This window comes from Somniosus microcephalus, chromosome 16, assembly GCF_052327205.1.
Source record: "Somniosus microcephalus isolate GS21.2 chromosome 16, FLI_Smic_1.0, whole genome shotgun sequence".
Lineage (NCBI taxonomy): Eukaryota > Metazoa > Chordata > Chondrichthyes > Squaliformes > Somniosidae > Somniosus > Somniosus microcephalus.
In genome coordinates this window covers 34,976,271-35,220,758 of record NC_141002.1, presented here as the reverse complement: position 1 = coordinate 35,220,758, position 244,488 = coordinate 34,976,271, and the positions used below count along the sequence as shown (strand labels likewise).

The 244,488-nt window shown below is 47.9% G+C and overlaps 1 protein-coding gene across 3 annotated transcripts; it reads left to right on the top strand.

Moving 5' to 3' along the window:
- The first annotated feature begins 98,344 nt into the window (after positions 1-98,344).
- Positions 98,345-234,766, top strand: LOC147106063 (uncharacterized). 3 transcript variants are annotated; one of them, XR_015081325.1, is made up of 7 exons: positions 98,345-98,550; positions 204,957-209,400; positions 210,906-210,974; positions 217,092-217,175; positions 226,234-226,438; positions 227,005-227,504; positions 233,846-233,932. XR_015081325.1 is itself a non-coding variant. In XM_086008799.1 (5 exons), exons 2-5 carry the CDS (start codon positions 205,059-205,061, stop codon positions 233,995-233,997), a joined length of 4,647 nt encoding a protein of 1,548 aa, XP_085864925.1. In that variant the 5' UTR covers positions 98,347-98,550; positions 204,957-205,058; the 3' UTR covers positions 233,998-234,766. The 3 variants fall into 3 exon arrangements, 1 of the variants encoding a protein (XP_085864925.1); XR_015081326.1 differs by lacking the exon at positions 227,005-227,504 and having other exon boundaries at positions 233,846-233,935; XM_086008799.1 differs by lacking the exons at positions 226,234-226,438; positions 227,005-227,504 and having other exon boundaries at positions 98,347-98,550; positions 233,846-234,766.
- The last annotated feature ends 9,722 nt before the right edge of the window (positions 234,767-244,488 follow it).

The window sequence follows — 244,488 nt, the reverse complement described above, 5'->3', positions numbered from 1 at the left end:
GCCCACGGGAGCTGATTTAAAGGTGAGGGGGGATTATGAGAGCGACTGGGGCCCACGGGAGCGACTGATTTAAAGGTGAGCGGGGCCCACGGGAGAGGCTGATTTAAAGGTGAGCGGGGCCCACGAGAGCAGCTGATTTAAAGGTGAGCGGGGCCCACGGGAGCGACTGATTTAAAGGTGAGCGGGTGCCCGCGGGAGCGGCTGATTTAAAGGTGGGCAGGGTCCACGGGAGCGGCTGATTTAAAGGTGAGCGGGGCCCACGAGAGCAGCTGATTTAAAGGTGAGCGGGGCCCACGGGAGCGACTGATTTAAAGGTGAGCGGGTGCCCGCGGCAGCGGCTGATTTAAAGGTGCGCAGGGTCCACGGGAGCGGCTGATTTAAAGGTGAGCAGGGCCCACGGGAGCGGCTGATTTAAAGGTGAGCGGGTCCCACAGAAGCGGCTGATTTAAAGGTGAGCGGGGCCCACGGGAGAGGCTGATTTAAAGGTGAGCGGGGCCCACGAGAGCAGCTGATTTGAAGGTGAGCGGTGGCCCACGGACGGCTGATTTAAAGGAGAGCGAGGGCCCACGGAAGCGGCTGATTTAAAGGTGAGCGGGTCCCACGGGAGCAGCTGATTTGAAGGTGAGCGGTGGCCCACGGACGGCTGATTTAAAGGAGAGCGAGGGCCCACGGGAGTGTCTGATTTAAAGGTGAGCGGGGCCTACGGGAGCCGCTGATTTAAAGGTGAGCGGGGCCCACGGGAGAGACTGATTTAAACGTGAGTGGGGCCCACGGGAGCTGATTTAAAGTTCAGCGGGGCCCACGGGAGCGGCTGATTTAAAGGTGAGCGGGCTCATGGCAGAGTCTGATTTAAAGGTGAGCGGGGCCCATGGGAGCTGATTTAAAGGTGAGCGGGGCCCACGGGAGAGACTGATTTAAAGGTGAGCAGGGCGCACGGGAGAGACTGATTTAAAGGTGAGCGGGGCCCACGGAAGCGACTGATTTAAAGGTGAGCGGGGCCCATGGGAGTGACTGATTTAAAGGTGAGCGGGGGCCACGGGAGCGGCTGATTTAAAGGAGACTGGGGCCCACGGGAGCTGATTTAAAGGTGAGGGGGGACTATGAGAGCGACTGATTTAAAGGTGAGCGGGGCCCACGGGAGCGACTGATTTAAAGGTGAGCGGGGCCCACGGGAGTGGCTGATTTAAAGTTGTGCGGGGCCCACGGGAGTGGCTGATTTAAAGGAGAGCGGGGCCCACGGGAGATACTGATTTAAAGGTGAGCCGTGACCACGGGAGTGGCTGATTTAAAGGTGAGCGGGGCCCACGGGAGCGGCTGATTTAAAACTGAGTGGGGCCCACGGGAGAGACAGATTTAAAGGTGAGCGGGGCCAACGGGGGCTGATTTAAAGGTGAGCGGGGCCCACGGGAGCGGCTGATTTAAAGGTGAGCGGGTCCCACGGGAGCGGCTGATTTAAAGGTGAGCGGGGCCCACGAGAGCAGCTGATTTAAAGGTAGGCAGGGTCCACGGGAGCGGCTGATTTAAAGGTGAGCAGGGCCCATGGGAACGGCTGATTTAAAGGTGAGCGGGGCCCATGGGAGTGACTGATTTAAAGGTGAGCGGGGGCCACGGGAGCGGCTGATTTAAAGGAGACTGGGGCCCACGGGAGCTGATTTAAAGGTGAGGGGGGACTATGAGAGCGACTGATTTAAAGGTGAGCGGGGCCCACGGGAGTGACTGATTTAAAGGTGAGCGGGGCCCACGGGAGAGGCTGATTTAAAGGTGAGCGGGGCCCACGGGAACGGCTGATTTAAAGGTGAGCGGGGCCCATGGAAGTGACTGATTTAAAGGTGAGCGGGGGCCACGGGAGAGGCTGATTTAAAGGAGAGCCGTGACCACGGGAGTGGCTGATTTAAAGGTGAGCGGGGCCCACGGGAACGGCTGATTTAAAGGTGAGCGGGGCCCATGGAAGTGACTGATTTAAAGGTGAGCGGGGCCCACGGGAGATACTGATTTAAAGGTGAGCCGTGACCACGGGAGTGGCTGATTTAAAGGTGAGCGGGGCCCACGGGAGCGGCTGATTTAAAACTGAGTGGGGCCCACAGGAGAGACAGATTTAAAGGTGAGCGGGGCCCACGGGAGCTGATGTAAAAGTGAGTGGGGCCCACGGGAGCGGCTGATTTAAAGGTGAGCGGGGCCCATGGGAGCGGCTGATTTAAAACTGAGTGGGACCCACAGGAGAGACAGATTTAAAGGTGAGCGGGGCCCACGGGAGCTGATTTAAAGGTGAGCGGGGCCCACGGGAGCGACTGATTTAAAGGTGAGCGGGGGCCTACGGGATCGGCTGATTTAAAGGTGAGCGGGCCCACGGGAGCGGCTGATTTAAAGGTGGCCGGGGCCCACGGGAGCGGCTGATTTAAAGGTGAGCAGGGCCCACGGGAGCGGCTGATTTAAAAGTGAGCAGGTCCCACGGGAGCGGCTGATTTAAAGGTGAGCAGGGCCCACGGGAGCGGCTGATTTAAAGGTGAGCGGGTCCCACGGGAGCGGCTGATTTAAAGTTGAGCGGGGCTCACGAGAGCAGCTGATTTAAAGGTGAGCGGGGGCCCACGGACGGCTGATTTAAAGGTGAGCGGGGCCAATGGGGGCTGATTTAAAGGTGAGCGGGGCCCACGGGAGAGGCTGATTTAAAGGTGAGCGGGTCCCACGGGAGCGGCTGATTTAAAGGTTAGCGGGGCCCACGAGAGCAGCTGATTTAAAGGTGAGCGGGGCCCACGGGAGCGACTGATTTAAAGGTGAGCGGGTACCCGCGGGAGCGGCTGATTTAAAGTTGGGCAGGGTCCACGGGAGCGGCTGATTTAAAGGTGAGCAGGGCACACGGGAGCGGCTGATTTAAAGGTGAGCGGGTCTCACAGAAGCGGCTGATTTAAAGGTGACCAGGGCCCACGGAAGCGGCTGATTTAAAGGTGAGCGGGTCCCATGGGAGCAGCTGATTTGAAGGTGAGCGGTGGCCCACGGACGGCTGATTTAAAGGAGAGCGAGGGCCCACGGGAGTGTCTGATTTAAAGGTGAGCGGGGCCTACGGGAGCCGCTGATTTAAAGGTGAGCGGGGCCCACGGGAGAGACTGATTTAAACGTGAGTGGGGCCCACGGGAGCTGATTTAAAGTTCAGCGGGGCCCACGGGAGCGGCTGATTTAAAGGTGAGCGGGCTCATGGGAGAGTCTGATTTAAAGGTGAGCGGGGCCCATGGGAGCTGATTTAAAGGTGAGCGGGGCCCACGGGAGAGACTGATTTAAAGGTGAGCAGGGCGCACGGGAGAGACTGATTTAAAGGTGAGCGGGGCCCACGGAAGCGACTGATTTAAAGGTGAGCGGGGCCCATGGGAGTGACTGATTTAAAGGTGAGCGGGGGCCACGGGAGCGGCTGATTTAAAGGAGACTGGGGCCCACGGGAGCTGATTTAAAGGTGAGGGGGGATTATGAGAGCGACTGATTTAAAGGTGAGCGGGGCCCACGGGAGCGACTGATTTAAAGGTGAGCGGGGCCCACGGGAGAGGCTGATTTAAAGGTGAGCGGGGCCCACGAGAGCAGCTGATTTAAAGGTGAGCGGGGCCCACGGGAGCGACTGATTTAAAGGTGAGCGGGTGCCCGCGGGAGCGGCTGATTTAAAGGTGGGCAGGGTCCACGGGAGCGGCTGATTTAAAGGTGAGCGGGGCCCACGAGAGCAGCTGATTTAAAGGTGAGCGGGGCCCACGGGAGCGACTGATTTAAAGGTGAGCGGGTGCCCGCGGCAGCGGCTGATTTAAAGGTGCGCAGGGTCCACGGGAGCGGCTGATTTAAAGGTGAGCAGGGCCCACGGGAGCGGCTGATTTAAAGGTGAGCGGGTCCCACAGAAGCGGCTGATTTAAAGGTGAGCGGGGCCCACGGGAGAGGCTGATTTAAAGGTGAGCGGGGCCCACGAGAGCAGCTGATTTGAAGGTGAGCGGTGGCCCACGGACGGCTGATTTAAAGGAGAGCGAGGGCCCACGGAAGCGGCTGATTTAAAGGTGAGCGGGTCCCACGGGAGCAGCTGATTTGAAGGTGAGCGGTGGCCCACGGACGGCTGATTTAAAGGAGAGCGAGGGCCCACGGGAGTGTCTGATTTAAAGGTGAGCGGGGCCTACGGGAGCCGCTGATTTAAAGGTGAGCGGGGCCCACGGGAGAGACTGATTTAAACGTGAGTGGGGCCCACGGGAGCTGATTTAAAGTTCAGCGGGGCCCACGGGAGCGGCTGATTTAAAGGTGAGCGGGCTCATGGCAGAGTCTGATTTAAAGGTGAGCGGGGCCCATGGGAGCTGATTTAAAGGTGAGCGGGGCCCACGGGAGAGACTGATTTAAAGGTGAGCAGGGCGCACGGGAGAGACTGATTTAAAGGTGAGCGGGGCCCACGGAAGCGACTGATTTAAAGGTGAGCGGGGCCCATGGGAGTGACTGATTTAAAGGTGAGCGGGGGCCACGGGAGCGGCTGATTTAAAGGAGACTGGGGCCCACGGGAGCTGATTTAAAGGTGAGGGGGGACTATGAGAGCGACTGATTTAAAGGTGAGCGGGGCCCACGGGAGCGACTGATTTAAAGGTGAGCGGGGCCCACGGGAGAGGCTGATTTAAAGGTGAGCGGGGCCCACGGGAACGGCTGATTTAAAGGTGAGCGGGGCCCATGGAAGTGACTGATTTAAAGGTGAGCGGGGGCCACGGGAGAGGCTGATTTAAAGGTGAGCCATGACCATGGGAGCGGCTGATATTAAGGTGAGTGGGGCCCACGGGAGAGACTGATTTAAAGGTGAGCGGGGCATACTGGTGCAGCTGGTATAAAGGTGAGCGGGGCCCATGGGAGTGACTGATTTAAGGGTGAGCTGGGGCCATGGGAGCGGCTGATTTGAAGGTGAGCGGGACCCACGGGAGTGGCTGATTTAAAGGAGAGCGGGGCCCACGGGAGATACTGATTTAAAGGTGAGCCGTGACCACGGGAGTGGCTGATTTAAAGGTGAGCGGGGCCCACGGGAGCGGCTGATTTAAAACTGAGTGGGGCCCACAGGAGAGACAGATTTAAAGGTGAGCGGGGCCCACGGGAGCTGATGTAAAGGTGAGTGGGGCCCACGGGAGCGGCTGATTTAAAGGTGAGCAGGGCCCATGGGAGCGGCTGATTTAAAACTGAGTGGGACCCACAGGAGAGACAGATTTAAAGGTGAGCGGGGCCCACGGGAGCTGATTTAAAGGTGAGCGGGGCCCACGGGAGCGACTGATTTAAAGGTGAGCGGGGGCCTACGGGATCGGCTGATTTAAAGGTGAGCGGGCCCACGGGAGCGGCTGATTTAAAGGTGGCCGGGGCCCACGGGAGCGGCTGATTTAAAGGTGAGCAGGGCCCACGGGAGCGGCTGATTTAAAGGTGAACGGGTCCCACGGGAGCGGCTGATTTAAAGGTGAGCAGGGCCCACGGGAGCGGCTGATTTAAAGGTGAGCGGGTCCCACGGGAGCGGCTGATTTAAAGTTGAGCGGGGCTCACGAGAGCAGCTGATTTAAAGGTGAGCGGGGGCCCACGGACGGCTGATTTAAAGGTGAGCGGGGCCCAAGGACGGCTGATTTAATGGAGAGCGGGACCCACGGACGGCTGATTTAAAGGTGAGCGAGACCCACGGGAGCTGCTGATTTAATGGTGTGCGGGGCCCACGGGTGTGGCTGATTTAAAGGTAAGCCGGGCCCATGGGAGCGGCTGATTTAAATGTGAGTGGGGCCCACGGGAGCGGCTGACTTAAAGGAGAGCGGGGCCTACGGGAGAGGCTGATTTAAAGGTGCGCGGGGCCCACGGGAGTGGCTTGTTTAACGGTGAGCGGGGCCCAAGGGAGCTGATTTACAGGTGGGCGGGGACCACGAGAGCGACTGATTTAAAGGTCAGCGGGGCCCACGGGAGCGACTGATTTTAAGGTGAGTGGGGCCCACGGGAGAGACTGATTTAAAGGTGGGCGGGGCCCTCGGCAGTGGCTGATTTAAAAGTGAGCGGGGCCCTCGGGAGCGGCTGATTTAAAGGTAAGTGGGGCCCACGGGAGTGGCTGATTTAAAGTTGTGCGGGGCCCACGGGAGTGGCTGATTTAAAGGAGAGCGGGGCCCACGGGAGATACTGATTTAAAGGTGAGCCGTGACCACGGGAGTGGCTGATTTAAAGGTGAGCGGGGCCCACGGGAGCGGCTGATTTAAAACTGAGTGGGGCCCACGGGAGAGACAGATTTAAAGGTGAGCGGGGCCAACGGGGGCTGATTTAAAGGTGAGCGGGGCCCACGGGAGCGGCTGATTTAAAGGTGAGCGGGTCCCACGGGAGCGGCTGATTTAAAGGTGAGCGGGGCCCACGAGAGCAGCTGATTTAAAGGTAGGCAGGGTCCACGGGAGCGGCTGATTTAAAGGTGAGCAGGGCCCATGGGAACGGCTGATTTAAAGGTGAGCGGGGCCCATGGGAGTGACTGATTTAAAGGTGAGCGGGGGCCACGGGAGCGGCTGATTTAAAGGAGACTGGGGCCCACGGGAGCTGATTTAAAGGTGAGGGGGGACTATGAGAGCGACTGATTTAAAGGTGAGCGGGGCCCACGGGAGTGACTGATTTAAAGGTGAGCGGGGCCCACGGGAGAGGCTGATTTAAAGGTGAGCGGGGCCCACGGGAACGGCTGATTTAAAGGTGAGCGGGGCCCATGGAAGTGACTGATTTAAAGGTGAGCGGGGGCCACGGGAGAGGCTGATTTAAAGGAGAGCCGTGACCACGGGAGTGGCTGATTTAAAGGTGAGCGGGGCCCACGGGAACGGCTGATTTAAAGGTGAGCGGGGCCCATGGAAGTGACTGATTTAAAGGTGAGCGGGGCCCACGGGAGATACTGATTTAAAGGTGAGCCGTGACCACGGGAGTGGCTGATTTAAAGGTGAGCGGGGCCCACGGGAGCGGCTGATTTAAAACTGAGTGGGGCCCACAGGAGAGACAGATTTAAAGGTGAGCGGGGCCCACGGGAGCTGATGTAAAAGTGAGTGGGGCCCACGGGAGCGGCTGATTTAAAGGTGAGCGGGGCCCATGGGAGCGGCTGATTTAAAACTGAAGCGGGGCCCACGGGAGCTGATTTAAAGGTGAGCGGGGCCCACGGGAGCGACTGATTTAAAGGTGAGCGGGGGCCTACGGGATCGGCTGATTTAAAGGTGAGCGGGCCCACGGGAGCGGCTGATTTAAAGGTGGCCGGGGCCCACGGGAGCGGCTGATTTAAAGGTGAGCAGGGCCCACGGGAGCGGCTGATTTAAAAGTGAGCAGGTCCCACGGGAGCGGCTGATTTAAAGGTGAGCAGGGCCCACGGGAGCGGCTGATTTAAAGGTGAGCGGGTCCCACGGGAGCGGCTGATTTAAAGTTGAGCGGGGCTCACGAGAGCAGCTGATTTAAAGGTGAGCGGGGGCCCACGGACGGCTGATTTAAAGGTGAGCGGGGCCCAAGGACGGCTGATTTAATGGAGAGCGGGACCCACGGACGGCTGATTTAAAGGTGAGCGAGACCCACGGGAGCTGCTGATTTAATGGTGTGCGGGGCCCACGGGAGTGGCTGATTTAAAGGTAAGCCGGGCCCATGGGAGCGGCTGATTTAAATGTGAGTGGGGCCCACGGGAGCGGCTGACTTAAAGGAGAGCGGGGCCTACGGGAGAGGCTGATTTAAAGGTGCGCGGGGCCCACGGGAGTGGCTTGTTTAACGGTGAGCGGGGCCCAAGGGAGCTGATTTACAGGTGGGCGGGGACCACGAGAGCGACTAATTTAAAGGTGAGCGGGGCCCACGGGAGCGACTGATTTTAAGGTGAGTGGGGCCCACGGGAGAGACTGATTTAAAGGTGGGCGGGGCCCTCGGCAGTGGCTGATTTAAAAGTGAGCGGGGCCCTCAGGAGCGGCTGATTTAAAGGTAAGTGGGGCCCACGGGAGTGGCTGATTTAAAGTTGAGCGGGGCCCACGGGAGTGGCTGATTTAAAGGAGAGCGGGGCCCACGGGAGATACTGATTTAAAGGTGAGCCGTGACCACGGGAGTGGCTGATTTAAAGGTGAGCGGGGCCCACGGGAGCGGCTGATTTAAAACTGAGTGGGGCCCACGGGAGAGACAGATTTAAAAGTGACCGGGGCCCACGGGGGCTGATTTAAAGGTGAGCGGGGCCCACGGCAGCGGCTGATTTAAAGGTGAGCGGGTCCCATGGGAGCGGCTGATTTAAAGGTGAGCGGGGCCCACGAGAGCAGCTGATTTAAAGGTGAGCGGGGCCCATGGACGGCTGATTTAAAGTTGAGCGGGACCCACGGGAGCAAATGATATAAAGGTGAGCGGGGCCCACGGGGGCGGCTGATTCAAAGGTGAGCGGGGCCCACGGGAGCCGCTGATTTAAAGGTGAGCGGGGCCCACGGGAGCTGATTTAAAGGTGAGCGGGGCGCACGGGAGCTGATTTAAAGATGAGCGTTGCCCATGGACGGCTGATTTAAAGGTGAGCGGGGCCCACGGGTGCAGCTGATTTAAAGGTGAGCGGGGCCCATGGGAGAGACTGATTTAAAGGTGAGCGGGGCCCACGGGAACGACTGATTTAAAGGTGAGCTGGGCCCTCGGGAGAGACTGATTTAAAGGGGAGTGGGGGCCTACGGGAGCGACTGATTTAAAGGTGAGCGGGGCCCTCGGGAGAGACTGATTTAAAGGTCAGTGGGGGCCCTCAGGAGCGGCTGATTTAAAGGTGAGCGGGGCCCACGGGAGATGATTTAAAGGTGAGAGGGGCCCATGGGAGAGACTGATTTAAAGCTGAGCGGGGCCCATGGGAAAGCCTGAATTAAAGGTAAGCGGGGCCCATGGTAACGGCTGATTTAAAGGTGAGCGGGGCCCACGGGAGCGGCTGATTTAAAAGAGAGCAGGATGACACAGGAGCGGCTGATTTAAAGGTGAGCCGGTCCCACGGGAGAGACTGATTTAAAGGTGAGCGCGATCCCACGGGAGCGGCTGATTTAAAGATGAGCGGGGCCCACGGGAGAGACTGATTTAAAGGTGAGCGGGGCCACGGGAGAGGCTGATTTAAAGGTGAGCAGGTACCACGGGAGCGTCTGATTTAAAGGTGAGCGGGTCCCACGGGAGAGACTGATTTAAAGGTGAGCGGGGCCACAGGAGAGGCTGATTTAAAGGTGAGCGGGGGCCCACGGGAGCGGCTGATTTAAAGGCGAGCGGGGGCTCACGGGAGCGGCTGATTTAAAGGTGAACGGGGGCCCACGGGAGCGGCTGATTTAAAGGTGAGCGGGGCCCACGGGAGCTGATTTAAAGGTGAGCGGGGGCCACGGGAGCGACGGATATAAAGGTGAGCGGGGCCCAAGGGAGCAGCTGATTAAAAGGAGAGTGGGGCCCACGGGAGTGGCTGATTTAAAGGTGAGTTGGGCCCACAGGAGAGACAGATTTAATGGTGAGCGGGGCCCAAGGGAGCAGCTGACTAAAAGGAGAGTGGGGCCCACGGGAGCGGCTGATTTAAATGTGAGCGGGTCCAACGGGAGCTGATTTAAAGGTAAGCGGGGCCCATGGGAGAGGCTGATTTAATGGTGAGCGGCGCCCACGGGAGCGGCTGATTTAAAGGTGAGCGGGGCCCATGGGAGAGACTGATTTAAAGGTGAGCGGGGCCCACGGAAGCGAATGATTTAAAGGTGAGCGGGGGCCCACGGGAGGGACTGATTTAAAGGAGCACGGGTCCCACGGGAGCGACTGATTTAAATGTGAGTGGGGCCCACGGGAGCGGCTGATTTAAAGGTCGGCGGGGCCCACGGCAGCGACTGATTTAAAGGTGAGCGGTGCCCACGGGAGCGACTGATTTAAACGTGAGCAGTGCCCATGTGAGTGGCTGACTTAAACGTGAGCGAGGCCCATGGGAGAGGCTGATTTAAAGGTGAGCAGGGCCCACGGGAGAGACTGATTTAAAGGTGAGTGGGGCCCACGGGAGCGACTGATTTAAAGGTGAGCGGGGCCCACGGGAGAGACTGATTTAAAGTTGAGCGCGATCCCACGGGAGCCGCTGATTTAAAGGAGAGCGGGGCCCACGGGAGAGGCTGATTTAAAGGTGAGCGGGGCCCACGGGAGCCGCTGATTTAAAGGAGAGCGGGGCCCACGGGAGAGGCTGATTTAAAGGTGAGCGGGGCCCACGGGAGCAGCTGGTTTAAAGGCGAGCGGGGCCCACAGAAGCTGATTTAAAGGAGAGCGGGGCCCACGGGAGAGACTGATTTAAAGGTGAGCGGGGCCCATGGGAGCGACTCATATAAACGTGAGCAGGTCGCACGGGAAAGGCTGATTTAAAGGTGAGCGGGATCCCACGGGAGAGGCTGATTTAAAGGTGAGCGGGGCCCACGGGAGCCGCTGATTTAAAGGAGAGCGGGGCCCACGGGAGAGGCTGATTTAAAGGTGAGCGGGGCCCACGGGAGCAGCTGGTTTAAAGGCGAGCGGGGCCCACAGAAGCTGATTTAAAGGAGAGCGGGGCCCACGGGAGAGACTGATTTAAAGGTGAGCGGGGCCCATGGGAGAGACTGATTTAAAGGTGAGTGGGGCCCACGGGACCGGCTGATTTAAAGGTGAGCATAGCCCACGGGAGCGACTGATTTTAAGGTGAGCGGGGCCCACAGGAGCGGCGGATTTAAAGGTGAGCAGGTCCCACGGGAGCGACTGATTTTAAGGTGAGCGGGGCCCACAGGAGCGGCGGATTTAAAGGTGAGCGGGGCCCACAGGAGTGACTGATTTAAAGGTGAGTGCGATCACACGGGAGCGGCTGATTTAAAGTTGAGCGGGGCCCACGGGAGAGACTGATTTAAAGGTGAGCGGGGCCCACGGGAGAGACTGATTTAAAGGTGAGCAGGGCCCACGGGAGCGGCTGATTTAAAGGTGAGCGGGGCCCACCAGAGCGACTGATTTAAAGGTGAGCCGGGCCCATGGGAGTGACTGATTTAAAGGTGAGCGGGGCCCACGGGAGCGGCAGATTTAAAGGTCAGCGGGGACCACGGGAGCGGCCGATTTAAGGGAGAGCAGGATGCCACGGGAGCGGCTGATTTAAAGGTGAGCCGGGCCCACGGGAGAGACTGATTTAAAGGTGAGCGCGATCCCACGGGAGCGGCTGATTTAAAGGTGAGCGGGGCCCACGGAGAGACTGATTTAAAGGTGAGCGAGGCCCACGGGAGAGACTGATTTAAAGGTGAGCGGGTCCCATGGGAGCAGCTGATTTAAAGGTGGGCGGGGCCCACGGGAGCGGCTGATTTAAAGGTGAGCGGGGCCCACGGGAGAGACTGATTTAAAGGTGAGCGGGGCCCACGGGAGCGGCTGATTTAAAGGTGAGCGGGACCCACGGGAGCGACTGATTTAAAGGTGAGCCGGGCCCATGGGAGTGACTGATTTAAAGGTGAGCAGGGCCCACGGGAGCGGCAGATTTAAAGGTGAGCGGGGCCAACGGGAGAGGCTGATTAAAGGTCAGCGGGGCCCACGGGAGCGGCCGATTTAAGGGAGAGCAGGATGCCACGGGAGCGGCTGATTTAAAGGTGAGGCGGGCCCACGGGAGAGACTGATTTAAAGGTGAGCGCGATCCCACGGGAGCGGCTGATTTAAAGGTGAGCGGGGCCCACGGAGAGACTGATTTAAAGGTGAGCGAGGCCCACGGGAGAGACTGATTTAAAGGTGAGCGGGTCCCATGGGAGCAGCTGATTTAAAGGTGGGCGGGGCCCAAGGGAGCGGATGATTTAAAGGTGAGCGGGACCCATGGGAGCAGCTAATTTAAAGGTGGGCGGAGCCCACGGCAGCGGCTGATTTAAAGGTGAGCGGGGCCCACGGAAGCGGCTGATTTAAAGTTGAGCGGGGCCAACGGAAGCTGATTTAAAGGTGTGCATGGCCCACGGGGGCTGATTTAAAGGAGAGCGGGTCCCACGGGAGCTGATTTAAAGGTGCGCGTTGCCCATGGACGGCTGATTTAAAGGTGAGCTGGGGCCCATGGACGGCTGATTTAAAGTTGAGCGGGACGCACGGGAGCAATTGATATAAAGGTGAGCGGGGCCCATGGGAGCGGCTGATTTAAAGGTGAGCGGGTCCCACGGGAGCCGCTGATTTAAAGGTGAGCGGGGCCCATGGGAGCTGATTTAAAGGTGAGCAGGGCCCTCGGGAGCTGATTTAAAGGTGAGTGGGGCCCATGGGAGCGGCTGATTTAATGGTGAGCCGTGACCACGGGAGCGGCTGATTTAAAGGTGAGCGGGGCCCACGGGATTGTCTGATTTAAAGGTGAGCGGGGCCCACGGGAGCGGCTGATTTAAAGGTGAGCGGGGCCCATGGGAGCAGCTGATTTAAAGGTGAGCCGGGCCCATGGGAGTGACTGATTTAAAGGTGAGCGGGGCCCACGGGAGCGGCTGATTTAAAGGTCAGCGGGGCCCACGGGAGAGACTGATTTAAAGGTGATCGGGGCCCACGGGAGCGGCTGATTTAAGGGTGAGCGGGACCCACGGGAACAGCTAATTTAAAGGTGGGCAGAGCCCACGGGAGCGGCTGCTTTAAAGCTGAGCGGGGCCCACGGAAGCGGCCGGTTTAAAGGTGAGCGGGGCCAACGGGAGCTGATTTAAAGGTGTGCGGGGCCCACGGGGCCTGATTTAAAGGAGAGCGGGTCCCACGGGAGCTGATTGAAAGGTGCGCGTTGCCCATGGACGGCTGATTTAAAGGTGAGTGGGGGCACATTACGGCTGATTTAAAGTTGAGCGGGACCCACAGGATCAGCTGATATAAAGGTGAGCGGGGCCCATGGGAGCGGCTGATTTAATGGTGAGCGGGTCCCACGGGAGCTGATTTAAAGGTGAGCAGAGCCCTCGGGAGCTGATTTAAAGGTGAGTGGGGCCCATGGGAGCGCCTGATTTAAAGGTGAGCCGTGACCACGGGAGCGGCTGATTTAAAGGTGAGCGGGGCCCACGGGAGCGGCTGATTTAAAGGTGAGCGGGGCCCACGGGAGAGACTGATTTAAAGGTGAGTGGTGCCAACGGAAGCTGATTTAAAGGTGTGCGGGGCCCACAGGAGCTGATTTAAAAATGCGCGTTGCCCATGGACGGCTGATTTAAAGGTGAGCGGGGACCACGGGAGCTGATTTAAAAGTGAGCAGGGCCCTCTGGAGCTGATTTAAAGGTGAGTGGGGCCCATGGGGGCGGCTGATTTACAGGTGAGCCGTGACCACGGAAGCGGCTGATTTAAAGTTGAGCGGGGCCCATGGGAGCGGCTTATTTAAAGGTGAGCGGGGCCCATGGGAGCGGCTGATTTAAAGGTGAGCATGGCCCACGGGAGAGACTGATTTAAAGGTGAGCGGGGCCCACGGGAGCAGCTGATTTAAAGGTGAGCGGGGCCCATGTGAGCGGCTGATTTAAAGGTGAGCGGGGCCCACGGAAACGGCTGATTTAAAAGTGAGCGGGGCCCACGGGAGAGACTGATTGAAAGGTGAGCGTTGCCCATGGATGGCTGATTTAAAGGTGAGCGGGGCCCATGGGAGCGGCTGATTTAAAGGTCAGCGGGGCCCACGGGAGAGACTGATTTAAAGGTAAGCGGGGCCCACGGGAGCGGCTGATTTAAAGGTGAGCGGGACCCACGGGAGCAGCTAATTTAAAGGTGAGCCGGGCCCATGGGAGTGACTGATTTAAAGGTGAGCGGGGCCCACGGGATCGGCTGATTTAAAGGAGAGCGGGGCCCACGGGAGAGGCTGATTTAAAGGTGAGCGGGGCCCACGGGAGCGGCCGATTTAAGGGAGAGCAGGATGCCACGGGAGCGGCTGATTTAAAGGTGAGCCGGGCCCACGGGAGAGGCTGATTTAAAGGTTAGCGCGATCCCACGGGAGCGGCTGATTTAAAGGTGAGCGGGGCCCACGGGAGAGACTGATTTAAAGGTGAGCGGGGCCCACGGGAGAGACTGATTTAAAGGTGAGCGTTGCCCATGGACGGCTGATTTAAAGCTGAGCGGGGCCCATGGGAGCGGCTGATTTAAAGGTGAGCGGGGCCCATGGGAGCAGCTGATTTAAAGGTGGGCGGGGCCCACGGGAGCGGCTGATTTAAAGGTGAGCGGGGCCCACGGGAGAGACTGATTTAAAGGTAAGCGGGGACCACGGGAGCGGCTGATTTAAAGGTGAGCGGGACCCACGGGAGCAGCTAATTTAAAGGTGGGCGGAGCCCACGGGAGCGGCTGATTTAAAGGTGAGCGGGGCCCACGGAAGCGGCTGATTTAAAGGTGAGCGGGGCCAACGGAAGCTGATTTAAAGGTGTGCGGGGCCCACGGGGGCTGATTTAAAGGAGAGCGGGTCCCACGGGAGATGATTTAAAGGTGTGCGTTGCCCATGGACGGCTGATTTAAAGGTGAGCGGGGGCCCATGGACGGCTGATTTAAAGTTGAGCGGGACCCACGGGAGCAACTGACAGAAAGGTGAGCGGGGCCCATGGGAGCGGCTGATTTAAAGGTGAGCGGGTCCCACGGGAGCCGCTGATTTAAAGGTGAGCGGGGCCCATGGGAGCTGATTTAAAGGTGAGCAGGGCCCTCGGGAGCTGATTTAAAGGTGAGTGGGGCCCATGGGAGCGGGTGATTTAATGGTGAGCCGTGACCACGGGAGCGGCTGATTTAAAGGTGAGCGGGGCCCACGGGAGTGGCTGATTTAAAGGTGAGCGGGGCCCACGGGAGCGGCTGATTTAAAGGTGAGCGGGGCCCATGTGAGCGGCTGATTTAAAGGTGAGCGGGGCCCATGGGAGCGGCTGATTTAAAGGTCAGCGGGGCCCATGGGAGCGGCTGATTTAAAGGTGAGTGGGGCCCACGGGAGAGATTTATTTAAAGGTGAGCGGGGCCCATGGGTGCAGCTGATTTAAAGGTGAGCGGGGCCCATGGGAGTGGCTTATTTAAAGGTGAGCGGGGCCCACGGGAGCGGCTGATTTAAAGGTGAGCGGGGCCCACGGGAGCGACTAATTTTAAGGTGAGCGGAGCCCACAGGAGCGGCGGATTTAAAGGTGAGCGGGGCCCACGGGAGTGACTGATTTAAAAGTGAGTGGGGGCCACGGGAGAGAATGGTTTAAAGGTGAGCGGGGGCCCACTGGAGCGACTGATTTAAAGGTGAGCGGGGCCCACGGAAGCGGCTGGTTTAAAGGTGAGCGGGGCCCACGGGATCGGCTGATTTAAAGGAGAGCGGGGCCCATGGGAGCGGCTGATTTAAAGGTCAGCGGGGCCCACGGGAGAGACTGATTTAAAGGTAAGCGGGGCCCACGGGAGCGGCTGATTTAAAGGTGAGCGGGACCCACGGGAGCAGCTAATTTAAAGGTGAGCCGGGCCCATGGGAGTGACTGATTTAAAGGTGAGCGGGGCCCACGGGATCGGCTGATTTAAAGGAGAGCGGGGCCCACGGGAGAGGCTGATTTAAAGGTGAGCGGGGCCCACGGGAGCGGCCGATTTAAGGGAGAGCAGGATGCCACGGGAGCGGCTGATTTGAAGGTGAGCCGGGCCCACGGGAGAGGCTGATTTAAAGGTTAGCGCGATCCCACGGGAGCGGCTGATTTAAAGGTGAGCGGGGCCCACGGGAGAGACTGATTTAAAGGTGAGCGGGGTTCACGGGAGAGACTGATTTAAAGGTAAGCGGGGACCACGGGAGCGGCTGATTTAAAGGTGAGCGGGACCCATGGGAGCAGCTAATTTAAAGGTGGGCGGAGCCCACGGGAGCGGCTGATTTAAAGGTGAGCCGGGCCCACGGGAGAGACTGATTGAAAGGTGAGTGGGGCCCACGGGACCGGTTGATTTAAAGGTGAGCCGGGCCCACGGGAGCGACTGATTTTAAGGTGAGCGGGGCCCACAGGAGCGGCGGATTTAAAGGTGAGCAGGTCCCACGGGAGCGACTGATTTTAAGGTGAGCGGGGCCCACAGGAGCGGCGGATTTAAAGGTGAGCGGGGCCCACGGGAGTGACTGATTTGAAGGTGAGTGGGGGCCACGGGAGAGGCTGATTTAAAGGTGAGCGGGGCCCACGGGAGAGACTGGTTTAAAGGTGAGCGGGGGCCCACTGGAGCGACTGATTTAAAGGTGGGCGGGGCCCACGGGAGCGGCTGATTTAAAGGTGAGCGGGGCCCACGAGAGCGACTGATTTAAAGGTGAGCCGGGCCCAAGGGAGTGACTGATTTAAAGGTGAGCGGGGCCCACGGGAGCGGCTGATTTAAAGGAGAGCGGGGCCCACGGGAGAGGCTGATTTAAAGGTGAGCGCGATCCCACGGGAGCGGCTGATTTAAAGGTGAGCGGGGCACACGGGAGAGACTGAGTTAAAGGTGAGCGGGGCCCACGGGAGAGACTGATTTAAAGGTGAGCGTTGCCCATGGACGGCTGATTTAAAGCTGAGCGGGGGCCCATGGACGGCTGATTTAAAGTTGAGCGGGACCCACGGGAGCAACTGATAGAAAGGTGAGCGGGGCCCATGGGAGCGGCTGATTTAAAGGTGAGCGGGTCCCACGGGAGCCGCTGATTTAAAGGTGAGCGGGGCCCATGGGAGCTGATTTAAAGGTGAGCAGGGCACTCGGGAGCTGATTTAAAGGTGAGTGGGGCCCATGGGAGCGGGTGATTTAATGGTGAGCCGTGACCACGGGAGCGGCTGATTTAAAGGTGAGCGGGGCCCACGGGAGTGGCTGATTTAAAGGTGAGCGGGGCCCACGGGAGCGGCTGATTTAAAGGTGAGCGGGGCCCATGTGAGCGGCTGATTTAAAGGTGAGCGGGGCCCACGGAAACGGCTGATTTAAAAGTGAGCGGGGCCACGGGAGAGACTGATTGAAAGGTGAGCGTTGCCCATGGACGGCTGATTTAAAGGTGAGCGGGGCCCATGGGAGCGGCTGATTTAAAGGTCAGCGGGGCCCACGGGAGAGACTGATTTAAAGGTAAGCGGGGCCCACGGGATCGGCTGATTTAAAGGAGAGCGGGGCCCACGGGAGAGGCTGATTTAAAGGTGAGCGGGGCCCACGGGAGCGGCCGATTTAAGGGAGAGCAGGATGCCACGGGAGCGGCTGATTTAAAGGTGAGCCGGGCCCACGGGAGAGGCTGATTTAAAGGTTAGCGCGATCCCACGGGAGCGGCTGATTTAAAGGTGAGCGGGGCCCACGGGAGAGACTGATTTAAAGGTGAGCGGTGCCCACGGGAGAGACTGATTTAAAGGTGAGCGTTGCCCATGGACGGCTGATTTAAAGCTGAGCGGGGCCCATGGGAGCGGCTGATTTAAAGGTGAGCGGGGCCCATGGGAGCAGCTGATTTAAAGGTGGGCGGGGCCCACGGGAGCGGCTGATTTAAAGGTGAGCGGGGCCCACGGGAGAGACTGATTTAAAGGTAAGCGGGGACCACGGGAGCGGCTGATTTAAAGGTGAGCGGGACCCACGGGAGCAGCTAATTTAAAGGTGGGCGGAGCCCACGGGAGCGGCTGATTTAAAGGTGAGCGGGGCCCACGGGAGAGACTGATTGAAAGGTGAGAGGGGCCCACGGGACCGGTTGATTTAAAGGTGAGCCGGGCCCACGGGAGCGACTGATTTTAAGGTGAGCGGGGCCCACAGGAGCGGCGGATTTAAAGGTGAGCAGGTCCCACGGGAGCGACTGATTTTAAGGTGAGCGGGGCCCACAGGAGCGGCGGATTTAAAGGTGAGCGGGGCCCACGGGAGTGACTGATTTGAAGGTGAGTGGGGGCCACGGGAGAGGCTGATTTAAAGGTGAGCGGGGCCCACGGGAGAGACTGGTTTAAAGGTGAGCGGGGGCCCACTAGAGCGACTGATTTAAAGGTGAGCGGGGCCCACGGGATCGGCTGATTTAAAGGAGAGCGGGGCCCACGGGAGAGGCTGATTTAAAGGTGAGCGGGGCCCACGGGAGCGGCCGATTTAAGGGAGAGCAGGATGCCACGGGAGCGGCTGATTTAAAGGTGAGCCGGGCCCACGGGAGAGGCTGATTTAAAGGTTAGCGCGATCCCACGGGAGCGGCTGATTTAAAGGTGAGCGGGGCCCACGGGAGAGACTGATTTAAAGGTGAGCGGGGCCCACGGGAGAGACTGATTTAAAGGTGAGCGTTGCCCATGGACGGCTGATTTAAAGCTGAGCGGGGCCCATGGGAGCGGCTGATTTAAAGGTGAGCGGGGCCCATGGGAGCAGCTGATTTAAAGGTGGGCGGGGCCCACGGGAGCGGCTGATTTAAAGGTGAGCGGGGCCCACGGGAGAGACTGATTTAAAGGTAAGCGGGGACCACGGGAGCGGCTGATTTAAAGGTGAGCGGGACCCACGGGAGCAGCTAATTTAAAGGTGGGCGGAGCCCACGGGAGCGGCTGATTTAAAGGTGAGCGGGGCCCACGGAAGCGGCTGATTTAAAGGTGAGCGGGGCCAACGGAAGCTGATTTAAAGGTGTGCGGGGCCCACGGGGGCTGATTTAAAGGAGAGCGGGTCCCACGGGAGATGATTTAAAGGTGTGCGTTGCCCATGGACGGCTGATTTAAAGGTGAGCGGGGGCCCATGGACGGCTGATTTAAAGTTGAGCGGGACCCACGGGAGCAACTGACAGAAAGGTGAGCGGGGCCCATGGGAGCGGCTGATTTAAAGGTGAGCGGGTCCCACGGGAGCCGCTGATTTAAAGGTGAGCGGGGCCCATGGGAGCTGATTTAAAGGTGAGCAGGGCCCTCGGGAGCTGATTTAAAGGTGAGTGGGGCCCATGGGAGCGGGTGATTTAATGGTGAGCCGTGACCACGGGAGCGGCTGATTTAAAGGTGAGCGGGGCCCACGGGAGTGGCTGATTTAAAGGTGAGCGGGGCCCACGGGAGCGGCTGATTTAAAGGTGAGCGGGGCCCATGTGAGCGGCTGATTTAAAGGTGAGCGGGGCCCATGGGAGCGGCTGATTTAAAGGTCAGCGGGGCCCATGGGAGCGGCTGATTTAAAGGTGAGTGGGGCCCACGGGAGAGATTTATTTAAAGGTGAGCGGGGCCCATGGGTGCAGCTGATTTAAAGGTGAGCGGGGCCCATGGGAGTGGCTTATTTAAAGGTGAGCGGGGCCCACGGGAGCGGCTGATTTAAAGGTGAGCGGGGCCCACGGGAGCGACTAATTTTAAGGTGAGCGGAGCCCACAGGAGCGGCGGATTTAAAGGTGAGCGGGGCCCACGGGAGTGACTGATTTAAAAGTGAGTGGGGGCCACGGGAGAGAATGGTTTAAAGGTGAGCGGGGGCCCACTGGAGCGACTGATTTAAAGGTGAGCGGGGCCCACGGAAGCGGCTGGTTTAAAGGTGAGCGGGGCCCACGGGATCGGCTGATTTAAAGGAGAGCGGGGCCCATGGGAGCGGCTGATTTAAAGGTCAGCGGGGCCCACGGGAGAGACTGATTTAAAGGTAAGCGGGGCCCACGGGAGCGGCTGATTTAAAGGTGAGCGGGACCCACGGGAGCAGCTAATTTAAAGGTGAGCCGGGCCCATGGGAGTGACTGATTTAAAGGTGAGCGGGGCCCACGGGATCGGCTGATTTAAAGGAGAGCGGGGCCCACGGGAGAGGCTGATTTAAAGGTGAGCGGGGCCCACGGGAGCGGCCGATTTAAGGGAGAGCAGGATGCCACGGGAGCGGCTGATTTGAAGGTGAGCCGGGCCCACGGGAGAGGCTGATTTAAAGGTTAGCGCGATCCCACGGGAGCGGCTGATTTAAAGGTGAGCGGGGCCCACGGGAGAGACTGATTTAAAGGTGAGCGGGGTTCACGGGAGAGACTGATTTAAAGGTAAGCGGGGACCACGGGAGCGGCTGATTTAAAGGTGAGCGGGACCCATGGGAGCAGCTAATTTAAAGGTGGGCGGAGCCCACGGGAGCGGCTGATTTAAAGGTGAGCCGGGCCCACGGGAGAGACTGATTGAAAGGTGAGTGGGGCCCACGGGACCGGTTGATTTAAAGGTGAGCCGGGCCCACGGGAGCGACTGATTTTAAGGTGAGCGGGGCCCACAGGAGCGGCGGATTTAAAGGTGAGCAGGTCCCACGGGAGCGACTGATTTTAAGGTGAGCGGGGCCCACAGGAGCGGCGGATTTAAAGGTGAGCGGGGCCCACGGGAGTGACTGATTTGAAGGTGAGTGGGGGCCACGGGAGAGGCTGATTTAAAGGTGAGCGGGGCCCACGGGAGAGACTGGTTTAAAGGTGAGCGGGGGCCCACTGGAGCGACTGATTTAAAGGTGGGCGGGGCCCACGGGAGCGGCTGATTTAAAGGTGAGCGGGGCCCACGAGAGCGACTGATTTAAAGGTGAGCCGGGCCCAAGGGAGTGACTGATTTAAAGGTGAGCGGGGCCCACGGGAGCGGCTGATTTAAAGGAGAGCGGGGCCCACGGGAGAGGCTGATTTAAAGGTGAGCGCGATCCCACGGGAGCGGCTGATTTAAAGGTGAGCGGGGCACACGGGAGAGACTGAGTTAAAGGTGAGCGGGGCCCACGGGAGAGACTGATTTAAAGGTGAGCGTTGCCCATGGACGGCTGATTTAAAGCTGAGCGGGGGCCCATGGACGGCTGATTTAAAGTTGAGCGGGACCCACGGGAGCAACTGATAGAAAGGTGAGCGGGGCCCATGGGAGCGGCTGATTTAAAGGTGAGCGGGTCCCACGGGAGCCGCTGATTTAAAGGTGAGCGGGGCCCATGGGAGCTGATTTAAAGGTGAGCAGGGCACTCGGGAGCTGATTTAAAGGTGAGTGGGGCCCATGGGAGCGGGTGATTTAATGGTGAGCCGTGACCACGGGAGCGGCTGATTTAAAGGTGAGCGGGGCCCACGGGAGTGGCTGATTTAAAGGTGAGCGGGGCCCACGGGAGCGGCTGATTTAAAGGTGAGCGGGGCCCATGTGAGCGGCTGATTTAAAGGTGAGCGGGGCCCACGGAAACGGCTGATTTAAAAGTGAGCGGGGCCACGGGAGAGACTGATTGAAAGGTGAGCGTTGCCCATGGACGGCTGATTTAAAGGTGAGCGGGGCCCATGGGAGCGGCTGATTTAAAGGTCAGCGGGGCCCACGGGAGAGACTGATTTAAAGGTAAGCGGGGCCCACGGGATCGGCTGATTTAAAGGAGAGCGGGGCCCACGGGAGAGGCTGATTTAAAGGTGAGCGGGGCCCACGGGAGCGGCCGATTTAAGGGAGAGCAGGATGCCACGGGAGCGGCTGATTTAAAGGTGAGCCGGGCCCACGGGAGAGGCTGATTTAAAGGTTAGCGCGATCCCACGGGAGCGGCTGATTTAAAGGTGAGCGGGGCCCACGGGAGAGACTGATTTAAAGGTGAGCGGTGCCCACGGGAGAGACTGATTTAAAGGTGAGCGTTGCCCATGGACGGCTGATTTAAAGCTGAGCGGGGCCCATGGGAGCGGCTGATTTAAAGGTGAGCGGGGCCCATGGGAGCAGCTGATTTAAAGGTGGGCGGGGCCCACGGGAGCGGCTGATTTAAAGGTGAGCGGGGCCCACGGGAGAGACTGATTTAAAGGTAAGCGGGGACCACGGGAGCGGCTGATTTAAAGGTGAGCGGGACCCACGGGAGCAGCTAATTTAAAGGTGGGCGGAGCCCACGGGAGCGGCTGATTTAAAGGTGAGCGGGGCCCACGGGAGAGACTGATTGAAAGGTGAGAGGGGCCCACGGGACCGGTTGATTTAAAGGTGAGCCGGGCCCACGGGAGCGACTGATTTTAAGGTGAGCGGGGCCCACAGGAGCGGCGGATTTAAAGGTGAGCAGGTCCCACGGGAGCGACTGATTTTAAGGTGAGCGGGGCCCACAGGAGCGGCGGATTTAAAGGTGAGCGGGGCCCACGGGAGTGACTGATTTGAAGGTGAGTGGGGGCCACGGGAGAGGCTGATTTAAAGGTGAGCGGGGCCCACGGGAGAGACTGGTTTAAAGGTGAGCGGGGGCCCACTAGAGCGACTGATTTAAAGGTGGGCGGGTCCCACGGGAGCGGCTGATTTAAAGGTGAGCGGGGCCCACGAGAGCGACTGATTTAAAGGTGAGCCGGGCCCAAGGGAGTGACTGATTTAAAGGTGAGCGGGGCCCACGGGAGCGGCTGATTTAAAGGAGAGCGGGGCCCACGGGAGAGGCTGATTTAAAGGTGAGCGCGATCCCACGGGAGCGGCTGATTTAAAGGTGAGCGGGGCACACGGGAGAGACTGAGTTAAAGGTGAGCGGGGCCCACGGGAGAGACTGATTTAAAGGTGAGCATTGCCCATGGACGGCTGATTTAAAGCTGAGCGGGGCCCATGTGACCGGCTGATTTAAAGGTGAGCGGGACCCACGGGAGCAGCTGATTTAAAGGTGAGCAGGGCCCTCGGGAGCTGATTTAAAGGTGAGTGGGGCCCATGGGAGCGGCTGATTTAAAGGTGAGCGGGGCCCATGGGAGCTGATTTAAAGGTGAGCAGAGCCCTCGGGAGCTGATTTAAAGGTGAGCGGGGCCCATGGGAGCGGCTGAATTAAAGGTGAGCGGGGCCCATGGGAGCGGCTGATTTAAAGGTGAGCGGGGCCCACGGGAGAGACTGATTTAAAGGTGAGTGGGGCCCATGGGAGCGGCTGATTTAAAGGTGAGCGGGTCCCACGGGAGCCGCTGATTTAAAGGTGAGCGGGGCCCACGGGAGCTGATTTAAAGGTGAGCAGGGCCCTCGGGAGCTGATTTAAAGGTGAGTGGGGCCCATGGGAGCGGCTGATTTAAAGGTGAGCGGGGCCCATGGGAGCGGCTGATTTAAAGGTGAGCGGGGCCCACGGGAGAGACTGATTTAAAGGTGAGCGGTGCCAACGGAAGCTGATTTAAAGGTGTGCGGGGCCCACAGGAGCTGATTTAAAGATGCGCGTTGCCCATGGACGGCTGATTTAAAGGTGAGCGGGGCCCACGGGAGCTGATTTAAAAGTGAGCAGGGCCCTCTGGAGCTGATTTAAAGGTGAGTGGGGCCCATGGGAGCGGCTGATTTACAGGTGAGCCGTGACCACGGAAGCGGCTGATTTAAAGGTGAGCGGGGCCCATGGGAGCGGCTGATTTAAAGGTGAGCGGGGCCCACGGGAGAGACTGATTTAAAGGTGAGCGGGGCCCACGGGAGAGACTGATTTAAAGGTGAGCGTTGCCCATGGACGGCTGATGTAAAGCTGAGCGGGGCCCATGGGAGCGGCTGATTTAAAGGTGAGCGGGGCCCATGGGAGCAGCTGATTTAAAGGTGGGCGGGGCCCACGGGAGCGGCTGATTTAAAGGTGAGCGGGGCCCACGGGAGAGACTGATTTAAAGGTAAGCGGGGACCACGGGAGCGGCTGATTTAAAGGTGAGCGGGACCCACGGGAGCAGCTAATTTAAAGGTGGGCGGAGCCCACGGGAGCGGCTGATTTAAAGGTGAGCGGGGCCCACGGGAGAGACTGATTGAAAGGTGAGCGGGGCCCATGGGACCGGTTGATTTAAAGGTAAGCCGGGCCCACGGGAGCGACTGATTTTAAGGTGAGCGGGGCCCACAGGAGCGGCGGATTTAAAGGTGAGCAGGTCCCACGGGAGCGACTGATTTTAAGGTGAGCGGGGCCCACAGGAGCGGCGGATTTAAAGGTGAGCGGGGCCCACGGGAGTGACTGATTTGAAGGTGGGCGGGGCCCACGGGAGCGGCTGATTTAAAGGTGAGCGGGGCCCACGAGAGCGACTGATTTAAAGGTGAGCCGGGCCCAAGGGAGTGACTGATTTAAAGGTGAGCGGGGCCCACGGGAGCGGCTGATTTAAAGGAGAGCGGGGCCCACGGGAGAGGCTGATTTAAAGGTGAGCGCGATCCCACGGGAGCGGCTGATTTAAAGGTGAGTGGGGCACACGGGAGAGACTGAGTTAAAGGTGAGCGGGGCCCACGGGAGAGACTGATTTAAAGTTGAGCGTGGCCCACGTGACCGGCTGATTTAAAGGTGAGCGGGACCCACGGGAGCAGCTGATTTAAAGGTGAGCAGGGCCCTCGGGAGCTGATTTAAAGGTGAGTGGGGCCCATGGGAGCGGCTGATTTAAAGGTGAGCGGGGCCCATGGGAGCTGATTTAAAGGTGAGCAGAGCCCTCGGGAGCTGATTTAAAGGTGAGCGGGGCCCATGGGAGCGGCTGAATTAAAAGTGAGCGGGGCCCATGGGAGCGGCTGATTTAAAGGTGAGCGGGGCCCACGGGAGAGACTGATTTAAAGGTGAGTGGGGCCCATGGGAGCGGCTGATTTAAAGGTGAGCGGGTCCCACGGGAGCCGCTGATTTAAAGGTGAGCGGGGCCCACGGGAGCTGATTTAAAGGTGAGCAGGGCCCTCGGGAGCTGATTTAAAGGTGAGTGGGGCCCATGGGAGCGGCTGATTTAAAGGTGAGCCGTGACCACGGGAGCGGCTGATTTAAATGTGAGCGGGGCCCACGGGAGTGGCTGATTTAAAGGTGAGCGGGGCCCACAGGAGCGGCTGATTTAATGGTGAGCGGGGCCCATGGGAGCAGCTGATTTAAAGGTGAGTGGGGCCCATGGGAGCGGCTGATTTAAAGGTGAGTGGGGCCCACGGGAGAGATTTATTTAAAGGTGAGCGGGGCCCACGGGAGCGGCTGATTTAAAGGTGAGCGGGGCCCACGGGAGCGACTAATTTTAAGGTGAGCGGAGCCCACAGGAGCGGCGGATTTAAAGGTGAGCGGGGCCCACGGGAGTGACTGATTTAAAAGTGAGTGGGGGCCACGGGAGAGGCTGATTTAAAGGTGAGCGGGGCCCACGGGAGAGAATGGTTTAAAGGTGAGCGGGGGCCCACTGGAGCGACTGATTTAAAGGTGAGCGGGGCCCACGGAAGCGGCTGATTTAAAGGTGAGCGGGGCCCACGGGAGCGACTGATTTAAAGGTGAGCAGGGCCCATGGGAGTGACTGATTTAAAAGTGAGCGGGGCCCACGGGAGCGGCTGATTTAAAGGAGAGCGGGGCCCACGGGAGATGCTGATTTAAAGGTGAGCGGGGCCCACGGGAGCGGCCAATTTAAGGGAGAGCAGGATGCCACGGGAGTGGCTGATTTAAAGGTGAGCCGGGCCCACGGGAGAGACTGATTTAAAGGTGAGCGCGATCCCACGGGAGCGGCTGATTTAAAGGTGAGCGGGGCCCACGGAAACGGCTGATTTAAAAGTGAGCGGGGCCCACGGGAGAGACTGATTGAAAGGTGAGCGTTGCCCATGGACGGCTGATTTAAAGGTGAGCGGGGCCCATGGGAGCGGCTGATTTAAAGGTCAGCGGGGCCCATGGGAGAGACTGATTTAAAGGTAAGCGGGGCCCACGGGAGCGGCTGATTTAAAGGTGAGCGGGACCCACGGGAGCAGCTAATTTAAAGGTGAGCCGGGCCCATGGGAGTGACTGATTTAAAGGTGAGCGGGGCCCACGGGATCGGCTGATTTAAAGGAGAGCGGGGCCCACGGGAGAGGCTGATTTAAAGGTGAGCGGGGCCCACGGGAGCGGCCGATTTAAGGGAGAGCAGGATGCCACGGGAGCGGCTGATTTAAAGGTGAGCCGGGCCCACGGGAGAGGCTGATTTAAAGGTTAGCGCGATCCCACGGGAGCGGCTGATTTAAAGGTGAGCGGGGCCCACGGGAGAGACTGATTTAAAGGTGAGCGGGGCCCACGGGAGAGACTGATTTAAAGGTGAGCGTTGCCCATGGACGGCTGATTTAAAGCTGAGCGGGGCCCATGGGAGCGGCTGATTTAAAGGTGAGCGGGGCCCATGGGAGCAGCTGATTTAAAGGTGGGCGGGGCCCACGGGAGCGGCTGATTTAAAGGTGAGCAGGGCCCATGGGAGAGACTGATTTAAAGGTGAGCGGGACCCACGGGAGCTGATTTAAAGGTGAGCAGAGCCCTCGGGAGCTGATTTAAAGGTGAGTGGGGCCCATGGGAGCGGCTGATTTAAAGGTGAGCCGTGACCACGGGAGCGGCTGATTTAAAGGTGAGCGAGGCCCACGGGAGTGGCTGATTTAAAGGTGAGTGGGGCCCACGGGCGCGGCTGATTTAAAGGTGAGCGGGGGCCATGGGAGCGGCTGATGTAAAGGTGAGCGGGGCCCATGGGAGCGGCTAATTGAAAGGTGAGCGGGGCCCACGGGAGAGACTGATTTAAAGGTGAGCGGGGCCAACGGAAGCTGATTTAAAGTTGTGCGGGGCCCACAGGAGCTGTTTTAAAGGTGCGCGTTGCCCATGGACGGCTGATTTAAAGGAGGGCAGGGTCCACGGGAGCTGATTTAACGGTGAGCAGGGCCCTCTGGAGCTGATTTAAAGGTGAGTGGGGCCCATGGGAGCGGCTGTATTAGAGGTGAGCCGTGACCACGGAAGCGGCTGATTTAAAGGTGAGCGGGGCCCATGGGAGCGGCTGATTTAAAGGTGAGCGGGGCCAACGGGAGCTGATTTAAAGGTGTGCGGGGCCCACGGGGGCTGATTTAAAGGAGAGCGGGTCCCACGGGAGCTGATTTAAAGGTGCGCGTTGCCCATGGACGGCTGATTTAAAGGTGAGCGGGGGCCCATGGACGGCTGATTTAAAGTTGAGCCGGACCCACGGGGGCAACTGATATAAAGGTGAGCGGGGCCCATGGGAGCGGCTGATTTAAAGGTGAGCGGGTCCCACGGGAGCCGCTGATTTAAAGGTGAGCGGGGCCCATGGGAGCTGATTTAAAGGTGAGCAGGGCCCTCGGGAGCTGATTTAAAGGTGAGTGGGGCCCATGGGAGCGGCTGATTTAAAGGTGAGCCGTGACCACGGGAGCGGCTGATTTAAAGGTGAGCGGGGCCCACGGGAGTGGCTGATTTAAAGGTGAGCGGGGCCCATGGGAGTGGCTTATTTAAAGGTGAGCGGGGCCCACGGGAGCGGCTGATTTAAAGGTGAGCGGGGCCCACGGGTGCAGCTGATTTAAAGGTGAGCGGGGCCCATGGGAGTGGCTTATTTAAAGGTGAGCGGGTCCCACGGGAGCGGCTGATTTAAAGGTAAGCGGGGCCCACGGGAGCGACTGATTTTAAGGTGAGCGGGGCCCACAGGATCGGCGGATTTAAAGGTGAGCGGGGCCCACGGGAGTGACTCATTTAAAGGTGAGTGTGGGCCACGGGAGAGGCTGATTTAAAGGCGAGCGGGGCCCACTGGAGAGACTGGTTTAAAGGTGAGCAGGGGCCCATGGGAGCGACTTATTTAAAGGTGAGCGGGGCCCACGGGAGCGACTGATTTAAAGGTGAGCGGGGCCCTCGGGAGCGGCTGATTTAAAGGTGAGCGGGGCCCACGGGAGCAGCTGATTTAAAGGTGAGCGGGGCCACAGGAGCGGTTGATTTAAAGGTGAGCGGGGCCCACGGGAGCGGCTGATTTAAAGGTGAGCGGGGCCCATGGGAGCAGCTGATTTAAAGGTGAGCGGGGCCAACAGGAGCAGCTGATTTAAAGGTGAGCAGGGCCCACAGGAGCAGCTGATTTAAAGGTGAGCGGGGCCCACGGGAGTGGCTGATTTAAAGGTGAGCGGGGCCCATTGGAGCGGCTGATTTAAAGGTGAGTGGGGCCCACGGGAGCGGCTGATTTAAAGGTGAGCGGGGCCCTCGGGAGCAGCTGATTTAAAGGTCAGTGGGGCCCACGGGAGAGACTGATTTAAAGGTGAGCGGGGTTCACGGGATCGGCTGATTTAAAGGTGAGCGGGGCCCATGGGAGCAGCTGATTTAAAGTTGGGCGGAGCCCACGGGAGCGGGTGATTTAAAGGTGAGCGGGGCCCACGGAAGCAGCTGATTTAAAGGTGAGCGGGGCCAACGGGAGCTGATTTAAAGGTGTGCGGGGCCCACGGGGGCTGATTTAAAGGAGAGCGGGTCCCACGGGAGCTGATTTGAAGGTGAGCGGGGCCCACGGGAGCGACTGATTTAAAGGTGAGCGGGGCCAACGGGAGCTGAGTTAAAGGTGAGCGGGGCCCACGGGAGCGATTGATTTAAAGTTGAGCGGGGCCCACGGGAGAGGCTGATTTAAAGGTGAACTGGGCCCATGGGAGCCGTTGATTTAAAGGTGAGCAGGGCCACGGGAGAGACTGATTTTAAGGTGAGCGGGGCCCACGGCAGAGGCTGATTTAAAGGTGAGCGGGGTCCACGGGAGAGGCTGATTTAAAGGTGAGCGGGGCCCACGGGAGAGACTGATTTAAAGGTGAGCGGGGCCCACGGGAGAGACTGATTTCAAGGTGAGCGGGGCCCACGGGAGCGGCTGATTTAAAGGTGAGCGGGGCCCACGGGTGTAGTGTATGTGCCTTTAAGAGCCCCAGGTGTGCTGTAATGCCGGTAATGACCACTCGGGCTATATAAGCCTGTATATTGTGTATATCCATTAGAACCCCCCCCAGACTTTGCTTAGTAAACACCTATGAACCAACTCCTGTCTTCAGTGTCTTTATCAACACACGGACACTACAGTGGCGATAAAGTGGAAACGGACTTACCTGCAATTCGGCAGCACCTCCAGCACATCGATTCCTCGGGCGTCCAGAAGACTCAAGAAAGTGAGAGAAGCTGTGGTTTCACCAGCTGGCCAAGCTGGTGGCAGGTACTGCGCTAATCCTTCCTGGGCATCAGGCTGGGGCTCCAGCGGCTGGCTCTACAGCTGAGACAGGCAGCGAAATCGGAGGCAAGCAATAACGGACTGGGAGGGAGCACTCGGGAGACGGCCGGCGTGGCAAGCAGGTCAGCGTTCAGACCTGCAGAGAAAGTCCGGCGGGAATGAGTCAACAACTGTAAACAAATAAAATAAAAAATTAAAAATAAATTAAAAAACGGAAACCGCGGGAAACAGCGTTGTCATCGGCAGCAGCGGCGGGAAAGCGCGGGAAGCGCCATATCTTTGCTGCTGAAAAGAAAGAAAAGCGCAGGAAGCGCCATATCTTTTCAGAAATGCCTAAGTCTGGCAATATTGATGCTTTTGATAGCGAAATAGAGGATTGGACCAGATACGTGGAAAGAGTAGAGGTATATTGCACTGCAAATGGAATAGAAGATGAAAAAAAAGCTTCAGTACTGCTGAACCTAATGGGCGCAAAGGCATACGGGCTGTTACAAAATTTAATCACTCCAGCCAAACCAAAGGACACGAATTTTAAAGAAATTGTTGATACCCTGCAGGAGCACTTAAACCCAACACCGCTGCTGATAGCGGAACGATTCAAATTCTTCAAGAGAAATCAACACAAGAATGAAAGTAACGCTGATTACCTAACCAAATTAAGAAAGCTATCAAAGTACTGCCAATTCGGGGCAGGACTAGCAGATTATCTTTGAGACAAATTCGTTTGCGGTCTCTTAAGTGAAGGAACACAAGAAAGGCTGCTTTCTGAAAAAGATTTAACATTGGACAAAGCTTTCAGTATGGCTGTATCATACAAAGCAGCAGCAAGAGGGGCTGCAGAGATACAACAAAAGACACAGGACTTCGGCACCCATGAAATGACACAGGGTTTCGAAAGATGTTATCGCTGCGGCAGATCCACCCATAACCAGAAGGACTGTTGGTTCAACGACAAAGCATGCAGGCAATGCGGAAAGATTGGACACATTGCACGGTTATGCCGATCTGGACAAAATAAATCCACAGACAGAAAAAAAAAATCATCAATAAAGGAAAGTACAGGAAGGTACAAATGATGACGGACAGTAGCTCCGAAGACCAGAAGAGCGATAGCGCCTCCGAAAACAAGAGGCTAAGCTGTCTCAAATTACATAATGTACTTGCCAAAGATGATTACCAAACCATTTGGGTTACCCTCACGATAGCAGGGTCCCCTGTTAAAATGGAGCTAGATACAGGATCAGCTCTAACCGTAATAAATCGACGGGATTACGAGAGGCTATTTTCGCATATACCTCTAAAAGACACATCCATTATCTTAGAAACATATACAGGGCAGAAAGTATACCCCAAAGGAAAAATAAGGGTGCCTGATGTATACAGCGGCAAAGAAATACAAAAGTTGTATTTATACATTCTACAAGATGGTGGTCCACCGTTGTTGGGATGTGAATGGATCAGAAAGATACGTTTAGACTGGCACTCCATTCAGGCACTGACGGTGACCAGTAAGAAAATAAACAATGATGACATCATACCTGAACGATTAAAAGACATCTTGGCCAACGCCAAAGAAGTGTTTCAAGAGAAACTAGGAACCTTGAAAGGCATCACTGCCTCAACAAAAGTGGAAGATGCAGCAATTCCCAAATTTTTTAAGGCAAGACCGGTGCCATATGCAATTCGTCCAGCAGTCGAGGCAGAGCTGGAGAATCTGGAAAAGGCAGGTGTATTATCCAAAATAGATTGGAGCGAGTGGGCAACACCCATCGTTCCAGTCATGAAAAAAGCATTGAATAATGATAAATCTGAAGAACAGAGAAAAATTCGCATCTGTGGAGACTTCAAGGTGACTGTAAACCCGATCCTTCACACAGTGCAGTATCCTCTTCCGAGGATAGAAGATATTTTCGCCTCACTATCCGGAGGGAAACGTTTCACCAAAATTGACTTGGCACAGGCATATCTACAGATGGAGGTTGAGGAGGCCTCTAAAAAGTATCTCACGATAAACACACACAAAGGCCTGTACCAGTACAATCGACTGGTTTTTGGAGTAGCATCAGCTCCAGCTATCTGGCAAAGAGCTATGGAGCAAGTCCTGCAAGGGATTCCGGGGACTCAATGCTACCTAGACGACATCCTTGTAACAGGAGAAAACGACAACGAGCACCTTGCCAATTTGGAGCAGGTGCTCACTAGGCTGAAAGAACGGGGCCTACGAGCAAATCGCCCCAAGTGCGAATTTTTCCAAAATCAGATATCATATTGTGGCCACATAATTAATAAGGAAGGGTTGCATAAGTCACCTGAAAAAATTGAAGCGGTCACAAAAGCCCCAGCACCTGAAAATGTTTCACAATTAAGGTCGTTCCTGGGATTAATAAATTACTATCATAAATTTTTACCAAACTTATCAACTCTTCTACACCCTCTTAATGAACTTCTACAAACAGGAGTGATTTGGAAATGGAACGAAGACTGTAAACGTGCCTTCCATAAATGCAAAGACTTAATCACATCCGAAGAAGTTTTGGCTCATTACAACCCATCACTGCCAATCAGACTGGCGTGCGATGCATCCCCTTACGGCATAGGAGCAGTGTTATCCCATAAATTCCCTGATGGCTCAGAATGGCCGATAGCTTTTGCGTCACGCTCATTAAACTCAGCTGAGCGTAACTATGCCCAAATCGACAGGGAAGCACTCAGCCTGGTATGGGGAGTGAAGAAATTCAACCATTACCTACACGGACAAAAATTTACCTTGTTGACTGACCATCAACCCCTCATCTCCATATTCAACCCTAAAAAGGGTGTTCCCATTATGACAGCGCAAAGGCTACAGAGGTGGTCCCTTTTTCTAGGGGCACACCAATACAACATAGAATACAAAGGATCAAAACAGCATGGGAATGCTGACAGTTTATCGCACCTACCGTTGCCAACGGTAGAAGAGGCACCTACAGTAGACCCAGTAGAGATGTTCCACTCTACCATAGTGGAATGTCGACCAGTGACAAATTCTGCCATTGAAAGGGAGACGAGAAATGACCCGACTCTCTCACGGGTCTACGATTTAACAGTGAAGGGATGGCCAGCACATGGCGAACCATTGTTGCCAGCATTCTCGCAAAGAAGAGAACAGCTGTCATTGTGCTGAGGAACCTTGATGTGTGGATCCAGAGTGGTGATTCCACACAAACTCCAGGATAAAGTGCTAAAGGAGCTTCACGAGGGGCATCTGGGTGGAGTGAAAATGAAGAACCTAGCTAGGGCGTTTGTATGGTGGCCAGGTATCGATGGAGACATCGAAGAAATGACCAAGAGCTGCCTAGGATGCCAGAAGGTCCAAAACGCTCCACCACAAGCCCCTCTACATCCATGGGAGTGGCCCTCATCTCCCTGGCAAAGGGTGCACTTCGACTTTGCTGGTCCATTTATGGACTCAATGTTCTTAATCGCAGTTGATGCACACTCCAAGTGGCCGGAGGTAATAAAGATGTCCTCCACCACCATGGAAAAAACCATCACAGTATTAAGGACCATATTTGCCAGGAATGGGCTGCCGGAACAGATATGTTCTGATAATGGACCGCAATTTGTGTCCGAAGAATTCAGAAAGTTCTTTAAAAAACAATGGGGTTAAGCACTACACGTCCGCCCCATACCATCCCGCCACCAATGGATTGGCTGAAAGGTTTGTCCAGACCTTCAAGAAGGCCATAAAGGCCATGGGTAATGAAGAGATAAAACTTCAGCACAAGGTGAATAACTTCTTATTCGCATACAGGAATGCAACACATATGGTTACCAACCAAACTCCCACCATGATGTTCTTCAATAGAAACCTAAGATGCCGGCTGGATTTGGTCAAGCCCAACATCAGAAGGGACGTGGAGAACCGGCAGTTTCAAGGCATGAATGAAAGGCCAACTAGAACCTTCCAGATAGGTCAACAAGTTTTGGCCCGGGACTACCGTACCGAGAAATGGCAGCCTGGAACTATCTGCACACGACTAGGACCACTGATGTATACCGTGGACATCGGAGAAAGCATAATAAGGCGCCATGCTGACCAAATCATAAAATCATCCGAAAAGGGACAATCTACACCACAACTCTATACGTCTAACGATGAAGTAGAGATACACATATCTACCTCCGATCCGGTGATACTGGAACCTGATGAACCCGACACTGGCATTCAAGCCGAATCAGCCTTGCCAAAAGAACCTACTGCACCACCAGAAACCACTACACCCCCGAGGCGTTACCGGACCGAGTCAGGAAGCCTCCTGAGAGACTGACTTATAATTAATTAACTACAGCAATGTGTATATTATTTTTCTTATAATAAGTAATTAATAATTACTTAAAATATGATGTACTGGTTAACTAAAAGGGGAGGAATTGTAGTGTATGTGCCTTTAAGAGCCCCAGGTGTGCTGTAATGCAGGTAATGGCCACTCGGGCTATATAAGCCTGTATATTGTGTATATCCGTTAAAATCCCCCCCAGACTTTGCTTAGTAAACACCTATGAACCAACTCCTGTCTTCAGTGTCTTTATCAACACACGGACACTACAACGGGAGCGACTGATTTAAAGGTGAGCGGGGTCCACGGGAGAGGCTGATTTAAAGGTGAGCGGGGCCCACGGGATCGGCTGATTTAAAGGTGAGCGGGGCCCACGGGAGCGGCTGTTTAAAGGTGAGCGGGGTCCACGGGAGAGGCTGATTCAAAGGTGAGTGGGGCCCACGGGAGAGACTGATTTAAAGGTGAGCGGGTGCCCACGGGAGAGACTGATTTAAAGGTGAGCGGGACCCACGGGAGAGGCTGATTTAAAGGTGAGCGGGGCCCATGAGAGATACTGATTTAAAGGAGAGCAGGATCCCACAGGAGTGGCTGATTTAAAGGTGAGCGGGACCCACGGGAGCAACTGATTTAAAGGTGAGCGGGGCCCACGGGAGCGGCTGATTTAAAGGTGAGCGGTGCCCACGGGGGAGAGACTGATTTAAAGGTGAGCCGGGCCCACGGGAGCTGATATAAAGGTGAGCGTTGCCCACGGGAGCTGATTGAAAGGTGAGCGGGGCCCACGGGATCCGCTGATTTAAAGGTGAGCGGGGCCCACGGCAGCTGATTTAAAGGTGAGCGGGAACCACGGGAGCTGATTTAAAGGAGAGCGTTGCCCATGGACGGCTGATTTAAAGGTGAGCGGGGGCCCATGGACGGCTGATTTAAAGTTGAGCGGGACCCACGGGAGCAACTGATTTAAAGGTGAGCGGGGCCCACGGGAGCGGCTGATTTAAAGGTGAGCGGTGCCCACGGGGGAGAGACTGATTTAAAGGTGAGCCGGGCCCACGGGAGCTGATATAAAGGTGAGCGTTGCCCACGGGAGCTGATTGAAAGGTGAGCGGGGCCCACGGGATCTGCTGATTTAAAGGTGAGCGGGGCCCACGGCAGCTGATTTAAAGGTGAGCGGGAACCACGGGAGCTGATTTAAAGGAGAGCGTTGCCCATGGACGGCTGATTTAAAGGTGAGCGGGGGCCCATGGACGGCTGATTTAAAGTTGAGCGGGACCCACGGGAGCAACTGATTTAAAGGTGAGCGGGGCCCACGGGAGCGGCTGATTTAAAGGTGAGCAGTGCCCACGGGGGAGAGACTGATTTAAAGGTGAGCCGGGCCCACGGGAGCTGATATAAAGGTGAGCGTTGCCCACGGGAGCTGATTGAAAGGTGAGCGGGGCCCACGGGATCCGCTGATTTAAAGGTGAGCGGGGCCCACGGCAGCTGATTTAAAGGTGAGCGGGAACCACGGGAGCTGATTTAAAGGAGAGCGTTGCCCATGGACGGCTGATTTAAAGGTGAGCGGGGGCCCATGGACGGCTGATTTAAAGTTGAGCGGGACCCACTGGAGCAACTGATATAAAGGTGAGCGGGGCCCATGGGAGCGGCTGATTTAAAGGTGAGCGGGGCCTACGGGAGCTGATTTAAAGGTGAGCGGGGCCCACGGGAGCTGATTTAAAGGTGAGGGGGGGCCATGGACGGCTGATTTAAAGTTGAGCGGGGCCCATAGGAGCGGCTGATTTAAAGGTGAGCTGTGACCACGGGAGCGGCTGATTTAAAGGTGAGCGGGGCCCACGGGAGTGGCTGATTTAAAGGTGAGCGGGGCCCATGGGAGCGGCTGATTTAAAGGTGAGTGGGGCCCACGGGAGCGGCTGATTTAAAGGTGTGCGGGGCCCATGGGAGCGGCTGATTTAAAGGTGAGCGGGGCCCACGGGACAGACTGATTTAAAGGTGAGCGGGGCCCACGGGTGCAGCTGATTTAAAGGTGAGCGGGGCCCATGGGAGTGGCTTATTTAAAGGTGAGCGGGGCCCACGGGAGCGGCTGATTTAAAGGTGAGCGGGGCCCATGGGAGCGACTGATTTTAAGGTGAGAGGGGTCCACAGGAGCAGCTGATTTAAAGGTGAGCGGGGCCCACGGGAGTGACTGATTTAAAGGTGAGTGGGGGCCATGGGAGAGGCTGATTTAAAGGTGAGCGGGGCCCACGGGAGCCGCTGATTTAAAGGTGAGCGGGGCCCACGGGAGCGACTGATTTAAAGGTGAGCCGGGCCCATGGGAGTGACTGATTTGAAGGTGAGCGGGGCCCATGGACGTCTGATTTAAAGGTGAGCGGGACCCACTGGAGCAACTGATATAAAGGTGAGCGGGGCCCACGGGAGCGGCTGATTTAAAGGTGAGCGGGGCCCGCGGGAGCTGAGTTAAAGGTGAGCAGGGCCAACGGGAGCTGATTTAAAGGTGAGCGTTGCCCATGGACGGCTGATTTAAAGGTGAGCGGGGGCCCATGGATGGCTGATTTAAAGGTGAGCGGGACCCACGGGAGCAACTGATATAAAGGTGAGCGGGGCCCACGGGAGCGGCTGATTTAAAGGTGAGCGGGGCCCACGGGAGCCGCTGATTTAAAGGTGAGCGGGGCCCACGGGAGCTGATTTAAAGGTGAGCGGGGCCCACGGGAGCTGATTTAAAGGTGAGCGGGGGCCCATGGACGGCTGATTTAAAGTTGAGCGGGGCCCATGGGAGCAGCTGATTTAAAGGTGAGCCGTGACCACGGGAGCGGCTGATTTAAAGGTGAGCGGGGCCCACGGGAGTGGCTGATTTAAAGGTGAGGGGGCCCATGGGAGCGGCTGATTTAAAGGTGAGTGGGGCCCACGGGAGCGATTGATTTAAAGGTGTGCGGGGCCCATGGGAGCGGTTGATTTAAAGGTGAGCGGGGCCCACGGGACAGACTGATTTAAAGGTGAGCGGGGCCCACGGGTGCAGCTGATTTAAAGGTGAGCGAGGCCCATGGGAGTGGCTTATTTAAAGGTGAGCGGGGCCCACAGGAGCGGCTGATTTAAAGGTGAGCGGGGCCCATGGGAGCGACTGATTTTAAGGTGAGCAGGGCCCACAGGAGCAGCTGATTTAAAGGTGAGCGGGGCCCACGGGAGTGACTGATTTAAAGGTGAGTGGGGGCCACGGGAGAGGCTGATTTAAAGGTGAGCGGGGCCCACGGGAGCCGCTGATTTAAAGGTGAGCGGGGCCCACGGGAGCGACTGATTTAAAGGTGAGCCGGGCCCATGGGAGTGACTGATTTAAAGGTGAGCGGGGCCCACGGGAGCGACTGATTTAAAGGTGAGCTGGGCCCATGGGAGTGACTGATTTAAAGGTGAGCGGGGCCCACGGGAGAGGCTGATTTAAAGGTGAGCGGGACCCACAGGAGCGGCTGATTTAAAGGTGAGCGGGGCCCACGGGTGCAGCTGATTTAAAGGTAAGCGGGGGCCCACGGGAGCTGATTTAAAGGTGAGCGGTGCCCACGGGAGTGACTGATTTAAAGGTGAGCGGGGCCCACGGGTGCAGCTGATTTAAAGGTAAGCGGGGGCCCACAGGAGCTGATTTAAAGGTGAGCGGGGCCCACGGGAGCTGATTTAAAGGTGAGCGGGGCCCACGGGAGCGACTGATTTAAAGGTGAGCGGGGCCCACGGGAGTGGCTGAGTTAAAGGTGAGCGGGGCCCACGGGAGCTGATTTAAAGGTGAGCGAGCTGATTTAAAGGTCAGCGGGGCCCACGGGAGCGGCTGATTTAAAGGTGAGCGGGGGCCACGGGAGAGACTGATTTAAAGGTGAGCGGGGCCCACGGGAGAGACTGATTTAAAGGTGAGCGGGGCCCACGGGAGTGGCTGAGTTCCAGGTGAGCGGGGGCCACGGGAGAGACTGATTTAAAGGTGAGCGGGGCCCACGGGAGTGGCTGAGTTAAAGGTGAGCGGGGCCCACGGGAGCTGATTTAAAGGTGAGCAGGGCCCACGGGAGATGATTTAAAGGTCAGCGGGGCCCACGGGAGCGGCTGATTTAAAGGTGAGCGGGGCCCACGGGAGCGGCTGATGTAAAGGAGAGCGGGGCCCATGGGAGAGGCTGATTTAAAGATGAGCGGGGCCCATGGGAGCGGCTGATTTAAAGGTGAGCGGGGCCCATGGGAGCGGCTGATTTAATGGTGAGCGGGGCCCACGGGAGCCGCTGATTTAAAGGTGAGCGGAGCCCAGGGGAGAGCTTGATTTAAAGGTGAGTGGGGCCCATGGGAGAGACTGATTTAAAGGTGAACGGGGCCCTCAGGAGCAGCTGATTTAAAGGTGAGCGGGGCCCACGGGAGAGACTGATTTAAAGGTGAGCGGGGCCCACGGGAGCTGATTTAAAGGTGAGCGGGGCCCACGGGAGCGACTGATTTAAAGGTGAGTGGGGCCCACGGGAGCTGATTTAAAGGTGAGCCGTGACCACAGGAGCAGCTGATTTAAAGGTGGGCGGGGCCCATGGGAGAGACTGATTTAAAGGTGAGCACGATCCCACGGGAGCGGCTGATTTAAAGGTGTGCGGTGCCCACGGGAGCGACTGATTTAAAGGTGAGCGGGGCCCATTGACAGCTGATTTAAAGGTGAGCGAGGCCCACGGGAGTGACTGATTTAATGTTGAGGGGGGGCCCACGAGATCGGCTGATTTAAAGGTGAGCGGAGGCCCACGGGAGCGACTGATTTAAAGGTGAGCGGGGGCCCACGGGAGCGGCTGATTTAAAGGTGAGCGGGGCCCACGGGAGCAGCTGTTTAAAGGTGAGCGGGGCCCATTGACGGCTGATTTAAAGGTGAGCGAGGCCCACGGGAGAGGCTGATTTATAGGTGAGCGGGGCCCACGGGAGCGGCTGTTTAAAGGAGAGCGGGGGCCCACGGGAGAGGCTGATTTAAAGGTGAGCGGGGGCCACGGGAGCGGCTGATTTAAATGAGAGCGGGGGCCCACTGGAGAGGCTAATTTAAAGGTGAGCGAGGGCCCACGGGAGCGGCTGATTTAAAGGTGAGCGGGGCCCACGGCAGAGGCTGATTTAAAGGTGAGCGGGGCCCACAGGAGCGGCTGATTTAAATGTGAGCGGGGCCCACGGGTGCAGCTGATTTAAAGGTAAGCGGGGGCCCACGGGAGCTGATTTAAAGGTGAGCGGTGCCCACGGGAGTGACTGATTTAAAGGTGAGCGGGGCCCACGGGTGCAGCTGATTTAAAGGTAAGCGGGGGCCCACAGGAGCTGATTTAAAGGTGAGCGGGGCCCACGGGAGCTGATTTAAAGGTGAGCGGGGCCCATGGGAGCGACTGATTTAAAGGTGAGCGGGGCCCACGGGAGTGGCTGAGTTAAAGGTGAGCGGGGCCCACGGGAGCTGATTTAAAGGTGAGCAGGGCCCACGGGAGCTGATTTAAAGGTCAGCAGGGCCCACGGGAGCGGCTGATATAAAGGTGAGCAGGGGCCACGGGAGAGACTGATTTAAAGGTGAGCGGGGCCCACGGGAGAGACTGATTTAAAGGTGAGCGGGGCCCACGGGAGTGGCTGAGTTAAAGGTGAGCGGGGGCCACGGGAGAGACTGATTTAAAGGTGAGCGGGGCCCACGGGAGTGGCTGAGTTAAAGGTGAGCGCGGCCCACGGGAGCTGATTTAAAGGTGAGCAGGGCCCACGGGAGATGATTTAAAGGTCAGAGGGGCCCACGGGAGCGGCTGATTTAAAGGTGAGCGGGGCCCACGGGAGCGGCTGATGTAAAGGAGAACGGGGCCCACGGGAGAGGCTGATTTAAAGATGAGCGGGGCCCATGGGAGCGGCTGATTTAAAGGTGAGCGGGGCCCATGGGAGCGGCTGATTTAAAGGTGAGCGGTGCCCATGGGAGCGGCTGATTTAAAGGTGAGCGGGGCCCACGGGAGCCACTGATTTAAAGGTGAGCTGAGCCCAGGGGAGAGCTTGATTTAAAGGTGAGTGGGGCCCATGGGAGAGACTGATTTAAAGGTGAACGGGGCCCTCAGGAGCAGCTGATTTAAAGGTGAGCGTGGCCCACGGGAGAGACTGATTTAAAGGTGTGCGGGGCCCACGGGAGCTGATTTAAAGGTGAGCGGGGCCCACGGGAGCGACTGATTTAAAGGTGAGTGGGGCCCACGGGAGCTGATCTAAAGGTGAGCGGGGCCCACGGGAGCTGATTTAAAGGTGAGCGGGGCCCACGGGAGTGACTGATTTAAAGGTGAGCCGTGACCACGGGAGCAGCTGATTTAAAGGTGGGCGGGGCCCACGGGAGCGGCTGATTTAAAGGTGAGCGGGGCCCATGGGAGAGACTGATTTAAAGGTGAGCACGATCCCACGGGAGCGGCTGATTTAAAGGTGTGCGGTGCCCACGGGAGCGACTGATTTAAAGGTGAGCGGGGCCCATTGACGGCTGATTTAAAGGTGAGCGAGGCCCACGGGAGTGACTGATTTAATGTTGAGGGGGGGCCCACGGGATCGGCTGATTTAAAGGTGAGCGGAGGCCCACGGGAGCGACTGATTTAAAGGTGAGCGGGGGCCCACGGGAGCGGCTGATTTAAAGGTGAGCGGGGCCCACGGGAGCGGCTGTTTAAAGGTGAGCGGGGCCCATTGACGGCTGATTTAAAGGTGAGCGAGGCCCACGGGAGAGGCTGATTTATAGGTGAGCGGGGCCCACGGGAGCGGCTGTTTAAAGGAGAGCGGGGGCCCACGGGAGAGGCTGATTTAAAGGTGAGCGGGGGCCACGGGAGCGGCTGATTTAAAGGAGAGCGGGGGCCCACGGGAGAGGCTGATTTAAAGGTGAGCGGGGGCCACGGGAGCGGCTGATTTAAAGGTGAGTGGGGCCCACGGCAGAGGCTGATTTAAAGGTGAGCGGGGGCCCACGGGAGCGGCTGATTTTAAGGTGAGCGGGGCCCACGCGAGAGACTGATTTAAAGGTGAGCGGGGCCCACGGGAGTGGCTGATTTCAAGGTGAGCAGGATCCCACGGGAGAGACTGATTTAAAGGTGAGCAGGGTTCCACGGGAGCAGCTACAACAGACCAGTGAGTGTAAAGAAGTAAAAATTAGTCGAAATGTGACATCACCAGAAAGCAAGTAAGTGATTGTTTGGTGAACATTTCTCTATTTCTCACTTTTTTCCAAACTTGGGCATCTAAATTTAAGTGACTTGGTGTAGTTTAAAAGATATACGGCCTAGAAATTGGGTATAGCCCCGCTTGGGGTGTTAGAATTGGCGGAGCGCAAATTTTATAGCCAGGCGCAACTTATCGACACCTCGTGCGATATTCGGTTGCAGCGCCCCAAAGGTGATTGAGGCGCGAAATCAGGCGTTACACGGGGCACCTAAGGCGCTAACATGCTGACGCTACTCAATATCGGGGTGGGCGGGTGCAGCACAGGTGCTCTCAATCACCGATGACCACGAGACTTCCCGGCGCCAGCCAGCTCTTAAACGGGTAGGTCAGGCAGCTCAGCATCCACACTCTAAGCCTTGTAGGCCTGCAAATCGGCGCAGGCCCTTCTCTGGCGCAACAAACTTGGATCCTATGGAGAGGGTGAGGCAGAGAGCAGAGCGCTTCAGCACTGAGTCTCTGGAGGAATTGGTGTCCGCAGTGGCGCGCCGGCGAGATGTCCTATACCCAGACAATGGCAGGAGGCCTAATCATAAGGACTACCGACGAGCTTGGAGGGGTGTTTCTCTGAGGGTCAACTCCAACAGCATGGCGACCAGGAGCCCTGTCCAGTGCCGGAAGAAATTCAACGACCTCACTCGGGTCATCAGGGTGAGTGGAGTTAATGTAAACTTATGCATCCCCCCATGAGCACCTGACTTTATGGCTACAGGGTGCGCGATACCCCAATGGCCATCTGTCAGCAAGCACCCATGGCCCTTTCTGGTCACACACATCCACATTTGACTCAGGGCATTATGTAAGGGCTCTTCCACCATGGGGGGCATGAGAACATCACTCAGGGCATCATGTAAGGGCTCTTCCACCATGGGGGGCATGAGAACGTCACTCAGGGCATCATGTAAGGGCTCTTCCACCATGGGGGGCATGAGAACATCACTCAGTGCATCATGTAAGGGCTCTTCCACCATGGGGGGCATGAGATGATAACTCAGGGCATCATGTAACATCACTTCCCGTCCTTTGCCCTGCAGGCCAAGCTGGCGCGGAATCGAAAGGAGCAGCTTCGCACCAGAGGAGGCCGTCCTCAAGTGGAGCCTCTGACGGATCTCGAGGAGAGAGTCCACCAGATTGTGGGAGGACGTCTGAGTGGTCCTGTCACCACTGCTGCTGCCGATCTCATTGTCCACAGCGATGGTAAGTTTCTCAACTATTACAGCTGTCACCTTTCAGTTGATTCCCCCGCCAGCATGCTTTCTCAATGTGGACCCATGTCATAGCATTGCCGCACTGTTGCATCCCTTGCTGCCAAACTGTCGTTTTGCTAAAGCCATTCTTCAACCTCCCTGCTTTCAGATGCTGCATCACCAGCTCGGGAGCCGGCCCATCAACCTGCCAAAGCAAGTGCCTCCGGAGGCGACGACCAGGAGGAAGCTGGACCATCCGTGCCAGCCTCAGGGGAGCCACCGCATGTGGAGACTGGGGATAGTAGTTCCCTTGAGGGGAGGGGGCGGGTGCTCTGATGAGGAGCCAGTTGCAGGGACCAGCGGCCTGCAGCAACGCGCGAGGGGTAGGGATGCTCGGGGGCCGTCTCCACGGAGGGCGAGGCAGGCCACCATGACTGCTGCACAGAGTGCAGAGGAGGTAGCCTTGCGGAAATGAGCGCCCAGGCCCGGCTCAGGCACACTGAGCTTATGGCTGCAGTGGGGAGGATGCCTGAGTCCATCGACACTCTGGCAAAGAGTGTGGTGGACTTTGGGGCAGCAATGGAAAGGACTGTCCAGGGCTTCGGGGCAGCAATGGAAAGGACTGTCCAGGGCTTCGGGGCAGCAATGGAAAGGACTGTCCAGGGCTTCGGGGCAGCAATGGAAATGTCTGTCCAGGGCTTCGGGGCAGCAATGGAAAGGTCTGTCCAGGGCTTGTCCGAAGCAGTGGAAAGGTCTGTCCAGGGCTTGTCCGAAGCAGTGGAAAGGACTGTTCATGGCTTCTCCAAAGCACTGGCACCTGCCACGCAGGTCCTCACTGCTGCCACTCAGTCACTTGCTGGCCTCGTCCACACGCAGATTGAGGCCACGCGAACACTCACTGCTGCCACCGTAGCTGCATCAGGCAGGATCACCCCAGGCCCTTGCAGCACCACAGCAGGCCATGAATCTGTGGAGCAGTCGATAGCGACGGATGATCCGGTGCGGCACCGTCAGAGTGCCAGTGTGTCGGCCGACCACGGTGCAGGTGTCCTCTCTCTACATGTGACCAGTCCTGATGCCAACTCTGGCACATCAGCAGAGCAGCTGCCACCACCTGCGCGGCACACTGCTAGCAGACATGCCCAGTTGGAGCAGCCTGCTTGCGGGACCTCCAAGCCTAGAGGTCGGCCAGGCCATCCCTCAGGGGCTTCAGCGCCTCCAGACACTCAGCAGGCATCCCCCAGCCTTGACCCAGCCACTGGGGTACAATTACGGAGGAGCTGCAGGGAGGGAAGGGGCCGACCTCGTAAGAGGAGTTGGTCTCTGTAGTGTATGTACCTTGAAGAAGGAACTATATTCTGCAGCCCCTGTATACTGCAGTACCAGTAGTGACCACCCCTGTATATAAGCCTGTGTAGTAACTTTGTATAGTAGTTCCCGTTTTGTCTCCATTCAGTAAACACCTGTTATAACCAACTTCTGCAGTCCGTGTCTCAATTACACATGGACGTTACATTGGCGACGAACAGATCCGAACTTACCGACAGTTCTGCACCACCTCACGGGATCCATCCCTGAAGTGAAGTTGTTAGAGGTCGAGGCCAGAAGGAAGAAATCCAAAAAGAAAAAAAACAAACAGAAGAAACGGGCGTCGACCGTGGGCAACCGCCCTCTGATTCATCGAATTCGAAGATTTGTAGGAGAGGCTGTCGAGAGCTGGGCTTGGTTATCCAGTCTATGGTGTTCCAGCTAATCGGGCTGGTGGCAGGTAGTACACTGATCCTTCCTGGGCTGCGGCGGGCTGGAGCTCGATCGGGTGGCTTTTCAACAGGGCCGAGCAGCGTTGTTGGGAAGAGGAGAGAGAGAGAGAGGGTGGAGCACATAGGGCGCGGCCGGTGCTACGAAGCCGGGCAGCATACAGACCCGAGAAGAGGGTCTGCTCTGATGACGGGAACAGTAATTAAAATAAAAGAAATTAGAAGTGCAGAAAGCTGCGAGGAGCTGCAGTTTGCCACGGGGACCGCGGAGAGCGGCGTTGGCAGCAGCGCGGGGGGGAAGTGCGCGAAGACCATAGGGCGTCGACATCAAGGCATAAAAACGCCAGCAACAGCGCTGGCAGCAGCGGAAAAGACAGAAAGCGCGGGAGGCGCCATCTTAATCCAACGGGGAAGAAGGCAAAGCGCGGGAGGCGCCATTTTGTTCAATCAGTGAAGAAGGTAAAGCGCGGGAGGTGCCATCTTAGATCTCCAAGATGCCGAAGACTGGCAATATCACTGCCTTCGATAATGCAATAGAAGACTGGACCACGTATGTGGAAAGAGTCGAAGTATATTGCAAGGCAAATGAAGTAGCCGATGAGAAAAAGGCATCGGTACTACTAAACTTAATGGGCGCAAGAACGCATGGCCTATTGCGGAACCTGATCACTCCAGTCAAACCGATGGAGAAGAGTTTTAACGAAATTGTTGATATCCTACAGGAACACCTAAATCCTACACCGCTGCTGATAGCAGAAAGATTTAAATTCCACAAGAGAAATCAGCATAAAGAGGAGAGCAATGCTGATTACCTTATGGAACTACGCAAGCTATCAAAGCACTGCCAGTTCGGAGCAGGACTGGCAGATACCCTACGGGACAAATTTGTCTGTGGGCTCCTGAGTGAAGGAACCCAGAAGAGGTTACTCTCAGAGAAAGAGCTGACGCTAGATAAGGCTTTCAGCATGGCAGTATCGTACGAAGCAGCAGCAAGGGGAGCTGCGGAAATACAGCAAAAGCCACAGGAATACGGCACCCATGAAATGACACGGGGATTTGAAAAATGTTATCGCTGCAGCAGAACAACCCATGACCAGAAGGACTGCTGGTCCAAGGACAAAACATGCAGGCAATGCGGAAAGATGGGACACATTGCACGAGTTTGCAGGTCCGGGAAGAAGACTAACGACAACAAAAAGACTACTAAGGAAAAGTACAGGAAAGTACAAAAGATGACGGACAGTAGTTCCGAAGACCAGAAGAGCGATAGTGAATCCGGGAACAAGAGACTAAGCTGTCTCAAACTACACAACGTAATCACAAAAGAGGATCACCGAACCATTTGGGTCACCCTCACGATAGCAGGGTCCCAAGTCAAAATGGAATTGGATACAGGATCAGCCCTGACCGTCATGAATCGACGAGACTACGAGCGGCTATTCTCACACATACCCTTGAAAGACACATCCATTGTCTTGAAGACATATACGGGGCAGAAAGTATACCCCAGAAGGAAAATAAGGGTGCCTGTCGAATACAACGGCAAGGAAATACAGAAATTGTATCTGTACATACTGCAAGATGGTGGACCACCGTTATTGGGACGTGAATGGATCAGAAAGATAAGTTTAGACTGGCACTCCATTCAGGCACTGACTGTGGCTGGTAAAAAGGATGACGACGTCACACCTGGACGATTGTCAAAAATCTTGGCTAACGCTAAAGAGGTATTTCAACAAGAACTGGGAACTCTTAAAGGCGTAACCGCCTCGATAAAAATAGAAGAGAATGCAATTCCCAAGTTTTTCAAAGCAAGACCGGTACTGTATGCAATTCGCCCAGCCGTCGAGGCAGAGCTGGAGAATCTGGAGAATGCAGGCGTGTTAACTAAGGTAGACTGGAGCAAGTGGGCGACATCCATCATTCCTGTCATGAAGAAAACGTTAAACAATAAGAAGTCTGAGGAGCCAAGGAAGGTTCACATCTGTGGGGACTTCAAGGTGACTGTGAACCCAGTCCTTCACACAGAACAGTATCCTCTTCCGAGGATAGAAGATATTTTCGCCTCACTCTCTGGAGGGATACGTTTTACAAAAATTGACCTAGCGCAAGCATATTTGCAGATGGAGGTTGAAGAATCCTCTAGGAAATAGCTCACGATAAACACTCACAAAGGCCTTTACCAGTATAATCGACTGATATTCGGAGTTGCATCAGCTCCAGCTATATGGCAAAGAGCGATGGAACAAGTCCTGCAAGGGATTCCGGGGACTCAGTGTTACTTGGACGACATCCTAGTGACAGGTGAAAATGACAGTGAACACTTTGCCAACTTAGAGCAGGTGCTCACTAGACTAAGAGAACATGGGCTATGAGCCAATCGCCCCAAGTGCGAGTTTTTTAAGAAACAAATATCGTATTGTGGCCACGTGATTGATGAAGAGGGGTTACATAAGTCCCCTGACAAAATTGAAGCGGTAGTTAAGGCTCCAGCGCCTGAAAATGTGTCGCAACTGAGGTCATTCCTCGGATTGGTGAATTACTACCATAAGTTTTTGCCGAATTTGTCCACAATTCTGCATCCACTGAACGCCCTGCTACAAACTGGAGTAGCATGGAAATGGAGCGATGAATGTAAGCGGGCCTTTCAGAAGTGTAAAGGCCTGATCACTTCAAGAGAAGTATTGGCTCACTACAACCCATCACTACCGATAAGACTGGCGTGTGATGCGTCTCCCTACGGCGTTGGAGCGGTACTGTCACATAAAGCTATCAGAGAGGCCGATAGCTTTTGCATCAAGCTCGTTAACTGCAGCCGAGCGTAACTACGCCCAGATTGACAGAGAGGCCCTCAGCCTGGTGTGGGGGGTGAAGAAGTTCAATCACTACCTGCACGGACAGAAATTTACTCTACTAACTGATCATCAACCTCTTGTCTCCATTTTCAACCCTAAGAAGGGCGTCCCGATAATGACAGCACAACGGCTACAGAGGTGGTCCCTTTTCCTAGGGGCACACCAATATGACATCGAGTACAAAGGAACTAAACAGCATGGGAATGCTGATGGATTGTCACGCCTACCGTTGCCGACGGTGGAAGAAGCACCTGCAGTGGATCCTGTGGAGATATTCCACTCGACCGTAGTCGAATGTCTACCTGTGACGAATGCAAACATAGAAAAGGAAACACGAAATGACCCGACACTCTCCAGGGTCTATGATTTAACATGGCGAAGCACTGTTGCCAGCATTCTCGCCGAGAAGAGAACAGCTGTCAGTGTGCCGAGGAACCTTGATGTGTGGATCCAGAGTAGTAATTCCACCCAAATTGAAGGATAGAGTGCTCAATGAGCTTCATGAGGGTCATCTGGGAGGGGTAAAAATGAAGAACTTAGCCAGCGCGTTTGTGTGGTGGCCGGGAATCGATAGAGAAATCGAAGAGATGACCAAGAGCTGTACAGGATGCCAGAAGGTCCAAAATGCCCCACCACAAGCCCCTCTACATCCATGGGAGTGGCCCTCATCTCCATGGCAAAGGGTACACATTGATTTTGCTGGTCCATTTATGGACTCAATGTTTTTAATTGCGGTGGATGCACATTCAAAGTGGCCAGAGGTAATAAAAATGTCCTCAACCACCACAGAAAAAACTATCACAGTCTTACGAACCATATTCGCCAGAAATGGGCTGCCTGAACAGATTTGCTCCGACAATGGACCACAGTTTGTGTCTGAAGAGTTCCGGAGGTTCTTAAAGCATTACACATCCGCCCCATATCATCCAGCCACCAATGGATTGGCTGAGAGGTTCGTTCAAACATTCAAGAAGGCTATCAAGGCAATGTGTAATGAAGACATACCCCTATAACACAAAGTGGATAACTTCTTGTTTGCCTACCGGAATGCGACACATGTGGTTACCAACCAAACTCCAGCCATGATGTTCTTCAATCGAAGACTAAGATGCCGCTTGGATTTGGTTAAGCCAAACATCAGAAGAGATGTGGAGAACAGGCAGTTTCAGAATATGAATGAAAGGCCAACCAGGAGTTTCAAGATAGGTCAACCAGTTTTGGCCCGGGACTACCGCACAGGGAAATGGCAGCCAGGAACGATCTGCACACGGCAAGGACCTCTAATGTATACCGTGGACGTTGGAGAGAGCATTGTAAGACGCCATGCTGACCAGATTCTAGAGTCACTGGAAAACGTCAAAGCTACACCACGATCCTATACACCTGGTGATGAAACCGAAGTACCAATTGCATCTACCGCAGAATCGGTGATATTGGAAGCAGACGAACCAAACAACGACGTTGATCCCGAATCAACTTTGCCAGAAGAACCTGATACCCCAAAGAGGCGTTATCCGGACAGAATCAGGAAGCCTCCTCAAAGACTGAATTTATAATTGATTAACTTCAGCTAATGTATATAGCAACTGTAATTGTAAATATGTTATGCACGTGACGACACCCGCCGCTGAAGGTAAAACGGGGGTTTCGGAGACCGTGATTTGGGACGAGCAACTGATGTCAGGTAAGGACCTTAGGAGGGGGCCTCCGGGCTCCCTCATTTACAGTTACATGACAGATAGATGTCCGTTAATTGAGAAAATGCAGAGAGACGGATGGGACGTATCACAGACATTGGAAGCACAAAGAAAGTGGCTCGATAAGCAGAAAAAAGAAAGGACCAAGAAGGTAGGGGTACTCTTGGTCCATCAACTGACTGGATTAATAGAACAGGTTGAGAAAGTGCAAGAATTAATTAAAGCTAAAAATAAGAAAAAAGGAAAAAAAAAGATAAACTTTAAGTTTTACCGACATGGAAGTTATTAACATCTGTGCTGAGACAAATAAAACACAAGATTTGCTGAGTGAAAGGAACCTTAAAAAAATGCTGGCATTTCAGTTTGTGTGAAAGTGTGTGTTAAAGTGTGACTGTTTTTCTGACTATGAATGTTTAAGATGTTACAGTATTTTTGTCTGAAAAGTCTGTCTTTGAAAGAAAGATTCTGTTATGTATGTTTTAGCTCCACCCACTTCTCTGTGTTAAAAGCGTTTAAAAATGTTTGTCTTGTCTTGGATTTTGGAAGTTTTAAGAATGTGCGAATAAGATTGTGCCCCAAGAAGAAAAAAATCTTTGAACTACAATTTAAATTAAGCTGGTGTGTAAAAACTGAGAAGAACAACAAAAAGTTTGTTTAACAAAAGATTAAGTTTCAGCCTAAGATTTAACCTTGGAGTCGTGGTTGCTATGGTGAAATCTTCCAAAGCAGTTTGATTTGTTTAAATGTGAAAAACTAATTTTTCTCCAGTTATATTCAATGTTTTTACAGTATTTTGGAAAGACATCTGAAGAAAGGACAATAAGAAAATATGACGTAATTTACTGTTTTCTGCAAGAGTGTGCTATTTTGTTTTGTTTGTCTGTTCATAGTTTTACAAAAGATGGGCTTCTGCCTTTAAGTTACAGTTGCCAATGTGCTTGGAAGAAAATTAATTTGAATGTTTACAAGATCTGGAATAAATTGGAGTTTGAGGTTAATTAATCTATTAAGACCAGACTTTCATTGTGGCCATGGTGAAATTCTGGTTGGTGTGAATTTGTGTAGACCGCATTGAATAATACTTAGCTTGTGAATTTTGCTCAATCCCGTCTTTGTCCATATTACCTCCGTGTTCGTGTTTAGTTAAAGTGTGAAAACACAACTGTCTTTCGATAGGGAAAGTTTACGTGAATTGACGCAGTTGCGTGCATTTGATAATGTGTTGCTCCACCTTCTTAGAATCCTGCAAAGGAGTTAACCCAACTTTAGTATGAAGTTTAAAGATATTGGACGTTAAATAATTTAATTTTCTTAATTTTAAGTTAATATTTCCCCAGTGACAGAAGGAATTTATGATTTGATAACTTAACCATTTGGGCTCTAAGCAGAGTCACAGTGGAGTCTCCTCTTTCTTTTGTTATATGGGAGTTACCTTGTAAACTAATTGCGGCACTTCTGTCTCTAATGTTAAAACACTGTGTAAGCTACCTAGCCTGAGAATTACTTGTTTCTGAAATTGGAAATGGAGGATAAATTGATAGAAATGAAATTGAACATTGACAAAACCTGCCGGTACAATAATACTGCTGTTTGGATTTTGGGATAATTTTGAAATGACGAAATGGACTCAGGCGCTATATATTGGGTTACTTTTGGGAAAATAAAATATCCTCTAAAATAATGATAAATAAAAAAGTGTTAATAACTTGGATCAAGTGAGAACATTTGATCTATGTTTTCTATCTTAAATATTGTACTGGGCAGTAAAGTTTCTCCAGGACTCATGAATGAGATATGAATGGTAATTAAAGGAAAGTGATTGACTCAACTGAAGGTTTACGAGAAAAGGGCGGGTTCAGTCGAGCCCAAACCATCAATACAGGAAGAAAATCCCGGGGATGGTAATACCAGTAGAGAACCTCAGCAAAGGGAAGATGAGTCTAGTGGAGTACAATGAACAAAAGGAGGGTGTGTGTGTGTTAACTAATGACACATCCTTTGTACTTGTCTTACAGATCAATAACGGCTGATTAATGTATGATTCTTTGATCTGTGTGCCTGTGTGGGCGTTTGTTTTGTGGCTTATTGCATCATTTGTGCTTATGTGCTTTTACTTAAACGTGTTAATACAAGAGTGTTATCGGGAGGGCCAAAGAAAGATTAAAATAACACCAGAACAACAGTATTTAATAAAAGATGAGGAGGGAGACCGTAATACGTTTAGTTGCGATAATATGCATTGTTACGGTAGCTGGGAGAAGACCGCTATGTAAGCGGGAATTACATGTAAATACTTTTGTATATATGTCATATGAGTATGCTAAGGAAAAGGGACAGTCCAGCTGTTGGGTCTGTAGTCACATCCCAACCCATAGTAAAGGAGGGATTCCTTTGAGAGACATCCCGTTCAATGCCTCAGAGATGGCAGAATGGGTCATGCGCCAGAATGTCAGCGGCGATTATACAGATTCATACAACCAGGAGGGTGACAGAGACAAATGGAAGTCGGCAGGTTATGACCTAACCACTTTCCAGGGGTGGTACCAGCCTAATTATAATCGGAATAGGCAGCCTCCATCCTTAGTCCTTACTAATACTTCAGGGGTTGGTAGGCCGGAGGGGCCAATATGTTTAACGAAGAATGTGTCTGGAGGCACAGAAGTAGGACGCAGTAATTGTTCCCAAGATGTTAATGTAACAAAATGTAATCTCACCGAAGGCTGTGGCCAAGGTTTCTTCCAATTAAATCATATCGGAACCCCCAATAGAACAAATGAGAGACCATGGGAAGGGGAGGAAATCAGATGGAGGTGAAGGGTTCGTGAGTCACTAGGCGACAATCTAACCGCATATAATGGGACCTATTTTATATGTGGTCACAGAGCCTACCCGTGGCTGCCCCGGTCTTGGACTGGATCTTGTTATTTGGGATACGTGCTACCATATGTTTACCATCTGTCCTCCCTAACTGACCACCGTCACTATCGAGCCAAGCGTGACATTACAGAGACCGAGCGGTATTTCGCCATTTTATTCCCTTCCTATGGGACAGGCAGAGCCATAAAGGAAATCCAGCTTGTCGCGTCATTGTTAGAAAAAGTAGCTAACGACACCGAGGAGGCACTGGCAGAAATAAGTGATGAGATGACGGCGATACGGACTGTTGCCTTACAGAACCGAATGGCATTAGACTACCTGTTAGCGGAGCGGGGGGGTACATGTGCCTTGATAGGGCAGGAATGTTGTACATATATCCCAGATAGCTCCGAGAATATCACAAACCTAGTAACCCACATGAGGGATGAAGTGAAGAACCTCCATACCAATCCCGGGCAGGGATGGTTGGACTGGCTAGGACTAACGGGATGGGGCCCATGGATAAAGCATACACTGGTCATTATTGTCGTGATATGTGTTGCAATATGTTGTCTGTTAACCATCTTAAAAACTTGTTGCAAAATGGCAATGATACAGTTAATGCCAGTCAGTATGATTCAGATAGACGAGCTATTGCCTGAAGAACAGCAAACGGAAGACAAAGCTAATCCGGCCGACTTCCCCAAGATATGTCAGTGGTTGTAAGAACAACACTGTGAAGAAAGAAGATTGGTAGTCGCCTAGAACAAGAGAATCGTGCTCCAGGACCAAAAGGAGGGATTGTTGGAGAGAATTTCGGTACCAAAGGACTTTGCAAAGCTCGTCGGGATACTTGACATTCGTTAAGCTGGCTGAAACTGGGCCTTGAGCTGTGCACGTACCCTGGGATGAGGTAGTGCCAGTAGTGCCAGCTGCATCCTGTTTTGTACTTCGGTTATCTTGCAAGGACAAACAGTCTGTTAATTGTTTTTACTTCTGCTTATCCTATCTCGCGGTCAACGGTCCGAAGAAGTCCTAGTTCTGCTGAACATTGTTTAAAATATCTTACTGCTACAATGTCATGAGACATTTTTGTGATTAATCCGCTTAACCTTTCATTTGTGTATAAAGGTAAACGCATTTAGAGTGTGAAACGAGAAGCTTGGCGGTTGCACAATGGTGCATAGCACTTCTCCCAGAGCGCTCTGCAAATAAAGTGTACTCTCACATTTCAATCAAACCACAGTCGTCTGAGTCTTATTACTCTATCAAGCTGAGGTTGGGTATACGTCGACCTTGTATATCACTTTGTCCGTTCAGGCTCCAACTCAGCGGTAACAGCGGGGCCCACGGGAGCGGCTGATTTAAAGGTGAGCGGGGCCCACGGGAGCAGCTGATTTAAAGGTGAGCGGGGCCCATGGGAGAGGCTGATTTAAAGGTGAGTGGGGCCCATGGGAGAGACTGATTTAAAGGTGAGCGGGGCCCATGGGAGAGACTGATTTAAAGGTGAGCCGGGCCCATGGGCACCGCTAATTTAAAGGTGAGCGGGGCCCATGGGAGAGACTGATTTAAAGGTGAGCGGGGCACATGGGAGAGACTGATTTAAAGGTGAGCGGGCCCACGGGAGAGACTGATTTAAAGGTGAGCGGGGCCCACGGGAGAGACTGATTTAAAGGTGAGCGGGGCCCACGGGAGAGACTGATTTAAAGGTGAGCGGGGCCCACGGGAGAGGCTGATTTAAAGGTGAGCGGGGCCCACGGGAGAGACTGATTTAAAGGTGAGCGGGGCCCACGGGAGAGACTGATTTAAAGGTGAGCGGGGCCCATGGGAGAGGCTGATTTAAAGGTGAGCGGGGCCCATGGGAGTGACTGATTTAAAGGAGAGCGGGGCCCACGGGAGCGGCTGATTTAAAGATGAGCGGGGCCCACGGGAGCGTTGATTTAAAGGTGAGCGGGGCCCACGGGAGAGACTGATTTAAAGGTGAGTGGGGCCCACGGGAGAGGCTGATTTAAAGGTGAGCGGGGCCCACGGGAGAGGCTGATTTAAAGGTGAGCGGGGCCCATGGGAGCGGCTGATTTAAAGGTGAGCGGGGCCCACGGGAGCAGCTGATTTAAAGGTGAGCGGGGCCCACGGGTGTAGTGTATGTACCTTTAAGAGGAACTATGTTTTTGAAGCCCCTGTATACTGTAGTACCGGTAGTGACCACTCAGGTATATAAGCCTGTGTAGCGTCTTGTGTAGTTAGTTCACCTCCAGACTTTGTTCAGTAAACACTTGTTAAATCAACTCCTGCATTCCGTGTCTCCATTAACACACGGATCTAACAGCGGTGACGAGTTAGAAACGAACTTAACTGCAATTCGGCAGCACCTCAAGGGGATCGATTCCTCAGACGAAGGTCGAAGCCAGAAGCAAGAAAAAAAAAACTGTGGTTTCACCGGCTAAACGGGCTGGTGGCAGGTAGTGCACTGATCCTTCCTGGGCTGTGGCGGGCTAGAGCTCGATCAGGTGGCTCTGCAACGGGGCCGGGCAGCGAGTCAGGAAGCAGAAGCAAAGAGAGAGAGAGGGTGGAGCACTCAGGGCGCGGCCGGTGCTGCAAAGCAGGTCAGCGTTCGGACCGAGCAGAGGGAGGGGAAAGTCCCAGAGGGTCCACTCCATGGCGGGAACGGTTCTCCAAGTAACGGAGAAACTATTGAAGCGATATATATAAAAAAAAATAGAAATACCGCAAAAAGCTGCAGGTCGCAACGGGAACCGCGGAGAACAGCGTTAGCAGCAGCGGCAGCGGCGGGAAAGCGCGGGAGGCGCCATCTTAACTCGGCGGGGAAGAAAGAAAAGCGCGGGAGGCACCATTTTGATCCATCAGGGACGGAGGAAAAGCACGGGAAGCGCCATTTTAGATTTTCAAGATGCCGAAGACTGCCAATATTACTGCTTTCGATAGTGATATAGAAGATTGGACCACATATGTGGAAAGAGTGGAGGTATATTGCAAGGCGAATGAAGTAGCGGATGATAAAAAGGCATCGGTACTTCTAAATCTGATGGGCGCAAGGACATACGGGCTGTTACGAAACTTGATCACTCCAGCCAAACCGATGGACAAGAATTTTAAGGAGATTGTTGATACCTTACTGGAGCACTTAAACCCAACACCGCTGCTGATAGCGGAACGATTCAAATTCTTCAGGAGGAATCAGCACAAGAATGAAAGTAACGCTGATTACCTCACTGAATTATGAAAGCTGTCAAAGCACTGCCAATTCGGGGCAGGACTGGCAGATTCTCTACGAGACAAATTCGTCTGCGGTCTCCCAAGCGAAGGAACACAGAAAAGACTACTTTCTGAGAAAGATTTGACACTGGACAAGGCTTTCAGTGTGGCTGTATCATACGAAGCAGCAGCAAGAGGAGCTGCAGAGATACAGCAAAAGCCACAGGACTTCGGCACCCATGAAATGACACGGGGTTTCGAGAGATGTTATCGCTGTGGCAGATCCACCCATGACCAGAAGGACTGCTGGTTCAAGGACAAAGCATGCAGGCAATGCGGAAAAATGGGACACATTGTACGCGTATGCAGATCTGGAAAGAAATCCGCTGACAGTAAAAAGGTCAATAAGGAAAAGTACAGAAAGGTACAAATGATGACGGACAGTAGCTCCGAAGACCAGAAGAGCGATAGCGACTCCGGAAACAAGAGACTAAGCTGTCTCAAATTACATAATGTAATTGCCAAAGAAGATTACCAGACCATTTGGGTTACCCTCACGATAGCGGGGTCCCCAGTCAAAATGGAACTAGATACAGGATCAGCTCTGACCGTCATGAGTCGACGGGATTACGAGCGGCTATTTCCGCATATACCTTTGAAAGACACATCCATTATCTTGAAGACATATACGGGGCAGAAAGTATACCCCAGAGGGAAAATAAGGGTGCCTGTTGTATACAACGGCAAGGAAATACAGAAGTTGTATTTATACGTTCTGCAAGAGGGTGGTCCGCCATTGTTGGGACGTGAATGGATTAGAAAGATACGTTTAGACTGGCACTCCATTCAGGCACTGACGGTGACCAGTAAGAAAAAAAACGATGATGACGTCATACCTGGACGATTAAAAGAAATCTTGGCTAACGCCAAAGAAGTGTTTCAACAGGAACTAGGAACCCTGAAAGGCGCCACCGCCTCAATACAAGTGGAAGATGCAGCAATTCCCAAGTTTTTTAAGGCAAGGCTGCTGCCATACGCAATTCGTCCAGCCATCGAGGCAGAGCTGGAGAATTTGGAAAAAGCAGGCGTATTATCCAAGGTAGATTGGAGCGAGTGGGCAACACCCATCGTCCCGGTCATGAAGAAAACGTTGAATAATGATAAATCTGAAGAACAGAGAAAAGTTCGCATCTGTGGCGACTTCAAGGTGACTGGAAACCCGGTTCTTCACACGGTACAGTATCCTCTTCCAAGGATAGAAGATATTTTCGCCTCACTATCCGGAGGGAAACGTTTCACCAAAATTGACTTAGCACAGGCATATCTACAGATGGAGGTTGAGGAGGCCTCTAAAAAGTATCTCACGATAAACACACACAAAGGCATGTACCAGTCCAATCGACTGGTTTTCGGAGTGGCATCAGCTCCGGCTATCTGGCAAAGAGCTATGGAGCAAGTCCTGCAAGGGATTCCGGGGACTCAATGATACCTAGACGACATCCTTGTAACAGGAGAAAACGACAACGAGCACCTTGTCAACTTAGAGCAGGTGCTCACGAGGCTGAGAGAACGGGGCCTACGAGCAAATCGCCCCAAGTGCAAATTTTTCCAGAAATAAATATCATATTGTGGCCATGTCATTAACGAAGAAGGGTTGCATAAGTCACCTGAAAAAATTGAAGCGGTCGCAAAGGCCCCAGCGCCTGAAAATGTCTCACAATTAAGGTCGTTCCTGGGATTAGTAAATTACTATCATAAATTTTTACCAAACTTGTCGACGATTCTGCACCCTCTTAAGGCACTGCTACAAACGGGAGTAGTTTGGAAATGGAGCGAAGACTGTAAACGTGCCTTCCATAAATGCAAAGGCTTGATCACGTCCAGGGAAGTGTTGACTCATTACAACCCATCACTGCCAATCAGACTGGCGTGCGATGCATCGCCTTACGGCGTGGGAGCGGTATTATCGCATAGATTCCCTGATGGCTCGGAGCGACCGATAGCTTTTGCGTCACGCTCATTGAACTCAGCTGAGCGTAACTGTGCCCAGATCGACAGGGAGGCACTCAGCCTGGTGTGGGGGGTGAAGAAATTCAACCATTACCTACACGGACAAAAATTTACCTTGTTGACTGACCATCAACCCCTCGTCTCTATATTCAACCCTAAAAAGGGCGTTCCCATTATGACAGCGCAAAGGCTACAGAGGTGGTCCCTTTTCCTAGGGGCACACCAATATGACATAGAATACAAAGGAACAAAACAGCATGGGAATGCTGACGGGTTATCGCGCCTACCGTTGCCAACGGTGGAAGAGGTGCCTACAGTGGACCCAGTGGAGATGTTCCACTCGACCATAGTGGAATGTCTACCGGTGACAAATTCTACCATTGAAAAAGAAACGCGAAATGACCCGACTCTCTCACGAGTCTACGATTTAACGGTGAAGGGATGGCCAGCACATGGCGAACCACTGTTGCCAGCATTCTTGCAAAGAAGAGAACAGCTGTCAGTGTGCCGAGGAACCTTGATGTGTGGATCCAGAGTGGTGATTCCACCCAAACTCAAGGATAGAGTGCTAAAGGAGCTTCACGAGGGGCATCTGGGTGGAGTGAAAATGAAGAACTTAGCCAGAGCGTTTGTGTGGTGGCCAGGTATCGATGGAGACATCGAAGAAATGACCAAGAGCTGTCTAGCATGCCAGAAGGTCCAAAACGCCCCACCACAAGCCCCTCTACATCCATGGGAGTGGCCCTCATCTCCATGGCAAAGGGTACATATCGACTTTGCTGGTCCATTTATGGACTCAATGTTCTTAATCGCGGTGGATGCACACTCCAAGTGGCCGGAGGTAATAAAGATGTACTCCACCACCATGGAAAAAACCATCACAGTATCAAGGACCATATTCACCAGGAATGGGCTGCCTGAACAGATCTGTTCTGATAATGGACCGCAATTTGTATCCGAAGAATTCAGGAAGTTCTTAAAAAACAATGGGGTTAAGCACTACACGTCCGCCCCATACCATCCCGCCACCAATGGATTGGCTGAAAGGTTTGTCCAGACCTTCAAAAAGGCCATAAAGGCCATGGGTAATGAAGACATAAATCTACAACATAAGGTAGATAACTTCTTGTTTGCGTACAGGAATGCAACACATGTGGTTACAAAGCAAACCCCCGCCATGATGTTTTTCAATAGAAGCCTAAGATGCCGGCTGGATTTGGTCAAGCCAAACGTCAGAAGGGACATAGAGAACCGGCAATTTCAAAGCATGAATGAAAGGCCAACTAGAACCTTCCAGATAGGTCAACCAGTTTTGGCCCGGGACTACCGTACCGAGAAATGGCAGCCTGGAACTATTTGCACACGACTAGGACCGCTGATGCATACCGTGGACATTGGAGAAAGCATAATAAGGCGCCATGCTGACCAGATCATAGAGTCATCCGAAAAAGGACAACCTACACCACAACTCTATACGCCTACTGATGAAGCAGAGATACCCATAGTATCTACCTCCAATCCGGTGATACTGGAACCAGATGAACCCGACACTGGCATTGAAGCTGAATCGACCTTGCCAAAAGAACCTACTACACCACCGAGGCGTTTTCCGGACCGAGTCAGGAAGCCTCCAGAGAGACTGAATTTGTAATTGATTAACTTCAGCAAATGTGTATATTATTGTTCTTGTAAAAATGTTATTTAATGATTACTTAAAATGTTATGTACTATTTATCTAAAAGGGGAGGAATTGTAGTGTATGTACCTTTAAGAGGAACTATGTTTTTGAAGCCCCTGTATACTGTAGTACCAGTAGTGACCACTCGGGTATATAAGCCTGTGTAGCGTCTTGTGTAGTTAGTTCACCTCCAGACTTTGTTCAGTAAAAACTTGTTAAACCAACTCCTGCATTCCGTGTCTCCATTAACACACGGATCTAACAACGGGAGCGGCTGATTTAAAGGAGACCGGGGCCCACGGGAGAGACTGATTTAAAGGTGAGCGGGGCCCATGGGAGCCGCTGATTTAAAGGTGAGTGGGGCCAACGGGAGCGGCTGATTTAAAGGTGAGCGGGGCCCACGGGAGCAGCTTATTTAAAGGTGAGCGCGATCCCACAGGAGCTGCTGATTTAAAGGTGAGCGGGGCCCACGGGAGCGGCTGATTTAAACGTGAGCGGGGCCCACGGGAGCAGCTGATTTAAAGGTGAGCAGGGGCCCACGGGAGAGACTGATTTAAAGGTGAGCGGGGCCCACGGGAGCGGCTGATTTAAAGGTGAGCGGGGCCCACGGGAGCGGCTGATTTAAAGGTGAGCGGGGCCCACTGGAGCGGCTGATTTAAAGGTGAGCGGGGGCCCGCGGGAGAGGCTGATTTAAAGGTGAGCGGGGCCCACGGGAGCGACTGATTTAAAGGTGAGCGGGGCCCACGGGAGCGGCTGATTTAAAGATGAGCGGGGCCCACGGGAGCGGCTGATTTAAAGGTGAGTGGGGCCCACAGGAGCGGCTGATTTAAAGGTGAGCGGGGCCCAAGGGAGCGACTGATTTAAAGGTGAGCGGGGCCCACGGGAGCGACTGATTTAAAGGTGAGCGGGGCCCACGGGAGCGGCTGATTTAAAGATGAGCGGGGCCCACGGGAGCGGCTGATTTAAAGGTGAGCGGGGCCCACAGGAGCGGCTGATTTAAAGGTGAGCGGGGCCCACGAGAGCGACTGATTTAAAGGTGAGCACGATCCCATGGGAGCGGCTGATTTAAAGGTGAGCGGGGACCACGGGAGAGACTGATTTAAAGGTGAGCGGGGCCCACGGGAGCGGCTGATTTAAAGGGGAGCGGGGCCCACGGGAGAGACTGATTTAAAGGTGAGCGGGGCCCACAGGACAGACTGATTTAAACATGAGTGGGGCCCACGGGAGCAGCTGATTTAAAGGTGACCGGGGCCCACGGGAGCAGCTGATTTAAAGATGAGCGGGGCCCACGGGAGCGGCTGATTTAAAGGTGAGCGGGGCCCACGGGAGCGGCTGATTTAAAGGTGAGCGGGGGCCCACGGGAAAGGCTGATTTAAAGGTGAGTGGGGCCCATGGGAGCGACTGATTTAAAGGTGAGCACGATCCCACGGGAGCGGCTGATTTAAAGTTGAGCGGGGCCCAACGGGAGCGGCTGATTTAAAGGTGAGCGGGGCCCACGGGAGAGACGGTGTTGTGTCTGTCTGTTGATAGAGACACTGAAGACAGGAGTTGGTTTGATAGGTGTTTACTAAACAAAGTCTGGAGGGGAACTAACGGATACAACACAATACTCAGGCTTATATAGCCCGAGTGGCTATTACCGGCATTACAGTACACATGGGGCTCTTAAAGGCACATACACTACAATTCCTCCCCTTTTAGCTAACCAGTACATAATATTTTAAGTAATTATTAATTACATGTTACAAGAAAAATAATCTATACATTGCTGCAGTTAATTAATTATAAGTCAGTCTCTCTGGAGGCTTCCTGACTCGGTCCGCATAACGCCTCAGTGGTGTAGTAGTTTCTGGTGGTGTAGTAGTTTTTTTTGGCAAGGCTGATTCAGCTTGAATGCCAGTGTCGGGTTCATCGGGTTCCAGTATCACCGGATCGGAGGTAGATATAGGTATCTCTACTTCATCGTTAGGCGTATAGAGTTGTGGTGTAGGTTGTCCCTTTTCGGATGACTCTATGATTTGGTCAGCATGGCGCCTTATTATGCTTTCTCCGATGTCCACGGTATACATCAGCGGTCCTAGTCGTGTGCAGATAGTTCCAGGCTGCCATTTCTCGGTACGGTAGTCCCGGGCCAAAACTTGTTGACCTATCTGGAAGGTTCTAGTTGGCCTTTCATTCATGCCTTGAAATTGCCGGTTCTCCACGTCCCTTCTGATGTTGGGCTTGATCAAATCCAGCCGGCATCTTAGGCTTCTATTGAAGAACATCATGGCGGGAGTTTGGTTTGTAACCATATGTGTTGCATTCCTGTATGCGAACAAGAAGTTATCCACCTTGTGCTGAAGTTTTATGTCTTCATTACCCATGGCCTTTATGGCCTTCTTGAAGGTCTGGACAAACCTTTCAGCCAATCCATTGGTGGCGGGATGGTATGGGGCGGACGTGTAGTGCTTAACCCCATTGTTTTTTAAGAACTTCCTGAATTCTTCGGACACAGATCTGTTCCGGCAGCCCATTCCTGGCAAATATGGTCCTTAATACTGTGATGGTTTTTTCCGTGGTGGTGGAGGACATCTTGATTACCTCCAGCCACTTGGAGTGTGCATCAACCGCGATTAAGAACATTGAGTCCATAAATGGACCAGCAAAGTCGATGTGTACCCTTTGCCAGGGAGATGAGGGCCACTCCCATGGATGTAGAGGGGCTTGTGGTGGAGCGTTTTGGACCTTCTGGCATCCTAGGCAGCTCTTGGTCATTTCTTCAATGTCTCCATCGATACCTGGCCACCATACAAACGCTCTGGCTACGTTCTTCATTTTCACTCCACCCAGGTGCCCCTCGTGAAGCTCCTTTAGCAATTAATCCTGGAGTTTGGGTGGAATCACCACTCTGGATCCACACATCAAGGTTCCTCGGCACACTGACAGCTGTTCTCTTCTTTGCGAGAATGCTGGCAACAGTGGTTCGCCATGTGCTGGCCATCCCTTCACCGTTAAGTCGTAGACTCGTGAGAGAGTCGGGTCATTTCTCGTTTCCTTTTCAATGGCAGAATTTGTTACTGGTAGACATTCCACTATGGTTGAGTGGAACATCTCCACTGGGTCTACTGTAGGTGCCTCTTCTACCGTTGGCAACGGTAGGCGCGATAACCCGTCAGCATTCCCATGCTGTTTTGATCCTTTGTATTCTATGTTGTATTGGCGTGCGCCTAGAAAAAGAGACCACCTCTGTAGCCTTTGCGCTGTCATGATGGGAACACCCTTTTTAGGGTTGAATATGGAGATGAGGGGTTGATGGTCAGTCAACAAGGTAAATTTTTGTCCGTGTAGGTAATGGTTGAATTTCTTCACTCCCCATACCAGGCTGAGTGCTTCCCTGTCGATTTGGGCATAGTTACGCTCAGCTGAGTTCAATGAGCGTGACGCAAAAGCTATCAGCCGTTCCGAGCCATCAGGGAATTTATGTGATAATACTGCTCCTATGCCGTAAGACACTAACACAATACAGAAACACACTCAGAACCAAAAAAGAGCAATATATTAAGAATACACTCAGCTCCATTGAGGAATCCATTGAGTCCAATTATTTCTGGGACAACTGGAATACATTACACAAAAAACAACACGACGAATTGGCCATTCAAAATGGAGACACATGGGAAAACCACTTTGAAAAATTATACCAGAAAAACACACTAAGGCCAGAGCAACACCAAATATGCAAAAAACTGGAAAAGCTCGAAATGGCCATAAAAGATAACCAAAACCCGCTAGACTCCATAATAACAGAAAAAGAACTTTTTGAAAAACTCAAGGACCTGTGACCAGGAAAAGCTTGCGGGGCAGACGGCATACTAAGCGAGATGATTAAACACACAGACGATAAAATGAAACTGGCTATCCTAAAACTCTTCAACTTGGTTCTGAGTGTCGGTTACTTCCCTGATATCTGGAACAAAGGGCTCATAACGCCCATATACAAAAGTGGGGACAAAGTCGACCCAAATAACTATCGAGGCATCTGTGTAAACAGTAACCTGGGGAAGGTATTCTGTAGTATCATAAACAAAAGACTTATAAACTTCCTTGAGGAGCACAACATCTTGAGTAAAAGCCAAATTGGATTCCTGCCAAACTATAGAACATCAGATCATATCTTTACCCTACAGACCCTAATTGACAAACACGTTCATCAAAACAAAAGCAAAATCTACGCATGCTTTATAGATTTCCAGAAGGCTTTCGATTCCATCTGGCATGACGGTTTATTCCTGAAACTTATCGAAAGCGGGGTAGGGGGAAAAACATATGATGTAATTAAATCAATGTATACAAACAACAAATGTGCAGTTAAAATTGGAGACAAACAAACAAAATACTTCCCACAGGGGCGGGGGGTGACGCAGGGCTCGCCAATCTCACGACACTCTTTAATATTTACATAAATGAATTGGCAAAACTACTTGAACAATCTACAGCACCCGGCCTCACCCTATATGAATCCAAGGTTAAATTCCTCCTCTATGCAGACGACCTGGTTCTGCTGTCACCAACTAAGGAGGGTCTACAGCAGAACCTGGATCTGCTGGACTCGTACTGCCAGACTTGGGCCCTGACAATAAATCCCCAAAAAACCAAAGTCCTTGTGTTCCAGCAAAGATCCAGACATCAGGGACCCAAAATAAATTTCACACTAGGAACAACCAAAATTGAACAAACCACTAACTACACATACTTGGGCTTAAAAATCAGTTCTACGGGAAATTTCAAACTGGCTGTGAATGAACTGAAAGAGAAAGCAAGAAGGGCTTTCTATGCCATTAAAAAATCAATTCAAATAGAAATCCCAATTAGCAGTTGGCTCAAAATTTTCAAATCTGTAATTGAACCAATTGCACTCTATGGCAGTGAGGTGTGGGGACCGCTAACACAACAAGAATTTGCAAAATGGGACAAACACCCAATTGAGATCCTACATGCAGAATTCTGTAAAAGTATCCTCCGGACTCAAAGGAAAACCATAAACAATGCATGCAGGGCAGAACTAGGCCAATATCCATTAATAATCACTATCCAAAAAAGAGCCACCAAATTTTGGAAACACCTAGAAATGAGCAACCCCCAATGCTATCATTACGAAGCCCTGAAATGCCAAGAGAGGACCATAAAGAAGAATACCCTCAGTCAACTAGTCCTGGGACTCAGTGAAGTAACTACTAACACTACTAACAATAACCAGCCCCAGGACAGTGACAGCGTAACACAAAGAATTCGACCCAACACAATCGTCGCTAAGCAAAAGGAAAAATATCTGTCATATTGGGCAGAAACAACAAAAACCCAAAGCAAACTCAATTGCTACTTGGCCCTAAACAGACAATACAACATGGCTGATTACCTGACCATGGTAAAGGATAGCAAACTGAGAAAAACTTTGACAATGTACAAACTTAGTGAACATAACCTGGCGATCGAAAAAGGTAGACACAGGCAGACCCGGCTACCAAGAGAGGACAGGATGTGCTCTCACTGCAGTCAGGGAGTGGTGGAGACAGAGATGCACTTCCTCACAGCTTGTAGAAAATATCAGGGCATAAGGGAGAATTTCTACCCAAAATTCACAAAAATATGTCCGGAATTCAGAAATTTGAATGACGACCAAAAATTCCCATACCTACTAGGGGAAGAGAGAAATTGTGTAACACTAGCTGCACACTATGTTACAGCTTGCCATAAACTGAGGGACAACCACTAAATATAAGAAAAGAGTATATATAAATTATATGAAAGTATATTTATACACTCAGGGATATATCTGTTTATACACTGTATGGATAGATCTGTATTTTTGTGAACAAACATGAAGGTTTTTCGATGCTTTGGCAACATAAGATGTAACTTGTCATGCCAATAAAGCGATTTGAATTGAATTGAATTGAATTGGATGCATCGCACGCCAGTCTAATTGGCAGTGATGGGTTGTAATGAGCCAAAACTTCTTTGGACGTGATTAAGTCTTTGCATTTATGGAAGGCACGTTTACAGTCATCGTTCCATTTCCAAATTACTCCTGATTGTAGCAGTTCATTAAGAGGGTGTAGAAGAGTTGATAAGTTCGGTAAAAATTTATGATAGTAATTTATTAATCCCAGGAACGACCTTAACTGTGAAACATTTTCAGGTGCTGGGGCTTTTATGACCGCTTCAATTTTTTCAGGTGACTTATGCAACCCTTCCTTATTAATTATGTGGCCACAATATGATATTTGATTTTGGAAAAATTTGCACTTGGGGCGATTTGCTCGTAGGTCCCGTTCTCTCAGCCTAGTGAGCACCTGCTCCAAATTGGCAAGGTGCTCGTTGTCGTTTTCTCCTGTTACAAGGATGTCGTCTAGGTAGCATTGAGTCCCCGGAATCCCTTGGAGGACTTGCTCCATAGTTCTTTGCTAGATAGCTGGAGCGGATGCTACTCCGAAAACCAGTCGATTGTACTGGTACAGACCTTTGTGTGTATTTATCGTGAGATTTTTTTTAGAGGCCTCTTCAACCTCCATCTGTAGATATGCCTGTGCCAAGTCAATTTTGGTGAAACGTTTCCCTCCGGATAGTGAGGCGAAAATATCTTCTATCCTCGGAAGAGGATACTGTACCGTGTGAAGGACCGGGTTTACAATCACCTTGAAGTCTCCACAGATGCAAATTATTCTCTGTTCTTCAGATTTATCATTCTTCAATGCTTTCTTCATGACTGGGACGATGGGTGTTGCCCACTCGCTCCAATCTATTTTAGATAACACGCCTGCCTTTTCCAAATTCTCCAGCTCTGCCTCGACTGCTGGACGAATTGCGTATGGCACCGGTCTTGCCTTAAAAAACTTGGGAATTGCTGCATCTTCCACTTTTATTGAGGCGGTGATGCCTTTCAAGGTTCCTAGTTTCTCTTGAAACACTTCCTTGGCGTTGGCAAAGATGTCTTTTAATCGTTCAGGTATGATGTCATCATCATTTTTTTCCTTACTGGTCACCGTCAGTGCCTGAATGGAGTGCCAGTCTAAACGTATTTTCCTGATCCATTCATGTCCCAACAGCGGTGGACCACCATCTTGTAGAACGTATAAATACAACTTCTGTATTTCCTTGCCGTTGTATACAACAGGCACCCTTATTTTTCCTTTGGGGTGTACTTTCTGCCCCGTATATGTTTTCAAGATAATGGATGTGTCTTTTAAAGGTACATGCGGAAATAGCCGCTCGTAATCCCATCGATTTATGACGGTGAGAGCTGATCCTGTATCTAGCTCCATTTTAACTGGGGACCCTGCTATTGTGAGGGTAACCCAAATGTTCTGGTAATCTTCTTTGGCAATTAAATTATGTAATTTGAGAGAGCTTAGTCTCTTGTTCCCGGAGTCACTATCGCTCTTCTGGTCTTCGGAGCTACTGTCCGTCATCATTTGTACCTTTCTGTGCTTTTCCTTATTGATTTTTTTCCTGTTAGTGGATTTTTTGTTTCCAGATCGGCATACACATGTAATGTGTCCCATCTTTCCGCATTGCCTGCATGCTTTGTCCTTGAACCAGCAGTCCCTCTGGTCATGGGTGGATCTGCCGCAGCGATAACATCTCTCGAAACCCCGTGTCATTTCATGGGTGCTGAAGTCCTGTGGCTTTTGCTGTATCTCTGCAGCTCCTTTTGCACTGAAAGCCTTGTCCAGTGTTAAATCTTTCTCAGAAAATAGCCTTTTTTGTGTTCCTACACTTTGGAGACCGCAGACGAATTTGCCTCGTAGAGAATCTGCCAGTCCTGCCTCGAATTGGCAGTGTAGGGTATCAACAATCTCCTTAAAATTCTTGTCCATCGGTTCGGCTGGAGTGATTAAGTTTCATAACAGCTTGTATGTCTTTGCACCCATTAGATTTAGAAGTACTGAAGCTTTTTTTTCATCTTCTATTCCATTTGCGGTGCAATATACCTCCACACTTTCCACATATGTGGTCCAATCCTCTATCTCGTTATCAAAAGCATCAATATTGCCAGAATTAGGCATCTTAGAAAAGATATGGCGCTTCCCGCGCTTTTCTTTCTTTTCTGCAGAAAAGATATGGCACTTCCCGTGCTTTCCCGCCGCTGCTGCCGATGACAACGATGATTCCTGCGGTTTCCGTTCTTTTTTATTTATTTATTTATTTACAGTTGGAGACTCGTTCCCGCCGGACTCTCTCTCTAGGTCTGAACGCCGACCTGCTTGCAGCGCCGGCCGTCTCCCGAGTGCTCCCTCCCCGCCTGTTACTGCTTGCCTCCGCTTTCGCTGCTTGGCCAAGCTGCAGAGCCAGCCGCTGGAGCCCCAGCCTGACGCCCAGGAAGGATTACTGCAGTACCTGCCACCAGCTTGGCCAGCTGGTGAAACAACAGCTTCTTTCACTTCTTGATTCTTCTGGACGCCAGAGGAATCGATGTCCTTGAGGTGCTGCCGAATTGTAACTAAGTCCGTTTCCACTTCGTCGCCACTGTTGTGCCTGTGTGTTGATAGAGACACTGAAGACAGGAGTTGGTTTGATAGGTGTTTACTAAACAAAGTCTGGAGGGGAACTAACGGATACAACACAATACTCAGGCTTATATAGCCCGAGTGGCCATTACCGGCATTACAGTACACATGGGGCTCTTAAAGGCACATACACTACAGACGGATTTAAAGGTGAGTGGGGCCCACGGGTGCGGCTGATTTAAAGGTGAGCGGGGCCCACGGGAGAGACTGATTTAAAGGTGAGCGGGGCCCACGGGAGAGACTGATTTAAAGGTGAGCGGGGCCCACGGGAGCAGCTGATTTAAAGGTGAGCAGGGCCCACGGGAGCAGCTTATTTAAAGGTGAGCGGGGCCCACGGGAGCGGCTGATTTAAAGGTGAACGGAGCCCACAGGAGCGGCTGATTTAAAGGTGAGCGGGGCCCACGGGAGCGGCTAATTTAAAGGTGAGCAGGGCCCACAGGAGCGACTGATTTAAAGGTGAGCGGGGCCCACGGGAGCGACTGATTTAAAGGTGAGCGGGGGCCCACGGGAGAGGCTGATTTAAAGGTGAGCAGGGCCCACGGGAGCAGCTGATTTAAAGGTGAGCGGGTCCCACGGGAGAGACTGATTTAAAGGTGAGCGGGGCCCACGGGAGAGGCTGATTTAAAGGTGAGCAGGGCCCACGGGAGAGGCTGATTTAAAGGTGAGCGCGATCCCACAGGAGAGGCTGATTTAAAGGTGAGCGGGGCCCATGAATGGCTGATTTAAAGGTGAGCGGGGCCCACAGGAGCGACTGATTTAAAGGTGAGCGGGGCCCACGGGAGTGACTGATTTAAAGGTGAGCGGGGGCCCACGGGAGAGGCTGATTTAAAGGTGAGCAGGGCCCACGGGAGCAGCTGATTTAAAGGTGAGCGGGTCCCACGGGAGAGACTGATTTAAAGGTGAGCGGGGCCCATGGGAGAGGCTGATTTAAAGGTGAGCAGGGCCCACGGGAGAGGCTGATTTAAAGGTGAGCGCGATCCCACGGGAGAGGCTGATTTAAAGGTGAGCGGGGCCCATGAATGGCTGATTTAAAGGTGAGCGGGGCCCATGGGAGCGGCTGATTTAAAGGTGAGCGGGGCCCACGGGAGAAACTGATTTAAAGGTGAGTGGGGGCCATGGGAGCGGCTGATTTAAAGCTGAGCGGGGCCCACGGGAGCGGCTGATTTAAAGGTGAGCGGGGCCCACGGCAGAGACTGATTTAAAGGCTAGCAGGATCCCATGGGAGCGGCTACAACAGACCAGTGAGTGTAAAGAAGTAAAAAGTAGTCAAAATGTGACATCACCAGAAAGCAAGTAAGTGATTGTTTGGTGAGTATTTCTCTATTTCTCGCTTTTTTCCAAACTTGGGCATCTAAATTTAAGTGACCTGGTGTAGTTTAAAAGATATACAGCCTAGAAATTGGGTATAGCCCCGTTTGGGCGTTAGAATTGGCGGAGTGCAAATTTTATAGCCAGGCGCAACTTATCGACACCTCATGCGATATTCGGTTGCAGCGCCCCAAAGGTGATTGAGGCGCGAAATCAAGCGTTACACGGGGCACCTAAGGCGCTAACATGCTGACGCTTCTCAATATCGGGGCGGGCGGGTGCAGCACAGGTGCTCTCAATCACCGATGACCACGAGACTTCCCGGCGCCAGCCAGCTCTTAAAGGGGTGGGTCAGGCAGCTCCAGCATCCACACTCTAAGCCTTGTAGGCCTGCAAATCGGCGCAGGCCCTTCTCTGGCGCAACAAACTTGGATCCTATGGAGAGGGTGAGGCAGAGAGCAGAGCGCTTCAGCACTGAGTCTCTGGAGGAATTGGTGTCCGCAGTGGAGCGCCGGCGAGATGTCCTATACCCAGACAATGGCAGGAGGCCTAATCATAAGGCCTACCGACGAGCTTGGAGGGATGTTTCTCTGAGGGTCAACTCCAACAGCATGGCGACCAGGAGCCCTGTCCAGTGCCGGAAGAAATTCAACGACCTCACTCGGGTCGTCAGGGTGAGTGAAGTTAATGTAAACTTATGCATCCCTCCATGAGCACCTGACTTTATGGCTACAGGGTGCGCGATACCACAATGGCCATCTGTCAGCAAGCACCCATGGCCCTCTCTGGTCACACACATCCACATTTGACTCAGGGCATTATGTAAGGGCTCTTCCACCATGGGGGGCATGAGAACATCACTCAGGGCATCATATAAGGGCTCTTCCACCATAGGGGGCATGAGAACATCATTCAGGGCATCATGTAAGGGCTCTTCCACCATGGGGGGCATGAGATGATAACTCAGGGCATCATGTAACATCACTTCCCGTCCTTTGCCCTGCAGGCCAAGCTGACGCAGAATCGAAAGGAGCAGCTTCGCACCAGAGGAGGCCGTCCTCAAGTGGAGCCTCTGACAGATCTCGAGGAGAGAGTCCACCAGATTGTGGGAGGACGTCTGAGTGGTCCTGTCACCACTGCAGCTGCCGACCCCATTGTCCACAGCGATGGTAAGTTTCTCAACTATTACAGCTGTCACCTTTCAGTTGTTTCCCCCACCAGCATGCTTTCTCAATGTGGACTCATGTCATAGCATTGCCGCACTGTTGCATCCCTTGCTGCCAAACTGTCCTTTTGCTAAAGCCACTCTTCAACCTCCCTGCTTTCAGATGCTGCATCACCAGCTCGGGAGCCGGCCCCTCAAGCTGCCAGTGCAAGTGCCTCCGGAGGCGACGACCAGGAGGAAGCCGGACCATCCGTGCCAGCCTCAGGGGAGCCACCGCATGTGGAGACTGGGGATAGTAGTTCCCTTGAGGGGAGGGGGGGGTGCTCTGATGAGGAGCCAGTTGCAGGGACCAGCGGCCTGCAGCAACGCGCGGGGGGTAGGGACGCTCGAGGGCCGTCTCCACAGAGGGCGAGACAGGCCACCATGACTGCTGCACAGAGTGCAGAGGAGGTGCATAGCCTTGCGGAAATGAGCGCCCAGGCCCGGCTCAGGCACACTGAGCTTATGGCTGCAGTGGGGAGGATGCCTGAGTCCATCGACACTCTGGCAAAGAGTGTGGTGGACTTTGGGGCAGCAATGGAAAGGACTATCCAGGGCTTCGGGGCAGCAATGGAAAGGACTGTTCAGGGCTTCGGGGCAGCAATGGAAAGGTCTGTCCAGGGCTTCGGGGCAGCAATGGAAAGGTCTGTCCAGGGCTTGTCCGAAGCAGTGGAAAGGTCTGTCCGGGGCTTGTCCGAAGCAGTGGAAAGGTCTGTCCAGGGCTTGTCCGAAGCAGTGGAAAGGACTGTTCATGGCTTCTCTGAAGCACTGGCACCTGCCACGCAGGTCCTCACTGCTGCCACTCAGTCACTTGCTGGCCTCGTCCACACGCAGATTGAGGCCACGCGAACACTCACTGCTGCCACCGTAGCTGCATCAGGCAGGATCACCCCAGGCCCTTGCAGCACCACAGCAGGCCATGAATCTGTGGAGCAGTCGATAGTGGCGGATGATCCGGTGCGGCACCGTCAGAGTGCCAGTGTGTCGGCCGACCATGGTGCAGGTGTCCTCTCTCTGCATGTGACCAGTCCTGATACCAACTCTGGCACATCAGCAGAGCAGCTGCCACCACCTGCGCGGCACACTGCTAGCAGACATGCCCAGTTGGAGCAGCCTGCTTGCGGGACCTCCAAGCCTAGAGGTCGGCCAGGCCGTCCCTCAGGGGCTTCAGCGCCTCCAGACACTCAGCAGGCATCCCCCAGCCTTGACCCAGCCACTGGGGTACAATTACGGAGGAGCTGCAGGGAGGGAAGGGGCTGACCTCGTAAGAGGAGTCGGTCTCCATCAAGGGGTCACCAGGAGAGGGAGGTGCTAAGACGTCTCTTTTTCCGGTTTTAAGGCAGTCTGTGATGAAATATTCCATTCATCACTGCCTGTGACTGTGGTTGGTTTCAGTTTCATTTCCCTTACCTCTGTTCCGTTTCCTCACCATTGTATTGTACTATGTGTAGGGCTCCGCCCATACCTGGCCCCTATGTAAGCTGGCCCAGCCTGCAGCACATCCAGTACGGCAGACCTCTGGATGGAAGATACCTCTCTCCTGTGTGGTACCTTCTAAGTCAATAAAAGCCTTGTTTTGTTTCGCTAACATCGAGTCTCGGATTTATTGAGGCACATCACAGTCCACACCTGTTGGCCTAGAAATTCAGTTGCGTTCGCCAGCCGTTAGCGTCATAAGAGGGGTAGATTTCGAGCACTAGGCACTTAGCGCCTACGCCCAACTTCAGTTGACATTTAGCGCCGGCGCAAAGTGTTTGCGCGCGCTCAGCTGCGCGCGCAGCTTATGACGTCATTTCGTCGTGCAACGCCGTTTGTGCGCCCCAAACCGGAACTTCAGTGGCGCCCGCCCAATGTGGGCGTGGCGCTGTTAAGAACTGTGAAGTGGAACGCAGCAGAGGCCCTGCGGGCCTCGGGGAGCGCTAATTAAAGGGCACTTAGACTGAACTATAAAGGCCAGCCATTTTGCTGCAATGACTTTAGTGCTACGGATTTCTGGACAGAGACCAAGGAAGAGACCTTACTGAATTGGGCCAACATAGGAGAGGTATTTTTGGCTTCTGGCCAGAGCTTGCAAATTTGTCTCATTGTGATTTCACTGTTTGCAAGTATATTATGGGGGCTGCATGGGGTTCCAACCCTCAGTTCCAGCATTATGTGCGAAGGGCTCGCAGACGCTGTGTGAGAGGGGCAGCCATGCCTAGACGCAGAGGGGCCATCAGGCGTCGGCAACGTAGGCCTTACCCACTCAGGGAATACCGCCAGCAGGTGTCCTATCTCACCATGACTGCCGCGCAGTGTGTTAAGAGGCTGCGCTTCAGAAGGGAGGTGGTTGCAGAGATCTGCCAGCTGCTTCACAGAGATCTGCGTCCACAGCTGATGTGCAGGACGTCTCTGTCGGTGGAAGTGAAGGTCACGGTGGCTCTGAACTTTTATGCAAGCGGCTCCTTCCAAGCCGCTGCTGGGGACATAGCGAACATCTCCCAGTTCGCCGTGCATTGCTGCATCCGGCAGGTCACCGATGCCCTTTTCGCAAGGAGACACCAATTCATCTCCTTCCCCATGACCCTAGAGAGGCAGGAGCAGCGTGCAGTCGGATTTGCGAGGATCGCCGACTTCCCCATGGTGCAGGGCGCCATTGACTGCACGCATGTGGCTATGCGGGCACCTATCGACAATGCCGAGGATTACCACAACCGGAAGGGCTACCATTCCCTCAATGTACAGCTGGTGTGTGACCACAGGCAGCGCATCCTAGCTGTCAATGCCCGCTTTCCAGGAAGCAGCCACGATGCATTTATCCTGCGCCAGACTACTGTGGCTGACATGTTCCAGGCACAGCCTCCCCCAAGAGGATGGCTTATCGGGGACAAAGGCTATCCTTTGTGTACATGGCTCATGACCCCGCTCCGCGCGCCCAGGACCCCTGCTGAGGAGGCATACAACGAAAGCCATCAAGCCACAAGGAACATCATAGAGCAAACGATTGGCGTCCTCAAGCAATGGTTCCGCTGCCTGGATCGTTCCGGGGGATCTCTCCAGTATTCGCCGGATAGAGTCTCCCAGTTCGTCGTCGTTTGCTGCATGCTGCACAACCTGGCTATCCGCAGGACTCAGGCACTGCCACCTCACGTTGGACCACCACCTCAGGAGGACGAGCAGGAGGACCATGAGGAGGAGGAGGAGGAGTACCAGCCCAGGAGGGAGCCACAAGCTCCAAGGGCCGTCCGTCGGCGGCTTATTGAACGACACTTCTAGGCCCCCTGTCAGGGAATGGCTTGTGGCAATGAACGCACCTGAATGCAGCCGCTCCGCAAGCCCTCAGCCGGTTAACGCAACAACCACTTGAAACATCACACATGGACAAGCTGAATAAATAAAAAGCTTTATTGAACAAACTCAGGGCCCTTCCCACATGAAACCCAAAAACAGACAAGACCCCCAAAAAACAGTCAAAAACATATCTCACTCCCACAACCTGGGGAGGAATAACAAAACTTGTCCATCCAAATGGACTTCATCCTCGGCCTTACCAAGACAAAAACCCCCCCATAGAGAACACAAACACCCCCATATAAAAAAACATTTGCCTTCATCTTCGGCCTTACCAAAATAAACCACCCCCATAGAGAACACAAACACCCCCATATAAAAAAACATTTGGCAACACACTCTACTTTGTGTGCCGAGAGGGCGAGTCCTTGTCCAGGCTTTTCCGGCCCCTGGCCGACCTGCTGCTCCGCCTCAACCTGGGCCCTGTGGGTGTTGCAAGGCTGGGGGAAGGCTCCTGAGGGGCACAATGCGTGACGGCAGATGCCCTTGGGTGTCGGCCTAGACGAGCTCCGGCCCTGGAGGGGCCGGCTGCTGACTGCTGCAGCTGTGGCTGGGCAGCATCAGTCTCTCCAGCAGCTCGTCGCAGCTTTGCTGGGGGAGTGGCAGTGGCGGCTGCAGCAATGGGGGCAAGCTGGCTGATGCCAGGCGCTCGCTGGTCACCAGAGACACTGGTGAAGCCCAGACCGCTGTGCTGCAGCAGCGCGGCGGGTGCCCTGGCGATGCGTGCGTGACACAGCGAGTGTGGCAGCAGTGAGTGCCCGTACTGCCCTGGTCTGTGCCTGCATCAGACCAGCCAGTGACTGCACGGCACCACTCAGCAACTCTGCACTCGCTGCCTGTGCTGCCCTGAAATCAGCCCGACTCGCGTCCTGTGATGCCCTGAATTCTTCGTGATCCCTGGCCTGTGCTGCCCCGAATTGTTCGTGACCCCTGGCCTGTGCTGCCGCGAGTTCTTCTAAACCCCTGGCCTGTGAGGCCCCGAAATCGGCCACACTATGAGCCAGGGACTCAATGGCCTCAGGCAACCGTCCCACAACCCCCAAGAACTCGGTGTGCCGACGATCCGAGTCCGCGGACATTTGATCAAGGAGGCGCACCTCCTGGGCGAGGACCGTCTCCGGACTGGAGGCCGGACTCCCCCTCTGGGGAGAAGGCCGCCGAGCTGCCCGACCCTTCCCGCGTGGCTGGACGCCACTGGGCCCAGCAACTGCACTCCCCTGCAACACTTCCCCCCTCTGGGGAGAAGGCCGCCGAGCTGGCCGACCCTTCCCACGTGGCAGGATGCCACTGGGCACAGGAGCTACACTCCCCTGCAACACTTCCCCCCTCTGGGGAGAAGGCAGCCGTGCTGCCCGACCCTTCCCGCGTGGCTGGACGCCACTGGGCACAGGAGCTACACCCCCCTGCAACACTTCCCCCTGGCTCTCCTCCAGGCAAGACGTGTCCCCTCCATTGCCATCCCCTGGCGCGGATGAGGGTTCCCCCGATGTGCCGCCTTCCTCTTGCTCCTCGTCGTCCTCCTCTTCCGAGGGACTGACACTCGCAGCCTCAGGGACCTCCTCCTCACCAGCTGAAAGCAGGAAGGCACAAGAGTAGCTTTAGAGTGAGGACAGGGCGTCAGCGAGGGAGGCATGAGTGGTGGCATTATGCGCATTGGTCGGACAGTGGCAAAGGATGTAGATCTGTAGCGCAAGGGGAACGAGAGAGGTCCAAACGCTCATGTCCTTACCATTGGGGCCCAGCACAGGGTCGGCATCTCCAATTGCAACGGGGCCAATCACCCGGACACCCATGAGTCGACCCAAGCGCTCCTCCAGGTCACTGAGCTCCTGGAACTGGGCACGGCCTCCCCCAGTGACAGTCCGGCTCTTCAGATTCTGGGCCAGCTTGGCCTGCAAGAGAAAGGACGGCCTCTAAGTACAGTGTGGTGCCCTGTTGTTGTGTGCACTGCCTCCCATGGTTGAATAGCTTGGCCAGTGTGGTGCCCTGTTGTTGTGTGCACTGCCTCCCATGGTCGAATAGCTTGGCCAGTGTGGTGCCCTGTTGTTGTGTGCACTGCCTCCCATGGTCGAATAGCTTGGCCAGTGTGGTGCCCTGTTGTTGTGTGCACTGCCTCCCGTGGTCGAATAGCTTGGCCAGTGTGTAAAGTGCAGAAAGTGCTATTGATGTTCATGCCAGTGCCATAGCTGCTGGAGGAGGGCTGGCCATTAGGCCTTTGAGGTCCCTTTGCCCATAATGTGAGGTGCACATGCAAGGATGAGGAGGACAATGGAAAGGGTACTCACCCTGACCAACCGAGTGAGGTCGTTAAACTTTTTCCGGCATTGGTCACCAGTCCTGGGGACATCGCTGTTGGCTGTGACCCTCTGGGCGATTTCCCTCCAGGCTCTCCTGTACAGCCTCTTGGGAGCCTTCTTGCCACTGTCCGGGCACAAGATATCTCTTCTCTTCTCCAAACCCCTAAGCAGCACCTTCAAATCATGGGCAGAGAAGCGCTGCGCTCGCTCACGGGCCCTCTGCATCGTTGCTGGCGCTATTTCTCTCCAGCAGCAGTGTTTAGGCCTAGCTGGAGGGCTGCAGTATCCAGGGCGTGGCAGCAGACCAAGTCGACCCTTTCCCCTTTAAGAGCTGGCCGGCGCCAGGGTGTCTGCTGTCAATCAAAACATGACCGCACCTGCGCTGCGCCCGGCCTCGGCGGTATTAGTCTGCACCGCCGGCTTAGCGCCTAAAGATAGGGGTGCAACGCCAGTTTTAGCGCTCGAGCAAACTCCTTGGCCAAAGCTACTGAATATCGGCGAAGTGGCCTCCACTTTCCGGCGGGCGCAAACTTTAGCGCCCACCCGACTTTACCGCCCCAAAAGTGGCTATACTGAATTTCTAGGCCGTTGTGTTTGTTTGTTATGGTTTGGTTAGTTTCGCTGGGTTGCCACACAGTTATCTGTTAGTTTGTTAGTTATGATTTCTGTTGCCATTACGTTGTTATGCTGGAAGGAAGCACTTGTTTGAAAATAAAGAAAACTTTTTATTTTCAATCGAGCTGTACACTATTTACAATCATCGATGCCTTCATAGGCTTACAGCAAACCGGAGGGCGCTGTTCGATTCACAGCCACCATTCCGTCCGAGGGGCCTAGAACCGAGTCCTTATGAGCCTCTGACGAACAGCCCTTCCAGTTTCTGGAGCCCTCCCATCTTCCTCCTCCTCCTCCTCCTCCTGATCCTCCTCGCCCGCATGCTCCTCCTCCTCCTCCTCCTCCTCCTCCACCTCCTCGTCCGCCTGCTCTGCTGGACCTTGAGGGTCGGCTGGCATTGGCTGGGTGTGTCGAATGGCCAGGTTGTGGAGCATGCAGCAGACAACAACGATGCACGCCACATGCTCCGGCGAGTACTGTAGGGCGCCCCCCGAATGGTCTAGACAGCGGAAACGCTGCTTCAGCACACCAATTGTGTGCTCCACAATGTTCCTGGTGGCCTGATGGCTGCTGTTGTAAAGCTCTTCTGCCGGGGTGGTGGACAAACGGAGCAGGGTCATGAGCCATGTGCAGAGAGGATAGCCCTTGTTGCCCAGAAGCCAGCCTCGTGGGTGATCCGGGGCCTCAAAAAGGTCAGCCACTGAGGTCTGCCGCAGGATGAAGGCGTCATGGCTGCTGCCAGGGAATTATGCGTTCACCACCATGATCATCTGCCGGTGATCACAGACCAGCTGCACATTAAGGGAGTGGAAGCCCTTTCGGTTACGGTACTCCTCCGGATTCTGCAATGGCGCCCGCAAAGCCACGTGTGTACAATCAATGGCCCCCTGCACCAATAGCCGCGAAGCCCTGTGCATGCTCCCCCTGCTTCTCCAGGGTCAGAGGGAAGGTGATGAAATCGCGCTTCCTTTTGTAGAGGGCAGCTGTAACTTGCCGGATGCAGCAATGCACCGCAAATTGAGAGATATTAGAAATGTCCCCAGCTGCTGCCTGAAACGATCCGCTGGCGTAAAAGTTGAGCGCAACAGTCACTTTCACGGCCACCGACAGAGAGGTCCTGCACCGTATCTGCGACTGCAGATCCCCAGCAAGCAGGTGGCACAGCTCAGAGACAACATCCTTACCAAATCTCAGGCGTCGCAGACACTGCTCCTCCGACATGGTAAGGTAGGAGACCTGCTGCCTGAAAACCCTGGCAGCGTATGGTCGGATTTGGCGACGTCCATTGGCCCTCCTCCTTCTGGCCAATCCCGGCCCTCTCTCCCTCCATCTCTGTGCCCCTGCTAGCTGTTCAGCAAGGATAACGTGCCCCTCCAAAGCAGCTCCCATTATTCTGGCCGATGAATAAGACGCAGTCAGCTTTCTGGATCCAACTGCTCTGAACAGGGCTGAAGGTCCCAAGGCTCCTCTGGCTCAATAACAACAAGTCTTTGCCACTGAAGGTCTGCAACTCTCTCCAGCAGTGAGCAGAATGGCCAGGCCAAATGGCTGCCGGTTTTATAGTAGTGCTGTCCCCTTTAAAGAGCGCCCCATGAGTACGAGATGGACCTGGTAACATTCCATCCAACTGTCACTAATAGCGCCAGGCGAAACGGAGGGGCGCGCCACTGAATTTCCGGTACGGGGCGCCAAAAAGGCGTTGCACAATGAAATGACGTCATGATCTGGCTGCGCCCCTGAGCGGGTGCAAAGACTTAGCACCGGTGCGAACAGGCTACTCAATATGTCTGGATGCGCTAGGATCACTGCGCACGTCCGAAAATTGGGTAACGCCCCAAATCTCGGGCTCTTTAGGCGCTAATCGCTGGCGCAACCAACCGAATTTCTAGGCCATACATGTTTAAAATGTAATTAATTAATTAATTAATTAATTGAGATGGGAGACCAGGCGATGTGTTGTTGTTGTTGCATGTGGGAGCTGGTGGATACCATTGAGGTCCAGGGCGACCACATCTGCAGCAAATGTTGGCTGCTCGAGGAACTTCGGCTCAGAGTTGATGAGCTGGAGTCCGAGCTTTGGACACTGCGACACATTAGGGAGTGGGAGCGTTACCTGGACATTAAGTTCCAGGAGGCAGTCGCACCCACTAGAGTAATTACTTCCAATTTGGCCCATGGTCAGGGACAGGAGGGTGTGACTACAAGCGAGGCAGGTATTGGGATCCAGGGGGTAGTGATGGAGGAACCTCAGCCCTTGGCCTTGTCTAACAGCTACGAGATTCTTGCTCCCTGGGTGGACGAGGGCAGGGTCTGCAGGGAGGATGAGCAAACTGACCACAGCATCGTGGTACAGGGAGCCATTCAAGTGGGGGAAGTAAATAGAAATGTTGTAGTGATAGGGGGCAGTATAGTTAGGGAGACAGATACTGTTCTCAGCAGCTGAGAGTGTGAGTCCCGAAGGCTGTGTTGCCTGCCAGGGTTAAGGACATCTCCTCTGGGCTGGAGAGGAACTTGGGGCTAGATTTTCCTGGAGCCATCAGGTGGGGTTTCAGGCATGTGGTGGGGGGGGGGTGAATCCCAAATTTGGGGGTCTCGACACCATCCCGCCCAAAACCCAGCCCCACGCAAGTTTCAGGGGCGGTGGGTACCCGCCCCGCACTGGGACCCGCCGAAACCAGGCAGGAAGGAATTAGTGCCAATTAACTGCCTGTTAACAGGTAGTTAACAGGCAGTTTTTAGCCTAATCCCTATTTTGAGGCGTTTCGTCTAGGTTTCCCAACGGCTCCAAACCACGCCAGGTTAGAGCAGGCGGGCCGTTGGGTTGAAGGAGTTGGAGGGGTCACGATGTCGGCGCTCAGGTGAGTGATGGGTGCATGAGTGCAAAGGTAAGTGTGTTAGGTGTGTCTAAAGTGTGTAAAGAACTTTTACTTACCTGTACTTACCTTAACAGCCTTTCTTCCTGTCGACGTCAGGAGCCCATCACTCAGCCAGCACTTAAAGCTGAATGGCTGCGATCTGTGAAAAGTGACAGCCTTCAGCTTTGAGTGCTGCTGAGAGTTCTAACTGAGTCTGTGCAGAAGGACTCATGTTAGAACTCAGACTGTCAGTGTTTCACAGCTTCAAACAGCTGTGAAACACTGATATTTCATCTGTCAAGAACTCTTGACAGATGAAATTGCAGTCTGTGACGTCACCTGTTGCCGGGTGGCCCTTAATTGGCCTACTGAGCCCACTGGGTGGGCTCAACATGGTCAATCAAGGGAAAATCGCGCGGATTGGCCGGACGTCGATGTAGGTGGGTCAAAAACCCGAAAGTTGTAGTCCCGCCTTCTTCCCGACAGGTTCGGGAAAATCTACCCCTTGGAGTGGGAAGGGGATGATCCAGTTGTCATGGTCCATTTAGGTACCAATGACATAGGTAGGACAAAGAAAGAGGTTATGCTGCGAGAGTATGAGCAGCTAGGGGATAAATTAAAAAGCAGAACCACAAAGGTAATAATCGCTGGATTACTACCTGAGCCACGAGCGAATTTGCATAGGATAAATAAGATCAGAGAAATGAATGAGTGGCTCAAAGACTGGTGTGGGAGAAATGGGTTTCGATTTGTGGGGCACTGGCACCAGTACTGGGATAAGAGGGAGCTGTTCCGTTTGGACAGGCTTCACTTGAACCATGCTGGGGCTAGAGTCCTGGCGAATCAAATAACTAGGGCTGTAGAGAGGGCTTTTAACTAAATAGGGGGAGGGGGGCGAGTCCAGGTGAGCGGGAATTTAAAAAGTCAATGAGAAATGAGAAAACAATACAGCAGGATAGAGATGGGGGAAATAATAACCAGTGTGTGACAGGAAGGGACAGAATATTTAAAAATAAGAGTGCAACAGAAAATGGGGCCAAAACAAGGAGAAATGGTAAAAATACAAAGTTAAAAGCTCTATATCTGAATGCACGCAGCATTGGTAACAAGATAATGTAGATGAGTTGACGCCACAATTAGATACAAATGGGTATGATCTGACCGCCATTACAGAGATGTGGTTGCAAGGTGATCAGGGCTGGGAACTGAATATTCCAGGGTATTTGACAATTCGGAAGGATAGACAGAAAGGAAAGGGGGGTGGGGTAGCTTTGTTGGTAAAGGATGGGATCAGTGCAGTGGTGAGAAGTGATATTGGCTCAGAAGATCAAGATGTAGAATTGGTTTGGGTGAAGATAAAAAATAATGGCCCAGAAATTAGGTTCGGGGGCTTGCCGCGCGTGCAAGCCCCCGATGTGCACTCACCCGGCGCGCCAACATCTGAAGCCTGGGCCTGCTTGGAATTCCTGTCACTGGCCCGGTTCAGATGTCGGCGCGCTGTGCTTACCTGATCCAGCGGCGTAGTTAGTTCGATGTGCCGGCTGGGATCAGGTGAGCACTGTGCAGCCAATCAGGGGAGGGGAATCTTCATTCATGAGTTTGATAGTAAGAACTGTCAAACTTATGAAAAGTACGGGCGCCCAAAACACTAGTTAAACTTTAAATAAAATTAAAAAAAACATCCCGCTAATTAAATGAACTATAAATAACTTTAAAAAACAAATTTAAACAATTAATCAAATTTTTGAAAAAATAATTTTTTAACAAATCGGGTCTAAAAATAAACTTACCTTACTGTAAAGTCCTTAAAAACAATAAAGTTGTGGAAAAAAATTTATAATTTTAAATAATAGACCACTTACCTTAAAGAATCAAGTCCTTACGCCTCCTTTTTATATGTCTAAAAAGTTCAGGCCCTTACACACGGGCAAACCTGTCAAAAAGAAGGAAGTTCAACGCGTGCGCGCAGGACCTCTGAACCCCTTGGAGGAAATGCCGGTTTCCCGCGCATACGCTGTGCATGCTGAAATCCGGCACTTCCAACGGGCCCACGCGTGAGTACCCCATCCGTACTCATGCGTTGGGATCGGAATTACTGGCCCAAGAAGGGGAAAAAGTCTCTGGTGGGCGTAGTCTACTGACCCCCAAATAGTAGCAATACTGTTGGACAGAGTATAAATCAACAAATAATGGAGGCCTGTAAAAAAGGTACGGTAACAATCATGGGTGATTTTAATCTCCATATTGATTGGACAAATCAAATTGGCCATGGTAGCCTTGAGGAGGAGTTCATAGAGTGTATCAGGGATGGTTTCCTAGAACAGCATGTAATGGAACCAAACAGGGAGCAGGCTATCTTGGATGTGGTACTGTGTAATGAGACAGAATTAATAAATGACCTCATAGTAAAGGATCTCGAGGAAAGAGTGATCATAACATGGTGAATTTCAAATTCAGTTGGAGGGTGAGGAAGTTGTATCTCAAACCAGTGTCCTGATCTTAAACAAAGGCAATGACAATAGCATGAGGGCAGAACTGGCTAAAGTGGACTGGAAAAATAAATTAAAAGATAAGACAGTTGAAATGCAGTGGCGGACATTTAAGGGGATATTTATAACTCTCAACAAAAATATATTCCAGTGAGAAAGAAAGATTTTAAGAGAAGGGAGCACTATCCGTGGCTAACTAAGGAAGTAAAGGATGGTATCAAATTGAAAACGAAGGCATACAATGTTGCCAAGATTGGTGGGAGGCCAGAGGATTGGAAATTTTTTTAAAACCAGGATGAGAATGGGGAATTAATAATAGGGAACGGGGAAATGGCAGAGACTCTAAACAAATATTTTGTATCTGTCTTCACGGTAGAAGACACTAACAACATCCCAATAATGGATAATCAAGGGGCCACAGGGAATGGGGAACTAAAGATAATCACTATCACGAAGGAAAAAGTACTTGGTAAAATAATGGGACTAAAAGATGGCAAGTCTCCTGGACCAGAAGGCCTGCATCCCAGGGTCTTAAAAGAAGTGGCTGCAGAGATAGTGGATGCATTGGTTGCAATATACCAAAATTCCCTCAACTTTGGAGAGGTCCCAGCGGATTGGAAAACCACAAATGTAACACCCCTATTTAAGAAAGGAGGGAGACAGAAAGCAGGAAACTATAGACCAGTTAGCCTAACATCTGTCATAACAACAGAAAATGCTGGAAATACTCAGCAGGCCAGGCAGCATCCGTGGAGAGAGAAGCAGAGTTAACGTTTCAGGTCTGGGACCCTTCATCAGAACTGGAAAAAGCTGGAGATGTAACAGATATTAAGCAGGTGCAGAGACAGGGGTGGGGGTGGGGGTGGTTAGGAGGGGAGGAAGGAATTGAAAGAACACACTGTACTTTTGTAAGAGGCAGGAAAGATAAAATGTTGCAAATGGGAATGGCAAAAATTATACTGCATGAAAAATGGGGGCAGGGATAATTACCTGAAATTGATTAACTCAGTGTTGAGTCCGGCAGGCTGTAAATTGCCTAATCAAAAGATGAGGTGCTGTTCCTCGAGCTTACATTGAGCTTCATTGGAACAATGTAATAGGCCGAGGACAGAGAGATCAGAGCGAGAGTGAAGCAGTGAATTAAAGTGACAGGCGACCGGAAGCTCAGGGTCACCCTTACGGACTGAATGGAGGTGTTCCGCAAAGCGGTCGCCCAATCTGCGTTTGGTCAACCAATGTAGAGGAGACCGCATCGTGAGCAGCGAATACAGTATATTAAATTGCAAGAAGTACAAGTAAATCGCTGTTTCACCTGGAAGGGGTGTTTGGGGCCCTGGACAGTGGGAAGGGAGGAGGTAAAAGGGCATGTGTTGCATCTCCTGCGCTTGCACGGGAAGGTGCCAGGTGAAGGAGAGGGGCTGTTGGGGGTGATCGAGGAGTGGACCAGGGTGTCGCAGAGGGATTCCCACTGTCCAGGGCCCCAAACACCCCTTCCAGGTGAAACAGCGATTTACTTGTACTTCTTGCAATTTAATATACTGTATTCATTGCTCACGATGCAGTCTCCTCTACATTGGGGAGACCAAGCGCAGATTAGGTGACCGCTTTGCGGAACACCTCCATTCAGTCCGTAAGGGTGACCCTGAGCTTCCGGTCGCCTGTCACTTTAATTCACCGCTTCACTCCCGCTCTGATCTCTCTGTCCTCGGCCTATTACATTGTTCCAATGAAGCTCAACATAAGCTCGAGGAACAGCACCTCATCTTTCGATTAGGCACTTTACAGCCTGCCGGACTCAACATTGAGTTCGACAATTTCAGATAATTATCCCTGCCCCCATTTTTCATGCAGTATAATTTTTGCCACTCCCATTTGCAACATTTTATCTTTCCTGCCTCTTACAAAAGTACAGGGTGTTCTTTCAATTCCTTCCTCCCCTCCTAACCAACCGCGCCCCCCCCCCCCGTCTCTGCACCTGCTTAATATCTATTACACTTCCAGCTTTTTCCAGTTCTGATGAAGGGTCCCAGACCTGATATGTTAACTTTGTTTCTCTCTCCACAGATGCTGCCTGGCCTGCTGAGTATTTCCAGCATTTTCTTTTGTTATTTCAGATTTCCAGCATCCGCAGTAGTTTGCTATTATATTAGCCTAACATCTGTCGTTGGGAAAATGCTGGAGTCCTTCATTAAGGCAGCAGTAGCAGGGCATTTGGAAAATCATAATGCAGTCAAGCAGAGTCAGCAAGGTTTTATGAAATGGAAATCATGTTTAACAAATTTGCTGGGGATCTTTGAGGATGTAATGAGCAGGGTGGATAAGGGTGAGCCAGTGGATGTGGTGTATTTGGATTTCCAGAAGGCATTCGATAAGGTGCCACATAAAAGGTGACTGCATAAGATAAGAACTCACAGAGTTGGGGGTAATATATTAGCATGGATAGAGAATTGGCTAACTAACAGAAAGCAGAGAGTCAGGATAAATGGGTCATTTTCCGGTTGGTAAATGATAACTATTGGGGTGCCACAGGGATCGATGCTGGTGTCTCAACTATTTACAATCTACATTAATGACGTGGATGAAAGGAGCGAGTGTAATGTAGACAAGTTTGCGGATGATACAAAGATGGGTGGGAAAGCAAGTTGTGCAGAGGACTCAAAGAATCTGCAAAGGGATATAGACAGGCTAGGTGAGTGGGCAAACATTTGGCAGATGGAGTATAATGTGGGAAAGTGCGAGGTTATCCACTTTGGCAGGAAAAATAAAAAAGCAAATTATTATTTAAATGGAGAGAGATTACAAAGTGCTACAGTTCAGAGGGACCTGGGGGACCTTGTGCATGAAACACAAAAAGTTAGCATGCAGGTACAGCAAGTAATCAAAAAGGCAAATGGAATGTTGGTCTTTATTGCAAGGGGGTTGGAGAGTATAAAAGCAGGGAAGTCCTGCTACAACTGTACAGGGTATTGGTGAGACCACACCTTGAGTACTGCGTACAGTTTTGGTTTCTTTATTTAAGGAAGGATATACTTGCATTGGAGGCAGTTCAGAGATGATTCACTCTGTTGATTCCTGAGATGAGGGGGTTGAGCAGGTTGGGCTTATACTCATTGGAATTTAGAAGAATGAGAGTCGATCTTATTGAAACATATAAGATACTGAGGGGACTCGACAATGTAGATGCAGAGAGGATGTTTCCCCTCGTGGGGAAATCTAGAACTCAGGGCCATAGTTTCAGAATAAAGGGTCACCCTTTTAGAACTGAGATGAGGAGGAATTTCTTCTCTCAGAGCGTCGTAAATCTGTGGAATTCTCTGCCCTAGAGAGCCATGGAGGCTGGGTCATTAAATACATTTAAGGTGGAGATAGACAGATTTTTGCAAGTTAAGGGAGTGAAGGGTTATGGAAAGCAGGCTGGGAAGTGGCTTTGAGCCCAAGATCAGCCATGATCTTATTGAATGGCAGACCAGGCTCGAGGGGCCAAGTGGCCTATTCCTGCTCCTAGTTCTTATGTAAAATGAAACTTCAGTTTTTTCTGCAGTGACCACCCACCTGCCTTTGAGACAGGACCACATGCTGCTTTGGAGACAGGGTTTTTTTCACTATTAGAAATTTCAGAACTCAAAGCTGTGGAGTAAAGATAAGAGGACAATGGATAACCTGGAGCTAACCCCAAAGCCATAAAATTTTATGACAAGCTCAGATGCCTGGATAATGAAGTCACTTTAGAACACCCATGCATATAAGACATTTTTAAAAATAGTTCAGTTAAATTTAAACAAATGTTACAGTTGACATTTCTAATAATTGTACAAACCTTGGCAGACCGCATCAAATCATTAAATCTTTTGCGGAATTGTTCCGCTGTCCGTGGAATGATGGAGTTCGTGCTGACAGCCTGGGCAACTTCTGTCCAAGCTGTTATCTGTCCTTTGCGCGGCGCCCTGGACTTCTCATTCCCAATGATCTGTGAGCGCTTCGCCTCATCCTCATTGAGGAGTGTGCTGATGTCATCGTCAGTGAAATTCTGAGCTCTCTTAATCATATGAATTGTGCTTGGTCCTTCCATTTCACTTTGCTGATTAATTAAAATTAATGAAAATGTTTTCAGGGCTTTTAAAACTCTTTAACTTGCTTGAAATCTCTTTAAAACTATGTAAAACTATGTAAGATTCTTCAAATCCATGTAAAAGTTTTTAAAAGTTTCTAAAAGTTTACAAAAGTTTTTTAAAAACTATAAAGAAAGAACTTATCATTGAGATTCACAGTTACTTTCAGTGTTGATCGCCTCTGGAGAGTTAAAGTACGTGCTGTGTACCCACCCATAGGGACATCGGAAATGCCGCTTTCAGGCATGCACAGTGCATGCGCTGAAAACCGGCATTTCCAATCTGTCAAGAATGCTCTTGACAGATCGGACACCTGTCCTGGAGAAGGGCCTCTGCGGGCGGGTAATTCCGCTTCCTGGGGACCCTCCGCCCGCAGAAAACCCTTAGAAATCTTACACCTGGTAAAAGCAGGCATGGATAAGAGTTGATAAAAGAAAAAAATGTTTTCACTCATTTATCATTTAAAAATACTTTAAAAAAGATAAGTTTATTTTTAGCTCTGTAAAAAACTTTAATTTTTTTTTCAAAAGAATTAATTTTTGTTTAAAATATTTAATTTATTGTAATGTCAACTAATTTTAAAAATGTGATTTAAAAAAAATGTATTTAATGTTTTCATATGTTTTTGGGGTGATCTCCATTCATATATTTGACAAGTCTATCTGTCAGGTGTATGAAGGGAGATTCCCTTCTTTGATTGGCCCTCCATGGCCCATGTGATCCCAGTGACGCTTGCGAACCATATGCCCCTCTGGGACACGTGGGCCCTGCATACTTGGAGTTGGAGAGGCCCAGCATCTGAACTATACACACCTCAGGAGCCCTCAGGTAAGTGCGTAGATTTTTTTCCAGATCGGAGGCCTCCGCACGCGGGAAGCCTCCGATCAGAAAATATGGCCCAACATGTTTATTTGGGGTCCACAATATCTGCAGTTGGAGTCATGCGGTTTCCAAGAAATGTTGATCTGCCAAGAAATGTTGACATATTTCCCATCAAGTTATAGATTGATCATAATGCTATAATACCTATTCCATTACAAGTATCACGCACTCACAACCCGGGAAACCTCAGCTAGGTCTGTGATGGTTGTTTGTTTTCCCCAAGATACTCACTAACTAGTCTTCTTCAGCTTATTTATATGGTTTGCTGATGGACTATACATGTTGTTTCTATGGTGTGATCATGCTTATGTCTAAGAAGAAGAAGATCTGACCTTCTATAAAGGGGTTATGGCTGAGCAGACCGATAACAGTTTTATCTTTTCTCCACCATGGGTTTTACTTGTCACTACCCTATATCACATCAGCAGAAATCCTATTAACTCTTCTCTTGAAACAAAGGAATCTTTTGTATACAAAGATTTAACAAAGTTTGTGGCTTATTTCTCAACAGGATGGAATCTGTGACAAGCGTACGGTGATTGTGGTGGGGGCTGAAGACGATGGCTTTGGCCTTCATGTTTAACCAGAGGAAATTGCAGCTCATCTGCATGTCGGGAAAACAGCCTGACAACACAGAAGAAGTGAACGGGTTGAGAAAGATGGTGGAGAGGTAGAGCTGGATGTCATCACTGTATATGCAGCGTACCCAGTGACGAGGGTTGGGGGGGCCTTTAAATTTCCCGCTGATGCAGCGGGCCCACTCTGTGATGTTGCCACCTGCCACCGCAGAGAAACCATCTCCCGCTCAGTGATGCTCACGGTGATCACATTTGCAGTAAGTGTTGGCTGCTCGAGGAATTCCGGCTCCGTGTTGAAGAGCTGGACTCCGAGCTTCAAACACTGAGACACATCAGGGAGGGGGAGAGTTACCTGGACTCTGTGTATCATGAGGTATTCACACCAATTAGATTAATTAATTCAGATGTGGTCCGTGGCCAGGGTCAGGATGGTGTGACTAGAAGTGAGGCAGGTACGGGGATCCAGGAGGTAGTGTTGGAGGAGCCGCAGCCCTTGCACTTGTCCAACAGGTTCGAGGCTCTTACTCCCTGTGAGGATGGGAACAGGGACTGCGGGGAGGATGAGCAACCTGGCCACAGCACCGTGGAGTGGGGGGCCATTCAAGTGGGGGGAGTTAAAAGAAATGTTGTAGTGGTAGGGGATAGTATCATTAGGGGGATAGATAGAGTTCTTTGCAGCCGAGAGTGAGAGTCCCGAAGGCTGTGTTGCCTGCCCGGTGCCAGGGATAAGGACATCTCCTCTGGACTGGAGAGAAACTTGGAGTGGGAGGGGGAGGATCCAGTTGTCGTGGTTCATGTTGGTACCAACGACATAGATAGGACAAGGAAGGAGGTTCTGCTGAGGGAGTTTGAGCAGCTAGGGGCCAAATTAAAAAGCAGAACCACAAGGGTAATAATCCTGAGCCACGAGCGAATTTGGCTAGGACAAATAAAATTAGAGAGTTAAATGCGTGGCTCAAAGACTGGTGTGGGAGAAATGGGTTTTGCTTCCTGGGACACTGGCACCAGTACTGGGGCAGGAGGGAGCTGTTCCGTTGGGACGGGTTTCACTTGGCCAGTGCTGGGACTAGAGTCCTGGCGGATCCTATAACTAGGGCTGTAGAGAGGGCTTTAAACTAACTAGTGGGGGGGAGGTTCCTAGAGAGCAAATAATAAAAATGACAACAGAGAAGGTCATAGACTTAGGTAGCAGTGGGGAAATTAAAAACCAGAGCGTGTCAGGAAGGGGCAGAAGGTATGGAGTAAAAGGTAAAGTAATAAAAAGGGCAAAAGCAGAAACTAAGTGTCACAAAACATATTTGAAAGTTCTCTATCTGAATGCACGTAGCATTCGTAACAAAATAGACAAGTTAATGGCACAAATAACTACATATGGGTATGATCTTGTGGCCATTACAGAAACATGGCTGCAGGGTGACAATGCCTGGGAACTAAACATACCAGGTTATTTACGATCAGGAAGGACAGGCAAGAAGGAAGGGGAGGTGGGGTGGCTATGATAATAAAGGAAGGAATCACTGTAATACAGAGAAATGTTATTGGGTCAAAAGATCAGGATAATGAAACAGTTTGGGTGGAGGTAAGGAATAATAAGGGGAAAAAAACACTAGTGGGCGTAGTCTATAGGCCTCCGAACAGGGGCAACTCTGTTGGACGGAGTATCAATCAGGAAAAGTTGAGGCTTGTAATAAGGGAACATCTATAATTATGGGGGATTTTAACTATCATATTAATTGGACAAATCAAATTGGGCAGGGCTGCCTTGAGTATGAGTTCATTGAGTGTATTAGGGATGGGCTCCTTGAGCAGTATGTAACTGAACCGACCAGGGGGCAAGCAACCTTAGATCTGGTCCTGTGTAATGAGACAGGATTAATTAAAAATGTCCTAGTAAAGGATCCCCTTGGAATGAGTGACCATAACATGGTTGAATTCCATATTCAATTAGAGGGTGAAAAGGTTGGATCTCAAACAAGCGTGCTAAGCTTGAATAAAGGAGACTATGAAGGTATGAGAGCGGAATTGAGTAGAGTGGATTGGGAAAATAGATTAAAGGGTAAGACGATACATGATCAGTGGTGTACATTTAAGGAGTTATTTTACAACTTCCAAAAAATATATATTCCACTGAGAAGAAAAGGGTGTAAAAGAAAAGACAGCCATCCGTGGCTAAGTAAAGAAATTAAGGATAGTATTCGACTAAAAACAAGGGCATATAAGGTAGCCAAATCTAGTGGGAGGATAGAGGATTGGGAAAACTTTAAAAGACAGCAAAAAATAACAAAAAGATTGATTAAGAAAGGGAAGATAGATTATGAAAGTAAATTAGCAAAAAATATAAAAACAGATAGTAAGAGTTTTTATAGTTATATAAAAAGAAAAAGGGTGGCTAAAGTAAATGTTGATCCCTTAGAGGATGAGACCGGGAAATTAATGGTGGGAAATATGGAGATGGCAAAAACACTGAATGAATATTTTATATCAGTCTTTACAGTAGCAGACACTAAGAATATCCCAACACTGGATAAACAGGGGACTAAAGGGGGGGAGGAGCTAAACACGATCAAAATCACTAAGGAAGTGGTACTCGGTAAAATAATGGGATTCAAGGCGGATAAATCACCTGGACCTGATGGCTTACATCCTAGGGTCTTGAGGGAAGTGGCGGTAGAGATTGTGGATGCATTGGTAATAATTTTCCAAAAATCCCTGGACTCGGCAAAGGTCCTGGCAGACTGGAAAACTGCTAATGTAACACCCTTATTTAAAAAGGGCAGTAGACAGAAGGCTGGAAACTATAGGCCGGTTAGCCTAACATCTGTGGTAGGTAAAATTTTGGAGTCCATTATTAAGGAGACAGTAACAGGACATTTGGATAATCATAATTTAATAGGACAAAGTCAGCATGGTTTTATGAAGGGGAAGTCATGTTTGACAAATTTGCTGGAGTTCTTTGAGGAAGTAACATATAGGGTGGATAAAGGGGAACCAGTGGACGTAGTGTATTTAGACTTCCAAAAGGCATTTGACAAGGTGCCACACAAAGGATTATTGCTTAAGATAAAAAATCACGGGATTGGGGGTAATATTCTGGCATGGATAGAGGATTGGCTATCTAACAGAAGGCAGAGAGTTGGGATAAATGGTTCATTCTCAGACTGGCAATCAGTAACTAGTGGTGTTCCGCAGGGGTCAGTGCTGGGTCCCCAACTCTTTACAATCTATATTAACGATTTGGAGGAGGGGACCGAGTATAACATATCAACGTTTGCAGATGATACTAAGCTGGGAGGTAAAGTAGTGAGTGAGGAGGACATAAAAAACCTGCAAGGGGACATAGACAGGCTAAGTAAGTGGGCAGAGATTTGGCAGATGGAATACAATACTGGAAAGTGTGAGGTTATGCACTTTGGCAGGAATAATCGTAGAGCAAGTTATTATCTTAATGGCAAGAAACTGGAAAGTACTGAAGTACAAAGGGATCTGGGGGTCCTGGTGCACGAAACTCAAAAGGTTAGTATGCAGGTGCAGCAAGTGATTAAGAAGGCCAATGGAATGTTGGCTTTCATTGCTAGGGGGATAGAATATAAAAATAGGGAGGTATTGCTTCAGTTGTACAAGGTATTGGTGAGACCGCACCTGGAATACTGCGTACAGTTTTGGTGTCCATACTTAAGAAAGGACATACATGCTCTCGAGTCAGTACAAAGAAGGTTCACTCGGTTAATCCCGGGGATGAGGGGATGGACATATGAGGAGAGGTTGAGTAGATTGGGACTCTACTCATTGGAGTTCAGAAGAATGAGAGGTGATCTTATTGAAACATGTAAGATTGTGAAGGGGTTGGATCGGGTGGATGCGGGGAGGATGTTCCCGATGCTGGGTGAAACTAGAACTAGGGGGCATAGTCTTAGAATAAGGGGCTGCTCTTTCAAAACTGAGATGAAGAGGAACTACTTCACTCAGAGGGTGGTAGGTCCATGGAATATGCTGCCCCAAAAAGCTGTAGAAGCTACATCATTACATAAATTTAAAACAGAAATAGACAGTGTAATGAAATCTGTTTGTCTTGATCCTGTATTCGTTTTGCACTCATGTATATTACCCTCCCCCACTGTGTATAGTTTCACTTCCTCTTTCCCGACTAACCTGGGAGGTTCCAGGTCTTGGCTCTTGGCTCCGCCCCTGACTTCTCTTACATAAAGATCCCTATATCTGTATGACTCATTCCTGTGAACCAGTCGGCGTGTTGAGATGTTAGCTCTGATCTTAGTGATTAAAAGCCAACTTGTTTAAGTCTATAACTTCTAGTTTTGTGGTTATTGAAGGCCCATCAATTTTAATCACTAAAGAATACTAGGATGGATCGACTCCTAAAACCAAAGCGTCTGGACTTAGATCCACATTCTGCTGAAGCATCAAATCAATTTGGACACTGGCTCAAATACTTCGAACTCTTCGCGGGGGCCCTTCCGCTGGCGAGGTAGATAAACTGAGTCTACTGACTACTCGCGTAAGTCATCGGATTTATTCGTTCATCCGGGACGCCACCTCTTACACGGAGGCCATCACGATCCTGAAGGCCCAATACCAGAGGCCGGTAAACGAAGTGTACGCCAGACATCTGCTGGCTACACGCAGGTAGCGGCCAGAGGAACCAATGGACGATTTCTTACAGGGCCTAAAGGACCTGGTCCGGGAGTGTAACTGCAAGGCCATGACGGCCAACGCGTACTCTGACGAATTTGTCCGCAATTCCTTCATCACGGGCCTCAAATCGAATTATATCCGGCAGAGACTGCGGGAGAAGGAGGTCCTGGACTTAAAAAGGCAGTGGCCTCTGCGCGATCGCTGGACGTGGCCCAGAAAAACTCTGACTCTTATTCTTCTGGCCATGCGGCCCTCACCGCCTCGTGCGCGCCGAGGGGGCCGCCACCTTGGAATCAGCCATTTTCCCCATCCAGGTCTCAGACCAGCTCTACGCCGCCGGAGTCCCCACACAGAAGTTCACCCAGGAGTCCTACTACAGCGGCAATGTCTCGAGGCCTGAAATGCTACTTCTGTGGCCAGGCCAAGCACCCCAGAAAACGATGCCCAGCGAAGGACGCTACATGCTTCAAATGTAAGAAAAAGGGGCATTTTAGCAAAGTCTGCAGGGGGAATCGGATTTCCAACTCCGTCACCGCCTCGTGCGTGCCGTGCGGGCCGCCATCTTGGGATCCGCCAACTTTTCCCGACTCAACGGCCGCCCAGGGCCCAACAGTGGCTTCGATCACAGTGGGTCAATCCAGGCCACACCCGTTGACAAAATCTATGATGGACATACAGGTAAACTGGAATTTAACGAAATGTTTAATTGACTGTGGGAGTACCGAGAGTTTTATCCACCCTAGCCTGGTACGGCGGCACTCATTAACGGTAACCCCTACACGGAGCAGAATTGCTATGGCTGCTAAGCCCCACACTTCGGACATTTTGGGCTACTGTGTGGTAACACTGACTGTAAAAGGCACGGACTACAAGGATTTTAAACTCCTCGTGATGCCAGAACTCTGTGTTAATGTAATCTTGGGCCTGGACTTCCAGTGCCACCACGAAAGTGTCACGCTAGCATATGGCGGGTCCCAGCCGCCACTCACAGTCTGTGGCCTATCAACCTTAAAAATCAGCCCGCCCTCTTTATTCGCTAATCTCGCTCCGAACTGTCGGCCCATAGCGACCAAAAGTAGACGGTACAGTCTGGAAGACAGACACTTTATCAAGGCGGAAGTGGACAGACTCCTGCGGGAAGGCATTATTGAATGCAGTACCAGCCCGTGGCATGCCCAAGTAGTCATAGTTAAAAATAGCGAAAAGAAATGGATGGTAATTGACTACAGCCAGACTGTTAATATTTATATCCAGCTGGACGCCTACCCTTTGCCCCGCATATCAGAAATGATCAACCAGATTGCACAATACCGAGTCTTCTCGACTATCGACCTCAAATCCGCGTATCACCAGCTCCCCATTAGAACAGAGGACCACCCATACACCGCCTTCGAGGCGAACGGGCGCCTCTACCATTTTCTCAGAGTGCCCTTCGGAGTAACAAATGGGGTCTCAGTCTTCCAACGTGAGATGGACCGCATGGTTGACGAGAATAAACTACAAGCTACCTACCCCTATCTGGACAATGTCACTATCTGCGGGCACAACCAGCAAGACCACGATCTAAATCTTGCGAGATTTTTAAAAACTGCCCTAAAGCTGAATCTAACCTACAACGAAGACAAATGTGTCTTCAACACAACCCGTCTCTGTATCCTCGGCTGTGTGGTGGAAGGTGGGGTAATTGGACCGGACCCTGACCGATTACGCCCCCTAAAGGAACTGCCCCTGCCACACAATCCCAAAGCTTTAAAAAGGTGCCTGGGATTTTTTTCGTATTACGCCCAATGGGTGCCCAATTAATCTGATAAGGCCGACCCCTCATTAAATCGACGTCCTTCCCACTATCAGCTGAAGCTCGGGAGGCTTTCACCAGTATTAAACAGGACATTGAAAGGGCTGCAGTGTGTGCAGTGGACGAATGCATTCCCTTCCAAGTCGAAAGCGATGCGTCAGACTTTGCCGTAGCTGCGACCCTCAATCAGGCTGGGAGACCTGTGGCCTTCTTCTCCCGAACTCTTCAGGGACCTGAAATCAGGCACTCTTCTGTCGAGAAGGAGGCACAGGCTATAGTGGAGGCAGTGCGGCACTGGAGACACTACCTAGCCGGCAAACGTTTCACCCTGCTCACCGACCAGCGGTCGGTGGCTTTCATGTTTAATAACAAACAAAGGGGGAAAATCAAGAATGACAAAATACTCAGGTGGAGGTTCGAACTATCCACGTTCGACTATGATATTATGTACAGGCCAGGAGCCCTTAATGAACCCCCAGACGCCCTATCACGGGGAATGTGTGCCAGCATTCATACGGACAAATTACAGGGTCTCCACAACGACCTCTGTCACCCAGGGGTCACCCGACTATACCATTTTATAAAGTCCCGCAATCTGCCCCACTCCATCGAGGAGGTCAGGGCAATGACCAGAGCCTGCCGCATCTGTGCAGAATGCAAGCCTCGTTTCTACAGGCCTGACCGTGCACACCTTATCAAAGCCACACGGCCATTCGAGCGCCTAAGTCTGGACTTCAAGGGACCCCTTCCCTCTGCTGACCGTAACGTATACTTCCTCAATATCATCGATGAATATTCCCGCTTCCCCTTCGCCATTCCCTGCCCAGACATGACCAGTGCCACGGTCATCAAGTGTCTCTGTAATCTATTCTGCATGTTTGGCATGCCGAACTACATACACAGCGATAGGGGGACGTCATTCATGAGTGACAAGCTGTGCCAGTTCTTGCTCTCGAAGGGGATAGCCACTAGCAGAACCACTAGCTACAACCCCCGGGGTAATGGGCAAGTGGAAAGGGAGAATGCTACTGTTTGGAAGGCTGTCACGTTAGCCTTAAAGTCAAAAGGCCTTCCGACCTCCCGCTGGCAGGAAGTCCTCCCAGACGTGCTCCACTCCATAAGGTCTCTGTTATGTACTGCCACTAACGCTACCCCTCACGAAAAGATGTTCGTTTTCCCCCGGAAATCCACCTCGGGCATATCTCTACCCGCGTGGCTGACGTCTCCGGGGACAGTACTATTGCAGAAGCACGTGAGAGGCCATAAAACGGACCCCCTTGTGGAAAAGGTACAGCTCCTCCATGCAAACCCTCAGTACGCCTATATCGAATACTCTGACGGGCGAGAGGACACTGTTTCCATAAAAGACCTCGCTCCCTCGGGGAGCGGAGAGAACGATGGGAGACTACCCGATGAAGATGTACACTACAAAGAGACAGGACTCCCAGAGGTATCAATACCCAACTTTAACCTGGAGGACACTGCAGATAACCTGGAAGACACTGCGGAGGCCCGGACAGCGGAGGAACCAGAATCCACTCCCCTAGAGGCACCCCAACCGGCTTTGCGCCGATCACTGAGAACTGCAAAACCTCCTGACAGACTCACTTATACCAACTTTTAAGAAACATCACCCCGATGGACTAAATCTATAGAAGGAGTGAATGTAATGAAATCTGTTTGTCTTGATCCTGTATTCGTTTTGCACTCATGTATATTACCCTCCCCCACTGTGTATAGTTTCACTTCCTCTTTCCCGACTAACCTGGGAGGTTCCAGGTCTTGGCTCTTGGCTCCGCCCCTGACTTCTCTTACATAAAGATCCCTGGATCTGTATGACTCATTCCTGTGAACCAGTCGGCGTGTTGAGATGTTAGCTCTGATCTTAGTGATTAAAAGCCAACTTGTTTAAGTCTATAACTTTTAGTTTTGTGGTTATTGAAGGCCCATCAGACAGTTTCCTAGAAGTAAAGGGAATTAAGGGTTACGGGGAGCGGGCAGGAATTTGGACATGAGTCTAGGTTCGGATCGGTCATGGCCCTGTGATCCTGCTCCTATTTCGTGTGTCTAATTCTGTTAGATTCAGGAGATGGTTCTGTGATAGTGGATTGGCGGTTAGGATCAGATCAGCCATGATCTTATTGAATGGCGGAGCAGGCTCGAGGGGCCGATTGGCCTACTCCTGCTCCTATTTCTTATGTTCTTATGTTCTTATGACATCAATGGGTGTGGGCGTGAGATGCAGCCTTTCCTGCAGAGCTGAGAGTGGGGCAGAGAATTCCAAAGGGCACAGAATTCCAAAGGGCATAGAATTCCAAGGATTCACAACCCTCTGAGTGAAGAAATTCCTCCTTATCTCAGTCTTAAAAGGCCGACCCCTTATCCTGAGGCTATGCCCCCTAGTTCTAGACTCTCCAGCCAGGGGAAACAACCACTCAGCATCTACCTGGTCAATCCCCCTCAGAATCTATATGTTTCAATGAGATTACCTCTAATTCTTCTAAATTCCAGAGAGTATAGAAACATAGAAACATGGAAGATAGGAGCAGGAGTAGGCCATTTGGCCCTTCGAGCCTGCTCCGCCATTCAATGAGATCATGGCTGATCATCCAAATTCAGTACCCTGTCCCTGCCTTCTCTCCATATCCCTTGATCCCTTTAGCCTTAAGAAATATATCCAACTCTTTCTTGAATATATTTAATGAACTGGCCTCCACCGCCCTCTGTGGCAGAGAATTCCACAGGTTCTCCACTCTCTGGGTGAAGAAATTCCTCCTCATTTCAGTCCTAAATGGCTTACCCCTTATCCTTAGACTATGACCCCTGGTTCTGGACTCCCCGGCCATCAGAAACATCCTTCCTGCATCTAGTCTGTCCAGGCCTGACAGAATTTTATAGGTTTCGATGAGATCCCCTCTCAATCTTCTAAAATCCAGTGAGTATAAGTCCAATCGACCCAATCTCTCCTCATACGTCATTCCTGCCATCCCAGGTATCAGCCTGGTGAATCTTCGCTGCACTCCTTCCATGGCAAGAACGTCCTTCCTCAGGTAAGGTGACCAAAACTGCCCTATCTACTCAATCTCTCCTCATAGGACAACCCTCTCATCCCCGGGATCAATCAGTGAACCTTAGGTGCGCCGCCTCGAAGGCAAGTATATTCTTCCTTAGATAAGGAGACCAAAACTAGGAGTGGGAGTGCCACTGAGAGAGGAGCAGCCAGTAAAGGGGTGAGTAAAAGCTGAGGACTTTATTCTGGGTGAATAGTGAAAGGTTGTTTCCACTGGTGGGTGAATGGGGAACAAGGGGACAGAGAACAAAGATTCTCACTGGAAGAACCAAGGGGGAAAAGGAGAAGGAAGGTTTCCACACTGAGGGCTATTATACCATGGGGTGCTTCATTGCAAGTAGCTATTGAAGCAGAGACTAGAACATCAATTGAAAAGGAATGGAATAAGTATTTGAAAAGGATCCGTGGGAATGGGATTAGAGGAGAGCTCCAGTCGAAACTACAGCCTCTTCCTGTGCTGTAATTTCTATCATTTTACATAAACTCTCCTTTATCAGCATCTTCGACCCCCACCACTTCCTGTAATGACAACACAGAAGCAGTGAATGGGTCGAGGAAGGTGGTGGAGAGATAGTGGTGAGTGTCATCACCATACATACAGCATACCCAATGATGAGTTTCATGTCATCTGCAAACTTTGAAATTATGCCCTGTATACCCAAGCCCAAGTCATTAATATATATCACAAAGAGCAGTGGTCTCAATACCAACCCCTGAGGAACACTACTGTATACTTCCCTTCAGTCTGAAAAACAACCAGTTACCACTACTCTCTGCTTCTGTCCCTTAGCTAATTTTGTATCCATGCTGCCATTACCTCTTAAATCCCAGGGGCTTCATGACATGGGAATCTGACTGTTACCACATTATTGTTAGATACCAATGTAATTTCAGTGAGTTACTGGTGTAATCAAAGTTCCTCCCACCTCTGGTTTCTCCCCTGCAAATCTCTCTCCCACCTTTGGTTTCCTCTACTCCCTTCATCTCTCTCAGATTCTGGTCCCTTACTCTCCCCCATTTGTGTCTCCTCTTCCCCTTGTATCTTCCCCTTTCTCAGTTTCTCCTTCCTCATCCACTGCCCAAAACATTTTCTCCTCTATCCCCTTCCCACCTGGCTCTTTGCCTCCCCCTCACTTTTGTATCTTACCCAGGTGCTCATTATCCATGTGTGAGGTTTAGCAGGCTATTCACCTTGCAAGATGTAACAGCTGACCCTGATTCTGTCCTCACCTAACATCTACTGACGGTTTCCATGAGGAGTCATTGGATAGTGATCAGGAGCAGGAACCCTGGCTGATGTTCCCATTCTCTATCCCTGGATCACTGATTATTATCAGAAGCCGGAAACCTGGCTGGTGTTTCCTCTCTCTATCCCAGATCTGTGGGTGAGATCAGGAGCAGGTTTCCTTGGCCGATGTTCCCTCTCTATCCCAGGTCTGTGGGTGAGATCAGGAGCAGGTTTCCTGACTGATGTTCCCGTTCTATTCCCATGTTCACCCATCCTCTTAGTGGATTTCTTTCCATAGTTACGATTGCAATAAAGGGTTGTTAGTCTTTCAACAATAACTTCTTTGTGATTCATGCCCAAGTGGTTATTCAACAACAAGCTTCAATATATATTGATTCACAACTCACGTTTCATTGCATGACCTCCTGCCTCCAACTGCCCTGCCCCACCATTGGTCTCCCAACACGTCCATCCTCGCAGTGCACTGGTTTCCCTTGCCAATTGGAAAGTGAACAGACTCTTGGTTACCTGATCGAAAAAGACTTGCATTTATATAGCACCTTTCACAACCACCAGATGTCTCAAAGCACTTTATAGCCAATGAAGTACTTTCGGAGTGTAGACATGGTGTGGAGATGCCGGTGTTGGACTGGGGTGGACAAATGTATGAAGTCACACAACACCAGGTTATAGTCCAACAATTTTATTTGAAATCACAAGCTTTCGGAGCGCTGCTCCTTCGTCAGGTGAAGTGGAGAGATGCATAAAGACACAGCTTATATAGTCAGAGAATAATGCCAGATGATTACAGGTAATCTTTCTAACTTCCATTTATCACACCTCGACAGAGAGATAATCACAGCAATCAAAGGTGTGAATGGTGTCCAAACAGGTCAGTCAGGAAAACATTACATCAAAGAACGATGAGGTGGGGTCACAAGGGGTCAAATGTTGGAGATGCTGGGGTCTGTATGAAAAACAAAAAACAGACAAAAAAACATTTTTTTTGCTGGAAATCACAGCAGGTCCAGCCGCATCTGTGTAGAGAGAACAAGCCAACGACGACTCGAGTCTGGATGGCCATACATCAGGTGGGGTTACATGTAGCGTGACATGAACCCAAGATCCCGGTTGTAATGTAGGAAACGTGGCAGCCAATTTGTGCACAGCAAGCTCCCACAAACAGCAATGTGATAATGACCAGATAATCTGTTTTTGTTATGTTGATTGAGGGATAAATATTGGCCAGGACACCAGGGATAACTCCCCTGCTCGTTTTCAAAATAGTGCCATGGGGTCTTTTAAGTCCACCTGAGAGAGCAGACGGTGCCTCAGTTTAACATCTCATCTGAAAGATGGCACCTCTGACAGTGCAGCACTCCCTCAAGCACTGCACTGGAGTGTCAGCCTAGATTTTTGTGCTCAAATCTCTGGGGTGGGACTTGAACCCACACCTTCTGGACTCAGAGACGAGGGCGCTACCCACTGAGACACAGCTGACACCTAACGGATGATTCTTGACTCTCAAACAGCCCTTTTTCTACCCACCATTGATATTTTTATTAACTAATAAACGAAAGTGTCCAAAGAAAACATTTTTTAAAAATGCCCCCTAGGCTTTTTTTCCCCTCCCTGGTTGCACTCAGCAGTGTCCTGGAGATGTATCTTCAACTGCTGGAGATTCCAGGTCAATCCTGGCAGGCAGGGGCAGGACTAGCCCCCGGGTGGCGGGTCACTGCATTCACACGGCACGTGCTGGCCCAGCCGAGTTGCGGCGAGCAGACAGTATCATCTGACAGCAAAATACTGCGGATGCTGGAAATCCGAAATAACAACAGAAAACGTTGGAAAAAAACTCAGCAGGCCAGGGCAGCATCCGTGGAGAGAGAAACAGAGTTAACGTTTCAGGTCGATGACCCTTGGTCAGAACTAGACAAAAAGCAGGAATCTATTCCCTTTCCTGCTTTTTTCCACTTCTGCCGAAGGGTCATGGACCTGAAACGTTGACTCTGTCTCTCTCTCCACGGATGCTGCCCTGGCCTGCCGAGTGTTTCCAGCATTTTCTGTTGTTAGAGACAGTATCATCGGTTGGCTGGATTGGATTGTTGCGTCACAATGGCTGGGCGTTCCTGACCTGCGCAAGCGCAATCCGAGGCCGGCCGGCCGGGCGGGTGCAGTGTTACTTTGTCTCCTCGCTGAGTTGCGGAGTTTCCAGCACGGTTATTTTTGCTGTCTGCCTGTGGGTTTGGTTTGTTTTTGCAGCGTTTTATTGTGAGTAGTTTTTTTTTTCAGCCTTCCAAATTCCTGGTTTCTTCTAACGAAAGAGAACCGCCAGAATTGAGGTAAACTTGCAGCTTCCTTGGCATTTTGTTTTAGAAGCCCCCATTCTAATCGCTCTTTTCGGTGAGATTTTTCAACAATTGTTTTAACACGTTGTGGTCGGGGGAAACGGAATTTGTTTTCAGTTTCCGTCCCCAGTCGGTGGTCTCGGCTTTTGCTTTCTTTAAATTCTGAGGCGTTTACAAAAAAAATAAATCTGATATGCACGGGGCAGATGTTATTTACCAAAGTGTTTTAAAAGGAGAGAATTCTAAATACAGTTGGGAGTGGAGTCGGTCAGTAAGATGGTGCATACTTTGTGCATTACAAGCGAGTTTGTGTGCATGACACTGAACTAGGAAAAATGTGAGTTTGTTGGTATGTGCATCTTATTTATCTGAAGTAATCGGCGGTGAGGGTTTATTGGTTTGGAATAAATAGATTTAAGAGAGAATTTTCCAGGTACTACACATTTTTACAATGGGAGTTGGGGTGGGGGGGACTGCAAATAATGAAAATCCAAAATCAAAACAGAAAATGCTGGAATTGCATAAGTCAGTAACTCCCTTGTATATGATTATTTAAAAACTGAAATTGGTACACTTGGATTTACAGTGTTATGCTATGTTGTGTTTCAATCATTTACACCTGTTGTTTATCAATCTCTCAGTTCTTCCAAAAAAAGCTAGTGGTGATAAGTTGGAAGATCAGTAGTTTTATCACGACTGAAAGACAGCACCATGCAATGCACAATGTATTTATTCCACTGCTAAGGTGGGACTGTGTTTAATGTAGTCTGTTTCTTTAAAGCCAGTAAGTGTCATTGCTGTGAAATAGGTACACAGTGAGATCTGGGCCAGTTGCTGTACTGCCCTGAGGTTAATTACTCTGACAATTAGTATTTAGCATAACAAATGAAGTGATTTTTGACTACTGTTGGTACTGTATTGAGAGAAAAAGAAACTAAGATTAAGGAAATGATCCAGTCTGTTTATACACAATAGAGCCAGAACAATCTATGTATACAAAAGGTAGGAATGAGGGGCCACACTGTTCATTTTAAATCATCTTCTCTCTTAGGCAGCCCCTCAGAACCGAGGATGACTTGCTTCCGCATTAAAAATGAGTTATCAGGTGACTGATGAGTCCAATGCGGGATCCACAGTCTCTGTCACAGGTGAGGCAGATGGTGGTTGAATGGGTGGGGTGCTTGGGTTGATGTGCGCTGCCTGCGCTTGGCTTCCGCTTGCTCCCGGCGAAGAGACTTCCTGGATGCTTCTCCTCCACTTTGTGTGGTCCTGGGCCAGGGATTCCCAGGTGTCGGTGGGGATGTTACACTTTTTCAAGGAGGCTTTGAGGGTGTCCTTGAAGCGTTTCCTCTGCCCACCTGGGGCTCTCTTGCCGTGCCGGAGCTCCGAGTAGAGTGCTTGTTTTGGGAGTCTCATGTCGGGCATGCGGACAATGTGACCCGTCCATCGGAGCTGACTGAGCGTGGTCAAAGCTTCGATGCTGGGGATGTTGGCCTGAGCAACATATCCCTTAATACCTTTGGTTAACAACGTGTTCTTGCTCAGGCCAACATCCCCAGCATTGAAGCTTTGACCACGCTCAAGCTCATTTTAAATACAAGCATCTTGTGGGTTTTGTTTGAACATATGTTTGATTGGCAGTTGTATTTGAGTTTGAGATGTGCATTCAAATTTCCTTTGTCCTGCTCAAATTGTCTAAAGCATATTTCAGCCTGTCTTATATTCTAATAGAGTTGTCCCTCCTGAAGATGAGAGAAACTTGTGGATAGTGACCAATCTGCCACATGAGCTGCACTCATCCAGGCAAGTGGATAGTATTCCCTCACACTCCTGACTTGTGCCTTGTAGATGGTAGAAAGGCTTTGGGGAGCCAGGAGGTGAGACACTCGCCACAGAATACCAAGCCTCTGACCTGCTCTTGTTGCCACAGTATTTCTGTGGCCGGTCCAGTTAAGTTTCTGGTCAATGGTGACCCCCAGGATGTTGATGGTGGGGGATTTGATGATGGTAATGCCGTTGAATGTCGAGGGGAGGTGGTTAGACTCTCGCTTGTTGGAAATAGTCATTGCCTGGCACTTCTGTGGCAAGAATGTTACCTGCCACTTATCAGCCCAAGGTCGTCCAGTTCTTGTTGCATGCGGACATGGACTGCTTCATTATCTGAGGAGTTGTGAATGGTGCTGAACACTGTGTAGTCATCAGTGAACATCCCTATTTCTGACCTTATGTTGGAGAGAAGGTCATTGATGAAGCAGCTGAAGATGGTTGGGCCGAGGACACTGCCCTGAGGAACTCCTGCAACGATGTCCTGGGGCTGTGATGATTGACCTTCAATCACCACAACCATCTTCCTTTGTGCTAGGTATGACTCCAGCATGTGGAGCATTTTCCCCCTGATTCCCATTGACTTCAGTTTTACTAAGACTCCTTGATGCCACACTCGGTCAAATGCTGCCTTGATGTCAAGGGCAGCCACTCTCGCCTCACCTCTGGAATTCAGCACCTTTGTCCATGTTTGGACCAAGGCTGTAATGAGGTCAGGAGTCAAGTGATCTTGGCGGAACCTAAACTGGGCATCAGTGAGCAGGTTATTGGTGAGTAAGTGCCGCTTGATAGCACTGTTGGTGACACCTTCCATCACTTTGCTGATGATTGAGAGTAGACTGATGGAGCGGTAATTGTCCGGGTTGGATTTGTCCTTTTTGTAGACTGGACATACCTGGGCAGTTTTCCACATTGTCAGATAGATGTGTTGCTCAGATTTCACTAGATGTTCGAAAGATCGAACAAATAGGTTCGCAATTTTCCTTTTAGGGTTCAAATGTAAGTTTTGGTCTGAACAAACACACAGGCAACAGATTTCGTGTACAAAGATTTATCTTTAATAAATGCTTAACAAACACCGTTCATTATTTAAAGTACAATTCCAAAATATAAGACTCACAACTTATATTGCTATTACCCGATTTGGTCCGAGGTGATCAATCTCTGTCCAAACCTCTGCGTAGGGTTTCTGTCGCCAGGTCCCTGCTGTCGAGTGTTGCTCCTAGGTCCTCGCTTCCTATCTGGGGTTTTTCCTCCTGGCTTATACTATCCTATAATCTGTCCCATCTCTTTGGTTACACATTTGTTACTGTCCCTGCATCCTGATGATTAGTTTACCCTATTCCACATCCTGCCTCATCTCCTTGATTAGTTTACGTCTTACTTCATTTAACTGGCGTCTGTAGTGACCTCGCTTGTGTCTGACGAGGTTACCTGTGAGTCCTCTGTTTAGAACATTCCTGAACCTCTGCATTATTTATCCATTATCCCTTACACATGGTGATTCCTTCACTTTATTTCAGTTTTCTTGCATAGCTTCCATTTCCACATTCCTGCCTTTGATCATTATCATTTGACCAAATGATTTGATCACCATAAGGCTGTTTACCATCATCGGGGTGTGTCCTTTGTCCTTTGTAAAGCCTGTTACGCTTCCATTGATTCCACTTGAAGCCTTTTTTCTAGTCTTTTCATGCTTACCCAGGTGAAGCATAGGCATATAAACGCCAGCATGATCACAATTACAGTCAGGTGGGACACGAGTCTCACCCAGGGGTGTATGTTCACATTTTCGCCCCAATTCCAAAGGTCGTCCCACCAAGTATTGATTTTGATTTGTTTAATTTTTTGGTCAATGCCCTGGGTATTCATTTCCACCCTTTCATAGATTTCGTGAACAAGATCAAGCTTATGTCTAATTTTGTGTTATGTTCTTCCTCTAGCTGGATGTTGATGTCGATTTTTGTGAAATATTTTGTCAAGCGATTCTTCAGGTCTATTGACACATTAAGATTAACAGTTGCATGCCTCTGGATGTTGATAATTTCCTCATTTCCTATTCTCATTGGTATCAGGGGGTGCATGCAGAAGGTTGGGTTTTGGATAGGGCAGTCCTTATTCCCATAATGGTAACTAGCTTCAGTGGTGGTAAAACAATATGTTCCGTCACCCATATAAGCGCTTCGAGTGATAGGTTTGTGAATCGTGTTCTCCAGGATCAAGGAGCAATTTATGGCCATATTTCCCTTAAATCGACATCGCGCGATGCGGGTCAGGTAAATTTTGTATGGGCATATTACTGTTCTTTCCGTAGTGGCACATTGCCCCAATGCAGTTCCCACTAGAGTGCCGTTCTGCTTCACAGCATATGGCCTCATTCCTGCCACGGCCACCCATACTCCCTTTTTGTATAGTGACGTAATAAAACTCACTACGCACTTGGTTTGAGCATAAAGCAAGGCTTTAATCAACTTGTTTCAGAACATGGACGTCTAGTTGTACTTCACTAGTTCCTGTCTTACAAAATGTCCCTGGTCAGCTGGGCTCACGTCTGAGTATTTATACTCCTTGGACGGCGCCACCAGCTGGCCGTCCAGCGTTATTTCATGAGTAGTTTCTTGATGATGATGAGATTTATAACATTCTTCCTGCCTAAAAGATTTGGAAGTCTGATGACTTCCTCTTAACGGATTAGGCGGACCACGAATAGCCGCAGTCATTTAGATTTTTGTTTATGGCTAGAAGGCATGTCTCCCCGGACCGTGTCTTGGTCCCTGGGCTGCTTGATCCATGCCGGTGGATCGACAGGGCCCGTGTTGCTCTGATTAACCCGAGGGAGGCTGGGGAGATCTTGACTCTGGGTGCGGGTCCCCACAGGCGCAGAACTGGCTTCATCCTGTGATGCGCTATCAATTACTCATAAAAGACTGAGAGTTAAGAGAGTAACTAAAGGCTTTTATTAGCAAAGAACAGACATGCCTCTCGTGGTTGACTGGGTTCCAAGAAGGCAGGGGGCTGCAGGTCAATCACCTTTATACCTGGGCCTGTGTGGGTGGAGCCAGCCGAGACATGTTGAGGCATGCATAGGTACACAGTGTGTAACAACAACAACAACAACGGTGGTTTACCACATCCTGTTTGATAGCTGGGGATTGACCGGCGTCCTGGCCTCGGGTAGCCATCCCATGGTTGCGCTCGGCTCCTCGAGTGGATCCGGTGCGGCAGCTGGCAGATCTCTCGATGCCCCAGGTAGGGCATCATCTTCGGGGGAGCGCAGAGTGTCGGCATCATCCCCGTGGGTCCCTCTATCAGTAGGGTCCGTGGAACTGGCTGGACAGGGAGCCAGGTCCCGGAGTGAAATGGTGGACTCCCGGCCATCAGGGTACCGCACGTGGGGTTGACGTCCGTGAGTTCTACCTCGTCGACGAGAGGATCGTTTTTAGACGGTCGGACGAATCTTCGGAGCAGCACGGGGCCGGGAGCTGCCAACCATGATTGTAGAGACCTTCCATGGGTGGAGCGACGCTGGAAACTGAAGAATCGCTCGTGAGGTGTGACATTGGTAGACGTAGAAAGGAGAAATCTGATGGAATGCAACACTTCAGGGAGCATAGTTTCCCACTGCTGGCCTGGTAGGTTGCGTGACCTCAGCGCTGGTAGGTTGCGTGACCTCTGCGCAAGACGAATAGCGTTGTATCTCTCAACCTGTCCGTCACCGATGGGATGGTACGGTGTCATTTTACTTGTGGCAATTCCCTGTTGGGAGAGAGAACTTTTGAGTTCGCTTGACATGAAGGAGGGACCCCGATCAGAGTGGATAAAATTGGCCGTACCGCAAAGGGAAAAGACTTGATCAAGGCATTTGATCACTGTGGAAGTAAGCATATTGGGACAGGGGAAAGCGTGAATATTTGTCCACCATAGTCAGTAAGTAGGTGTTTCGCGTTGAGGAAGGCAATGGCCCTTTAAAGTCAATGCTGAGTCGCTGCATAGCGTGTATGAGCGAGCCATCCAATGGACGGAAGAATTGCGGTTTTAATTCCGCACAAATTCTAAAGGAGGAGCACGTTCTTTACACATCATCCGTAGAAAATGGGAGATTTTTAGATCGCACAAAGTGCAACATACGGGTAACGCCAGGATGGCATAAGTCAGTATGAAGATCTGCAAGAGTCGAAGTTGTCATAGAAGAGCAGAATGCCCGCGTGAGCGTTTCCGGGGCCACATTCTCTTTGCCGGGTCGATAATGTATGGTGTATCCAAAGGCGGCCAATTCCATCCTCCAGAGTTGTATTTTGTTATTCTTGATCTTCGTGCTTTTCCGGTTATCCAGCATAAAGGCCACGCAGCACTGATAGGTTATAAGTGTGAAATGGCGACGAGCGAGAAAATGACTCCATTTACGTACAGCTTCGATGATGGCCGTAGCCTCCTTCTCGACAGGAGGATAATGGAGCTCGCTACTCTGCAAAGTTCTGGACAGAAATGCAACGGGTCGACCACCTTGATTCAAGGTAGCAGAGATCGCCACATCCGATGCATCGCACTCGACCACGAAACGAAGATTTTCATCAATGGAACGAAGCGTGGCTTTTTCCAGTTGTCGCTTGAGGAGGTTGAAAGCTGAAATAGCTGTTGCCTCCAACAGAAATGACTGCGTGAAGCAGGGGCTGGACCTTGTTGGAGATGTGGGGTAGCCACTTTGCATAATAGGCGAACATGCCGAGTGCCCGACGAAGAGAGCCAAGATTCGTAGGGGGAGGGAGCTCCTGAAGTGGACGAAGTCGCTCCGGATCTGGTTTGATGACACCGTTGCCCACCCAGTTGCCAAGAATGTTGACTGATGGTACTGATTTCACAGATTTGGACTCATTTAAGGTTAAGTTGTGACGTCGGAGAACATCAAAACATTTCTGGAGGTTGGCATCATGCTCCTTCTGGTCATGACCAGCAATGGTGATATTATCCAGATATGGAAAAGTGTCCGTTAAGTTCTCCTGTTCATTGCCCGTTGAAAGACAGCCACCCCATTGGTGACCCCAAATGGAAGGCGACAAAACTGGTAAAGCCGACCATTGGCCTCAAAGGCCGTATACTTTTTATCAGAGTCCTTTAACGGTATTTGATGATATGCACTCTTTAAATAAAAGGTTGAAAATACCTTGTAGTTAGCAAGGTTATTGACCATGTCATCGATGCGTGGTAGTGGGTAGGCATCCAGGTTGGTATACTGGTTAATAGTTTGGGAGTAATCGATGCAAAGACGTTTCTTGTGTTGCTTCAGAGGATTTTTGACGACGACGATTTGAGCCCGCCAGAAAGATGAACATGGTTCAATGACACCGTCAGCTAGAAGGCGAGAGATTTCTGCCTCGATAAAGGATCGATCATCTTGGCTGAAACGTCGTGATTTAGTGACTATGGGCTTACATCGGGGGGAAAGATTGGCAAACAAGGAGGGCTCGTTGAGCAAAGCCGCCAAACGCGCACGAAACGGTACTTTGGAAATAGTAAGCTCCGGCTTTGACCCTCCAAACTCGAAAGTGAGTCTTTTGTGTTGTTTCTGGAAATCCTGTCCCAGGCGCACATCACTGCATAGGTTCTTGAGCACTCCGAACCGGGTGGAGAAATTAGTGCGGCCATTGAGAATAAGGTCGACAAGACAAAAGCCGGAAGAATTGGTGGTCAGTGTCGTCGGAGCCATTGCAATTTCCCTGTCCGAGGGGTAAATACGCAGTTTTAACTTACTGACAGCCCGCTCACTAATGAAGCTGTCAGAGCTGCATGAGTCGATTAGTGCGCTCAAAATGTGTCCATTTACTGAAACCTTCGTGGCTGCATGGGACAGACTTTGGGGAAAAACAGCTGTGATGGGAGGAGGGGCAGTTTTACCCTTGACAGCTGTAACCTTAGTAGTGGTCCTTGGGGGAGGAGCAGTTTTATAGATAGTAGCTGCAAAACTAACAGGAGCTCTCGACTGGTATACCTTGGAAAAGTGGCCTTTCTTACTAACCAGCTCTTGACTGGCATACCTTAGAAAAGTGACCTTGCTGCAATGATTGCAGGTTGCGTTACGAACAGGACAAAATTTCCTATAATGGAACGCACCTCCACAGAAGAAACGCTTCCTTCCAGATTGCCAAGATGTCGCTAGGGCGGGGTCATCATCAGTGTAGGTTTCTAGGGTAGGATTGTCATCAGCCAGGTTGGAGGAGTCATCCGTGAGGGCTTCCGCCCGAGGCCTATCGAAGGAGTCACTAAAAGTGATAGCAGCAGCCCGTGCACGTGGTGAAAGATAGGTATCTGCATTCCTCTTCGCTAAGTCCAGAGAACATGCCTGGTCATAGGCAGCCTGTAACTTGAGGATTTTATTCTCCAACAGATGCTGACGTATGAAGGGAGACGCAATCCCATTAATAAAGGAATCACGAATTAACTCCTCCTGGTACTGCTCAGCGGTAACAGCTTTAAGATTACAATCCTTGCTGAGCCTGCGAAGTTTCTGAAGGAATTCGTCAAGTGATTCCCCGGGTGGTTGTCGAGTTGTGGCCAGTAGATGCCGAGCAAAAATTTCATTTGGACACTTGACGTATAGCTGCTGTAGTATTTGGATAGCGGCGTCATAGTCTACACAGTCTTCGATTATAATCAAACACATGAGGGGATACATAATTAGCAAGTATCTCTAATTTATCAGGAACATTCTCACCACGCCCTGAGGAAGTTGCTGAAAGTACGATACCAGTGTTTCCATACCTTAGCAGCTGTAAGTGAATTCAGGTCCAGGTCGAGATGGGCAGGTCTGAATAGTTTCTCCATGATGGATCGATTACTTGTCTGAGTTCCCTTCTACGGTTCGAGCCGTAGCTGGGTGTTCCCGAAATCACCCAAAGCGTGGAGTTGATATCAAGTTGATTAAATTGACGTAATAAAACTCGGTTTGAGCATAAAGCAAGGCTTTAATCGACTTGTTTCAGAACATGGAAGTCTAGTTGTACTTCACTAGTTCCTTGTCTTACAAAATGTCCCTGAAAAGCTGGGCCCACACCCGAGTATTTATACTCCTTGGACGGCGTCACCAGCTGGCCGTCCAGCGTTATTTCATGAGTAGTTTCTTGATGATGAGATTTTTTAGAACATATAGTGCCTATGGTTTGGACCTCAAATAATGGCATTCCTTCCTGGTGTCCTATCATGGGGACTCCTATCACCATCCCTACAGCGGTACTTCCACGGGGGCCCGTACATTCCTCGTTGAACCATACCTTGTTGAGTTTCCCTAGTTCACAGTCACTGATAGTAGCAGGAACATTCTGCTTTCAGACCCCGGATTTGAGTATCGTTGATCCAAGTGGGTACTACTTCACGTTTTGCCAGCATTAAGTTTTCTCTCAGCTGGTCCAGCATCCAATTGCCATATGTCATGCACAGTGTTTGTTGTTGGGTTCTGTTCGCCGCCCTTTTGGCTGTGTTAATAAGTTGATTAATAGTCTCTACATGTCCTTCTAAGACCTTCACCTGTTGTGTTTGGATCCCTATACTTTCCTGTCCTGCCTGTGACTCTTGTTATTGAAGGAACTGAATAATAATCAAAGACGTTTTGACTTACTGGGTTAAGGTCTTAACCTTGGAGTTCAAATTAGTTATATCTAGAGTATTTACAGTGGCCATTCCTGCTCCATAGACTGTCACTGCATCATTCAGTAACCCTCTCTTCCTCCTTTTCCTAGCTGTCTTTGTTTCATTTCCCTGCTTCCCTCCTATCTCTCCCTTGAGCAACATCGAAGTGAAGTCCTGCTACAATTTTTTGGTTCCCTCCGGGCACCAATCGGGCAATTGTACATCGATTATCTTCAGTACTATAGGTATTAATTCATATTGTATATTATCATAAACAATTTTGGTCATGTTTCTTAATATTACTCCTCCCTTGGGTCCCGGCTCGTGTTCGGGGCAGTCCCAAACTGGAACCGGGGTCGTAGGGATCGGGGTGGTGGTCGGAACAATGAGTGGGTAGTTGGCTCAGGGGTAGTAGGTGTCTGTAATACCTGAACTAGCTTTCCTTGGTGTTTACACGAGCACGTTTGTTTTAAGCTCTGTGGATTACTGATTTGCCCCCGATAGAACCCTATTGGGTACCCCCTGTGTTCTGCATAGCCATCCATACTATAGCCTTAACATCTTTTCCCGTACATGCAATACACACAAAGTTCAGTTGAGTTTCCGTTGCCGTCTCATAGCAGGTTTTTCCTTGGCTGCTACAACTGCACTCGTTGCCATTGGTAGGTGCGTGAAAACCTGCATTGTTGTCTTGGGCACAGTTCTGACTGTTCCGTCCGTCTGCGGTAATAGTTACATCCGAGTTCTCAGCGAGGAGGATACAGCCAAACACCAGACCACAGTACCCCAGAAGGGTGGGTACTGGGATTTCCATGTGCAATAATCAGTTACCTAGAAAGAAAAAGAAAGATCAGGGTAGCAACTGCTCTTATTTACAGTTCTATCTTTTCTGATACCCGACGCAACCGTTTGGGTCGTCCTGGACTGGGCAGGGGTAGAGGATGGTTTCTAGTCCAGTTGACGGGTCGGATTAAAGACTTGGTTCGAGGGGCCACTCTAGGAGAATCCAAAAACAACCTCTGTAATCCCTGGGCAAGGTCTCCAGTCGGATCATCAGAGTCGGATCCCAATTCAGTACTAGACCCCGTTTCTCCCTCTGACTCTTCTGGGTCTGAGCCAGGCCTATTCATGTTTGCCGGTTCGAGAGCCCCTGGCGCAGGGAGGCCGGCCATGGCTGGGCCTTCAGTATCGTCCTCCCCCGCGTCCAACATGACATGGTGCATGTGGAAGGAGCCCATTTTCCCAAAGGGTTTTAACTGATTAATATGGTGTCATCGGTATTTCCCTTGTCCATCCATAATCTTATACACTGAGGCGCTAGCTTTTTCCATGACGCTAAAGGGTCCAGTGTATTTAGGGCTCAAAAAGGTTCCTTCCCTTTGGACCTTGACCATCACTTGATCCCCTATCTTTAATTCCCAAGGATGGGCCTTCCCATCAAAGTAGGCCTTGCTCTTTTGATGCCTATTTCCCATGTTTACTGCAGCCGTCATTTTGGCGACCTCCAAGTGTTTGACCAAATTGGACATGTATTTCTCAGAGGACAAGGAGGTTTTCTGGATTTCATTTAGGTGTAATCCCATGAAGGCTTCAACACCTCTCATAATTCTCCCAGTCATTAATTCATGTGAATAACCGGTGGATGTGGCTACCGTATTACGGATGGCCATTAATACATAGGGGAGTGCCCGATTCCAGGAGATGTGATTTTGTTGGACCATTTTCCTTATCATGGTTTTTAGGGTTCTGTTTATTCTCTCCATTATTCCACTGGATTCTGGATGGTATGCAATGTGGAATTTCTGTTTTACCCCAGCTAACTGCATGACCATTTGCATAACCTTTCCCACAAAGTGGGTCCCCTGATCTGAATCGATACCTTCCGGCAATCCCCATCGGGAGAACACTTCCTCCATTAGGATTTTTGCGGTGGTGGCAGCCGAATTGTTATTAGTTGGAAAGGCCTCAGTCCATTTTGAAAACACGTCTACAATTACCAGGATGTATTTCTTTCCTCCCGAGCAATGGACCTATGTAATCTATCTGGAGTTGAGTCCAAGGGCCCTTGTTGAGTGTGTCCCAACTTGGCCTGGTTTTTGTACTTCCCCGGATTATTTTGCGCACAGATTAAACAATTCTTGACATACTTCTCTACATCTGGTTGTATCCCTGGTCACCAACACATGTCCCTTATTTTGGCCACAGTCCTGTCTGTTCCCTGGTGCCCTCCCACATCATGGAATTGGTAATTCATTTCGGCCCTTTCCATCTTTGGGACGACATATTTTCCCTCTTTCAGCACCACACCTTGATGCAAAGTCAGACCTGTTCTATGGTGACTAGGGGTCAAGACAAGATAGGGTTTTCCCAACTGAATAGCCTTTAAGCCTGGATCTGTACCTTGACTTTCCTTTAGATCTATTACTGTTTTGGGGGATACCTTGACAGCCGAGAGAATTTCTGTTGGTATATTTGTGCTCCCTGGTAGGGGGTCCCATGGGTAGCCGTTGATGGCTCCTTTGCTGTCTTGTCAGCTAACTGGTTCCCTAGCGGAGTAGTTTTTAACATGAGCTTTCACCTTTTTGATTATATACTGCCCTTGGTTCTTGGTGGCTGCGTCAAAGATAACTTTGAGGGGTGGACCGGTTGTTAGTGGTTTTCCATCTGCCGAAGTAAAACCTCTGGCTTGCCAAATGGGCAAAAAGTCTGTCAAACTGTTGCAGGTGTAACTACTGTCCGAACGGATTACCAGCAGTGGAGGAAATGATTCGGGGTGCATTACTACGTAGGCAATGGCACTTAATTCGGCTATTTGTGCTCCTTTGTGTCCTTCCAATTTTATAGGGGTCTGTTCTAGAACTCTTTTCCCATCCTCAGTCATAATTGCCACCCTAAATCCGGTACATTGTTGTCCATTAACCACAGTTGATGAACCATCCACATAGACGTGGGTTTTGATTTTCTGGTCACTGTCACCCTCCCTAAATTTTGTCTGAAAGGGGCCATCAAGGTCACTTGATGACAAAATTTTACATTCGTGCGGGTCTCCTGGGTACAGCAATTCTGCGCTAAGTTCGTTAATTTAGGCTGATATTTAACATTGATATCCCTCCCTTGTAAGAGTAGTGTCCATCTGGCTATTCGTTGTGAACTGACTGAGCCAACTTTAAGGCTACCATCCATAAGCATTTTAATAGGCGTGTGTGTGGTTAGGATAATCAAAGGGTTAAGTCCGACGATTGGAGAGAATTTGTGCACAGCCCAAAACGCACTGTGAAGTGGATTTTTAGAAATCATACTTGGGAGAAGCAGGGCATCATGGGTAAGGATAAATGGCCAAGGCACTTCTGCCCGACAACAGCAGGCGAAATGCATTTAAACTTAAGACCAAAAGGGACTTAAGATGATTGAATAATAACAGGTCAAAGGGCTCGCTTGATTGATACTGGCCGTTGGGAGATAAGGCAAGTCACAAGATGAGCACCTGGTGGTTCCATTGTATAAACTTTTGATATAATTTAAAGAAAGGTCACGCGAAAGTATGACTCATTGTGGTTTGGAGACTTAAATACTGAGATTTGTAAGTGATCGAAGAGACAGCCAGGAAAAGAGCTGCGGAGCTCTAAGTTGTCTCCCTGATCAGCCCCCATAGGTACCTTTTTGTCTGTAACTATTTGTTTGTCAAAACTGTTCGTTGTTGTGTGGGAGACTGTTGGACTATTTGAATCTTAATAAACTGCTTGACCCTTTACCCTTGACAGGCTAGTGTGTGAAATTTATTGAAGTAATATTTTTCGCCACAACACAGAGTAAATTTTTCTCACGGTGAGAATGCTAACTCAACAGGGCTCAGAACTCTAGAAGCGTAACCAACAGGCTGGAGCTTCCCAGAGTGTTCCTGTAATAATACCGCTGATAGGCTGGCCTCACAAGATTAAAAACTCAGACATGTCGGGGCTGCGTAGTGAAGGGACTTGGGTCAAGGCTAATTTTAGCTGGTTAAAGGAATCCGTATGTTGGGACCATTCTCATGCCACTCCCTTCTTTAGTAAGTTATATAAGGGTTTTGCCAGTAAAGAGTAGTCCTCAATGTGGTCCCGGCAATATCCGGTGATCCCTAAAAGGGACCGGAGGGATTTTACATCTGTGGGGGTAGGCAACTTGGAGGCAGACCTTTTTCGCTCTTCCATTACCTCCCTTAGTCCCTCTGTGACTTGCATTCCCAGGTAATGCACTGACCGTTTTGCAATCTGCGCCTTTTTAGGGTTTACCTTTACCCCAATCTTGTGGAGGGTTTTAAATAGTTCCTGTAACAGGACCTTATGTTTCTCCATGGTGTCAGTTTGGAGGAGGATATCATCTACTTACTGAATGAGAGCTGGGAAAATCCCTTCAAACTATTTGCCAGTATGTTTGAGAATATTGAGGCGCTGTTGTGGAAACCTTGAGGCAACCGGGTCCAAGTGTACTGCTGTCCCTTGTGAGTAAAAGCAAATTTGTACCGGCATGGACCAAAATCCATTACTGATGTCCAGGACAGTAAAGATTTTCGCAGTTGGGGAAAGTTTTGAAGCGGTCTCTGGGGCAGTGGCAGCAGTGGGTGCCACGGAAGGCGTAACCTTATTCAAGGCTCGGTAATCTATAGTCATTCTCCAGGACTTAGCGGGTTTTTGAACGGGCCAAATGGGTGAGTTATTGGTAGAAGCAATGGGTCGGAGCACACCTTGATTCAAGAGACTGAATAATATTGTCTAAGTCCTTTTCTGCCTCTAAGGGAATTTTATACTGCTGGGGCGGGAGATCGGGTCCCATGATTGAGACCGGTCCTGCCATCCGGCCACACTCGTGTTTGTAGGTGGCAAAAACATTTGGGTTTTGGGTTAAAGTATCCTATATTTCCAGGTCATCTTATGGTAGAAGGAACAAAAGTAAAAGTTTTCAAGCGGCATACACGCGCGTCATACGTCCCCGTGGATATTAACCCGTCAACACAAGTTTCGCACATTCTCCAGATACATCGGTTTGCTGGGTCATAAGCCAAATTATATATTCTCATAAAGTCAATACCAATTATTGCCGATTCCCCCTGCATCTGTGGCACCGATAGGCAGGCATGCTTAAATTTGAACCTTCCCAATTGAATCTCCAATGGCTTAGTGATTGTAGCAGTCTGCCCATGACCGGTAAAGCCGCTAAGGAGAATTTCTTGATTAGTTAAGTCGTTGTGCGAGAGAGGGTGCTGGTTTCCCAGACACGTTCTGGATCCGCCTGTGTCCCATAAAAATGTGGTATCGCGACCTCCTACGACACCTGAGACTATAGGCCGTCCATGATCATTGGTCGGACCCAGTCATTGTTGGCCCCTGGGCTCGAGTGCCGATTGCTCATGGAAGGGTGCCATTCGCCCGGAGCATCCCACAGCGCCGGACCGGTTACTTTTTGGTGCCTGACACTCCCTTTGCCAATGTCCCGTCTTCCCGCAGTTATAACAGTGGTCCATATCCCCTATCTCCCTGGTTTGCTACTGGATACCTTGGAGATCCCTCAGTCCTCCATGTTAGTGGGTCATTTCTATCTGGGCCTGAGCGGAAAGCGTGGATTTTATCTTTTGGTTGGGGAGGGGATTGATTTTGATCATCCTGCCAAGCCCTGGTCATACGCCTTAAGACCCAGGCCTCATTATGAGTGTCGTCGGTAGGGTCGAAGAGCTTACATGCCCTTTTACCGGAATCGGAGGCATGGGAAATGAGGGACTTAAACCAGGTGGCACGAGGACCATCATCCAGATTGTTGTGGTTCAATGTTCCCATCAGGTTACAGAAAACCACCCACAAGCGTTCCGCATAAGCGCGGGGGTGTTCTTTGTCACCCTGTTTAAAGTTAGCTAGTTCCGTAACGGGATCCTTGCTGTTAACTCCTGCCGCCTCCTTAATGGCGATCCACATTTCAACTATGGTGCCCTGCCCTGTTTTCTGGGTTTGGGGCATGGCCCCGAATATAACGGGTCCCAAACACAAAGTCACTAGTTTCCTCAGCTCTCCCTCATCTAGTCCCCGAGTCTCAGAGGCCTGGAGAGCCACGGCTTTCCATAATTCAAAATTAATCTTGCCATTGAACTTGGGTACGTTTTTGGCAATATCATTCAATTGGTAGAGAGTAAAAGGGGTGGCATAATTGATGGGTCCGTTGGGCACATCGCCTACCGCTTGACCGTCGGTCCTTTCCTGTGTCCGAACAGTGACCATAGGGTTCATGGATAGTGGGAGTGGGGGCTCCTCTGGGGCAGTAGGACCTTTTATTATTTCTATAGGGTGGCGGGGAATTGTATCATGACGGGTCAGGGGGGCCGTAGTCCCTTTCTCCTGATCGGTCCTTCTCATAGTTCTGGGCCGCCTTGGCCAGACTTGAGTAGTCGATACCCTCTCCGTCTCCGTCAGAGAAAGCGCATATTATGCCTCTGAGGATAATTGTGACTTTAATACTTCTATTTCTTGACGACAGTGGGTATGATCCGTTTTATCGTATTTTTCCCGCTGGTGTGACTGTTGTATGACCTTGAGGGCTGATTTTAAATCCTGACACTTTTCCTCTAGGGCACAGCGATCCCTTGTCGACTCGCCTAGTTGTTCCTGCATTCGGTGTAATTTTTGATTACTTGCTTCGACTGCAGTCATACTAGAGGCCATATGGAGAGTGTGCAATCTTTTATCACTATGTAATTCCTCATTTTCCTTTTGCAGATTTTTAACCTGATTCCGGAGCTGGTCTAAATCAGACTGCAATTGGTTTTGGGTCTGACCCTGACTGTGTGTTAATGCTCGCTCGCTCATTAGTTCGGAGTAACGGGCTGCCATCAGAAAATATTTAAAATTTTTTCGTTTCATTTTTCCCTTTTTATTATTGTGCTCAAAGAAGGTCTGACCTCCTTTGAAACTTGGACCGGCGATTGTCGCCACCCAGTCCTTATATTTTCCTACCATTTAACTGGTTAAACTGATCTTCCCAATCCTGGGAGGTCTCCCCTTTAGACGCGTCATGTTCCACCATAGTTACTGCTTTAAAACCTTATCCGACTTTAACAGATATTCCTTATCCGACTCTAACGGATATTGTCTGTCGCTTGTTCAGCCCCTTACTGTGGTATATTTTGTCCAGAACAAAGCTCTAAAGTCCCATCTGGGTCGCCAATTGTTGCTCAGATTTCGCTAGCTGTTCGAAAGATCGAACAAATAGGTTCGCAATTTTCCTTTTAGGGTTCAAATGTAAGTTTTGGTCTGAACAAACACACAGGCAACAGATTTCGTGTACAAAGATTTATCTTTAATAAATGCTTAACAAACACCGTTCATTATTTAAAGTACAATTCCAAAATATAAGACTCACAACTTATATTGATATTACCCGATTTGGTCCGAGGTGATCAATCTCTGTCCAAACCTCTACGTAGGGTTTCTGTCGCCAGGTCCCTGCTGTCGAGTGTTGCTCCTAGGTCCTCGCTTCCTATCTGGGGTTTTTCCTCCTGGCTTATACTATCCTATAATCTGTCCCATCTCTTTGGTTACACATTTGTTACTGTCCCTGCATCCTGATGATTAGTTTACCCTATTCCACATCCTGTCTCATCTCCTTGATTAGTTTACATCTTACTTCATTTAATTGGCGTCTGTAGTGACCTCACTTGTGTCTGACGAGTTTACCTATGAGTCCTCTGTTTAGAACATTCCTGAACCTCTGCATTATTTATCCATTATCCCTTACACATGGTGATTCCTGCACTTTATTTCAGTTTTCTTACATAGCTTCCATTTCCACAGATGCCAGTGTTGTAGCTGTACTGGAACAGCTTGGCTAGAGGTGCGGCTAGTTCTGTAGCACAAGCCTTCAGCACGATAGCCGGTATGTTGTCGGGGCCCATAGCCTTTGCTGTATCCAGTGCACTCGGCCGTTTCTTGATATCACGTGGAGTGATTTGAATTGGCTGAAGACTGGATTCTGTGAGGGTGGGGACCTCAGGAGGAGGCCAATATGGATCATCCACTCTGCACTTCTGACTGAAGATGGTTGCAAACGCTTCAGCCTTGTCTTTTGCACTCACGTGCTAGGCTCCACCATCATTGAGGATGGGGATATTCATAGAGCCTCCTCCTTTTAGTTGTTTAATGGTCCACCACCATTCACGACTGGATGTGGCAGGACTGCAGAGCTTTGATCTGATCCGTTGATTGTGGGATTGCTTAGCCCTGTAGTGGTGCTACCGAGCCACTCTAGGTGATGGACATTGAAGTCCCCCACCCAGAGTACATTCTGTGCTCTTGCCACTCTCAATGCTGCTTCCAAGTGGTGTTCAACATGGAGGAGTACTGATTCATCAGCTGAGGGAGAGCGGTAGGTGGTAATCAGCAGGCGGTTTCCTTGCCCATGTTTGACCTGAAGCCATGAGACTTCATGGGGTCCGGAGTCAATGTTGAGGACTCCCAGGGCCACTCCTTCCCGACTGTATACCACTGTGCCATCACCCCTGGTGGGTCTGTCCTGCCGGTGGGACAGGACATACTCGGGGATGGTGATGGAGGAGTTTGGGGACATTAGCTGAAAGGTATGATTGTGTGAGTATGACTATTTCACGCTGTGGGACAACTCTGCCAATTTTGGCACAAGTCCCCAGATGTTGGTGAGGATGACTTTGCAGGGCCGACTGGGCTATTGCCGTGTCCGTAGCCGGTGCTGCAGTGGATGTCGGGTGGTCCGTCCGATTTCATTCTTATGTCTCGTAGTGGTTAATTACAACTGCGTGACTTGCTAGGCCACTTCAGAGGGCAGTTAAGAGTCAACTGCATTGCTGTGGGTCTGGAGTCACATAGGCTAGACCAGGTAAGGACGACAGATTTCCTTCCCCTAAAGGACATTAGTGAACCAGATGGGTTTTTGCGACAATCCGATAGTTTCATGGTTACCATTACTGATACTAGCTTTTTATTCCAGATTTATTTAATTCATTAACTAAATTTAGTTCCCCAGCTACCGTGGTGGGATTTGAACTCGCGTCTCTGGATCATTAGTCCAGGCCTCTGGATTACTAGCCCAGTGGCATTACCACTACAATACTTAATCTATCAATATCCCTTTTGTAATTTTATACTTTCATCTACACTGCCTACAATGCTGCCTATCTTTGTGTCATCAGCAAAATTGTATATATGATTTTCTATGCCATCATCCAAGTTAATAAATACCGTGAATAGTTGAGGCTCCAACGCAGATCCCTACCGGACACCACTAGTAACATGCTGCCAATTTGCGTACCTACCCATTATCCCTACTCTGTCTTATGCCAGTCGGCCAATTTCCTAACCAGATCAATAATTTGCCTTCAATTCTGTGGGCTTCTACTTTAGTTAAGTCTCTTCTATGGGACTTTATCAAATGCCTTCTGGAAGTCCATATAAATAACATCCATAGACTATCCCCTGTGAAGGAATAAGCCGATATTAATACATGAGAAACTGGGTTTGGGAATCTGGAAAACCTCAGAGACATGAGCTGTAAACAGAAATACGGGCTTCTGAGATAAGATCAGTTGTTAAACAAAGTTGTAAAAAACCACAAGCTTTGAAATGGGAATTAATTAAAAATACTAAAACAATGAAAGATTGAAGCAAACCATTGGTGCTTCTGAAAGGTCTACGGTTTGCAACCAACACAATGAGAAGACCCAGTTTAAGGTGTTATAAGCTAATGCGTTCAACAGAAACACAAACATTAAAAGAACCATGTGTCTTTGAAAAGATGATATCAAGTAAAAGAAACACCTGCTGGTCAAATAGTTTTTATGTTAAACTTGGATGACAGGAAACATAAGATTAAATATGCAACCAATTGAGAGAGCTAGAAATGCATGAAACATTCAGTTAAAGTGGTTTTGATTTATATATAGTAAAAACCATACCAACAAGAAGACTTTGAAGATATGACTTCAGTAGATGACACCAAGCAATTACATTGTGTTTGTATTAAACTTGGATCACCACGGAGTCACAACGCCTGCTAAAACCAGTAAAGCCAATATTAAGAATTAAATGGAAAATCTTCGATAAGAATGGCATCAAACAGAAATCATTGCTGTCATTGTTTTTATGATGGTTTTTGAAACATCTAAAGGTAGAGACATAATTATGCATGCAATAGTTGAATTGACAGCAAGATAGAAAGCATTCAAAAGAGGTATCAATAAAGACAATTAGCTGACATCAGCAGAGAACTTCAAAGAATAAACCACTGCAAAAAGAGTATAAAACATAGACCTTTTCAACAGAAAGGCAGAACTCGCTGAACGGACCAAGCATTTCTCAACTCTTCAGAGGCATCTCTAAGTCTTTAACTTTGAGTCTCGGGTGATCAAAGAGGTACTATTATTTGATTTTGGTGGATGTTCTGGATTTAGAAATAAAGTAAGAAAAGTAGAAATGTAATGAAGTTAAGACTTGAAAATAAGAATCTCTGAGAAAGAAGAAATGTAAGTTATTTGTTTTTGGACTGTAATGTTGCGATGGACTCACCAGCCGTTAACTACATGTCGGTTCTTTAATAAATTTATATATTTTTAGAATAGTCTCAGATTAATATTTCTTATAAAACTCGCAAACTCAAATCTCTGTACATTCTTTGGTGAAGAGTTGCAGAGTTTTGGGGGGTATTCTGGACCCTTATAATATCTGGAAGGTTACAGTCCAGTTAAACTTATTAAAGATGTTATCTGGAGGACGGCAACATCTTCAGTTGTTCCTTTCCTTTAGGGAGAGAGAGCCTGAACCTTTAGACCCATTTTAAGCGTCTTGTAGAATTCGTCTATCTCTAACTTTAGTTGAAGGTGAACGTCTGGGGAATACGCCTGATCTGGGGTAGTCTGAAAGGGCTAGGACTAGTAATTATCCCTTCACCCCTAATTGTAGGATCGGGTATTTAATTTCAGTGGACCACACTGATTTGAGGTCAACACACTAAAATAAAAGTTTGCGAGTCCAGTGGTAAGTTTTAAATAATCGATTTACTGCATCACTTGATTTACACTGTGTTTGACTTCCTTCCTCCGACTGACTTCGTGTTCAAAATGGTTGGCTTTTATGAAACAGCAGATGTACCCGCCCCCTTTATAACCATTGGCTCAGCAGCATGCATGCAGAGCCATGGTTGGTTCAACTACATCACACTGATTGGATCTCTGACACATCAATCATTCCTTTGTTCTCTAGTTAAGCAGAATCATCACTTTCAGTTTTAAGCTAAGATCAGCATTTTCACAGTTTAAGCTTAGATCAGCATTTTCATTGTTCTCAGTTTCGAAGTCAGCCGATGTGACGTTACCAGCTGTGATTGGATCTGATACATCACACCATCCTTTGGCACGTGGTCAGCTTAACCATAATCAGATTTCTTTAAATCATTAGTTTAATCATATTAAAATCTATGTTATTAAAATATATTCCCTAACAACCCCTGTCCCACTATTTAGTCACCTCTTCAAAAAATTCAATCAGGTTTGCCAGGCACAGCCTATCTTTCTCAAATCCATGCTGGCTCTCTCTGAGCAACTGAAAATTTTCAAGTTTTTCAGTCGCCTTATCCTTAATTATAGACTCTAGCAATTTCCTGACCACAGATGTTAGGCTAACTGGTCTATAATTACCTGATTTCCCCCTCTCGCCATTCTTAAATAGCGGAGTGACATATGCAATTTGCCAATCTAAAGGAACAATTCTTGAATCGAAAGAACTGTGGCAGATTATAGTTAGGGCATCTGCAGTGTGCTCAGCTACTTCCTTTAAAACCCTGGGATGGAAACCATCTGGTCCTGGGGATTTGTCACTCTTTAGTGCCGTTATTTTCTTTATTACTGTTATTTTACTTAATTTTATTGAGTCCCGGTCCCTGATTCAATATTGGTTTCCTTGGGATTTCTGGCATGCTATTCTCTTCTACTATAAATACTGAAGTAAAGTAATTATTCAACATGTCTGCAATTTCCTTATCATTGACTATCACCGCTTTCAGTTTTTAAGGGGCCAACATTGTAATTGTAAAAATTCTTTATTGATTTTGATATCCCTTGCAAGTTTCTTTTATATTCCCTTTTTGTAGCTCTTACTATCTGTTTTGTGACCCTTTGCTGTTCTTTGTATCTTTCCCTTTTCACCAGGATCTATGCTATTTTTTGCATTTTTGTATTTTTTTTTCTTAGTTTTTTGCTGTTCCTTACCTCTTTAGTCATCCATGGCTTTTTTTTTTTGCAAGTACAGGAAACTTTCGTTTAACGTCCGGAAAGCTCTATCTACCGTCAAAATTCAGGAGCCGTTTCCTATAAGTTTTTTTCCCTTTTTTTCCCCAGTCAGGCTCTGCAAGGTCTAGCTGAAGCTGTTGCTTAGCTACAGAGAAGCTTTTAAGCTGCGGCCGACTGTTTTGAAGCTGTTGCTAAGCAACAGGGTTTGTTGATTCACACGGAGCGCAAAGGCTCCGTATGTTTTAACATTAGCGCTGGTTTCTATGGCAGTTTTGATAATACGGCACCAGCTCGGTCCCGTCAGTGCTGGATACCAGAAAGTTTCCTGTAGAACTCTTGCCCCTTGGGTATAAACTGGTTCTGTTTACCTTAAATTCTTCTTTGAACATCTCCCACTGATCATCTGTCATTTTACCCATTGACAGATTTGCCCAGTTTACTGTGGACAGTCTCTGCCTCATCCCTTTAAAGTCGGCCTTGCCTAAATCTAGAATCTTAGTAGCTGTTTCGCGTTTCTCCCTTTCAAATGCTATGTTGAACTCGATCATGTTATGATTGCTATTGGATAAATGTTCACGCACAGTTAGGATGTTAACTAAATCTGGCCCATTACTCAGTACTAAATCTAATATGACTTTCCCCCCTTGTTGCCTCTAGGACGTATTGTTGTAGAAAACTATCCTGGACACACTCAAGAAATTCACTACCTTTCTGACCAGTGCTAGTCTGCTTATCCCAATCTATATGAAAGTTAAAATCCCCCATTAAAACCACTCTGCCTTTGCCATACCCTCCAGTTTGAATATGCGCCTGCAGTTCATTCAATTTATTTCTTATACGCCGTGCGTTTGTATAAAGAACGCTTATTTGGGCCACATACCCTAGCCTGTCCTTCAGCTCTAATGTTTTACTTGCATGTTTCTTATTTCTCTCTCCTGGTTTAATCACATTACCTCTTGTAGTTTTCCCTTTACCTGTCGTGCCTAAAGCACAATTTCTGACTGTTAGTCTACTCTCTTCCCTTTCGTTTGCTTTTGAACTACTATTTATACTACAATGTCCACCTGAGCGCCCCCCCCCCCCTAATTTACTAATTTAAAGTTCTTGTGACCACCCTATACAGGAAACTCTCGCTTTACCAGCACCCAAACAACCGGAAATCTCGGTTAACTGGCAAAATTCAGGAGTAGGTTCAGTTAAGTTTTTCTTCATATTAGTGGCCGTTTCTTGATTCTTGGCTGTGTAATTGGGGGTTTCTGCACTTGTTGCTAAGCAACAGGGACGCTTGGTCTGTGGCTGGGGTTCTTGCAGCACAGGGAAGCCTGGATTTGTTGCTGTGTACGGAGCTCTCGTACCTTTTAACTATAACTCTCTGTAATCCGGACTTTTTTGATAAACCGGCACCACGCCGGTCCCGTCTGTGCCGGATAAAAAAGAGTTTCCTATATATCCTTTCCGCTAGGACCCTGGTCCCAGACCATTTCAGGTGGAGCCCGTTCCAATGTTACAGTTCCTTCCTGTCCCAATACTGGTGCCAGTTCCCCATGAAATGGAATCCCTCATTCCCACACCACTCCTTTAGCCACATGTTCACTTCCCTAATCAGCTTACCCCTATGCCAATTTGCATGTGGCTCAAGTAATAATCCAGAGATTATAACCCTTTTGGTCCTGTTCTTTAATTTAGCTCCTACTTCATGCTACTCTCCAAACAGGACCTCTTGCCTACTCTTCCCTGTGTTGTCCCAACATGGACCACAACAACTGGATCCTCCCCCCTCCCTCTCCAAAATCCTTTGAAGCCAGTTTGAGATGTCCCTCACCCTGGCACCAGATAGGGAAAATACCATGTGGGACTCTTGATCTTGCTTGCAAAGGATGCTACCTGTCCCCCCTAATTATAGAATCCCCTACAACTACCACATTACACTTCTTCTCTTACTCCTCTCTCCCCGCCACCCCCCCCTTAAGGACAGCCTCCTGCTCCAAAGTGCCCTGGTCTGCATTCTGGCTATCCTTCTGACCATCTTTATCCTTATCAGGTAGCAAGTACTCTGTACCTGTTGGATAGGATCAATTTCTGTGGACCTTCGTTCCCTTTCTTACCTCTGTTCCCCTTACTCTGCACGCTATCGGTCACACCAACCCCATTCTGATCTTGCACACCTCTACGATGTGTGACTGAAGTTTGGAGCAAACTGTCCAGATACTCCTCCCCCTCCCTTATGTGTTGGAGTGTCTCCAACTCGCCTTCCAGCTCAATGACTCTGAGCCGGAGAGATTTGAGACGGAGACATCTCCTGCAGATGTGTTCACGTGGGACAGTCTCGCTGTCCACAAAATCCCACATACTGCAGTCCAGGCACACAACCTGCTCTGCTGTATCTAAGTCGAACCTTATTTTATTTCATTAAAGTCTTTATTCAGCGCTTATTTATAGTTATATTAATTCGTTGAACTCGTTAAATTATTTCAATAAAGTGCATTATAGTTTCCCAGCTCTTAGTTTAAGAACATAAGAAATAGGAGCAGGAGTAGGCCATTCAATAAGATCATGGCTGATCTTCTACCTCATCTCCACTTTCCTGAACTATCCCCATAGCTCTTGATTCCCTTAATATCCAAAAATCTATCGCTGTCTGTCTTGAATATACTCAACGACTGAACCCCCCCATAACCCTCTGGGGTAGAGAATTCCAAAGATTCACCACCCTCTGAGTGAAGAAATTTCTCCTCATCTCAGTCCTAAATGGCCAACCCCTTATTCTGAGACTGTGACCCCCTGGTTCTAGATTCCCCAGCCAGGGGAAATAGCATCCTGCATCTACCCTGTCAAGCCCTGTAAGAATTTTGTAACCACTGCCTAGCTTGGAGAGAAAAAAACATTAAATGCTCACCAACCAATCACCTACCTGTTGCCCTGTGGCATCATTCCTTGTTTTTTTGTTGTTTTTGAATTCGCCGGATTTGTCCTGACTCTGATGCTGTTGACTCTTCGCAGGTCCGCCCTGTCCTCCCGCTGTATTTATCTGCCTCGGGTACTGCTGACGACTCTTTCATGTGAATATATGATATAAACCAGTATTTTATAATACAGTAATGTCTGTTTGACTCATGGGCTCACAGCAAATTGCCTAGATATTGGGCAGGTTTGTGGTTGGCTTGCTGATGTTGACCCCAAGAAAATTATCCGACTTAAAATGCCAAAATTAGTTGTCTGTTTTGTTTTAAGACCTAGAAGGTGGTGTTACTGTAGAGCTTTGAATTGGCTGCTGGGGTCAGGCTGCAGATCAAGACTGGCTTTGATTGAGAGACTAGTTAAGAACTTCAGACATATCCTCTCTATCACCATGTCTGCCTGCTGCCACCTCGGTGACATCGCCCTTCTCTATCCCGACCTCAGCTCATCTGCTGAAACCCTCATCCATGCCTTTGTTACTTCTAGACTCAACTATTCCAAGGCTCTTCTGGCCGGTTTCTCACCTTGCACCCTCTTATCCAAAACTCTGCTGCCCGTGTCCTAACTCGCACCAAGTCCTGTTCACCCATCACCCCTGTGCTCGCTGACCTACATTGGCTTCCGGACCGGCAACGCCTCGATTAAAAAAAATTCTCATCCTTGTTTTCAAATCGCTTCATGGCCTCGCCCCTCCCTATCTCTGTAACCTCCTCCAGCCCTACAACCCTCCGAGATTTCAGTGTTCCTCCAGTTCTGGCCTCTTCCGCATTCCTGATTTTCATTGCTCCACCATTGGCGGCCATGACTTCAACTGTCCAGGCCCCAAGATCTGGAATTCCCTCCTACAACCTCTCCACCTCTCTCCTTTTAGGATGCTCCTTAAAACCTACGGCTTTCCTATCCTAATATCTCCTCAAATGGCTCGGTGTCAAATTTCTGTTTGATGACACTCGAGTGAGGCTTTTTGAGACGTTTTACTACATTAAAGGCGCTATATAAATGCAAGTTGTTGCGATGTAGTGGAACTGCTTTGTTATTGGAGAAAGGGAACTGAACAACACAGCCTTTCAAGATTGTTTTGCATCTGTATGAAAGAGGGCCAAGGAGGTAGATGCTGTAAATTATCTTAGTTAGGAAATTATCATAGGAAATTTAAATTTCCTAACACTTACACCTACTGTACCTTGGAGTTGCTTAATTTTTAATTTGGTTGAACGCACCGTGGTGTGCTGTATTTGTTGAGAAAATGGAAGCTCAGGGCTGGAAGTCAATTTATATAGGAGGGTCCTATGAACACTGGAGCAGGTTCACAGATAACTCGGAGTGGGGGGGTCATGGGATCTGGGTGTATGGTGGAAGGTCAGCGGGTTTGGGGGCATTAGAGATTTGTGATGGTTGAGAGGAAGTCCTGAGATTTGCGAGTGATGGGGGAGGTTCTGGGCTCCAGCAGGACCAATGAGTAGGTTTAGGATAGGCTGACCATATGTCCCTGTTTGCTGGGGACAGTCCCTGGATTAGGTACTGTATCCCTGGGCAAACAATGTCCCCGGAACAATCCCTCGTTCAGAAAACTCATCGCCGTATAGTCTTTATTTTTTTAAACGTGAATGTACAGAAACGCTGGGGGTGGAGGGGAGATTCTTGGCCTGCTCCTACCCAGTTTGAGCTCAGGAATGGATTTCAGGAGATGGTTGAACAGAGACAACGATGGTGACCCTGTCTTCCCATAATGCAGTGTGGCTAAGAACATAAGAATTAGGAGCAGGAGTAGGCCATATGACCCCTCGAGCCTGCTCCACCATTCAATAAAATCATGGCTGATCATAGACCTCAACTCTACTTCCCCCCCCCCCCCCCCCTGCACTGATCTCCATATCCCTTGTTGCCCCTAGAGTCCAAAAATCAATCTATCTCAGCCTTCAATATTTTTTTTATTCGTTTATGGCATATGGGCGTTACTGGCAAGGCCAGCATTTATTGCCCATCCCTAATTGCCCTTGAGAAGGTGGTGGTGAGCTGCTGCCTTGAACTTCTGCAGTCCGTGCGGTGAAGGTACTCCCACAGTGCTGTTAGGTGGGAAGTTCCAGGATTTTGACCCAGCGACGATGAAGGATCAGCGATATACTTCTAAGTCAGGATGGTGTGTGACTTGGAGGGGAACTTGGAGGTGGTTCCCATGCGCCTGCTGCCCTTGTCTTTCTAAGTGGAAGAGGTTGCGGGTTTGCGAGGTGCTGCTGAAGAAGCCTTGGCGAGTTGCTGCAGTGCATCTTGTAGATGGTACACACTGCAGCCACAGTACGCCGGTGGTGGAGGGAGTGAATGTTTAAGGTGGTGGATGGGGTGCTAATCAAGCGGGCTGCTTTGTCTTAGATGGTGTCGAACTTCTTGTGTTGTTGGAGCTGTACTCATCCAGGCAAGTGGAGAGTATTCCATCACACTCCTTAATTATGCCTTGTAGATGGTAGAAAAGCTTTGGGGAGTTGGGAGGTGAGACACTCGCTGCAGAATACCTAGCCTCTGACCTGCTCTTGTTGCCACAGTATTTATGTGGCTGGTCCAGTTAAGTTTCTGGTCAATGATGATCCCCAGGATGCTGATAGTGTGGGATACGACGATGGTAATGCTGTTGAATGTTAAGGGGAGGTGGTTAGACTCTCGCTTGTTGGAGATAGTCATTGCCTGGCACTTCTGTGGCACGAATGTTACCTGCCGCTTAGCAGCCCAAGCCTGAACATCGTCCAGGTCTTGTTGCATGCGGGCATGGACTGCTTCATTATCTGAGGAGTTGTGAATGGTGGAACACTCTGCAGTCATCAGCGAACATCCCCATTTCTGACCTTATGTTGGAGGAAGGTCATTGATGAAGCAGCTGAAGATGGTTGGACCTAGGACAATGCCCTGAGGAACTCCTGCAGCGATGTCCTGGGGCTGTGATGATTGACCTTCAACCACCACAACTGTCTTCCTTTGTGCTAGGTATGACTCCAGCCAGAGGAGTGCTTTCCCCCGATTCCTATTTACTTTAGTTTTACTCGGGCTCCCTGATGCCAAACTCGGTCACATGCTGCCTTGATGTCAAGGGCAGTCACTCTTGCCTCACCTCTGGAATTCAGCTTCCATGTCCATGTTTGGACCAAGGCTGTAATGAGGTCTGGAGCCAAGTGGTCTTGGCGGAACCCAAACTGGGCATCAGTGAGCAGGTTATTGGTGAGTAAGTGCCACTTCATAGCACTGTTGATGACACCTTCCATCACTTTGCTGATGATTGAGAGTAGACTGATGGAGCGGTAATTGGGCGGATTGGATTTGTCCTGCTTTTGTGGGCAGTTTTCCACATTGCCAGATAGATGCCAGTGTTGTAGCTGTACTGGAACAGCTTGGCTAGAGGCACTGCTAGTTCTGGAGCACAAGTCTTCAGCACGATAGCCAAGATGTTGTCGGGGCCCATAGCCTTTGCTGTATCCAGTGCGCTCAGCCGTTTCTTTATCACGTGGCGTGAATCGAATTGGTTGAAGACTGGCTTCTGTGATGGTGGTGACCTCAGGAGTAGGCCGATATGGATCATCCACTCTGCACTTCTGGCTGAAGATGGTTGCAAACGCTTCAGCCTTGTCTTTTGCACTCACGTGCTGGGCTCCACCATCATTGAGGATGGAGATATTCATCGAGCCTCCTCCTCCCGTTAGTTGTTTAATGGTCCACCGCCATTCACGACTGGATGTGGCAGGACTGCAGAGCGTTGATTGTGGGATTACTTAGCCCTGTCTATAACGTGCTGCTTCTGCTTTTTAGCATGCATGTAGTCCTGTGTTGCAGCTTACTCAGGTTGGCACCTCATTTTAGGTACACCTGGTGCTGTTCCTGGCATGGCCTTCTACACTCCTTATTGAGTCAAGGTTGGCCCCCTGGCTTAATGGTAGAGTGAGTGATATGCCGGGCCATGAGGTTACAGATTGTGGTGGAATACAATTCTGCTGCTGATAGCCCACAGCGCCTCATGGATGCCCAGTTTTGAGCTGCTAGATCTGTTCTGAATCTATCCCATTTAGCATGGTGGTAGTGCCACACAACGCGATGGAGGAGGGTGTCCTCAGTGTGAAGACTGGACTTCGTCTCCACAATGACTGTGTGGTAGTCACTGCTACCAATACTGTCATGGACAGATGCATGTGCGACAGGTAGATTGGTGAGGACGAGGTCAAGTAGGTTTTTCCCTCATGTTGGTTCTCTCACCACCTATCGCAGGCCCAGACTGGCAGCTATGTCCTTCAGGACTTGGCCAGCTTGGTCAGTAGTGGTGCTACCAAGCCATTCTTGGTGATGGACATTGAAGTCCCCCACCCAGAGTACATTCTGTGCCGTTGTTGCTCTCAGTGCTTCTTCCAAGTGGTGTTCAACATGGAGGAGTACTGATTCATCAGCTGAGGGAGGGTGGTATGTGGTAATCAGCAGGAGGTTTCCTTACCCATGCTTGACCTGAAGCCATGAGACTTCATGGGGTCCGGAGTCACTGTTGAGGACTCCCAGAGCCACTCCTTCCCAACTGTATACAACTGTGCCGCCATCCCTGGTGGGTCTGTTCTGCCAGTGGGACAGATCATACCCAGGGATGGTGATGGAGGAGTTTGGGACATTGGCTGAAACGTATGATTCTATGAGTATGACTGTTGCTTGACTAGTCCGTGGAACATAAGAGCAGGAATCGGCCACTTGGCCCCTCGAGCCTGCTCTGCCATTCAATAAGATCATGGCTGATCTTGGGCTCAAAGCCACTTCCCTGCCCGCTCCCCATAACCCTTCACTCCCTTATCTTACCAAAATCTGTTTATCTCCACCTTAAATGTATTTAATGACCCAGCCTCCACAGCTTTCTGGGGCAGAGAATTCCACAGATTTACAACCCTCAGAGAAGTAATTACTCCTCATCTCAGTTCTAAAAGGGCATCCCTTTATTCTAAAACTGTGCCCCCATGTTCTAGATTTTCCCACGAGGGGAAACATCCTCTCTGCATCTACCTTGTTGAGCCCCCTCAGTATCTTATATGTTTCAATAAGATCACCGCTCATTCTTCTAAATTCCAATGACTATAGGCCCAGCCTGCTCAACCTTTCCTCATAAGTCAACCCCCTCATCTCTGGAATTAACCTAGTGAATTGTCTCTGAACTGCCTCCAATGCAAGTATATCCTTCCTTAAATAAGGAGACCAAAACTGTATGCAGTACTCCAATTCCAATTCCAATTTCCAATTCAAATGCTTTATTGGCATGAAAGTTTACAGAGAACCATATTGCCAAAGCTTACATAGCAAAAAGGTACAGTTTTCCAACATTCTGTAGGTGTCAATTGATTTGACATTTGTTGGGTACATACAATATTACTTTTAAACAATATTAATTTTAAACAGTCTTTTTACTTCATTTGGTACGTTCAATATTAATTTTAAACATTCTTAATTTTAAACAGTCCTCAGGTTGTGACATGTTGTTACATATTTGGCCCCAAGGTATGGTCTGTCTCCTTCTCCCAGGACTAATCTCAATTTTGACAGGTCATCCAATTCCTTGAAATCTGGGGTTGTTTGGCTTAGCTTGTTGAATAATATATTTCTTGATGTGTTGAATTTTTCGCATTTTAGGAGGAAATGCATTTCTGTTTCAACCTCGCCGGCCAGACATTGATCGCATATTCTATTCTCTCTAGGCTGCCAGGATTTCTTGTATCTGCCTTTTTCAATTTCCAGTTGGTGGTCGCTTAGTCTGTACCTGGTGAGGGTCTGTCTCTGTTTTGTGTCTCTGATGGTCGTGAGGTAGTCTGCCAGTTTATATTCTCTTTTTAGGGCCCGGTAACATTCTAATCTGCTTTGGCTTTCGGTTATTTTGTTCCAATGTTCCAGGTAGGTTTCTTTGCATTGTTCTCAAGGTGTGATCTCACCAATACCCTGTGGAGTTGTAGCAGGAATTCCCTGCTTTTATACTCCATCCCCATTGAAATAAAGGCCAACATTCCATTTGCCTTTTTGATTACTTGCTGTACCTGCATGCTAACTTTTTGTGTTTCATGCACAAGGACCCCCAGGTTCCTCCTGAACTGTAGCATTTTGTAATCTCTCTCCATTTAAATAATTTGCTTTTTTATTTTTCCTGCCAAAGTGTATAACCTCGCACTTGTCCCACATTATACTCCATCTGCCAAATGTTTGCCCACTCCCTTTATTTTTTATCTCCATCCAAACTGATTCTACATCTTGATCTTCTGAGCCAATATCACTTCTCACCACTGCACTGATCCCATCCTTTACCAACAAAGCCACCCCACCTCCCTTTCCTTTCTATCTATCCTTCCGAATTGTCAAATACCCTGGAATATTCAGTTCCCAGCCCTGATCACCTTGCAACCACATCTCTGTAATGGCCATCAGATCATACCTATTTGGCTGTCAACTCATCTATCTTGTTACGAATGCTGCGTGCCCTCTCTACAGCCTTAATTATTCGATTTCCCAGGACTCTAGCCCCAGCATGGTTCAAGTGAAGCCCGTCCAAACGGAACAGCTCCCTCTTATCCCAGTACTGGTGCTAGTTCCCCACAAATCAAAACCCATTTCTCCCACACCAGTCTTTGAGCCACTCGTTCATTTCTCTGACCTTATTTACCTATGCAAATTCGCTCGTGGCTCAGGTAGTAATCCAGAGATTATTACCTTTGTGGCTCTGCTTTTTAATTTAGCCCCTAGCTGCTCATACTCTCTCAGCAGAACCTTTCTTTGTCCTACCTATGTCATTGATGCCTACGTGGACCACGACAATTGGATCCTCCCCCTCCCACTCCCAAGTTTCTCTCCAGCCCAGAGGAGATGTCCTTAATCTTGGCACCGGGCAGGCAACACTGCCTTCGGGACTCACGCTCTCGGCTGCAGAGAACAGTGTCTATCCCCCTAACTATACTATCTCCCCTATTATTACAACATTTCTTTTTACTACCCCCCACTTGAATGGCTCCCTGTACCACAGTGTTGTGGTCAGATTGCTCATCCTCCCTGCAGTCCCTTGCCCTTGTCCACCCAGGGAGCAAGAATCTCGTACCTGTAGGACAAGGCCAAGGGCTGAGGCTCCTCCATCACTACCTCCTGGATCCCAATACCTGCCTCGCTTGTAGTCACACCCTCCTGTCCCCGACCATGGGCCAAATTGGAAGTAATTACTCTAGTGGGTGTGACTGCCTCCTGGAACTTAGTGTCCAGGTAACGCTCCCCCTCCCTAATGTGTCGCAGTGTCTGACGCTCGGACTCCAGCTCATCAACTCTGAGCCGAAGTTCCTCGAGCAGCCAACATTTGCTGCAGATGTGGTCGCCCTGGACCTCAATGGTGTCCACCAGCTCCCACATGCAACAACAACATATTGCCTGGTCTTCCGTCTCAATTAATTAATTTTAAAATTTGGAACACGTATAACTTTTAATCTACACCAAGGCACTTAAATTTTGACATCACACTTCGATTACTTTTTACTTAACCGGTCTGTTGTAACTGCTCTCCTGGGCTCCTACTGCTTTTTGTATCGCCAAAATCCCCAGGTGTTGGTGAGGAGGACTTAGCAGGGTCGACTGGGCTGGGTGTGCCGTTGCTGAGGTCAATGTTGGGTGGTCTGTCTGGTTTCATTCTTACTATTTTGTCTTGTAGTGGTTTGCTAGGCCATTTCAGAGTCAACCACATTGCTGTAGGTCTGGAGTCACATATAGGCCAGACCAGGTAAGGACGGCAGACTTTCTTCCCTAAAGGACGCTAGTGAACCAGATGGGTTTTTGAGACATTGGTTACCATTACTGATACTAGCTTTTTATTCCAGATTTGTTTAATTAACTGAAGTTAAATTCCCCAGCTGCCGTGGTGGGATTTGAACTCGCGTCTCAGGTTCATTAGTCTAGGCCTCTGGATTACTAGCCCAGTGACATTACCACTATGCTATCGTTCCCTCTATCCATGCTACTATATTACCCCCAACCCCATGAGCCCTTATCTTCTGTAATAACCTTTTATTTGACACCTTATCGAATGCCTTTTGGAAATCCAAATATACTGCATCCACTGGTTCCCCTTTATCTACCCTGCCAGTTACATCCTCAAAAAACTCTAATAAATTTGTCAAACACAATTTCCCTTTCATAAAACCAGGTTGACTCTTCCTAATCATATTATGATTTTCTAAGTGTTCTGATGCATCTTCCTTAACAATGGATTCCAGCATTTTTCTGATGACTGATGTCAGGTTAACTGGCCTGTAGTTACCTGTTTCCCCCCTCCCTCCTTTCTTGAATAGCTGGGTTACATTTGCTACCTTCCAATCCACTGGGACTGTTCTAGAATCTAGGGAATTTTGGAAGATCACAACCAATGCATTCACTATCTCTGCAGCCACCTCTTTTTGAACCCTAGGATGTAGGCCGTCGGGTCCAGGGGATTTGTCGGCTTTTAGTCCCATTAGTTTCTCTGGTACTTTTTCTCTACTGATATTAATTACTCTAAGTTCCTCACCCTCATTAGACCCATGGTTCCCCACGATTTTGGTATGCTTTTTGTGTCAACTGTGAAGATAGATACAAAATATTTGTTTCATGTTTCTGCCATTTCCTTATTCCCTATAATAATTTCTCCTGTCTCAGCCTCTAAGGGACCAACGTTTACTTTTGCTACTCTCTTCCTTTTTACATACTTGTAGAAGCTCTTGCAATCTGTTTTTACATTTCTTGCTAGTTTTCTCTCATTCTATTTTTTCTCATCAATTTTTTTGGTCATCCTTTGCTGGTTTCTGAAACTTTCCCAATCCTCAGGCTTACTCCTATTCGCAACATTATAATCTTCTTTCAATCTAATGCTATCCTTAACTTCTTTAGTTAGCCACGAATAGATCACTTTTCTGTGGAGTTTTTGTTTCTCGGTGTAATGTATTTTTGTTGAGAATTATGAAATGTTTCTTTAAATGCTAGCCACTGCTTATCTACTGCCATACCTTTTAATCTATTTTTCCAATCTACCTTAGCCAGCTCGCCCCTGTGTAATTAGCTTTATTTACGTTTAAGATTCTAGTTTCGGACTTAGGCAAGTCAAACTCAAACTTAATATAAAATTCTATCATATTATGATCATTCTGCCGCAGAGGATCCTTTGCTGTGAGATAGCTAATTAACCCTGTCTCATTACACAATACAAGATCTAAAATAGCCTGTTCCCTGGTTGGTTCCATGACATACTGTTCTAGGAAATTGCCCCAAATGCATTCCATGAACTCGTCCTCCAGACTACCTTTGCCAATTTGATTTATCCAGTCCATATGAAGATTAAAGTTCCCCACGATTATTGCATTACCTTTGTTACAAGCTCCTACTATTTCTTTTGCTTAATATTCTGTCCAACGGTATAGCTACATAGAAACATAGAAGATAGGAGCAGGAGTAGGCCATTCGGCCCCTCGAGCCTGCTCTGCCATTCAATGAGATCATGGCTGATAATCCAAATTCAGTACCCTGTTCCTGCCTTCTCTCCATATCCCTTGATCCCTTTAGCCTTAAGAAATATATCCAACTCCTTGAATACATTTAATGAATTGGCCTCTACTGCCTTCTTTGGTAGAGAATTACACAGGTTCACCACTCTCTGGGTGAAAAAATTCCTCCTCATCTCAGTCCTAAATGGCTTACCCCTTATCCTTAGACTGTGACCCCTGGTTCTGGACTCCCCAACCATCGGGAACATCCTTCCAGCATCTAGTCTGTCTGGTCCTGTTAGAATTTTATAAGTTTCAATGAGATCCCCTCTCATTCTTCTAAACTCCAGCGAGTACAAGCCCAACCAACCCAATCTCTCCTCCTACGTCATTCCTGCCATCCCAGGTATCAGCCTGGTGAATCTTCGCTGCACTCCTTCCATGGCAAGAACATCCTTCCTCAGATAAGGCGACCAAAACTGCACACAATACTCAAGATGTGGTCTCGCCAAGGCCCTGTACAACTGCAGCAAGACATCCTTGTTCCTGTACTCTAACCCTCTCGCTACGAAGGCCAACATACCATTTGCCTTCTTAACTGCCTGCTGCACCTGCATGCTTACCTTCAGCGACTGGTGCACAAGGACGCCCAGGTCTCGTTGCACTTCCCCTTCTCCCAATCTATTGCCATTCAGATAATAATCTGCCTTCCTGTTTTTGACACCAAAGTGGATAACCTCGCATTTATCCACGTTATATTGCATTTGCCATGCTTCTGCCCAATCAACCAACCTGTCCAAATCATACTGGAGTTTCTCCACACCCTCCCCACAGCACACACACCCACCCAGCTTTGTGTCGTCTGCAAACTTTGAGATATTACATCTAGTTCCCTCGTCCAGATCATTAATATATATTGTGAATAGCTGGGGTCCAAGGACTGATCCCTGTGGTACCCCACTAGTCACTGCCTGCCACTCTGAAAAAGAGCCGTTTATTCCAACTCTTTGCTTTCTGTCTGCCAACCAGTTCTCTATCCAAGTCAATACCTTGCCCCCAATCCCATGTGCCTTAACTTTACACGCTAATCTCTTATGCGGGACCTTATCGCAAGCCTTTTGAAAGTCCAAATACACCACATCCACTGGTTCTGCCATATCTATTTTACCAGTTACATCCTCAAAAAATTCCAGTAGATTAGTCAAGCACGATTTACCTTTTGTAAATCCATGTTGACTTTGTCTGATCCGGTCACTTTTTTCCAAGTGCTCTGCTGTTAGGGGGCCTATATACAGGAAACTCTCGTTTAAACGGCACCTAAATATCCGGAATTCTCTATTAACCGGCAAAATTCATACTCCGAAAACAACACCTCAATAACCGGAAATGTTGCCGTGGCCGAGTTAGTCAGTGGGGGTAGTTCTCCAAACTGCCGCTTCTTGGCGCTGTCGCAAGTCTGAACACCTCAATAACGGGAGTCTGACTCTCCCGTGCTGCCGGGAGTACCCAATTACTGTATACTGCACATTTCTTGATTTTTTAAATTTTTGTTTGTTAAAAATAACCTTGGTAGATAACCCTCTCCGTCATCCGGAATTTTTAATCAACCGGTGCCGGATACCGAAGAGTTTCCTGTACTACTCCCACCAATGTTTTCTGCCCCTTGTTATTCCTTATCTCCATGACGAGAAAATGCATCCATTGTTGGCTCGGCCGCACTGCTCTCCTGGGGGATTGAGTCACCTGACCCCATGTTTTGTCCAGTAGTGACTAGCTGGAGGGTGGAATCTTTAAAATGTGCAGGAGAAGCCGAGAGCACAGTGAGATCTGGTGGGTGGGTGAGTTACTTTACCTCCAATTAGTATGGTGCATCTTCTTTACTGAATAAAGCAAGCTCTAAATTCACCCACCGGAACGCGGTTTCTGAAACCTGAGACAGAGGGTGTTTCACACCTTGTATGGAAAATCTCAGTCTGTTTGGAACAGATTTAAAGTTGAGAAATTAAAAGTTCAGGTATCTGGGGACGGGTATAGATGGTGCAGCATTATTGACAGGACACACACAAGATTCGAGATTCGGTGCAAAGTGAAAATGACGTTGTCTCTGTGCGTATTCCACTAGCAGAAGCAACAAAGTCGCTGTAATGAAATCTGTTTGTCTTGATCCTGTATTCATTTTGCACTCATGTATATTACCCTCCCCCACTGTGTATAGTTTCACTTCCTCTTTCCCGACTAACCTGGGAGGTTCCAGGTCTTGGCTCTCGGCTCCGCCCCTGACTTCTCTTACATAAAGATCCCAGGATCTGTATGACTCATTCCTGTGAACCAGTCGGCGTGTTGAGATGCTAGCTCTGATCTTAGTGATTAAAAGCCAACTTGTTTAAGTCTATAACTTCTAGTTTTGTGGTTATTGAAGGCCCATCAATTTTAATCACTAAAGAATACTAGGATGGATCAACTCCTAAAACCAGAGCGTCTGGACTTGGATCCACATTCTGCTGAAGCATCAAATCAATTTGGACACTGGCTCAAATGCTTCGAACTCTTCGCGGGGGCCTCATCCGCTAGTGAGGTAGATAAACTGAGTCTACTGACTACTCACGTAAGTCATCGGATTTATTCGTTCATCCGGGACGCCACCTCTTACACGGAGGCCATCACTATCCTGAAGGCCCAATACCAGAGGCCGGTAAACGAAGTGTACGCCAGACATCTGCTGGCTACACGCAGGCAGCGACCAGAGGAATCAATGGACAATTTCTTACAGGGCCTAAAGGACCTGGTCCGGGACTGTAACTGCAAGGCCGTGACGGCCAACGCGTACTCTGACGAATTGGTCTGCGATTCTTTCATCACGGGCCTCAAATCGAATTATATCGGGCAGAGACTGCTGGAGAAGGAGGTCCTGGACTTAAAAAAGGCAGTGGCCACTGCGCGATTGCTGGACGTGGCCCAGAGAAACTCTGGCTCTTATTCTTCCGGCCATTCGGCCCTCACCGCCTTGTGCGCGCCGAGGGGGCCGCCATCTTGGAATCAGCCATCTTCCCCATCCAGGTCTCGGACCAGCTCTACGCCGCCGGAGTCCCCACACAAGTTCACCCAGGAGTCCTACTACAGCGGCAATGTCTCGAGGCCCGAAATGCTACTTCTGCGGCCAGGCCAAGCACCCCAGACAACGATGCCCAGCGAAGGACGCTACATGCTTCAAATGTAAGAAAAAGGGGCATTTTAGCAAAGTCTGCAGGGGGAATCCGATTTCCAACTCTGTCACCGCCTCGTGCGTGCTGTGCGGGCCGCCATCTTGGGATCCGCCATCTTTTCCCGACTCAACGGCCGCCCAGGGCCCAACAGTGGCTTCGATCACGGTGGATCAATCCAGGCCACACCCGTTGACAAAAACCATGATGGACATACAGGTAAACGGGAATTTAAGGAAATGTTTAATTGACTGTGGGAGTACCGAGAGTTTTATCCACCCTAGCCTGGTACGGCGGCACTCATTAACGGTAACCCCTACATGGAGCAGAATTGCTATGGCTGCTAAGCCCCACACTTCAGACATTTTGGGCTACTGTGTGGTAACACTGACTGTAAAAGGCACGGACTACAAGGATTTTAAACTCCTCGTGATGCCAGAACTCTGTGTTAATGTAATCTTGGGCCTGGACTTCCAGTGCCACCACGAAAGTGTCACGCTAGCATATGGCGGGTCCCAGCCGCCACTCAGCCTGTGGCCTATCAACCTTAAAAAATCAGCCCGCCCTCTTTATTCACTAATCTCGCTCCGAACTGTAGGCCCATAGCGACCAAAAGTAGACGGTACAGTCTGGAAGACAGACACTTTATCAAGGTGGAAGTGGACAGACTCCTGCGGGAAGGCATTATTGAATGCAGTAGCAGTCCGTGGCGTGCCCAAGTAGTCAGTTAAAAATAGCGAAAAGAAACGGATGGTAATTGACTACAGCCAGACTGTTAATATTTATACCCAGCTGGACGCCTACCCTTTACCCCGCATATCAGAAATGGTCAACCAGATTGCGCAATACCGAGTCTTCTCGACTATCGACCTCAAATCCGCGTATCACCAGCTCCCCATTAGAACGGAGGACCGCCCATACACCGACTTCGAGGCGAACGGGCGCCTCTACCATTTTCTCAGAGTGCCCTTCGAGGTAACAAATGGGGTCTCGGTCTTCCAATGTGAGATGGACCGCATGGTTGACGAGAATAAACTACAAGCTACCTACCCCTATCTGGACAATGTCACTATCTGCGGGCACAACCAGCAAGACCACAATCTAAATCTTGCGAGATTTTTAAAAACTGCCCTAAAGCTTAATCTAACCTACAACGAAGACAAATGTGTCTTCAACACAACCCGTCTCTGTATCCTCGGCTGTGTGGTGGAAGATGGGGTAATTGGACCGGACCCTGACCGATTACGCCCCCTAAAGGAACTGCCCCTGCCACACAATCCCAAAGCTTTAAAAAGGTGCCTGGGATTTTTTTCGTATTATGCCCAATGGGTGTCCAATTACTCTGATCAGGCCCGACCCCTCATTAAATCGACGTCCTTCCCACTATCAGCTGAAGCTCGGGAGGCTTTCACCAGTATTAAACACGGCATTGAAAGGGGTGCAGTGGACGAATGCATTCCCTTTCAAGTCGAAAGCGATACGTCAGACTTTGCCTTAGCTGCGACCCTCAATCAGGCTGGGAGACCTGTGGCTGCCTTCTCCCGAACCCTTCAGGGACCTGAAATCCGGCACTCTTCTGTCGAAGGAGGCACAGGCTATAGTGGAGGCAGTGCGGCACTGGAGACACTACCTAGCCGGCAAACGTTTCACCCTGCTCACCAACCAGCGGTCGGTGGCTTTCATGTTTAATAACAAACAAAGGGGGAAAATCAAGAATGACAAAATACTCAGGTGGAGGATCGAACTATCCACGTTCGACTATGATATTATGTACAGGCTGGGAGCCCTTAATGAACCCCCAGACGCCCTATCGCGGGGAATGTGTGCCAGCATTCATACGGACAAATTACAGGGTCTCCACAACGACCTCCGTCACCCAGGGGTCACCCGACTATACCATTTTATAAAGTCCCGCAACCTGCCCCACTCCATCGAGGAGGTCAGGGCAATGACCAGAGCCTGCCGCATCTGTGCGGAATGCAAGCCTCGTTTCTACAGGCCTGACCGTGAACACCTTATCAAAGCCACACGGCCATTCGAGCGCCTAAGTCTGGACTTCAAGGGACCCCTTCCCTCTGCCGACCGTAACGTATACTTCCTCAATATCATTGATGAATATTCCCGCTTACCCTTCGTCATTCCCTGACCAGACATGACCAGTGCCACGGTCATCAAGTGTCTCTGTAATCTATTCTGCATGTTTGGCATGCCGAACTACATACACAGCGATAGGGGGATGTCATTCATGAGTGACGAGCTGTGCCAGTTCTTGCTCTCGAAGGGGATAGCCACTAGCAGAACCACTAGCTACAACCCCCGGGGTAATGGGCAAGTGGAAAGGGAGAATGCTACTGTTTGGAAGGCTGTCACGTTAGCCTTAAAGTCAAAAGGCCTTCCGACCTCCCGCTGGCAGGAAGTCCTCCCAGACGTGCTCCACGCCATAAGGTCTCTGTTATGTACAGCCACTAACGCTACCCTTCACGAAAAGATGTTCGTTTTCACCCGGAAATCCACCTCGGGCATATCTCTACCCGCGTGGCTGACGTCTCCGGGGACAATACTACTGCGGAAGTACGTGAGAGGCCATAAAACGGACCCCCTTGTGGAAAAGGTACAGCTCCTCCATGCAAACCCTCAGTACGCCTATATCGAATACTCTGACGGGCGAGAGGACACTGTTTCCATAAAAGACCTCGCTCCCTCAGGGAGCGGAGAGAACGATGGGAGACTACACGATGAAGACCTACACTACGAAGAGACAGGACGCCCAGAGGTGTCAATACCCAACTTTAACCTGGAGGACACTGCAGATAACCTGGAAGACACTGTGGAGGCCCGGACAGCGGAGGAACCAGAATCTACTCCCCTAGAGGCACCCCAACCGGCTTTGCGCCGATCACTGAGAACTGCAAAACCTCCTGACAGACTCACTTATACCAACTTTTAAGAAACATCACCCCGATGGACTAAATCTATCGAAGGGGTGAATGTAATGAAATCTGTTTGTCTTGATGCTGTATTCGTTTTGCACTCATGTATATTACCCTCCCCCACTGTGTATAGTTTCACTTCCTCTTTCCCGACTAACCTGGGAGGTTCCAGGTCTTGGCTCTTGGCTCCGCCCCTGACTTCTCTTACATAAAGATCCCTGGATCTGTATGACTCATTCCTGTGAACCAGTTGGCGTGTTGAGATGTTAGCTCTGATCTTAGTGATTAAAAGCCAACTTGTTTAAGTCTATAACTTCTAGTTTTGTGGTTATTGAAGGCCCATCAGTCGCCATGCAGGTTTTCTTGAAACGTATCCTGGCTACTTTGCTGTGCTCCCACCATGTGTGTCCCAGGATTCGGTTCAGAAAATATGGTCGTCCTAGTTTGGGAGCATTGCAGTGCCAGAGTCTCCGTATTATAGAGGACTTCAGCTGTCTTGGCCCTGTCCTCTGGAATTCCCTCATTAAAGCTTTCTGCCTCTCCATCTCCCTCTCCTCACTTAAGATCCTTCTTAAAATCCACATATTTGACCAAGCTTGTAGTTGATCTTTCTACCTCCTTCTTGAGTTCTGCATCCATTTCTTGTGTGATTGCACTTCTGTGAAGTGCCATGGAACATTCTTCTACATTAAAGACACTATATTAATGCTGGTTGTTGTATTAGTCTGCGAGGGATAGGAAATACTTGAAAAGAAGCTCTGGAAATTTAATCTCCAGGAGAATGCGATTGGAACTGCTCTTGCCACCTTTCAGACTAAAATACACCACTTACACCACATTCCAACCCGTTGACCTCATCTGCAGTAAATGAATAAATGATCCATTGCAGCCCATTTTGCACCATTAGGCACTCCTTATCGCTTTCCCTGTTGTCAGCTGGTTCTTTACTTGAACCATTTTGTGCACTACAAGTAAGCTTGCTGCCTTATACTGTGTTCTAGAAATATGAATTTCTATTTTTTTTTTAAACTACCTCAAAGAATGCTGAAAAGATAATTTATGCAGTTTCCCAGTTTTAAAATTAAAAAAAAACCTTTTTTGAAGAGAAACTGAATTTTCACCTTTCTGACTGAGAAAAATAAATACATTCATGAAATTTTTGTTTTGCTTTCTATAATTTATAATGCTGATTACATTTCAAAAGTACTTTATTGACTGTGAAGTGCTTTGGGATGTCCTTTACTGAAGAAAGCACAGTTGCTGCTAATAGGTGGCTCTTAATAGAAATAGAAAAAAGAATACTGTAATTGTAATTGTTAATACTTGAAAAGAAGCTCTGGAAACCTCCAGTTGTCTTTTGGAAAAACCAAACTCAAAATGATCATAGAATGAGGGGACACTCCCCTTATTTTAAGTGAGAAACCTAAGTGTATGCGGGGAAATTCGTCTAACTGCACCTGATCAGAAAGTCCAGATGTGGTGGCAGACCACTGTTCTGGGGGAAAGTATTTAGCTGAAACCCAAGCTTTTGTGATAGACTGAGGACTTTAAGGAAGTTATGGTGATATGTGTAATGTTTTAATTTTTTTGTTTGAAATCTGATTTAGGACTTGGATTTCCCCCCCCCCCAAAAAAAATAAAATAATTTTGAGTGATTTGGTTCCTCAACATAGTATGCCGACACAATCTTAACATAGGATTTTTCACATTTTGGGGAAGTAAAACTCTGGGAAATTCCTCTCTGACCGCCAAAAGCGATCAGACAAGTTCCAGGAGACAACAGTAACTTGGAAACACATTCCCCCCCCAATACCCCATTTACCAATTATACACCACAGTTAGGATCTCATCCAGTGTATCCAACTCGCCAAACCGGGCAACAACTTGTTTATGGGTCAATGACACCCTGAAAGAAATATCTCCTGACATCTTACTTGGTTCTTATACTTATAACTTAGACAACTTCGACTCATGCCCCCAGTACTCACTAACTTATCAAGGGCAATTAGGGATGGGCAAGAAATGCTGGCCTTGCCAGCGATGCCCACATCCCATAATCGAATAATAAAAAAAATCTAACTCAAATAGCCTATGCACTGAAGGGATAATTACTAGTCCTTGCCCCTTTAGGGCTATCCCGGATCGGGCGTATTCCTCAGACGTTCACTTTCAACTAAAGTTTGAGGTAGCCAAATCCTGAAGACGCTTAATTGGGTCTAAAGGTCCGGACTATCTCTCCCTAAAGGAAAGGAACAACTTGAAAATGTTACCGTCCTCCAGATAGCACTTTTAATAAGTTTAGCTAGACTGTAACGTTCCAGATATTATGAGGGTCCGGAAAACTCCCCCAGAATTCTGCAACTCCTCACCAAAGAGTGTACAGAGATTGAGTTCGAGTTTGATACAGAAGTATTATGTGAGACAATTCTAAAAATATATAGATTTATTAAAGAACCGACAATTTATAGTTGGTGAGTCAATCGCAACATTAACAGTTCCAAAAAAAGAAAGCTTTACAATTCTATTATCAGAGATCCTTACTCTCAAATCTTAACTTTGCTGCAGTTTTACAGTTCTTAGTTTTATTCAGGATATCCACCAAAATCAAATACAGTACCTTTGATCCCCGAGGTACAAAGAGTTGGAGACTTGCAGAGCTTGCTCCGAAGCCGAGAATCGCTTTGCCCCTTTAAGCAAGTCTATTATCCCATTTGAGAGTTCAATATTTATACCCTTTTCCAGTGGTATTTCCTTTAAGGTTTTCTGCTGATGTAAGCTAATTATCTGTAGTCATTTTTCTGCTGACCCCTGCAATTCTTAGTCACCTCAGCTGGTAGCACTACAGAACCATGGGGGAGAAATTCAGTATAGCCCTGTTTGGGGCGCTAACTTCGCTGGGGCGCCCCCGTGCCGGAAATTGGTCGGTTGCGCCCTAAAGGGTAGTGGGGCGCTACTGGAGGCGTCCCGCCACCCTCTTGGGGCGCTGCGAGTGAATATCATGGCGCTACGTGCCGCTGCGTCACATGCTGCGGCACGTTGTGCTGCGGTATTGCAGGCCTTCCTCCCCTTAAAGGGGAGGGGCCTTGTGCAGCGCGATCTGGGGCCCAGCTGGGCCCCCGGGGATCGGGAGTGCAGGCAAAAGAGCCCGGCACCCAAGAGAAGTGCCGGGCTCTTGGAGCGCAGCCGGCACTCCGCGGGGGGTGGGGGGGGTTCCAGAGGCCGGGGACGGGAGCGCAGGTGGCCAACAACAAAAATGGCCGCCCCGCACCTCGCCTTTAATTTGCGCCTCCCCGGCCGCAGGTACGCCACCCTGACCCTGTTGGACATAGCGCCTGGCGGTAAATCAGGGGGCACTGCGCACACCGACGACGTCATCGCCGGCGGCGCAGCACTACCGGTTAGTGCCACCACTAACCTCCCGCTGAATTTGGCGGGAGGCGTGGGCAGTGCCGCGCCCGGGCGCTAGTTGGTTTGCGCCCCACTTAGCGCCCTCTTAAGGCGCTAACGGGTGGCGCAACCAACTGAATTTCCCCCCCCCCCCCATGTCTCTCCTCTAGGTGTTCTAAATTTATCATAAAAAATTGTGCAACAGCAGGTGCACTTTACTTGGTATCATTTTTATGAAGGCAGATGTTTGTTACTTTTATGTGCTCCTTTACGAGGTGTAAATTACAACACCTTATACAGGGTGAACTATTGTCTTGTTCCCAAAGGTTCAGACTTCAGGAGCCTTTAATCTTCTGTTTCAATAAGGTTATTGCTTCAGTGTCAACAACTTGGCATTCTGGCTATTGAGATAAGATATCACAGCTTTTTCATCGTTCGGTTTCTCGATTTCCAGCCCCAGTTTGTCATGTTTTAATAAGGCCAGAGTTCTTTCATAGAATGGAGTATTGTTCTAACTAGGTTATACGGCTCATTCCTTCACAGCATGTAGTCGAATCAGATCTCCCTGAAGTCTGCTTTTCTAGAGTAAAAGTCCCAGCTCTCTCGAAGCCTATTGTGGTAACTAGGGGTATCAATATAGTGGCTCTCCTATGAATCTTTTCTAGCGCCCCTATATTATCCACCATGTGAGGAAATTTTGGACACTAAGGGTAGGGTTGCAAAATTCTGGGAATTTTTAAAAGCGGAAACTTTCCATGGGAATTTTGAGTTTTTTTGCACACTGATGGTTTTTTGTCTCTGACCCTTATATTATCTTTGTCGTCAAAATAGACATACTGTTCCATACAAATAAAAACAGGCTTTCAAAACTTTATTTAGGTTATAATTTTGAACTTTATTGAACCCCCACAAAAAAGACCCACCTTAAAATAAAATAAAAAGGGTGTCAGCTTATTTAGCCTGTAATTTGTCCTTATTTTGTCCCTTTGAGTCTTCTACTCATGAGTCCTTCTACTCCTCATTGCTCCTCCTGATTCTCTGACTCTGGCTCTGACGTGTCCATTTCCTCCTCTGTGTCAGTGTCTAGCTGTGTGGCGGACACTTCTGTATCTGGCTCAATAAGTTGTAGGTTCGCCCGGATAGCCACCAGTTTCTCCACTCTCTTGTTAGTCAGCCTGTTGCGCACCTTTGTATGCGTATTCCCAAAAAGTGACCAGTTTCGTTCAGAGGCCGCTGATGAAGGTGGGATTTGGAGTATCACCGATGCAATAGGTGACAGGGCCTCAGATGCACAAAGTCCCTTCCACCAGGTATGTGCACTGATATGCTTGCATGATTCCCATATCCCATCCCCATTCCAAAGACCTTGCTTGGTAGAGAACTTTGCCAGACTTCCCAGAACTTTGCCCACATCCAGATTGAGATGATGTGAGAGGGTAGAAATCACACTGTAAGCGCTGTTGATCTGTTCTCCAGAAAGTATTGGTCTCCCAACATGCTTTGGGTCCGGCATGTATGCTGCAGCATGAATCGGCTTGACACAAAATTCTTGACGCGTCTGTATGAATTGAACAATTGCCTTCTCCTCTGCTTTGAGCAGCAGGGATGTGGGTAGGGCAATGCTGATTTGTTCTTTTAAATCAGTAAAAAGCCCGAGAACATCTGACAAGACAGCGTCATCTCCTTCAATCTGAGCAATTGCAGATGCTACTGGTGAGAGTAGTTTAAGGCTGCTAACCACTCTCTCCCAAAACACATCATCCAGCAGTATTTTCTTGATGGTGGTTTCCATATCCCCAGACTGGGATATTGCCATTTCTTGCAGCGACTCCTTACCTTCCAGAAGGCTGTTGTACATTATGACAACACCACCCCATCTAGTGTTGTTGGGCAGCTTCAGTGTGGTGTTCTTGTTCTTTGTCATTTGCTTGGAGTTGTAGGTTGCTGCAACTACCTGTTTTCCCCTGACATACTTAACAACTTGCTTGGCTCTCTTGTACAGTGCTTCCATGGTTCTCAAACCCATGATGTCCTTGAGGAGCAGGTTAAGCCCATGAGCTGCGCACCCAATAGACGTAATATGAGGGTAGGCCTCCTCCACTTGAGCCCAAGCAGCCTTCATATTCGCAGCATTGTCAGTAACTACTGCAAAGACCTTTTGTGATCCAAGATCGTTGATGACCGCTTTCAGCTCATCAGCAATGTATGTGCCTGTGTGTCTGTTGTCCTTCGTGTCTGTGCTCTTGAACACTGGGAGAGGAGTGGAGACGATGTAGTTTATGATGCCCTCCCCTCGTACATTTGACCACCCATCTGAGATAACTGCAACACAGTCTGCCATCGTTATCGTTTCTTTGAGCTTTCCTTGGACTCTGTTATACTCAGCCTCCAGCAAATAAGTAGACAAAGCATGTCTGGTGGGAGGACAGTATGCAGGGCGAATAACATTGAAAAATCTCTTCCAGTACACATTGGCTGTGAGCATGAGGGGTGAACCTGTTGCATATACAGCTCGAGCAAGGCACTCATCTGCATTCTTCTGGCTATGGTTATCCATTGTATCAAAGAACCTTCCAAGTGGGCCAGGAGTTGCTGATGATAAGGAGCCTGATGCTGAATGAGAACCATCATCATCTTGAATGGAAGCAGAGGAACTCTGGGCTGACTGCTGTGAGCTTTGAGTGAAGTTGTTGCATTTGGATAAATGCTGCTGCATCTTTGTGGCATTCTTTACATATGGCTTTCTACAGTGTTTGCACATGTACACAGTCTTTCCATCTTTAATGCCTGGGGTAAAATGCTTCCACACATCCGACGGTAAACGTGGCATTGTTCTATGCAGAGAAATAAAGGGCATTCATCTCTGTGTCGAACTGCGGTTGATCACGATTGCAACAGGGTGAGTACATTTGTGCTGATGCTCCATGTGATGGAAGCATGACCTGTACACACACGACGCTACATCACCAATAGTGTATTATTTTGTATATTTTAAATTGAAGGACAACAGAGTTCAACAAGTAACTGGTTTATTTGGTATAAAGTCTGATTTACTTACTGCATCATCACAACATCAGCAGAAAACAAAATGACTTCCCTCAGGACCCCTAACCTGGATCTTAAAAAAAAAAGTATAGCAGTCTTACAGATGCCTGCAGGCCAATCACAATTCGATATGCAAATATTACAAATAGAGGGAGCTAATCGCTCATCCAACCAATCAGGACACATTTGTTCACAGTCACACACAAAACTTGTAATTATTAAAACAAGCCAAGTAAGAAGATAAACATATATTGATTAAGAAATTCCTTAATAATTAAGATTCCATCTCTGTTAGTAATTTTAAGAGAGGACCTGTGGGGGGGGAAAAAAAGAAAGAAATACAAAAAAAACAATATTATGCTAGCATGTGCTTTTTGGGCAAAATTCCCAAGCTAAACTTCCCGTGGAAAATTTCCGGAAATTTACCGGAAACCTTCCACCCCTTTGCAACCCTAACTAAGGGAATCGAGAGAGATGGGGTTAGGGTGGGAAAGTAGAGTTGAGGTAAGATCAGCCATGATCTTACTAAATGGCGGAGCAAGCTCGAGGCCTAATCCTGCTCCTATTTCTTTCAGATGAGACGTTAAACCGAGGCCCCGCCTGCTTTCTCAGGTTGACGTAAAAGATCCCATGACACTATTTCGAAGAAGAGCAGGGGAGTTATCCCCGGTGTTTACCAATATTTACCCCTTATCTAAAATACTGTGTTCAATTTTGATACGGTCTTGTTCAAGGACAGCATGGTATTTTTGTTGTCCTGGCAATATATCCAAGCACACTATTTGCTTTTGTAATAGTCTTGCCACAGTGGTTATGAACTTTCAAACCAGGGAATAGGCTATTTTAGATCTTGTATTGTGTAATGAGACTGGGTTAATTAGTAATCTCATAGTAAAGGATCCTCGGGGAAGAGTGACAGAATTTCACGTTGAGTTTGAGAGTGAAATACTTAAGTACGAACGAGAGTCTTTGTGGTAAACCACTGTTATTGTTGTTCACCGTTGTTGTTGTTGCACACTGTTGCACCTATGCATGCCTCAGCTTGTCTCTGCTGGCTCCGCCCCTGGCTCCACCCACAGGCCCAGGTATAAAGGTGACTGCTCTGCAGCCCCCTGCCTTCTTGGAACCCAGTCAACCACGAGAGGCATGCTCTGTTCTTTGACTGCTCTGCAGCCCCCTGCCTTCTTGGAACCCAGTCAACCACGAGAGGCATGCTCTGTTCTTTGCTAATAAAAGCCTTTTAGTTACTCTCCTAACTCTCCGTCTTTTATGAGTAATTGATAGCGCATCAATTTTATTAGCAAAAACAAAATGTTGACAACAAACGCTGAGCAGCAGGCTGCTGCACCAAACGGCGAGCAGCAGGAGCTGCTGCGAGCCCTCAGACCAACATGCCTGGACCGAGACCCCCAAGAAGCGGGTTCGGCTACCAAATTCGCGCATTGGCTGCGTTGCTTCGAGGCCTACCTGCAAGCCTCAACTGTGACCCTGGATGAAAACAAGCTGGAAATCCTGGCCTCAGGTGAGCCACCAAGTTTATACAATAATCCAGGACGCGACGACCTACGCGGCGGCTATCGATCTGCTAAAAAGGCAATACGCATGCCCGGTAAATACGGTCTATGCCAGGCACCTCTTAAGATCCCACAGACAGCAGCCCGGGGAATCGGTGGAGGCCTTCCTACGGGCACTACGGATACTCGGCCGAGGCTGCGATTGCAAAGAAGTATCAGCCGCAGCACACACGGAGGGACTGATCCGAGATGCTTTCGTTGCGGGTCTAAGGTCCGACTACTCCCGGCAGAGACTGTTGGAAAAGGGAGAAATGGACCTGAGAAAGGCAGTGTCCCTCGCGCTCTCGCTCGACGCGGCCCACAGGAATATGGACGCCTTCTCCCCTAACCGCTCCGCAACGTGGACGCCACAACCTTGGGCCATGGGACCGCCACCTTCAACTGCTGCTGCGATGTCCAAGGCACAGAAATTTTATTTTTGTGGCCAGGCAAAACACCCCAGAGCACGCTGCCCGGCGAGAAACGCTACCTGCTCCGGCTGCGGGAAGAAAGGACACTATGTCAGCGCCTGCAAAGGTAAAACCGCTGACGCCAGCAGCGCCGCGTGCGAACCGTGGGGGCAGCCATCTTGTCCGCCATCTTGTCCGCCATCTTGGGCTCCCCCAGCCGCGTGGGGATCGGGATCATGGGCGCTGCCATTTTGTCCGCCACCTTGGACGTCTCCAACTTCAACCACGGGGGACCCGGACTCGACCACCGCCTCATCTGACGACCACATCGACTCGCTCGACCATACGCTGGCCTCCGTGACGCTGGACCAATCTCTCCCTCATCAACTGTCCAGGTCCATGATGGACATTACGGTAAACGGCCGCGCCACTATCTGCCTTTTTGACAGCGGGAGCACGGAGAGCTTTATCCACCCCGACACGGTGCGCAGTTACACTCTCCCGGTCCTGCCGACGCGCCATCGGATCTCTTTGGCTTCCAAAGCCCAGTCAGCGGACGTCGTTGGCTACTGTGTAGTGACCCTTTCAGTACGGGGCACAGAATACAAAAATTTTAAACTTCTGGTCATGCCACATCTCTGCGCTGCCGTTCTACTGGGGTTGGATTTTCAGTGCAACCTTAAGAGTGTCACATTAGCGTACGACGGACCCCTCCCCCCCACTCACAGTCTGCAGCCAGCAGCTTTTAAATCGCCCGCCGCGCACCATTTGCAGCCTCTCCACCCTTAAAGTCCCCCCCCCCCCCACCCTCCTTGTTCGCTAACCTCACCCGCGACTGTAAGCCCATCGCTACCAAAAGCAGGCGTTACAGTGCCGGGGATAGGAGCTTCATTAAATCCGAGGTAGCGAGACTCCTGAAGGAAGGGATTATTGAAAGTAGCACCAGCCCATGGTGAGCACAAGTGGTGGTAGTGAAGACTGGCGAAAAACAGCGCCTAGTTATTGACTACAGCCAGATGATCAATCGCTACACCCAGCTAGATGCATACCCACTCCCCCACATATCTGACATGGTCAATCAGATAGCACAATACCGGGTGTTCTCGACGATTGATCTGAAGTCGGCATACCACCAGCTCCCCATCAGGGCTGAGGACCGCCAGTACACAGCTTTTGAAGCTGACGGTCGTCTCTACCACTTCCTCAGAGTTCCCTTCGGCGTCACCAACGAGGTTTCAGTCTTCCAACGGGAGATGGACCGGATGGTTGACCAGAACGCGCTCCAGGCCACTTTCCCCTATCTAGACAACGTCACCATCTGCGGCCACGACCAGCAGGACCATGATGTTAATCTAGAGAAATTCCTCCGTACGGCCCAGCGGCTGAACCTAACATACAAGGACAAGTGTATGTTTCGTACCACGCTCCTTGCCATTCTTGGCTGTGTAGTGGAGAACGGAGTCATCGGCCCCGACCCCGACAGGATGCGCCCCCTTATGGAGCTCCCCCTCCCCCACTGCCAAAAAGCACTGAAGAGATGCCTAGGGTTTTTCTCGTACTATGCTCAGTGGGTGCCCAACTATGCGGACAAAGCCAGACCCCTCATCAAGTCCACCTCCTTTCCACTGACAGCAGAGGCCTGTGCAGCCTTCACTCTCATAAAAGGAGATATTGCGAAGGCCACAATGCACGCAGTGGATGAGTCCATCCCTTTCCAAGTGGAGAGCGACGCATCCGACTCTGCCCTAGCTGCAACCCTTAACCAGGCGGGGAGACCCGTGGCCTTTTTCTCAAGGACCCTCCAGGGCCCCGAGATTCGACACTCCTCTGTCGAAAAGGAGGCCCAGGCCATTGTGGAAGCTGTGCGACATTGGAGGCATTACCTGGCCGGAAGACGATTTACCCTGCTCACTGACCAGCGTTCAGTAGCTTTTATGTTTAATAATAAGCAGAGGGGCAAAATCAAGAACGACAAGATCTTGAGGTGGAGAATCGAACTCTCCACCTACAATTACGATATCTTGTACCGGCCCGGGAAACTCAATGAGCCCCCAGATGCCCTATCACGTGGTACATGCGCCAACGCGCAGGTTGATAGACTGAAGACCCTCCACAATGACCTCTGCCACCCGGGGGTAACCAGGTTTTTTCACTTCATCAAATCCCGTAACCTGCCCTACTCCATTGAGGAGGTCAGGACCATGACCAGGAACTGCCAAATCTGTGCCGAGTGCAAACCGCATTTTTATAGGCCAGACAGAGCAAGCCTGATCAAAGCCCACGCGCCCCTTTGAACGGCTGAGCGTCGATTTTAAAGGGCCCCTCCCCTCCTCCGACCGCAATGTGTACTTCCTCAACATAATTGACGAGTACTCCCGTTTCCCGTTTGCCATCCCTTGCTCAGACACGACCAGTACCATGGTCATTAAATGTCTGAATGACCTCTTCGCCTTGTTCGGTTTCCCTAGCTATATTCATAGCGACAGGGGCTCATCCTTTATGAGCGACGAACTTCGTCAGTACCTGCTCGCGAGAGGTATTGCTACAAGCAGGACCACCAGCTACAACCCCCGGGGGAATGGCCAGGTGGAAAGGGAGAATGCGACGGTCTGGAAGGCAGTCCTTTTAAACTTGAAATCTAAGGGCCTTCCGACCTCTCGCTGGCAGGAGGTCCTCCCTGCGGCGCTCCATTCCATTCGGTCACTGCTCTGTACAGCCACCAATGCCACCCTTCACGAGAGAATGTTCTCCTTCCCCAGGAAGTCCACATCGGGGATCTCATTACCGACATGGCTGACTTCTCCAGGACCCGTCCTACTGCGGAAGCACGTGAGGTCCCATAAGACGGACCCCCTGGTTGAGAGGGTGAGCCTCCTCCATGCCAACCCTCAGTATGCTTACGTAGCGTACCCGGACGGGCGGGAGGACACAGCCTCCACACGAGATCTCGCACCTTCAGGTGCCCCTGAAACACTACCATTGCCATCCACCACTACCCACAACCCAACCCCGCTAGACGGCATGCCGCAGCCCCAGGACCCGTCATTGACCACCCAACCACTCAATGAGACGCCAGATTCAACGTTGGATGCTGCACCATCACCGCCGCCACCACGACGATCAGGACGGCATACAAGGCCACCTGATAGACTTACTTACACGAAGCTTTAGTACACTTCACCCCGCCGGACTCAATTTTAAACAAGGGGTGAATGTGGTAAACCACTGTTACTCACCGTTGTTGTTGCACACTGTTGTACCTATGCATGCCTCAGCTTGTCTCTGCTGGCTCCGCCCCTGGCTCCACCCACAGGCCCAGGTATAAAGGTGACTGCTCTGCAGCCCCCTGCCTTCTTGGAACCCAGTCAACCACGAGAGGGATGCTCTGTTCTTTGCTAATAAAAGCCTTTTAGTTACTCTCCTAACTCTCTGTCTTTTATGAGTAATTGATAGCGCATCAGTCTTAAACTTAAATAAAGCCAATTACATTGGTATGAGGGGGGCGAGTTGGCTAAGGTAGATTGGGAAATTAGATTAAAAGGCATGACGGTAGATAAGCAGTGGCAAAAATTTAAAGAAATATTCCAAAATTCTCTATGAATATACATTCCATTGAGAAATAAAAACTCCATGGGAAAAGTGATCCATCTGTGGCTAACTGAAGAAGTTAAGGATAGTATTGGATTAAAAGAGGCTTATAATGTGGAGAATAGAAGTAAGCTTGAGGATTGGGAGAACTTTAGAAAGCTACAAAGGATGACCAAAAAATTGATCAAAATGGAGAAACTAGAATATGAGCGTAAACTAGCAAGAAATATAAAAACAGATTGAGCTGCTACAAGTATGTAAAAAGGAAGAGAGAAGCAAAAGTAAATGTTGGTCCCTTAGAGGCAGATTTAAACAAATATTTTGTATCTGTCTTCACAGTAGAAGACACAACAAGCATACCAAAAATAGTGGGGAACATAGAAACATAGAAGATAGGAGCAGGAGTAGGCCATTCGGCCCCTCGAGCCTACTCCGCCATTCAATGAGATCATGGCTGATCATCCAAATTCAGCACCCTGTCCCTGCCTTCTCCCCATATCCCTTTAGCCTTAAGAAATTTATCGAACTCCTTGAATATATCTAATGAATTGGCCTCCACTGCCTTCTGAGGTAGAGAATTCCACAGGTTCACCACTCTCTGGGTGAAGTAATTCCTCCTCATCTCTGTCCTAAATGGCTTACCCCTTATCCTTAGACTGTGACCCCTGGTTCTGGACTCCCCAACCATTGGGAACATCCTTCCAGCATCTAATCTGTCTAGTCCTGTTTGAATTTTATAAGTTTCAATGAGATCCCCTCTCATTATTCTAAACTCCAGCAAGTATAAGCCCAATCGACCCAATCTTTCCTCATACATCATTCCTGCCATCCCAGGTATCAGGCTGGTGAATCTTCGCTGCACTCCCTCCATGGCAAGAACATCCTTCCTCAGATAAGGTGACCAAAACTGCACACAATAATCAAGATGTGGTCTCACCAAGGCCCTGTACAACTGCAGCAAGACATCCTTGTTCCTGTACTCGAACCATCTCGCTACGAAGGCCAACATACCATTTGCCTTCTTAACCGCCTGCTGCACCTGCATGCTTACCTTCAGCGATTGGTGCACAAGGGCACCCAGGTCTCGTTGCACATCCCCTTCTCCCAATCTATTGCTGTTCAGATAATCTGCCTTCCTGTTTTTACCACCAAAGTGGACAACCTTGCATTTATCCACATTATACTGCATCTGCCATGCTTCTGCCCAATCACCCAACCTGTCCAAATCATACTGGAGTTTCTCGGCATCCTCCTCACAACACACACACGCCCACCCAGCTTTGTGTCGTCTGCAAACTTGGAGATATTACATCTAGTTCCCTCGTCTAGATCATATATATATATTGAATAGCTGGGGTCCTAGGACCGATCCCTGCGGTACCCCACTAGTCACTGCCTGCCATTCTGAAAAAGACCCGTTTATTCCAACTCTTTGCTTCCTGTCTGCCAATTAGTTCTCTATCCAAGTCAGTACCTTGCCCCCAATCCTATGTGCCTTAACTTTACATGCTAATCTCTTATGCGGGACCTTATCGAAAGCCTTTTGAAAGTCCAAATACACCACATCCACTGGTTCTCCCTTATCTATTCTACCAGTTACATCCTCAAAATTTCCAGTAGATTAGTCAAGCACGATTTACCTTTTGTAAATCCATGTTGACTTTGTCAGATCATGTCACTGTTTTCCAAGTGCTCTGCTATTACATCTTTTATAATGGACTCTAGCATTTTCCCCACTACCGATGTCAGGCTTACCGGTCTATAATTTCCCATTTTCTCTCTACCACCTTTTTTTGAATAGTGGGGGGTAACATTAGCTACCCTCCAATCCATGGGAACTGTTCCAGAGTCTATCGAATTTTGGAACCAAGGGGCTACTAAGAGAGGGAACTTAAAGTAATTAATATTAGTAGAGAAACTAATCGGACTAAAAGCTGACAAATCCCCTGGAGCTGATGACCTACATCCAAGGGTTCTAAAAGAGTTGGATCTGGATGACATTCAGGCTTGGGCTGATAAGTGGCAAGTAACATTCGTGCTATACAAGTGCCAGGCAATGACTATATCCAACAAGCAAGTGTCTAACCACTGCCTCTTGACATTCAACAGCATTACCATCATCAAATCCCCCACCATCAACATCCTGGGGGTAACCATTGACCAGAAACTTAACTGGACCAGTCACAGAAATACTGTGGCAACAAGAGCAGGTCAGAGGCTGGGTATTCTGCAGCGAGTGTCTCGCCTCCCGACTCCCCAAAGCCTTTCTACCATCTACAAGGCACAGGTAAGGAGTGTGATGCAATACTCTCCACTTGCCTGGATGAGTGCAGCTCCAACAACACTGAAGAAGCTTGACACCATCCAGGACAAAGTAGCCTGCTTAATTGGCACCCTAATGTCGAAATCTCGACTCCGAGTAAGACACTCAAACACAAGCAGTACCGTCAGATTGTTAGTTTATTTTTTTTACTTGCACAAGGGGAGTGTTGCCTTGTCAAAGGCTAGGCCAACAACTCCAAAGAACATCAGCGAATGCAGCATATTTATACACTCAAACAAGCAAGTGTTCCATATATCACGTGTAATGGTATTGTATCAGTTTGCACAGAGTAAGAGTTTGCACAAGGATAATCAAAAGGTCAGCAGGACAGAAATATCTCCAGACAAGGTTATTTAATAATATATCTTGTCAGGAGGTTCTGTCTGAATCTTGTTACCAAAATGATCGGCTTACTCATGTCTGAATCTTGTTACCAAAATGATCAGCTTACTCAATAGTTTTGCTTCTTTGTCTAGCGACAATCATTAATAGTTTATCTATTCTATAGCCTTATGCCTCCCTTGTGCTAGTGAGTCAATACAGCTGTTATCACATCATCAATGTGGGTGGGTATTTTGAAAGGTCTCTTGGTCCTAGACACGTTGTGACACATTTGCTTCTATGCTTTAACTACAACCTAAGCAAGTTTGTTCTTTTAACCCCCTGATAGCTTATTTTTACTTGGCCATTTTATTCTACCCAGCATGCTAAGTATAATGTCAATTTCCACACTATCCACCACCTTTAGCTTTCACTTCCTCCACCACCGGTGCACTGTGGTTGCAGTGTATACCATCTACAAGATGCACTGCAGCAACTCGCCAAGACTTCTTTGGCAGCACCTCCCAAACCGGCGACCTCTACCACCTAGATGGACCAGGGCAGAAGGCACATGGGAACACCACCACCTGCAAGTTTCCCTCCAGATTACACACCATCCTGACTTGGAAATATATTGCTGTTCCTTCATCGTTGCTGGTTCTAAATCCTGGAACTCCCTCCCTAACAGTCGTCAAAAGGGGACTTGCACTGGAATGGACAAGCCCGACCCTTTTCTGGTGCATTTAGTTCGTATTTGAGGTAAGTATAGCAACTTCCTGCCATTCAATGTATTTCAGTGGCAAGCCTCTGGCAAGATACCATATCACACAGCTTCTGGAGGATCAGGGCGACTTGATAGCAACTTGCTGATTTCCGCGTTTAATTGTGCATGATTGATCACTGGAAGTTGCTGTCCAATTTCCACTTGTTGTAAAATCAGGTACATTGGGTTCGATTTTCCTGGGGCCGTCAGGCGGGGTTTCAGGCGTGTGTGTGGAGGGGGGGGGGGGGGCGCGCGGGGGAAGAGAGAATCCCGATTTCGGGGGTCCCGACGCTATCCCGCCCAAAACCCGCCTCTACGTAAGTTTCAGGGGAGGCGGGTACCCGCCCCGCACTGGGACCCGCCGATCCGAGGCGGGAAGGGATTAGTGCCAATTAACTGCCTGTTAACGGGTAGTTAACAGGTAGTTTTTAGCCTAATCCCTATTTTGAGGGGTGTCGTGTGGGCTTCCCGACGACTCCAAACCACGCCAGGTTAGAGCAGTCGGGTTGAAGGACTTGGAGGGGTCGCGTTGTCGGTGTTCAGGTGAGTGATGGGTGCATGAGTGCAAAGGTAAGTGTGTTTGGTGTGTCTAAAGGAGTTTAAATTACCTGTACTTACCTTAACCGCCTTTTCTCCTCTAGGTTTCGGGAGTCCATCACTCAGCCGGCAATGAAAGCAAAATAGCTGCGAGCTGTCAAAAGTGACAGCCTTCAGCTTTCATTGCCAGTGAGACTTCTAACTGAGTCTGTGTACAAGGACTCAGGTTAGAAGTCAGACTGTCAGTGTTTTGACAGCTTCAAACAGCTGTGAAACACTGATATTTCATCTGTCAAGACCTCTTGACGGATGAAATTTCAGTCTGACGTCACCTGTTGCCGGGTGGCCCTTAATTGGCCTGCTGAGCCCGCTGGGCGGGCTTAACCAGGTCAATCAAGGGAAAATCGCGTGGATTGGCTGAACGTCGACGTAGGTGGGACTAAAACCCGAAAGTTGTAGTCCCGCCTCCTTCCCGACAGCTTTATGAAAATCTACCCCATTGTGTCAATTAATAATCCTTTTTAATGGTCCATTTCCTTCAGACATCCTGAAGCCGATGCAGTTTCAGACTGTCGTTTATCAGATGAAGTTTCACTACACTACGTCCAGTTAATATGCGAGTACGCTAACCTATTACGTCGCTGTGCAAGTGATGTTCCTTATGTTTCTCCCTTCAATGTGCCTGCACAGTGCTATCTGTCTGTTCATTGTTCCCTTTTCATGGGAAAGCATGGCATGGCATTCGCTTCCTTATCTGCTTTTTGCTACCTCTCTATTCATTCTTTGTATTTCATACTGTCCCCTGACTATCTGGCCTTATGCTCAGTACATTTCTTGCCTCTTCCAACAAACTGTTAGTGAGTAATGTTTGTTACCAGGTCTTGAGCTCATCTTGTGCGTGATCATCTAAAACTACTTGCTCTGCAGAATTAGTTTAAAGTGTTTTGCTTGTTTTATATTGGGAAATGCTTATTGGGGTTATTGGATCTATTACTGTTTATCTGCCTGGCCTACCTATCCTTAAGCAGTATATCTCTAATGATCTTTTCTAGCAGTCTACTTAGCTCTGAAGTGAAGCTTGCGATTCCTCAGATCTGACTTGCTGCCCTTTTTGAACCACGTGGGCCTCCCTCCAGTCCATGGGAACAGCCTCCTACTCTAGTGAGCTGTTAAATATAGAGAATGGGGCCCCAAGAGTACAGCTCCCATTTCTTTGAGCACCTTGGGTGAATGCCAGCATGACCAGCCACCCGATCTAGTTTGAGGCCCCTTTAACCCCTTATTCACACACAGAAACCCCACAAGTGCAGATAGAGGCCATTTCGGCCCATCGAGCCTGCACCGGCACACATCCCACCCGATCCCCGTAACCCCTACACCAACACACATCCCACCCTATCCCCGTAACCCCACGTATTTAATCCCCCCTAACACTTAGGGTCAATTTATCATAGCCAATCATCCTAACCTGCACATCTTTAGACTGTGGGAGGAAACCGGAGCACCTGGAGGAAACCCACGCAAACACGGGGAGAATGTGCAAACTCCACACAGACAGTCACCCGAGGCCGGATTCGAACCCGGGTCCCTGGTGCTGTGAGGCAACAGTGCTAACCACTATGCCACCGTGCTGCCACTTATGGCAAAGAAGTGAGCTGCATATGCAAAATCTTTTAATATATTACTAGTGGGTCACCTCTGGACTTGCTCAGTAGTTGGATGTTGTGTGTGAGGGGCTGTCAATGTTCCCTGTAAGCTGCACTTTGTTCTGTGCGGCCTGTTTCTTTTTGTGCGCGGTCCCTTTAAATTTCCACTCATGCGCGGTATTTACATGGCAAAGCCATTGAGCGGCCCGCGCGGGACCTTTCTCATTGCTGCACGGCCACGCTTAGAGGCAACATGGGGAGGGGGCAGAGAGAAGGTGTGTGTTACAATGAAGATGATTGGGTAATCTCTTCCCCCATCAATCACGCCTGGAGACCGCACTGCGTAAGTGACTGTGATTGATTTTACGCACAGAATTTGTATGTAACCATCCATCCTCCACTCATTGGAGAAACCACTGCTTTTATTGGGAGAAGTTGCTGCAGTTTTGGTCACGAGTTCTGTTTGCTGTATTTTGTATGGCCTCTAACATAACATAAGAAATAGGAGCAGGAGTAGGCCAATCGGCCCCTCGAGCCTGCTCCACCATTCAATAAGATCATGGCTGATCTGATCCTAACCTCAAATCTTCTATCACTCTCCATCCACCCAAACCCATGTGATCTCCCAGGAGAGGCAAAAAACCAGATAAAAGACCCAATGGCCAATTTGGGAGAAAAAAATCTGGGAAATTCCTCTCCGACCCATCTAGGCGATCGAAATTCTGCCAGGAGATCACTCTGTCCCTATATTTTCTACAGTACTTACCTTCTGTAAAGGCGATTTCCACCCCAGCCAGGAACAGGAATAAAACCATCTCCTGAAATCTAACACAGAATTAGAACACAGTAGGAGCAGAACCAGGCTACACTGCCCCTGGGCCCACTCCACTACCCACAGGGCCGTGACCATTCCGAACCTAGACTCGTCCAATTTCCTGCCCGTAACCCTTAATTCCCTTTACTTCTAGGAAACTATCTATTTCTGTTTTAAATTTATTTAATGATACAGCTTTCTGGGGCAGCAAATTCCACAACCTACCACCCTCTGAGTGAAGAAGTTTCTCCTCTCAGTTTTGAAAGAGCAGCCCCCTATTCTAAGATTATGCCCCCTAGTTCTAGTTTCACCCATCATTGGGAACATCCTCACCGCATCCACCCGATCAAGCCCCTTCACAATCTTATATGTTTCAATAAGATCGCCTCTCTTCTGAACTCCAATGAGTAGAGTCCCAATCTACTCAACCTCTCCTCATATGTCCATCCCCTCATCCCCGGGATTAACCGAGTGAACCTTCTTTGTACTGACTCGAGAGCAAGTATGTCTTTTCTTAAGTATGGACACCAAAACTGTATGCAGTATTCCAGGTGCGATCTCACCAATACCTTGTACAACTGCAGCAATACCTCGCTGTTTTTATATTCCATCCCCCTAGCAATAAAAGCCAACATTCCATTGGCCTTCTTGATCACTTGCTGCACCTGCATACTAACTTTTTGAGTTTTGTGCACCAGGACCCCCAGATCCCTTTGTACTACAGTACTTTCCAGTTTCTTGCCATTAAGATAATAACTTGCTCTATGATTTTTCCTGCCAAAGTGCATAACTTCACACTTTCCAGTATTGTATTCCATCTGCCAAATCTCTGCCCACTTACTTAGCCTGTCTATGTCCCTTTGCAGGTTTTTTATGTCCTCCTCACTCACTACTTTCCGTCCCATCTTTGTATCATCTGCAAACTTTGATATGTTACACTCGGTCCCCTCCTCCAAATCGTTAATATAGATTGTAAAGAGTTGGGGACCCAGCACTGACCCCTGCGGAACACCACTAGTTACTAGTTGCCAATCTGAGAACAAACCATTTATCCCAACTCTCTGCTTTCTGTTAGAGAGCCAATCCTCCACCCACGCCAGAATATTACCCCCAATCCTGTGATTTTTATCTTGAGCAATAACCTTTTGTGTGGCACCTTGTCAAATGCCTTTTGGAAGTCTAAATACACTACGTCCACTGGTTCCCCTTTATCCACCCTGTATGTTACTTCCTCAAAAAACTCCAGCAAATTTGTCAAACATGACTTCCCCTTCATGAAACCATGCTGAGTTTGTCCTATTAAATTATGTTTATCCAAATGTCCCATTACTGTCTCCTTAATAATGGACTCTAACATTTTACCAACCACAGATGTTAGGCTAACAGGGCTATAGTTTCCAGCCTTCTGCCTACTACCCTTTTTAAATAAGGGTGTTACATTAGCAGTTTTCCAATCTGTTGGGACCTTTGCTGAGTCCAGGGAGTTTTGGAAAATTATTACCAATGCATCCACAATCCCTACCGCCACTTCCCTCAAGACCCTAGGATGCAAGCCATCAGGTCCAGGGGATTTATCCGCCTTGAGTCCCATTATTTTACCAAGTACCACTTCCTTAGTGATTTTAATCGTATTTAGTTCCTCCCCCCCCCCTAGAGCCCCTTGTTTGTCCAGTGTTGGGATATTCTTAGTGTCCTACTGTAAAGACTGATACAAAATAATTGTTCAGTGTTTTTGCCATCTCCATGTTTCCCACCATTAATTTCCCGGTCTCATCCTCTAAGGGACCAACATTTACTTTAGCCACCCTTTTTCTTTTTATATAACTATAGAAACTTTTGCTGTCTGTTTTTATATTTTTTGCTAATTTACTTTCATAATCTATCTTCCCTTTCTTAATCAATCTTTTTGTTATTTTTTGCTGTCTTTTAAAGTTTTCCCAATCCTCTCTCCTCCCACTAGATTTGGCTACCTTATATGCCCTTGTTTTTAGTCGAATACTATCCTTAATTTCTTTACTTAGCCACGGATGGCTGTCTTTTCTTTTACACCCTTTTCTTCTCAGTGGAATATATATTTTTTGGAAGTTGTAAAATAACTCCTTAAATGTACACCACTGATCATGTATCGTCTTACCCTTTAATCTATTTTCCCAATCCACTCTACTCAATTCCGCTCTCATACCTTCATAGTCTCCTTTATTCAAGCTTAGCACGCTTGTTTGAGATCCAACCTTTTCACCCTCCAATTGAATATGGAATTCAACCATGTTATGGTCACTCATTCCAAGGGGATCCTTTACTAGGACATTTTTAATTAATCCTGTCTCATTACACAGGACCAAATCTAAGGTTGCTTGCCCCCTGGTCGGTTCAGTTACATACTGCTCAAGAAACCCATCCCTAATACACTCAATGAACTCATCCTCAAGGCTGCTCTGCCCAATTTGATTTGTCCAGTTAATATGATAATTAAAATCCCCCATAATTATAGCTGTTCCCTTATTACAAGCCTCAACTATTTCCTGATTAATACTCCGTCCAACAGAGTTGCAACTGTTCGGAGGCCTATAGACTACACCCACTAGTGTTTTTTTCCCCTTATTATTCCTTATCTCCACCCAAACTGTTTCACTATCCTGCTCCTTTGACCCAATATCATTTCTCTGTATTATAGTGATTCCTTCCTTTATTAACATAGCCACCCCACCTCCTCTCCCTTCCTGATTGTTAAATAACCTGGTATGTTTAATTCCCAGTCATGGTCACCCTGCAGCCATGTTTCTGTAATGGCCACAAGATCATACCCATATGTCGTTATTTGTGCCGTTAATTCATTCATTTTGTTAGGAATGCTACGAGCATTCAGATGAAGAACTTTCAAATATGTTTTGTAACATAGTTCCTGTTTTTTCCCTTTTTAGTACTTTACTTTTTACTCCATACCTTTTGTCCCTTCCTGACACGTTCTGTTTTTTAATTCCCCCACTGCTACCTAAGTCTATGACCTTCTCTGTTGTCATTTCTATTATTTGCTCTCTAGAAACCTCCCCCCCACTAATTAGTTTAAAGCCCTCTCTACAGCCCTAGTTATATGATTCGCCAGGACTCTAGTCCCAGCAGTGGCCAAGTGGAGTCCGTTCCAACGGAACAGCTCCCTCCTGTCCCAGTACTGGTACCAGTGTCCCAAGAAGCAAAACCCATTTCTCCCACACCAGTCTTTGAGCCACGCATTTAACTCTTTAATTTTATTTATCCTAGCCAAATTCGCTCGTGGCTCAGGTAATAACCCAGAGATTATTACCCTTGAGGTTCTGTTTTTTAATTTGACCCCTAGCTGCTCATACTCCTTTAATAGAACCGTCTTCCTTGTCTTATCTACGTCGTTTGTACCAACATGGACCACGACAACTGGATCCTCCCCCTCCAAGTTTCTTTCCAGCCCAGAAGAGATGTCCTTAACCCCGGCACAGGGCAGGCAACACAGCCTTCGGGACTCCCGCTCTTGACTGCAGAGAACCCTATCTATCCCCCTAATGATACTATCCCCTACCACTACAACATTTCTTTTTACTCCCTCCACTTGAATGGCCCCCTGTACCACGGTGCTGTGGCCAGGTTGCTCATCCTCCCTGCAGTCCCCGCTCCCGCCCTCACAGGGAGTAAGAACCTCGATCCTGCTTGACAAGAGCAAGGGCTGTGTCTCCTTCAACACTACATCCTGGATCCCTGTACCTTCCTCACTCGTAGTCACACTGTCCTGTCCCTGACCACGGACTACATCTGCAGTAATTAACTTCATAGGCGTGACCATCTCCTGAAACATAGAGTCCAGGAACTTCTCCCCCTCCCTGATGTGTCGCAGTGTCTGAAGCTCGGTCTCAAGCTCTTTAACATGGAGCTTGAGTTCCTCTAGCAGCAAACACTTATCGCAAATGTAATCACAGTGAGCCTCAATGGGGTCCACCAGCTCCCACATTTCGCAACAGTGACACATCACCTGTTCACCCATATCTATGTAATTAATTAAATTTATTTTTATTAGTTATGAAGGCCCTCTGCCCCGATGAAGATGATACTATTACACCACTATTCAATAGGACTTACCAACTTAAAGGAATAAAAGAGAAGGAAGAAAACCAACCAACCAGCTGATCACCAACCTCCTCCTCGAATACTGTCTGTTGGGCCTGTTTGGTTGACTCGTCTCGCTGCTCCGCCTCCGCAGTGCTGTCTAAGCCTGGGAGTGGGGAAAACAGAACAAAAAACACACCCTCACCTCCCACTTGCCCGAACTCTCCCTCTTACCAAACTCTAGCAGCACTCAATGCACAGCACTCTGTGCAAGCACTAGTCCCGCCCCTTTTATACCCAGATTCTACTTCCAGGTTAAACTCCCCAATAGTTTAATATACACTTAAAAATTAAACACACTTCAAATAATTAACTTTTTAACACTAAAATTCACAAAATACACTTAAATTACTTTTCTCCCTCTTACCAAACTCTAGCAGCACTCAATGCACAGCATTGGCTGTACTGCGCTGTTTGCTGAGTAAGTAGACTTTGCTGTAAAATGCACTGCTGTGAGTCCTGTCCCAAGTTCCGCCCTGTCTGCAACTCATTGGCTGACCCGCCCGGTGGAACTTGTTGGTGCAACTCATTGGCTGACACAGTGATGTCAATAGACTATTTTCCCCTCACTTTCCGCCACCCTCCACCACACAATTCACTGTTTTTGTTTCCTTTGGGTAAGATGGGCTGTTATGACTATGTCGTTAATGGCATGGTGGGGGAAGGGGAGTTGCTGATGTTGGAGGCCTCATTTTTGGGTGGTAGATGTGGGTTGGAGTGCTTGATAGCTCCTACCACATCGGTGCATTCTGAGCAGATGCCTTTTCATTATATTTTGTTTAAAATTTAAATTTAGGCATCGGAAGTTTCAGTCACTGAGAAAGCAGTTTGAGTAATATTGTGGGGGGGAATGATAATGCACCAGCTGGTCATGTGACAGGGAGCTGTGACAGGCTAGTTGTATAAAAATTAACATTGACTCCCCTGTATAGAGAAAACACTGCAAACTGGTATGTAAAATGCCCCAGTTGGAGTTGAATATTTGTTATTTACCTGCACTGGGTAGGGTTGTGTGCAGTGGGGTGGCGGGGGTGGTCCTGAGCTTTGCTAGCACTGAGGGATGGTCCCGGCAGAATTAAATGTATGTCTAGAGTTTGGTTGCTGTAGCACAGTGGGCATTCAAAACCTAGTAATGCACAAGCTGATTTGCGAGGAACTTGGATTAATGTAAAGCCAGAGGTTTCTCACAACCAGCCAATAAACGGCTAAGAGCAGTGGCACCACAGGTATCGTAAGACTGTCCCCTTGGTCATCCTGGAAGTTAAAGAATGGTCACTCTGTGAAACGGGTCAGGCAATTTCAGAGATGGTTGATTAAGGCAACTTGAAAGCTGCTGTATGGCCCAGACTTGTGGCTTAAGTGTCATGGATGTCAAGTAAAGAGCCAGGAAGTTCTTATGAGAATGTGTGTAAATTTTCCATCCATAATTTTTAACATGTCTGTTAAATTTTGTACATAATGGACATTAACTTGGAACCTGGGTTTACCAGTAAAATTTAAGGCGTAAAAGGCGATATCCCTTTGTCTTAAGTTAGAAATTCAACAAGGATTAGTCTGAACTGACTTATTCAGGCCAAATATTGGACATTCGGGGCACCCGTGGGATGTGTTGTACCATCTATTCACACTACCTTTACACGGCACTACTGCAGAACTGTAGAGGTTTGGCAGTATGGGGGTGGTGAGATTCCTTTGATCTGACATCACTGTAGAGGGGAAATAATTGGATTTGGTAGAACTGAACAGAGGAGGAACATGACGGCTGGCAGAAATGTGGGGGGCGGGACGGTGGGGGCGGTGGGCAGGGGGAGAAGCATGAGATTTGACTCGCCGCTAGATTCCTGCTGCTGTCTCAATATTGACGGGCATGGACCCGACAGCTGGGGTGGGATGACTGTACAAGCTTGTAACTTTCTAGGAGATACCTACAAATACTAAATTAGATAATTTTGTGATAGTTCTTGGAAGTGTATCTCTCTCTCTCTCTCTGACTGTATTATCCTCTCAGTCTGAGCTTAATATCCAATAGATTTTTAGATTGAAAGCATGCTATTTTTGGCTAGCCAATTGCAATTGATTCATCTCGAGAAACTGCTTACTTTATGTGCTCAGATTGCACAATCTGCCTTCAAAGAGTAAGAGTTTTGCTGTGAGATAGACTAATGTCTTGAAGAGAAAACTTCAGTAAAGAAGACATTAAAAGACACGAGACAATTTCATGAGTAAATTTAATCATGTTGTGAAATACTGCACAATTGGGGGAAAAAATTAGCACCTTATTGAAAATTATAAATTTTAATTACTGAAAAGATTGGCAAAGTTATTTTTGAAAATGCATTTTGAGTAATGCAATTGGTTCATCAAGAAACCATAATAGTGAAAGTTGACTGGAAAATTGAATGAAACAGTAAGTAATCTATGCGCACAGAGGTAAGATGGCTCTGGCTTCGCTCTGTGGCCTGTGCTCTCATCTTGCGCCGAGTCTGAAAACCATTTTTTTAATATTGGCCGTGCTGCATCATATAACCCGTAATATATCGGGGACCCTGACTTAGAGATTTAATAAGTCAAATTGTCATTTTAATTACATGTGTTTTGAGGATTGAATTCCATGCTGGATCCATTTTGTTGTGAAAACTGTAAATCATTGGCCTTGATTACTTTCATTATGCATTCCTTTGCATATGTACTCCGTTTTTATCATTTGCCTTTTAAAGCAATAAAGCACTGTGGTGTGGAAGATGTATTAAGTTGGTGGCAGGGAGCAGCTGCCCAGAAACAGGTGTCTGTGGACTCTGGCTGGGAGGGAATTGGAAGACACTCGTACAGTGAAAACTGTACAAACTGACATGCCCCAAAAAAAAGACAGTTACTGACCGTCCCAAATAACTTGCATTATATTAGGAACCACAGACACTCGCAAATTGCGAACTACAGACAGCTGTCATTCCACCAAGTCTGTTTTCCACTTAAAGCACCGAACATGCAGGTAAGTGTGAGGCGGTGGGATTTGTGTAATGGAAGTCTCTTTACCCAGCATGCATAGCGGGCGCGAAACTGCTCCATCTCGGATTGAATGTTTGCAAAGCTCGTCACCAGGATAGAGGGGTTTCTCAGCACCTATGGATGATGGGTAAAAAGGTCTCCATTACACACAAGCCAGGAGCTTGCGTGTGGGGGTGCTGTAAACACGGTGGTGGAGGGAAGAGCAGGCTGAAATCGGAGTGGGGGGTCGCTCTAGTTGGGGGAGAGGGAGACTGGGTCTTTGGGGTGGAGATGAAGTGAATGGTTTCGCCCCTCTTGGCCGCCGCTCTCATAGCAGCTGCTGGCACAAAACCACAAATATTCTCAACTACAGGGGGCCCAACCTTTAATGAGGTAAATTCAATAACATTTGTTGTGATCTGACATCACAGAGTCAGTTATGTGGTTAGAACATCACGTGATCAAACCTCCAGGAATACTTCCAACCAGAGTTGGCAACCATACTCATCAGGTATTGATAAGCTGCTAACAGCCCCCTACCCAACCCCCAGCACTTCAAACATCATCAGCTGCAGCACACGGAGGGAGAGGGTCCCGGACAGGGGTCTGCAGGACATTAATTCCCCTCAGCCCCCCCAATTTGGCTAACATCTGTCAGGCACTCCGGACCTACAGGAGCCACCTTGCCCTGTGCGGCCTGCCAATGTAGTAGATCCCAGGATCGGGACATCCCCCCCTTGATGGAAAATGGACCCTGGGATGGCAATGAGCTAGGAACCCAACGAACAGAGAATGAACTGAAAACGGATCCTGCTGGCAGGGCTCCAGAATTGGGCACGATCCCAGGTGAGGGTGGAAATAAAGGAACGCTGCAGGAGATGCAGCCAATCTTGGCATATTTGTTCATCCGGTTTACTGTACATGCAATGACCATTTTGAAACTAAGACACCTGATGCAAGTCCCTTGGGTGTCCCTAATTTACAGGTTTCACTGTAATTGAGTCTGGTGGTTTCAACCACCAGATAAACTCGCCACAACAAATTGTTTCAAAATTACAAGGCCGTCTAGTTATCATCCATTTCCTTATTTTCTATGCATTTGTTACAGACATAAGCAAGGTCATTAGGTTGTTATTATATTCATAACGGTGGCATAGTGGTTAGCACTGTTGCCTCACAGCACCAGGGACCCGGGTTCGAATCCGGCCTCGGGCGACTGTCTGTGTGGAGTTTGCACATTCTCCCCGTGTTTGCGTGGGTTTCCTCCGGGTGCTCCGGTTTCCTCCCACAGTCCAAAGATGTGCGGGTTAGGTTGATTGGCTATGATAAATTGACCCTTAGTGTTAGGGGGATTAAATACGTGGGGTTACGGGGATAGGGTGGGATATGTGTTGGTGTAGGGGTTACAGGGATTGGGTGGGATATGTGTCGGTGCAGGCTCGATGGGCCGAAATGGCCTCTATCTGCACTGTGGGGTTTCTGTGATTCTGTGATAACCAGACGTTGTTTTACTTTTCTAATACTTCATCTTATGAAGCAAAATAATTTATCAATTATCAGAAGAATGCACATAGGACAGAATCTCAACTGCCTGCCATGAAAGATCACATAAAGGTAATCATTAAAACAATAGTCTTAAAGAATACACTGAAGGGATAATTACTAGTCCTAGCCCTTTTCAGGCTACCCCAGATCAGGTATATTCCCCAGACGTTCACCTTCAACTAAAGTTAGAGATAGCCGAATTCTATAAGACGCTTAATTGGGTCTAAAGGTCCAGGCTATCTCTCTCTAAAGGAAAGGAACGACTTGAAGATGTTACTGTCTTCCAGATAGCACTTTTAATAAGTTTAACTAGACTGTAACCTTCTGGATATTATGACAGTCCGGAAAACCCCCCCAGAATTCTGCAACTCCTCACCAAAGCGTGTACAGAGATTGAGTTCGTGAGTTTGTTACAGAAATACTATTTGAGACAATTCTAAAAATATATAGATTTATTAAAGAACCGACTTGCAGTTAACAGCCGGTGAGTCAATCGCGACTTTAACAGTTCAAAATACAAATAGCTTACATTTCTTCTCGGAGATGCTTATTCTCAAATCTTAACTTCGTTACATTTATACATTTCTTATTATTTATAATCCAGAATATCCACCAAAATCAAAAGAGTACCTTTTTGATCCCCGAGACTCAGTTTAAAAAAACTTAGAGCCTGCCTCTGAAGTTGAGAATCGCTTGCCCCTTCCCGCAACTTCTGTCTTTCTATTTGAAAGCTCTATTTTTATACTTTTTTTAGTGGTTTATTCTTTGAAGTTTTCTGCTGATGTAAGCTAATTATCTTTGGTCATTCTTTCTGTTGACTTCTTTCTAATCTTACTGTCAGTTCAGCTGCTGCATGCATAATTATGTCGCTACCTTTTAAGTGTTCAAATTTGATCACAAAAAATGGTTATGACCGATGCATCTCTTTGATGTCAGTCTTACGAAGTTCTTTCATTCAATTTCTAAATCACCTCTGCTGTTTGAAAGCAGACGTCGTGTCTACTAAATTGTTCCATTTTCAATACAAACACAATGTGATTGTTTGGTGTATCTGTTGAAGTCATATCTACAAAGTCTTCTGTTTTGTACCTTTTACAATATGTAAATCAAAACCACTTCAACCAGGATGTTCCATGCATTTCTTAGCTACTTCAATTGGTTGTATATATAATCATGTTTCCTGTCTTTCATTTGATGTTACTTTTATCAAAGGCACATGGTTTTTTAATGTTCTGTGGTTCTGTTCAAAGTGTTATTTTTTAACACTTTACTTGGGCATTGCTATTGTGTTTCTTCCAATGTTCAGACATAGAGGAACCTCCAACCCTTTGCTTCAATAGGGCCATTGTCTTAGTATTTACAACCAATTCCCATTCCAAAAGCTTGTGTGGTGTTTACAACTTCTGTGTTAACACTTCATCTTATCTCAGAAGCCTGTATTGACAGCTTGTGTCGTTGAGGCTTTTTAGATTTTTAAACCCAGTATGTCATGTATTAATAAAGTCAGAATTCTGTTCATAGGATGGTTTACCTTTCTGAAATATGGCTATGGCTTTTCCTTTACAACACAACAGCATGAAATTTATTATGTATATACCTCGATTATATGGTCATGTCCCGGTTGACTGCAGGGCTTGCGCTATACAGGGGGTGGTGGCCATGTGGTTATGCTCTCTTGGTGGGGGTGACTGTGTGGCATGTGTACGGGTAGTGTGCTGGTTATTTTACTGTATGATTAATCCAGAGAATTGGACTAATCCAGCAAACACGAGTTCATATCCCACCATGAGAGTTTGAGAATTTGACTTCAAATAGAAATACAAAATCTGGTACCAGCAAAAATGACCATGAAGCTTGTCATTAAAAACCCAACTGGCTCACCAACGTCCTTTTAAGAAAGCAATACTTACCCAGTTTGGTTGACTTTTAACTGCCCTCTGAAGTGGCCTAGGAAGCAATTCATTTGTATCAAACCACTAGAAAAGAACAAAACCAGAAGGACCACTCGGCTGCAACCTAGACATTGAATTGGGACATTACAAAGGCCCGCCCAGCTCCAGTCGACCCTGCAACGTCGTCCTCGCTAACAATTGGGGACTGGTGCCAAAGTTGGGAGACTAGTCGGGCAACAGCCTGACATAGTCATACTCACAGAATCATACCTAGCAGCCAACGTTCCATTCTCTTCATCTAAATTCCTGGGTACAGCAGGACAGATCCACCAAAGGTGGGGACAGTCAGCTGGGAGTTCTCGACGTTAACTCCAGATCCCATGAACTCTCACGGTTTCATGTCAAATATGGTGCTGATTACCACCTACTGCCCTCCCTCAGCTGATGACTTCGTACTCCTCCATGTTGAACACCACTTGAAGGAAGCACTGAGGGTAACAAGGGCACAGCGCGTACACTGTGTGTGGGGGCTTAAGTTCATCACCAAGACTGGCTTGGTAGTACCACCTCCGACCGAGCTGGCAGTGTCCTGAAAGGCATAGCGGCCAGGCTGGGCTTACAGCAGGTGGTGAAATAACTTACTTGACCTCTTCCTCACTAATTTACCTGTTCCGACTGGGAATGGGCAAAAAGTGGAGAAACAGAAGATGAAGATTCCCTCCGTGCTTTTTAAAAATGTATTAGTTACACCAGCTATTGCGTTGGGCAAATTGCATTGTTACCAACGCACCCGCTGTAAGCAGTGGGGCCTGTAATTTAATGGTACTTTCTTGTCCAATACTGCTATGCTTTGTTTTTATATTGGCCCGTATTTTCCGATCGCAGGCCTCCTGCGGGCAGAGGCCTGCGATCTGGAAAAATCTGCGCCGTTATCTGAGGGCTCCCGGGTCGCACACGCTTCCGCTCCTGGGCCTCACCAAACTTGATGTGTGCAGGGCCCACATATCCCAGGGGCGCAGGTAGTTCGCAGCGTCCTTGGGATCACGTGGGCCATGGGGAGCCAATCACAGAAGGGAATCTCCCTTCATACATTTGACAGGACCTGTCAAATATATGAATGGAGCTCAATGAAAAACCATAGTAATACTTTAAATACATTTTTTTTAAATCACATTTTTAAAATGACTTGAAATTACAATAAATTAAGTATTTTAAACAAAAATTTAATTTTGTGAAAAAAATAATTAGTTTTTTACGGGGCTAAAAAAAACTTTTTAAAAGTATTTTTAAAAGATAAATCAGTGACATTTTAAAAACCTTTTTCAACTCTTATCCTGGTAAAAGCAGGTGTACGAATTGTAAGACTTTTCTGCGGGCGGAGGGTGTCCAAAAAGCAGAACTATCCGCCCGCAGAGGCCCTTCTCCAGGGCAGCCGGAGGATCTGTCAAGACCATTCTTGACGGATCGGAAATGCCGGTTTTCAGCGCATGCCTGAAACCGGCAGTTCCGATGTCCCTACGGGTGGGTACACAGCTAGTGTAAGCCGTAGGGATCGGAATATCTGGGCCATAATAAAGTTACCAAGCGTATGGTAGTGGTGTAAACTTAACCTTTTGTATTGGGAAAACTAGTCAGTGCCTAGTTACTGTTTTGTAATTGTGTGAAGGGAGGGGTGTGGTGAAGGTTGAACTGTAAGAAGAGATTTTAGTGACTGAACAAGTACAGGAAACTTTTTTTTATCCGGCACCAACGGGACCGGCGTGGTGCCGGTTTATCAAAAAGTCCGGATTACAGAGAGGCATAGTAAAAGGTACAGAGCTCCGTACACAGCAACAAATCCAGGCTTCCCTGTTGCTTAGCAACAGGTGCAGGAACTCCGACCACAAGATCCAAGCGTCCCTGTTGCTTAGCAACAGGTGCAGGAACTCTGACCACAAGATCCAAGCGTCCCTGTTGCTTAGCAACAGGTGCAGGAACTCGGCCACAGATCCAGGAACAGGCCACTAATATGAAGTAAAACTTAGCTGAACCTATTCCTGAATTTTGCCGGTTAACAGAGATTTCCGGTTATTTAGGTGCCGGTAAATCGAGAGTTTCCTGTATCGTGTACTGTTATACATGCCTAAGATAGAGGTTGATTTAACTCTTGAGCTGAAGTGATTGGCCACTTTAATTGGTGCTTGTATCAACTAATTAAGAATTTGCCCAAGTGATGTAGGTACCAGGATGTGTCTGTGTAAACTAATTGACGACTATAAATTAGAACCGATGTACTAAAATGCAGAAGCAAAAAGAAACTTGTGGTCAGCAGATTCAGGTGGTTGAACAACAATTAACTGCAGGAAGAAAGTACTGTGTGATGAGCTAACAGGAATAAGGAATTGTACTGATCACATTAACTCAACTGTAGAAAGATGTATGGTAGCTTGTTAGTTAGGAATTCAGCTTATTAACTTAGTTGAAGTATATGTTCACATTTGCTGCTATCTGTATATCTATATCCAATAGAATAGAATCTTATAGCACAGGAGGAGGCCATTCGGTCTATCGTGCCTGTGCCAGCTCTTTGAAAGAGCTGTCCAATTAGTCCCACTCCCTGCTTTTTCCCCATAACCCTGCAAATATTTATTTCTCTTTGAAAGTTACTATTAAATCTGCTTCCTCCACCCTTCCAGGCAGTGCATTCCAGCTCATAACAACTCGCTGCGTAATTTTTTTTCTCCCCGTCTCCCTCTTGGTAGTTTTGCCAATTAGCTTAAATCTGTGTCCTCTGGTTATTGACCCTCTGAAACAGTTTCTCCCTATTTACTCGATCAAAATCTTTCATAATTTTGAACACTTATTAAATCCCCTTGTAACCATCTCTGCTCTAAGGAGAACAACCCCAGTCTCTCCACATAACTGAAGTCCCTCATACCTGGTACCATTCTAGTAAATCTCCTCTGCACCCTCTGCAAGCCCTTGACATCCTTTCCTAAAGTGTGGTGCCCAGAATTGGCCATAATACTCTTGCGCATCCCCGATTTTAATTGCTCCACCATTGGTGGTGTGGAAATATAAAATATCCTGTATAGTTTTGTGTCAATTTCATAAAGCATGATGGACTAGTTGACATGGGTTAAAAGTTCAAGTATTGAAATAGCTGATGCAAGACTGTTGGAACACAGCCAGAACAGAATGTGCTAAGTACCAAAGCTGCTCCCAAGGTACAGCCTGTAGATAAAAGGAACTGAAGAATATAAGAAAAACAGGAGTAAGTCTGTGGTGACAGATGTCTTTGTGTATGTAGCAATGATTAACTATTTGTACATACAGGAATGTGATAAGATGTTCTATTCATTGTTCTTGTGCATGAAACGGTTTGATTTATGATAATGTGTCAATCAGGAGTTGTTTGTTACACTGTGTAGTGTCCGCGTATAAATAACACACGAACTGCAGGAGAACGGTAATAACAGTTGTTTACTGAACAGAGGGTATGCTGCAACTAACTGTACAAATTACTACACTGTGTTATATACAGGTGTGGTCACTACTGGTACTGCAGTATACAGGGGCTGTAAAAGATAGTTCCTCTCTTAAAGGTACATACATTACAATTCCTCCCCTTTTTAGATAAACAGTACATAACATTCATTTAACAATTAAATAATAACTAATTACAATTACAATTTTCTTTGTACTATATACATCAGCTGAAAGTAATCATTTATAAATTCAGTCTTTGAGGAGGCTTCCTGATCCTGTCTGGATAGCGCCTTTCTCGAGTATCCTGTTCTTGGGGCGGAGTCGATTCTGGCTCATTGTCATTGGTTGGTTCGTCAGCTTCCAATACCACTGATTCTGAGGTAGATGCAATCTGTACTTCGGGTTCATCACCAGGTGCGTATGATCGTGGCATGGGTTTGACTTGTTCCTGTGACTCTAGAATCTGGTCAGCATGGCGTCTCACGATGCTCTCTCCAACGTCCACTGTGTACATTAGTGGTCCCTGCCGTGTGCATATCGTTCCTGGCTGCCATTTTTCTGTTCGGTAGTCGCGGGCCAAGACTGGTTGCCCTATCTTGAAGCTCCTGGTTGGCTTCTCATTGATGTGCTGGAATTGCTTATTCTCAACATCTCGTCTTATGTTTGGTTTGAGCAAATCCAGGCAACATCTTAACCTTCGGTTAAAGAACATCATGGCTGGAGCTTGGTTGCTGACTGCATGTGTCGCATTCCGGTAAGCAAACAAGAAATTATCCACCTTGTGTTGCAGTGGTATGTTGTCATTATACATCGCCTTTATTGCTTTTTTAAAGGTTTGAACAAACCTCTCAGCCAATCCATTTGTGGCTGGATGATGTGGGGCGGATGTGTAATGCTTTACCCCATTATTCCTCAAAAACCTCCGAAAATCCTCGGACACAAACTGTGGTCCATTGTCGGAGCAAATCTGTTCTGGCAAGCCATTCCTGGCGAAGATGGTCCGTAGGACTGCAATAGTTTTCTCCGTGGTGGTGGAGGATATTTTGATGACCTCTGGCCATTTCGAATGTGCATCCACGGCGATTAAAAACATTGATTTTGCTGGTCCATTTATGGACTCAATGTGTACCCGTTGCCATGGAGATGAGGGCCACTACCATGGGTGTAGCGGGGCCTGTGGTGGAGCGTTTTGGACTTTCTGGCATCCTGTGCAGCTCTTGGTCATTTCCTCGATTTCTTTATCGATTCCCGGCCACCACACAAACGCCCTGGCTAGGCTCTTCATTTTTACCCCTCCCAGATGACCCTCATGAAGCTCATTGAGCACTCTATCTCTCAACTTGGGTGGAATTACCACTCGGGATCCACACATCAAGGTCCCCCGGCACACTGACAGCTGTTCTCTCCTTGGCGAGAATGCTGGCAACAGTGAGTCGCCATGTGCTGGCCATCCCATTACCGTCAAATCATAGACCAGAGAGAGTGTCGGGTCATTTCTGGTTTCCTTCTCTATACTTGAGTTTGTAACAGGTAGACATTCGACTATGGTCGAATGGAATATCTCAACAGGGTCCACTGCAGGTGCTTCCTCCACCGTAGGCAGTGGCAGGTGCGACAGCCCATCAGCGTTTCCATGCTGTTTCGTGCCCTTATACTCTATTTCATATTGATGTGCCCCTAGAAAAAGGGACCATCTTTGCAGCCGTTGCGCCGTCATCACCGGAACGCCCTTCTTTGGGTTAAAAATTGAGATGAGAGGCTGGTGATCAGTCAGTAAGGTGAATTTCTGCCCGTGCAGATAGTGATTGAACTTCTTCACCCCCCACACCAGGCTGAGGGCCTCCCTGTCAATCTGGGCGTAGTTACGCTCGGCTGAGGTTAATGAGCGTGACGCAAAGGCTATTGGCCTCTCTGAACCGTCAAGGAATTTGTGCGACAGCACCGCTCCAATGCCGTAGGGAGACGCATCGCATGCCAACCGAATCGGTAGTGTTGGATTGTAGTGGGCCAATACTTCTTTTGAAGTGATTGGGCATTTACATTTCTGAAAGGCACGCTTACACTCATCACTCCATTTCCATGCTACTCCAGTTTGCAGCAGGGCGTTCAGTGGGTGCAGAATTGTAGACAAATTTGGCAAGAACTTATGGTAGTAGTTCACCAACCCGAGGAACGACCTCAGTTGCGACACATTTTCTGGTGCTGGAGCCTTGACTACTGCCTCAATCTTGTCTGGGGACTTATGTAACCCCTCTTCATCAATTACGTGGCCAGAATACGAGATTTGTTTCCTGAAAAACTCGCATTTGGGGCGGTTGGCTCGTAGCCCATATTCTAGTGAGCACCTGCTCCAGGTTGGCAAGGTCTTCAGTGTCATTTTCGCCCGTAACCAGGATGTCGTCCAAATAACACCGAGTCCCCGGGATCCCTTGCAGGACTTGTTCCATCGCCCTCTGCCAAATAGCCGGAGCTGATGCTACCCCGAATACCAGTTGGTTGTACTGGTAAAGACCTTTGTGAGTGTTTATCGTGAGGTATTTTCCAGATGCTTCTTCTACCTCCATTTGTAGATACGCTTGGGCCAGATCAATCTTCGTAAAGCGTTTCCCTCCAGATAGTGAGGCGAAAATATCTTCAATCCGTGGAAGTGGATATTGTACTGTGTGAAGGATTGGGTTCACAGTTACCTTAAAGTCCCCACAGATGCGAACCTTCTTCGGCTCCCCAGGCATGCTGCTCAATGATTTCTTCATTACAGGAAGGATGGGTGTGGCCCACTCGCTCCAGTCCACCTTGGACAGAACACCCGAACGCTCCAGACTCTCCAGCTCTGCTTCGACGGCTGGGCGGATCGCATATGGTACCGGTCTGGCCTTAAAAAATTTGGGGTTTGCGTTATCTTCAATTTTTATCGTTGCCGTTACGCCTTTGAGTCCCAAGTCCTTGCTGGAACACCTCTTTCGCGTCAGTTAGAATTTTTGACAGTCGTCCAGGTGTGACGTCGTCATCCTTTTTGTCAGCCACAGTTAGCGCCTGAATGGAATGCCAATCCAATTGTATTTTTCGGATCCATTCACGTCCCAATAATGGTGGTCCTCCATCTTGTAGTATCTCTAGATACAGTTTCTGTGTTTCCTTGCCGTTGTATTTAACTGGTACCCTTATTTTTCTCTGGGGTAGACTTTTTGCCCCGTATATGTCTTCAAGACAATGGACGTGTCCTTCAAGGGCATGTGTGAGAATAGCCGCTCGTAGTCTCGTCGATTCATGACTGTTAGGGCTGATCCTGTGTCCAATTCCATCTTTACTTGGGACCCTGCTATCATGAGGGTGACCCAAATGGTTTGGTGATCCTCCTTTGCGATCATGTTGTGTAACTTTAGACAACTTAGTCTCCTGCTCCCGGAGTCATTATACATAACATAAGAAATAGGAGCAGGAGTAGGCCAATCGGTCCCTCGAGCTGCAACCCCCTCGTTCTAGTTTCACCCATCATCGGGAACATCCTCCCCGCATCCACCTGATCCAACCCCTTCACAATCTTATGTTTCAATAAGATCGCCTCTCATTCTTCTGAACTCCAATGAGTAGAGTCCCAATCTACTCAACCTCTCCTCATATGCCCATCCCCTCATCCCCGGGATTAACCGAGTGAACCTTCTTTGTACTGACTCGAGAGCAAGTATGTCCTTTCTTAAGTATGGACACCAAAACTGTACGCAGTATTCCAGGTGCGGTCTCACCAATACCTTGTACAACTGAAGCAATACCTCCCTATTTTTATATTCTATCCCCCTAGCAATGAAAGCCACGTGCTAGTGAGTATAGGAATAGGAGGATATAGCAGATGAATGCGTGGCTAAAGAGTTGGTGCAGGAGGGAGGGCTTTAGTTTCCTGGATCACTGGGCCTGCTTCTGGGAAAGGTGGGACTTGTACAACTCAGACGGGTTGCACCTGAACCAGAGCGGGACAAATATCCTTGCGGGGAGGTTTGCTAGCACTGTTCGGGGGGGTTTAAACTAAAATGGCAGGGGGTTGGGAACCTGAGCAGGGAGACAGAGGAAAGGAAAACAGGAATAAAAGCAAAAGATAGGAAGGAGAAAAACAAAAGTGGCTGTCAGAGAAATCAACGGTTTAAATCAAACGTGGCCACAGTAAATAATAATTCTAATAGGTCTAAGAGCGTTAAAAAAACAAGCCTGAAGGCTTTGTGTCTTAATGCGAGGAGCATTTGTAATAAGGTGGATGAATTGGCTGCGCAAATAAAGGTAAACGAATACGATTTGGTTGGGATTACAGAAACGTGGCTCAAGGATGGCCAAGACTGGGAACTCAACATCCAGGGGTATTCGATATTCAGGAAAGATAGGCAAAAAGGAAAGGGAGGTGGGGTAGCATTACTGGTTAAAGAAGGGATTAATACAATTGTAATGAAGGATATTAGCTCTGATGATGTGGAATCTGTATGGGTAGAATTGAGAAATACTAAGGAGAAAAAAACATTAGTGGGAGTGGTATATAGACCTCCAAACAGTAAGGTGGAGGTTGGGGATGGCATTAAAAGGGAAATTAAAGAAGCGTGCAATAAGGGCACAGCAGTCATCATGGGTGACTTTAATCTACATATAGATTGGGCCAACCAAATTAGTAACAATACTGTGGAGGAGGAATTCCTGGAGTGTTTACGGGATGGTTTCCTGGACCAATATGTCGAGGAACCAACCAGAGATCAGGCCATCTTAGACTGGGTATGATGTAACGAGAAAGGATTAATTAGCAATCTTGTTGTACGAGGCCCCTTGGGTCAGAGCGATCATAATATGATCGAATTCTTCATTAAGATGGAGAATGAAGTAGTTGACTCAGAGACAAGGGTCCTCAATTTAAATTAAGGAAACTACGATGGTCTGAGGAGCGAGTTGGGTAGGATTGAGTGGGGAATGGCGCTCAAAGGGTTGACGGTGGATAGGCAATGGCAAACATTCAAAGACCGAATGGATGAGCTACAGAATTTGTTCATCCCAGTTTGGCATAAAAATAAAACAAAAAAGGTGACTCAACCGTGGCTAACGAGGGAAATTAGGGATAGCATAAGATCCAAGGAGAGGACATATAAATTGGCTAGAAAAAGCAATAATCCTGAGGATTGGGAGCAGTTTAGGAGTCAACAAAGGAGGACAAAGGGATTAATTAAGAAAGGGAAAATAGAATATGAGAGTAAGCTATCAGGGAACATAAAAATTGACTAAAAGCTTTTATAGATATGTGAAGAGAAAAAGATTAGTGAAGTCAAGCGTAGGTCCCTTACAGTCAGAATCAGGGGAATTTATAATGGGAAACAAGGAAATGGCAGACCAACTAAATACATACTTTGGTTCTGTCTTCACAAAGGAGGACACAAATAACCTCCCAGAGATGCCGGGGAACATAGGGTCTGATGAAAGAGAGGAACTGAAAGAAATCAGTATTTGTAGGAAAATGGTGTTAGGAAAATTGATGGGACAAAAGGCCGATAATCCCCAGGGCCTGATGGTCTACATCCCAGGGTACTTAAGGAAGTGGCCCTAGAGATAGTAGATGCATTACTGGTCATCTTCCAGAACTCGATAGACTCTGGAACGGTACCCATGGATTGGAGGGTAGCTAATGTCACCCCACTATTCAAAAAAGGTGGTAGAGAAAAAGTGGGGAATTATAGACCGGTAAGCCTGACATCGGTAGTGGGGAAAATGCTAGAGTCTATTGTAAAAGATGTAATAGCAGAGCACTTGGAAAGCAGTGACAGGATCGGACAAAGTCAACATGGATTTACAAAAGGTAAATCATGCTTGACTAATCTACTGGAATTTTTTGAGGATTTAACTGGTAAAATAGATAGGGGAGAACCAGTGGATGTGGTGTATTTGGACTTTCAGAAGGCTTTCGATAAGGTCCCACGCAAGAGATTAGCGTGCAAAATTAAGGCACATGGGATTGGGGGCAAGGTATTGACTTGGATAGAGAACTGGTTGGCGGACAGAAGGCAAAGAGTTGGAATAAACGTGTCGTTTTCCGAGTGGCAGGCAGTGACTAGTGGGGTACCGCAAGGATCGGTCCTAGGACCCCAGCTGTTCACAATATATATTAATGATCTGGACGAGGGAATTGGATGTAATATCTCCAAATTTGCAGACGACACAAAGCTGGGCGGGAGGGTAAGCTGCGAGGAGGATGTCAGGAAACTCCAGTTCGATTTGGACAGGTTGGGTGATTGGGCAGAGACATGGCAAATGCACTATAATGTGGATAAATGTGAGGTTATCCACTTTGGTGGCAAAAACAGGAAGGCAGATTATTATTTGAATGGCAATAGATTGGGAGAAGGGGAAGTGCAAAGAGACCTGGGCGTCCTTGTGCACCAGTCGCTGAAGGTAAGCATGCAGGTGCAGCAGGCGGTTAAGAAGGCAAATGGTATGTTGGCCTTTGTAGCAAGAGGGTTCGAGTACAGGAACAAGGATGTCTTGCTACAGTTGTACAGGGCCTCGGTGAGCCCGCACCTTGAGTATTGTGCGCAGTTTTGGTCACCTTACCTGAGGAAGGACGTTGTTGCCATGGAGGGAGTGCAGCGAAGATTCACCAGGCTGATACCTGGGATGGCAGGAATGACGTATGAGGAGAGATTGTGTCGATTGGGCTTATACTCACTGGAGTCTAGAAGATTGAGAGGGGATCTCATCGAAACCTATAAAATTCTGTCAGGTCTGGACAGACTAGATGCAGGAAGGATGTTTCTGATGGCCGGGGAGTCCAGAACCAGGGGTCATAGTCTAAGGATAAGGGGTAAGCCATTTAGGACTGAAATGAGGAGGAATTTCTTCACCCAGAGAGTGGTGAACCTGTGGAATTCTCTGCCACAGAGGGCGGTGGAGGCTAGTTCATTAAATATATTCAAGAAAGAGTTGGATATATTTCTTGATGCTAAAGGGATCAAGGGATATGGGGAAAAGGCAGGGACACGGTACTGAATTTGGATGATCAGCCATGATCACATTGAATGGCGGAGCAGGCTCGAAGGGCCGAATGGCCTACTCCTGCTCCTATCTTCTATGTTTCTATGTTTCTATTCCATTGGCCTTCTTAATCACTTGCTGCACCTGCATACTAACCTTTTGAGTTTCGTGCACCAGGACACCCAGATCCCTTTGTACTTCAGTACTTTCCAGTTTCTTGCCATTAAGATAATAACTTGCTCTATGATTTTTCCTGCCAAAGTGCATAACCTCACACTTTCCAGTATTGTATTCCATCTGCCAAATCTCTGCCCACTTACTTAGCCTGTCTATGGCCCCTTGCAGGTTTTTTATGTCCTCCTCACTCACTACTTTCCCTCCCATCTTCGTATCATCTGCAAACTTTGATATGTTGCACTCGGTCCCCTCCTCCAAATCGTTAATATAGATTGTGAAGAGTTGGGGACCCAGCACTGACCCCTGCGGAACACCACTAGTTACTGATTGCCAGTCTGAGAATGAACCATTTATCCCAACTCTCTGCCTTCTGTTAGATAGCCAATCCTCTATCCATGCCAGAATATTACCCCCAATCCCGTGATTTTTTATCTTAAGCAATAATCTTTTGTGTGGCACCTTGTCAAATGCCTTTTGGAAGTCTAAATACACTACGTCCACTGGTTCCCCTTTATCCACCCTATATGTTACTTCCTCAAAGAACTCCAGCAAATTTGTCAAACATGACTTCCCCTTCATAAAACCATGCTGACTTTGTCCTATTAAATTATGATTATCCAAATGCCCTGTTACTGTCTCCTTAATAATGAACTCCAAAATTTTACCTACCACAGATGTTAGGCTAACCGGTCTATAGTTTCCAGCCTTCTGTCTACTGCCCTTTTTAAATAAGGGTGTTACATTAGCAGTTTTCCAGTCTGCCGGGACCTTTTCTGAGTCCAGGGAGTTTTGGAAAATTATTACCAATGCATCCACAATCCCTACCGCCACTTCCCTCAAGACCCTAGGATGTAAGCCATCAGGTCCAGGTGATTTATCTGCCTTGAGTCCCATTATTTTACCGAGTACCACTTCCTTAGTGATTTTGATCGTGTTTAGCTCCTCCCCCCCCCCCCCCCCCCCCCTTTAGCCCCCTGTTTGTCCAGTGTTGGGATATTCTTAGTGTCTTCTACTGTAAAGACTGATATAAAATATTCATTCAATGTTTTTGCCACCTCCATATTTCCCACCATTAATTTCCCGGTCTCATCCTCTAAGGGACCAACATTTACTTTAGCCAAAATAACAACAGAAAATGCTGGAAAAACTCAGCAAGTCAGGCAACATCCGTGGAGAGAAATTTGAGTTGACGTTTCGGGTTTGACCCTTCTTTCAGATCATAAGCTCGGCCCCCATTTCATTTTCACTTATATTTTTCCACTCCTTTTCCCCCCCCCCCCCTTTCCTTTTGTTTCTCTCTCACACCTGGCAGCTATCTTTTGCCCTGCCAGCACACTTTACACCTAATCACAGCCTATTACCATCTCATCTAGCTTCTAATCTCTTTTACTTCTTTTGGTTCTTTTATTCTTTTGTCCGATCGCAGCCCTGCCTTCGATCTAGTTCCTTTTCTCTCCAGTTTTGAAGAAGGGTCAAACCCGAAACGTCAACTCAAATTTCTCTCCACGGATGTTGCCTGACTTGCTGAGTTTTTCCAGCATTTTCTGTTGTTATTTCGGATTTCCAACATCTGCAGTATTTTGCTATCGTGCTATTTACTTTAGCCACCCTTTTTCTTTTTATATAACTATAAAAACTCTTACTATCTGTTTTTAGATTATGAAAGTAAATTAGCAAAAGATATATCTTCCCTTTCTTAATCAATCTTTTTGTTATTTTTTGCTGTCTTTTAAAGACTTCCCAATCTTCTATCCTCCCACTAGATTTGGCTACCTTATATGCCCTTGTTTTTAGTCGAATACTATCCTTAATTTCTTTACTTAGCCACGGATGGCTGTCTTTTCTTTTACACCCTTTTCTTCTCGGTGGAATATATATTTTTTGGAAGTTGTAAAATAACTCCTTAAATGTACATCACTGATCATGTATCGTCTTACCCTTTAATCTATTTTCCCAATCCACACTACTCAATTCCACTCTCGTACCTTCATAGTCTCCTTTATTCAAGCTTAGCACGCTTGTTTGAGATCCAACCTTCTCACCCTCTAATTGAATATGGAATTCAACCATGTTATGGTCACTCATTCCAAGGGGTTCCTTTACTAGGACATTTTTAATTAATCCTGCCTCGTTACACAGGACCAGATCTAAGGTTGCTTGCCCCCTCGTCGGTTCAGTTACATACTGCTCAAGAAACCCATCCCTAATGCACTCAATGAACTCCTCCTCAATGCAGCCCTGCCCAATTTGATTTGTCCAATTAGTATGATAGTTAAAATCCCCCATAATTATAGATGTTCCCTTGTTACAAGCCTCAACTATTTCCTGATTGATACTCCGTCCAACAGAGTTGCCACTGTTCGGAGGCCTATCGACTACGCCCACTAGTGTTTTTTTCCCCTTATTATTCCTTACCTCCACTCAAACTGTTTCATTATCCTGATCTTTTGACCCAATATAATTTCTCTGTCACAGTGATTTCTTTCTTTATTAACATAGCCACCCCACTTCCCCTTCCTTCCTGCTTGTCCTTCCTGATCGTTAAATAACCTGGTATGTTTAATTCCCAGGCATTGTCACCCTGCAGCCATGTTTCTGTAATGGCCACAAGATCATACCCATATGTAGTTATTGTGCCATTAACTTGTCTATTTTGTTACGAATGCTATGTGCATTCAGATAGAGAACTTTCAAATATGTTTTGTGACACTTAGTTCCTACTTTTGCCCTTTTTATTACTTTACCTTTTACTCCATACCTTCTGCCACTTCCTGACACGCTCTGGTTTTTAATTTCCCCACTGCTACCTAAGTCTATGACCTTCTCTGTTGTCATTTTTATTATTTGCTCTCTAGGAACCTCCCCCCCACTAGTTAGTTTAAAGCCCTCTCTACAGCCCTAGTTATATGATCCGCCAGGACTCTAGTCCCAGCACTGGCCAAGTGAAGCCCATCCCAACAGAACAGCCCCCTCCTGCCCCAGTACTGGTGCCAGTGTCCCAGGAAGCAAAACCCATTTCTCCCACACCAGTCTTTGAGCCACGCATTTAACTCTCTGATTTTATTTGTCCTAGCCAAATTCGCTCGTGGCTCAGGTAATAATCCAGAGATTATTACCCTTGTGGTTCTGCTTTTTAATTTGGCCCCTAGCTGCTCAAACTCCCTCAGCAGAACCTCCTTCCTTGTCCTATCTATGTCGTTGGTACCAACATGTACCACGACAACTGGATCCTCCCCCTCCCACTTCCACTCTTCTGATCTTCTGAACTACTGTCCGTCATCTTTTGTACTTTCTTGTACTTTTCCTTAGTTCTTTTAGTGTTGGTTTTCTTTCCTGATTTGCAGACTCGTGCTATGTGTCCCACTTTTCCACATTGCCTGCAGTTTGTCCTTAAACCAGCAATCCTTCTTTTCATGGGTTGTTCTGCCGCAGCGATAGCACTTTTCTGCTCCATATGCCATTTCATTGGTGCTATGTTCTTGCGGTTTCTGTTGTATTTCCGCAGCTCCCCGTGCTGCTGCTTCGTAGGATACTGCAATGCTGAAAGCCTTTTCTAGCGTAAGGTCCTTTTCCGAAAGTAGTCGCTTCTGGGTTCCTTCACTCTGGAGCCCGCAGACAAACTTATCCCTTAAGGTATCTGCCAGTCCTGCTCCGAACTGGCAGTGTTTCGATAACTTGTGTAGTTCCGTAAGATAGTCAGCATTACTTTCGTCTTTGTGCTGGTTTCTTTTATGCAACTTGAATCTTTCTGCTATCAGCAGCGGTGTAGGATTTAGATGTTCCTGTAAGATATTGACAATCTCTTCAAAGCTTTTCTCCATTGGTTTAGCTGGGGTAATTAAATTCCGCAATAGGCCGTACGTTCTCGCGCCCATTAAATTCAATAATACCGACGCCTTCTTTTCATCGGCCACCTCATTTGCCTTGCAGTACACTTCAATTCTTTCCACATACGTGGTCCAGTCTTCTATTTCGTTGTCGAAAGCAGTGATGCTGCCATTCTTCGGCATCTTGGGTGGTTTAAAATGGTGCCTCCTGCGCTTTTCCTTCTTCCCCCCCCGCTGCTGCCAACGCTGCTCCTAGCGTTCTTGTAATGAAATCTGTTTGTCTTGATCCTGTATTCGTTTTGCACTCGTGTATATTACCCTTCCCCACTGTGTATAGTTTCACTTCCTCTTTCCTGACTAACCTGGGAGGTTCCAGGTCTTGGCTCTTGGCTCCGCCCCTGACTTCTCTTACATAAAGATCCCTGGATCTGTATGACTCATTCCTGTGAACCAGTCGGCGTGTTGAGATGTTAGCTCTGATCTTAGTAATTAAAAGCCAACTTGTTTAAGTCTATAACTTCTAGTTTTGTGGTTATTGAAGGCCCATCAATTTTAATCACTAAAGAATACTAGGATGGATCGACTCCTAAAACCAGAGCATCTGGACTTGGATCCACATTCTGCTGAAGCATCAAATCAATTTGGACACCGGCTCAAATGCTTCGAACTCTTCGCGGGGGCCTCATCCGCTAGCGAGGTAGATAAACTGAGTCTACTGTCTACTCGCGTAAGTCATCGGATTTATTCGTTCATCCGGGACGCCACCTCTTACACGGAGGCCATCACTATCCTGAAGGCCCAATACCAAAGGCCGGTAAACGAAGTGTACACCAGACGACATCTGGCTACACGCAGGTAGCAACCAGAGCAATCAATGGACGATTTCTTACAGGGCCTAAAGGACCTGGTCCGGGACTGTAACTGCAAGGCCGTGACGGCCAACGCGTACTCTGACGAATTGGTCCGCGATTCCTTCATCACGGGCCTCAAATCGAATTATATCCGGCAGAGACTGCTGGAGAAGGAGGTCCTGGACTCTTAAAAGGCAGTGGCCACTGCGCGATTGTTGGACTTGGCCCAGAGAAACTCTGACTCTTATTCTTCCGGCCATGCGGCCCTCACCGCCTCGTGCGCGCCGAGGGGGCCGCCATCTTGGAATCAGCCATCTTCCCCATCCAGGTCTCAGACCAGCTCTACGCCGCCGGAGTCCCCACACAGAAGTTCACCCAGGAGTCCTACTACAGCGGCAATGTCTCGAGGCCCGAAATGCTACTTCTGCGGCCAGGCCAAGCACCCCAGACAACGATGCCCAGCGAAGGACGCTACATGCTTCAAATGTAAGAAAAAGGGGCATTTTAGCAAAGTCTGCAGGGGAATCCGATTTCCAACTCCGTCACCGCCTCATGCGTGCTGTGCGGGCCGCCATCTTGGGATCCGCCATCTTTTCCCGACTCAACGGCCGCCCAGGGCCCAACAGTGGCTTCGATCGCGGTGGATCAATCCAGGCCACACTCGTTGACAAAAACCATGATGGACATACAGGTAAACGGGAATTTAACGAAATGTTGAATTGACTGTGGGAGTACCGAGAGTTTTATCCACCCTAGCCTGGTACGGCGGCACTCATTAACGGTAACCCCTACACGGAGCAGAATTGCTATGGCTGCTAAGCCCCACACTTCGGACATTTTGGGCTACTGTGTGGTAACACTGACTGTAAAAGGCACGGACTACAAGGATTTTAAACTCCTCGTGATGCCAGAACACTCTGTTAATGTCATCTTGGGCCTGGACTTCCAGTGCCACCACGAAAGTGTCACGCTAGCATATGGCGGGTCCCAGCCGCCACTCAGTCTGTGGCCTATCAACCTTAAAAATCAGCCCGCCCTCTTTATTCGCTAATCTCGCTCCGAACTGTAGGCCCATAGCGACCAAAAGTAGACGGTACAGTCTGGAAGACAGACACTTTATCAAGGCGGAAGTGGACAGACTCCTGCGGGAAGGCATTATTGAATGCAGTACCAGCCCGTGGCGTGCCCAAGTAGTCATAGTTAAAAATAGCGAAAAGAAACGGATGGTAATTGACTACAGCCAGACTGTTAATATTTATACCCAGCTGGACGCCGACGCCTACCCTTTACCCCGCATATCAGAAATGGTCAACCAGATTGCGCAATACAGAGTCTTCTCGACTATCGACCTCAAATCCGCCTATCACCAGCTCCCCATTAGAACGGAGGACCACCCATACACCGCCTTCGAGGCGAACGGGCGCCTCTACCATTTTCTCAGAGTGCCCTTCGGAGTAACAAATGGGGTCTCGGTCTTCCAACGTGAGATGGAACGCATGGTTGATGAGAATAAACTACAAGCTACCTACCCCTATCTGGACAATGTCACTATCTGCGGGCACAACCAGCAAGACCACGATCTAAATCTTGCGAGATTTTTTAAAACTGCCCTAAAACTGAATCTAACCTACAACGAAGACAAATGTGTCTTCAACACAACCCGTCTCTGTATCCTCGGCTGTGTGGTGGAAGATGGGGTAATTGGACCGGACCCTGACCGATTACGCCCCCTAAAGGAACTGCCCCTGCCACACAATCCCAAAGCTTTAAAAAGGTGCCTGGGATTTTTTTCGTATTATGCCCAATGGGTGCCCAATTGCCCTGATAAGGCCCGACCCCTCATTAAATCGACGTCCTTCCCACTATCAGCTGAAGCTCGGGAGGCTTTCACCAGTATCAAACAGGACATTGAAAGGGCTGCACTGTGTGCAGTGGACGAAAGCATTCCCTTTCAAGTCGAAAGCGATGCGTCAGACTTTGCCTTAGCTGCGACCCTCAATCAGGCTGGGAGACCTGTGGCCTTCTCCCGAACCCTTCAGGGACCTGAAATCAGGCACTCTTCTGTCGAGAAGGAGGCACAGGCTATAGTGGAGGCAGTGCGGCACTGGAGACACTACCTAGCCGGCAAACGTTTCACCCTGCTCACCGACCAGCGGTCGGTGGCTTTCATGTTTAATAACAAACAAAGGGGGAAAATCAAGAATGACAAAATTCTCAGGTGGAGGATCGAACTATCCACGTTCGACTATGAGATTATGTACAGGCCGGGAGCCCTTAATGAACCCCCAGACGCCCTATCGCGGGGAATGTGTGCCAGCATTCATACGGACAAATTACAGGGTCTCCACAACGACCTCCGTCACCCAGGGGTCACCCGACTATACCATTTTATAAAGTCCCGCAATCTGCCCCACTCCATCGAGGAGGTCAGGGCAATGACCAGAGCCTGCCGCATCTGTGCGGAATGCAAGCCTCGTTTCTACAGGCCTGACCGTGCACACCTTATCAAAGCCACACGGCCATTCGAGCGCCTAAGTCTGGATTCAAGGGACCCCTTCCCTCTGCCGACCGTAACGTATACTTCCTCAATATCATCGATGAATATTCCCGCTTCCCCTTCGCCATTCCCTGCCCAGACATGACCAGTGCCACGGTCATCAAGTGTCTCTGTAATCTATTCTGCATGTTTGGCATGCCGAACTACATACACAGCGATAGGGGGACGTCATTCATGAGTGACGAGCTGCGCCAGTTCTTGCTCTCGAAGGGGATAGCCACTAGCAGAACCACTAGCTACAACCCCCGGGGTAATGGGCAAGTGGAAAGGGAGAATGCTACTGTTTGGAAGGCTGTCACGTTAGCCTTAAAGTCAAAAGGCCTTCCGACCTCCCGCTGGCGGGAAGCCCTCCCAGACGTGCTCCACTCCATAAGGTCTCTGTTATGTACTGCCACTAACGCTACCCCTCACGAAAAGATGTTCGTTTTCCCCCGGAAATCCACCTCGGGCATATCTCTACCCGCGTGGCTGACTTCTCCGGGGACAGTACTATTGCGGAAGCACGTGAGGCCATAAAACGGACCCCCTTGTGGAAAAGGTACAGCTCCTCCATGCAAACCCTCAGTACGCCTATATCGAATACTCTGACGGGCGAGAGGACACTGTTTCCATAAAAGACCTCGCTCCCTCGGGGAGCGGAGCGAACGATGGGAGACTACCCGATGAAGACCTACACTACAAAGAGACAGGACGCCCAGAGGTAACAATACCCAACTTTAACCTGGAGGACACTGCAGATAACCTGGAAGACACTGCGGAGGCCCGGACAGCGGAGGAACCAGAATCCACTCCCCTAGAGGCACCCCAACTGGCTTTGCGCCGATCACTGAGAACTGCAAAACCTCCTGACAGACTCACTTATACCAACTTTTAAGAAACATCACCCCGATGGACTAAATCTATAGAAGGGGTGAATGTAATTAAATCTGTTTGTCTTGATCCTGTATTCATTTTGCACTCATGTATATTACCCTCCCCCACTGTGTATAGTTTCACTTCCTCTTTCCCGACTAACCTGGGAGGTTCCAGGTCTTGGCTCTTGGCTCCGCCCCTGACTTCTCTTACATAAAGATCCCAGGATCTGTATGACTCATTCCTGTGAACCAGTCGGCGTGTTGAGATGTTAGCTCTGATCTTAGTGATTAAAAGCCAACTTGTTTAAGTCTATAACTTCTAGTTTTGTGGTTATTGAAGGCCCATCAGTTCTAAATTGTAATGGCGGCGCCCTGTGGATTTCTGCGCGTCTCTTTTGTTAATTAATTTTCTTAGTTTTATTCTTCTTCGACGCTGTCCACTGCGCGTCTCTTCCTTCCCCCTTTTTTATTTTCTTTAACGCTGCCCGGCTCTTGAGCACCGGCCGCGCCCTTTGCGCTCCACCCTCTCTTTTTCTTCCTGACGACGCTGCTCGGCCCCCTTGCAGAGCTGCTCTAGCCCGCCGCAGTCCGGGAGGGGTCAGCGCACTACCTGCTACCGGCCCGATTTGCTGGAACACCTTGACTGGAGAACCAAGCCCAGCTCTCCACAGCCTCCCCTGCGATTCTCTGAACTCCGATGGATCACTGGGTGGTTGCCCGCAGTCGACGCCCGTTGCTCTGGCTTCGACCTCCAAGGAGTTTCTTTTCAGGGATGGATCCCCGTGAGGTGATGCAGTACTGCACGTGAGTTCGAACCTGCTCGTCGCCACTGTAGTGTCCACGTATAAATAACACACGAACTGCAGGAGAATGGTAATAACAGGTGTTTACTGAACAAAGGGTATGCTGGAACTAACTGTACAAATTACTACACGGTGTTATATACAGGTGTGGTCACTACTGGTACTGCAGTATACAGGGGCTGTAAAAGATAGTTCCTCTCTTAAAGGTACACACATTACACACTGTGTAAGTATAGAGTCCGAAAGAGTGCTCGTTGGAGTTGTCGCCTCAGCCATTGTCTGAGACACGCTTCCCTTGTGCAAGTAAAAACATTGAAGTGTTACTTTTCTGACGGAACCCGGTGTCTAGAGTCTTACTCGGAGTCGCGATTTCGACAGTATTACTTGGAGGTTCCACCGAGATCGCTTGCTGTTGGCTGGTGAGTAAACGGACGGAATCATTGTGCTTGCCTGGGGACGGTTCTCTACTGGCCAGTTAAAGAGATTCCTCCTTTGGCACGCTCTAAATGTGTTCTGTTTGCCACTACCCATAGTACTGCGATCAGTTAAGACTCATGTTTCAGGGTTTAGTACACATCTCGCGATTGTTTCCTCTTTCAGGATACGGAACAGAGGAACCGCGCTTGAGGATCTGAATCCTGAAACACCGTCGAGAAAAGACAAATGAGAGTGTTAAAGCGCTATAGAAATAAGACTGCAGTAGAGAGGCAGCTGGGGTCCGATCTCCAGTCCCGCGGCAGAACGTATCGTTTGAGAATTATTACTGTGTTTGAAAAGGCTTGTATTAACAGGCCCAGGATTTTTCTCTGTTGAGATACCTTCTACGAGGGTTCAAGTCCCTCGCATTAAAGTATAAGGATTTTAAGGACTTGGTCTGTAGGGGCGTACAACGCAGACCGAGATATAGTTGAAATCAGTTAATAATTGCTGCAACCATTGTTTACTGTTTACTTGTTGATTGTTGGTGAGATTGTTAAGAATGGGCGCCCGTACAAGCAAACCACCCGAGAAAGGCACGCCGGCAGCCTTTATGCTTAAAAATTGTGGTCAGTCATCTATCGATCATCTACCAAATTGGTCCAAATGGACGATAAGTAAAGCTAGACCCTTTCCCCCAGATGGTTCATTTAACATACAAAGAATTACTTGCCTCGAGGAATGTTTAATGGACAAGAGAGAAATAGAGAACAGCCAGATAAAAAGACTGCCTCTATGTTTGTTGAGTCAGAAGAAAAAAATTACCCCGAAGAAACACCTTTCTCCTCTGTTATGGTAGGACAACAAGGTAACTATAGAAGGATGAATAGAGGGGAATATAGAGGAAGACGTGGTAGAGGAAGAGGGTATGGACGATCTGGTAATTGTTACAATTGCGGACAACCCGGACATTGGGCAAACCAATGCCCTGCGAAAAATCTTCAGAACCAAACCTCCAATAATGGACCTCCGTTAGAGAATAAAGGTCCTAATTTCACCGTCCATAACCCTTTTTCGGACCAGTCAGGAGGTTACCCTACAAACGGACAGGGATTTAGGAGAAATAGAGATCAGAATTACTGACTGACACCAGCAGCCCCAGGCGCCTCAGACCACCAAATGCCCGTTTCTTTAAATTCACGCAGCGAACCTGAAATTAAAATGCAAATAGCTGGGAGACCTATGTCATTTTTAGTAGATACAGAAGCAACCTTTTCGGTGTTAGGGAAAGGATATTCTGAAGGAATGCCTATTAATGGAAAAAAGACCCCGATAGCTGGATTGGCTGGAATACTACAACGCTTGAATCAATCGACTCCCCTCACAGTAAAAGTAGAAGAATTTGAGGAAGAACACTCCTTTCTGTTATCAGGAGATGTCTCTATGAATTTATGTGGAAGAGACTTGCTGTGCAAAATGAATGCTACAATCATTTGCTCCCCATCAGGAGTAACGGTAGAAATCCCAGTAGATAAGGCATATGCGTACCCAATAACAGAAATAAAACACCCTGTTCTTTACGCATAGGAAATTGCCGACCCAAGTTTGAGTCCCGAACTTGTCAGTCTGTTAGGAGCGTGGGGATTCGTTACAAGCGCCATAAAACAATACCAGGAATCCCTGAAACTAGGGAAATGGCATTCAAAATTGCACTGTACGGCCTGCTATGACAAAACAGGACAAGATTTTACGATTCAAAACTTTTATCAGCCGTTTTTAAATTTAAAATACCTCCTAACTATTAGACACATTTTCGTCGGCCCAGAAGGCGTTGCAGCCTTAATTAACCTCTCTCAAGCTACGATGGCACTCTACAAGGTCAATGATGCCGATCCCCACTGTACTCTTGCAGTAGCCAAATTTCACCATTCTAAAGATTTAGGACCTATGGTAAAGCGTATGGGCTCTCTACCCACCTCGAAAACTTGGTGTAGGGGTGGCGCCACACTTACAGAATACGGAGATAAGGGATTTTCTGTTAGATTAAATCAGAAAATAACTTTCAACGGACTCTTGACGAGAAGAAAAATTGGAAGCAAGAACGTGGCTATGCCAAGAGGCTGAAACGCTTTTGAAACAAGTACCTGATATTTTGTGGGCAAAACACCCAAATGAGGTAGGAAAGATGTATACTGCACAGTCCTATAAAGTTACAATTAATCCAGCTGCACCATTACCCAAAAGGTCACAGTATCCATTGTCAGAGAAAGCAGAAAAAGGAATTGAGCCAGTGATGGAATCATTGTTAAAACAGGGAATTAACGCCGGATAGAATAAAGGTCATTTGCAACACGCCGTTGCCAAAGACTAAAAGAGAAATGAAGCATTTTCTGGGAATGACTGTCTATTGTAGACAATGGATATTGAACTATTCAGAAATAACCAGACCACTATTGGACATGAGCATGTCATCACTTCCGGAAGAATTAAATTGGATACCTGAGTCACAGGACGCCTTTCGTCAACTGAAACAAGCCATGGTTTCAGCCCCAGCGTTGGGACAGCCAGACTATGCTAAACCCTTTAATCTATTTGGGCAAAGCCAGATTTCTGGTGGACAATCAGTCCAGACACAGTTACATGGGGTTAAGCAACGACCGGTAGCTTTCTTTAGTATTCAGTTGGATCTAGTGGCAAGAGGATTACACAACACCTTACCTCCGCCAGAGCCACTAAATACGAAGTTGATTTGTCGTCAAATCCGAGACACATAATCAAAAGATGCACCACTCTAAACCCAGCTACATTATTGCCAACAGAGGAAGATGGAGATCCACATTCATGTGAAGAAGTTACGCAATCAGTTTCGAAACCTCGTATCGATCTAACCGATGTTCCCCTGTCCAGCCCAGACTTGTTTATTGAAGGACATTGTGCCTCGCTTTGGGATACCAGCAAAATTGTCAAGTGACAATGGGTCCCACTTTATGGGGACAGTGATTAAGGAACTATGCAAAGCCTTACAGATTAACCAGCACCTTCATTGCAGTTATCATCCACAGTCGGCTGGACTAGTGGAAAGATACAACGGGATGCTTAAAAAAAAAAAAAAAAAGCTTGCAAAGCTGTGTAAAGAAACTGGACTTAAATGGGTTGAATTGTTGCCCATAGCTTTAATGACAATGCGGTCTGCTACCAACAGAACGACAGGATTGTCGCCTTACGAGATCGTCATGGGAAGACCAGAGATTGCCCTTTTCGGCACCTTTAACAGCTAAACAAATGGACATTCATAAAATGGAGGAAGATATGTTGAGTTATTGCATTGCACTAACCAAATGCATTTCTAGTTTCCATCAACAGGTAAAGGAAGCCCAGGTCGACCCCGCTGAAGGAAAGTACCATACTTTTGAGCCAGGAGATAACGTCTACATAAAAATCTTTAAGCGAAAGAATAGCCTTCAACCCAGATTTGAGGGACCCTTCCAGGTACTCCTGACCACAAACACCGCTGTAAAAGGAAAGGAGCGACCAACATGGATACACGCGTCCCATTGTAAGAAGGCATCAGTTGGAGACGATACACTGCCAAGATGAACTGGATTTGGACTCTAATAAGACTGTTCCCTTTGTTAACGACAATTGAAACTGCCATATTGATTTACCCAGATCCCCTGAAGGGCAAACCATGCACAGAAGAATGTGTACTTTTATAATGAGACTATGAAGGTTCAGCTTCAGGATCACACGATGCAGGTACCCCCGTATCAACCCCTGAGTCTTAGGATTAGGCAGGATAAGATAGTAGAAGAAGATAGTGGACAGAAACTTGATAAGCTATGGGTTACATGCCCCGATACTGTGTCACCAAGTGAAAGAATTGCGAATGAAGGAGTTATCTGTAGTGGTAATCCAAAGGGAGGACTGGCCCTGACGGCCAGGCCAATGTTTTGTAACAATCCAGTTACACAGCCCTTTATTTCAACATTAGCCACTCGGAAAAGAAAACTTAATAGGACAGATAAGAAACAGGGAAGAAGGCTGTTAAACAAGCATGGCTATACATGAGTTATTTGTATGCCAAAAGACAGAACCTTGCTAAATGCTGGATATGCAGTCACATCCCTATACATGCAGAGGGTGGAATACCCCTACGGCCCATTCCCTTTGGAATGGAGGAGATGGTAGGGTGGTTATTACAATCTAATACTACCTGGAAAAATGAGGATGCCCCTGGTACAGTGTCCCAAAATAGTTTGAATCCAGAACAACTGGAAGATGAGTGGAAGGGAGCAGGATATAACCTAATGAAATTCGAAGGATGGTTTCATCCCCAATATGATAATCAAAGGAATCCAGAAAGTTTATTAGTCACCTCAATGGGGACGTTAAACAATACAAAAGGAGAGGTCTGCCTGGCCAAGGGAAGGAGGCACATGTGCAATCATAGGAACTGAATGTTGCACCGATATTCCAGATAGCTCAGAAAATATCACCAACTTTGGTAAACCACATAAAGGAGGCTGTAAAGGTACTACACCAATCTGACCAATGGTCTATCTGGAGCTGGATTTCAGGATGGGGAGGAGCACTGGGAAAACAAATACTGGAAGTCCTAATCGCGATAGTTGTGATAATTGTCTTGATCAGCCTATTAATTGGATGTTTGAAAATATTGTGCACCAAGGCCCTCTCCCTGGTAGCATCAGCCCCTCCAGCACCTATCATGATGATGGAAGAATATGAGAATATTGATGGAGATACTTTTTGTTGTGTATGTACCTTTAAGGGAATAACTGGTCTTAGACTGCAGTACCGGCAGTGACCACCCCTGTATAAAAGGCCCTAGCAGGCTTCTATAGTTTCAGTTTCAAGCTGCCTCTTGTTCAGTAAAGTACCTGTTAAACTGTTCTCCCGAAGTCCGTGTATTATTGAGGCGCGGACTTTACAGTGGCGACGCGTAAGTTCGAACTCGCCTGCAGTGTGGCATCATCTCACGGGGATCTCGCCTGAAAGGAAGGTCCTGGAAGGTCGTAGTCTGAGCAACGGGCGTCGACCGAGGGCAACCGCCCAAAGAATCCATAGGTGTTTGGAGAATTGCGGGAGAGACTGTGGTTCCAGCGAATCGTGCTGGTGGCAGGTAGCGCGCTGACTCTTCCGGACTGTGGCGGGCTCAAGCTCGATCGAGCGGCTCTACAAATCGGGCCGCGCAGCGTCGCCGGGAAAAGAAAACGAGAGAAGGTGGAGCGCACCGGGCGCGGTCGGTGCTCGAGAACAGGACAGCGGAGAGAAACTAAACGGGGGGGGGGAAGGAAAGCGAGACGCGCCGAAGCTGCGGGTCGCCGCCATTACCCCGTAGAACGCTAGAAGCAGCGTGGCAGTAAGGGGAAGAAGCAAAAGTGCGGGAGGCGCCATTTTAAATCGCCCAAGATGCCGAAAAGTGGCAGTATCACTGCTTTCGACAACGAGGTAGAAGACTGGACCACGTATGTGGAAAGAATTGAAGTGTACTGCAAGGCAAATGAGGTGGCTGATGGAAAGAGGGCGTCGGTATTATTAAATCTGATGGGTGCGAGTACGTACGGCCTATTGCGGAATTTAATTACCCCAGCTAAACCAATGGAGAAAAGTTTTGAGGAGATTGTTCATATCTTACAGGAACATCTAAGCCCTACACCACTGCTGATAGCAGAAAGATTCAAGTTCCATAAAAGAAACCAGCACAAAGATGAGAGCCATGCTGACTATCTTACGGAACTACGCAAGTTATCGAAGCACTGCCAGTTCGGAGCATGACTGGCAGACATCTTACGGGATAAGTTTGTCTGCGGGCTCCAGAGTGAAGGAACCCAGAAACGACTACTTTCAATAAAGGACCTGACGCGAGAGCAGGCTTTCAGCGTGGCAGTATCCTACGAAGCAGCAGCACGGGGAGCTGCGGAAATACAACAGAAACCACAAGAATACAGCGCTAACGAAATGGCGTATGGAGCCGAAAAATGCTATCGCTGCGGCAGAACAACCCACGAGCAGAAGGACTGCTGGTTTAAAGACAAAATATGCAGGCAATGCGGGAAAATGGGACATATAGCAAGAGTCTGCAGGTCGGGAAAGAAGACCAACATGATAAGAACTACTAAGGAACAGTACAGGAAAGTAAAGAAACTGCCAGATAGTAGTTCAGAAGATCAGGAGAGTGATAAGGACTCCGGGAGCAGGCGACTAAGTTGTTTAAAGTTACACAACGTGATTGCAAAAGAAGATCACCGAACCATTTGGGTCACCCTCATGATAGCAGGGTCCCCAATGAAGATGGAATTGGACACAGGATCAGCCCTAACTGTCATGAATCGACGAGACTATGAGCGGCTATTCTCACACATACCCTTAAAGGACACGTCCAATGTATTGAAGACATACACGGGGCAAAAGGTCGACCCCAGAGGAAAAATAAGGGTGCCAGTTGAATATAACAGAAAGGAAACACAGAAACTATACATGTATATACTACGAGATGGAGGACCACCATTATTGGGACGTGAATGGATCCGAAGACTACAATTGGATTGGCATTCCATTCTGGCACTAACTGTGACTGACAAAAAAGATGATGACGTCGCACCTGGACATCTGTCACAAATTCTATCTGACGCGGAAGAGGTGTTCCAACAAGGACTTGGGACTCTAAAAGGAGTAAAGGCAACCATAAAGATTGAGGATAACGCAACCCCAAAATTTTTCAAGGCCAGACCGGTGCCATACGCAATATGCCCAGCTGTGGAAGCTGAACTGGAGAGTCTGGAGCATTCGGGGGTGCTGTCTAAGGTGGACTGGAGCGAGTGGGCCACACCCATCATTCCTGTAATGAAGAAAGCATTGAGCAGCACGCCTGGGGAGCCAAGGAAGGTTCGCATCTGTGGGGACTTCAAGGTGACTGTGAACCCAGTCCTGCACACAGTACAGTATCCGCTTCCGCGGATAGAAGATATTTTCGCCTCATTATCTGAAGGGAAACGTTTTACAAAGATTGACCTGGCTTAAGCGTATCTACAAATGGAGGTGGAAGAAGCATCTAGGAAATACCTCACGATAAACACTCACAAAGGCCTTTACCAGTACAATCGAATGGTATTTGGGGTAGCATCGGCCCCAGCTATGTGGCAGAGGGCAATGGAACAAGTCCTGCAAGGGATCCCGGGGACCCAGTGTTATTTGGATGACATCCTGGTTACGGGTGAAAATGACAATGAACACCTTGCCAACCTGGAACAGGTGCTCACGAGATTGCAGGAATATGGGCTACGAGCCAACTGTCCCAAATGCGAGTTCTTCAGGAGACAAATCTCGTATTGTGGCCACATGATTGATGAGGAAGGGTTGCATAAGTCGCCGGACAAGATTGAGGCTGTAGTCGAGGCTCCAGCACCAGAAAATGTGTCGCAACTGAGGTCGTTCCTCGGGTTGGTGAACTACTACCATAAGTTCTTGCCGAATTTATCTACAATTCTGCACCCACTGAACGCCCTCCTTCAAACTGGTGTAACATGGAAATGGAGTGATGAGTGTAAGCGTGCCTTTCAGGAATGTAAATGCCAAATCACTTCAAAAGAAGTATTGGCCCACTACAACCCAACACTACCGATTCGGTTGGCATGTGATGCGCCACCTTATGGCATTGGAGCGGTGCTGTCACACAAATTCCGTGACGGTTCAGAGAGGCCAATAGCCTTTGCATCGCGCTCGCTAACCTCAGCCGAGCGTAACTACGCCCAGATTGACGGGGAGGCCCTCAGCCTGGTGTGGGGGGTGAAGAAGTTCAATCACTATCTGCACGGGCAGAAATTCACCCTACTGACTGATCATCAACCCCTGGTCTTAATTTTTAACCCAAAGAAGGGCGTTCCGGTGATGACGGCGCAACGGCTGCAAAGATGGTCACTTTTTCTAGGGGCACATCAGTATGACATAGAGTACAAAGGTACGAAACAACATGGAAACGCTGATGGGCTGTCGCGCCTACCGTTGCCTACGGCGGAAGAAGCACCTGCAATGGACCCGGTGGAGATATTCCATGCGACCATAGTCGAATGTTTGCCTGTTACAAACGCAAGTATTGAGAAGGAAACCCGAAATGACCCGACACACTCTCGGGTCTATGATTTGACGGTGAAGGGATGGCCAGCATATGGCGACTCACTGTTGCCAGCATCCTCGCCAAAGAGGGAACAGCTGTCAGTGTGCCGGGGGACATTGATGTGTGGATCCCGAGTGGTAATTCCACCCAAGTTGAGAGATAGAGTACTCTGAGCTTCACGAGGGTCATCTGGGAGGGGTAAAAATGCAGAGCCTAGCCAGGGCGTTTGTGTGGTGGCCGGGAATCGATAAAGAAATCGAGGATATGACCAAGAGATGCACAGGATGCCAGAAGGTCCGAAACGCTCCACCACAGGCCCCGCTACATCCATGGGAGTGGCCCTCATCTCCATGGCAACGGGTACACATTGATTTCGCTGGTCCATTTATGGACTCAATGTTTCTAATCGCTGTGGATGCCCATTCGAAATGGCCAGAGGTCATTAAAATGTCCTCCACCACCACGGAGAAAACTATTGCAGTCCTAAGGACCATCTTCGCCAGGAACGGGTTGCCAGAACAGATCTGTTCCGACAATGGCCCACAGTTTGTGTCTGAGGATTTCCGGAGGTTCCTGAAGAATAATGGGGTGAAACATTACACATCTGCCCCATATCATCCAGCCACAAATGGATTGGCTGAGAGGTTTGTTCAGACCTTTAAAAAGGCCATAAAGGCAATGTATAATGACGACATACCACTGCAACACAAGGTGGATAACTTCCTGTTTGCTTACCGGAATGCGACACATGCAGTAACCAACCAAACACCAGCCGTACTGTTTTTCAACCGGAGACTAAGATGTCGCTTGGATTTGCTCAAACCAAACATAAGACGAGATGTTGAGGATAAGCAGTTCCAGCACATAAAATGAGAAGCCAACCAGGAGCTTCAAGATAGGGCAACCAGTCTTGGCCCGTGACTACCGAACAGAAAAATGGCAGCCAGGCACGATATGCACACAGCAGGGACCACTAATGTACACAGTGGACGTTGGAGAGAGCATCGTGAGACGCCATGCTGACCAGATTCTAGAGTCTCAGGAACAAGCCAAACCTGTACCACAAGCATGTGCACCTGGTAATGAGCCCGAAGTACAATTGCGTTTACCTCAAACGGGTATTGGAAGCTGACGAACCAACCAATGACAATGAGCCAGAATTGACTCCACCGCCAGAACAGGGTACTCGAGAAAGGCGCTATCCAGTCCGGATCAGGAAGCCTCCTCAAAGACTGAACTTATAAATGACACTTTCAGTTGATGCATATATTACTGAGAAAATTGTAATTAGTTCTTATTTAGTTGTTAAATGAATGTTATGTACTGTTTATCTAAAAGGGGAGGAATTGTTGTGTATGTACCTTTTAAGGGAATAACTGGTCTTAGACTGCAGTACCGGCAGTGACCACCCCTGTATAAAAGGCCCTAGCAGGCTTCTGTAGTTTCAGTTTCAAGCTGCCTCTTGTTCAGTAAAGTACCTGTTAAACTGTTCTCCCGAAGTCCGTGTATTATTGAGGCGCGGACTTTACACTTTTGAAATGGAGTTTGCCAAGTTAGGACAGATAGAAATTCCATAGAGTTGTCCTTAAGAAGGACAAAAGGGGGAAATGTGGAAATATAAAATATCCCGTATAGTTTTGTGTCAATTTCGTAAAGCATGATGGACTAGTTGACATGGGTTAAAAGTTCAAGTATTGAAATAGCTGATGCAAGACTGTTGGAACACAGCCAGAACAGAATGTGCTAAGTACCAAAGCTGCTTCCAAGGTACAGCCTGTAGATAAAAGGAATTGAAGAATGTAAGAAAAACAGGAGTAAGTCTGTGGTGACAGATGTCTTTGTGTATATAGCAATGATTAACTATGTGTATGTACAGGAATGTGCTAAGATGTTCTATTCATTGTTCTTGTGCATGAAACGGTTTGATGTATGATAATGATGTGTCAATCAGGAGTTGTTTGTTACGCTGTATAAATATAGAGTCCGAAAGAGTGCTCGTTGGAGTTGTCGCCTCAGCCATTGTCTGAGACATGCTTCACTTGTGCAAGTAAAAACATTAAAGTTTTACTTTTCTGACGGAACCCGGTGTCTAGAGTCTTACTCGGAGTCGAGATTTCAACAGCGGCCATACCTTCAGCTGCCTGGCCCTAAGCTCTGGAATTCCCTCCCTAAAGCACTCTGCCGCTCTACCCCTTTCCTCCTTTAAGACGCTCCTTTAAACTTACCTCTTTGACCAAGCTTTTGGTCACCTGTCCTAATTTCCTATGGCTGTCAAATTTTGTTTTGATAATTGCTCCTGTAAAGTGCCTTGGGAGGATTTACTACGCTAAAGGTACTATATAAATGCAAGTTGAGGCCTAACCGATGATTTATAAAGGGATAGCATAACTTTGCTTTTGTTGTACTGTAGGAATGTCTAGTTCCTATCCAAAAGACTGAGGTCCACTCAGGCGATCAAATAAACGAGGTTTAATGAAAACTAACCGAGTTTAACGGATACCTACAGGAGAACATCGAATATAGGTCTAGTCAGCTCGGAGGCTCCACAAGGACTGCTTGGGCGGTCCCGTGGCTGACGTCATTGCGTTTTTCCCGCTGGTGGGGGATCACGTGATGAACGGCGTGACATCATTGCGTTTACCCGCGCTATTAAAGTGATCGCGCTCTGTACATGTAAACAGTGAAAACGAAGATACAGACTCAGGCTGCAGCTAACATTATTAAAGCGAATTATATACAATTGATCGGAGTCCCTTAGTGGCTCTGCCACATGCGCCCCCCCAGAATTGTCTTTAAGAGCAAAAGTAAAACGGCGAGGAGGCCTGACAAGCCTGTCAGATCGATTTCTGTAGCCTTGAAGTGGAAGCTGATGGACAGCGGGCGAGCTGGCGGGCGGTTGCGTTTGATCTGGCACGGCGTCTGTGGGCGGTTGGCCACGTTTCGGCGGTTGTGCGATCTCGACTGGGCGGTCAAGGTCCAAGTGAGCCGGCTTCAAACGGTCAACCGAAATGTGGTCCGGTTAACCTCTGACATCGACGGAAAAAGATTTGTCTCCCGGCTCTATCACGCGGAAAGGACCAGTGTAAGGGGGTTTGAGCGGGTCCCGATGAGCGTCATGGCGGATAAACACATAGTCGGCGTTGTTCAGCTCAGCTGAGACGTGGGAGCTCTGCGAGCCGTGATGCGACGTAGGCACTGGAGCGAAACTTCTGGCTGCCTCCTGGTGTCTGATGAGCTGCTGGGATGCGGACCATGGCTCTGTTGGAGGCGGAAGGAAATCCCCTGGTACGCGTAGCGGCTGGCCATATACGAGCTCCGCCATGGACGATTGAAGATGTTCTTTAGGCGCCGTACGAAGACCCAAAAGGACCCATGGAAGCCTGTCCACCTAGCCCGTGCCTTGAAGGCTGGCTCGCAGTGCGGCCTTGAGCTACCTGTGGAATCGTTCGCACAGGCCGTTCGCCTGTGGATGGTAGGCAGTGGTGCGATGTAGCTTGACGCTGAGCCCCTGAGCCACAGAGTTCCAGAGCTCCGTAGAAAACTGCGGCCCACGATCAGACGAGATGTCTGCCGGTACCCCGAAACGGGCGACCCAAGAGATGAATGCCCTGGTGACATCTGCGGAAGTGGTGGATGACAAAGGAACCGCCTCCGGCCATCGAGTGGTGCGGTCCACCATTGTAAGATGATGAGTAAACCCGTGCGAAGGCGGAAGTGACCCCACCAGGTCCACATGCACATGATCAAACCTATGTTCCGGAACAGCGAAAGTGGCCAATGGAGCCTTGATGTGACGCTGCACCTTGGCCTTTTGGCAGACCACGCAGGTGTTGGCCCAGTCGCGAACATCCATGTGCATACCCCGCCACACGAATTTGGACGACTGTTGCGAGGCCTTCATGCCAGGGTGCGACAACCCGTGTATGGCGTCAAAAACTTTTCGATCCCAGGCGACCGGGACGATAGGGCGAGGATCTCCTACGGAGACGTCGCAGAGTAGCATAGTGCCCGCGGCATGGAATTTGACGTCGGCCGCTTGGAGGCTAGAGGGGTTGGTTCTGTAAGATTGGACTTCCGGATCCGAGGCTTGATCCGCAGCCATGAGGGCATAGTTGATGCCGAGCTGGACTGCATGAACGGTCGCGCGGGCGAGGCAATCCGCCACCAGATTGTTTTTACCGGACACATGCTGAATGTCAGTGGTGAATTCTGAGATAAACGTCAACTGACGTTGCCGAGCTGACCACGGTTCGGCGGTCTTGGCCATAGCGAACGTTAGTGGCTTATGGTCCACAAAAGCCGTGAACGGACGTCTCTCTAGCAAGAACCGGAAATGGCGGATGGCCAGAAAAAGGGCCAGCAACTCTCGGTCGAACGTGCTGTACTTCCGTTCGTTTCACCGTAGTTGACGGCTGAAAAACGCCAGCGGTTGCCACGTCCCATGTACCCACTGTTCCTGCACTGCGCCGATGGCGTAGTCTGACGCATCGGTGGTAAGGGCGATGGTGGCACCTGGCAGTGGGTGTGCCAGCATGGTTGCGTTGGCTAAAGCGCCTTTTGTGTCGACGAACGCCCGGTCCATGTCGACCATCCAGCTAATCGGATCCTTGCCGGACTTGCCCTTGAGGGCCTCATACAGGAGCTGCATAAGCAGAGCTGCATTAGGGACGAAACGGTGATAAAAGTTTACCATCCCGAGGAACTCCTGCAGGGCCTTGACGGTCTGCGGGCACGGGAACGAAGTAACCGCCTCCACCTTCGTTTGTAGGGGAATTGCGCCGTCCGATGTGATGCGATGGCCTAAGAAATCAATCTGCTGCAGGCCAAACTGGCACTTGGCCGGGTTGATCAAGCCGCGTTGACTGAGGCGTCTAAAGAGGGTGCGCAAATGGCAGATGTGCTCTTTATTAGGGCTGGCGATGATGTCGTCGAGGTAGACGAATAGAAACTTGAGGTCCCGAAGCACGGAGTCCATCAAGTGCTGGAAAGCCTGTGCAGCGTTCTTCAATCCAAATGGCATCCGCAGAAATTCAAACAGGCCGAATGACGTGATGACTGCAGTTTTCGGGATGTCTTGCGGGTGTACGGGGACCTGGTGGCAGCCACGGACAAGGTCGACTTTTGAAAAAATGGTATTTCCCGCCAAATGGGCAGAGAAATCTTGAATATGAGGGATCGGGTACCGATCAGGAGTAGTGGCGCCGTTCAGGCGTTGGTAGTCGCCTCAAGGCCGCCATCCGCCGCCAGGTTTCGGAACAATGTGGAGAGGCGAAGACCAGGGACTATTCGACCGGCGAATAATCCCTAGCCGCTCCATCGTGTCGAACTCCGCTTTCGCAGCCGCGAGCTTGCCAGGTTCGAGGCGCCGGGCCCGTGCGTAGACCGGGGAGCCAGTAGTGGTGATGTGATGTTCGACACCATGTTTCGTGGCCGTGGAAGAGAAAGTGGGACTGGTCAGGTCTGGGAAATCTCCGAGGAGGCGAGTGAAATCATCCGGAGGTGGGAACGCGCAGGAGACAGTGCGCGCCACGGTGTTACGGGATGGAGTGAAAAGTGGCCGCATTGATCAACCGGCGGTGCCATACATCCACCAGGAGGCCGTTGGCGCACAAAAAATCCGCCCCGAGGATGGCTTGAGAGACTTTGGCCGTGATGAAATCCCAGTAAAACCGTTGGCCGCCGAAGCACACCTGGACCCACCGGCTTCCGAAGGTCTGAATGGCCCCGCCATTAGCCGCCTGGAGGGAGGGGCCGTGCCCCCCCCCCCCCCCCCCCCCCGGCTTGTAGATCAAGATTTGACGCGGGTAGGATGCTACACTGCGCCCCAGTGTCGCAGAGGAAACGTCGACCAGATAGGGAGTCGTTGATGAAGAGGAGTTTTCCCGAATAACCGATTGCCATCGCAGCCGCGGGGCAGTCATTATATCTGGTCCTCTTTCGACAGGGTGGTTGCTGTTTTTTGTTTTTGAGCGAAAAGCTGCAGGGAGGGCGGCAGCGTCTTGCTTTCGAGCCAAAACGGGCATGGTAGAAGCACAACCCGCAGGTTGAGGGGCTGGAGCAGCGTCTGTGGGGGATGGGCGCCTCGTGGCAGCGCAGTACTGCTGTGTTACCGCGAAGATGTTGTCCGCATCGGCAGCCAGCTCTGCGCAGTCTGTGACTTCCGACCTGGCTAGGGCAGCCTGAATTTGCTCCGGTAGCTGGCTGAGGAATAGCTCCCTGAAGAGGAAGCATTCCGGTTCGGAGCCCAGGAGCGTGAGCATTTGGCTCATGAGCTCGGACGGCTTGGAGTCCCCGAGGCCGGGCATATTGAGCAGCCGGCTGGCGCGCTCCGACTTCGTGAGCCTGAAGACCTGTTACAACTGCGCCTTTATCGTTTCATACTTGCGATCTTCTGGTGGATTACCAAGCAGGCTGACGATCCGCGAGGCTGTGGCGCTGTCGAGGGCGGAGACCATGTGATAGTAACGGGTCTGATCCGCAACGATGTTCCTGATTGCGACCTGGGCTTCAGCTTGGATGAACCACGCGGCTGGCTGTTGCTCCCAGAACTGTGGTAGCTTCAAAGCAACGGCATTCGATTCCATGTTCAGTAACTTCTGTGAAAACCGTTCGCAAAAGTCGGGGTCACCAATGTAGGAATGTCTAGTTCCTATCCAAAAGACTGAGGTCCACTCAGGCAATCAAATAAACGAGGTTTAATGAAAACTAACCGAGTTTAACGGATAACATCGAATATAGGTCTCGTCAGCTCGGAGGCTCCACGAGGACTGCTTGGGCGGTCCCGTGGCTGACGTCATGACTTCATCGAGTTTTTCCCCGCCGGTGGGGGATCACGTGATGAACGGCGTGACGTCATCGCGTTTACCCGCGCTATTAAAGTGATCGCGCTCTGTACATGTAAACAGTGAAAACAAAGATACAGACTCCGGCTGTAGCTATCATTATTAAAGGGAATTATATACAATTGATCGGAGTCCCTTAGTGGCTCCGCCACAGTACTTTTATTTATAAAGCCCAGGATTGTGTATGCTTTTTAACAGCCATATCAACTTGTCCTGCCACGTTCAAAGATTTGTGTAAGTAAACCCCCAGCTCTCTGTTCCTGCATCCCTTTTTAAAATTGTACCATTTAGCTAATATTGCCATTCCTCATTCTTCTTCCAAAATGCATTACTTCACACTTTTCTACATTAAACCTCATCTGCCATGTATGTGTCTGTCTATTTCCTCAGTCTATGTCCTCCTGAAGTCTGTTACTGTCCTCACTCATTACTACATTTCCAAGTTTTGTGTCCTCTGCAAACTTTGAAATTATGCCCTGTATACCCAAGTCCACATCCTTAATATATATCAGAAAGAGCAGTGGTCCCAATACCGATGCCTGGGGAACGCCACTGTATACTTCCCTCTTACGTTTGAGTCTAAAGAACAACACATTTTTGAGTGGGGGGTGGGATGAATGAAGAACATTTCTTTTGAATCACTGACCACTAAAGTGGCCATTCACAGAGTATGCGAACACTTGCTATTTGTAAGCCTCATGCAAACCTCTCCTCTACCCCTCTTTCTCCCCCCCCCCCCCCCCCCTTGACTAGTGATGGAAAGTTATATTTAATTTTTTTTTAACTTGTGTGTGCAGTACAACACCTTGTTAATTCTGTTTCCTAGAAAAACAAACACTGCAAATGTGTATGCAATTTAAAAATAGGAGACACACCTCAACACAGGCCTTCACAAGCCAGGTCTTTTAGATCATGGAAACTTTCTGCTAATTAAACATAAACAAACAATTCAGTCTCTCTCAATCCCATGTCCATTTAACATCACTATCAGCTTGGCTTAATTGCTAGCACTCTTGTCGGAGTCAGAAATTGTGGGTTCAAGCCCCATTGAGCATACACTCTGGAGTTCTGCATTCTTGGAAGTACCATCTTCAGAATGAGATACAAGTCTGTGCCCTGTCTACCTGTTCAGGTGGTTGTAAAATCTACCATGTATATGAGGAAGTGGCTGGAGGGTCGATAACCAGAGGGCACAGATTTAAAGTGATTGGCAAAAGAACCAAAGGCGACATGAGGAAATACCTTTTTATGCAGTGAGTGGTTAGGATCTGGAATGCACTGCCTGAGGGTGGTGGAAACGGATTCAGTAGAAGCCTTCAAAAGGGAATTGGATAAATACTTGAAGAAAAAATTGCAGGGATTTAGGGAAAGAGAAGGGGAGTGGGACGAACTGGATTGCTCTGCAAAAGAGCTGGCACAGACTCGATGGGCCGAATGGCCGCCTTCTGTGCTGTAGTATTCTATAATTCTAAGTGCAAGGAATTCCCCTGGTGTTCTGGCAAATGTCCCTTAATCACAACCAAAAGAGAACTGGCTCGAATTTGCTGATTGTGTAATTAATTTGTCATGTTGGACATAACTTTTGATATGCAGGCTCTGACTGTTAATAATTGGGCTGAGGTACTTTGGGATTTACTGAGGATGTGTAAATGCACAATGCAAGTGTAAGTTATTTTTTTCCTAATCTTGAACAAGCTTCAAATCCCACACCCAGTCGATCACTGAAACAGCCAGTTCTACCTTTACAATATAATTTTCCTACATCCCTACTTAACTCCACCACAGTCAAAATCCTCATCCATATCAGTGATACTTCCTGACTTAATTTCTGTAATTTAAACTGCAAGTTCCATTCTACATGTGCTTGACTCATCCAGATGTATGCAAGTTTGTTCATTCTTTCACAGACTTTTTTATTGCCAAGCCAGTTTTTAGTCCTGCCAGCTAATTTTCTGTTTGATTCCAGTCATATTCATTATCTCTGGAGTTTTAACAAATGGCTTCTAAAAACTAAAGCTATATTAGTGCTAATTTGCTGTCTGGCTTCCAGTGAGTAGCACATTCTGGGAGCACATCAGAAATCTAGATATAATTTTCCAATCATTCATTTAGTTAGTGTCGTGTGAAACTTGTGGTCTCTAGTTTAAACTATGTATTTGTCCATCACCATTATCTAAAAATATTTTGGGAGTGGTGTCGGAGTCAAGTGGATATATTTTCAAACTCCTGATAATTTCCTTTTTGTTTTGCAGACATCCTGTGCCATCGGGACTATTCCTATATTTGGGTTGTTGAGTTTTGTGCCAATGACTTTAAATCGCTACTGGCTGATTATGACTTGACTGTGAGCAGACATGAATCCTCTTGCCCAGAACCGCAGCGAAAGAGTCATTTATGATTGCTCAAGGGGACTACCACCACCCTATCCAACATCTAAGCTGATTCTTAATGATTCCACATATGCTGCAAATAGAACATTTGTACATCCAGCATCTCCACACTCTCAGCATAACACCGGTAGTAAACCGGTTGAGAATGCCTTGCAAACCTTCAACCAAATGATTGGGACAGTTCAGCCACTGGCGCAGGCACAGGCGTACAAGTCTCCGCAAGTTCTTTCCAATGTTAAAGCCAACTCGCAAGCACAAACCAATTTAGTCCATGAAACTGTTTCACTGCCAATATATCAAACTGTTGCTGCTCCAGGGAGGATGCAAGCTACAGTACTTTCCAAAGACCATACAGTCACCAGTAAAGGTGTCCAACAGCTTGCTCTAAATGGACTTGTATGGATGACTACCACTGGCCAAACAGTTCAGACTGCTAATAATGCCCAGGATATCCATTCTGCTAGGATGATGCAAGCTTTTAATCCAGTGGTAGCTTATCAGAATCAAAATGTAGGCCATTCTTCTAAAATGTTAATTTCAGTAACCCCTGCAAATGGAAGTGTACCTCAAATTTTAATGGGTCAAGGATGTGTAAATGTTTCTGAATCCCAAGGAAATCGTAGCTCATCTCTTGTGAGTGTAATAGCAAATGATTTTGTGAAATGTAATGACCAGATACAAATTCAAACTGCTTATGGAAAGGTGGGTGTAGATCAAGATCCATACAAAGCACCTTCAACTGTAGCTAGCAACACATCTGCTCAGCTTTGTCAAAGAAACTGGCCGGCCCTTACAAATTCTGTATCTCAACCTGCCCTCACCTATGGAACACAAACTAGAGTTGACTCTTCTCAGGGTAATTTGCAGGGATCATCGGTTTGGTTGAGCTCCCAGCAAAATGTACAGCACAATACTACTAATTCTTGGTTTTCACCAACAAATTCAAATGGGCAAAAGAGAATGGTGCTTGCACGGGTTACTCCAATGTCTCATGACTGGAGAAATTTGCAGCAAAATCCACATACTTTGCATGTTGAAGACACCCAGTTGCATCATAAGTTAGGAAGTGGTCAACAGAATAGAACATTAGAAGATGCCAGTTCAACTTCTGAAAAGTCAGTCGAAAAGAAAAACCATACAACTACTCGGTCATCCACTGCAGGAGTAAACACACAGAGAAACATTCCTCGTGCACCAGTTGTGGCTCCTCTCACATTTAAGCCAAATTTATACAGACAACAAAATGTACACAATATTCACTTCTTTTGTGCACCTTCAACTATGAATGAACATAGTCTTATAACTTCTCTGATATCTTCTTCAGATTTAAATGCCCAGTACAAAACTGCCCCAGGAAATAACATTTCAACTACTAAAGTAAGTTCACAGAATACAGTTTCTGTGGACTCCCAGTTACCCCCTTTGTCTGTTGGACATGATAACTTTGGAGTTTCGTCAATAAGCAATTCAAATTCGATCACCCAACAGACTGTGACTGCATCTGCGGTTGGTACGGGGACTTTGTATAATAGTGGTGATCATCAGAGTACTCCGCCACCTTCAGATCTTCCACAGTCTATGAATATGGCGTACTCAACAATCAGACTATCGTCTAAAAATGTAGGTAAACAAACATTTCAGCTTGTTCCTTTGGGTTCCAATCCTCCACCTGCAGGATTCAGCAATAAAAATTCTGTAACTTCTCCTATTCATCTTTCATCCAGAGGAGACTATGGGAAGCAGAGTACTGCAGGCCTTGTACTTGTTATTCCACCTTCAGTGGTTGTGCATAATTGCCAGAATATGGAAGGTACTTCTGTTTATAGCCCCTCTACAATATTGACTCATGAAACGAATATGCCAGTGAGGCTAACTGAAGACCAAGGTAAAACCTCTAACTCAGTTGTGGAAGTGCCTACTTCAGTGTCGGAGAAATCTCAAAACACATCGTCATCAGTTGCTAATCCATCAAACTTGACTGGGCAGCAATGTGAAAAAATATTTGGTATCCACTCATCACCTATAGGAGGATTTAGTGAGCAGCAGACAAATTGCGCAAATCCACCACCGGTACCCAATCAGAAGTCTCCAACTGGAGTGTTGTCTTCCTCCATTGAGTTAAATGGAAAAAAGAGGAACCTCATTTTGGATACAGGAACTTTGTCTAAAGATTCCAGTACCCAACATGATCTGGTGTCTTGTGATGGTCAGGAAAATTCGACCGTGATTGATTGTCCGCCTCAAAAAAGGTTTCTGGCTTCTGTGGAAGATGCTTCAAAGGATGCACATGGTTGTAAAAATGCACTTCCATGTGTTGATAAAGCAATAAACCCTCCAGAGCTGTGTGTCAATAAGAAAGCAATAAACTCTCCAGAGCTGATAACAAACAGCGAAAGCCCAGCTAAAGATGAGGCTACAATTGCTGATGAGACTGTTGCAAGAGATGGTACAGTTGAGCCGGAGATCTATATCACTGGTGTTTTTTCACTTGGAGGCAGTACTGGACTGTGGGGATCTGTTAAACCGAGCTCACCTTGTTCTTTTGTTGATCTGACTAGCCCCTCCACAGAGGAGGTGAACAATTCCTCTGCAACAAAAGGATCAATAACTGGAGAATCTAGTTTGAAAGAGAAAGTAAGTCACGTAGAAGATTGTAACACACTTGTCATGGAGGAAAATGCACAAACTATGTGTGTACCTCCATCTAATTTAAAAAGCAGACAATGCTCCTCAGTGACTGAATTTCCTAAAATGGTACATGTACAGTCAGTGTTGGAAAATTCACTTGAGAAAAGCATTGGCCAACTGTCCTCTGAATCTGATGAAGGTCCAGCTGACATTTTAATAGATCTAACTGGAGATGAAGGCCATTTTACTGAACATCTGCAGACTGATTCTGTATTACCATCTGATATCAAAGAACCAGAAGAAAAACTGGTTTCTGACAAAAGTGTCAATCCCGTTGAAATTAATGGCCCATCTCTTTTAAAGTCTTCAAAAAAGGAAACTCGGGATCTTGATGGTCTGTTGTATTCAGTTGACACAGCAATTGAAGCTTTGCTAAATTTCTGGACTCCTCATGCTCCCACATCTGCATGTGACAACACTGGAAAGTCAGCTTGCAATCACTATAATCTACAAGAAGGAGAAACTTGTGAGTGTAAACTGCCAAACATTGCTAAAGAAACCGAATTGAGTTTTTTTGAAGAAGTGCATATGCCAGATGAAGGGGATAAAGTTGGCCTACATGAGGATGCAGATTGCAACTCACCTTGTAACATAAAGGTACTTGGACACACTGAAATTCTGAATCTACTTGATGAGATATCAAAATCAATGCCAAATGAGAGGCTGCCTGCAGAAGATGCAGGGTCTGAAACATTCAATTGCTCCGTTATGAGGTTGAGTGAGGAAATGCAAAGTGAAGCTTCACAAAATACCAGCAGTGATGGGTGCAAGGATAGCAGTTCTAAGGCAATGGAGATGAAGCCATCAGATAGACACTGGGGAGAGCAAAATCATGCACCATTACCGGGTCTCAGCAATAAGAGCAGCACTGTTAAGAAGGGAAAACAACGGGAAAAGAAAGAATACTGTTGTATTAATGCCTGGCTGGTTGCATCTGGTGTGCTTGGCATTTACTGCCATTGTAAATTATCACAGGGAAATAAAGCTGGAAACCAGGCAGATTTGCCAAATGCAGTACATGAGACCCAAAATAGTAATGAGACTAGTAATCCAAATTGTATTATAAATCAGTTCGAAATAGAGACCATTTTAGACAGTGTGCCAATTGCTACTCATGGGAAGCATGTCTTGGAAGTATCTGAAAACTGGAATTCTATGCCCAAGAGCTGTTCCAGTATTGCCCCTGACTGTAATCAGGAAAAAGTTATGGGAGAAGTGCAGCAAGAAGTGTGTGTTGTTGAAGCAATGCAGCAGTCTCGTGAAGGCAGTACTAGAGTAGTAGAAAAAAATGAGATGGAAGGCCTGTGCAAGCCAGGCAATGCAAACTTAAATCACCTTAATACATCTGAAGAATCAGATAAATTAACTTGTAAAGTTACTCTTGAGAGGAAACTTGATCAAAAGAAAATCAAGGAAAACACAAACATTTTTCAAGATGTAATTGAAATTGAACCAGATAAAGAAACTTGGAGCATTGTTCTGGAAAAAGAACTTAATGAAGATAAAACAAAGAATGTGAGCAGAGATCCTTCTCGGAATGTATTGAATGAGGAAGCCAATGACCAAACTGGAACGCAGAAGGTTAAACGGCATCTTGGAGTTAAACTGGGATTTAAGGGTAGGAGAAACTGACCACTCTTCAGTTTAATGCAATAATGACTTGGTCATTGCATCAAGCAATAGTCCCATCACTAGTTATTTTTTGAATGCCAACTATGTGGAATACTCTAGTGTGTATATTTTTCATAATGCAGGTTGCTGACAACTTTCTCCCCTTCCCCCAAACCCCACCAAAAAAAAGACAAACTATTTTCGGATGCTGCACATTTTATTTTATTAAGACGTATGTGGGAGTAATTTCAAGTCTGTAATCTCATGTCTGGCCTCTTAGAAATAGCCAAGTTACGGCTATCTCTGGTCACTTTAAATAATCAGGTTTGAGTGCAAACCAATATGGTGGGTATATTGTGTTTAATCAGAGTTTAAGACTGAATATAACATTAGTTATACAGCAAAAATATACGACCATAACAAGAAGCTGATACCGATCCGATCGGACAGACGGTTCACACACGTGAGCAATTCTCTTCCTTTTGTTCGAGTACAAGCTCTCTCTTCCGACTGAGTACAAGCTTTTGGAAGGTCACTTTTATTCTACTTTTAGGGGTGGGCCTAAACCTAGATATTGATAAGACCTTTTGACCTATAGAAGTTCCCCATAAACCTTAATATCCAGTGGGACTTCTAGTTCTTTGTCTCGATTCTTGTGTCAAAGCCCGCCCTAAAGATGTAACACATTTTGGCCACATGTCTTTCTCTCTCTATATTTTCCAGGGCTTCCTTCCTGTGGAATTCGTGTCTTATCTCTTTCATCCGTATCCTTCTTTGATCTTGAGACCCAACTAGAAACCTGTACGCTTCAGAGTGTTACCTCCTTTATGACATAGCAAATGTTTACGTTAACTTCCCCAAACTTCCTTTCATTATCTTCGCAAGCAGTTCTGTTAAACAAACTTAACCCTACCTTAGCACTATACATAAAATATTTTTTAAACTTTCAAGTCTTAACTTAAAAACAACAGATAATCGCTTAGCAACAAGGAGATTGTACCTCCGTAGGAAACCAAAACATTAGCACTTCCAAACATTTATCTGTCCCAAGGAAACTTTCCGTCTGCAATTCGAACATAACCATTTAAACACAGCATTTTTCACGTTTCCACCAAGCTGCATTCGGTCATCGCTTTGCAGCCGAGGAGCACTGACTGCATTGTTGCTGGAGGTGGGTTGGGAGTGAAGGGGAAACAGCTGGGTAAAGTGCACTTGTCCTTGGTTTCCTTTTCAAAGTAGTAAATATAAATAAAAATGGGCTGACAATTGGGTATTACACTTTATTTTAGGGAAGGAGGTGGCAAGTTGGAAATACTGAGGGAGGGCATCCAAAGGGTGGGGGCACAGTAGATGAAGGAGCAGCTACCGTCCCCAACAGCCATGTAATCTCCTAGGAGAGGGAAGATGAATGTTTTTATATGAAATGTTTCTATATGAAGTTAAAAACAGAAAACAAAAAACAATACTTTGAATATTTCAAATCGGACAGTGATTCATTGATTTTGCTTTTAGTACTGAAAAGGAAATCTGAAGGTGCTAATTGCTGGAGTCCACAGAAAAAAAGGAAGAGTGGTATTTGGGGTGAGGATTTTGTAGTCTCTATTTTCTTTTCCTATTTTTCAATTTAACTTATTGAGAATGCAAAATTAATTTTACTATATGTTCTGAAACAAAAAGGATGTTCCAGTGGAAAGTCTGACCATTTGCAAGTAAGTTCAGCAGAGTCAATGCTGCCATTCATCCCTGCTGATTTGTGTTTATCTGACTTTTAAGTTTCATTTAGTTCATTTGTTGTTCTTATCGCTAATATTAACACAAACTGTTGCTACTGAAAAAGGCCACTTAAGATAAAACTTTCAGGTTTGATTCCAAAAGCATCATGCTTGAACTGCATCATTTTGAGAACAAAGTGCTCTTAAAAATCTACGGCTGCTCGTTGCCATTTGCCCAGCCTAGAATCTTATGCGCAGAACTTGGGATGATTGGACAGTATTAGCATGTGAAAAATAAAGCCAGTGCAATTGATATGTGGATACCCTCGTCAGCACTTATTTTTGAGATCATTTGTGAAGGTCCCAATATGAATTTCTAGAGTCCACATTGGAACTCTGATTTCACACTGATTTGATTTGTTGTTGTTCACATTGTCAACTGTGGCAATCGACCACTATTTTCTCTGACTTTCGGTTTTGCCGAGGTGACCTCAAGGCATGCCAGAGATCAGGAGCTCATCGTGGAATTAAGTCACATCTGTATGTCTGCCCCAGGGGCTCAAGTCGTCGTTTGTTTTGTTAAATCTCTCTGGAGATTAGTATGCAAATGTTTATATTTTTTTTAAAAACTCTCCGGGAGTTGTCCAGAATTAGAGGTGCGGAGGGGAGGAAGGGAAGAGACTGCAGTGGCACGGCCTTGCCCAAGACAGTACAGAATGGAACCAGCTGTCCACAGATTTCCTAAATGTGAAGCAGGTTTTAAATTGAAACTTGTTTTACCCCCTCCTCAATTGCCTCACTGATCAGCCATTGCTCGACCATGGCTGGCTCTCCTATCAGTCATCACGAAGGTCAACTGTGCTGGAATGTTTTGAAAATACAAGGCTCTGCCTCTACTGGCCCTTCGTAAAGCTCGCTCTTATACAATTTGTTTAAGTTGACTAGATCGTGGCTCCCAGTTCTAATTCTGCATTTTATGTTGTATTACATAGAAACATAGAAGATAGGAGCAGGAGTAGGCCATTCGGCCCCTCGAGCCCGCTCCGCCATTTAATGAGATCATGGCTGATCATCCAAATTCAGTACCCTGTCCCTGCTTTCTCCCCATATCCCTTGATCCCTTTAGCCTCAAGAAATGTATCCAACTCCTTCAATATATTTAATGAACTGGCCTCCACCGCCCTGTGTGGCAGAGAATTCCACAGGTTCACCACTCTGGGTGAAGAAATTCCTCCTCATCTCAGGCGTAAATGGCTTACCCCTTATCCTTAGACTGTGACCCCTGGTTCTGGACTCCCCCGCCATCGGGAACATCCTTCCTGCATCTAGTCTGTCTAGTCCTGTTAGAATTTTATAAGTTTCAATGAGATCCCCTCTCATTCTTCGAAACTCTAGCGAATATAAGCCTAATCAACCCAATCTCTCTTCATACGTCATTCCTGCCATCCCAGGTATCAGTCTGGTGAATCTTCGCTGCACTCCCTCCATGGCAAGAACATCCTTCCTCAGATAAGGCGACCAAAACTGCACACAATACTCAAGGTGTGGTCTCACCAAGGCCCTGTACTCAAATCCTCTCGCTATGAAGGCCAACATACCATTTGCCTTCTTAACCGCCTGCTGCACCTGCATGCATACCTTCAGTGACTGGTGCACAAGGACACCCAGGTCTCATTGCACTTCCCCTTTTCCCAATCTATTGCCGTTCAGATAATCTGTCTTCCTGTTTTTGCCGCCGAAGTGGATAACCTCGCATTTATCCACATTGGGCAGATGCATGGCAAATGTAGTATAATCACCCAACCTGCCCAAATCGCACTGGAGTTTCTCCGCATCTTCCTCACAGCACACACACCCACCCAGCTTTGTGTCATCTGCAAACTTGGAGATATTAATCTAGTTCCCTCGTCTAGATCATTTTTATATATATATATATAGTGAATAGCTGGGGTCTTAGCACCGATCCCTGCGGTACCCCACTAGTCACTGCCTGCCACTCGGAAAAAGACCCGTTTATTCCACTCTTTGCTTCCTGTCTGCCAACCAGTTCTCTATCCAAGACAGTACCCATGTGCTTTAACTTTACACGCTAATCTCTTAAGCGGGACCTTATCGAAAGCCTTCTGAAAGTACAAATACACCGCATCCACTGGTTCTCCCTTATCTATTCTACCAGTTACATCCTCAAAAAATTCCAGTAGATTAGTCAAGCATGATTTACCTTTTGTAAATCCATTTTGACTTTGTCCGATCCTGTCACTGTTTTTCAAGTGCACTGCTATTACATCTTTTATAATGGACTCTAGCATTTTCTCCACTACCGATGTCAGGCTTACCGGTCTAATTCCCAGTTTTCTCTCTACCACCCTTCTTAAATAGTGGGGTTACATTAGCTATCCTCCAATCCATGGGAACTGTTCCAGAGTCTATAGAATTTTGGAAGATGACCAGCAATGCATGTATTATTTCTAGGGCCACTTCCTTAAGTACCCTAGGATGTAGATTATCAGGCCCTGGGGATTTATCAGCCTTCAATCCCGTCAATTTCCCTAACACCATTTCCCTACAAATACTGATTTCATTCAATTCCCCCCTCTCATTAGACCCTATGTTCCCCAACATCTCTGGGAGTTTATTTGTGTCCTCCTTTGTGAAGACAGAACCAAAGTATGTATTTAATTGGTCTGCCATTTATTTGTTCCCCATTATAAATTCCCCTGATTCTGACTGCAAGGGACCTATGCTTGACTTCACCAATCTTTTTCTCTTCACATATCTATAGAAGCTTTTACAGTCAGTTTTTATGTTCCCTGCAAGCTTACTCTCATAATCTATTTTCCCCCTCTTAATTAATCCTTTTGTCCTCCTTTGCTGAATCCTAAACTGCTCCCAATCCTCAGGTTTGCTGCTTTTTCTGGCCAAATTATATGTCATCTCCTTGGATCTTATGCTATCCCTAATTTCCCTTGTTAGCCACGGTTGAGTCGCCTTTTTTGTTATTTTTATGCTAAACAGGGATGAACAAATTCTGTAGTTCATCCATGCGATCTTTAAATGTTTGCCATTGCCTATCCACTGTCAACCCTTTAAGTAACATTCCCCAATCCATCCTAGCCAATTCATGCCTCATACCATCGTAGTTTCCTTTATTTAAATTCAGCACCCTAGTCTCTGAGTCAACTACTTCACTCTCCATTTTAATGAAGAATTCCAACATATTATGATCGCTGCTCCCCAAGGGGCCTCGCAAAACAAGATTGCTAATTAATCCTTTCTCATTACATAATACCCAGTCTAAGATGGCCTGATGTCTAGTTGGTTCCTTGACATATTGGTCCAGGAAACCATCCCGTATACACTTTAGGAATTCCTCCTCCACAGTATTGTTACTAATTTGGTTCGCTCAATCTATATGTAGATTAACGTCACCCATGATAACTGCTGTGCCCTTACTGCACGCGTCTCTAATTTCCCGTTTAATGCCATCCCCAACTTCAGCATTACTGTTTGGGGGTCTGTATATAACTCCCACTAACGTTTTCTGCCCCTTGGTATTTCTCAGCTCTACCCATACAGATTCCACATCATCAGAGCTAATATCCTTCCTTACTATTGTGTTAATCTCCTCTTCTACCAGCAATGCTACCCCACCACCTTTTCATTTTTTCCTGTCCTTCCTGAATTCTCAGTCTTGGTCACCCTGGAGCCATGTCTCCGTAATCCCAATTATATCATATCCGTTTACATCTATTTGCGCAGCTAATTCATCCACCTTATTACAAATGCTCCTCGCATTAAGACACAAAGCCTTCAGGCTTGATTTTTTTAATACTCAGCCCTTTTAGAATTCTTATTTACTGTGGCCCTGTTTGATTTACACCCTTGATTTCTCTGCCTTCCACTTTTGCTTTTCTCCTTTCTGTCTTTTGTTTCTATCCTTGCTTCCCTTTCCTCTGTCTCCTTGCACAGGTTCCCAACCCGCTGCCATTTTAGTTTAAACCCTCCCCAACAGCACTAGCAAACACTCCCCCTAGGACATCGGTTCCGGTCCCGCCCAGGTGCAAACCGTCCAGTTTGTACTGGTCCTACCTCCCCCAGAACCGGTTCCAATGTCCCAGGAATTTGAATCCCTCCCCCTTGCACCATTCCTCTAGCCATGTGTTCATCTGAAATATCCTTCTATTTCTACTCTGATTAGCACGTGGCACTGGTAGCAATCCTGAGATTACTACCTTTGAGGTCCTATTTTTTAATTTAGCTCCTAACTCCCTATATTCAGCTTTTAGGACCTCATCCCATTTTTTACCTATATCGTTGGTACCTATATGCACCATGACAACTGGCTGTTCACCCTCCCCCTCCAGAATGCCCTGCAGCCGCCCCGAGACATCTTTGACCCTTGCACCAGGGAGGCAACATACCATCCTGGACTCTCGTTTGCGGCCGCAGAAATGCCTATGTATTCGCCTTACAATAGAATCCCCTATCACTGTAGCTCTCCCGCTCTTTTTCCTCCCGTCCTGTGCAGCAGGAGCACCCATGGTGGCAGGAAGTTGGCTGCTGCTGCCTTTTTCCGATAAGCCATCTCCCTCAACAATATCCAAAGTGGTATATCTGTTTGAAAAGGGGATGGCCACAGGGGACCCCTGCACTACCTGCCTGCGCCTACTACTCTGCCTGGTGGTCACCCATTCCCTTCCTGCCTGTGCAGCCTTTACCTGCGGTGTGACCAACTCCCTAAATGTGCTATCCACGATGTCCTCAGCATCGCGAATGCTCCAGTACGTATCCATTCGCAGCTCCAGTGCCGCAATGCGGTCCGTCAGTAGCTGCAGCTGGATACACTTCCCACACACATTGTCTTTAGCTCATTGCAGTATAGTTTTTTTTGGGAAATGTAAGTTCTATTGCACATTTTTGTAGAAGTCTAATTATACCAAACTAATATGGGTAGTGGAATTGAAGGAGGCAGCTCAGAAATTACAGAAACAAAATCTGCATGAGGGTAAAACAGCAGCAGATGAAATTTAATACTGCCAGTTGAAAGTGCCGCATAGGTGACTAGCATACAATATGAATGGTGTTGAAATAGATAATGAAGCTGAAAGAGAACTGGGAGCCTTTATAGACTCGATACCAATTCAGAGCAGCATTCAAAAAAGCAAATGGAATGCTAAATGTCTTAGCCAGGATAATAGAATATAAGTCAGAGGATATTGTGATAAACCTACAGTGACCTGACCAGACCAGACTAGGTCTGGTCACCGAAAAACAAGGCTATATTGAGATGCTGGAAGCACTGCAGAGGAGAGTCATCGGGTTAATCTCTTAACGTCAGGATGGTGCGTTATGAGGAAAGATGGAAGAAACTTTGGCTTTTCAGGTTGGAAAGGAGATGTATAAAGAGTTGATCTTGAGGTATATTAGATAATTAAGGGAATCAAAAGGATAAATATTACTTTAAATTGCAAGAGGACTTGGTTCAAACTTGTAACATGTAATTTGAAGATTGATTTCGGGAGGATCTCTTTCACACACGTTGATCAATATACAGTATGTGGAATAGACTTTTAGATCATTGGAGGCGAAAACCTTGTAACTACTTTTGAAACTCTAGGCTCTTTCTAGATGGATAAATTAAAATGGGCTGAATGGCTGCCCTCATCTGTAATTACTGTTTTTTCACAACTTCGAGTAACTGGTTATAGGGCAGCATTAGCTGACCACTGGCTTGTCCTCTTGCCTGGCAGTATGGGTTAGGATCTAATTGCTGCACTGCCTAGTGCTTATCCTTATTTATTTGTGGGTGTACGTATGCATAATCAACTTTCAAAAAGTTGAAATGTCTTGCTATTGTTCGGGTTTCCATCAAAAGGCCTTGGAACTTGCTGGAAGTTGATGGCTTCAGTAAATCACAGTGCCAGCCTTGGTAAGTGATAGAGTGACACGTACTTTTTTTTATTGAGAAAACTCGCTGCTCTTTTAGGAAAGAAAACAAAATCTGACAAGAGCCATCGTCTGGAGAAGAACAACCAAAGTCCACAGAAGAAAACGAGGTTAGACATTGAGGGTGAGGATTTTGTGATTTATTTCAGTCCTGGAATCTATAGCTACATTTCCCATATTATGGTAAAACAAAAAGTGTCTAATGATAAAGCAAGAATAATGCCGCAAAGTCGCTGCTGTAAGACTTCACTTTTGTGTTTAGACCCCGAGACTTATTGAAATACTACAAGGTCAAACGAGATCTGATCAAATGGTACTTTATTGAATTCGATCAATAATATTTGCAATAACTACGCACTTAACTATGGATTATTTTGCAATATCTATGCCCTCGCATGCAATATCTATGCCCTCGCATGCAATATCTATGCCCTCACATGCAATATCTGTGCCCTTGCGTGCGTTTGGCCAATACATACAATCGCCCTCAGTTGACCAATCCGAGTTGGTTGTAGGTCAATGGGTCTGATTCACCCGGCAGGATCCTGTCTTCCTCTTGGTTGCCATTCCTGTCTTCCTCTTGGCTGTTTCCCATCTGTGTTCAGAACTCATTACTTTTTATAGGGTCTGTGTGTGCACAATCATTCGCTGATCTGATCTGCTCAGAGATGATTTGGTTAGCTCACCTTAGGTCACCTCACATTGTGCTCTGGTTCCTTGATTAACTGCCTTGTTTGCTGTGTCCACAAAGTTCAATTAGGCCAGACTGTTTGCATAGCTTCAGGGTTTTCGCCAACCTCGTAGGCTTATGATATTTAAAGAAAAATATTATTTCTTACAATCCTGCCACGTCTCTTCACACTGCTCCAACATGTCTTACCAGTTACATTACTGTGTACTGTTTTAACACTACACTTCCTTAGAATTTCTGTTAGAATATTTGTTAAATTTACTAGCAAATGGGAAGGGTGACTGTTACCAGTGGTAATTTTCCACTTGGAACGTTGAGTTAACACAGTGTCGTGAACAAAGTAACTTTTATTACATAATTGCCCAATCAACAACAACAGCAACTTGCATTTGTATAGCACCTTTAACGTAGTAAAACGTCCCAAGGACAGTCACAGGAATGTTATCAAACGAAATTTGGCATAGTTTGAACAAAATCAAAGTGTTGAGATGAACTTATCTCTGGTCTTTCAAATAATCAGGATCGAGTGCAAACCAATATGGTGGGTATATTGCGTTTAATCGGAGTTACAAATGGATATAGCACACTAGTTATACAGCAAAAACATACGACCGTGACAAGTAGCTGGTACCGGTCCCGATCGGACAGAACGGCTGGCGTGCGCAAACAGCTCTTTGGCATACAGCCTTTCTCTCTTCACTCCACCGTCTGTGCTAGGGTATTTTCAGGTTTTTCTTTTATACCCTTTTTTAGGGGTGGACCTGAGATAGAATATTGATAACACCATTTAACCTATAGAGGTTCCCCATAAAACAAGGTGCCCAATGATATGTCAAGTTCTTGTTTAAACCATGGAGAAAGGGTCAACCATCATGTTATCTCCCATCTGTCGGGGGTCCATTTTAGCCATGCCTTTCAGTATGCTGAGAACTGTTTTTCCCTTATCTCATTCGGCCCTTTCCTTCCAAAGCTATAGTCTCTTTATCTTGTCCTGTCTTGTCTTGCCTAGCCTGGAGTCAACAACTCCACATTCCAGGCTCGACCCTCCGACTCCTTCAGTCAGAGGCCCCTTTGTTCAGAACGGTTCATGCAGCCAACTGTGTTCAATTCATTATCAGACTATTGTACCATGAAATGAATCATTAAACTCCCAAAGATATCCTCTATTCTATTCTCTCACACTGGTTAACTTGCACATCTTGGCAAGCAATTTTGTTAAACAAAGTCAAAATCCTAAAACATAACAACATTATGACATGGTTATTTGCAATAATGGAAGAAATATCGGCGTGGGGCCTTAGTTGGCCAAATTAAAGATACATTAAAGTCAAAATCCTAACTACAAACAGCAGACAGCTAGCCTGGGAGGCAAGGTTATATGTGACTGCCACTCTGGAATGTTATAACATCCGCCAGGAACTGAAAATATGGGGAACATTAAGCATCTATCCATCTAATCTAATACTAGCCTGAAGACACTTTATCTCTAGCTCTAATACACGTTTCTAGGAAAATGAAATTTATGCAGTTCCAGTAAAACGCAACTTATACATTAACCCCTTACTTGTCTCGAGCTCTAATGCAATCTATTTAAACACAGTATTATTCGTGTCACAATTTCATTTGCATAACCATATATATTTTAGGTACCCCTAATTTCTAACATAAGCCATGTCAATTGCAGCTTGACCTTTGTTGCACTACAAACCATTTACTATCTAGTTTAGGATACTGTTTCCCTCTTTGTATTTAGAAAGAAAGAACTTGCATTTATATAGCGTTTTTCACAACCTCAGGATGTCTCATGGCGCTTCACAGCCAATGAAATACTTTTGAAGTGTGTTAACTTGTAATTTAATGAACTGCGGCAACCAAGTTATGCACAGTAATGAGATAAATGGCCAATTAAATGGTGCTGGTGGAGGGATAAATGCAGTCAGGACCATGGGAGAACTCTCCCGCTCTTCAAATAATTCCATGGGATCTTTTTACTGTACATCCACCTGAACTGCAACAGCTAAAACCATTCCTAAACCAGGCCAAATCCAACACCAAGCTTATTTCCCAATAACTCCAGAACCAGGCATAGTCTCCCTGCGTACTGTTCTCGCCACAAAGGAAACAGTTAGGGATCTTGAGGAAAGAGCAAACTAGACTTTGGGGGAGAATACCAGTTGATGTGTAGATCACGCCAGAGACTGGTTGAAGGAGGAAGATTAACAACAGGATTTGCCCCCCCTCCCCCCCCATCTGTCATCTAGACCCGAAGAGGCTCGTGTCCTAACTTTAGGAAGCAAGGGACCCTCATCCCGGAGGAAAACTAACTCCAAAAATGACACATTCTCCCTTAAAGAGGGTTGCACCACAGGAGAGGATTATTCAGATGATGATCAGGAGGAGGATTCGTACTTGTCCGTGTCCAAATCAGACTTGGAGGAGGAAGTGACCTGGGAGAACAGAGAAAGAGATGAGAAAAATAGGGACTATTCTCTTAGCTAAAGCTCTCTGCCCGAAGCCTCAAACTGCAGATTCGCTATAAACCGCCTTCACATAGAGAGTCGGCAGCACCAATGGATGTTTCTCCCCCGAGGATTTTTTAATCCCCCAGCAGTAACTAATGAGGTGGTATACACTGCCGTGTCAGGAATTAGGCGGTTAATATGTTATGTGAACGACATCTACTTTACAGATAATGACCCTGCGGATCATTATGAAAGCTAGATGTAATTCAGCAAACTCTAATAGATGATGGCTTTGTTTATTAAATCCCATATTTGGAAAATCAGCAGTGGAGTTCCTTGGGTATTCTCTGAAAAGAAGGTATAGGCTCACAATTCAAGCAGAAAGTGTCCAGCATTACCTCCCCAAATACTCAAAACAGCTACGGGGACCTTGGGTATTTTGAACTTTGCGAGGAATTCTATCCAGGGATTTTCAATTCTGATAGATCAGCTGCATAAATGAGAGGTTTTACCAAACCCCTCAAACTTAATGATTCAGACGTGACTCCATATTGGCATGGTAAATATTTGATTAGTATACAGTGGAAAATCAATACATCCGGCAAAGACTGATATTACTTGACAGTAATTTACAGTTCAGAAGGATATTACCAAATTCGGTAACTGGACAGCGTAGTGTGCGATGTCTCCATTGTTTGCTTATCCGGTCCGGCGGTTGTCTTAGTAGCAAAGAAGAGCGTTCGGCTTTTGCCAGCATGGACTGCTCCTCAATACCAGCATACCAGAGAGGCGTTAATCGCATTTGGCTAGCGCGGATCCGCCTCTCCAGGTAACCGTGGTCTGTCTCTCTACATCTGTACATCTCCGGTCAAACAGTCTCCTTTTATCCTTCAGAAGTTCTGATCATTTGACTAACAAAGTCCAATCGTGTCTGTCCACGGTAGGTTCGTTTAATGAGCAAGACAGCATGTAGCACTTATTGACACTTCTGCTATCTTGTCTGGCATCTTCATCTCGGTGTCTCTTTCTATTCCCCTTGACCTCGAGTATGACATAGGCTTTGCAACTACTTTATCATTAACAATGTAGCCGTGATTTTTCTCTTACAAAAACTGCCAGTTTAGCACATGACTTAGTTTGTAAAAATAGGACGTAGCAGATAACTTAACATTTTTATCTCTGCACAAGCCTGATTAAATCTCATGCCCAATTCTGCAAAAACGTAGCTGACCACATCTATAAAAAAAACTTGCACAGGCTGGTAACCGCCGACAGTGATATCTCATTAGCAGTAAGAGCGATTTAACAGGAAAAAGGAATACTCAAAAGCATGGTACATTTTACAATCTCACAAAAGCAAGGTTCTCAAATCTTAATACATTTCATAATCTCACATAAAGCATCCACTAGGATCCCCTTTTTTCTGGAAAGCTGCAGATCAAGAAAAATGAGAGAAAATCAAAGATATGGTAGTGAAAGCTGTAGCATTTGAAACTAGGGATAATACTGTAAACTTAGTACAGAGATCAGAGTAAGACAAAGGGCTGCATTAGCTAATGTCTACAACTACCCTCCAAAACATGATAGAAGGTTGCTAACTATATTAGATTTCAACTTCTCCAGCATGGAGCAACAGTTCACTTTTGCAGAGAAGATGCTAATTAAGAACTTAGAACTAAGTGCCGAGTTTAATTGGAGACAGGGCATAGTAATCAGGACTAGGGTATCATGGTTGGAAACTTATCAAGACGAGCACACCAAATGTCAAGGCATTGAGAATCAGTCCAGATCCTGGCAGTGACTAGGACCAATGCCGCACAGCATTCGGGCCTACCGGCTGACTGGCAATCACTACAGATTGGCAATAAGGGGTTGAACTTCCCAACCCATGGGCCAGAAAGTAACTTGGACAAAAATATGCTTTATTGGGACAGCCCCCATGATGGTATAAAACTAACCCCTCCCGAATCCTCGTGGAAAGCTCTATTTCCAAGCCCATAAAAGATGGGGAAGCCTTCACAATGGTATTCATGCTACTCTGGACCACCTGAGAATTCAGGTGGCCTGAAAAGATGGGAAGGTAAAGCGCTATGTTGGATCCTGTTTGAGATGCCTTCGGGTTAACCCAGGAAACCAACCCAAAAATACCGTGGTACTGTGTGTATATGGATTTTATTGGACCACTACCCACCACTAAGAGGAAAGAAGTACATGCTGGTTCTAGTAGACTACTTTAGTAGCTATACAGAGATTTTCCCATCAAAAGCTGTACATCCAAACAGTAGTGGACCGATTGATAAGAGATGACCCCGAGATAGGGGATCATGGCCATACTCTACCCTGATTCGGACCTATACATACCCCGGGGTACAGGATGGTATTAATAATTGCCTCCAACAGGAGAAGATATACAGCCTTATGTATGACAACAGCAACTTGTATTTATATAGCGCCTTTAAAGTAGTAAAACGTCCCATGGCACTTCACAGGAGTGTCATAACTCAAAATTTGACACCGAGCCACATAAGGAGAAATTGGGGCAGAGAGATAGGTTTTAAGGAGCGTCTTAAAGGAGGATAGTGAGGTTTAGGGAGGGAAGCTTGGGGCTTAGGCAGCTGAAGGCACAGCCACCAATGGTTGAGCGATTAAAATCACGGATACGCCATAGGCCACAATTAGAGGAGCGCAGATATCTTGATAGGAGGGGGTGCTGGTTGTGGGGTTGGAGGAGATTACAGAGATAGGGAGGGACGAGGACATGGAGGGATTTGAAAACAAGAATGAGAATTTTAAAATAGAGGCGTTGCTTAACCAGGAGCCAATGTAGGTCATCGAGCTACAGGGGTGATGGGTAAGCAGGACTTGAGTTAGGACACAGACAACCAAGATTTGGATGACCTCAAGTTTACAAAGGGTAGAACGTGGGAGGCTAGCCAGGAGTGCGTTGGTCTAGTCAAGTCTAGAGGCATACGCACACCCTCTAGTAACCCCAGGCAAATATCCTGAGAGATACGAAGAATATTTGCATAATATCAGGCAACTTAGAAATGAGGTATGTAAAATTTTAAATGATCTCCCCTGCCCCGCCCCCCCCCGCCCCCAAAAAAACCCGACTAGATCACCAAACCTGTTGCTCAGATGGGCAATCTTGTACAATGGAAGGTTTTCAGGGTAAAACCCCATGGTAAGGAAGTTCCATGACCCAGTCCCTGTTATCACACTACCCAATCCTAGGATTGAGGTGAATGGGAAACCCAAGACAGTATCTCTTGACCAAATTAAATGGGTAGCACGAGAAGGATTTGCTATGCAGTTAACAGTGACAACACCACCAACCACTTCTTGAAGCTTATGTTCAGTACTCTTCAGATTCCTGTGCTTGAGGGGAATAATGGAACTGCAAACTTAAACACATAAATCCAAATGGTCCTGAACCAAGGGAAGGTGAAAACGAATCTGAGGTAGATTCAGGAGAATGGGGATTATTCACTCGAAGAAAACGATCAAGGAAATTTGTATGTGCTAATTACTTTAATGGCTTTATTCAGTGTATTCTTGGCTCTGGCCATAATGATTACGGTTTTGGAGGAGAAACAAATTAAGGACCCAAAGGAGTTGGATCAACTGGAAACACCCTGGCACACTGGGTTGGAAATCATGAATGGAACAAAAACCTCGACAAACCATTCCACTCATAGGGCTGCCCGTGAAAGGAGGAGCATTGCTTCTTTGCAACAGGGAAACAAAACTTTGGAATGAATAAAATCATATACAGGAAACTTTGTTATATCTGGCACCGGCGGGACCGAGCTGTTGCCGATCTATCAAAACTGCCGGACATACAAAGTTAATGTTGAAGCATACGGCGGTTTTCATCTCTGCATCTGACAACAAACACTGTTGCTTAGCAACAGCTTGTTAACAGTCGGCCCGTACCTTGGAAGCGTCTCTGTAGCTTAGCAACAGCTTCAGAGAGACTTTCCAGAGCTCAACTGTTGAAAACAAAACCACGAGAAGAAAACAAAACCTAACAAAACGGCTCCTGATTTCTGCCGGTAGATCGAGGTTTCCGGACATACAACCTCTGGATAAACCAAAGTTTCCTGTAAATACATCCTTGGTAGATGTCAAAATCTAACCTCTCCCACAAGGGATGCTATGGGAAAAGATCTCAATGCTGTCTGAAGCAACAGTGAACATACAAATATGGGGAAAAAGATCTAGTTAATAAACTGGGTCTGGAAAGAAAAAGTGCTATTTTAAAGGGTGTACAAGAGTAGAGAGACCTGGGGGTTCATATACACAAATCTTTGAATGTGGCCGGACAGGTTGATGAGGCTGTTAAAGCATACAGAGTCCTGGGCTTTATAAATAGAGGCATAAAGTACAAAAGCAAGAAAGTTTAAGCTAAACCCTTTATTAATCAGGGCTGTGGATGCTCAGTCGTTGAGTATATTCAAGGCTGAGATAGATTTTTTTGGACTCCAGAGGAATCAAGGGATATGGGGATCCGATGGGAAAGTGGAGTTGAGGTCGAAGATCAGCCATGATCTTATTGAATGGCGGAGCAGGCTCGAGGAGCTGTATGGCCTACTCCTGCTCCTAAATCTTACGTTCTTATGTGAACATGGGCATCTTGTGGTTATAACAGTAATTCCAAAATGGATGGAGGAAATGCAGTGGATCATTGAATGCCACCCTGCTTTTTGGTAACCTGAGTTCCTATAGCAAGAAGATCTCATTTTTGGAAGTTTGGGAACTAAAAAAATCTTGGGACCATTATAAAGGATGAAACCTGGAAGAGTTACTACTAAAGTTTCCTATACCACTTTAACGACAAAGGCCAATAAAGCGACACTGTACATTCTCCAAGAATGTTTGCAACAGATAACGTAAAAAAGAAAGACTGATTCACAGACACTTAGTGATGTATGCCCCGCTGGATTGAGACGATCTATTGGAATACCAAATTCTGACTAATGGCTCTTGTAGTGACTGTTAATGACCACTGGTGCTTTAGAGGATTACAAGGAACTTATCTGATGACCTTGAAGAAATGTTATGAATGCCGGGGAAAGGCTGGAGACGAACCATGGACCCACGAGGATCCTGAAGCGTGAGTTGAAGTACAAGGGATCTACATCGAAACGAGGGCAAATGTGTCGTCTTACCCATTACAAGTGATGATGATTCGATATCGAAAAGAGATGGCTATCACCTATACCAAAAATAGCTCATTAGAACTCTGAGGAACTAAATAGGTTATTAATTCTTCCGCAGAATACACATCCTTTAAGACGAGCCCTGGTAGACCCAACTATGAGCTAAGAAAGATGCTAAACCAAGTACGGTACTGGTCAATGAAAGTGCACAAGATATCTAGGTAGAGTTTACGCTCACTTATGCTAGTAATATCAGCGCAATTCGGCCGAACCAGCGCAAAAGGGCGTGGAATTTTAAACGTACGTGAGTTACGTCCAAAACAACTTGTGTTTGTATTTTCTGCGATCTTTTTATACTGGTTTCAGATTCGATTCACCCAGATCAGGCTCCTCCCACAAAACTGGTCATGCCCCCCAGGCCAAATTTGTGAGATTTTGCCATTTGGGAAGGCTTCTCAAATTGCGCTCGTTTTCTTAGGCGCACACGCACGAGTGGGCACATTTTAAGTTTTGTTATCAAAAAATATTTAATTTACTAAGAAACTGGCTTGTGTACACCAGTGAAACTATTGAACGGGTTGTTATAGTTTAAAGTAATTTTCAATGATTTTTAAATCTGATTACTCACAGGTGGAGGACTGGACATTTATTAAAAATGCTTATTTTTGGTGATAAACCCATTCTCAGCTGTATTAATAAAACTGTGCCAGATACCACTCTTAATACATCAAGGAATACTGTTTAATGGAAAGAAACAAAAATAAACCATTTCATTCTATTACACTGCCAGATTGCAGTGGTTTTGGAAGATTTTATGTTTAATTATGCAGATTAATTTTATCAGAAACTTGAACTGTTACCTAACAGCACAATTTTGAGCGCATTTTGGGTACAATTTCCAATTTGTGCTCAAAGCGGAAAATCTACCCCATCTGCAAACATCGGATTCGGAAGAATGCCAAAGAAATCTGGACCAATTGATTCTTAATCCGAATAAGCCAACAGAAAATACAGGAAAACTTGAAGATAGCAGAAAATCATAAAGAACACAGAGTGAAGGAGATGTCTTGGGGTAAGAGAAGTTAACAGTTGTGTGGAATATTTATGGGATGGACTATGGTGGTTATTGTCCAGAGGGGCCATAAAATTGAAGCACTTGCTCCTTTTTATGAAACTGGTGAAGAAGGGATCAACTAAACTAATCACCTCAACAAAAAAAAAATGTTTAGGATCCAATCCAATTAACCACGATTGAAGTAGAAGGTGGACAACAGTTAACTCAGTGAGGTGTGATAAGTATGTCCTATAGCTGAATAAAAAAGACACAACCACAAAGCTGCTTGTAGCTGGTTATGCATAGGAGTGATCACATCCTGTGATTGCCGATTCAACTACCAGTTGATCGAGGAAATCCATTTTTTTTAATGGGAATAAACAAGAAGGGAAGTGTCAGGTTTTTTTTAAATAGATAAAAACGAGGAGAAATAAGGCAGAGAAACAACTAAATTTAACATGACTTTTCAGACCTTGCTTGAGATTTTTTGAGCGAATGTGAATTAGCACGATGCAATAATTCTGTAGCAGTGTGTAAACCAGTTGAACAGGGTGATTTTGAATTTAATTTAAGGTTTTTTTTAGATGACCAGCCTGAAGGCCACACCGGATTGTTGGCACCAGCTACTAAGAATCAGCCGCCAACTGGCCAAGAGACTGGTCAGAAACCCGTGAGTTGGAACCAGGTTCAGGTCCCAAGGAGAGTGCGTACTATACCCTTGGACCTCGTGGAACTGTTCATCCGGTACTTCAACCCTGGAGCCAGAAAAACCTACCTAATTGATCAATCTCATATATATCACCACTGTCTGTAGCTTTGCTGACAATTATGTGCAGGGCATGTAGGTCTGATGTAAAACTTTGAGAGAGTGATAGCAGAGGTGCTATCTGTAAAGCTTTGTACGATCATTTGAGACAAAAGTGTCCAATAACAACTCATCAGATGCCCAGGAGAATATTACCGAAACATCAACCACCAGTGGGGGCGACCAGTCCTGGAAGACTGGAGATGAATACACCCCTTCCATTGTATCTAAATGGGAGTCCGCTTTCCCGGTAACATCATGTTGATCTACACTGACGTGGTGGGTGAGAATGTAACCTTAAGTGTCAGTTGTTATTCACTGCATATAGTGGCTCCTTGGATTACTGTGGCAATAACATCCCTGATACTAATTGTTTTTGAGGGTAGAGAGCTATGAAATGATGCATCATGAATGCCAAATTAAATTGATATCTGGAGACTTGGCGATGATCTGGTTAGCTCCCATGTATTTGTAGACAAGCATGATAGGAGATATAGTGAGACAAACTGAATCTGGATTGGTAGAGTCTGCCAAGAATTATTTCAGGTCTGTATCTTTGAATTGGGAATGACCTTAATTGCGACCATAATAATTAGAATACTTGTAATAGTGAATCATATATCCAACAAAGTTGGAGGAATGGAATTACCATATTCTAATGTATGAAAGGCACGATCTTGTGTGGGAAACAGTTGGACTTTGTGTAACTGACATTTCAAATCAGGTGGGAACAGTTTAGAAGGAAACAATTAAATTATTTTGTGGCGTAATGGGGCACTGTTATAACAACAACAACAACTTGCATTTATATAACGCCTTTAATATAGTAAAACGTCCCAAGGCGCTTCAGTGTTATCAGACAAAACTTGCCACATAGGATATTAGGACAGGAAAGAAGTAGGTTTTAGGGAGCGTCTTATAGGGGGTGAGAGAGGTGGAGAGATTTAGAGAGAATTCCAGAGCTTGGGGCCCAGGCAGCTGAAGGCACGGCCACCAATTGTGGAGTGATTAAAATCGGGGATGCGCAAGAGGCCAGAATTGGTGGAGTGCAGAGATCTCTGAGGGTTGTAGAGCTGGTGGAGGTTCGAGATAGGGAGGGGTGAGGCCATGGAGGGATTTAAATTAGGATGAGAAATTTTAAATCGAGGCTTTGCTGGACTCTGAGCCAACATAAGTCAACGAATACGAGTGATAGGTGAACGGGACTTGCTGAGAGTTAGGCTACAGGCAGCAGAGCTTAAGTTTATGTAGCAGTAGATGAGCAGTGGCGGAGTCAGGTTACGTAGGTGGAAGTAGGCAGTCTTAGTGATGGAATGGATATGTAATCCGAAGCGGTTAAGTACGACACCAAGGTCGCGAACAGTCTGGTTCAGCCTCAGACAGTTGCCAGGCAGAAGAATGGAGTCTGTGGTTAGGGAATGGAGTTTGTGGTGGGGACCAAAGACAATGGCTTTGGTCTTCCCAATATTTAGGTGGAGGACATTTCTGCTCATCCAGTACTGGATGTCGGACATAATTTGAAAATGGTGAACAAACACAAGCACATTGAAAGACGATGAATGAAACTTTCTGCAACTATTAAATGAACTACTTGTTGTAATATTATTCCTACCGTGGTTTATCGGTAGGACAGTTTGAGAAAAGGAATCTAGAAAAAGCATTCCAAAAGTATGGGTCTGCATCTTGATCCTGCACTTGTATAAATTACGACTGGATGGACATCCTAGAATTGGACATTGTTTTGCCAAGAAAAAATAAGACCTTCAAGGACTCTTGAATCCTTATGGGGAAGTCAGACCCCTAAGCAAAAGCTAGAATTAATAGTTGAAAGGACTGGAACCCTCATGCAATCATGCAGGATAGATGTTGAATATTGTGATTTTAACCTTTCTCTTATTTGTGTGGAAGAAGGGGCAAAGGAAGGAATGGAAGACTAGGATCTGCGCTGAGTCGCACATTTATGTGTGAATTATAATTGTCACGTAAGGTAGTTGGATATAGAGTACCGCAGTTCCATGGCCAACCCAATATTGAGTTTGCCCACTTCTCTAAGCTGACCACATGGCGAGCTTGGCGGGAAGACCCGAGGGGTCGGCTACATGTAAAACACCCAAGACAAGTAAAACTTCAGTTCAGGATAAAGCTTGATTTTGTATTGTTTCTCTGTTTGACTTGGTTGTTATTATAATCTGGGAATCTGTGTTGGGATTGGAGAAGGAATTGGATTATGTTAGAACCAGTTTATAATTAATGCATCATATGAAAGGACCTTATCCCTTTAATCTCAACCACTTGCGCTGAACACACTAATTAAAGGTCTGTCAGATGTGGTGGTTGAAATTTTTCCAGACAAGCCAAAATGAATGTATCCTGCCATTTTAATGACAATCAAGTAGAAAGCTATATAAAAATAGCACATTGATCCTTGATAAATTGTGAAACAAAACTGCTGTCATGTTCCCAACTCGGATGTTGTGGATAAATTAACTGTTTGCCTATTCATGATGTGTCTAATATTAGACTGAATCGGAACACCCCATTTCCTCTTGAAGTTGGCAAAAACACAAATGGCGATATGCAAATACTCTTCCAATCCTAGACTGGTTAGTTTATACAAGCTGATAGTTGGTTCACCACAGTGCGGAATGTGGTTACAGGGAGTAAAAATGTAATAGAAATCACAAGGCTAAGCCAATGAGCAAGCAAACTGCATCTTACTTGGAGATTATTGAGCTTTTTTTTTTAATGAGGTTGCACTTTAGGATATGCTAGGACAATAGCTGCGAGGAAGAATCCGGAATAAACCGAATGCCTTAGGCAGTCGGGGCTGATGACCTGTAACTGATTAATCATTGACTGCTTGGCAGCAGCTGACTCTTCTGAACCAGACAAGGTATCCACGGCAAACTCAAATTTCTAATAGTTGGTAGCGTTATACTGGTGTTGAAGGCAATTTGAAATGGTTAAAAGGTGATTGGATCAGAAACATTAGCAATATCAAAAAATGTCCAAATCAGGAGGTCCAGCTTGAGTTGGAAAGGTTGGCAGTAACAAAGAAGCAAAAGAGAAATCTTTTCAGCTAGAAGTGCTTAAGCGACCTAGACGAGAAGAGTTGTGGGAATTTGACTTTGATGTCGAAGCGGAGTAAGAGTACCAGGAAAAGGAGAATCCATGCCGGCGTGAGGCTGATGAAAGCATCAATGTGCTGTTGAAGTGGCAGAGAAACACTTATTTGCAGTGAGTCCGGTAAGTGGGGTCATGAATCTCCTCGCCCACCATTTTATTAAATCAAATATTCCAAATTTGAAAAAGATGACATTGAAAGATTTTATCCGGGCAATGTATTCTCATGTGGCAATCCTGCCGATTAGTGTGGATTGTGATGATGTAAATTGTGATAATGTAAAGCGTGCTATGCTTGGAGCTCATGATTTAGCACTTGAAGTGTACAGAGAGAAATTTTTAAAACTAGAGAATCCAGACAGTGCAAATAGAGAAATGGTTATCCAGCTTGATGATGCGTGCCAGATGTGGCTGGAAAGAGATAGTGTAATGAGGCATGCATTGGAAATGGTACAGCATGCTACTGAATACGCTTCAGCTCTCTAACTGATGGTAAGTATCACATTAATGGACCATATAACCCAGGCTGCAAAAGTAAGAAACACATTTCTTAAGATTAATAAAGATTAAACAAAATAAAGATAGGAGAGTTCAGAAAACTTGATGTGTTTTTAAAACAAATGTCACTTGTCTTGATTCTCTCTAGTAGCCCATTAACTTTGGACCAGGCATCATGAAAGTTTTGCATTAGCCTGAACCCTCATGGAGGTTTCTGGCTACACTTGATGGGGTAGAGTTAGCAATCAGTGAAGTTGGAAAACACTGAATAATCTAGAATACTAGTCTGAGTTATATGCTTCGCTTTCTTTTGCCGCAGCCTGGATCAAAGCAAAGATTTTAAAATCTTTTAAATAAAACTGTCAATCATAAGTAGGTTTCAAAGGCACCATGTCACCTGGCTGGTTTTGAAACGCTTTAAATTGTATAGCTATAAAAATAACAACTGATTGTCATCATCTCACAGTGGCATGCTAATATTGCACTAGCATGAGGTGTCGGAGTAAATGATCATCAGTAAGTATACAAAAGGCACCCCCACTCCTTGCGGAGCAGTATCAAACCCAAATGACCCTGGCTTTATATACCAAGTAATAGAGCCAATTGTTTCCCTTGGGGCAATGCTGAGCATTTCTTTTTTAAAACAAGGAATTGGTCTAGTTAAATATGTAACATACAGATTCCAATGATCTTTAACTGAGAAGATCTCTATTCCATAACGCCTCATAAGATGAGATTCAACATTACAAAACTTTTATCTACCAAAATTCTCAGCTCATGTCAACAAATGCAATTTGTGTTCCTTCTCATTTGACCCAGTGCACTTGTATCAGATTTTGCACCACTCCTCCAGCATTGCAACTTGAGTCCTGCTTCCGCTTGCTGATTTGAAATCTATCCTGCTGAAATGTCTCCAATCATGTCAATGAATATAGTTTGGACTGGAGTTGAGATGAAAAGTCAGTTTATCCCATGAGCCCATTTCAGATGGGAGAATCTGGAACCCCCAGTCTCTCTTTGAAAAACTGTTGGAATGCCACACTGTTTTCTCGGGCTAACTTTCTCGTGCTGTATATGCATAACCTTGTCGCGTCTCCCCAGCTGTCAGTCATTGTTTGCATGGATGCTGTCACTTTTGCATTATGGAAACAGTTGCCTAATTGAGTCAGTTCCTGTCGGTACTGCAGAATGTATTCGGTAATGATGGGAAAGCTGCATATGTGCAGTTCTTCTCAATTTGACTTTAAAGCAAATTTTGCGTTAAGCGCTGTTGGTGAAAAATAAATTCACTCGAGTCTGTCTTAAAGTAAAAGTACACAGTTTACTAACAACGTTCTGGGAGAAGATCATAGACCCCGCGGTCTAGTGATACCCTTCTCGTTCTCTCTTGGATGGTACAGCTTTTTATTCTATTTTCATCCAATCACATTGTATTACAGTAATCACCTGATCACATATGGCTTATTTATTCTTTTCAGTATTAGTAAAGGTTAGTTACATCTTACTATGCCTTTGGTCACAGGTCAAATTCCCATGACCCCTATATTCTGCTGTCTACAATTTTTAGCTAAAGCAGCACATTTCTTATCGCTTACTCAGAACACACAATCTGTCTTGTCCCACAGCTGCGTCTTATCTTTGTTTTGCAAAGCTTCTCTACACACTGTCCTTTGTGCAAGACTAGCGAGAGTAGCACTTTTCCAGTCTGTACTGTCTTATCTTTGTTTTTTCACATAAGAAAGTTGTTAGTATGAGACTTCTTATCGCCACCTGGTTCCTTTTAGCTCTTGTTCATCTTCACATGACCCCACTCCTTTGTTCTGATTTTAATTCTGCTGGCACCACTTAATTAGTGGTTACCTCGGCTGTCTGAATTCTGAGGGTTCATTTTAACCCCTTCAGCGCAATTGGTACAGATGAGTGATACTGTCTGAAGGACTGTATAGGCCAGCAATGAGGAGCTCATTGACCTGTACAGATGGTTAAGAAGTCAGCCCCTCCTACCCTTAGGTAAGAGTGCAGCGGAGAAGTGTTAATGGCGGGAACTGTTTGGCTTTGTTGCTGGCAGCATATCAAGGAGGGTTTCAGTCCCATTGATGGTGCTGGTACCTGATCATTTATACTACAAAGTTGCCTCCTCCATTTGCATTTATCAGGATATGTTTGGGGTAAGTACACTGATGTCCATTTAGCCAAGTGAACCTATGAGCTTTGAAAAACTGCTTTCTTGGGTATCAAAAATAAATAAGTACATCTTTAAAATTTGCACATAAAGATGAAAAACCAAAGGTTCACTAGGATACATACATTGATATTTAGTGACACTAAGGCCAAAAAGCATGGGGAGAAAATTTCGAGGTTCCCATTCCTGTTTATTATACAGAGGTCTCAGCTTTTTTTTTTCACTCCACTCTCCACCTGCACTGACTGAGCTGTACCCCAGCATGAATCACCATCTTTAGGAGAAAATTGAAGGAGAAAAAGGCTGTATTAAAGGCTCAGTTGGTCAATATACCATAAGGTGTGGTACTGAATTATATTGATCATGAAGGTCACGAGGTTGATACCTTGTCTATGCTGAATTTGCTGATGCAGCAGTGAGAATCAAAATTGGCTCCAATTTCTCCAGGATAGGTAGGGAAAGAGCATCTAAAATCCTCATTCCAGATAAGTCGGAGCGGAAAATTTTGTAGATACTGGGCAAGTACAGGATTAGTCCAATGATAGGTTATTAATCAGATAACCTGCCAACAATCACTGAATAGGCTTAAACTAGCTGTGAAGTTCTGTTGGGCTATCCCAAGGATGCAAAAGGAGCTATATAAATGCAAGTTCTTTACTTGAAAAATGGTCATTTGGACATGCTATCAAAGACAAGTTGGTATCTGTGGAACCAATTTCAGGAAAAGATGAGCACAAAAGGAACAAACAGATTAGATGATAAACGAATGTACTTTTTTTTATTGGGTGCTAATCAATTGTTTTTGTTTCTCTGACAGATGCCAAACTTCTACCCAACTATAACTGTCATGTTATGATCCGGGATAAAACCTATTCCTCATCAGGAGAACGTGCTGTTCTCGTCAGTCTACTGCCTATTTCTGGACAGCCTGGCAAAGCAAGGGAGAAAGCCAGAGCCAAACCCCAATAATTGTATAATGAAGTCCTTTTTGTTCCTTTCTTGCCTGGCAACCTTTTAATATTGGGCCTTATTTTAAAAAAAAGAGATAAACCATTTAATTGAAGTACAATGGTATCCTTTTGTTACTGCTTTAAGCATTTAAGTAACATTTTGCAATGATGTCATTACTAATAGCATCTTAATGATAACATTTCCTACCAAGGCTAGGAGTGAAAAGGTTTAGTTGTTCATTTGTCTTAAATCCACGATAATTGTGGTCAAATATGTTTTATTGAGAAGTTGTTGCAAGGGATTTTTCCCCTTGGAGCTGTTATCTCTATCAAATTTGTTCAGAAGCGGAGACAGTTGCCTCATTTGACTTGACTAGTACCTCAGTTAAATTGTACAAGAGTGCTTGATTCCAGCATATAAATCAAGCTGAATTTTGGTTTTTTTACACTAAGTTTTGGAACAATATGTCACTGGTTACTATGAATAAGGAAACAAGTGGCTGGATGAGAATTTCTTGCTGTGCTAAATAAGTCCATTGTATTTTCAGAATGTATAATTAAGTTCAAACACTGGTAAATTGGCTTCTGTATTGTTTAATCAGCCAATTGTATTTTATATTGAACTTTGTAATTGTTTTTGACACTGTTTTATACTTCTGTGTAACTATTACAATTTCCAGTATGTTTGCATACAATAGAGATTACTAACTATTGTTTTTGTTAGCTTGTGAAGTTTTTTGTTTAGATCTCAGAATTGTACGTTCTATTATTAAAGAATATTGACCAAGTCCAAATCTATTTCAACTTTACTGTAAAATGACAACGGTAAGTCTCTGAGATCCGTAGCAATTTTCAGTTTCATTTTTATGGTTCTGTAAAGTTTTATTTTATAACTAGCATTTCTTAAAAGTATAATAATTGTAATGTAACTTCTAAGCTAAGCTTTCAAAGCAGCATAGCTCAGTGTTAATATACATTTTGAAGTTGCATAAGTTTATTTGGAAAAAAAAACTTCACTCGTCTCGTAACCATAGCTGCAAGGCATGCTGGTTTGATGCTAAGGTGCTTGATTTTTTTTAAATCAGGATGTCACTAGAGACTCCATGAATCAAGTCCTTTGTTGCAGTGTGTCACAGCATCACTCCAACCATCTATCAGCCATGCAGACTTTGTTAAAGGTCCCTTTGACCACTGATAATTGAGTATTGGAGTTCTTTAGAATGTGAGACAGATGGTTAATTTTCACACTAGATCAACCTAACTGACTCATTTATGCCACATACTCAGTTCTTTTGTTTCCCCCCCCCCCCCCATTTCAAATCATTCAATACCTGAAATGAATGCAAAAGGTAGCAACGCACTTGTTTTGTGACATTTATTTTTGTTGAGTTTTAACCTCTGGCAGTACCCAGTTGTGATTTCTTGGAACTACTGAAATGTTGGAGCCCAGGCTCAATTTTGTTTTTCATTGTATAAATTAGGCTTCTGATTGGTGCTAACATCCTGTTCTAAAATTTGTTTATGCTGCCATGTGGGGATTTTCTGGTATGTTTCATAATTTTTATCCCTAATGCCCTGCATTTGGTGGCAATTTCCTTGTGTCCAGCTCACTCCAAATACGGTAAGGCTTGTAGAGATGATTAACATTGCAGAAAGGAATCCTGACCATCTGAGTGTGCAAACTTGATTCCTGCTAGTGCAGGGAAGACTTCATGATTGGAGTTCAATGAGATGCACTTCAACCATCAGGCCAAGAAAGGGAACCGATTGCAAAATCAAAGCATTCACCTGAGTGCCACTTCAGAGGTAGAAGTTGCCAAGCGTTGTGCTGGACTTTATCTGACTGGGGAGACAGCGGATGTTTGGGTGTCACCTAACCCCCCCCCCCCCCCCCCCTCCAGCATCAGTCACTGGATGTGATGCAATCTCTGGATCAATTCTGACTCAGCCATTGGTATCCAAGCTCCAAAATCAAACTCCTGTGCTGTCCTGCCGCTGTACTGGCTAATGCCACCATAAGATACTGATCAGGGTTGAACAGGATGACTCCATCTGCCCTTTAAGAACATAAGAAATAGGAGTAGGCCATTTGGCCACCCGAACCTGCTCCATCACCCAACAAGACCATGGCTGATCATCTACCACAACTCCACTTTCCTGCACTATCCCCATATCCCTTGATTTCCTTAATATTCAAAAATCTATCACTCTCTGTCTTTAATAAACTTAATGACTGAGCCTCCACAGCCCTCTGGGGTAGAGAATTCCAAAGGTTCACCACCCTGAGTGAAGAAATTTCTCCTCATCTCAGTCCTAAGTGGCCGACCCCTTATTCTGAGACTGACCCCTGGTTCTAGACTTCCCCAGCCAGGGGAAACACCCTCCCTGCATCTACCCTGTCAAGCCTTGTAAGAATTTTGTATGTTTCAATGAGCTCACCTCTCATTCTTCTAAACTCTAGAGAATATAGGCCTAGTCTACTCAATCTCTCCTGTAGGGGAGGGGAAGACTGCTAACCCAATTGAACAGGCAGACCTGGCATGGTCTCCACTGGAGTTTAGTGGTATGGGTCAGAGAGCCAACCAAGAGCTGTTAGAATTCCAGCAATTGGTTGTGATTATTTTACTGGCCTTGTGCTTTTTTCAAAGTATTACTGCCATGATATATAAAGAACATGACTTGAAAGTTTAGGTCCTTGGAGACCCACCTCCAATAATATGTACTTTTGTCATATTCTTAGATTTGTATGTGAAGGTTGAACAGATTAGGAAGACAAGTAAATTAATTAGGCAGTTTCTTCATTCTTCAGAAGTTATTCGGCCTCTCCATTGAAAACTTGCCTCCCAATCAATCCTTTATCTTTCTGACTGGTTAAGGTTTGGAGTTGTAGCTTGCTGTGCTTTTAATTCTTCTCTCCAGTTGTCTAATTTTCAGAAGGCCACTGTTGGGGTATGGCTCAATTGGTACTTTCCGTTATCTGAACTCCTCAACTTCTAGCTACATTTTTCACTTACATTCTTTATCTTTGATCATTTAGGAGTGAAATCAGGAAGCACTTTTTCGAAGAAAGGATAGTAGAAATCTGGAAGAGTTCTCTCCCAAAAGGCTATGGATGCTGGGTCAATTGAAATTTTCAAGTTGGAGAGGGATAGATTTTTGCTAGGTAAGGGTAAGAAGGGATGTGGAGCAAGTGTGGGTAATTGGAGTTGGACAGATGAGCCAGGATCTAATTGAATGGCAGAACAAAATCGAGAGGCTGATGATGGGAACAAATGTAATTTAATGTGACACAGATGCACGTACTTCTAGTTTGACTGGGTGACTCATTATTGTGTATATACATCAGTTGTGCCCTTCTCCCATGGGGTTGGGAGGGCACTGGTTGAGCCAGATATGGTGGCTGGAGGAGGAGTGAAATTGGCAACGAGTATAAAACGCTGACTTCGGTCTTCCAATGTTTAGCAAGAGGAAATTGCAGCTTGTCTAGACTGGATATCAGACATGCAGTCTGCTAACTCCGAGGCAGTGGAGGGGTCAAGAGAAGTGGAGCTGGGTGTTGTATATGCATATATATGGAAGATGTCACTAAAGGGTAGCATGTAGCTAAGGAAGAGGAGCAGGGCCAAGAATAGATCCTTGGGGAGGATGGTGGGTTGATCATGTCAATGGCTGCAAAGAGGACGAGGAGGAATAATGCACCATGGTCCCAAGCACGGGATGTCATTTGTAATTTTATTTAGGGCCGTATTGGTGCTGTGGCAAGGACAGAAACCTGAATGAAGATATTCAAACATGGAGTTATAGGAAAGATGGGGATGGATTTGAGAGAGATGAAAGTACAGAGCAGTTGAGGGTGTCTTTTTTTTGAGTAGAGGGGTGATGACTGTTTTTAAAAAGGAGGGGGACAGTATCCGAGGAAAGGGAACCATTCACAATGTCAGCTAGCATGGAGGCCAGGAAGGGATGTTGGGTGGTCAGTTTAGTGAGCATAGGGTCAAGGGAGCAGGAGGTGGGTCTCATGAATGAGATGAGCTTGGACAGGGCACAAGGCGCAAGAGACATTGGTACAGGGCTAGGGCAGTGGGGAGCCTAGTGGGAGGCTTGGCTTGGTGGATAAAGGGAAGGGTGTGGCAGCAGAGGTAGCTAAACAGATAGGGGTCGATTTTCTGGCAGCCGTCTGGTGGCTTTTCATGCGGCCGGGGGCCGAAAATCGCCAAAACGGGTCGCAACCTCCACCCCCCCCCGCCCCGTCCGACTTTCGGACCGCCGTTTCTCTCCGACTCGCTTCAGTCCCGCCCGCCGGTGTGAAAACAGTTGGCTTGCTTGCAGCTGCAGGTCAATGAGGGCTGAAGAGATTTAAACAGGCAGCATTTGCAGGCTGCAGGACCTTGTTGATGAAGGCTTGGGGGAACTTTTTTGAAGGCTTAGGAACAGCTGTAGTAAGTTGGAGCCTCGCACACTTTTCCAGTGTGAGCTCCTGGGAAGCCCCTCTCGCCACCCTAACTCAACGCCTCCTCAACAGAGGCATCTGCCAGAAGCATGGGAGGCCCTTGGTACCTTCCCTTCCTGGGATTAGAGGATCTCCAACAGCAGAGGAGGCTGGAGCAACTCCAGCAACAGCATCACCAGCAGGAGCAGCAGGCTGCGGCTCACCCACCTGAGGCAGCACAGGCCAGAAGGGGTCAGCGCATGGAAGGCCGTTGGCACAGGAGATACCCCCCAAACAGGGTGTACAGACACAGGGTCAGCTACCTCAACATGACTGAGCAGCAGTGCCAGAGACAGCTCCGACTTTCGCGAGAGGTTGTGACTGACATCTGCGCAATGCTGCAGCAAGACCTGGAGCCCAGAGCAACAGGGCCACACTACTTGCCAGTGGCCATCAAAGTCACCACTGCACTCGACTTTTATGCCTCAGGCTCCTTCCAGGGATCAGCAGCAGACATCAGCGGCATCTCCCAGGCGGCTGCACACACATGCATCACGCAGGTAACCGATGCCCTCTTTGCCCTCGCGCACAATCACATCCATTTCACCAGGGATCGCACAAGTGTGAGGGTGCGAGTGCGTGGATTCGCTCAGCTGCCAGACTTTCCAAGGGTGCAGGGCGTCATTGACTGCACACGTGGCTCTTAGGGCACCCCACCGCAACCCAGGAATTTTTGTCAACCGCAAGGGCTTCCACTCCCTTAACGTTCAGCTGGTGTGTGACCACAAGAAGGTGATTTTGCATGTTTGTGCCAGGTTCCCTGGCAGCTGCCATGACTCCTTCATACTGCGCCAGTCTACTGTGCCTCCGCTATTCAGTCCGCCAAACGCACTTCAAGGATGGCTACTTGGAGACAAGGGATATGCCCTGTGCTTTTGGCTAATGATGCCGTTGAGACCAGCCAGCGAAGCTGAGGAGCGCTACAACTCCAGCCACATTACCACCAGATGCATTATCGAGCAAACCATCGGATTACTGAAGATGCGCTTCAGATGCCTCGATAGATCAGGTGGAGCCCTACAGTACTCATCAGCCAGGGTCTCCAAAATCGTTGTGGTATGCTGTGTGCTTCACAACATGGCACAGCGTCGTGGCTTGCCGATTCCGCAGGACCAAGAGGCTCCTCACAGAGCCGCCTCGGATGAGGATGATGCTGAGGAGGAGGAGGTCAGAAATGAGCATCCTGCAGAGGCCCGCCAACCAGCGGCACCAGTGCGCGAGAACATTGCTGGGCGGAATGCAAGGAACGCACTCATCCTGGGCAGATTTGCGTAGTCTGGTACATCAAACACTGCAGCCTCACTGCTTCTGAACTGACCATGGACAGTGGCCCGTGCCTGCACTTTCCAACAACTTTGACCAGCTTGCAGCCATCCTAAGGCTTCTATGTGACATCCCCATTCGCCAAATGGCAGACGCCATAACTGCAGCAGCTGGCACCAGATTTTTTATGTACGGGAGATGATGGCATTAAAACTATTTACAAGGCTGGATGGTGGAATAGTTATGTGAATGTGAGCAGAGAGAGAGACGGAATGGGTAACTGTGAAGTGGGATGTGGAAGAAGAGATTGCTGAGTGCTGTTGGGGAAAGGCAATGGGGATCAGGTTGAGGGTGATGGAAACTTCATACTTGCTTTCCCTGTGTGGTGAAGGTCATGGAAGCGCTTCCTGCACTGCAGCCAGGTGCGACGGGTGAGACCCAGAGAGTTTACCTCTGCTGCCACCTCCATCCAGGCAGCCGTGGACTCTTTGGGAGGCCTCTTTCTCCCTGAGCAAGGGTAGAGGACCTCCCTGTGGGCCCTTACCCCATCCACCAAGGTCTGCAATGACGTCTCATTGAATTTGGCCGCAGCTCGCCCTCTGCCGCTGGCAGCAGCTGGTGCAGGCTCCTCTGCCATTGTGCAAGAGTGGCTGAGAAGCCTGCAGAGGTGGAGAAGCTTGCTGGACACTTTGAAAGCACCACGAATGATGACATATACTGTGGGGATTTCTGACTCGAATTGGACAATTAGCAAGGCTTCCCGCATGCTGGGAATTAATTGGCCACTTGAGGGAAAATTGCATGGAGCTGGCTGACACTTTTTTATGTGTGTCAGAAACCCCACATTCGGGGAAACCCGACCATTTCCCACACAAGCCGAAAATCGGGGCCTAGTCTCAACCTTCATGACAAAGAAGTCCATGAATTCCTCACCCTTGGTGGTGAAAGGAAGAGGGGTTTAAAAAGATGGTCGGTAGTTTTTTTATTCATTCCTGGGATGTGGGTGTCGCTGGCAAGGCCCATCCCTAATTTCCAGTGAGAAGATGGCGGTGAACCACTTTCTTGAACTGCTGCAGTCCATACAGCAAAGGTCCTCCCATAGTGCTCTTAGGGAGGGTGTTCCAGGATTTTGACCCAGCGACGATGAAGGAGCGGTGATATAATTCCACGTCAGGCTGGCATGTGACTTGGGAGGGTAACTTGGAGATGATGGTGTTCCCATGCACCTACTGCCCTTGTCCTTTTGAGGTGGTAGAGGTTGTGGGTTTGGGAGGTGTCAGGGATTATCTTTTCTCTCCAGTTATAGTTGGTTTTGGCAGAGATTGAGGTTTGATAGTGTTTGATGTGGTCCAGCCAGATCTGGTGATGGATGGTTAAACCAGCTGTATACCAGATATGCTCAAGTTTACACATTGAACTTGAGGGAGTGAAGATGGGTGTTCTACCAGGAGGCAGAAACAACAGCATGAAATGTTTGAGATGCCAAAAGCAAACTATGTAGAGGTAGGTCCTTTTCCAGGCCAAGTGTGTGGCTTGAGTGGAGCATAAACACAGGCATGGACTGGTTGGGCCGAATGGCCTGTTTCTGTATCATATATCCTATGTAATTCCCGACTGTTAGAATCAATGATTTTCATAACGCGGTGGGTGCCTTCATGAAGGACAGAGTTAAGCAATTACAGTTGCCTTACTATTGGAACTAATGCTATGGATTAAAAAAAATGTTCTCTTGCAAGAAACCTAACACTGGATTTTTGATGGATTTAAGATTAAAGGTGCCAGAAGACTGGGCTGCTACCTGTCATTACATGGTCAGCGGAAAAGTGAACAGCAGGATAACTGGCCTGAATGAATGGCGAATTGGCCATTCAAAATGGAGACACATGGGAAAACCATTTTGAAAAATTATACCAGAAAAACACACTACGCCCAGAGCAATACCAAATATGCGAAAAACTGGCAAAGCTCGAATTTGCCATAAAAGATAACCAAAACCCGATAGACCCCATAATATTTGAAAAAGAGCTAATTGAAAAACTCAAGGACTTGCGACCAGGAAAAGCTTGCAGTGCAGACGGCATCCTAAGCGAGATGATTAAACACACGGACGATAAAATGAAATTGGCTATACTGAAACTCTTCAACTTGGTTCTGAGTGTCGGTTACTTCCCTGATATCTGGAACAAAGGACTCGTAATGCCCATATACAAAAGTGGGGACAAAGTTGACCCAAATAACTATCGAGGCATCTGTGTAAACAGTAACCTGGGGAAGGTTTTCTGTAGTATCATAAACAAAAGACTTATAAACTTCCTTGAGCACAATGTCTTGAGTAAAAGCCAAATTGGATTCCTACCAAACTATAGAACATCAGATCATATCTTCACCCTACAGACCCTAATTGACAAACATGTTCATCAAAACAAAAGCAAAATTTTTGCCTGCTTTATAGATTTCCAGAAGGCTTTCGATTCCATCTGGCACGACGGTCTATTCTTGAAACTTATTGAAAGTGGTGTAGGGGGAAAAACATATGATGTAATTAAATCAATGTATACAAACAATAAATGTGCAGTTAAAATTGGAGACAAACAAACAAAATACTTCCCACGGGCATGGTGTGACGCAGGGCTCGCCCATCTCACTGACACTCTTTAATATTTACATAAATGAATTGGCAAAACTACTTGAACAATCTACAGCACTCGGCCTCACCCTATATGAATCCAAGGTTAAATTCCTCCTCTATGCAGATGACCTGGTTCTGCTGTCACCAACTAAGGAGGGTCTACAGCAGAACCTTGATCTGCTGGAGTCATTCTGTCAGACCTGGGCCCTGACAATAAACCACCAAAAAACCAAAGTCCTTGTGTTCCAGCAAAGATCCAGACATCAGGGACCCAGAATAAATTTCACACTAGGAACAACTAAAATTGAACAAACCATTAACTACACATACTTGGGCTTAAAAATCAGCTCTACGGGAAATTTTCATCTGGCTGTGAATGAACTGAAAGAGAAAGCTAGAAGGGCTTTCTATGCCATTAAAAGATCAATCCAAATAGAAATCCCAATTAGCATTTGGCTCAAAATTTTTAAATCAGTAATTGAACCAATTGCACTCTATGGAAGTGAAGTGTGGGGACCGCTAACACAACAAGAATTTGCAAAATGGGACAAACACCCAATTGAGATCCTACATGCAGAATTCTGTAAAAGTATCCTCTGGACTCGTTAATTGAACCAATTGCACTCTATGGAAGTGAAGTGTGGGGACCGCTAACACAACAAGAATTTGCAAAATGGGACAAACACCCAATTGAGATCCTACATGCAGAATTCTGTAAAAGTATCCTCTGGACTCAAAGGAAAACCATAAACAATGCATGCAGGGCAGAACTAGGCCAATATCCATTAACAATTACTATCCAAAAAAGAGCCACCAAATTTTGGAAACACCTAAAAATGAGCAACCCCCACTGCTATCATTATGAAGCCCTGAAATGCCAAGAGAGGACCATAAAGAAGAATACCCTCAGTCAACTAGTACTGGGACTCACTGAAGCAACCACTAACACTACTAACAATAACCAGCCCCAGGACAGTGACATCGTAGCACAGAGAATTCGACCCAACACAATTGTCACTAAGAAAAAGGAAAAATACCTCTCATATTGGGCAGAAACAACAAAAACCCAAAACAAACTCAATTGCTACTTGGCCCTAAACAGACAATACAACATGGCTGAATACCTGACCATGGTAAAGGATAGCAAACTGAGAAAAACCTTGACAAGGTACAGACTTAGTGAACATAGCCTGGCCATCGAAAAAGGCAGACACAGACAGACCCGGCTGCCAAGAGAGGACAGGATATGCTCTCACTGCAGTCAGGGAGTGGTGGAGACAGAGATGCACTTCCTCACAGCTTGTGGAAAATATCAGGGCATCGGGGAGAATTTCTACCAAAAATTCATACAAATATGCCCTGAATTCAGAAATTTGAATGACGACCAAAAACTCCCATACCTACTAGGGGAACAGAGAAATTGTGTAACCTTAGCGGCACACTATGTTACAGCTTGCCATAAACAGAGGGACAACCAGTAAACCTAAGAAAAGAGTATATACAAATTATACGACTGTATATTTATACACTCAGGGATATATCTGTTTATACAATGTATGAATAGATCTGCGTTTATGTGTTCAACCATAAATGTTTTTCGATGCTTTGGCAACATAAGATGTACCTTATCATGCCAATAAAGCGATTTGAATTGAATTGAATTGAATGGTAGGAGGGCCTGATGGGATTATCTGAGAAATCTCCCGTGTCTATTAATTGCTTAATAAGGATAAATGTTTAATTGAAATATGTATATACTGAAGTGCTGGTGCCTTACACCATTGCTATATTTACTCCTGTGTGATCTCCGAGGCACAACTACAGGGAATGGTGCAAGCTGACAAGAATAGGAGAGGCGAGACAATGAGTAATCCGACTAAAATTAAATGAGAAAGTCAGCTAACAGCAGAAGTAAGAGGGAATAGGATAGCAAACAGAGGCAGTAGTGTTCCTATGGGGACCAAGAATAGGCGGGTAACCTCATCAACTTGGAGCTGACGAAGCATTCCAACTCTCTTCGGTTTCTTTGTGTTACAGTAGCCGCACTGATAACAGCCCCAACAGGCAAAATAGGTGATTTCAGAGAATAAAACCTGAGCAAAGAGGGACATTGTATGCGCGGCATTTGG

What these genes read in the sequence shown, in the direction of transcription:
- LOC147106063 (XM_086008799.1), top strand. Translation starts at nt 205,059, where the DNA reads ATGAATCCTCTTGCCCAGAACCGCAGCGAAAGAGTCATTTATGATTGC. An exon ending in AGTTAAACTGGGATTTAAGG is followed by an intron (nt 209,401 to 210,905) that starts GTAGGAGAAACT and finishes TTTTGCTTTTAG; the next exon opens with TACTGAAAAGGAAATCTGAA. An exon ending in AAGGAAGAGTGGTATTTGGG is followed by an intron (nt 210,975 to 217,091) that starts GTGAGGATTTTG and finishes CTGCTCTTTTAG; the next exon opens with GAAAGAAAACAAAATCTGAC.